Source organism: Misgurnus anguillicaudatus, chromosome 21 (genome assembly GCF_027580225.2).
Source record: "Misgurnus anguillicaudatus chromosome 21, ASM2758022v2, whole genome shotgun sequence".
Classification (NCBI taxonomy): domain Eukaryota; kingdom Metazoa; phylum Chordata; class Actinopteri; order Cypriniformes; family Cobitidae; genus Misgurnus; species Misgurnus anguillicaudatus.
In genome coordinates this window covers 7958105-8246462 of record NC_073357.2, presented here as the reverse complement: position 1 = coordinate 8246462, position 288358 = coordinate 7958105, and the positions used below count along the sequence as shown (strand labels likewise).

The 288358-nt window shown below is 38.1% G+C and overlaps 1 protein-coding gene, 23 non-coding genes and 1 pseudogene across 25 annotated transcripts; 24 read left to right on the top strand and 1 right to left on the bottom strand.

Annotated features, from left to right (window-relative positions):
* Positions 1 to 47567: 47567 nt before the first annotated feature.
* Positions 47568 to 219589, bottom strand: ntrk3b (neurotrophic tyrosine kinase, receptor, type 3b). 2 transcript variants are annotated; one of them, XM_055185574.2, is made up of 18 exons: positions 219036 to 219589; positions 195134 to 195208; positions 185129 to 185200; positions 147818 to 147886; positions 137715 to 137869; positions 136262 to 136404; positions 136042 to 136183; positions 128106 to 128405; positions 126446 to 126460; positions 125715 to 125764; positions 125311 to 125413; positions 87357 to 87545; positions 74920 to 75050; positions 71496 to 71668; positions 66405 to 66648; positions 62201 to 62221; positions 54878 to 55036; positions 47568 to 48874 (listed from the first exon to the last, which is right to left on the bottom strand). In XM_055185574.2, the coding sequence occupies exons 1-18, from the start codon at positions 219281 to 219283 to the stop codon at positions 48689 to 48691; spliced, it is 2475 nt and encodes an 824-aa protein (XP_055041549.1). In that variant the 5' UTR covers positions 219284 to 219589; the 3' UTR covers positions 47568 to 48688. The 2 variants fall into 2 exon arrangements, with proteins under 2 accessions (XP_055041549.1, XP_055041618.1); XM_055185643.2 differs by lacking the exon at positions 62201 to 62221 and having other exon boundaries at positions 219036 to 219588.
* A 26584-nt stretch (positions 219590 to 246173) lies between these two features.
* Positions 246174 to 251081, top strand: LOC141352794 (uncharacterized; annotated as a pseudogene).
* Positions 251082 to 256369: 5288 nt separating this feature from the next.
* Positions 256370 to 256442, top strand: trnal-uag (transfer RNA leucine (anticodon UAG)). Its single transcript has one exon. It is a non-coding gene; the product is annotated as a tRNA-Leu (tRNA).
* A 613-nt stretch (positions 256443 to 257055) lies between these two features.
* Positions 257056 to 257128, top strand: trnar-ucg (transfer RNA arginine (anticodon UCG)). The gene has a single exon. It is a non-coding gene; the product is annotated as a tRNA-Arg (tRNA).
* A 975-nt stretch (positions 257129 to 258103) lies between these two features.
* On the top strand, positions 258104 to 258176 carry trnar-ucg (transfer RNA arginine (anticodon UCG)). The gene has a single exon. It is a non-coding gene; the product is annotated as a tRNA-Arg (tRNA).
* Positions 258177 to 258788: 612 nt separating this feature from the next.
* On the top strand, positions 258789 to 258861 carry trnar-ucg (transfer RNA arginine (anticodon UCG)). The gene has a single exon. It is a non-coding gene; the product is annotated as a tRNA-Arg (tRNA).
* A 976-nt stretch (positions 258862 to 259837) lies between these two features.
* Positions 259838 to 259910, top strand: trnar-ucg (transfer RNA arginine (anticodon UCG)). Its single transcript has one exon. It is a non-coding gene; the product is annotated as a tRNA-Arg (tRNA).
* A 612-nt stretch (positions 259911 to 260522) lies between these two features.
* Positions 260523 to 260595, top strand: trnar-ucg (transfer RNA arginine (anticodon UCG)). Its single transcript has one exon. It is a non-coding gene; the product is annotated as a tRNA-Arg (tRNA).
* A 792-nt stretch (positions 260596 to 261387) lies between these two features.
* trnar-ucg (transfer RNA arginine (anticodon UCG)) lies at positions 261388 to 261460 on the top strand. The gene has a single exon. It is a non-coding gene; the product is annotated as a tRNA-Arg (tRNA).
* A 792-nt stretch (positions 261461 to 262252) lies between these two features.
* Positions 262253 to 262325, top strand: trnar-ucu (transfer RNA arginine (anticodon UCU)). Its single transcript has one exon. It is a non-coding gene; the product is annotated as a tRNA-Arg (tRNA).
* Positions 262326 to 264165: 1840 nt separating this feature from the next.
* trnar-ucg (transfer RNA arginine (anticodon UCG)) lies at positions 264166 to 264237 on the top strand. The gene has a single exon. It is a non-coding gene; the product is annotated as a tRNA-Arg (tRNA).
* A 791-nt stretch (positions 264238 to 265028) lies between these two features.
* Positions 265029 to 265101, top strand: trnar-ucg (transfer RNA arginine (anticodon UCG)). The gene has a single exon. It is a non-coding gene; the product is annotated as a tRNA-Arg (tRNA).
* A 794-nt stretch (positions 265102 to 265895) lies between these two features.
* On the top strand, positions 265896 to 265968 carry trnar-ucg (transfer RNA arginine (anticodon UCG)). The gene has a single exon. It is a non-coding gene; the product is annotated as a tRNA-Arg (tRNA).
* A 792-nt stretch (positions 265969 to 266760) lies between these two features.
* On the top strand, positions 266761 to 266833 carry trnar-ucg (transfer RNA arginine (anticodon UCG)). The gene has a single exon. It is a non-coding gene; the product is annotated as a tRNA-Arg (tRNA).
* Positions 266834 to 267988: 1155 nt separating this feature from the next.
* Positions 267989 to 268061, top strand: trnar-ucg (transfer RNA arginine (anticodon UCG)). The gene has a single exon. It is a non-coding gene; the product is annotated as a tRNA-Arg (tRNA).
* A 1842-nt stretch (positions 268062 to 269903) lies between these two features.
* On the top strand, positions 269904 to 269976 carry trnar-ucg (transfer RNA arginine (anticodon UCG)). Its single transcript has one exon. It is a non-coding gene; the product is annotated as a tRNA-Arg (tRNA).
* A 1155-nt stretch (positions 269977 to 271131) lies between these two features.
* Positions 271132 to 271204, top strand: trnar-ucg (transfer RNA arginine (anticodon UCG)). The gene has a single exon. It is a non-coding gene; the product is annotated as a tRNA-Arg (tRNA).
* A 2020-nt stretch (positions 271205 to 273224) lies between these two features.
* On the top strand, positions 273225 to 273298 carry trnar-ucg (transfer RNA arginine (anticodon UCG)). Its single transcript has one exon. It is a non-coding gene; the product is annotated as a tRNA-Arg (tRNA).
* Positions 273299 to 274269: 971 nt separating this feature from the next.
* On the top strand, positions 274270 to 274342 carry trnar-ucg (transfer RNA arginine (anticodon UCG)). Its single transcript has one exon. It is a non-coding gene; the product is annotated as a tRNA-Arg (tRNA).
* A 1656-nt stretch (positions 274343 to 275998) lies between these two features.
* trnar-ucg (transfer RNA arginine (anticodon UCG)) lies at positions 275999 to 276071 on the top strand. Its single transcript has one exon. It is a non-coding gene; the product is annotated as a tRNA-Arg (tRNA).
* A 977-nt stretch (positions 276072 to 277048) lies between these two features.
* trnaq-uug (transfer RNA glutamine (anticodon UUG)) lies at positions 277049 to 277121 on the top strand. Its single transcript has one exon. It is a non-coding gene; the product is annotated as a tRNA-Gln (tRNA).
* A 977-nt stretch (positions 277122 to 278098) lies between these two features.
* Positions 278099 to 278171, top strand: trnar-ucg (transfer RNA arginine (anticodon UCG)). Its single transcript has one exon. It is a non-coding gene; the product is annotated as a tRNA-Gly (tRNA).
* A 796-nt stretch (positions 278172 to 278967) lies between these two features.
* trnar-ucg (transfer RNA arginine (anticodon UCG)) lies at positions 278968 to 279040 on the top strand. Its single transcript has one exon. It is a non-coding gene; the product is annotated as a tRNA-Arg (tRNA).
* Positions 279041 to 279835: 795 nt separating this feature from the next.
* On the top strand, positions 279836 to 279908 carry trnar-ucg (transfer RNA arginine (anticodon UCG)). Its single transcript has one exon. It is a non-coding gene; the product is annotated as a tRNA-Arg (tRNA).
* A 2890-nt stretch (positions 279909 to 282798) lies between these two features.
* On the top strand, positions 282799 to 282871 carry trnar-ucg (transfer RNA arginine (anticodon UCG)). The gene has a single exon. It is a non-coding gene; the product is annotated as a tRNA-Arg (tRNA).
* Positions 282872 to 288358: the final 5487 nt, after the last annotated feature.

Sequence of the window (288358 nt, the reverse complement as noted above, 5' to 3'; positions counted from 1 at the left end):
ATACTAATTAAATTGTGAAAATTTTAACCCTTAATGTGGTTTATTAATTTTTTGATCTGTAAACTCCGGGGAGAATGAGCAGCCCCACATAAGCCTGCAGTTCCTGTTTTAGGATCTCTCCAGTCTGCAACTGAGTGTCTTTCATGCAGGTTCGTCATGGCCATAATAGGAAATATTCATTCAACACAGTCAAAATGGTTTGAATGACACAAAATGTCCCTAGGATCTCTTGAGGGTTAAACGAAGACATTGCATTGGTATTTGAGCCACCAAATATTAACATCTGAGATATTATATTTAAAAACCTTTGGTAAGGTTGACATTTACATGGAATTGCTCGAATGTTATAATTTACTGAAACGCTTTCTGCGTCTATCAAACATAGTCAGTCTCTTGTTCAGCTCACTAATGGGAAAAATTAGCAATTTATAATTTATCATTCTGGAAGTAGAACGTTCGGCCTGTGGCAGTCCAAGAGACTTTAACTGCCTATTTTCAAAGCTCTGAATATAATTTTACCTGCGGCTCTAGACAAGAATAAGTGTAATGAGGTTGTATGCTTCTGAAAATATTCCTAAACTTTCTTGTACTTGTAATGATGTGCATTTTGTGGCAAATGAGCAAACAACATTTGCCACAGACAAGTTGGCAAAGCGCTAGGAATACAAATCCAGTTCCCCTACAGCACGGCCCTCTGGACTATCATCAGTGTTTCATAAATGAAAACATAAGAATATAAATAACTCAAACATCCATGCAAAATAATCAGTGGGCATTTCAATAAACTATCACTGCATTAAAACATTAAATCAAGCTAGATTTTACATTGTCAGAGCACTGCTTGCAATATCGCGACGCTGTACAGTTTAATATATTCTCTATTTAAAGATGCCGGGAGCTCACATGGCGACACACAGCCGCACAATGACAAAATCTCTCACCCAGATATCTCTATTATATTGTGGTGCCTAGGCATGACTATACAGCCCGTCTATACATGACTTTCAGTGAAAAGAGCCCAATCTCGTGACTCAACCATATTCTGCTGTGAATATCTGAAACCCTGAGGCATTTGGAGTCTGATCATGAATGCAACTCTATGGCGTTCTTTCACTGGCTTTATCATCAGCCAGACACAAAACACAAATGCTATAGAAAGCTCTGTCAGGTATTTTAATGGCATGCAGGTCTATAACACCTGCAGAGAAAATCTGATAGGGTTTCCAATTATCCGAGAGACAGATGGACACTCGGTTCTGGATGCATTAGCCAATCACACAAGCCGTAAATGTCATGTGACTAATTACTCTCTATTAATGGGAGAATAACAACCTGACATGTATTGGTTGAGGGAGAGCATCAACCAAGAGCATCAACAGGGTGTCATTAGAGACGGGATGTCAAGGACAGGGAAAAATGTCCATTTCACAATTTAAGAGTCCTATAAAAACACGCAATTGCTGTATGCTAAAGAATGAGTTATCAACCCTAAACTTTTGACTGGTGTCTATGAACACACACCCTTACCCATGGGCGTAAATCACACGTAGGACATGTCACACATATGTGTGTGTGTGTGTTTGTGTGTGTTTGTGTGTGTGTGTGTGTGTGTGTGTGTGTGTGTGTGTGTGTGTGTGTGTGTGTGTGTTTTCACAACTTGCAGTGCATGTGTTCACTACTCTCTGGGATGGGTTAAATGCAAAGGACACATTTTAAGTATGTTTTGCATACTTGACAAGCTTGTCACTCTCATTTCAACTCGCCACCACCATTCCTGCCCATTTATTTTGGTTTGGTACTATTAACCCAATCACAAGTGATCGAAGCAACTGTAATGCATGCACTTCTGTTCTAACTTTAGTGAAACAGGAACAGGGAGCACAGAACTATCACTTGCCTGATCAGGTCAATGCTGTGTCATCACAAATGACTATTTCATGTTTTTATGCATTGCCAATTTAAACATTTATGCACAAAAAAAAACATGAAACTGATTTACTCACATGCTATTGGAAAATGTTGCATGCAGGTCCTATGGCGTAGCCTCAATGCCGTTTATTTCATATATATTTCTGCGTCTTTGTGCAACTACACATGCAGAACGCTAGTGGACCGTATCCACGCGTGTAACCCACGGGCTGTTTCTCAATGTCAAGGATAATTCCTTGACAGGACTGGTCTTTCCAAGTCACTTCCTTCAGAGGGTAGGCGAGTCTCCTCTTTAGCATTTGGAGAACACGTAAATGGTACAGGCTAGTAAGTGCACGTCAGTACAAAAGTGTGCTTTCAGTGCTGCGCCCATAGGATTGTGGGTAATTTGAGAGCGCGAAGAGCGTGAATGATACATATATGCATCCTTTCCTGTATATGGGATATTTTTCGAATAAAGGACTCAGTCCTTGGTTGCAATTCCAAGGATCCTCGACATTGAAACAGTATTTCGACGGATGTCAATGATGTAGCATCCTTGAAATTCTGGCATCCGAGGATCCTTTCTTGACATTGAGAAACAGCCACAGTAGCAGTGCAACTGCCAAAAGAAGAAGCAGCTTGGCCTCCAAAGAAGAAGTTGTAGCAGCTTGTTTTTGTATGTTTTGAGAAGACCAGCAGTGATGGAGTTAAATAGACAGCGACTTTTGTTGCAGTTTGAGTTAAATCACTCCTCAACTTGGCCCATTTTTGTTCTTACGTCGCAAACCGAAATGCATATGAAGAAATGTGATGAAAATTTTTTCTATGGGTTCTAGTGGACCAATCACAGCACTTGCGGTCCGCATAAAACGGACACGTTGTTAAAATTTTGGCGAGGTGCACGTCAGGCCTACGCACAGCCTACGGATAACCTACGCATAGCCTACGTGGAACCTAGGCATGACTATAATTTACAATTCACTCTTTATGCGCGAAGTGTTAAAGGTGCAATGTGTACATTTTTGCGGCATCCAGAGGTGAGGTTGCGAATTGCAACCAACGGCTCAGTCCACTGCTCACCCCTCGTTTTGAAACGCATAAAGAATCTATGGTACCCGCAACTGAAAAAACATGTAATTGACGGAGACAACTTAGCAAAAAAAAGTTTGTTTGTTAAGGGCTTCTGTAGAAACATGGCGGCACAAAATGGCGACTTCCAGTAAGGGGACCCTCGGTGTATGTAGATAAAAACGTCTAATTCTAAGGTAATAAAAACATAACGTTCATTAAAAAAAGGTCTTTATACACCCCTGATAATATAGTTTTGTATATTATTTTGCATTTCTGTCAAGAGATCCTTCTTAAAAATTACACACTGCACCTTTAAGTTAATGTTATTTTGCGCACAAATGCACATATTTACACAAAACTATCTAAAAATGCTGTAATTATATCCGTAAACACAGTCTATGTCTTAAGTTGAATGTAAAGTAAGGTCAAAGTGTCTGAATAGTTTTTTATCAATTTTACCAGCAAGCAAAAACTGAGACAGTGAAATGACAGCTAATCAGACTGTGAAATACCCTAAATAACCTTGAATGCCGTACATACCAAAATAACTCGGAGACAAAACAATATTCCATTATGTTAGCAAAATTACCAGGTGTTCGAGGTGTTTGATTTCTTTATTTTTACATGTTCAAAAAGTGTACGCATCGTCCATTCTTGGGCTATGGTTAGACTTCTATTAGACTTTCACTGGCAGCCCACATTTAGCCTTGTTTTAGCTAAAATTGCTTGCTGGGAGACTGTATAAAGAATATGTTGGGTCTTATATGTAACAGTTTGTTTTTTACTTTACTATATACATGTCCTTGTCCACCCCCTGTTTTAGATGCAAGCTACACACCCCTTCATAAAAGACAGTGCTTCACATCAGAAAAATCTAACCTACAGCCCTCACTTTACACCGATTATACACTGATACAGCAGATGGCTGTTGACAGTGAGTAAACAAGTATAGAGATATCAGCGGACAGTAATGAAATAAGCCGAGGTCCATCAGTGATGTCCTGTCCTCTGACCTTGCATCTTACAAAGCCTTTAAGAATCTCTTTATCAGTACGTAAAGAGTAAAGAAATTAAGATCTTCTCTTTGTACCTTACACCAAATAAATGTAGTGGTAGAAATACATGCATGTGACATAAAGTCTCTTCAACCTTCAATACAAATCAATGAATGTTAATTAAATACTAAAAATTGAAATGATCTTGACTGTATGTTTTAAGAAGTAAAGGTCATGTTTTATGTAATTTTATATGAAGATACTTTATCAGCAGATATATCCACAATTTTTTTTACAATTATAACCAGAGGAATAAAAAGACTCAAAATGAATGCTGCCCATGTTGTTATTCAATTACATAAAAGAATGATGTAAGTCTAAAGACTGCCACCCAGACACCTGCATGTGCACTTTAAAATGTCAAATGTGTGCCTTTCTGCATGCCAGGGTCTAGATATACAGTCTATTATCATCATTTGATGGATTACTGCTGTCAACACTTCTTGAAAATGCACCCAAACATCTCTTTAAAACAAATGTATGTTGTTTACAGGTGACAATAGCGCAGTAGTAGAGTGCCACATTTAAAATGCATCCAAAAAATCTCATACTATAAAAATGATAATGATATATTTTGATGTATTTTATCATTTGGATGCTGAATAGAATAACAACACTGTAAAAAAATTTTCGTAGAAATTTGCAGCTGGGTTGCCGGTAACTTGCCGTAGATTTAAATTTATGTTTTTACTGGCAAAATTTTGTTCAAAGTTAAATGAACATTAAACATTTACAAGTCTTTGTCTTTACAGAATAAAACTAGAAAAACAGCATCAAGAAAAACTTTCTGGGAAACCAAATTTGAAGCAAAAAACAGAAAAAGGTTGATGATGATTTCTGGTTCCCAGAATGCTTTGCATGAGGCTGTTATTGTATAGTTTTGTTCTGTGAAGATAAGGACTTGTTGATGTTTGGAATTTATTCAACTTTGAACAAACTCTTGCCGGTGAATAACGAATTTGGATCTGCGGTAATTTACCGGCAACCCAGCTGCAATAACATTGAAATTTCTACGGATTTTTTTTACAGTGAGGGATTTAACCAGTGGCGGCTCATGACTGCTCTTCCTAGGGGCGCATATTCAAAATATGTGTTCAGAGTGTCATGTGTGTTGCTCGTGTTTTCAAAATATGTGTTTGTCGCATCATGTGAACCATGTGCATCACGTCTTTTGTCAAAATAAGTGCCCGCTGCACACGCATCAAAAACATTTATGATAAAAGAAACGCTCGCGTTCACAAAATACACCCAAGACACTCCCTTAAAGCAACACTAAAGAGTTTTTGCTCTTTGCTCCCCCTACAGGTTAGAAGCGTAATTGTTCATTACCACTGTCGTAAATACTGCAGCATAGCTGGCTCTGATTGGATTGTAGGTCTGCCGTAAAGCAAGTTTTTGTAGTTTTCACTCGAACTACAGGACCGTGACCCAACGGTTGGAAACTTCTTTAGTGCGCTTTTGGCCGATAGAGGGCTGCAAAGTGAATGTGAAAGTGCCGTTCACACTGTTTCGAGTAGATGAACGACTGAAACGTTTTTGGAAACGTTATTTTAAGGTAAAAAACCTCTTTGGTGTTGCTTTAACAGTAAACTCTGATTACGAGATTATGTGAGTATCTGGCAAACGCAAGCGTCTCTTTTATCATAAACCCTTTAGATGGGTCTGCATCAGGCACTTATTTTGACAAGACATGTGATGCACATAGGTTCACTTAACGCGCAAAACACATATTTTGAAATTACAAACAACACACATGACGGGCTACATACATGTTGTGACAAACTTCGCATCGTGCGCCCTTGAAAAATGAAGTCACCACTGGATTTAACAGGGAATAGTTCACCCAACTATGAAAATTTGGATTTCATTGGAGCTCGCTTGTGATGACTAGTTATACTGTATGTGTGTTTTTTGTCACAAGACCCAAAGAGATAAGAAGTTATCGCCATATTTCAATTTACACTCAAACTAGTGTCCCTTGTGAGTAGTTGGACCTGAAAACAACCAGAATGTGGCAGTCAAATGGATCATAGCGCCCCCTAATGTGTGCTTCATTTTTTCATTTTGATATTCACCGTTTCTAGTTGCATCCTTAGTGAATTTGCAACTGTCTTGTCCAAAGTGGACTTATTTTTAGAAGTGGAGGTTTTCTGCCAAAAAGCTTGCATGCACTTAGAGGGTTTTGCAGCGAAAGACTTAACAGTTAACAGTTTAGATTTGATTAAGTTCATATTGAGTTCTATATTTTTTTTAAGTGGACTGCCCCACCTGCCCAAACAGGCGAGCCGCGCCTGCTGATTAAAAACCTTTTCATCGTCAAAGTGAAATACGTAAATGAACCTAAACATAAGAGTCTAATAAAAAAAAGCTAATTTACAAAAAAAATACATTTCAGATGCACTAAGGGGGTTTGAACTCTTCAATTTTAAATCACATGACAGATTGTATGCGAATCTGATTGCACAGTTGTATAAATTGCATACCGACCCTTACAGTAATTCATAATAGAGAAATTACAGCATGTATTCCACATGCGCTGCTGCCCATTACAGATTGATGTGATTTTTGAAAAAAGCAAAAAACGTTGACCCTGCTGTTGTAGACTGAAGGTACTCTCTGCGGGTTTGTCATCAGAGTGATGTGCTAGGGTTTCATTCGCCCCCTTTCTAATTCAGCTCTATTCCCCTTATTAGCAGCGAGCTCTGCCATCTGCACCCATCTCCCCAGCGAAGGGACGGGCATATGGTGGAGAGAACTGGCACACGGGTGCATTATCATATCAAACTGTGTGTTTGTTTCTTTTTACACACACATACACACCCCAAATCTTAAACATCCATCAAAGAACCTGAGAGCATCTGACGCTCTCCCATATCTGTGAGAGAGATGTGTGGCTTTATAACTGTTGGACTGACAGTCTTTGTTTGAATCATCTTGCCATTGGGCAAAAATCAGCAGAAGATCTTGAAGGTTCAGTACACCAAAGAATTAAATAATAAAATATATATATGTTACTAGTTCATAAGAAACTCAGCTGTTGTCTTTGCGTTGGTGCCAAAGCACACAGAAGATTAATCTTTAATCTCATTCCTAGTTTTGCAGCCGCTATCAGATGTAATATGATATTGTATTTACTGTTTAGTTTCCTAAGGGCTTACAGCTTTTTTAATTTCCTTATTGTGTTTTAGTAAGATATGCATTTCATAAAAAAGTGGTATAAAAAAGATTGCGAAAAAAATAATCCAATTTATCAAGCTTGGCTATTCACATGGTCAGTCATGTGTATATGTTTTTGTTGAGAATCGATTGTTGGCTCCTTTTTTTTTAGTTTTTTATATAAGTTAATAAAGTTGTACATTTTATTTTTTGAAGTTTTTATATTTTACAAACTGCATACCAGTAAAATAAAAACAACATTTTTTGGCTTGATATGGATGACATTTAAAATCTATTACAGCCAACAATATACTGTAGGCATATGAATATGCAGTAGGAGAAGTTTTGTGACAACACAATCAAAACCACATTATAGTATGAGTATAATATAATTACATGTCACTTTTTACATTTTTTATACAGTAGATTATATTTATGCCTTAGTGACAGCAAGCTTCTTTAAATAATATTTGCTGGAATAAACAATGTGACAGCCAGATACACTATCCTGAAGTAATATTAATGAACACATCGTTTAAAATGTAAAAGGAAATATTTCCATGTAATTTTAAGCTACTGCATGATACTCTTGAGCCTAAACAATACAACAATTATTATTAATGTTATGGTGGTGGCTGTTATTAAAGAAAATTATGGAAATGTAGGCCTATTCTTTATTTTATCCTTTGAACTGTAAGCAAAGATGAAAAGCTTGAGTCAGAGGATCATATAGTGCTTGAATTAACATGGTCTCTCAAGCACTGAATAATGAAGATGAACTCTTCTACATTACTGTCATTTGGTAACCAAAATTAAAGGGAGGGCAAGATAGCTTTCAAAGTAAGATTGCGGCACCGCTCTCCTAAGCCACGCCTCCTCCAAAACACACAAACTGTACTTTTAGCTATTTCTTGATTCAAACGTGTTTATCTTCATAGCCATATCTTGTTTTCTACGTCCATTTCTTTCTCCTTTTTCTATTTTGTCGGTTCAGGAGAAATGTAAGGTAGTCGGACCGAATGCAATGATTGGACAAACATTTCATGGTCATGCGCCCTTCACAGAAGATATATATATAATCCAGGCTGGTTTCTTATGGAGTATTAATACGTACATTTTATAAACACAAAACATATTTTTGTATGATTAAATAGATGCTAAAGCATACAATGTAGATGTATTTGCAACATTTGTTCATAGCATTATTAAGTTTTTGTAGCTACAAACGTAAAACATTTAAACATTTTTCATACCATAAAGATTGCTGTATAATTTCCCTTTAACCATTTTATTGATAATGTTACCACCCTAACCCTAGCCCAAACCTTACCCCATACCCGTTAAAATAAAAACATATAATGTATTCTTGGACATAAATGTGTAGGACATTTTTTGTAAAATTACACTCACCTAAAGGATTATTAGGAACACCATACTAATACTGTGTTTGACCCCCTTTCGCCTTCAGAACGGCCTTAATTCTACGTGACATTGATTCAACAAGGTGCTGAAAGCGTTCTTTAGAAATGTTGGCCCATATTGATAGGATAGCATCTTGCAGTTGATAGAGATTTGTGGGATGCACATCCAGGGCACAAAGCAGACAGAGGGCTGCAAGGCGAATGTGAAAGTGCCGTTCACCCTGTTTCAAGTGGATGAACGACTGAAACTTTTTTGGAAACGTTATTTTAAGGTAAAAAAAACTCTTTGGTGTTGCTTTAATGAGAAATTGAACAGATGTTCGTAATAATCCTTCAGGTGAGTGTATAGTATGAATATGGATAGTATGAATGAATTTGGACGTACTACTTTCAACATGTTGATACATCACGTGACATATGTCGTCATGACGTTAACCCTTATGTGTTGTTGGGGCCATTTTTGGCCATTTTAGTTTTTTTGTCTTAATTTGTCCACAACTTTCTCTGTGTTTCAGCAAATGGAATGATTTTTGGAAATCTTATTTAAACATATTTTAAGAAAATGCTTTGTAATTTTTCAAAAACTTAACAATATACCATGGGCAAATTTACTACCCTTTCGTGTTGTTAGTGGCCAAAAACACTGTTAAAAGTGTTTTTGTGCCTTAGTATATTTAACTAAATAAAATGAGTAAACTGTGTTACAATTTTTTTAATCAAAATATGAGTTAAAATAACATAATAATTTGAGTAATTCTAAATGAACACATCATTGAGTAAATTCAACTTCATTTTATCATGTATTATCCACTTACATTTGTAAGAAGGAAATTAACTTAATAATTTTGTGTTGAAACTATGTGATTTTATTATTAAACATAACTAACTAGGCTACTAGTGGACTCGTAGTTCCCAGCATGCTTTGCACGGGACTGCATATGGAGAGTATAATTTGAATTTAAACTCTATTTTATGTGTTTTTAACTAAAAAGAAAGACTTGTTAGTTTTTAATGTTCATTTATCTTTGAGATTTGGAAGAGTTTCTGTTTATTCTTTTGAGTTTTGTAGTTACCATTGTTCAGAAGGCTGGTGCTTGTGCATAGACTGCATACTGAAGTATGTCGCGCTTTACAGCTGCCCAAAACAAAATTGGGTGGGCACATTGATTGAATAAACAATTCGTGCCTTCATCTCACAGAAATATGAAGTCTAAATCAATGTTTATGAAAACAACAACAAACCATAAAAAAGTTACATCTACCAAGGAAAGTAAATTAATCTAACAGAGTAATACTAGAACTATTAGTTAACTAAACTTAATTTTGTTGCATTTGTATAAAGTAATATTACAGTGTTTATTATACCTAACGTACGCAACCTAAAACTTCCCATGCAATCACTTGTCTCACTTTTTATAAGTTAGATCTAGGTATTACTTTTTACAGTAAAGGCCACTAAATTAAACTGCTGTAAAAATGTATCATGAATATATATTTTAAGTTTTTTAAATTATATATTTTTTTATTTGTTAATCAACCTCAGTTGACTACCAAGTGTTTACAAAAATTCCATAATTTTTACTTTTTAATTGCCAAGTTTATAAGTGGTGTCAGTGATTTGGGAATCAATATAAAAGGTGATTGTGCACTGGATTTTTTCACCTTTTTCTTGGGCATGTCAAAGATTGGTAAAAACATTGGCTTTGATGCATTTTTAGTTTTTGTGCAGCATCAGATTTTTTTTCTCCCTCATTTATTGTTTGTGGCCATTTTTGCCCGATTGAATTCTGTTATAACAAAATGTTTTGATTGCAGAGCCATGAGACCTTATTATCATGCATTCTTCATTCTTTGTGGTTTTTCCTTTTGCAAAGAGGTAAAATTTGTCTTTTTTTACTGTTGATCACATGTGGCACCATTAACCCTTTGGTAGTCCCATCACTTATGAACTTGGCAATTAAAGATTTAAAATCATGGAATTTTTGTAAACATTTGGTAGTTTTGATCAGTACTGAGGTTGTTTAACAGATTTATGCAAAAAATAGAAAAAAAAATATTCATCTGATACATTTTTACAGCCGTTTAATTTAGTGGCCTTTTTTGGCCACTAACAACACGAAAGGGTAGTGAATTTGAACAATGCACAAGGGTTAAACAAGTGCATTTTAACCACCCAGCTGTTTGTATTTGCATTTTAATAGAGCCAAGTTACCGCTTTCAGAGATTTTTTTAATAAAACAACGCCTCTTTCTTTCTTCTTTATAATGTTGTTGTTTCTAATTTTTTCTTGATACCGTTCTGGAGAATCTAATCATCTAATAGCAAGCATCATTAAAAATAGTGAGGTACATAGAAAGCATGCGAGCAGAAGTCATTATTAAACGTCTGCATTCAAAACAACACGATTATAAAACTTGGTCACTGTTAGATCAGGTAACTGTATGTATTTTAAAAAGGTAAAGCGGATAGCCGTAGTATATTGGATAAAAATATATTAATGTCATCATCAGTGTTTGTAATTGACTACTAATAATATTAATTCAAGCTGTCTAAGCAAAGCTAAGCGAGTAATCCCGTTGTCTGTTGTTTGATATAATCTTATGAGACGGATAGAAAAGCAGCACTCCATTGAAGGAGCACCGCATTAACCACTCAAGCGTGGATAATGCCGAAATTATGAGGTACGAAATAAGACTCGGAAAGAGAAAAACACATTTTCTCTTTAATCACTCAACGGTGAAAGTCAAAGATATTAATCATGAGAAAAATGTAAAACATAATGTTCAGCGCGTCTTTTGATCAAAGAGGTCAGAGGTTTGTTTACTGATATACACGTTGCCTGGAATATATGCAAGATGGTTGAGATAAGCCAGGGTTGAAAATAAAATGTTAAAGAGCTAGGTATGAAGAAATAAAACCAACCAATCAGCACACTGTAAATGGCCAAAGAGCTTTTTTATGAAATAATACAAGAAGATCAAAAGACATGGCTGAAAAGTCATAACCTTTCTCCAGATTTGACCTTTATTGAAGTTTTTTTTTCTTTATCTTAATCTTGCACTGGAAAAGCGCTGTCTGGCTTTATCGTGTTAGTGTATTGATATTTACTTGTTTGGTGGTTTGTAATTTATTTGACTGGTGTGCTTTCAAATTCAGTGTGCTCCTGCATAGCTCAATGGTAGACTTTTGTGTTAGCTGCCCAAAAGGTTATTGGTTTGAACACAGGAAACACACATGCTGATACAAGTGTATGCACTGTCGCTTTGGATAAAAACATCTGCCAATTGAGCAATAGACATGTTAAACATAAATGTTAGCTGAATATCTTCCATAAAAGCTATAGTACCATGAGAAATGTTTTATCAAATAAAAAACAATCAAGCCTCACACCCTGTTTTTTTTACATATCTTTTCCAATCTGACCTTATCAGACCTTACCCCAGAGCTAAGAAAGTACCACGAGAAGCGAAAGAAAAACACGAGCTGTCCTGTTTTCTTTTATTTAGCGCTGGGATGAGAAATATGACTCTATAAACGCAGAGGATCTGTTGTGCTGAGTGTTGCTCAGATGGGGTGATGCATCGGGGCCGTCCGACCAGTGACAGTGACATATTGTTGAGCTCTGCGCGGCTGAAGCGAGGCAGGTGCGTGACAAATGGCACAGCCAATTGAGAAACATCTGTTATTCATCATGTCTTCACACCCTGGCACTGCCCCTCAAACTTTACCTGCAGCAAGGGCACCGCCGGCGCCAGACGACGGTCATGGCTGTCGAGAGCTCCTGGCACACAGTTTAACCTGAGTAATGTACCCAAAAGAGATGATGGGTCATGAGTGATGGCATGTGACTTATGAAACGCTTGCAGAATACACAGCAGCCCCTATACACCCTTAAAAATAAAAGTGCTTACTTAATTAAAATGGTTTTAAATGGTGTGACAGTGTTTGGACACTTGATACGATTTTAAAATGTACAAATTCCTTCATATTACTGCAGGTGGCATTCAGTGCATAGAGAAGTGCACTTATTAAGTAAAAGAACATACATATGTTTGTTAGGTTATGAATCATTTTTTCACATTAAAATTTTATGCAAATTCCAAATGCTTTTCATACCTTCATTTACAAATGTATTTACTAAAGAAACTGATCTTCAAAGTGCTTGAACACTAAAAACATGCTGGCTTATTTTCATGGTTGGTTAATAATTTCACCTGTGCTTGGTTTGCTTTAGCCAATTTGCGTGTTTTTGTCAACCCATGGTTGGGTCATATTTGGCCATTTTCTGTACTATCCTGGGTTATTTTCTACCCAGTGTTGGGTCAAAAGTTGACAAATCTAGCTGTTTGGTTGAAATATTTGACCCAAAATGGGTTCAAACAACCAAGCTGCCCACAAATCCAGTCATAGGTAGCAAAAATACATTGTATGGGTCAAATATATATATATATATATATATATATATATATATATATATATATATATATATATATATATATATTTTGTCAAAAAACATTAGGATATTAAAGGTGCAATTTGTAAGATATTTGCAGTAAAATATCCAAAAACCACTAGGCCAGCTGATTATTATCAATATCTATAATGTTTTCAACTACTTGTAAATCATGAGAAAATGTATATCCACATGACCCTTTACTAACGTAAAAACCACATGACAACAGTGTCGTGGACAAATGCGGAAGTATGCGTTAGCACATGTCGGGCTACGCGCTTGTTTATGCGCTATGATTACTCTTTACCGTCTGCATCTGGTTGTGTCAGCAAAGACAGCTCATGTAAGCGTACAGGCCAACCAATAGAGACAGAGCGCAGTTATGCAAATTTGACTTTGTATCGCCTCCTTGTCATTTCTGGCTTATAACAAAAAACAGAACAATGCCTAAAAGCCGCTGTGCGACAAGTAGTACAGCCAACAAGCCAAAGAACCCAGAAACAAGTTTTTACAAGCTGTCGAGCCGTAAAACCCAGCCTTTAAGGAGAAAAAAGTGGATCGCCGACTACGTTTCCCCCTAGTGGACGCAGTTCTACTAATAGGAGTACTATGAAAAGTTGTCTGTTTCCACTTTTGTGTCTTTAAACGCTCGTTTTTTGAGGTCGACAGCTTATAAAAACTTATTTCTGGGATCTTTGGCTTGTTAGCTGTACATCTTGTCACACAGCAGCTTTTAGGCATTATTCTGTTTTTGTTATAAGCCAGAAATGACGAGGAGGCAGCCTCTCGCAATACAAAGTCTATTGACCCGAGAAGAGTTTGGAACAAGAAGAGAGAAAGAATGAGGATCAATATCGGTATTGCATTATCTGGGTGGAGAGAGCTTCGCAACAACATTTAATGCTGATCTTGCTTGTCTTTTACGCGACAGGTGAGTTGTTTTAATTCGTAACCCTTTTAAAATCGTATGCTATTATATCGGTCACAAGATTAGTGTGTAGACTGTAATCAGTGCGTCTTCCCGCAGATGATATAATGCACATCAAGAGGTATTGTACTGCGATATAATATAGCGGAACATTCAATGGTGTCATGTCAAAATGATCATTTTCAGACACTTACTAATAGAATACAGTTTGAAAGAGTTTGGTACTGTACAGTCTATCAAAATTTTACATCATAACCTCACAGATAAGATTTGTACTGTCAATACACTATGTGAAAAATCATTTTAGATTGAACACTTAATTCTGTGCTTTGTTAACATACCACCGAATTTGGACTCATACTGTAACATCTATGACTAACAATTTCATTTTGAACATCAAATAAAACCTTACATAATGAAATAAAACCATGCCATCAAACGCAAAATTTATAATACTTGGATTACTTTACCTTATCCGTCAACATGATTTCTCATTCCTGTCTTATTGATGGCGATCAGAGGTTGAGTTAAAGACAACAAATCCCATAATTCCATGCTGCTTCAGAGCGTCATTAATGTAAGTCATTGTTATTGTTTTGATTGTTTTGTTTTTGAATTCTACGTATTGCACCTTTAAGTAAAGATCGTGTTCAGTGAAGATATTTCGTACATACATAAATATAAAAAAAGATCATTAGTAGTATGTGTTGCTAAGGACTTCACTTGGACAACTTTAGAGAGCACCTATGGTCGGATTCACGATTTTACATTGGTGTGTAAGTGTGTATTGGTACATGTTAACGATATGCAAAATCCCAAAGTAAATAATGACGCAAGTTATCGTCTCCAACGTTAATCTCTTTTGTTGGAGTACAACAAACACACGGATTGTAGGCAACAGTTTACTTCCTGGGCCTGTTGACATGGACAAGAACAACATTATCATAATCCCTTCCGCTTCTGTCTACAGTCTGTAAGTTAACTCCTGTCAGCATTGCATTGTGAGCAAATCTTTCAAACATGGTAAGGAGCGTCACTTTATTGGCTGATGTCAGAGGTATTCAGGCCAATCACAGCATACAGATTAGCTGGCCAATCAGCAGGGATGAGCACAGACATTTTGAGGGGCAGGGGCTCAAGTTAAATAAAGGGCACTTCTCATAATTACGTTTTTAGACGAAAAAGTATATATATTAACGCAACTCTGACTTCCTTTAAAAAAATTCATATAAAAGGTTAAACATTTTTATCTTCCTCAAATGTTTCATTTTCAAAAGATGTCAACAAATAAATCAGTTCACGCTGAAGTTCTATTAGTTAACAATTTGTTGTTACTCAAAATCTGTATTTTCGTCTGATAAGGTCTCAAAATATACGGTCTGTTTACTATTGTGAGCTTCTGGCATGAGCCTCAGAGCAGAGCCAATCAGAGCAGAGCTGAACATTATTATTCATGACCCTTCTAAATAGGGCAAAAATAGACCATTTCATTCAAATCACAAATTCTAGGGTTGTAAATGGACAATTCAGATTGGGCAAGTAAAATACTGAACCATCAGATTCTTCCCAATCTACTCCAGCACTCCAGTATAACACATTATACTTATTTAAGAAAAAAAACGCAAACAAAAAAGCTTACTACTGTAGTTAGCAATTATTTTATTGTTTGTGCTTTATTATTTTCTGAGCAGTCTGTTTAAACTACATACACTATATTGTTACAAGTTTGCAACTCTTCAGTTTAATATAGGATTGCCGTGGAAAACAATGTCCCTGAATCGTTATGTGTACTCACCTGTATGCCAAACCCCCAAACCCAGTGTACTTATCTGTATACCTACCTGTATGCCAAAGCCCTAGCCCAGTGTACTCACCTGTATACCTACTTGTACACCCAAACCCAGTGTATTCACCTGTATACCTACCTGTACGCCCAAAGCCCCAAACCCAGCATACCTACCTGTATACCTTCTGGACGCTTACAGCTCCCAACTCAGTGCACTCACCTGTATACCTTCTGGACGCTTACAGCTCACAGCAGTGGAATCACCTGTATACCTTCTGGAAGCTTACAGCCCCCAGCAGTGGAACCACCTGTAAGCCTTCTGGATGCCCCAAAGCCTGAAGCCCACGGTATCTACCTGTTTTCACTTACCTGTGTACTTACCTGTAATTGTCCTTCTGAGTCCAGGAAGAGAGACCGAAAGTATCCGCCTGCGGTGTACCTGAGAGACACGAAGAGAGAAGGAAAGCTGAGAGTTCTTAACTGCACTGCACGTGTGGACTAAGAGAGGGAGAGATCAAGTTTGGACGACTTACCGGTCGGTCCCCGTGGGAGAGTCAGAAGCGACTCGGATTTCAGCCCCCAAGTTCCAGAGCCACAATTATTTTAAGAATCCCTCCCCTTCCCCTTATTTTAAATAAATAAATATTGTTATATGTTATTCCTTCTTGTCTGCTTGGTCATTGGGGCATTTTGGGACCTCCTCGGGGTGGAAACTGAGGAAGGAGCGTGATGCACGACAAAAACATTGTTTTATACCAAATACACAAAATAACGGGTTTTAGCAATGAAATAGGTGCACTTTAAAGGCGAATTCTCAATATTTTGATATTTTGCACCCTCAGATTTCAGATTTTCAAAGAGTTAGAGTTAGGTACCTTGGCCAAATATTGTCAAATCCTAACAAACCATACATCATTAAAAAGCTTATTAATTCAGCTTTGAAAATAGCCCAGCTTGTTTATTTGGGAGGTGTTTGTAGTAGGTTATTTTAACCCAGAGATTGAATTTGTTTTTTTTTTTGGATAAAAATAACCCAGCATTTTGTGTAATGGGATTTCAGGAGCTAGCAATTTGAGATTCAGTCAGCAGTGGGTGAAAGTGGGATTTTTAACAGACAAAAATTCATATTAATATTTGTTTTTTAAACGTGTGCCTCATAGTCTACCGAGAAGTTCACATTTTGGTCGGTGCTTTGTCTGAACCTCAATGAATAATGTTCTCGATTCCTTCTGAACAATCTGTTGTATGTCATGGTCTGTTATGTCAATACATCCATTTCATTTTATTTCATCTCTGGCATCATTTGACTTTAGCTGACACCTAAATAGCTCCCCCAGGGCAGGATAAACCTATTTGTTTCAAATTTGTAGAGGCAAGGCGAAAACTCACCTCCATAATATTTCAAAACTTGAAAATGTGTCTGTGTGAAATAAATTCTGCCAGAATGTAAATAGATAGGTCAATACTATAGATAAGTCAAGTGCAACACTGTGCCATCCCACGATTGTCGGCGTGTCAAATCTATTTTACATAATAGCTGGCACTGCAGCAATGTAACTTTATGGCATTGCAAAAATAAATAAACAGATTTATGCAATGTGGAAAGATTTACAAGAGCTCATGACATCATTGTAAAGTCTGTGAGAGACTTTTTATCCTTTCATTGACCATGTGACTGAACCAACACAATCAAATGGTCCAATTAAAACAAAGATATTGGATATAACCAGATAGAGCACTCATATTACTATGAATAGGGGAAAAGGAAATGTTCAATATGGCCATTTTGGTGACAGAAGTCCCGCCTTCCAGTAAAGAACCAATCAATCAATAAAGACTGATGATTTTCTGGGGGTGGAGCTCTGTACAGAATCCTGTGAGCCCATTGCCAATCATGCGTATGCGCAGTAGCTAAAAATGTAAGCTTACAAACCAACAGCAGCTCAGTGAGGAGATGGTAGCTAATAAATAATAAATAAATTATTTGACCAATTAGCATCAGGTACAGGAGATCGAGTTAATGATAAATGGTTAAAGTATCTCATTTAATGTTTTAACATTATCAGAAATTAGCAACAGTTTTAAACAATGATGCATTCAGACTAATCTGTGTGCTGCAATGTCTCACTGACGTGTAATGATGTCATCCTCTCTGTGCAAATGCATAAATATTTCACTCTTAACAACAGCCACCTTGTTCAATTATTAAATATGATGCATTCAGTACTCCCCCAGCACCACGATGCGTTCGATGTTATCTAAACCAAAAAACAAACGTATTATCTGCGCGATATGAGGTTGTGTAAAAGGCCAAAGATTTGATGATGAGCTCAATTTAATGCAGTATGACAATCATGTTACTTTGCACATATGAAATCTCATTTGTAATGAATGCCATTGACAAACACTACTCTTGCCCTGAGATGCTAATAAAAATGTGTCTGGTTTTAGAAAAATAGAAACACAAAAACCTTTGCATGTTTACTGTACCTCCTGACGGTAATACACTTCTGTTAAATAATGCTAAAATTTTCAAGTTGCAGGTCTTAAAAATGTTCACCACATGAGAGATGCAAGACTATTTGAGCAAAAGATAAACAGAAGATGTTCTAGAAATTGAAGAAGACCTTTTTTTATCCAGTTACATCCCAGACAGCAGATGACTCAGGGCTGGATCCGGACCAGATCCGCGCCGAATCAGCAGCTCCGGTGCGGATCCGTCCCGGAGTCAAATATGTGGATAATAATAAATAATAAATAATAATAAATCTGACTTAAAGGAATATTCCATTTTCTTAAAAGAAAAATCCAGATAATTTACTCACCACCATGTCATCCAAAGTGTTGATGTCTTTCTTTGTTCAGTCGAGAAGAAATTATGTTTTTTGAGGAAAACATTGCAGGATTTTTCTCATTTTAATGGACTTTAATGGACACCAACACTTAACACTTAACTCAACACATAACAGTTTCGAGGGACTATGAACGATCCCGGGCGAGGCGTGGGGGTCTTGTCTGGCGAAGCGATTGTCATTTTTGACAAGAAAAATAAAAAATATGCTCTTTTGGAGCACAACTTTTCGTCTAGGTCCGGTCCAGCGCGACCTAACGTAAATGCGTGGTGACGTAGGGAGGTCACGTGTTACATATATAAAACGCACATTTGCGGACCATTGTAAACAATAAACTGACACAAAGACATTAATTAGTATCATTTCACAAAAACAACGTAGGAACGGTCCTCTTTCAACACACTTGTAAACACTGGGGCGAAGTTTCGCGTTCGTCCTCTGTGACCCCTTGACGTCATGGCGTATTGCGTGGGGTCACGCTGGCGCATCACGACCGGATCTAGACGAGAAGTTGTGCTTTAAAAGTGTATATTTGTTATTTTTCTTGTCAAAAATGACAATCGTTTCGCTAGATAAGACCCTTATGCCTCGTTTGGGATGGTTTATAGTCCTTTGAAACTCAGTTGAAAAAAACTGTTAAGTGTTGAGTATTAATTGTTGGTTTCTATTAAAGTCCATTTAAATAAGAAAAACCCTGCAATGTTTTCCTTAAAAAAATATTTCTTCTCGACTGAACAAAGAAAGACATCAACATTTTGGATGACATGGTGGTGAGTAAATTATCTGGATTTTTCTTTTAAGAAAATGAACTATTCCTTTAAGTGTACCAGGTACATATCACCTGATTCCTGGGACAAAACATTCATTTTATATACTATTGTCCTGGTGTGTATATTTGTGTGTAAATGTGAGATAATTCATTATTGAACTCTATTCTTGAAAAGATCAAATACTGGTGAGTCCAAAGTCCAATGATGTTAACCCAGAGATGTAGAATGAGATTATACACAACAGCTTCTCCAATAATATCCATAATCAGAAAATCTGCAATGGCTTTCTGGTTGTGTGTGCAGCTCACAAATGCGAGCAAATAAAGTCAAGTGATTCAGTCTAAGGAAAAGTCTCTTGTGTTTATGATGTTAGAAATGCACATGAACAGTTTTCTTGTATTAAATATTTCTTATTGCACTCCTCACAGTCTGTGCGTTAAACAAATTTAATAAACAACTTTGTTAGTTGCTCTGTGCTTTGAAATGCTGTAAGATGTCAGGGTGTAAACCACAGAAGACGGTCTAAGGTACCACATCAAAGGTCATGGCGGATCTAAACTGCTGCTACAGAAGAGAAGTCACCAAATGTATTCTGCTACTTCAACACAATAAAATATGAATAACATTTCCATTTCATTAAACAATTTTGCAGCGTTTAGCCTCTTATCGCTATAAATTGCTTACATATTTTGGCCAAATAGAAAAGATTACCATATTACTTCATACATCTTAATGAATAAAAACTGACAGTGATTGGTATAGGATGTATGATTTCTGTCCGATTGCCTTGTTAGTTCATCACACATTATTTTTAACATCAAGTGTGAAGCAGACGTGAATGTTTCGTAATTGGATGGGCTGGGCTTTGGGTCAAAATTGTGAAACAGAGAAAACATATTTAGAATAATGCAATATTTGTCTAGTCAAGTGAGATGAGATGAACGCACTCGTTAAATGCATATCAAAGAAACAAGTGAACACATTACATGCTATCACTTTGATTTTAGTTCAATTCATTGTTAGTTTAGAGGTCAAAGAAAATATCTGATTCTGTCTTATTCCACAGTCAGCTGGACTCCAATTTAATTGTGGCACTCTAACAACCAGACAGCTGCCGACTTCGGAACGGATCCGGTACAGATCTGGGGCCGGTTGCATCAGCTGGGCATAAACCAGGTCTTAATACTACTTTGGACGTAAAATGCGCTTTACGTTGGACGTAGAATTTACATCTAGGCGTAGCACACGAGAGACTAAAACTTATGTCTAGTCAAGAGTAGGCATAAGTATAGAATCTTGACTTTTTTCTATGACAAAAATAGAAATAATGAAATGTGATGAGACATTGGCGCATCTAAGAGGCTTTTTACACCTGGTAACTTCATACGTTTTCTCTGATCGGATCTGTAAAAAGGCCAGGTGTAAGTGCCCTCCAAAATGTTTTGGAGACAGATTTAAATCCGATCGCTCAACCCACTCCAGGAGGTGATCTGGAACGCATTATAGATGAAACTGGACAAGTGTAAATACATCTAGTTGATAAAACCACATATGTCAGCCCATTTCTCCTTCCAAACGTAGCCACGCCACTTGGAAGTTAGCCGGCAAAGAGGCAAACAAACAAAGACGACACGCTTGTTACTTTATGGAGCAACGACAGCGGATAAAAAGCTTTCTAGAACCTATAAAAGAGTCCAATGACAAAGTCGAATGACATTAAACAAAGAAATAAAACTTTGAGAGAGAGTTTTTGAATGCATTTCCCTGTCATGGACCTGTATGTTAAATCACCACGCCGTCACTCTCCTGCTCACTCTGAACTGCACGCTCTAGTTCATGCTGAGCAAAGAGACGCGCGTCCCCTGCCCAACATACAGTACAACATACAGTAAGTGCTGCCTTTTGTTGCATAAACGTCGTCTTAAGCTTTTTAAGGCGGAGTAATGAACAGTTTGCATTTTGAGCGGGAGTAGAAGATCGGATTCATATCCGTTTTGCCAAGATGCCTTTATGTGGCCAACTGAAACAGTTTTAACAAATCAGATAGCTATCCGATGAGATAAACACATGAAGTGACCAGGTGTAAAAAGGCCCTAATGCACATGATTGGGAGCAGTGTGCTTTTATGCATGGCAGAGTAAGAGACCGCACCAATAAATTTATATCATAAAATACATAAATATTATAAAACACAAAGACACAGTAGAGAATTTTTAGTGTATTTAGTTTAAAACCAGAGCTGTTTGAAGTAATCTGCAAATGTGGTCGTTTAGTTAATGTGCAGGGTGTGTTTAATGGGTCTGCACTTGACACATGCATCTTGAGGGAGAGACACTGGTAAACGTGAGGAAGTAAAGGCCCATTTGTCATTTATTAGCTGGCGACAGTAAGTGTAAGTAAGTTTTTAGTTTTAGTTTAGTTTTATTAGTTTATAATAACGTGGACAGTCCCTTTTAATAAAAAGAGCAGCTTTAGCCTGTACGGCTAATTTCCAGCTGTAGTCCCCGGCCAGAGTGTTAATAGGCATACATCAAACAAAATACATTACAGTTATATTACAACAGAACTAAACAAAAGAGAATAAAATATGCAATCCTGCGACACACAATTTAGACAAGCACAGTCAACAAGCACCAATTACAAAAACATAAAGCCTGTTACATACATGGGAGCAGTACAGATTTCACATATAATTATGCAGGAGCCACATTAAAACACATACATAACCAAACATTAAGGCAGCCAACAAAGATCTAACAGCAGCAGCATGACCATGTCACATCAAATGCACATCACATCTGTCTGATTAATGTGTGCATTTATAATTGACGGATAGCCAGCTTTTAAGATGTGTAGTAAAGACGGAATATGTATGTAGGTCTTTAATTGTGGTGGGCAATGAATTCCAGTTTTGTATTGCTGTAACAGAAAATGATAATTGACCAAATGTGCTTTTCCTAAATGGGATTAAAAGATCACCTCGTGTAGTGCTTCTGGTGATCTGACTGCTATTTTTACGTTGGATTATAAATGAATTAAGAGGAGTAGGAGCCTTATTATGCAGAATTTTATAAACCAGACAGATATTTTTGTATTTAATTACATCTTCCCAGCTTAACAGTTTATGGTCATCAAGAATGATACAATGATGTGAACTGTTAGGCTTCTGGGCCAATACTTTAAGAGTTTTTTTATAGAGAATTGCTATTGGCTTTAGTGATAAGCTATTTATTTGTCCCCAGCTTGTCAGACAATATGTCAGATGTGACACAATCATGGCATCCATAAATAATTTAGCAGCATTAAAAGTAAGTGCATTTCTAATATATCTAAAATTTGCTAATGTAAACTTAACCCTATTGCACACTTTCTTAATATGAGGTTTAAAAGAAAGATTAGAATCAATAATAACACCCAAATACTTAAATTGTGGCACAATACTGATGTTTTGACCTGAGATCATTATATTTGACACAATATTACTTTGTCTCTTTGTGAAAAACATTCCCACTGTTTTATTTACATTTAGTTGAAGACACGAACGATTTAGCCAATTAGTAATGTGATCCATAGCTATGGTCAGTTTGGCAGCAGCCAGATGTTCTGTCTTGGCATGCACATATATTACAGTATCGTCCGCATACATTAATGTACTGATATCTGGACAGACTGATGGCAGATCATTAATATATAAACTAAACAAAAGCGGGCCAAGTATCGAACCTTGTGGTACCCCTGTAGATAGATTAAGAACTGATGAACGATAATTATTAGTGGAAACGTATTGAGTTCTACCAGTTAAATATGACTCAATCCATTTGATTGCAGAAGGGGAAAAATTAAAAGTAGATAATTTGGCAATAAGTACCTGATGGTTAACTGTGTCAAAAGCTTTACGCAGATCTAAAAACACAGCACCAACAACACCTCCCTTGTCAACCATTGCTCGGACAGTTTCTACAAAGAAACAATTGGCAGTTTCTGCAGAGTGATGGGCCCTGAAGCCAAACTGCATCGGATGAAGAGTAAATGGACTATTATTAAGAAAAGAAACAAGTTGCTCTGATACACATTTTTCAGCAACCTTGGAGACCACAGGTAAAATACTGATTGGGCGGTAATTAGATAAAATTAGAGGGTCATTTGACTTAAATATAGGAGATACAATTGCAGTCTTCCAAATAGTTGGGAATATCCCCTGTGATACTGACTGGTTAACAATATGTGTGATAGGGTAGGCTAGATGTTCATTCAGGGATTTAAGCATTTTAGAATCCATTCCATAAATATCTTTTGCTGTTGAGTTTTTAAAAGAATTAATAATTGACTGAGTTTTAATTTCAGAAATAGGTTGAATGATAAAAGATGGCTTACTTTTATCTATTTCAACAATATCTCCATTTATTGGAGGAAAATTCACTGCAATTTCATTCACAGAATTAATAAAATATTCATTAAAAGCTATAGCTATTTCAGATGGATCTTGTATCAATTTACCATTCAAATTCAGTTCTACCCGGTTTCTAAGCCTATGGCTAATTCCCATCACATTCTTAATCTGTTCCCAGATCAGCTTTGTATTACCCTTTCCCTCATTAATAATTTTTATAAAAAAGTTAGCTTTAGCTTTTCTAATTACTTTGACTACTTGATTACGTAGTGAGGTGAACCTATACCTATCACTATTTAACTTTGTTTTTAATGATCTTTTTAAAGCAAAATCCCTTTCTTTCATCAGATTAAAAATGTCATTATTAAGCCAGGGGAGTGCATTTGTTTTTTTCTTTCCTTTTACCTTTCTAGTAAACTCCTTAACTAAACTTTGTAGCTTGGTTGCAAACATCTTGCTGACTTCGTCTATATTGATCCCGGTAAGAATATCTGACCATTTAGTCTGCTGTACTGCCCTTTGAAAATTATCCATTTCATTCTTTGGGATCCTAAGTTGCTCCACAGATTTATTAGAATGATGAAAACGCTTTTTTGTAAGTTTTCTTGACAGTAATGTCAGATTATGGTCAGACAGTCCAGTAATAAAATTAAACAATTAAACTATTTAACAATAGTAAACGTGAATGGCGTCTAAATATCACTGTGGTTAAACCTATACGCGGGGACACGCATCATCATAGCTGCGTTTGGATGTAATTTCATTTTTTACACATCTTTTTGTGTTATACTATTTCTCATTTTAACACATTATGTGTCATTTTGTGTTAAAATAAATAAAAGTGACAACGCAAGTTACACAAAATGTGTTGTTCCAATAATAACAAACTGATTGTGTTGTTTTTAATATTTTTAAAGTGCAGCTAAACTGTATACTCTAAAAATGTTGGGTTATTTTCAACCCAGTGTTGGGTCAAAAGGGTCGTAACCAGCCATTGGGTTAAATTAACCTAGAAAATGTTTATATATGACCCAACAAAGGATTAAACAAGCTGGCATGAACAAGAAACACCCTGTTACCAGTTATTACATCATCTAACAGAAGAAAAAATAATGAATGAATGACCACAACATTTATTATATAACATATATTATGTTGCAACCATTTTAAAATTGCAAAAAAGCATTTAAAACTGTGCTTTAATGTGACTAAAGATGTGCTTCTGTATATTTCTTAACATGACTATATTCATAATATACAGTAGTAAAGCCTTGTTATTGCTTAAATATGTTTTAAGTAAAGTGTGGTAGTACCAAACATACCTTTACTCACGTTTTCATTCACACTGAAACGTATAATATAGATGCGTTGACAGGACTAGTAAGTTATTAACAGCTTTACAGATGTGCAGATGTGTACGTATTCCTATTCATAAATAATAAAATAGCAGGAATTGGCGTTTCTTAATCACATTAATGTCATGTTTCAGTTATATTTTCTGACTTATTTATTTAAGACAGTTTACTCATTTACCTAATGAAATGTTCATGACTTTCAGATAATTACACAATATTAAACAAGACTACTAGCCTGTGTTTGCACATGCTGTCTTTTGCGCAAATGTATTTACGCTGCAAGTCTAGCATGGAAACTAAGGCCCTTTTTTGCCCCTGAAATAGGGAACCAATCACAGAACGGGGAGGGGCAGCAAGACGATGACGACGTCTATGCGACACACCGAAGCAGTTTTGTTATTTGTTATAACACGGCAACAGACGCAAAGTAACTTTTCAATGCAGCCAGACAGTATTCTAAGTAGTTTTGAACACAAGTTTATTTAAAAAGCAACTTTTGGCGTTAAACAATTTTATATCTAAGGATGTTTGGATATGGCAAGACATAATAACCACAGAGTTTTATAGAAACCTGCTAGGCATCGTGGTTGACGAAGTACAATTAACTTAAAAATGGTAAGTGGTATTTATTTATATCATATTGTCATTATGCTTGTACTGTGGTTGTCACAGTGCCACTAAAATGTGTTGCTCTTCAATACAATATACAGCTACCGGTTTAGTTGCATAGCTTTCAGCTGTGTGCACACGAACCGATAAAAGTTGTTTACGTTTGAATTGATGTCGCTCTACATACGTCATCTGGTATAATTGAAACGATTGGCTATGAGCTACGTACAGAGCAATTGATAGACATTCGTAGCGCCCAATAAACGGCTCTGGGCATTCATAAACCACGCCTCATACTGTATATGAGAAAATGAGCATATGGTTCAGACCACGTCTCATAAGATTTGTCTGGTGTTAGCCAGGCTACAAGACTACATTTTAAAACTTTAAACTGAATAACATTTCTGTAATCATTTAACCATGTTGTAATATTTCGTTTGTTTGCCATGACACACACAAAAAAAAACGTGTTTTCTCCTATGCTACAATAATTACACCAAAACACAGAATAAATTCACAAAAGATTTGCGCATTGCGGTCTTTCAGACGATGTACTTTTAAAAATTTGAAATGGGCACCTTGACAGAGAGAAGCTTGGTTAACATCCTTGTGGATTAATAACTTTAATATTTCTCTGTACTTCATAAACTCCAGAGAGGACCACGGCTGCAGCACATCATTATTTTAACTACTTTTGGTACTGCTTTTGAAAGTTACATATTAATACTACATATTAAGCAACCTGATCTCACGAATTCCGTGGTATAGTCACAGAATATTTTGCTCATTTATCCGTCTCATTGTCACAGATCTCTGTATTTCTTACCATTGTCGCTTGGGTTTGGGGTTAGAACGACTTTCTGTTACATACGTAAAATTACATCCTAACCCGGACCCAACTCTAACCCTAACGTCAGGCGACAATTGTTTAGAAATCCAGAAAAAAATAGTATAATCCAATAGTTAAAGTGACATCCTAACCCAAACTCACACCAAACCCAAGTGACAATGGTTTAAAAATAGGAGAAACAATTGAGTAACTAATATGTGAGACTGACACGGAAAAGAAAGTCCATGGTACGGATACGGAAAAATGCGGAGATCTGTGACAATGACACAGATAAATGAGCAAAATATTCGGACTATACCACGGAACTTTGTGAGATCATCTTGGTATTAACAGTGAGACCAGGCTGCAAAACCAGTCATAGGGGATATTTTTATTTATTTATACATCACCTGATATTTGGCCAAGATACAACTACTTGAAAATCTGGAATCTGAAGGTGCAAAAACAATTAAAATATTAAGAAAATGGCTTTTAAAGTCCTTAGTAAAACTTACTAATGATAACTACATTTTTTATATATATTTACAAATATTTCCAAAATATATTCATGGATCATGATCTTGACTTAATATCCAAATGATTTTTGGCATAAAGGAAAAATCGATCATCTTAACCCATACAATGTATTGTTGGCTATTGCTACAAATATAACTGGTTTTGTGGTCTAAGCTCACATGTATTTTATGAAGTGTAATATTTGTTATATCACATCCTCCTAATCCAAATATAGTTCCCTCTGTCTACGTGCTCTGTCTACACTTGGATCTGTTTTAGAAAACCTGAGAAAGTCTTCCTTAGTTGATTGACAAACACCAGGGACTTTCGCTCCAGAAGAAACCTACAATAGAATAAAAAACAGCTCCGCCCCTTCCCGTATTTCCCGGCATCGTTTTTCGGTCCACTGCATTGAGAGAATCTCATCAAACAGGGTCTAAAAGTGCTTTGGCACGGCACGAGAGGAAGAGAGTGTGTTGAGCGTTGCGACGCAGCCCAGCGCGTGTCAGAGAACACGATGCACTATGGGTCCGCTGAGTACTGCATAAAACACCTGCCAACAATGACAAATCACCCATAATACCCTGCCATGCGTTTCTGAGGGAGGTACAGGCAGAACATTACCTTCATTTCGAGATGTCAAAAGAGGTGCCGTGGCTTTATTTTGATGGATCTTGCCAAAGAGGTGGCAGACTGTGTAGCATAAAGTCATTCAAATGAAGAGCTGACAACGCTCTGAGCAAACGTGCTCAGCCACAACGGGTTTGTAAGGGTTTCAAAGCGTTTCTTGTCTCAAAATTTACAGAGGTTTGTGACAGCTGACAACACAACAGTGTTACGTAAATTAAAGTGAGGGTTCACCCCGGAAAAGGAAAGTACTGTTATTATTTACTCACAATATCATCACATTTCTTTGAAGAATATCATGGCCACTTTTTCAGTACAATGAAAGCAAAAGTGGATTGATGCTGTCAAAACATATTGGTCCATTTGACTGGTCATTTTGAAGCCATGCGATAGCTTTGTGTGAGAAACAGACCAGAATGTAGGTTTTTCATTTGAACTATATCTGATATCTACCCTTGTTTAGACAAGGGTTTAAATGGGGCTTGAATTGGGAATGTGACTCACCTGATTGTGAAATATTGTGATTTATCACACAACATCAAACAGTATCAGCTCAAGGAAGGGCAAAGAAAGAAAGAAACTTAAAGTAATTGACTATAAGATCTAATGGCGAGAAGAGATGAATGGATGGATAATATTGTAATCACACTGATTGGAATGGTGGAGACAGAAAGAAAAAGAGAAGAGAGATACTGTATGTCTGCAGATTTAGGACAAATAGATCTCAGAGGAACAATTACATCTCGAGGGACCTTCCTAACCCACAGTAACAGTAGCAGTGCAATGCCAAAGAAGAAGCAGCTTGGTCAATAAACCCACAAACAACGATGAAGAAGCAGGTTGTTGTGTATGTTCTGAGAAGACCAGCAGTGATGGAGGTTAAATAAACAGTGAATTTTTGGCAGTGTGAGTTAAATCACTCCTCAACTTGGCCCATCTTTGTTGTTACCGCCGCAAACAGAAATGCTTGTGAAGGAATGCCGCAGATTTTTCAGAGTGCTTGCGGTCTGCATAGAACCAACACATTGTATGGCGTAGTTACAGTGTTACACTTTACTTGCTGGCCCCTGCCTAATTTAGTCATGAAATATAAATTTTTTTAACAAACACGCCTTACTAAAAACGTTACTTGTGTACATTTTGAGGCAAAACAAAGGCCACTGATGTATTTTTAGTTATGTCAGTGCAAGTTGTTTTCAGTTTGTACAGCTCCTACACTTATTTTAGTCTAGGACTATCCCTGTCCGGGAAACCGCCCCAATATGACCTGTTGATAGTATTACATATCTTTTGTAAGGGTGGATTCACTACAGTGGTTCAGTCTGTAGACAGGGGCGTCATGCACCAATTTTTTTTAAGGGGGCACAGTGTGACAGCTCACAGAAATTTCTGCATACACAGACATCAAACAAAATATAGAGCTTTCAGTCTTTTCCATGGCACCTACATTTCTAACAATCTGAACACCCCTGCTTTCATGCAAAAGCCTTCAAAATAAAAGTGTTGACTAACTTTCATATCAGAAACTGAATAATGACATATTGGTATCATATTTACATCTGAAACGGCATGTTTTATTTATTTAAGTTTTAATAAATGACTTGTTTAATTGTGTCATTTATGCAATTTGCACAACAACTGCATTATCCTATAAAATGAATGTAATTTTAAATCCATTAAGTATATAAACAATGGAAATTACATAAGCAATAGCCACCTGATTGATTTTAATGTTCAATAATGATTTTAAAAATTTGTAGATAAAATTATTAGAGGAACGCATTATTGCATCAAATTTGACCTCATATGTGAGCATGTGTGATTCCGTGCCCCCGTGAACTCTCACATTTTACAAACCATACATTTTCTACACAGAGGAGGTTAACTGCACATTACCGTACTGGGGTTTGAAAATGTTGTGAGCATTTCTTAGACGTGTTAATGCCTCAGATAGCAAAATGCATCAGCAACAGGAAGGAGCCCGTGAGCGCGCTCAGACTCTAATGACGTTTGCGCTGACTGCAGCAACTGCCGCCAAAATAAAATAATGTAACACCATCAAAACGGCGAAAATCTCCGAAAAGTGACAAGGATGCAGCACAGAATTGATAATATTGTGCATATTAAACAGATTAAAAGACAAATAATAGATTAATGGAGGCTTTTTTGATTTTGAGGTTGCATGCAAAATCCATTTGGCTAAAGAAAACCAAGGGGGCACATGCCCCCTCAGTTTGAATGGGCATGACGCCTCTGTCTGTAGGAACGCTGAAATGACTGAGAAATGGTTACAGCAAGATGGTGTAAAACTGTGTATTTCTTGTCAATTATCACCCTTCTGCAACTTATACCAACGACGAAAATAAGTGCAGTTGTAACAGCAAAATATATGGGAGAGCATTGCTAGGATATAAATATATTGTATTGCAATATGTAGCATTTAAGTATTAACACCAAATCAAAACTAAACAACAGATTTGTAAATGAAAAGGTTTAATATCAGTACTGACTTAAAGTTACACTTGAAATGGTTACACTATAAATGCATGAAATCATAAATAGTACATTGACATTTTACTGTTTCCATTGTATATGAGATATTACTTGATAGTATAAAGAACAGAGAAAGAAAGAAAGTTTAGAAGAAAGAGAGTCAGCATTGAGAACTGGAATCTTGGCCTAATGGCCTGAACCCCAGAGCTCAGGTAAAGAAGAAAAGCATAGAGAATCCAAGAGCAGAGCCCATAGAGACCAGCCCAAAGAAGCTGAGTGCCAGAAAAAGAAGAAGCAGCGACCCAAGACCCCCAAACATACAGTGAGGAAAATAAGTATTTGAACACCCTGCTATTTTGCAAGTTCTCCCACTTAGAAGTCATGGAGGGGTCTGAAAGTGTCATCGTAGGTGCATGTCCACTGTGAGAGACATAATCTAAAAAAAAATTCCACAAATCCCAATGTATGATTTTTTAACTATTTATTTGATTGATTCAGCTGCAAATAAGTATTTTAACACCTGAGAAAGTCAATGTAAATATTTGGTACAGTAGCCTTTGTTTGCAATTACAGAGGTCAAATGTTTCCTGTAGTTTTTCACCAGGTTTGCACACACTACAGGAGGGATTTTGGCCCACTCCACCACACAGATATTCTGTAGATCAGTCAGGTTTCTAGCCTTTCGCTGAGAAACACGGAGTTTGAGCTCCCTCCAAAGATTCTTTATTGGGTTTAGGTCTGGAGACTGGCTAGGCCACGCCAGAATCTTGATATGCTTTTTACAGAGCCACTCCTTGGTAATCCTGGCTGTGTGCCTCGAGTCATTGTCATTTTGGACCCAGCCTCGACCCATCTTCAATGCTTTAACTGAGGGAAAGAGGTTGACCCATCTTCAATGCTTTAACTGAGGGAAAGAGGTTGACCCATCTTCAATGCTTTAACTGAGGGAAAGAGGTTGTTCCCCAAAATCTCCCAATACATGGCCCCGGTCATCCTCTTCTTAATACAGTGCAGTCGCCCTGTCCCATGTGCAGAAAAACACCCCCAAAGCATTCCTCCAAATAGGTTTAGTGAAATTATGACCAAAAAGTTATATTTTGGTTTCATCTGACCACATGACTTTCTCCCATGACTCCTCTGGATCATCCAAATGGTCATTGGCAAACTTAAGACGGGCCTGTATATGTGCTGGTTTAAGCAGGGGAACCTTCCTTGCCATGCATGATTTAAAACCATGATGTCTTAGCTCTTTTCAGGTAATTGACCAGCTCCTCCCGTGTGGTTCTGGGATGATTTCTCACCTTTCTTAGGATCATTGAGACCCAACGAGGTGAGATCTTACATGGAGCCCCAGTCAGAGGGAGATTGACAGTCATGTTTAGCTTCTTCCATTTTCTAATGATTGCTCCAACAGTGGACCTTTCCAGCCTTGTGAAGGTGTACAATTTTGTTTCTAGTGTTTTTGGACAGGTATTTGGATTTGGCCATGTTAGTAGTTGGATTCTTACCGATTGTATGAGGTGGACAGGTGTCTTTATGCAGCTAACGACCTCAAACAGGTGCATCTAATTTTGGATAATAAATGGAGTGGGGGTGGACATTTTAAAGGCAGACTAACAGGTCTTTGAGGCTCAGAATTCTAGCTGATAGACAGGTGTTCAAATAATTATTTGCAGCTGTATCATACAAATAAATAGTTAAAAATCATATAGTGTGATTTCTGGATTTTTTTTTTGATTATGTCTCTCACAGTGGACATGCACCTATGATGACAATTTCAGACCCCTCAATGATTTCTAAGTGTTAGAACTTGCAAAATAGCAGGGTGTTCAAATACTTATTTTCCTCACTGTATTATGTTATCTCCTTGCCTTGACTATGTGACTAAACCCAACATGATACAATCAAACTGACTAATCACCTTTAACCACCTTTAACCCCCACTGTATTGGATAAACAGCTGTGACAAATTACCACAAACCCCATTTCCATCCTGTACCATCTGCATTCCCGTGCTTACTAATAGTGATCAAAGTAATACATTCCTATATTTTTAACCTTACACTTCTATGTAAGCAATAAGGTTTTATTGAAAAAAAATGTCTGTGAATGATTGTAAATAGTAACAGACTGTTTCACATATGTTTACATTCACAAGTTCGCATTAACATGTATTCAACAGGGAATGAGATAAAGCATATTTGGCTGTCTGAGGGGGGGCTCAAAGCTCGAAATATTAGCTCAAACCCCAAATCTATCTGGGATAGATGTACTAGCTGAGAAGGACGTCATGGGGTGGAGGAGGGATGCTGCAAAAACTGTCAAGGGACAGAGGTGAGGGAGGGCTATTTATAGGCACCTATTCGCACAGATTGGTTGGATCACGTGACCATGCTTAGGTGCAAACTGAATCATTGGGTGCAGTGGTCATACAGCAGCTGTGTTTTACTGTAAATAAAACACAGCCATTGACCAATCAGAATGAAGGACTTGAACAAAGCGTTTAACAGTCGCTTCAGGTAAGAAACTGAATGTGATTGATGTCACAAAGTTTTGGAGATGCATCTAACTGTGTGCCCAGTTCATGTGAAAAGTTATATATATAAAAGATGGTTAGCTAACCCTTTGGCTTTGATTTATTGAACCGGCTGGCAGCTGTTGGAGCTTTGCTGACATTTCACTGTGTTATAGCCAAACTTCATCGACTACCGTATACCTCTGTAGAGCTCAGGAACAGCCATAAATATCCCTCTTTAGCTGAGAGGAGAAAAGACATGTTCTTGTCAAACGTACAGTAGACATGTATAATGAAACATTGGAGTGAGATGGAGGGTTTTCGGGTCGACTTAAAAACGCATTCGCTATTCTTCCATTCTGCTAACAATATCTCATAAAACATTAATCATCTACAGTACATCAAGAGGATAATGCACCAAACCTGCATCTCACACTGGTCACAAAAAAGTTCACTGAACTTTTTTGGACTTTACCACAAGGAATAGTTGACCTCAGTATAGTCTTTATCCGAGTAGATGCACTTCAAAAAGTGATTTCTACCGATTTGAAAAGCAATATTTTTAAACATTCCGCATGCTTGTTTTGTTTAAAAGACATTACAGGTGTCAGAAATGTCTTCTGACAGTGTGGTGTTACTAAGGGAGGTTTCACGTTAGCACTTTTGGTGCGCACCCGGGTTCGATTGACGTCAGAGTTCGGTACGTTTGGATGATGTGAACGCTGTCTTCCGAACTCAGGTGCGCACCCGAGAGAAAGAGAGAGAGAGATACTGTGTGTATGTATGTATGTGTGGTCAGGTTTATATTACGTTATGGGGACCAAATGTTTTCTGTGATGGGTAGTGTAAGGGGGATAGAATATACAGTTTGTACAGTAAACAACCATTAAGCCTATGGAATGTCCCCACTAAGATACCAAAACAAACGTGTGTGGGCGTGCACTTACCTTGACGACAAGCGTAATTGACAAACTGCAAGCAGAGAGATGATTTCTGAATGCCGCCGCAAAAATTGACGTCGGCGGACAGCCCATTGTTTTCGAAAAGACTTTAGTATATTTACGGCAGACAGACGCAAGTGTGTTTCTGTATTATTTTGTTGAAAACAAAACAAAAGGCTTAAAAAATAAGAACAAAGTCTAGCAAGCAATTCTATGCATTTTGGTGCCTTCTCATTTACAGCGATTGCCAAGCAACATGAGTACGCGCCGGCTGCAGCTTGATGATGCAAGGGTACCGCGCGGTTCGGATACAAAAATAATATATGATCACAGTCTATCAGGGGGAGGGGGAGCAATCAAACTCAGGTTCGGACCAGGCAATCGCACCAAGTGTGAAACCGCCCTAAAAGACAGGATTTGCGGTTACGTTAAATGTTGTGTAAGAGCTGTGGCACATTTGTAGCGTGCATGTGCAGGCTATCACATGGCAGTTTGTATGTATTTTTTACAAGGTGGCTAATTCTTATTAATTCGTATACCACCACATTTGTACATTTTTGTACGATTTGCTTTTGCCCCTGTAGCATTGGTGTTAATTATATTGTACATAAAATACATGCAAATTCACGTGAAATCAGGCTGGCATGCGATGTTGAGAAATGTTTCCAAACCAAGGGCGTTTCTGAACATATGGGGTTTCTGTGTAAAATCGCACGCGACTTAACGTAAATTTAAAAAAGGCTTTGCTTTGAGGGGCTCTACATCTTATGACACAACACATATAAAAAGCTTTTACATTCACAAAATCAAACCAATAAAACTTTAATAAAATAACCTAGGTACAGTAGTCATTAGCGGTTGTTTGATAGCAATTTTATTTTAGCGATTAAACATCGAGGTCACAGCATTGTGTGGCTTTGCACTGCTACACGAACCCCTCATCACGGCTGTGATGTCTCCAGGTGTACTGCGCAGCTAACAAGACACACTGGGAATTATTTAGCAGATTCAGTGTGGTGTGAAAACACAGTCTGTTTGAGAGGATGGAGACTGCCTTTCAGGAACGATCGGAGTTAAGGACTTACAGCACATTACTAATCTGTCAGACCTCAGAGGGAATTATAAAAGTCACTGAATCTTTAAGCATTACACTCAGAGTGGTCTTGAATTTAGGGATTATGCAAAGCGTGCATTTACATTTTTTTTTGCAATATTGCATACTGTATCATATGAAAAAATATTACCTCGTAATGAGGAAATCAATGATAGATTTGCAGTTTTTCTTCAGGACAGATGGAATCGATTCGATTGAAAGTTATTATGTTTAATCCGGATGATATCAATGTATGAATCTACAGCTGAAAGCGAGCAATTGCTATAAATTCAGGTCGCGTAAACATACACAAACTCAGAGAAGCATTACACAGCATTTTGCTTGTGGACTTATTTAATCCAAAACGAAACTTTTACTGATAAAAGGAAGATTTTAATGAAAAATATTTTTTTCAAGCTGCCTTTCCATGCAGTGAAAGTGTTCCTCTGGGATCTTGATGTGACTGATGGTGATGCCGATAAAATATGCGACATCCACTCTAAGATCACATCAATATTGGACCCTTGAGCCATCTGCTTAACCACAGAGCTGTTCCTGTAATTAATGTGCTGTAATTGATTTTAATGAAAGTGGTTTGCATTTATTTGTCAGAATATAACTTTAAGAGAATTTTTATTAAGGAAGCTGCTGAGATTTATCTATGAAAGATGTGGCATCATCTTGCAAAACAAGACTTTTCTTATTATTATCATTGCCTATGCACAGGCATCAATGCATCAAAACTTAAAAACACAACAAAAGTGACACTAAACAAATAATAATAATAATAGGAAAGTTTAACGTTGGAGATTACCAAATAAACCATCAACACAAACTGCTTAAAGTGAACCAAAAATACATTAAGTTCAACTGCACAAAAAACCAACAAGCATCACTTATTCATGCTGCATTGCATGGTGGGTATCTGCATAGTGCATTCGCTCTGTAAAAAATACAATACGAAATAGTTTGTTCATAGTAAATTTAGTTTTCCAATACTGTAAATTCACAGTAATGCTTTTTAAAGTACATTTCACGGGTGGAGGAGGGGGACGACTATTTATAGACACCCCCTTTTCGAGCTGATTGTTTGGATTCATGACCATGCTCCTCTCAAACTTAATCAAATAAACTTCATTTGTAAAACTTGACTGAAATTGGAAGTACTGTAGATTTACAATAAATTGAAATGCAGTTAGTCCTACTGTAAAGTTACTATGAAAGTAATGCAATTATTAAATATTTCCCCGCCATTGATGAGTTATCTCATTAGTTAAAAGAAAACATTTCCCTGCTTTCCTGACAAGTTTTTACGGTAATCTATAATTCCGCTGTTATCCACTAGATGGCGCTCTTACCTAATTTATTTAAAGCTGAAGCAAAAACTAATTTGATTAATTTTGATAATCGTTCTGAATTTGATCTCTAAGAAATTCTGTTTACAAAAATGCAATTATCTCAGCTTTTTGCTCAAAATTTTGTATTTTTAAAGAAACATATTTAATTTAATTATAAAAAGAAAACAAATAAGATATTTTAAAGTTTATTGAAACTTTAAGCGCTATGCTAATGGTCTAATCAGATTCAATGGATTGTGCTAAGCTATGCTAAAAGTGATACCGCCAGACCCGGAGATCAGCTGAATGGATTCCAAAACGATAAAAATCAAATGTTTAACTCTAGGGGAGCTGGAAAATTAGCATATTTTCAAAAAAAGTGAGTGTCCCTTTAAACAAGTATTTGGATGTAACTTAGGATGTAACTTTTTCCCGTTTTGTTTGTTTGTTTGTTTGTTTGTTTGAAAGCAGAGGGTCTGTTCTTTTATTTGATACATTTGTATGTTTATATATTTATAGAAGGACATTTTCCTGAAAGGCATTTTGTGAAACTTGTGAAAATCACAAAAAATGCTGGCGGATAACTTTGTAAAAAGAAAACTCTCTGTGCTGTAAATTATATATAAATCAGCTTAGATAAAAGAGACACTCAAGTTTTCTGAATTCAAGCTCTTAAGCATCACTTATTAAAGACATAAAGGATGAGAGACCACTTACAGAAATGCATGGAGTTTGCTGAACGCTTGTATGTTTACACATTGTCACTGAGACATACTAATAATTCCTTTCCCTCCAATTTCCCCAATTGTATTGTTTTTACTCTGTGACATGTATAACATATAGATATTTATAAATTTAATAACAGTTCAGAGGTGCAGGACAAAGTAATTTTTAAAAGGACAAGATGTGTATCATTTTCACCTCTAATCATGACTGGTGTTATCAACAATGATAAGCAAGTGCACAACCATACAATCAAATATGTGAGTTTGATCTTTGGTGTCCTGGTGTTTTAAACTTTTGTAGCAAATTCAGAATGTGAGAAGAATGACTGCAATTATAAAAATCGACTGAGATGGCCCATGTGTGTTCAAATATAATTTTAAGTATATTTGAAAATACAAAAAAATGGCCAAAAAATATATGTGCTGAAATATGTTAACAAAAATGTATTTTTCACCAATATATGTTTTGGCCAATATTTTGAAATATTTTTTATAAATAAATATATTTTAAAGCATTTATATTCACATTGCATTTGAAAAACATACATATACAACATATACATATCCATTTTATACAAACTAATATTTTGGCCAGGAATTTTTTTATTTTTTTGCCGTATGGGTTGTAAAATTAGAAATGTATTTGTTGCCCCTGAAATATATGTTAATACATGAAAGTTAAAACTAAATGTATTGTTTAAATTAATTTCTACATAAATTTCTATAAAATGTATTAAGCATATATTTAAAACATATGTTTGGCCCAAAAAATATTTTTGTCATATGGGGGTATCAAACTAAAGCTCATTTCATCTTTTACTCATACAGAACTTTCACAGTGTTTATAAAGATTAGAAAAGATTTTGCGCTCTTATACTATACAGGATGCCGAGGTTGTCACACTTTAACTAAAGTAAACATTTCTCAAAGGTGTTGATGTCATTTTCAAGCATCGGCTATGGAATAGGTGCTACACAAATTCCAAGTGCTTTGCAACTTTTTGTCAACATTCCCAAATATAATATTTTAACAACTTACCTGTGTGACAACTAGCCCCGATGTGAAACTACCTTTTCGACAAACAGGAACAAAGCATCATCTGGGCCAGAAAGACTTTCAAGAATCTTGTGCTGCATTTCGGTGTGGAATTAGTGGGCTAATGTATTCATTGATGAATCCAGCACAGGTGAATTACTGGGTTACCAGTTTGGCATTAAAGACATTTAGTCAATTAGCTACAATGTAAAGTGACCGATTGCGCAGTAACTAATGAATAATATTGACTGTATAGGAAGGAGGTGCTAAGATTCAGCCACAGGTCTAATTAAGAGATTTTTCTAAATACAGATGGGTAACACGTGACCTTTTAATGATGCGCAATAAGATGAAAGAGCTACACTGTTAAAAGTCATCATCGCTTATTATCTTTTTTTTGTTAAATAAAACCACTGAATGCATTACCTTTTACAACTTTTAGAGAAAAAGAAAATCAACAGGACAGGATGCAGACAAGATTCGAACCCGCATGAGCACAGCGTCAACACGCGTATCTGGTGCACAAGTGCCAAGCACAAGACTTTGACAAGTTAAGGCCATTTCATTGAACAATACATCATCAAAATGATGCAATGCAGAATCAATGCATGCCACAACGCATTTCATCACAATCAAAGAGATTTTCAGACTAAGATGACTTTCCCACACCTCTGTATTTAACAATTACAAAACAATTCAGAGGTGAATACTGCAGTTTCATGTGTGTCTATCAGCTTCCATCTCTCAAGGAGAATTTGACCTTCACGCGGCGTCCAGCGATTGACAGGCAACATAAAGTCAAGCCCAGCTAATTAGATTAAGAAACATAGATCTGCAGAGGCAGCGGATGTGACGGGCACATTGATCAATCTGCTCTGCATCACTGTGAGAGACTCTGACTTCTACCCGATCACCCGCAACATCTTTAACTGACCATACTGACTCGATTCATGACAGTCTGATGGGTTTGAATGTGATGTAGCACTGGTGATGACCGTGTGCTGGAATTGCAAATGGTTAAATGAAGTGCTAGCGTAACACTGAGGTTACACAACATAGCGGGAAATGCATTAGAATGCATTGTGCGTCTGAGAAATGAAGCAGTTTTTCTAAGCTGTTCTGGGTAAGAGCGTCTGCTAAATGCTTTAAACAGAAATCCCATCAGATAACTGCATGTTAATTTTAATAGCAATTTGAGGAAGTAATAAAGTCAGAAACATATTTATTTTCTTTTAAAACAACTATTTTAATGAAACTCTTCAAAGAAGTGTTTGGAAAATGCCAGAGAAGCTAATTCATACTGTAGGTGGGAATTACAGTAGGAGGATATGGGATGTTTAAAGTTGCTATAGTTTTCTGTAAGTTTAATAGTTTGTATAGTTTTTCAAATAAAATTATGACATTTACATGTCAACTTTAGGATTTGAAAATAAGGGAAATTTCTTGAACCCTAACCTCCCTTTTGCATCTTCAAGTGACTTGTTATACACATAGGTCGCAGACGTTGCATTCCTTAACACCTTCTGAGTGAAGCAGTAAAGCACAAACAGCAGTGTTTCCCAACCCGCCAAGTTATAAAAAAATGCACACCCTGCCACACACACTCCAAATCTACGAGCTTGTGTATGCGGGGTGTGGGTGGACGTGCACGCACTGAGTGCGCATGGCGGTTGTAGCTTTGAGCGCGGCTTGTCATCCTCCAACGGCTATTCTTCTTCCTCTTGTTTTATTGGCGGGTATTGTTTATACACTCACCTAAAGGATTATTAGGAACACCATACAAATACTGTGTTTGACCCCCTTTCACCTGCAAAACTGCCTTAATTCTACGTGGCATTGATTCAACAATCTTTAGAAATGTTGGCCCATATTGATAGTAGAGCCCGACCGATAAAGGATTTTGAAGGCCGATACTGATACAAATGTTTGATGGTTTTAAAAACCGATAATCCGATATGTCGGCCAATAATTCGTTTTTTTTTTTTCAGAAACGCGCAACAAAACATTAACAGATTTCCCTAACAGATTGTTGCTACAGCCACAACTATTATTATTATTATTGACCGTAATAATAAAAAAAAATAATGATGACATTATTACTATCATCATCATTTATATTATCATTAAACAAGATAAAGGTCACTCCTAAATGTTTGTGTGCGTGTGTAATAATTAGTCCCTATATTGCCTCCCCGAATATAAGACGACCCCCCCATTTTCCAAACGTATTTTTGGGTTTTCACCAGAAAATAATTACTTTAAATAAGTACTTTAAAACTTAGGGTTTCTGGTATTAACCAGAGCACACAAAAAAAAACCTACAAAATTCGACTGCTTTAGGGCATACGTCTCTTCCTCCACACAATTTGTTTTTAACATGAATTTTGCTGGAGGCTACTTAAGGAGTGTAGAGAGCAACTTCTATTATGTGAATCTGTGGCACTGTGTTATGGACCTATGACACGGGCGATCTGGGTTTGATTCCCCTTTAAGGCAATTTTTTATATAAACTCACAATCTTGATTCATACATAAATGCGATCTTCTTTATAAATGACGGCGATTATCTTGCATATAGTTCCCTGTATTCAGATGCTGCATTCATGTGTTCACATATTTACCTTTCTTTTACTGTCTATGGTATTTACATTACAATCCAGGATGCTATAGCAGTCAAACTTGCTCAAACTCACACAGTGTAAAACCAAACCCAATTCATTCACCAATCAGATCCGAGCGTTTCTCTCTTCCTCATTTGCTGCAGTCCGCTGTCACTCACGTGACGTATTACAAAGCGACAGACCTAAACACATCAGTTTACTTGGATTTGGAGCGACAATTTTCACATAAAAGAGAGGAGATACGAGCGCCATTGCGGAAAATCCTGGTGGCGAGGGAGAGAGAGACGATGCAACAATATTTCTTTGGAAAAAGGCAAGGAAATACTTCTGGTTGTGTCTCAATTGGAAGGCTGCAGCCTCCAGGGGTCAAATATGCAGGCTGCATACGTCATGAAGCCTGGTTTATTAAGGTAAACTGAGCATTACATTCGCAAGTCATAAGCATACTGCAACAATTTACGATTAACTAAGTATAATAGTCAACTTTATAATTGTTAATATTCTGAAATAAGACAGTCTTGATGACGTATGCAGTTTAGAAATACGACATTCCGGAAGCTGCAACCTTCAGATTGAGAAATGGCTTCTGCCACGAGTTCCTCATCAGAAAGTTATAACATGACTGCGTTTCTCCCTGATGCCTCAAAATGTTGATCGTTTAGCATTTTAAAGGTTTAGTTTTAAGGTTTGCCAGTTCTTTTCCTTTGCGACAGTGCTGCGGCGCTTGTGGCCTCTAGGGGCGCTAGGCGTGAAAAATACATGTCTAGCGTCCCCTAGTGGCCAAAAAGTTCCGCGGTGTGCCTTTAAATCACCTTTCTTTTCCATTCTGACATTCAGTTTGGAGTTCAGGAGATTGTCTTGACCAGGATCACACCCCTAAATGCATTGAAGCAACTGCCATGTGATTGGTTAATTAGATAATTGCATTAATGAGAAATTGAACAGGTGTTCCTAATAATCCTTTAGGTGAGTGTATGTTACAGATATACTGCCGTCCACTTCAGCGGTGGTGAATGTAGCAAAAATCAACTATGGCCAGTGGGATTTTTTATAGAAAGATGAAAAATATGGGAGAAATACTGGAAATTATTTAAATGGGATGATGGCGGGATAGAATGGTAAAATACGGGAGAATCGCATCAATATCAACCATTGCCTGTTGCAACGTAACACACAGGCGTTTGCAAAGATATAATTTTCTAATTCAAAAATCTTTGAAAACATAGCATTTTGCTCTTGAATGTTTCAAACTTTATTATTTCATATAAAAAAATTAGGGCTGTCAAACGAGTATTAGCGATTAATCTCACACAAAATAAAAGTTTGCATAATTTATGTATCTGTACTGTGTGTACTTATGATGTATATTACATTAATATAATTACAAATGTATTTAAGAAACTAATATATAATAATATATATCATATTTATATAAATCAAATTTAGCCTACATGAAAATTACACACATTACACATACATAAATGATGCAAACACAAACTTTTATTTTGTATGTGATTTATTGCGATTACTAATTTGACAGCCCTAAAAAAAATTTATTCATAAATTCATAAAATGGTTAAAATCTAAAGAAAAAGCTATGCTAAGTTTGTTTAAGCTATACTGTATGCTTTAAAATGTCTTTAAAATATCATGCCTTAAAATTCTTTATTATAATGTGTTATTAGATGATAAAGAACTGTAAATCTGTCAATTAGATAGTATGTTAAATCAACTCAAAGCTCACAATGTATAAAACACAAATGCAAGATTAGCTTTTCAGCATGTAATTCATCCCTGGTGGGCAATTGATGGAAAGTGAAGGTTAAGTGGACGGCCATGATGAACATTTAGATGAAATGACTGAAATTGCTGCTTTCCACTCAGATCAAAAGGCCAATGAAATGATTCACAGTCCGAACTGTTTGTGGAGTTGAGATTTAAAGTGCACTGTGCATCTGTCTGACAACAAATCATTGCACTTTCAGTCTGAATTAGGCTGTGGGTGTAGATTTGGTTTGTACAATGTTGAAGTGCCTGAATGTTTTATTAATTGTTGTTTCATAATCATTAGGAATAGCTAGTTTGGGTATTTACAACTTGAAAAAAAAAGTGGACTGTTTTCTGATAAGTAAAAAAGATTGTGAGGTTTATCCTTAAAACAATACGTAAATTTTTCTTACTTAAAGGGGACATATCATGAAAATCTGACTTGCTATGATTGGGTCCCCAGTGCTTCTATCAAACTAGAAAACGTGAACAAGCACAACCCAGTAATTTAGATTTGGTAAAACATTCTCTGCAAGAATGTGGAAAAATAGCTCATTGAAATTTGGCTCCCTTTGTGATGTCAGAAGGGGATCCTATTATAATAATACTGCCCCTTAATCTGCACTATCCAACCACAGCACTGACATTTAGTGCAGAGAGAGAGAAAGAAAGAAAGAAAGAAAGAAAGAAAGAGGGAGAGAGAGAGAATGGTTGACAGCACAACTGAGCTTAATTTTTAACAAACCACCACCATGGCGATCAGTGTTTGCATTTCATTAGCTCATTTGCATATTAAAGGACACACCCAAAAAACGGCACATTTTGCTCACACCTATAAAGCATAGACTGTAAAAAAAGATGGACGACACCCGTTCGCTCTCTTCCATTGGCGAAAAGTGAATCCGCCAGTGTCCCGATACGGCGCTGACATCTTGGGTCTTGAGTCTTGGCAGCAGCAATTTCGGGACCAGTCCTGTGCAGTAGTGAGCAGGAAGTAAAGCCCCGAAATCAAAGCCCCGTCCTCGCAGAATGTGCATATCACAGTTGTTTAAATATGACGTCACACCACCGTTTTTATAGCATTAAATAACTAACTAAAAACGGAAAAAAAGATAATTAAAGATAAAAGTTAATTGAAGTGTAATTAAATTGTTTAGTTGTTCTCAAGTCCCATTAAAATAACATGGGGGAGGAGGGGTTTATGACCTATACTGGGAACAGTCACTGGGGAGCGATCGAGACTTTTTGGCTTCATTTTTCAGGGCTTGTGTACCACGCTTGCTATAAAGTGGCAATTTTAAAGGGGCCATGGCACAAGACTTTTTTAAGATGTCAAATAAATCTTTGGTGTCCCCAGAGCACATATGTGAAGTTTTAGCTCAAAATACAATATAAATCATTTATTATAGCATGTTAAAATTTCCACTTTGTAGGTGTGAGCAAAATGTGTCGTTTTGGGTGTGTCCTTAAAAATGCAAATGATCTGATGAAATTCAAACACTGATCACAATGATGGTGGTTTGTTGCGGTTGAAACTCAGTTGTGCTTTTATCTGCACTGGATGGCGGTGCTGTGGTTGGATGGTGCAGATTAAGGGGTGGTATTATTATAATAAGAGCTCCTTCTGACATCATAAGGAGAGCAAAATTTCAATGACCTATTTTTTCATGTGCTTATAGAGAATGGTTAACTGGGTTGATCTTTTTCACATTTTTTAGGTTGATAGAAGCACTGGGGACCCAATCATAGCACTTAAACATGGAAAAAGTCAGATTTTCATGCCATGATCCCTTTAACATAAATGATCTATATGGTATTTTAAGCTAAAACTTAAGATATGCACTCTGTGGACACCAAATATTTATTTTACATCTTAAAAAAAGTTTTTTGAAATGTCCCCTTTAAAAAAGATTTATTGGTAAAACTTAAAAAAGAAAGCAGCGATTGTCTTATTTTCCCCGTGGTGACGTTTATGGGAATAAAGCGGCTTCTGAAATAAAAAAGGCAGGACTGGACTTAAATTCATCCATCGAGAACAGTTTGGATCTTTGAACATGATTGGTCATGTTGCTATTTGCTATATGGTAGTCGCTGTGATATTTTCCCGTTCCCTGCCCACCTTAAATACCATATGACCTGAAGTAAAAAGAGATCGTTTTGATGAGAGGAGGAGATTTGCTGATTTTTTTTATTAAAGATTATGTAGCTCCCAGATAAGTCATATGTAACAAATACCACAAAACAGTTTTTTATTTAAATTTTATTTCGACTTTAATCCATTAATTAGAAAATAAATATTAATAAAATTGAAAGGTGTTTGTTGTTTATAAATGTGTACTTAAACTGAAGTGGATCACTGCCATCTGTCCTGTTGTGGGGAAATGGGGTTGACAGGTGATCATGTACGCCTGTGTGCAGTAATGCAATGTTGTCGCCGTTCTCTTTTAGTCCAACCACACACACAAACGCACACACACATCAGACATGTAGTCGAGCTGTCAGACACAAGCAGCGGGCAAAGCCCTGGAGGGTTAAAGCCCTGAAGTGGAGAGATCCCATCCCCAGTGCATTCTAATAAGCTCCCGGCAGCCTGCTTCCCTGCAAACTAAGGTTAATCTAGGTGTCAACACCTGTCGCCGGAATTGGATATCGCTCTGGGGGCAAACATTACGAAAACATACAGTCCCCTGGTCAACGGCAATCTCCTTTTGTTTTTATTTTTATAAGGGTCAGTGTCTCTGGCTGCTATACAGGTTAGTTTGATTCAAGGAACATTTCCAGCTTCTTTGCCTCTTTTATTTATCCCTTTTCGTTTATTTGATTGGATAAAAGAGTTAGCTAGACCTTTAACTAAGATGCAAACATTTGGAAACATTGTGAGGTTAGAAGGAGAATGCAGGATGGATACTATAATTCCTAAACACAAGGGCATCTAAACATGTGAAAGTTTGTCCAATCTTACCCCACCTTCCCCTACACCCAACACAAGAACCTATTCTCTACATGAGATTGCAATTTTGATCACCTTATAATTTCTTTTAAAAGCATCAAACCGGTGCAGACTTTACAGCGAGGCTTCTTGAGTAATAACAGACTTTAAATGCAGTGCTCTTATCATTTGGCACTTTGGCAGCGCTGTCAAATATTTAAAAAAATCATTTCAATTTAATATAACTATATGTCTCTTCACATAAATACTGACAGTTTGCACTTCGCATCTGTGATGATTTCATGAATATTAATCATGAATGTCTTTATAAAGCAAGAAATGTATTACAGCGCACATTTGTTTCCAGTAAAGCAATAGGGAATGGAGGATTAGTCAATTAACTCAATATTCACTCCCTTAAAGGGACCATGGCATAAAATTCAGACTTTTTCCATGTTTAAGTGCTATGATTGTGTCCCCAGTGCTTCTATCAACCTAGAAAATGTGAAAAAGATCAACCCAGTAACTTAGTTTTGGTAAACCATTCTCGACAAGCATGTAAAAAAATAGGTTGTTGAAATTTGGCTCTCCTTATGATGTCATAAAGAGCTCTTTTTATAACAATACCACCCCTTAATCTGCACCATCCAATTACAGCACTGCCATTTAGTGCAGAGAAAAAGAGAGAGAGAGAGAGAAAATAATTCAAAGCACAATTGAGTTTCAATTGCAACAAACTGCACATTTGCATTTAAAGGCGGAGTCCACGTTGTTTAAAAACGCTTTGGAAAAGGAGATGGGCCGACTACCAAAACACACTTATAGCCAATCAAATCAAATCAAATGCCGGGTTGCGTATGTGTGGGGCGGGTCTATCAACAGAAGGTCCAGATTCTATTGGGGTAGGGGCGTGTTTGTTTACGTGATTTCAAATATCAACATTGGCTTTCAAACATCATGGACTCTGCCTTTAAAGGGACACACCCAAAATGGCAAATTTTGCACACACCTTCAAAGTGGCAATTTTAACATGCTATAATAAATATTTACATGGTATTTTGAGCTAAAACTTCACATATGTGCTCTGGGGACACCAAAGATTTATTTGACATCTTAAAAAAGTCTTGTGCCATGGCCCCTTTAAAAAACGTAATGCTGATATTTAAAATGTTCCCTGAAAATCTCCTCTTTTGTTACTATAAAATCATTAACAGCGAAGCATTGTTACTATAACATCAAACAGTAAATATGCCTGAGGCAACCATATCTATCTGTCTTCACTAAAGTAGTGCATACCGTACAATACATATACAGTAGTTTTAAATGTTGTCACACATAAAAGCATATATTGGTAAAACTTTACAATATTATTTTACAATATAAATTGTAATGTCAAACCAATGTGCTTTCTCAAACACTTTGATGTTGACAGTCCGAGCCAATGAGATTTCACTTTACTTTTCCTCAAAAGCACACGCAGACATCCCTGTAAATTTTAAATTGAATTTCAAATCAAATGCTGCGTTTACACCAGCCAAGCGCAAGTGATTTCAATGTTAAGTCAATGTGAAGACGTGTTGATGCGCATCTGGAGGTCTCGCGGCGCGGATGAGGCGTTTAGCGCGGAAGAGGCATTTACGCCTCATTCGCGCCTCTAGTTCGCGCAAATGGCGTGAATTGAGTGCCTGATGTGATACATGCGAATGGTGCATTTTGTGTTTGACGCGAATTGACGGCTGACGCCTGAGTTGAAAGATTTTAACTTTGGCGGAATTTCACGCCGCGTTAACCAATCAGGAGCCTGCTTGCTGCTGTGGCGGCAGCCCAGCCCGGAGTCACTCATTCAACCTGAACGAACGCTTGATATTGTCTGTGAGCAGTCACCCGGAGCTATACGACACAAGTTCTTATTTCTATAGAGACAGGAATGAAAAGGACCTCGATTGGAAGAGTGTCAGTGAGGACATTGGGCAACCTGGTAAGTTGTAAATACACATTTCACTTTTGAGTCACGTGACCTTTATCGACCCGCGCCGTTTATTTTCCCCCTATAATAAGGTTACCAAATACAAACTGGTAACTCTCTCGATAAATGCACACATCAACATGAGTCATCTTGCAAACATACAACCGCATAGCACTTGCCCCTCCCACGAAAAGCGGAGTTTGCCGCTGACGCGTGTCAAATGCTTGCTTTTTCGCGCGTCTACTTCGCTCTACACGCGCAAATGCATTAAAACTGTTCAAGCGGCAAACTAGGCGTGGTAGACGCGATTTTGACACCTAAAACGCGGTTGGTGTAAACACAGCATAAGGTTTAGATACAAACCACTGATAGCAAGCTGAAAGTCGACAAACAACAAACAGAAAACACTTAAATTGACAAGTTTCAGATATTTATTTAATACTTAATCTAAACATACATTTTTATATGTCGTTTGCAAATATCTGTGGTACCGCAAAGAGGCAAGAGAATCTCTTGAAATCCTGATGTCTCAAAGATTTGGCGCTTTATCGACAAACATCTCAGAGGAACATCTCCTCGAATAACAAGTAACTGTTTAGCTACAGACAACAACATCATGAAATTGTTAACTTTAGATGCGATGGCATTGATATTTATCAAATGCTATAAAGACTGTGATCTGCTGATTTAGGAGCAGGGTGACATCAAGCCAGCGGTGTATGTCCTATTGTAGCACATTGAGTTTTGGTGATGCAAAGTACTTAGATAGATTCGACTCCATCATGATAGGTGAAAAACAATATAAGACCCTGTATATTAATGAGCTCGCTTTAAGATACTGCTTGATATTTATATTCTCTCCCGGCTGGCCCTTTACAAAGTGTACATCGCAACCCATGTGTTGAAAAAGAAATGAAAACAAAAAATAAGTTAACAGGTCGACAAGTATATAAATTTACAGTATATACAATCACATACAATGAAAATATATCAAAGTTTTAGTATTCTAAAGGTTCAAAGTTGCCCGCTCGAGAGCTATATGTCACAAATTAAAGTTGCAAAAAATAAGAGAAAATGAGCATAAAACTGGAATAAGGTTTTCCTCGCACAATCCCGGCCATCAAAGCAAAGCGCGACCAAAGAGCAGCCGTCTCGAAAAGATAAGATCAACAGCACTAAACATGACAGGCACCCATACCTTCAAACCGAAAATGAATAAATAAAAATATATATGTGTACTATATATGTGTAGAAAATGAAATCATTTCTCGCAACATGATGCCATCCAACTAATGCCGTTCCCACTGTCATCTTTTTAGGAAAAATGTTGTCTTCATTCTGTACACTATATACTGTACCAGTTAACAAAATGTAAAAGTTTGTTTTTAAATATTTTTACTTTTATACCCAGTGTATCGAAAAAAGGTTGCAGGCACTTAAAAGTTCCTCTCCGACGTGTCTTCCCAGCGGAGCGCCGATGTGGGGTCGTTTGGTTATTCCTGGATTGTGTCGTACTGGCGAGAGAGGCGGCACCGGTCTCAGCCGAGGATGTCTAAGTAGACGGGAGTGGCTTTGCCCAGAGCGTAAAGGACCTTCTGAATGTCTTTGATGTTCAGTCGTTGTTGCGGCTCTCTTTGCCAGCAGCCTAACATGAGGTCGTACACTTCCTTAGGACACAGGCGAGGCCTGTCTAGAACCCGACCTTGGGTAATGCATTCAATGACCTGCGAAAAGACCAAAGTCCAAAATCAGCTCGGGGGGACAAATAAAGGCATCAATTTGAAAAGCAGATTCATGAACATCCAACTTGGACAAATTTTATAATCAAATTTTTAAAACATCCTTGTGCACTAATAACGCTTTAATGCTAATGCTTTTAAATACTGTATGGGAAGAAATATTAACAGGTTTTTGGAGCTACCTGACCTGAGACAAACCAGAGAAAATTAGACCCGAGTCCAACCCGAACCAGTGGCAATTTTTTTTTACCTGACTGGACCCGAATGTTAGGACACTATACAGACCTCGCAACCAAGTTGGTCCACCGCTCCATTTTTTTTTTTTTGTTATCTAACCACGACACCAAGGTAGCCACTAAAATATGCAATATGCATTGACAGGTCTGGCTAAACAGAAATGAACCTACCGCCAGCCACACAATGTCGCAAGCATTCTTGGCAAACAGAGGAAGGGTTGGAAAAGGAATCGATGCACACATGCAAGATAGTTTGGGTCTTCTTGGGTCTGTTCGGTAAAAACACATTCATTTTAAATTACCCCAGACCAGATGCCTTTAAAATTATTCCTGCCTCGTGTCCAAGGCCAGGGGCCCAGTAAGGGGGGGGGGGGGCTTTGGATGATTCTAAGGCAGGGGTGGGGAACCCTGATCCTGGAGGGCCACTGTCCTGCAGAATTTAGTTCCAACCTTAATTAAACACACCTGAAAAATCAAATTAAAGTCTTCAGGATTGCTTGGAAATGAAATTCAGGTGTGTTTGTTTTGGGTTGAAACCAAACTCCGCAGGACAGTGGCCCTCCAGGACCCAGGGTTCCCCACTCCTGATCTAAGGCTATGTTTACATTAATGCGTTTACCTTTTAAAACGCATTACTTTTGGCACGTTTACGCCTCTCATTTACACTCCACCACCGTTTTCGACCCTCATAAGTGGAGTCGTTCATAAACGCTGAAGAGTTTTAGTTTGAGAACTCAGACATTGCGCTGCAGTGTAAATTAACGTAGACGGAGTTTTATGTAAACGAACAGCTGATGTTAATGTGACAGCGCATCATTTTCAAAGTACAAATGATTTTTATTCAGGTAAATGGAGGTTTGCAACGGAGGTTTTTCCAAAAATAGTAAACATCTACCAACCAGCTATTATAAACGCTATATCAAATTGTTTTAACATGTATCCTTATAGATAACATCTGTTTTATATGTATGTTTGAGTATTGTTGGGTTTGAATATTGTTGTAATGTTGTTTATGTTTTGTTTAAATTTAGTTAGCTTATTACGAAAGATAGACTGTAATTTTAAACGCCATATAGGGCGTTGTAAAGGCCAATATGAAGGGAGAATTGTAATTGGTCAGACATTATTTTCGAGTTTAATTTAAGTTTTGTTTGCTACTTAAAATGAATTTCGTTTCATATAATTTGTCCCCTAATTTTAATCGATGTTTTGTTGATACGTTTTGTGAATATAAATTAATAAAAACAATAAAATCAATGTCATATTAATATTTAATGCTCGTTTAGCCAATTGCGCTTTTTGCTATTTCTGTGTTTCTAGCGGAGGATGTGCACGGACCTTGCACACTTTTAAAAATTAATGTCATATTAATTGTTAATACTTTAGCCGGCCACGCTTTTTCGTCGGAGAACGCGTTTGAGGGAACACACGTACTGAACAGCAACAGGTAAGATAAGTTAATTGGTGTTTTTGAAGAATACAGTCAGTTCGTACGAAAATTTTCAAAGGGACTATAAGATCATAAATATGAACTGCGAACAATGAACTATTATAAATGTAACAGCGTGAAATGGCTGAAGAGGAACGCCCTACATTAAAGCAATAAGCATTTCTGTAGGCTAAAGCTATACTTCACCTCTTGTATGTTTGATTGAAGTTTGCATTTGCAGAAATTTATTTTTGCTTCAAGTTCGCTATTGTTTAGCACTTGAATGCTTCCTTTTTAAATCATAAAGACCTTTCTGTTTGGTTTATAACATCAACATTAACCTATTAATCATATTAATATGTTGTAGGGGTGAGCTTAAGACTTTCCCAAACACATTTTTATAGGTTGTAGTTGCCGGCAAAGGATCCAGATATGAATTTTTGTCAATATCGCACACCACTAGGCTGCATAAATGCGCAAAGGTCAGCTATTATTAGAGTAATAAGTTATTTTACACTTTTATGCACATGCCCAGTTACGTGATTGGTCATGTTTTATGCGTTTATGGTCGTGTATAGTGTGGATGAAGATTCTTTTTAAAATGCCAGTATAAACGAGGATCGTTTTCATTTTAAAATGCCTTGCATCTGCATTTCATGGCTTCAGACAGCTTGCTATTAATTTACAAGCAAATGGTAAGATAACGCGCAGATCAACTGAGTTTGTTTTCTTGCACTTTAACACAAAATTATCTCAAAATGCCCTTATTATAGTGGTAAAAGTATTTACACATGAAAAAAATATAAGCAGTTGAGAAATAAAATGCGTGTGCAACAATATATCGGATCAATGCATTTAAAGTGACAGTACACCCATATTTAGAGTATAAACCTGATGCTATTTTTAATGTTAATCAAACCACAGACAAAGAAAATCATCATTTCCTTGTCTTGACTAAATAACGTTAGTGTGAGCACCAAGCAACATCTCCAGGTGCTCTTTTAAAGAAACCAGGCCAAAAAAGTTATTTGCACTCCTGACTATAAATGCAGTTTACATAATGTGACACTGAAGCAATATAATGCAATTTTCTTTCCACTGTAAAGTTTTCGCTCTGTTCACATGCATTTTAAAAATCACAAGGTGATTTACATTTCTTTTTTTATATGATTCTGACGCGATATGAAGTCAGCCCTTATAATCTGTTTTACTTAACATAGCCCGTATAAGCTTATTGACATAATCTATCATAATGCTATCGGTAAAACACTCCAATGTTTTGTAACACAATATGACAAAGAAGGATTTTTATACAGTTGAGAATCGAGTTGATTGTGATAAAACAGAAATGCAAAGAAGGCTAAACTTGTTCAGTAATGTATTAAAGCTTCTCGCCTTGCAACAGCTTTAAGAAATCAATGGAAATGCTGTTGTCCTTTTATTTCATTTTATAAAAATAACAGTGTGAAAAATCATTAAAGAGTATACTGTAGCTGTTTTCTCGAGTTCACTGTTTCAATGATCTGTCGTTATTTTTGCTTATTACACGGCTCTCTGGAATGCTTGATTCTGATTGGTCAGTTGAGACATTTGCAGGTTTGTTCTTTTCAAATAATAACCGCTCCAAAGTAATAACGCATAGCCGGTACTACTTGTATGTTTTAAATCCCTACGCGCCAACAAAGATTACTGTTTGGCGCCATCTTGTGACAAACACTGGACAACCACAATTAAGAATGGAAAATTTTGACATTCATTTTAACATGTACGGAAATAACAAAACATTTAAACAGTGGGTAGAAGAAAGAACAACGAGAAGAGACAGAGAGCTTACTGAGACTGAACTTGACTAAATAGAGCATGACAGCTACGAAGCTAACACACAAAAAAAAACAGAATGGGCATTAAAACTTCTCAAAGACTGGCTAAAAGAGAAAAAAATGGAGACAGACAAGTATGAAGCAGAGGATCTTAATAAGGTATTACGATCATTATATGCATCTGTGCAAAGTTTCGCGGAAGGATAAAAATGTTAATTTAAAACAAATATGCCAATAAAATGTTTCAAATTCATATTCATGTCCAGTTTTTTTCTTATGTGGCAAGTAGCCGTGTAATTAGCGGGATAATGTAGAGGCAGCCGGTAGTTATCGGGTAAATAAGCCCCTTCAGTGTGATACAAGACCCTCCGCTTCGCGTCGGGTCCTGATCACACTGTCGGGGCTTATTTCCCGATAACTACCGGCTGCCTCTACATTATCCCTTACTTATACTGTAGCTGCTGGTGTGTGAAACCTGTTCCTCACCCAGAGGTGGAAAAAGTAATAAAATATTGTACTCAAGTAAAAGTAAAGTTACTTTACTTTTACTTAAGTAAAAAATTATTCAAGTTACTTGTCTAAAATCTACTCTAGTAAAAGTAAAAAGTAAGTAATTTTAACTTTACTCAGAGTAAAAGTTACTTTTTTTTTACAGCGGGAAGAGGTGGAGGATTCTAGTATAGTTCAAAAACGACAAGGGAATATACATCTCAAACTAGTTGTGTTTAATTGTAGGAACATCTTTACAATGAAAGTGCAATAACAAAAAGTTAATAAAATAAAAAGCTTTTTTAAAGTAAGAAACATTTATGGAATTGTTTAATGATTTTTACATGTGAGTTATGCACTTTTGAAGGTGGTCAGCAGCTTGTAAATACACTATAATACTATAGTAAGGTTGTAATTGATGTATTGCTGGTAACATACATTATTTTATGAAACTATATATAGTTTAAATGAGCATATAATGAGATGAGTGCCATGTCTATATACATTTGACACGTTTATTATCTTCGTACTTCCCTGACCTGGGGACCTGATGACCTTTATTCTTCTCTCTCTCTCTCTCTCTCTCTCTCTCTGCAATGTCTAATGACCTGCGCATTCTCGAGGACGTTTTGAAGTTGTGTTTGACTTAACGCGATGCTGCTAGACCTCGGAAGATAATGCGCATGGTATTAAAAACGCGTTGTGCAATTTCGTACTTAAGAGCATGAATCCTACCTTTCATAGAAATGAAACACTCGCTTCGCGTCAGTGGAAAGTGGTCGCTTACAGTAAATATGACCAGGGGTTTCTTTCATAAGATTTGAACCGAGGCGGGTCTACATTAGCGTGCGCCTGTCTCGTCCGTCTCCATGATTCTTTTTGCGCGTTCCCCCGAGCCCCGTCCATTTACATCCGTTGCGCGTCTTTATCACCTTGCTTTTTAAAATATTTTTTTACTCAGTAACGGATATGATTTAAAATGTAGTGAAGTACAATACTTTAAATAAAACATACTTACGTAAAAGTAAAAGTCCAGATTTTAAAAACTACTCAAAAAAGTAAAAATACACAAAAAAACTACTCAATTACAGTAACGTGAGTAAATGTGATTTGTTACTTTCCACCTCTGTCCTCACCTTATAAATAATGCTAATAATTATAATACAAGCTTTGGTCAAGCATTTTTGACCCAATCTTATTTGAGGCAGGAGGTCAATTTCTAGAAAAGATGTATTGTTTTTGTTTGCCATTTTTGTGTGTACCAGCTCAAGTATACAGTATGTCACTAATGCTGCGTTTACACCAGCCGTGGTAGAGGAGTGAAGCGCGAGTGATTTTCCATGTTAAGTCAATGTGAAGATACGTTGACGCGCTTCTGGAGGTCTCGCTGCGTGGATCAGGCGATTGCCACGGAAGACGCGATTCCGCCTCATTCGCGCAAATTGTTCTTTAAATTATGTAGGCTGATTTTATGTAGAAAACAGTAAATCACAAATAAATGCTTCAGCTGGGTTTTCACAGGCAGGGTCACAATTATCTTTAATCTTTGTTTAAGAATGTTGCATTTTCGCTGTACTGTATTTTTCAATTAAATTTACATTTGCACAATAAATTACATCTTAGCTGCAGACATTGTAGGTCTGTATAAATACTGATAATTGTGGTCAAAGCAATAGCAAATAAATCTGTACTATTATTAAATTGCAGAAGATTTTGAATTGGTTAGGTTAGGTTGTATTGTATTGTATGTTTGGTGCGAAATGGGTATGGGAAGGGGCCCAACCTTATATTTTTTCTCATGCAGGGGGCCCAAAACTGCTAGCGGTGCCCCTGTCCAAGGCACACGTGAAACTTTTAATGTTTGGGTCTCCGGTCAGACCTCCGGTTTTCATAATTAGACCCGAACACTACAACCTACACTGTCTCAGACCGTGTCGTGCCCTTCCTGTGAAGATCACACTTACATTCTAAAATAGTTACATTCACGACTCCACGATTGGGTATGAAAGCTTACCTCATTATTGGATAACTGAAACCATGGCTGTTTCCCGTAAGTGAAGATCTCCCACATGATGACTGCGAAGCTCCATACATCACTCTCGGTGGAGAACTTCCGGTACATGATGCTCTCTGGAGGCATCCAGCGTATGGGCAGCATGGTGTGGCCTCCCACCTGAGAAACAGATCACACATGAGAACAGCTCATCGTATGTGGCCGGTTACAAGTGATCCATCTCATCTCAGCTACGCCAACGCACACTGTGTACTAATTACAAGCTGCTTCGGTCAAATGCGTCTTTCAAGCGAGTATGCTTCCAGCCTGACCAGCTAAGACCAGCAAAAATGGGTCCAAACCTAGGGTGACCATAAGTGGCATTTTCCTGGGCAAGGATTTCCGGTGTTTTTTCTGGAAGTCGCATTTGTCGACCGCTTACGTCATTGAGGTACTCACATTTCAGTTAAAAACATAATAAAATTAAGGCTGATTTCTCTAAAGACATACAATCATTATAGTTTTTGTCTTACCTTGAAATCTTATGGTTGCTTTTTTGAAATACAACCTGAAATATTAAACCTCGATGACGTATGCAGTCGACAAATGCGACTTCCTGGCCAAGGCGTGTCCGGGAAAAATGGCACGTATGGTCACCCTATCAAAACCCTTAAAAAACAGCCTGCTACCCCTGATGAAAAAAAACAATAAAACCAAATTCTAATGGTTTTACTGGGAATTTTATTGGTTCTAAGGGAATATGGCCCAAAACACACTACAGTGTATTGTTTTTTGTTGGTCTCTAATGGTATGTATTGGTTCTAATGGAATATGGCCCAAAACACACTACAGTGTAGTGGTTTTAATGGTAAAAGCTAATGGTTCCTATTGGTATTTTAATGGAAACTATTCTAATTTTCTGTAATGGTTTTATTGTTTTTTTTTTTAGCAGGGACACCAGCTTAACCAGTTAAAACCAGACTGGGAGACTTTTCAGAAGGGCATTTTATGTAAGGTAATATAACTTAATATAACTAAGGCCTAGTCCTGGATTAAACTAGGGTGACCATACGTGCCTTTCTTCCCAGACCCGTCCTGTCAAGGATTTCGGGTGCGTTTTCCGGAAGTCGTATTTGTCGACCGCATACTTCATAGAGGATTGTTATTATTATTACAGAAAAGCAACCATTACATTTTAAGATAAAAATGAAACTACGATTGTATGTCTTATGTTTTTAACTGAATGGAGTATGCAGTCAAAAAATACGACTTCCGGAAGATGCACCGAAATCCTGGACAGGACGTGTCCGGGAAGAATGGCATGTATGGTCACCCTATCTAAACCCATGTCCAGGAAAACACACTGCTCCATAAGGTCTCTTCCATGCAACTTTGTTGCTTGTCTTCTGTGTCTGCAGAGTTGCATAATGCATTATTTTCATTGCTTTAATAATTTCAATGGGTACCTTAACACTAACATGCACACAAATATTTTGTGTATTTTCGCCATCTTTTTTAATGATTTTTTTTATTAGTTTAGGAAAAATATCTTACTGACCCATTGTACATCACTTTAAATGTTCACAAACAACTTATAAACCCATTAAAAGATAAATTACAACTTCTAAAAAGTTAATAAAGCTGTAAAACGACACTAATTATCTATAATTGCACTGATGTAAAATACTAAAAGCACTAAAACACAAGAAAAATTTCAAAACAACTTTTACTGCAGCAACATATTTGAATCCAAGATGGCGGCACGGCAGTCTCCAGATCCAAAATTGTGCTAATCATGTCTTTATTTTCACAGTTCATGGACATGTTAGAAGGCAGAGTTCGTGTCTATAGGTCTTCTGTCTTGCATTGTCTTGGCGCTAGGTGCACACATGCACTTTATAGGTTGAAAATGTACTTTTTTAGTCCTTAGCTCAGTGTTACCCCTTATTTACACTGCACACATCTTTTCTCACTTCACCTTTTTCATTAAGGGCTCACTATGCGTCCATTTTCATATATACTTCTGGAGTAGTCGACTCATAACCAGCAGTCCCATCGGGTAAAGTGTAAAGATATAGTCAATTAAGCAATTGTCACGTGGGTCATTAAAGACAAAATAAAAAACCCATGTATGTAGTGTGCAATTCCCTATAGCTTATATTAAATATTTGAGAATATATATTTTCATAATTTATAAGGTTCTTTGATAAGGTTACAAAACGTCCCACGTAATTGTGTGATGTCCTTAAACCTTTGACCTCACAAAAGCAGTAAGCAAGCAATTTACATCATTAAAAAGAAAAACAAAGTCAAGCTGTTAAATCTAATATAGAGGTATTTATAGTACAAACGCAGCTTTGTAAATGTTGAAAATTTGTATCATTATCCTATCTTGTTTTTAATATGACCAAGCTGGTTTCTATGGTTCATAGGCTTATGTTGTTGGCAGTTTTATATGGAGATGTAATCTAATGGCTGTATTTCCACCAACTGCGGAGCGGCTGCAGATCGGCTCCGCACTCCGCCGTCCGCCGTTACCCACCAGTTTCGTATTTGTTGCAGAGCGGCTACATGCTTAAGGGACAAGGACCCATGAGGTCTTGCAAATTCACGGGATGATTGCGCGATATCTAGTTCTGTCTTCGCCCATTATGACGTTGAATTATGACGTTTTACAAACCAGCCCAGATCACAACACGAGATCTCGCGAATTCTGGTATGATCACACGATATAGTTATGGCTCCACCCTGCGGAGCTGTCCGGCATCTGGCAAAAATAGAAGCTCTGCGTATTTGTTCCGGAGGGCTGCTGATGGCCGGAGCTGTGACGGATTCAGAACGCAGTCAGTGGAAAAACACACATTGACTTGAATGGAAACCGATTGACTCCTCCGCCATTTTCGCAGCGGATCCTCAGCCGTTCCGCAGTCAGTGGAAATCCAGCGTTAGGCTGAAATAAAGTTTGTTTTCACTTACATTACAACGCCTAGTATAACTATTAAATTGTCGCAGGTGATGGCCGGGTTGTAAAAATAGATACCGCGGTGTGGGGCGGGCCAAATAATTTCTTAAAAGCGACCCATGCATCACAATTATGTGGTGGCCCTGTTGACATGCAGTTGCACATGCACACCGCTAGTAGGCAGTAGCCCTGCGTATAACCCAGAGTAGCAGTGAAAAATCTAAAGAAATGCAATGTAGATTTTTTTTAACTTGATGAGAAGGGTTCTAGCGAACCAATCACAGCAATTGCGATCCCCATAGAATGGACGTGTTGTTACGCAGAGCTTACGCATACCCTATGGCGCAGCACGAACACACGACTATAAATATCACTTTACAGTGCATTCACACATGGCATCAGCATGGTCTTGCATAAATGTAATTAGCTAGCGTCTGCACTAGGTTAATTGCATAAGGCGATCTGATTGGGGCTTTAAAAGTAGTGAAATGTATAACTTCCGCTACGAGCAACGGCAGTGACGAGACAGATTCACAATTCAGTTCGGCAATGCATGACATCACCCGTTCAAAGTAAATGAGAAGCATCAATGCTTGCGCCCCATGTAAATGTACCATTAAAGCTGCGACGCGGCTGGCGGAGCTGATCGTGGCGACTAGTCAATGCTTGTGTTTACACCACATTTCAAAAGCGTTTAAGAATATACGTGCCTTGTCTAGTTTTGCCGCTTCGAAGTTGCACCCTAAATACAAAATAAACATAAAAAATCCTGTCATTTCAAAATAAACACCACGTGCAGACTTGTAACTACATAACTGAGGATGTGTTTCAGACAACTATACACAGCTACAAATCTTTTATCCTTTTCCTTTATAACTGGACTTCTAAGTGGGTGATTCTCACGAAACCATTGAAACACCACGGCACTAATGATTTTAGCTTTAAAATGTGTAATATAGTAACATTAAAAAGCATCAGAATTAACACAATACTGTGTTCTACCTTGCACAATGTGTGATTTCAACATAAGAATTTATAATTGGAAATTTTATCTCATTTTCTGCTGAAATTCTCATTACCGCAATGTGTCCGGCTGTGTTTGAACATGTGTTATGTTGTAATTTAATCAAATTAACACAAAAATATTAAGAAAAAAGATGGATGTTTTGCTAGACTACTTTAGATGACAGAAAAAATATTTACTGAATATTCATGTATAATAATGAAGAAAATTTAGGAAAATTATGTGTCCATGCCTGATGTTCTCATCCTCCGCAACACTTTTTGAGAACAGTTTAAGCACACATACAGAATTTTAATAAAGTTTGATTTTGATTGACCAAGCACATGGACCAGTTACTTCAAGATGGCTACCAGGTAAGATCATTTTTTTACAGTTAATTTGAAATATTGTCTTGTCAGAATGCTTACACGACATTTTGATTATCATTACCGCAACAGATGCTTATTAAATGTTAATTTAATTAATAGAAGCATAATACTTTGATTTTAAATGCATGTGCAGAATCTCCAAATTATGTTCTTTCAGGTTTGTCATGTCATTTTGAAAATATGTCAGTGTTGATGTTTTCTGACTGTTGCGGTAATGAGATTTTTTAGGACTAATTTTTAAAATTATGTTAAAAAAAGTGTTAAATGATAAGTACAAGTTTTTAAATTAATGTTCCCATTTACTCTAGACTTTGTTTTTCAATGTCTGGTGGAAAAAAAAGTAAATTTAAGCAATTTTTACATTTTCATGCTTGACATTTTTAAAACCAAGTTTTCGTGAGAATCACCCAAGTAGTCTACAATAGAGCTGTAATCGGGCCTTAAGAGACGGGCGACACACAGCGAGTTTGAATGGGGGGAAAGACGGAGCAAAACCGCATCGCAGAAGTGGCACAATGGTCCTGGAGATGCTGCTATATATGATTAAAAAGACAAACGTGAACATATGAACTGCGACCTTAAATTAAAGCAGAAAACACGACGCTGTTCTTCACTGTGGGTTCTGTGAGGCAAAATAATGCAATCGATTATCATAAAAAATATTTCAAGCTACTTGGCTCGCGTCTTGCTCTGTCCTGGTTTTAAGCCCTCTGCTAGAAGAGCCAAATGGATTAAAGAATAATGAATTAATTGTGCTTGCACTCAGCCTCAATTAGAGTGACTTATTCTCAAATCTACGTCTTATTCACGTCGATTTCACTTCATTCATCGTTTTTTTTCACAGCTTGAGATGGAGTCTGTTGGACTGCTGGATATTGTTCCGGCTCAGCGTGGAAGTCTCTCTCTTATGTGCTCTTATATTGATCTTACTTCTCGCTTGAAGAGAGCAGAATAAAGGATGAAGCATGTCGACTTCAACATTAGGAATTAACCCAATGCTTAATAGAGTATAAATAGGTCAGTTCCTGTGCCATTACTAGGCTTTCTTCAAAATCATGCAGAATGAATTTGAAAATGGTAAATTGTGTTAAATGGTACCGTGATTGCATTGTGGACCGTGTAAATGGAGCATCTGCTGTTACGGCTCTTTATGTCATTAGCAGAGTCTGCACTGTCTGTGTGCAAAACGTATCCGCAGTCGGGCAAGTGAGGTATCCTGCATGTATAGTATTTTAGGCATCATTTTCCAGACTTGTATAAATATCTTTGTTCTGCTCAGCACAAAAGAGGATACTTTGGAGAATATTTGTAACCAAGCAGATCTGGGGCACCACTGACTTCCGTAGTAAGAATAAAACATGTCTTATGTTTAATATTACAAGCTCTTTTTCAAAGACGCTTTGACAAAATGATTCAGTGATATATGTGCAGAAGATTAAAGCAGAAACTGTAGATTGTGCACATTTGTTTGTAAGTAGCAAACTAAACCTCAATTCTAAATATATGTTGTGGCTATATATATACAGTATATATGAGTATTTTAAATGTCAGAAATGTTTACCGTTAGATCCATTTATAGCAGGCCAACAGACAAAACAGTGATATTTTTATATCTACATAAAGTATTGTCACACTATGGTATACAGGGCCATTTCTAGGCATAGGCAAACTAGGCGATCGCCTAGGGCACCACCAGCTGCAAGGACTATTTCTGCTTGTTTTAACCACAAAATTCACTTAAATTGTATATTTTTTCGTCTAAAAACTACACTTATTTTATTAGGTCATTTCGCTCATTAAGAAAATACATCTTGATTTAAGAATTTTTAGATATTTTTACTAATAACAAGACAAAAATACTAGGTAAGAAAGTCAGTGCATGACTAAACTATACACTGCAAAAATTATTTTCAAGAAACACAATTCTTAGTATTTTTGTCTTGTTTTCAGTAAAAATATCTTAAAATTCTTAAATTAAGATGCTTTTTCTTCATGAGCAAAACGACCCAAGAAAATAAATCTAGTTTTTAGACCAAAATATCAAATTTAAGTAATTTTGTGCGTAAAACAAGCAAAAAAAAAATCTGCCAATGGGGTAAGCAAATATTTCTTGGATTTTTTCTTGATTTGGTGTTTAAAAAAAATGTTCAAGATTTTTTTGCTTATCCCATTGGCAGATTTATTTTGCTTGTTTTATGCACAGAATCACTTAAATTTGATATTTTTGGTCTAAAAACTAGACTTATTTTCTTGGTTCATTTTGCTCATGAAGAAAAAGCATCTTAATTTAAGAATGTTTAGATATTTTTACTAAAAACAAGACAAAAATACATTTTTTTCTTGAAAATCATTTTTTGCAGTGTAGTAAACATAGTTTTATTTGTAGTAAAAAAACCACAAATTTCTCACCATAATAACTTATAAAACTTTATTAGACAATGAAAAAAATGTGTATTTTTGATTGAACTGCTTTGTTCAATGTAATGCATTGATCACATGAATTTAACATGATTTGTGTTTTTTATATGAATTATTCCATGTAAAATTGCATGATCTTGTTTGGGGGTGCCAATATGGGTTTCGCCTAGGGTGTCAAAAAGGCAAAAAAATGGCCCTGATGTACAGTATACTATTGACATACTGGGTATCTCAGTATAATGAATTGGAATTTAATGAGAGCTGACTGAACGTATCCAAGATGCTAACTGCTAATTTAAACAAGCTAAGTAACACTGAGCTTTGGGGATTCTCCCTTTATCCATGCACGCACATTTTTGCCGAATAAATAATGCAAATGACTTTCAAATCCCTCATTAAGAGGAGAAAATAAAATTGGTTAAGCAATCATTCAAATGCACTATATCACCTTCAGCTTTGTGGTTGAGGCTGGACCAATTAGCATGGCATGGTGCAAATTGATAAGCCCATTATACAATACAAGAATGAATGTGGACTGTATTGTAATCGTTTTGGCGATTGTCCATACTTACATTCTCCGCTAGCACGGCTGGCTGAAGAGAGAAGGGAACGGGGTTTTATTATTTAGTAGTTTGTAAACTGGATTACTGGCTGGTCTGTGGCTCAGTGGTGGAAGGGCAGATTGGATTATGGGTATAAAGAGCAAAGCAGCATTTTGAGGAATGGATTACAGCCTCGCTGGATTTACTCCCTGGACATTTACAGTACAGAGTAACTGGAGAAACAGATTCACTCCTAATGGATTTATCATGCCATTTAAAATGCTTTATATCCCTTCAGAGAGTTCGCAAAAACACTGCCTGTGTAACTTAAACACAATATTTACCCTCATTAGTGGTTTATTTATAGTGGATAACAACTGACCTGTACATTTCACTTCATTGCATGTAATTTGTGTTGAGGAAAATCCAATATGACATCTAGATGTAAAATTGTGAACAGGTGTTTGCAGGACTAAGTCATCTTCCTTGACATCTTCTGCGCTTAGGATTTTCAAGATCACATCATGCAAAAGATCCAACAGGTGACATGAAGTCGATGATGTATCATAATTGGTTGTTGATGAAAGTATCTCAATCTCTGATTGGCTGTGGACGGGCAGTCGAGCCCCAGAGGGCAACAGACGTCAATATAACTCACCATGTGTGGATTACGTGCTTGGCAGGATGCTCTATTTATAATGACTTGAATGAGTGATTGTGTCCAATCATTTTGTAATCTCTCAATTTTGTCAATATAGCACACACTGGCCTCTGTGAGACCTTCGGTTTTCAGACTGAAGATCTACACCAGCAAGCTATTGTTAGAAGAAATAAGGAATCCTGGGAATATTTGCACTACTGTTATTGCTCATACACAGATATCTGAATTCTCATCAAACCCTAAATATCGAACTTGACCACTTGTGCAACACATACTGCAGGGGCCTTCAACAACTCTTCTTCAAGGGCCTTCTTTTTAAGATGTCAATATGATGCTTTTACCCCTATTTTTAACTTATATATATTTTTAACTTTGACCTATTATATAAATTGTTATTATATATGTTATTGTTTTTGTTACTTTTTGGGTCATATATTAAAAACATGCATTTTCAAAAAAGTTGCACATTTCTTGTATCCAGTATTTTGCCTTTTAAACGTGTTCCTGATCAATTTTTATGTTCATCTGTAATACCGCGATTACCCAATTTATGAAAAAACTGAAGCCAAAACGTTATTTACTAATTTTAAACCCAGTGTATGTTTTGATAATCGTTCTGAATCTGATCTCTAACAAAGTTACTTCACAAAAATGCAATTATTTCAGCTTTTTGCAAAAAAAATGAAAGAATACCTATATTTAGAAGTTTATAAGCAGAGAAAAAAATATAGATAGGATGAAACGTTTTTTTTCCTGTTTTGTTTGTTTGTTTGTTTATTGTTTGTTTGAAAGTCTTTTTTATTTTTATTATTTATTTTTTTATTTTTCCTGGAAGGCATTTTGTGAAACTTTTGTGAAAATCACAAAAAATGCTGGGGGGCAACTTTTCAAAAAAATGTCTGGCGAGGCATGAGTTAATTACAGGAAACTCATATTTTCTTTTTTAATATTTAAAAAAAATGCAGTTTAACATTGCAAGAGCCAAATGTTAATCGTTTAACTATGAACATTGCACAAAAAAGTGCAAGTGTAATTAAAGGGATACTTCACCGATTTAGCATTCAGCTTTGTATCTTTGTTCTGCAAAAAAGTCCTCCGATGATGCAAAAATCGTCATATTACATCATCGGAGGACTTTTTTGCAGAACCAAAATGCAGATATCTCTCCTCTCAGGGGGAAATGATGGAGGGAAACATGGTCATTCAGTAATACTGCCGGGTTTCTACAGATACAAAGCTGAATGCTAAATCGGTGAAGTATCCCTTTAATCAATGCATGTATTTGTATAAAACAGCTTTTTCTCTTAAACGGCTTTTATATCTGTTAACTTTCATAAATTGTTACATATTAAGTATTCACAACAAGTCTTCTCCTAATGACTTAAATTGCACTTTGTGTTTTTTATATTTTAAAGATATATAGGCTAAACCACCTTTCGAATGTACACTACATTCAGACACGACTGTTGGAGTTTGCCCCCTAGTGACAGTCGTAATGAAATTTCAATTTAATCGTAAATCCGTGTCAACATGGGAGAGAAGCTCATTCCAGTGCATGATCCTTTAATCTAGGATTATATTTATACTTAATAATTTACTTTTCAGTAAGCAATCATTTTTAAAGAATTCAAGTGTTACAGATAAAGTAAAAAAAAAAAGATGAATAATTTTCACCTTGCACACACTGTTTTTATTGGAATGCGGTGTAGTCGCACAAGTTAATTTTTTAATGCATTTAAACAGGGGTGCAAACTCATCAGGGGTGAAAAAGGTGACGAAGACACACATATATGAACATACATGTATGTATGACATTCATACATACATATTATAATTTGTAATTTATTTATTATAAATATTATTCATTTTAGCATTTTAATTTGATTTTAGCATTTTAATTTAAATCAAATTTTAAACTGTTAGCATTAGTTAATGCAACATCAATTACTAACACCAATTACTGTAATGACATAAACAAGAATTGATAAATGCTTATACACAATATAATGTCCATTCTTCGTTCATAATGCATTTACTAATGTGAACAAATACAACCTTTTTGCAAAGTGTTACAGAAATTAGCATTTTTATTATTATTTAGTAGTACACATAAACAAATAATTTAGGTTTTTTCTGTTCCACAGTCATAGCTCTAATACAGAATATGAACCCTGAACGAGCAACTCGAATCAAACTCTTGTAAAATTCGACGTACAAATGTTATTAAAGGTAGAAAATGATTTAATTAAGAGCAGTGAGAGATTTTCTCTCAATACTGTTTGATTAACACGAGTGACAGACAGGAGCAAAATTAGGTAACTTCCCCTTTAAGACCGAAGTCCGACTCCGGATATAATATCGTTTCAGATGTGTTTTCTCTTTTAGTTGTTTACTTTCTCTTAAGCCCTGAATTGTCGTGTTTATGAGGAGACTTGCAAAAACCGGGAAGTTGACGCATGTGTGTATTAAAGGCTAATACAGCGGCAAAAATACTCACAAGCTTAATGAGAAGCGGATACGCGGCTTCCACGCTCCTCTCAAACAGAAACAGGTATATAGCGCATATAGCACTGTTGTTTGTGTTTCAACGGCTTAAAATCACTTAATTTAAAACTGCGGTGTACAAATGTTAAGCTTTTATGACCATGGGCACAGCAACATGACGTGGGCACGTAACCTCGAATGAGAAAATACTACGAGTTAAGTTTGTGCGCTCAATCTGCAGACTGCTTAAACTTCGCCAGCAAATGAGGTGACTATAAATTGTAAAACATAAACCGCCAAACTGACATCATTACCACAATAGCTGGACATGATTTTCATAATTTCATTTACTGCTACCCTGTCGCGGACCCCCCTCACCCCTCATTTTCAAAAACTCATCGGATCTAGACGAATCACAAGAATTACCTATTTTGGATCAGAAACGGCGAATTTCGCCGAAAGGTGACAAGTTTGCACCCCTGTTTAAAGCTCAAATTGGAACAGAAAATTACGCACCCTCATATGGTTGGCACCCCACGCAGACCCTTTCCGACTCTCCTTCCGGTTTATCGGCCATCATTTGATTTTAAATCAGACAAAGATGACCGGCAGGCTGAATAAAGATGATTGGAGGGCCGTATTTGGCCCGCTGGCCGCCATTTGACTAGCCCTGATATACTATAAATGCTTTGGATCCTAATAACATTTTTGTTTTTCTTAAGAGGATTGTATATACTTTCAGAAGCCAAAATAAACATCCTGAACAGCCCTATCGACCAGACTACAGAAGAGACTTTGACTTTCAGGTAGCAACTACAGGACAACTACACCATCACATAGCAAGGCGCTAAAAACTACTCGGAACAACCTGCTAGTGCACTAGCATTATGGAATATACGTTTGCATGGACACGCACAACATTCTGTTGTAATCATCTTGTTATCACTTGGAATGTAAAACTGGAAATTAATCATTTGATCTCAATTATAATTTAGGTGCAGATAAAAATAAAAGTATCTGTGAAGGTGCTCTGACAGCAAATTAGTTAATGACTAAGAAAATGCTCAATTTAAAACCAAACATACTCACCCGATAGTAATCTGAACTGTAAATGTCTCTGGACATCCCAAAATCTCCAATTTTCACCAGCAGCCCATTACCCACGAGACAGTTGCGGGTGGCCAGGTCACGGTGCACGAAATGCTGAGAGGACAGATAGACCATCCCTGCCGCTATCTGTGTGGCGATATGAAGCATCTGTGAGAGACCCAGCTCTCCGTTTGACTGCATCGGCTGGCCGTCCACCAGGATCATAGCGTCAGGACCGTGAGCTCTGAAACGTTACACAAACGAGAACACAAATGTGAAGTTGGGTTGGTTACACTTGTAAGAGAGAATAGTATCTAGCACAGTTACATGTATGTGTTTGGTAAACGCATTCATCCAAAGCAACATACAAGGTCCATTTTTATCAGTATGTGTGTTCCCTGGGGATCAAACCCATGAGCTCTAGGAACAACCACAGAGGATTGAATCTAATATCTTAGCTGTATTTGTCTCTCACTGTCCAGATTTGGTTTGACTGCTAATGACGTAATAAAGAATAAAGTTTAGGGTATACAAACAGTAAAATCAAACAGTAAAATCAGAAATGGAGTATTACTGTCCTGTGACAATAGGTGACAGCGCATGTCAGATCCGTTTTTAATCCATGCCCGGATTTTCCAAAAGTCGCCAAGCACCAATAGTCTATTTCAGCGTGGAAACTGCCAAATAATATATATATGCTTTACAATCCCATAAAATAATTCACCCGCTAATCCTTTAATCCTGTAAATCTTATTTCAAGCAAGTACGTTGAGGAAAAGAAAGTCGTACTTCTGAAATAAAATCACCAATAAAGTTATTTGTCGACTGCCCTCTTACTTGTCATTATTCTGATAGCAGTACTAAATAAAATGTCTGTTTCATGGGAGTTTATTGTCATACATTGCCTCATGATCTTAAAGGAAAACACCACCGTTTTTTCAATATTTTACTATTTTCTTACCTCAACTTAGATTAATTAATACATACCTATCTTTTTTCAATGCCTGCACTTAATCTTGGTGTGTTTGGTGGCTTCTAAATTCATCCCTGTTTGGAGCCATAGGAATGAAGGGGGCTAGGCTAAATGCTAACACGTTCATAATGTGCTGTACAAAGATTAAATGCACGCATTAAAAAAAAGATATATTAATTTGTCTAAGTTAAGGTAAGAACATAGTAAAATAATGAAAAACAGTGGTGTTTTCCTTTAAACAAATGCTGGTTAACTATGTATTGAAGAGCTAACAATCAGGATGCTAACAACATCACTGTTTATGCATATACACTTACTGTCAAAATGTACAAAAAAAAAACTTTGATGTCCATGAAAATCTTAATTTTATGAATTTGGCGAATACTTTTACCTGAAGAGACTTACAGTGCATTTGATTCAATGTGTGTGTGTCCTGAGGACCAAATGCATGCTGACGAAACTGCTGACACAATGCTTTACCAATTTAACTACATGAACACAGATTAACAACTCAACCCATGGTTGAGTAAAATATGGTTAACCCAACCATTGGGTTTTAATTACCTTATGGTGGGTTGTTTTAACCAAAATCTCTTTAGGGAAGTCGCGCCACTTGGCGACCATGTTTGCAATGCCTCCAGGCAGTTATTTCAGTCATGCAAGTCTAAAGTCCTACTTAAATGAGGAAAGACAGATATCTCTAAAATTGCTCGCCAAAATCACATTTAAACAACATATTCCCAGCGTCACTAAAACATTTGTTTCTGTTTCTAAAAAAAAATGTCAAGGTCAATTCGGCTAGGTTATCAAGCACCTCACAAGACTCTGTGTACAGCATGCCCCAAGAGAATCATCACACTTTAACTCATTCACCGCCATTGACGAGTTATCTCGTCAATTATGAGTTAATATTTAACTAATAAATATGCCTTTCTGGACGAATTTCAAAGTGAAAGTGTAATACCGCTTTTATCCACTAGATGTCGCCCAAAGGAATTTATCAAAAACGGAAGTTAAAAAGATTAATGATTTATTTTAACTGCCTTTATGTTTGATAGTCATTCTGAGTCTGATCTCTAACATAAATTCCTTCACAAAAACGCAATTTTTTAAGCTTTTTGCTCAAAATGTATTTTTGAAGAGAAATATCCATATTTCAGTGGTTAAATTAAGTGGAAAAAGTAAATATATAATGAAACGTTTTTTTCCCCATTTTGTTTGTTTGTTTGTTTGTTTATTGCTTGTTTGAAAGCAAAGGGTGTGTTCTTTAATTTGATATAATTTGTATGTTTATATATTTATAGAAGATAATTTTTCCTGCAAGGAATTTTGTGAAACTTTTGTTAAAATCAGAAAAATGCAGGTGGGCAACTTTTCTCAAAAAGGCTGGCGGTGAATTAGTTAAAAATGTTGGGTTGTTTTAACTCATACTAGGATTGTCCATATTTGACCCAACTATGGGTTGAAACAACACAGCATTGGAGTCTTTATTGATTGATGATTGGTTCATTTAACTGTAAGGTGGGACTTCCCTCCATAGAGGGAAACTGCCCAAATTTGGGTAAAGCAAAAACAAGCTGTTTTCGTGTGTGTACCTTTAAATGGAAATGAGCTAAGAGAGATTGAGCGCTTTCAGTTAAAATAGATTCCTGTGAATACAGTCTGAGAAAATAGTATCTAAATAGTGATATATGCAGGACAGCGCACAACTCGCTGACGGTGGAAACTATGGTAATGCAGGACTGTCAGCCAGTGACCATGGGCGGGGTTTTATCAGTGTAATGTCACATTAACAAGATAATCAAAACAGCATCTTAACTCATTCCCCGCCAGCCATTTTTTAAAAAGTTGCTCGCCAGCATTTTTTGTGATTTTCACAAAGGTTTCACAAAATGCCTTCCAGGAAAATTTTCTTCTAAAATATATAAACATACAAAAATATTGAATGAAAGAACTCTGCTTTCAAACAGACAAACAAAACGGGGGTCTATTACAAAAGACTGAAATAATTGCATTTTTGTGAAGGAATTCTGTTAGAGATCAGATTCAAAATGATTATCAAAACAAACACGGAGTGTAAAAATTAATAAATAAAGTTGTGGCTTCAGTTTTTTCATAAATTGGGTAATCTAGTGGATAATCCCAGTTTTGCAGATTAACAGAAAAATTCACCAGGAACACGTTTTTTATTGCAAATTTTGTTTCTCTTAATTGACCAGATAACTCTTCAGTGGCGGGGAAAGAGTTAATGAGACTGCTTTGTTATAATATGCATTAAAAAAAGAAAGAGTGAATGTATTTTTTCAGTGTATGGTGGTTGTTTTTACATGCTGTCAACACCAATTTGTGTACAAACACATTGTAAAGGTGTTTTTTGCATAATAGGTGTCCTTTAACCCAACCCGTTCTCACCAAGATGCGTACAAATGACACGCAGTGTGATTATCGTGCAATAGATACGCCAAATTCCGATTTTGCGTGCATATGATACGCCAGTCCTTCCCATTCACTTATATGGCGAATCGTTCCGTGACGTTTTATTTATTGTTTTCTCATTTGGTTTCTGTTTTTTAAACCATTTTCGCTTGGGTTTAGGGTTAGATTTCACATTTGTTTAAGCAGGTTATTTAATATACAGTTTTCTCTATGTTTTTATCTATATTTAAGCCATGGTCGCTTGGAGTTGGGGTTAGAGTTGGGGTTTGGGTTAGGAAGTCATTTTTATATAACAAAAAGTTGTTCTAACCCTAAACCCAAGTGAAAATGGTAAAAAAAACAGAAAACAAATGAGAAAACAATAAATAAAACGTCACGGAACGATTCGCCATATAAGTGAATGGGAAGGACTGGCGTATCATATGCACGCAAAATCGGAATTTGGCGTATCTATTGCACGATAATCACACTGCGTGTCATTTGTAGGCTTTTTGGTGAGAATGGGTTGTTTAACCATAACCAGTAATGGGTTGAAAACCATCCAGCATTTAGAGAACAGATTTGAATCATTATAGGTTTTCTGAAAGAGTTTCATCATATTTTCTCTCACACAATGTAATTCCAGCTATCTACATAAATGTAAGAAAAAGAATCCCACTACACAAAAGAATAATTTCTTATTGAATAGATTTTTATTCTTCTTATTTTGCTACCACAGGACTGTTTCATGAAGTATATCTACCTTCAACACAATTCCCCCCATAAATTACAATTCACAATCTCTCTTGTGAAATCTTCAACATCGTGCAGAATTAAGCTCAATAATAAGCTGCAATTTTAAAGAAAGATGTCAGAAATGACTGTCTCAAAACCTCATCCACTAACTTGATGCCCACAGAGACAGCTGTCTACATGAACGTCATTCTAACCAAAATATATGCTCATAGGTGACCACACTGTAAAAAATTAGCTGTAATTATGCAGCTGGTTGCCAGTAACTTACTGTAGAAGACAAAGACTGAAAATGTTTCATGTTCATTTAACTTTTAACAAACTGTTGCCAGTAAATAACATAAATGTAAAACTACAGTAAGTTACTGGGAACCAGCTGCCAGTTATACTGTAATTTCTACAGATATTTTTTACAGACAACAGTTGTAATGAAGTTTATGTCTTATAAACTAATAAAATAAAGCAAAAAGCACAAAGAAGCCAATGTTAGGGGGCGTTGTTAGGTACTCATTAAATTCACAGTAAACCACAATGTAATTTACTTTGTAATGACATAGATAAAAATATTCCTTTGCCAAGCAATGTACTGTAGTTTTTGTAATTTACGTTAGTACTTAAAGGAACAGTTTACTTAAAAATGAAAATTCTGTCATCATTTAGGCCTACTTATCTTCAAGTTGTTTCCAACCGGTATCTTTTTTTAAATGTTAACCAAACAGATCTGAGGCACCATTCACTTTCATTTTATTTTTCCTACTATGGAGGTCCATGGTGCCCCAGATTTTTCCCCCTAAATATTAGCCTTTATATTCAGCAGAACAAAGAAATGTATACAGGTCTGATAACAGAATTTTTTATTTTTTGGTGAACTATCCATTTTATGTACTGTATTTGATCAGTTTTCTTTCTTAGCATTCATTGTCATTGAAATTATTACTCCTGTACTTTACCTTAGAAACTTGTTGAGGTCTCCATGCTTCATGTACTCAAACACCATAATGAGAGGATCGCCGTCCACACACACGCCGTAAAATTTGACAATGTGCTCATGTTGGAGGTTCGTGAGGAGCTCAGCCTCTCGCTGAAAGTCTTTTCTGGCTGCTAGAGTCGGATCCTTCAGAGTCTGAAAGATTCAAACACATTCGTTCTCAAAGTCAGATGCTGTTCAGGTGTACCATCACAAAAAATATTTCATTTATAGTCGTATGCCTGTTTTACGCCAAAGTAGAAATCAATATGGGCAGCAACAACACAAGTCACGTGATGTTTCATATGATACTACATTTGGAATTCGGACACGTTATTGTAAGTCCTACTAATTCAATTATAACTTTAACGCCACATGATGCAATTTTAATTTAATTACAGAAATCCCCAATCTTTGTGACACAAACCGAATCGTCAGAGAATGGCGTATATGACACAGATGGTGAGTTACTCAGTCCTGTCTGGGGATCAGTAGCATTACACAGCTCAATACCGTCCTCCTGAACACACAAGCCAACCCTCTGTTCGCCCCTGGGAAGCGTCCCGGAAGCCCTAGCTTCATAAAGAGATATCCTCAGGGTACAGGATACATTTTGGAGTTATCTTTGTGATGTAATAGTTTCAGTAGGCTCTGGTAAAGTGGAACATTGAATTAAAGGAGGAAGTTCAGATACAGAAAGCATGTTTAATGGTTAAATTATGTTTTTTGGTCTTACAAAGTACTTCCAGACAATGTCCTGACTATCCAGACATCTATACTCAGTTATATACTCATAATGCCTTATCTATGAACATTTGGAGTCTGCGAGTGGTGTTTTGGTGTGCCTCTGACACTTTAAGAGTATAACGTTAAAAAAGTTACTGTTGTATAACTGGTTGTTCTGTCTAGTGCCAATATGAGAAAATATTTGAAAAGAAATATATACACTGCAAAAAATGATTTTCAAGAAAAAAAATATCTTAGTATGTTTTTCTTGTTTTCAGTAAAAATATCTAAAATTTCTGAAATTAAGATGCTTTTTCTTGATGAGCAAAATGAACCAAATAAATAAGTATAGTTTTTAGACCAAAAATAACAAATTAAGTGATTTTGTGCATGAAACAAGGAAAAATCTGCCAATGGGGTAAGCAAAAAAATCTTGAAAATTTTTCTTAAACATTAAATTCAAGAAAATTTTAAGAAAAATCTGCTCACCCCACTGGCAGATTTTTTTCTTGTTTTATGCACAAAATCAGTTAAATTTAAAAGCTAGACTTATTTTCTTGGGTCGTTTTGCTCATCCAAAAAATTATCGTAATTTAAGAATTTTTAGATATTTTTACTGAAAACAAGACAAAAATACTAATAATTTTTTTTCTTGAAAATCTTTTTTTGCAGTGTATAAACCTGGACCACAAAACCAACAATACATTGTATGGGTCAAAGTTATCGATTTTCCTTTTATGGCAAAAATCATTAAAATATATTTTAATAGTCTTCTTATACAAATGTATTGTTTCATTTAGGAAGACATTTATTTACCCTTTGTTGTCATATGGATAACTTTAATGATGAATGGATGTGCTTTTTGAAGAAAAAATGTAAGAAAATAACATCATCCAGGAAATAGCGTCATTTTATCGTCAACGTTAACTACAGACCCAATATACTCCAGCTATAAGGAACCCACAATTTGGTTACATGACTTTTTACTTGTCATTACATTTTATTTATTTTATTTTTATTAAATTTTATTATACTTTATTTTACTTTTTTAATATATATATATATATATAAATTTTATTTTATTGTATTTTTATATTTTATTGTATTTTTATATTTTATGTTATGTTTCATTTTATGTTTTATTTTATTCTTTTTATTATTTTATTTTTGTGCCAAAAATCATTAGGATATTAAGTAAAGATCATCTTCCATGAAGATATTTTGTACATTTTTTGTTTAAAGAATTATTTATTATTAGTTATATGTGTCATTAAGGACTTAATTTGGACAACTTTAAAGGCAATTTTCTCAATATTTCGATTTTTTTACACCCTCAAATTCTAAATTTTCGAATAGTTGTCAAATAAAATGGCCAAATATTGCCATATCCTAATAGACCATACATCAATGGAAAGCAGATTTATTCTGCTCTCAGATGACATATAAATCTCAATTTATGACTGGTTTTGTGGTCCAGGGTCACATAATGATCAGGGCTGGGATTCCCGATAACGATTGAACTTAGCACTTAAGAGCGCTTTCTACGAGCTACTTAACGAACATTCATTGTTCATTTACGTGCGTTTCCCAAAGATGCACGTATAACGATCGCTCGCAGACGGGTTTTAAGTGCTACTTACGAGTCGCTATCCGTTTGTCAAGTGCTGACATGTCACCAATAGAATGACTCGAATGTGTAGCAGAAGCTTGTTTAGGCTAATGATCTTTAGCCGATGTGCACTAATATTTTTTACTACATTTTTTTAATTATTGTTCAATTACTTTTAAAATGTTTTAAAATTGTTCATAATGAAATATTATTTTTGGTATTTAGTTAGGACTCGTCCCACTGCAAAATGCCTTCTGCATTTTATATTATAGTTTAGATTATTATTATTATTTGTTGTTTATTATCTATGTTTATTTATTATTATGGATTATTGCATTGTACCGTAAATATTAATTTGGTTTCTTTAATCAGATGCCATACCCTTCAAAACATATTTTTTTACTGTAGCCTAGATGAATTATAGCAGCAATTGGTAGGAACCATTTATCAATTTGCTAGTACCAACTTTTACCAAAATTGTACCAAATACGTTTTCCTTCTTTATTAATTTATGTTTAGTCATTTAAATTTTATTTCTCATTTGAATTTTAAATATATTATATTAAAGTAATTTAAACAAATAAACAAAGAAAACCCCAATAAATAAATATACATTTAAAAGATTACATTATCATTATTGCAGGAGTGCAATTTTCTGGTTGTCCTGCAGGTGACCTTGTAACACTGTTGTCTAACGATGCACTTATGAATAAACGATTACTCCAGACCACTCGTAGATCTATGACGATTTTCAAGTGCTACTTAAGCTACAAAGCTTTTGGGAAACGGCCCGTAATTCTAAGATGATTCGTACGATCTGCGTAGCCTTTTGATGCTTTTGGGAAACCCGGCCCAGATTTGTTGTTTCAAGTAACTCATGTGTATAAACACAAAATAAGGTAAAGAAATAAAAGTGTCCAATAGTCACAAAATGACATCACAATGTAAAATATAACTTGGTTTCCTGTAGAATTTCACACCCCCTAAATCATAATTTCTTGCAGGTACAAGAAAAGTGCATTTATCTGGAGAAAAGCCAGAAGTTGCTTTTAATAGCAAAATCGTCCCTCACCTTGACAGCTACCAGCATCTTATCCTTGTTGGGGCTGAGGTTGTAACATTCGGCCAGAAAGACTTTCCCAAAAGCTCCTTCTCCCAGCTCTCTCTTCAGAACAATGTCTCTCCGCTTAATATGCTGCACATCTGCACAGACGGAAATAAAGAAATAGACTTGTGTTTTGTATTTCAAGATTACAGATTCACACAAATGCTTAAAAAAACGAATCGGAAATGGTCTTTAAAGTGGCTTCTGCTGATTACTTTTCCTTAGACACAAAACATAACATAAGTCATTCTGCAAAACATTTGTAAAAAGTACATTTACATAACTCATAGATAAAGTCAAATTTAATTTGTTCTTGCATGTCTTGTGATGAAATGCACATGTGACAACTAGTCAAGAGAATTAATCAATAAGAATCAATAAGATTACTTTAACAACGTTCTGCCATATTGCTGATATCTTTTCATGGATATGTGATGTATCGACTACTATATAAGATCAAAATATGAATAGTCTTCTCATACAAATGTATTGTTTAATTTTGAAAAACATTTATAAACCCTTTGGAGTCATTTGAATTACTTTAATGATAGATGGATGTGCTTTTTGAAGCTTAAGCTCTGTGTAAGAGAATAACATCAAGCAAGCAAAAGCTGTCATTTTACGGTCTACGTTAACTATAGACCCGATATAGACCAGCTAAAAGTAACCCACTTCTAGCCAAAAACAAATTTGAGGTTGGTTACATTTTATTATTTTTATTATTATACAATTTATTATTTTATTTTATTTATTATTTATTTTTCTAATTTTATTATTATTTTAGCCAAAAACAAATTTGAAGTTGGTTACATTTATTATTTTTATTATTATACAATTTATTTATTTATTTATTTATTTCTAATTATTTTAGCCAAAACAAATTTGAAGTTGGTTACATTTTATTATTTTTATTATTATACAATTTATTATTTTATTTTATTATATTTTCAGATATAGTTGAAAATATAGTTTTTGAAATATAGTTTTATATCATTAATTTTCTTTGGGGGGGACGCACACTGAAAAGTTTGTGCTTATACGTCCAGGCTGTGTTTGGACGACTATTAGGCATATTTTAACTACAAATTTGCTTGCTGGGATGATGACAATTTAATATAAAATGATTAGTTTGTGTGAGAGAGGAAGTCATATTCATCAAGGGTAAGCGAATATGAGAGATATTGTATATTTAGGTGAACTATACCATTTAAAAACAATTACCATCACTGTTATGCAAAACATTCAGGTATTACCCCATTACTTTAATTCTTTTTTATTTTCAAACAAGAATCGTTCATCATTGTCCATTTTATGTCACAAACAATGATGAAAAAAGTCCATGCACACAATGTACCAAATAAAATATCATGAGATATGACATCCCTTTGGAACAGGCACCAAAAATGTGTTGAAGTGAATACGGATATAAATAGGAGAGTCTGATGTACAGGTCTAAATAATGGTTTCAATTGTTATTCGCATTGCGTAAAAGGTCAGTTCCTGTAAAGATTGTCTTCTACGATCTCCGTTACCATCTCAGCTGGATATTTTCTGCATATTTTCTTCTATTTTTTTTCAAAGCAAAATGAGTGCAATGCAAATGAGAGTCAATTGTAAAAGGTCTCTGTTCACCATCTGTGGAAAACTCACCTGGGACTAATATTTTGCCATCACTGTTCATTGTCCTTTCCAATTATCTGTGTGAATTTTAAGTAGCTTATTAAAAGCAACATTGTTATTCCCAAAAAATATAACTTCGTACAATTACAATAAAGCTCTCTTTTCCCACATTCATTATTTTATTGAACTAAATGCATCTATGCTATAGCCTAATCTTAACACTATCTAACATATCTATTTTAATGCAATACCCCAGAGGCCTAAAAATATACAAGCATACAGGCAAACATCTAGTACCCCGTGCTCAGGCAGCGGGGAGAAGCAAGCAGGCTAATGCAAAAACAGGTCAAGGATCGAGAGCCCTTTCCCATCCCCAAATCTCATTTATATTCAATCGTTCTGCTGGGTTTGTCCCGTGCTCTCAGCAAACAATTACACGCACACCTGCCGGTGACGCCTGGGATGGGTTGTCTTAACCTTCAGCTTTCCACCTAGCCGATGTGCCCGGCTTTCCCCGAGGCCTATTTACCCAGTTCCTGTTTGGAAGCCTCTGAATTAAAAAGCAATATCCCAAGACTTACTATCACGCATTTATTGCTCACCCCAGCCAAACCTGTGTCAGTTGCTGATGGTTGAAATAAGAAAGGACACACAGGCAGGTGTGCAAGTGTGCCTGCGGAAATTAAACACTTTATCTGTGGTTAGAAAATGCGGCGTTCATACTTACAGAAGCAATTAAGCTTTATGAATTATAGCACCACACAATAACATTTTAAAATCGTTTACTTTTAAAGTAACAGTATACAGTCATAAAACAGTAAAGGTTGTAGTAGATTTTGGTGATTTTATAATAATAAAAAGGATAATTTATGATGTAAAATACATTTGGGTGGGAGCAAAAATGCACTGTTTTAGTGTATGTACCTTTAAATGCAAATAAGCTCCAACTCATTAACAGACAAGGAGAGTTTTCGGTTAAAATAGATCTGATCTTACACAGTCTGAGATGATAGTTTTTACTGATCAGAGCACAACTCGCTAAGGGCGGAAATTGTGGTAATGCAGGACTGTCAGTCATTGGCCATAGGCGGAGCTTTACTAGTGTGACATCAAATTGATAAGAGAATCAAAACAGCATGTCTAATGAGACTGCTTTGGTTTAATTGTGATTAAAAACAAGGAGCGGGTAGATTTTTTTCATCGTATGGTGGATTTTGCATAATAGGTGCCCTTTAAAGGACAAGTTTGGTATTTTACACTTAAAGCCCTGTTTTCAGATTGTTTATGATGAAATAGAATGGTTTTGACTGAAATTTGGACATATGATGGTGGCACGAGAATTTTCGGTTTCTGTTGTATCACCCCCCACCACTACAATGGCTTTATACAGTATGTGCACAGGAACAATCCTTTCTAAAATGCATTAAACTTTTGTTTACAAAGAGGTGAAACTCACAGAGTGGTCAGGGGTGTTCACTGATATGCTCTCACAAAAATCGTTGCAAAAGATGCTTTCCAACAGGTTTTATCGTAGTTTTTGTCCAACTCCATTGACTTGTATTAGGTGTGCTGTGAGGTACGGTATTACTCCGCCGGGAACTTTGTTTGTATTCTTGCAATTGGCAAAGGCGGATTATCGCCACCAACTGGTCTGGAGTGTCTATGATTTAAATTCTCAACGGAAGAATATACAGGTGTGAGGCGTTTGGAAAAATAGGTCCACAAGATTACAACGAATTGTAAATCACCTGTTGGAAAGCATCTTTTGCAGAGATTTTTGTGTGAGCATATCAGTGAACACCCCTGACCACTCGGTGAGTTTCACGTCTTTGTAAACGAAAGTTTAAAGCATTTTAGGAAGGATTGTTCCAGTGCACCTATACACCCATTGTAGAGGTGGGGGGTGATACAACAGAAACCGAAAAATTCTCGGGCCAGCATCATATGTCCAATATTCAGTCAAAACCATTCTTTTTCATCATAAACGATCTGAAAACAGGGCTTTATGTGTAAAATACCGAACTTTTCTTTTTTTATTCTAAGCATAGGCACCAATTTCTTTTTTCGCTGGTGGGTGCTTGGCAGAACATCACACAATGCTTAGGTTGCTAAGCAATGGCAGACGATACAGGAGCGCCCAGGCGCTTTGGAAAGTAGGAGGAAAGTGCATTTTTTGGTATGGTTTAAGATGCGAAATATAAAGTGCCCCTTACTCCGCTTATTCATCAAAGCATTGAAGATATTTCAACTCGCCAGATCCACCAATCAGAGAGGCTTCCAAATTTCAAAAGCATTTTGTGATTAAAATGAATTGTGTATATCTGGCATTTTTCCGTGCTCGGCCATTTCGGTGGATGCTCGAGCTCCAGAACATCCACGAGATCAGCACCTATGATAAGAACTAAATACAATTAAATTATGTTTTAAAATATAAAATGTTTGGTATAAGAAATGTTTAACATTATATGGAGACAATGTTGTGCCTTGTTTTTAAATTGGTCTTGTGTATTGCTGTTGGTGCAAACGTTGTCTGCTATAAACACTCTTAGCCCTCGTGTGTACACATGAGCGTTTTTTCCTGTGTCCGGCGTATGTTTTCAATTGTTTCCAATGGAAGTGCCATAGATTTTTACTAAACGAAAGCAGCTGGCGGTTTTTGACCATGCTTGGTGATTGGCGTTTTTTGAGAACACCTAGAGTTAAAACATTTTCCACTTTGAGTAAAATGATGAGCTAAATTAATGCCTAAATTAATGCATATTGACCTTAAAGATTAAATTTTACACCTATTTTTACAAGATATAATATGAGTCTCAGGTGTGCCTAGAATGTGTCTGTGAAGTTTCAGCTCAAAATACACCACATTTGTTATAGCATGTCCAAAATGCCCCTATTTGGGTGGGAGCAAAAACAAACTGTTTTCTTGTGTGTACCTTTAATTGCAAATGAGCTACAGCTCCTCACTCCCTAACCAACAGACAGTGAGAGTTTTTGGTTAAAAATAAATATGATTGCTGTAAATACAGTCTGAGACAATAGTATCTTTAGCCGTATTTACGCAAACCTTTACTAACAAATAAATTTACAAAAGCTTTTGGGTAAAATTAAGCAGTCAGTCAGTGGCTGTGGGCGGGGCTTTATCAATGTGACATCACATTAACAATAGAATCAAAACGGCATGTCTAATGAGACTGCTTTGGTTTAATGGGGATTAAAAAGAACTGGTTTATTTGTATGTATGTTGTTTGTTATTTATAATTAAACTCAATTGGTTAGTTTTCTACCAGGTTCTAAATTGTTGTGATAGTTTTTTCATCAAAGTGCTAATGAATGGTTGTTTTGGTTATATTAAGCTAAAAGATATTGTAGTGCCTAAAACAAATCAAACACACAGTCACAAGTTATATTTAATAGTATAAAACCCTCATCTGTTGCATCAGAGATATAGAGCACATCAAGTAAATCAAGCGGGGCTTCCCCATAAAGTCATAAGGAGCTCATAAAACTTATCAATGGCGCCTGATCCCCTGCTTTGGGTATCTCGTCCTCCTCTGTGTTCACCACACATATTCTCTATAGTTTAAGTATTATAGGTCATTTATCACTTTTCTCAAACACTGTAGGTAGCAGGCGACGCCACAGATGTGCTGAATATCAAATTCAGCCATGAGGAAATACTTCAACCTTCTTACAGAATGTCCATGCACATTTACAGCTCCATTAAAACTGCCCTAATTTAATACAAAATGCCCTTTTTCAGGATAAATGACTGATAAATTCAGTTTGTCATTAAATGTTACCTTGAAACAATACAATCAATGTAATTGTGTCCAGAAAAATGGAGGTGGACACATCTGCATGGACGTGTCTTTTCTGAATGTCCCTTGCACTTCGACGGGCAATAGAAGGGCGAATTGCAGGGGTTTGATAAAATAATTGCTTTTCAGTGATAACACACGGTAGGATATCCACAGCTTTACTTTATCTTGAGCTGTTTTAAATGGAAGGTCGTTTTTAACATTAAACATTAGCCGTCTAAATATTTTTAGATAGTAGTTTGCATTATTAAAATATGTTATCAAGAAATAAATTCAAGTCATTTTAAGGCCCAATCCCATTTCTCTGTCTTACCCCTTACCCCTACCCCTTAGTTTTGCACGTTCACAAGAGGGTAAGGGCCGATTGGGATAGCCCTTACTCTCACGTGAACGTGCAAAACTAAGTGGTAGGGGTAAGGGGTAAGACAGAGAAATGGGATTGGGCCTAAAGGTGCAGTGTGTAGGTTTTAGTGGTGAGATTGTGAATTGCAACCAACAGCTCAGTCCACGGCTCAAGAATCACATACACCTAACTTTATCACTATGAATATAAACAAATAGGATGGCTTTTAGTACTCACTATTAAGCTAGCATATCGATACTGGTAAAGTTTAAAATATATTTTGTTTGATTCTGTAACAAACGAGCTAGTTATATTTATATTATTTATATTTATTATTTCGAGGAAAAGCCACGCGATATTTACGTTTCTCATTTTATTTCTTCGCGATCTCGTTTTATTTCTTCGTTTATTCCTTCTTTTTGCCTCGTTTGCCTTCGCTGACTGCATATGCAGGTACTGTTAGTTCTGAATGCTCTTTCTCTGCCAAATACTTTTGCTCTTCCTAGAGTGCCTCGTGCACGTTCAAATCAATCGGGTGTGCGCATGTGTGGGCAGATCCCATAGCAACAGGGGTGGTGCCATGGTCGCAAGAGAGAGTGATAGTCTCTATTAGTCGTATTAAAGTAGGGCAGTTTTAATGGAGCTGTAAATGTGCACGGACATTCTGTAAGAAGGTTGAAGTATTTCCACCTTATGCAAGCAAATCTGTGGCGTCGCCTGCTACCTGCAGTGTTTGAGGAAAGTGATAAATGAACTATAATACTTATACTATAGAGAATATGTATGGTGAACACCACACAGAGGAGGACAAGATACACAACGCAGGTGATCAGGCTCCATTGATAAGTGTTTAAAACAGCCGTGAGAGGTCTACAGACACTCAAGTTTTATTTCTCTCTTTTTCAGAGTACATTTTAATTATGTATTGGTATATAAAGATAGTTTAAACAAATTTGTAAAAAAGTTTTTTGTAGATAATTCCTGCCTATCCTGCCTTTAAGATATAGCAAGCAGAGGCAGAAATACGAAACAACTAGGGCTGTAATGATAAATCGCGTGTCCCATTAAAAATGCCTGTCTGAAACCAATACTGAATCGCAAGGCTGCGTTTCATGCGCAGCTTGTGCGTGTACTACAGTTTTTTAGTCAGTACGAAGTCCTTATCAATCATTATGAGTCTGAGTTGTTTATAATGTGCCCGTATTTCATCGTAATTTATTCAAATTCATTCATTGAGAAAACGCGCATTTGCACGATTAATCTTTACAGCCCTAAAAACAACAATAGAGGACAAAATCAATGTTTGTGGACACCTGGAGCTGTACAAAACATCTACGTACTAGAAACAGAAATAAAAAGGCTTGTTGGAAAAAAAAGTGAGGAGGGTGGACAATCTGGTAAGTCGTAAAAACGCTCTTTACTCAAATGGATCTATAAATATATACATATTGAGACAAGCTAGCTAAGTCGACAAATTGAGCGTATTCACTTCTGGTATGAACGCAAAGTAAGAGTTACACAATACACCTTTAAATTACACAAACACATTATCAACAAAGAGTCCTTGCATATGTGAAAGCAATGACAACTTACTGCCTTTTGATTCCTTACTCACATTTAGATTTCTATCATTTAATATTACTAATTGGACGCGTTTGCATTTTGAATGTAATTATTTGATCAGTAAATGTACATACAGTATGTATGTATTTTGTATTGTTTATTTATTTGTTTGGAGGGATATCACACTTGATCTTGATGAATGAGCCAGAGCCAGCAGCTCACTGTTTAACATCATGCACACTTACAATGCACAGTCAGGGTCTTGTATTTATAGCGTGTGAGATGAGAGCAGATAGCCGTAAATGCTTGTGCACTGACTTCCTTCGGGAATCGAGCTCGGTGAATAATGATCTTCAGTTCTCTCTGCCTGTGAGCCAACCAGCATGGCTTATAGAGGAGGACCGGGTGGTGTTTTCAATTAAAAATCCCAGCAGCTTATTACTCACAGAGGACACAAAGCTTAATTAATTACGTACATATAATGAAATATAAAATTTTTATTGTTCTCCTGAAATTTAAAAATGTTCACAACATTAACTCTTTACCTTGTTGATTCAGACCATTTAGGTTATGAATAACATATAGGGCCGACAACACACAACACAATACATCAACACTAATTTCACCTTGACCCGCTCTCATGAACAACATGACATACCAGCCTGGTCTCACTGTTAATATGTAGTATTAATACATAACTTTAAAAAACACAAAACTTTTTGTACATTTAAATAGATGCTAAAGCGTACAATGTAGACGTATTTGCAACATTTAATCGTAGCATTATTAAGTTTTTACAGCTACAAAACGCAAAACATTTACAAACTGGTCATACCATAAAGATTGCTGTGTAATAATGAAATTTTGATAATGTTATTACCCTAACCTTTCCCCAACCCTTACCCTAAACCCAAACTCTTTTATTCAAAAATGTAAAAAAATATGTTATGTATTGTTTTTATACGCAAAAATATATATATTCTTTATATATGCAACGTAATGGAAAGAAATATGTAGGAACATTTTTGTAACAATATAGCATTTAAAAGATATTTTAAGCCGCTAATACAGTTCTACCCAAAAGCAATTTATAAAAAGCATGTACTGTTAGAAATTAAAAGCATAACAGACAGACAAGTGTAAGCACAAAAATGTATTTATTGCAAATTTTCAAAAGCAGAACCAGTAGTAGATGTGCTATTAAAAGTTATTATTATTATTATTATTATTAAAGTTATTAATTCACGAAGACATTAATCAGGCTTCTCTCTGTTAAGGCGCGCATTCAAAAAGTATATCGACTGAAAGACGGCAATGTCGCAAATCTGCGATGTAGCACGCAAAAGCCAATGAGTGTTTGATATCACTGCTGTAAAGCAATGTGTCATAAAGTTTCTTGAAGCGCAATATTTGAATTCAAATTCATACCAAACACAAGATTTGAGAACTGGGATAAAGATCGCTGAATAAAGGGCTAAATTTGGATCTGCAAACGTGTGAATTTTAAAAATGTGGATTATAACGAATGAATAAAATTAACATCTTTTGTGATTTTTTGTGTTTTAGTGTAATTATTCTTACATAGGAGAAAACTGCATTTTGAGTGTCATAGGAAACAAATTAAATATTACAAAATGGTTAAATGATTACAGAAATTTTGTTCATTTTAAAGTGTCTTGTCAATGCAATGCCCGTGATTTTAATATTTAATGAAAAGGTAATACGTACAAATCAGTACGTCTGTAAAGCTGTTAACACCTAAATAATTAACGTATTAGTACTGTCAACATGTCGATATTAGGGCTGGGTATCGATTCAGATGTTCCAGATTGATTAAATTTCGATTCACAAGCTATCAAATCGATTCGAAGTGGGTAATTAATAAAAAGAAATTAAAAGCCACAACACTGTCGTCGCCGTCTTGCTTGCGAAATCTAAAATGCTTCCATACCTCTGACTTTTTATGTGAAGGTGGCATCAACGTTGACGAAGCACCTGAAACCGCCATTTTAAGCACTGAATGAATGAATGACAGACTCGCCTCTCGCTCCTTGGTAACATCGCGCAAAGCAAAAAAGAGGCTGCCATCTAGTGGAGAACACTAGTAATTAGATTAACGTTAATGTTTGCATAAATAAATAAATAAATCGATTCGTGACCTTTGAGAATCGATTTTGAATCGACCACGTAAAAAAAACACGATTAATTGAAAAATCTATATTATATGTTTCAGTGTGTATGAAAATGTACAACCACACTTTATGTAAAATACACACGTATTCTCATGAGATCACGTACAGTACAGAAGACTTGACCGAAGTCTCAATTATAAAAACACATGAAGAGCTCAGATGCAAAACCCTCTTTAGTTTGTCTGAGATGTTTTGTTGTAAGTAAGCATTTTTATCTTATGTTTAGGTTCAGTAATGCCAATTTAATGGTAAAAGGTTAATAGTCAGTAATTAAAGGGGTCATGGCACAAGACTTTTTTAAGATGTCAAATAAATTGTTGGTGTCCCCAGAGCACATATGTGAAGTTTTAGCTCAAAATTGCATATAAATAATTTATTATAGCATGTTAAAATTGCCACTTTGTAGGTATGTGCAAAAATGTGCTGTTTTGGGTATGTCCTTCAAAATGCAAATGAGCTGATGAAATTCAAACACTGAACACAATGATGGTGGTTTGTCGCAATTAAAACTCAGTTGTGCTTTTCTCTAGACTAAATGGCAGTGCTGTGGTTGGATAGTGCAGATAAGAGCTCCTTATGACATCATAAGGAGAGCCAAATTTCAACGACCTATTTTTTCATGTGCTTGTAGAGAATGGTTTACCAAAACTAAGTTACTGGGTTGATCTTTTTCACATTTTCTAGGTTGATAGAAGCACTGGGGACCCAATCATAGCACTTAAACATGGAAAGTGTCAGATTTTTATGCCATGGCCCCTTTAAAATGCCTTATTTTTTTTTACAAATGTCACTTCAGTCATTTCATTGCTATTCGACAAATTTAATTGTCTTTCGCTGCAAAACCCTCTAAGTGCATGCAAGTTTTTTGTGCAAAAATCGTTTCTTCAAAAATCCACAGGTCAGAATAGAAAACAACCGAATGGAGGCATCTACAATAGCAAAAACAACTGCTTAATTTAAAGAGTCATGCAAATCATGCAAATTGCGACAAGAAACCTCGACCTGAAATTAAATGTGGGGAAGAACTACAAAGGTGTAACATAAGGCGACAGTGCCCAAGGCTGCATAGGCATTTATTGCCATGTGGCTCAGTTGACAAATAATAGTTTAAGAACAAACATTGTTATTAACTCATATTTTCCAGCTCACATAGGAATAAAGGTTGCATTTGGCTTCTGGCATTGCAGTTAGCGGTGCACATGCTGAGAGTCAGTTTATGGTTTATGTGCATTGCCCTGAGGCACAGATAATACCCTTGGGGTCTGCCTAGGGGCGTCACACAGAAAACAACCCATCAAACAGACACAGAAGAGTCAACGGCATGTCCACACAAGAAACTGGAGATCTCTGTTTTACATGTAAAACCCTACAGAGTTTTTGTGAGAGAGACCTGGGCTGAAAATAGACCACGATGTATAGGAAGCAAGTGCAGTACTCAATTGTAATTGCAAAAGAGGTGCTGTGAATAAGTTTTTGAATTCCTGAAGAGTCAGCATGTCACAGCTCAAGGTATGATAACTGTGTAGACTGCTATGTGTATTTAGATGAAAGCTGTTTTCTTTTCAGTAAATTGTTTAGTAAAGGCTGTGCAACTGTTAAAAACACCCTTGCATGACCTATTCTGCATTTCTATGTATGCTCACAAAATAATAATTAATGCATATATTTTATGTAGGGGTTCTAGGGGTCCATGGCATCACAAAGATTAAAAACCGCTGATCTATCCATCAAAACCTATGTATGCGATGGACTCTGGTCCGTTTCTGTAAGGTGAATCTTTATCTAAATGATTAAACTTGCCATGGCTAATGGGTAAAGTGCATATCTCTCAGCCTGTATATAAAAATATACCCGATGCTTTCAAGTAAATGTCACTTACAGATGACGCACTCATCGGGTTTGGGCACGGCCGTGATGGTTATGTATCTACAGCTATAAAGATTTTATGCCATCCATTATGCATAAAGGGTTAATTTATTCATGAGGGAAAAATGTGATTGTCCTCTTCCTTCGGTTTTCCTTTCTTAGCCATCGGTGCTCTCTGTGAACAGAGCAATGTTTTGTGCCTGGAATATAAATAGACTCTGTGTTGATGTGCACACGTCCCATCTATACTACTGTACACTATGTGCTATAAATCACCCATGTCCCCTTTAAACCACAAAATCTGGTTAAAAAACACTGCGACGAGCAGATGTATTCCAATGAAATACATTAAAGGTTTCAACTAAAACACCACATTAGGTCCAGTAAAGTAATTTTCAAAATGGCACTCCAAAAATAGCAAATAAATATATAAATGATGTCATAAATCTTAAAAGGAGCCTCACGTAAACGTTCTTGGCCATGAAACAGCATTTATGCAAATAATGTGATTGGGATTTGTGCCTGTGCAGCAAGTGCAAGCTATTCCAAAGTCATCTATTTTTAGCATAAGCAAATTCACAGTTAGTGTAGTGATAGTGTATCATATTGGACCAGGGGTCTCCAAACATTTTGTGAGCAAGGGCTACCACAATGGATTAAACAATATGGATGGCTACTTTTTTCATTTGATAATTTCACTTGTTGATATGTTTTAACATCATAAAAGAAGCCAAACCAATATAAAACATATGTAATAAATAAATATTAAAATTGGGGCTATTAATAGCTTTGGCGGGCATCTGCGGCACCATGTTGAAGACCACTGTATTAAACTATATGAAATTAAGGTTGAACCGACTTTTTTAACTTTATTCTGCATAAAATGCTTAATTGGTTTTATCATACGTGAATACTTCAAAGATTCATGTCAAAATTATATTACCGATTTATCTGTAAACAAGCAGGCGCACGAATTGAATCACAACACAGATAAATACTCACAGGTGGTGGGCTTGTTACAGTTATGTCCGTGTCGGAAATACTGCGGGTTCTCAATGACGGGAATCCGACTCATGCCGATGATGACAGCGTCGGGTCCCGCGTCCATAGAGCAGGGTGTTATGATACCGTGATTGACATGATGAAGGGGGCTTGCGGAGTCTTCCTCCCCGCTGATAACTGCGACAGGGCCTGAAGAGCAAATACACAGATGATAGATCAATGTACAACCAGTGTCTCTATCAAATATCCGAATGCTTGTTTTCCAGAAAACAATTGACAAGCATCCGAATCAAAGTCAGATTGTTATTTTTCTCAGAGCTGCAATTTTTAACTCAATCAGTTATTGAGAGAATACATAAAGAATCAGCGTTCAAAACTGACTTTTCAACAAACATAAATGTAAGTAAGTAAAGTAACCTGCAGTTTCGCGGACAGGGCTTATCCTCGTCACAGACTAAAATGCATGTTTGATCTGCCCTAATTTAAAAATATCTTGTACTGCCATATCTTAACATATATCAGTGACAGTGTTTTGTCTCAAGATGCACACCAAGAGATTTTTTTAGGTTACGTTTGTAAGAATTACTTAAACTAAGGCCTAGTCCTGGATTAATCTAAACCTGGTCCAGGAAACCGCCCATATATGTTAGACACTATAAGGCTGTTTACACTTGGCATTAACATGCGTTTTCATAAATCGGATCACAAGTGAACGACGCTAAAGACTGGTGTAAACGGTGTTCAAAACGTTTCAAGCTTGTCCACTTTCGACCAATTTAAACCACATTCAGAGGTAGTCGAACCCCTTTCAATCGGATTGCTTTTGTAGTGTAAACACACATGTGGTTGAATGTGTTCAAACAGCCACATGCGGCCGCCTTCTCTCCACCCATTTATCTTATCTGATTTACTGAGATCAATGTTTTACGTCTTCTGGCGCGAACACACGGTGTACAGCGCTATTTTTAGCCTTTAATTGATAAAACTAAAGCAGCTGATCTCCGCAGTTTCATTTTGCAAGCGTGTAAAAGTTGCGCAATCTTATTTCATTACTTGCGCTGAAAACTCAGAGAAAGCTCTAACATATACATGTACAGAACACTGTGCAGCATGTTTACTTACAACAAAAGCAGTTTGCGTCCATATAAACTCATCATTACTCCCGCTCGCGTTTGTATGACAGCAGAGAGACTCGCCCACTGTCTCGACAGACCACCCACTCAAAGTATTCAGGACAGAAGCGGTCGAAAGTGGACAAAAGAGATGGATTTAAATACCAGATGTAAACGTGATGTGTCTCTCTCATCCACTTGTGATCCGATCGATGAAAACACATCTTAATACCAAGTGTAAACAGACCCTAACTGATTAGGGCACCAAATGGTCATCAGCTCATTGGACGAAAAAAACATATTGAGTGACTTCACAATATTACATTGCCAAAATGTAAGCACATTTTTCTATTTATTCATTATGAAAAAGAAACCTTTCTCAATTTCAATTTTTCATTTCAAACTCGCCACCAAAGGAAGAGACATTAGGGAATTGAGAAGTGCCAGTACGCAGTTTTCGAACAAGCCCACATCAAACATGGCATGAATCTTCTTGTTTGTTCACAACCACATACATGACAGCAATTGAACATGATCAGCCAAGCGAGTCATAAACAGAAAGGCACGAATGCATTAGGCTGAAATGTATTGACGACAAAACAAATACTAAGCAACAAAGTCAATTCTTAATTAAATTGAATTCTTTTTGACATTGAATTACAGGACATAAGCAAAATGACCTTGTTGCAATTGTCAGAGGACACATGCAGTTTTATTTATTAAAATGAAAGTTACTTTTAAAAACCCATCAGAAGTAAACCTAAATGCTTCCTACTTACAAAAACCAAGCCTTGATCTCTGGCTATTTCATATGAATTAATACAAAGTGAAAAACGATTATCATAAAAAACAATAACGAAACTTCACCTCTAACCCCAACGTCACAGGGGCAAAAGCAAATCATACAAAATTGTACAAACGTGGTGGTACGAATTAATAAAAATTAGCCACCTCATCAAATACGTACGAAATGCACCATGAGATATAGCATTGATAAACCTACTACCGTACTTTCTGGACTATAAGTCGCATCTGAGTATAAGCCGCATCATTCAAAAGACGAAATAACATATATAAGTCACAGTGGACTATACGTCGCGTTTATTTAGAAAATTATTACACAAAATCCAAGCCAAAGAACAGACATTTAATCTGGAAAGGCAAATTATTCAACTAAACAGTAGCAGACAGAACAGCAGGCTGAATAGATGTCTGTACGTTAAAAGTAATATTATCAGTTATTTAAACGATAAAGCATACAGAACTTACCTGGAAGGTTGAATAGGCTAAATTAACCGAACAAGACAACTAGCGTGAAGTTCGCATACTCGTCATTCCACATTACAGAATCCATTAAATTACATAAATACATTAGCAGCATATGGTGGACTCTCGCGGCTGTAGACGGTAATGTTGTCTCTTGCCTCATAAATGTCAAAATTAATTCATACTGACTTACAAGGCGCACCTGACTATAAGAGCAGCATCAGCCAAGATATGAAAAAAAACGCAGCTTATAGACAAAAATATGATAGGTTTTATAACAGTGCTCACATACTATACGTCATGCTGTGAACTTCGACAGGTTAACATCAGAAACATTGTTTTTCAGCTCTCACCGGGACCGGGTCTTGCGTCAATAACAGTTGATTTCAGACTCACCAGACACCTGATGAAACCTGTAAGTGACATTTTTTTCCACACCTCAAGTGTTTGAGGCTACTGGAGTCTTGCCCAGACCTGCTACTGTGAGTGAAACCTCAGCTTGAGCAAACCAAGGTGTAAGGTGTGTGAAGTCTTGCCATAAGAGCGACGAGCCAGCGGGACACAAATAACAGAGTGAAAGTGACCTGCACACTCGCACAACTATAAACTAGATTTAATGAAGAAAATGTTAGTGAGGTGGGTTGCTGACGTGTGGATCTGATGTGCGGTGAAATAGGTCTGGAAATGTTATCAATGCTATGAGTATGTTTTAAAGTTTATCCCTTTCTTAGGGTTTAAAAGGCAATATTGAAATTTAAATATGCACTTAATTATGGCTTGCAAATACATTTTACAAATACAATAACTATGGTTCCTTTCATATATTGTGTTTCGCTGATTACGCCAATATTGCATTAATATTGTTTTATGTTGCATTCACTTACATTACATTTAAAAGGACATTCCACTTTTTTTGAAATATGCTTATTTTCCAACTCCCCTAGAGTTAAAATTTTGATTCTTACAGTTTTGGAATCCCTTCAGCTGATCTCTGGGTCTGGCGCTACCACTTTTAGCATAGCTTAGCACAATCCAGTACACACTGCCCGAAAATAGTCCCCTTGGTTATTTTCAATAGACGGTTTCATCGGACGCACATGATACACGTCTGGATCCAAACTTTACTTCCGGTTGCGTTTTTTTAATGGTCTGACTAGTTGCTAAACTGATCTCTTGAACAAATGCCTCGTCGAAAATAACAAATGTTTTGGTTTCCTAGGTAATCTATGTGTTGTTTTTGTGCTTGTCATATAAATAAACTACGTTTAAAGTACTTTGTTGTTATTTATTATTAGCGGAGTTTACCGGAAGTTACGTGCGGACCGCGACAGCCGCTTGTTTATGTTGTTACTGATGAAACCGTCTATAGTAAGGGACTATTTTAGGGCAGTGCGTAACATCACTTCGCCTGCTGCAGCCATGTTACATCAGCAAAGTCCTTGATTATTACGCCAGAATGAGAGTATAGTACCTAGTCATATCGGCCTAGAAAATCACAACTTTTAATTTTCCATCGGTCTTAGTACACGATGTAACTACAGAAGAGTGAAGTTTTAAAAATATCAAAACTCTTTGGTCATTTTTAGTGCAATGTTAAAGGTAGGGTAACAGATTTGATCCTGAAACATTTTTTTTTATGCTGGTTAAAAGTCTCCTTACATCCTGATAGAAATCACTGTGTTAAGTTGTTTAAATGTATTTGTAGAAATTTATGTTATCTGTGAAAGGCGTAGGACCAAAAAATGTTCAACAAATCATAGATTTCGGTCCGAACGGACGTTTCCATTTTTGTCCCTCATACGCAAGCGTAATTTGAATGCCCACCGCGAGTCCACGCAGACACCATACGTCATCGGCGCGTTCACGTGTAAACAGTGAGAACAGCAAACCTTTCTGCTGAATTGACAACATACACAGGAGGCACAAAACTAAAGGCATCTTTTATAACAACAACAGCAAAAACTGCCTGGATCAGCAAAGAGCAAAAACCCAAATTAACATCGGTAACTTTACTGCTTTACCACGAGATGAAACAGCTGCAGGAGGCAAAGAGTCTGAAAGAGTCGTTACACTGTTTATTTTGGTAAGGTAGGTACGCGATATGTTTGTATTGGGATGGATTCAGATATTCTACTTTGATGAAACATTGTGTTGCTTATGAAATTTGTGTTCGTTTACAGATTAGCGTAACGATATAGTTACTACGTCTACACAACCGAATGTGTGCTTAAACTAATTCTGATGTAAACCAGTTGTTTGGTTATTTTGGAAGGGTTATTCGACTTTGTACTGCAAAGTTTTCTCACTGCTGAATGAGACATCAGATGTGACCGTCTGATCTGTTGGTGTTCATGTGTTTTGAAAGAGGCGTGACTTTGGATGGCGATTTGACTTGAGGGTGGGATCGGGATTTCATTGCTAGGTGGCTACCGTTAGCATTTTTCAAAATGTGTTACCCTACCTTTAATGGTCTAATCAGATTCAATGGATTGTGCTAAGCTATGCTAAAAGTGGTAGCGCCAGACCCGGAGATCAGCTGAATGGATTCCAAAACGGTAAGAATTAAATGTTTAACTCTAGGGGAGCTGGAAAATTAGCATATTTAAAAAAGTGGAATGTCCCCTTAAGGTCAGGCTCTTACCAAACTAACTAAAATTACTGGTGGGGAAAGAGTTAAATGCAATCATAGTTTCAAAAACACAAGAAAAACTGGACCTTTAAACTTGATTCTTCTGTAGCTACTATTTTCATGCCCTGCGTAATATTATGCGCCTGCTGCACCCATGGTACGGCAGCAAAGTCCTTGATTGTTATGTAGGAATGATATTATTAATGGCCAGCCCAAATCTCTGTGTTTAGTATTTTGTTGTAATATTGTATTTAGAGTTTTTTGCCTGTTTAACTCTTTCCTTGCCACCGTTTTTTTTTAAAGTTTTTTATGAATTATACAAAAAAGTTTCATTCCAGAAAATGTTCTTCCTTAAATATATAAACATACAAAATATTAATGTAAGAACAGACCTTATGTTTAAAAAACATTTCATCCTACCTTCATTTGGAGTATCTTTATTTTAAAAAATACCAAATTTTGAGCAAAAAGATGAGATAATTGCATTTTTGTGAGGGACATTTGTTATAGATCAGATTCAAAGCGATGATCAAAACATACACAGAGTTTTTACAGTTTTTGGATCAGTGGTTGCTTTATGTTTTATAAGTTGGGTAAGAGTGTCACCTAGTGGATAATAGCAGAAATATGGATTGTGTAAAAACTCTTCATTGGCAGGGAATTTTTTTTTTCTTTTAACTGACGACAATACAACTTATAAATTCAGAACTACTCTTAAGCCACACAGACTTGCGTAGAATAAACAAACTCAAAGAACAGAACTGCATTACTTTCTGTTTGACATTTAGGGCTCTAGTGAGAAACGTTGCTTCTTGGCACAAAGTAAATCTGAGAGTTGAATATTAAACATTCCAGAGTAACGCTTTCCAGTCAAATCTCACTCTGATGGATGCAGATCACCAATATTTATGGTCCTTCGCAAAGTAGGGTGAAAACAGAAAATTTACGACGCCTCCATTGGACAGACCATTCATATAGTTTACGATTGTATATAAAGCTTTAGGAAAAAAGTGGGAGCATAGTTTTTCCACAGGAATGCTAAATCTACCAAATGCTTGTGTGTGCAGGCTTCGTCTTTGAAGTCTCTATTGAAACGCATGTTGAGGTCACATTTGACCCCAAAATAAAAATGGGTTTCCACATTAATTAATTGTTTGCCTCTCTCTGGACTCCATCTTCTTACTTTTTTCATGCCTACAGTACAATCATCCTCACCTGCCAGCGATCAGTTATGGTCATGCAAAAAATGGTGGTTATTGAACCCCATTACATATACAGTATATTCTCATACTATATGTTACAAGAACACAAAAACAACCCTTTGCTGCAAATGTGAATACATAAGAAACTAGAAATCAGGATTGTATTGGCTATAAGATTAACATGAGAGAAAACTACTTCTGAAGATGTGTAATGTTGTAATGCCGCATGTAGGCTACATTAGAAACGCTAAGCAAGCAGTACTTTATTCGCTGCTGTATTTTCCTTTTGTCTCAGCCCTAGCTCAAACCAGCACACACCGGACTGAAACGCAATGATCAATTGAAGCGCTGTTTTCATCGGTCAGACTCCAGACGTTTAAACCCAGGGAGGTGTGATCAGAATTGATAATGTTGCATCATCCCGGGCAGCTGGCGGTGGGCCACGAATGCACGGGGTCCATTAAATATTTACCTTTTATTACACGCTCGCAGTGAGCGCAAAAGAAACATGTGATCGCTCAGATACTGACGGTAAGGCCTCCATCGATCAGGCTTTACAGCTTCACTGATCCAACAGAGCCAAGGCAAAACTCCTTTCACCGAGACTCATTGAAAACCCACAGTAGTGGGCCGGATGCAGGACAATAGATTTGGATTATTCAAAGCCTGAGCTGTAGATGAAGCTGAACTCCCTTGTTTGGGGGCTACAGGCTTCATAGAGAGTAAATGATGCAAACATATTGATTTTTAAACTGGGCAAATAATCGCACAAAGTAAAACTACTTCAGGTTTTATAGAAATTTGGTGTGAATTTGTTTTCTTGTGTGTGTGTGCTTATTGTATTATGATTATTTAGTCCAGTTCTCTCAAATACAAACCATAGTTCACAAGATGTGCGTCTCTACCGGCAGCAGGTATAAAGTTTATATAAAAACTTTTCATTAAAGTGTTGATGGGTTTATATTGCATGATAATCAGTGATTCTTGCACTGTAAAAGTAAAAAGTTGGATCAACTTAATAAAAACTTATTTATAACTAAAACATTTTGAGCAAAAAGCTGAAATAATTGCATTTTTGTAAATAAATTTTATTAGAGATCAGATTTAGAACGGATATCAAAACATACACAGAGTTTTAACTGTTGTAAAAGTAGTTTTTGCTTTAGATTTTTATTAATTGGGTAAGATAATAGCGGAATTAAAGATTACTGTAAAAACTCGTCAGGAAAGCATCACTGGCAGGGAAATGTTTTCTTGTAATTTTCTCGTAATCTCTTTATTTGTGTATTCGGTATAATGCAATGTGTTCGCATGGTTTATGGTTAAAAAACACATTATTTTCCACATACTGTACAGTCCGTGTGTTTGTTGTAGCCCAAAAAAAAGATTTACGTTGGAGACGATAACTTGCGTCATCGTTAACTTTGGGGTTTGTACCTTTTACATATCGTTAACATGTACTAATACACATTTGCACACCAAAGGAAATGTAAAAACGTGATTTGTGTTGTAAGTCGCTTATCCAAAGCGTCTGCCAAATGCATAAATTTAAAAGCAAATTTTGCAAATAATATTGTCGGTAAGGGACTATATAAAAAGTTCACATTTTACATTTAAACACATTTTAATTAGTAGCGAGACGTAAACGACATTTTATGATGCCATGTTTTTTATACCAGCTAGAGGGAATTTAACTTAACTCATTCACCGCCATTGACGAGTTATCTCGTCATTTATGAGTTCATATTTACCTAATAAATATGCCTTTCTGGACGAATTTCAAAGTGAAAGTGTAATACCGCTTTTATCCACCAGATGGCGCCAAACCGAATTGATCAAAAACGGAAGTTAAAAAGATTTAATGATTTATTTTAACTGCCTTTATGTTTGATAGTCATTCTGAGTCTAATGTCTAACATAAATTCCTTTACAAAAACGCAATTTTTTAAGCTTTTTGCTCAAAATGTTGTATTTTTGAAGAGAAATATCCTTATTTCAGTGGTTAAATTAAGTAGGAAAAGTAAATATATAATGAAACGTTTTTTCCCCATTTTGTTTGTTTGTTTGTTTGTTTATTGTTTGTTTGAAAGCAGAGGGTGTGTTCTTTAATTTTATATAATTTGTATGTTTATATATTTATAGAAAATAATTTTTCCTGCAAGGAATTTTGTGAAAATTTTGTTAAAATCACAAAAATGCAGGTGGGCAACTTTTCTCAAAAAGGCTGGCGGTGAATGAGTTAAAGACGTAATTATTGGTTGTAATAAACTGCTTGCTTATTAGTTCATATTATATAGTTTATTTTGTTAATATTAGTAATTAAACATTGTTTTTCTTTTTATACTATAATTCTTTTTTGAAAATAACTTTTTTACATACTATGTTTTAATCTGCTTATGCTAGCATCTTATTCTGAACAGAGCCATGCCTTAAGGTAACAGCTAATATTGATGTTTTAATATTGATCTCACTTTTAGGAGTTGCATTAACTAGAGTGTGTGCTTTATTGTTGACATTGTAAACATTTAATAGAATCTCAGAATTGCTATCAGGCAATTAAACCAAGGCTTTTTAGATTTAACCAATTACTTGTACAAGTCATTCAGTTAGTTAAAACCATAAAGGCTAGTCAATAAAAGATGCCAGGTGGACCAATACATATCTAGCACGAAGGTTTGATGCTAAGTATATTAAAAAACCTTATGACAAAAAATGCCTTTGCACTTTAAAATATGCATGGATGTAAAGTAGCCGTTTAGATTTTCTATAAACACTGTTGACTGCCACTCACATAATATAACTAGAAGATGCATTTATCTTACCTTACTTCAGTGTAATTATTAACTATTACTGTGCATTTCACATTTAATCATCATAACACAACTGTATTACAGTTATAATACAATTTAAAAGTAATATTATCAGTTAGCAGTCTCAATCTATAATTTATTGGTTATTGGTCATTTATCAGTAGGGGAGAGCAGGGCCGAGAAATATTTTTGCTGTGGTCAATAACTCACAAGTGTAGTCTATCAATACCATGTGGAATTTTGAACGAATGTAATACGACTTCAGTATAATTTCACTTTTGAACATAAAAAGCGCATTGTTACTTTTGACCTTCATCTGGGACGAAAGTAGTCTCGCGTAGCCAGACCTTCAATACTGAAGTTCTGGTGTTTTCGCTGCTTGTTCTTGACAAAGCCAGCACACGAGCTGTTTGACCAACATGTCAAACAACCAATCACAGTTTGTTTCGTCTAGCGTCACGTTTCGGACTCCCCACAATAACGAGCCGGCTGGCAACAAGTCAGTTATTGAAATAACCAGCCAACCGAATAGCATCTAAATAAACAACATCACTCACCATAGAACAACGTTGTGGACTTCATCAACAGCCACACCAATGAGACGCTCCCATTAAACGTCTGTTTCAAGCATATCTCTTCACTTTTTAACACCTACAAGCAATTCAGGAGAACCGAAATTTTTGACTCCACTAACTACCTCAAGCAAAACTCTTGGACGTCTTTTAGAGTCTATGCCATGAACTTTGCATATTTTTGAGAATTTAATGTTTGGCTGATCATGATAACTGCTCATTATTATCCACGTGAACACGACTGATTCTCTTCCTCAATGGAACGTCAGAGCTTTGCTTTCCAGGGACCGAAACTAATCGCGACACTCGCGTCTCCTGGAAATCCGGTTTATTTCAACCAATCAAAGACGACTTCGACATTCCAACAGGGTTTCCAGGAAAGTTTACGATAAACAATCTGTGGGCATGATGTCTAAGGCTGAGACTAGGACGAAAGTAACACACAGGTGAGTCAAAAGTAACACAACAGAACAAGATAGATTTTTATGTTAAACTTGTTTTGGTAAATATACACGACTATGACATTGTTAATATTAACTGAAAACATATTTTGTTGTTTATCTTTGCAAAGAATAATGAAATTACATTTTATTTAAAATTTCAGTTTCATCAAATGTTTCAAAGCAACCTGACAGTACAAACTTGAATTGTTGAGAATAAAAATGTTTTTCAACAGTTCGAACAATGTGAAAATTAAATTAATTCAAATTAGAATATTAAATATAAATTCTCAACATAATGCAACAGTATTAGCAGCGAGACAAAAGTAACAAGTGTTACTTTCGTCCCGACAGGAACTCCTGACATTTAAACCCAATTTACTTTTATTTTGAAAAACTGTAGTCAGGGCTCGGAGAAAATCGTGTTGTTAATATTCGTCCGGTGTTACTTTCGCCTCGGTTCTCCCCTATTAGCCACTTAAATTCCATATCAGTACCATACCAGTTCATACAGGTTTTACATTTGATACACACCTGTCTTTCTCTGATAATCCCGCCTCTAAGTGGCATCACAGCAAAACAAACTCTTACTGATTACCTCACATGTCAGTCAGCTAGACCTCTTTCTGTCTAAGTAGGAGCATCTTAAGGTACATTCACATTATAAGCGACTTTGTCGCTGTGTCACACTCATCTCTTTCAAAAGTGGCATTTCTATATCTGGATTTCATAAACAAATGAGTAGTTAAACATTTCTCAATTTTGTCGCACGACTGGACCTGCCCCATCCAGTCGCCAATGGTCACTGTCAATTTTCCGCAATGGAAAAGAGCCATTTAACTGCCTAAATCTGCATTTAGTCTAGCAGCGACTAGCAGTAGCAAAGTGACGCAATTCCACTGATTTCGATGGAAGCTTGGCGACTTCCAGCGACACTAGCAGTGGCAAAGCGATGCGATCTCATTGATTTCAATGGAAGTTTGGCAACTTCCGGCGACATGGGCTAATAGGGAAGAATCGCTCGTGTCGCCAAGCTTCCATTAAAATCAATAAGATCACGTCACTTCTGCTAGTCGCTGCTAGTCTTAATGCAGCTTAAGGCAGTTAAATTGTGCTTTTCCATTGCATAGTACCCCATGGTTTGGTTTGGGTCAGGTCGGGTCAGCTCACCTCACTTTGGCTTAGTTAGATTTTCCATCAAGTTTAGTAACACTTCAGAGTAGGAGGGATTATAAGCGTGTTGTTATATTTGCACTGCCTACTGCTGTGACATCATACAAGTGAGAGCGTCGTTGTACATTCCCATACATTTATTTATTTCTCAGTCCGCCACAGAATTAAAATTGACCAACACAAATAGATGTTGCACACTACCTCTGTCTCACATGACAGTTTCTGTACAAACACCTGTTGTGTCAGTCGACACGCTCGCTGAGCCTCATTTAAATAGCATTTTAGCATATGCAGATGTGCGAGTAGCGAATGTGCCGCCACAAACTACAAGTTTGCAAGTTTGGAAAAAAAACGGTATGGTGTTCCTGATTCTCAAGCTGTGGATGTGTTTCATCGCTAAAAGGGAGTTTGGGAACTTACAGCAAAGCACAGATGACAACAGGTTTACTCAAGACAGCACAAGCTAGCATGAAGGTAAAGCTAATCTTACATTATAGCGATGACGATGGTAGTCATGAATCTCTCAGACAAATCAGTGATCTACAGTGTTTCCGTGTAATGTTTTGGTAACAGCTCGGGTCACTTGGAACCCCGTCCAAGGTGGTACTAACAAAAGTATCGGGTACTACGTAGAGCACCCAGTGGAAAAGCCCCCAAAAGTAAGCTGACCTGACCCAAACCAAACCGTGGGGTACTTTACAATAAAAAAGCGCCATAATTAGCAAAAAGCATCAGACCTTTAGCCGCAGGTCTGGATTCACGAGACCTTTTGAATAATGGCCCATTTGATATAATAGCATAGACATCACCCCCTTCATTATGTCTATGAGGCATGAAGGAAAGGAAATCACATCAATATCCGCAACCAATTAAAGTTTCCCAAAGCTCGCCAGACCAAAGTACACGTGTGGGTTCAATCACAATTCTGAAGAGTCTAGAAATACACTTACAAACAGCGAGGTAAACAGAGCACCAAGGTGCGCGCCGGCTAATCTTGCGGTACAGCTAATCACAGAGGTGAGCCGCTGTCACCCAAAATCTGGGTTAGCATAATGGGCTCGATCAGTCACAGCGCCGAAGGCAAGAATGTAATTATTGTCTGTTTTTACTCCAGCCGTGCTGCAGATGGTTGTGTAACATGGATCAAATCAGCATTTCTTCAGCTCTCCAGTTATAATTCTAGATAGAAGTTCATGGGAAACACAAGAGGTTCTTCAAAACCGAAATGACATGCACATACACACAGAGAGGGGCCGCTGGAGTATTCGTACAGCGTCACATTGAACCTGTGTAAATGTCACACTGCTGCACAGAAAAAACAAACAAGCTCAAATCAAGATTAAAAAGAAAGTGTATTTGATTTATTAATTCAAAGCTGGTTAAAAATCAAAGCATTTGTTTTTTGTGAAGCTAGTTGCTGGATTGCTCTTGTAACGCTCTGTCTCAAAAGCAAAAATGAGAGATATTTGGTTAAAATATAAACTGCTTAACTGGCAGAACAGATGACATTTAAGGAATTATATTAAAATTGTAGCATTTTTCAACATGATCTCACAAAGTTCTGTGAAATAGTCACAACTATCTTTTCCGTGGCATTCTCACGGATTGGTTACTTAACAGCTTTTTCCTATTTTGAAACCATTGTCGCTTTGGTTAAGGGTTAGATTTGGTGTTTGTGTTAGTATGTCACTTTAAGTATTTGGTTTATACTATTTTTTCTGATTTATTCTTTTATATTTTCTAAACTTTAAAAAATTGTCGCCTGGCGTTAGGGTTAGAGTTGGGTTTGGGTAAGGATGTCATTTTATGTAAAGCGACAATGGTAAGAAAATAGGACAAAACAGTACGAGTAACCAATCCGTGGGAATGCCACAGAAAAATGAGCAAAAAATTCTGTGACTATCCCATGGAAATTCGTGAGATCAGGTTGCATTTTTTATTTTTACAGAGGTTAATAAGTAATTTTCCCAAAAACTTGTCACATCTTAAAAATGAAAAAGATGAAAATGTACTGCCTTTGTGCTGATAAAAAGACAGAATAAGCAAGCTTGCATTAAACGAAGAAACATTTTGGTGTACAAAAATTTATGAAAAAAAATCACTAGAAACCTGTTCTCATGTCCTAAAAAAACACCATTTAGGTTGTTTGTGCAAACAACTGTCTTAAAAAAAACATATTATTTTATGTGTTTTATTGATTAATTTTCTTTTTTAACTTATTTTTATTATGTTGTACATTTTTTATTGTAAAGCGCTTTGCGACCTTGTCTGTGAAAGGGTGCTGGATAAATAAAATGTACTTACTTACTAACTTATTATGACCTACAGTTACATAGTAAATTTAGCTAAATGACAGCGTTTTGTGTGTACCAATAAGAATCATGAATTGGTGAAATGTTGTGAACTTTTTACACGGTCCCTTACTTACCATTTTTGCAATATTCAATTTGCTAAATTTACACTGACACATTTGGCACACACTTTCATCTAAAGCGACTTACAGTGCATTTTAAGTATATATTTCACTACCAAGCCAAATAATTTACTGTTATTTCTTTGTGAGACTTAATAGACCTTTTGCGTGTTTGCAAACAGAGATGACGTTTTTTGTGGGGCGGAGCCCAACTGGTGGCAGAAAGTGAATGCTTCTCAATAGAAGTGTTTTAGCATTAAACTGTGATTTTTATGGATCCGGTGTTGTGTAGAAGTCTGTTTCGCCTATTTTTATCTTAAGTGTAATGTTTCTTATAACGCCTTCACCAAGCCACGTTTATTTTTTAAATAAATTAAAAGTTTAAATGGCTTGGCTACTGATATGTGTGCATGTATGTAATGTATATGTATTGTTCTTTATTGGTAAATCAATTATTTTTACAGTATGAATCGCTGACGAACTTATAAGAGCAATACTATCATGTATTCTGTATAATATCATTTATTAAATATTTGATTTTCCTGTTTTCAATTTCTTCCTTATATTTATAGCCTACGTGTTTGTTCTAAAACTATTATGTTTACATACAAATTAATTTGTATAGGCCTGTTTATATATTATTAACACTTTACATCGTGTGTGTGTGTGTGTGCAATGTTTATATATTTATTAGTAAACATCATAATTTAGAACAAACAGGAAGACATAGGCTAAGATATAAGGTAAAAAGAAGTAATAGAAAACGAAAAAAAAATACGAAAACTTTAATAAATGGTAATATTATTGATATTATGAACTAATTCAAATCTTTAATCTTTCTAAATAAATTATAAACGTAACGTGATGAAAACGCTATAAGAGACACATAGAGGGATCAGACTTCGACAGAACAACAATTATCTTCTCTAATTATTTTCTATTCTAATTATTAAAAGATTTCCAAATGATTTCATCACTCCAGTCTGTCCGGTTGAGGGCTTATTGCAACCATAAATGGTTCTTCAAATGGTGTCTTCGACAATGGTATACTATAAAAATGAAGGTCATCTATTTTGGCATTCCTATTCTGACACTCAACAGCACAACAAGACATTTTCTACTGAGTTATATTGTTCGTTTCACTCGTGTCTCATTCATTTTCACTGTTTTTCTGCCACCACATGCGCGCGTGATGTAACTGTGACGTCGACTTGCAAAAGGTCTATAGGCAGGTGAACTCATTACTCTTTTCTAACCATTGACAATTAAGAGAAAACTCTTCCTTGCCAATGACGCTTTCCTGACGAGTTTTTACGGCAATCTATATCTCCGCTATTATCCACTAGTTGGCGATCTTACCCAACTTACAAAACACTAAAGCATCCACTGATTCAAAAACAGTAAAAACTCTGACAAAATTATTGACAATTATTTCATCTTTTGGCTCAAAATTTTGTTTTTTTGAAGAAACCTACCCAAATTTCAGAGGAGATAAAAAGAGAACAAATAAAAATTGGATAAAATGTTTTTTCCCCTTTTTTGTTTGTTTGAAAGCAGAAGCTGCACTGAAAACAATGATTCATTCAATTTACAAAATTTTTTAAGGTAAATGGTTGCAATCAATTTATTTAGGCTACATTTAAACAAAATAAAAATAAAAAAATTAAATAAAAATAAAAAATTTTTAAATGTAGATTAAATAAATTGATTGCAACCACTTACCTTAAAAAAATTTAGTAAATTGAATGAATCATTGTTTTCAGTGTGGCTGGCGGAAAAAATGCTGGTGATTGACAGGGTAAGAGTTAAAATGTGTTTTGAATCTTTTGCATTCTTAAGTGATCTAAACATTGTTTTTGTCAAGGTTTTTTCACTGAAACTCTTCAATATCTAAAGTTTACTTTAACGAAATTCAACTAAGATGACCCTTAAACTGCCTTTTTTGTTCTTTCATGTGAAATAAGTCAATAAAACATCCTTTTGAACTTATGAGAGAGATTTATGTTCTGAAAGACTTTGAAATGCTTTTCAAATTACTTTTTTTACAAAGAATATTTGAGTCTTCATAACTTGACCCCTATAGGAACAAGAACTTTATGTGAAGCACTACTTGTACATTTGCACTTCTAATGGCACTTATGCAACACAGTTACTTAATGGAAAGCATCGGGTACATTTAAATAATTTCTACATTTAACAAAGGTTCACACTGTTTGTTTTCTTAATTTCTGCTCTTTCAGATGTCGCAAAAATGTTCAACGAGACGTCTGTGTAACACTGAGCACTGCTGGAGGTTTTCACCGTTTAAAAGAAGGCAAATGGCTCTTGTTTTCAATTAGACCGTTTTTCTGCTTCTGTTGTGTTATGTGTTGTGTTAGCTTTTTTAAAAATTGTTATTTTTGTTATCCATTGCTTCCCTTGTTATGTTGTTATGCATGGACCCAGACAAATATCTACTATTTACTATCAAATATCTATTATGCTTAGGCTGTGCGTATCTGTAATAGCTTTATTACTTGAGTTGAGGTCTGTGATTTGCTTTTTAAAGCACTTAATGTGTCTGCCAAACACTTAGCAGCACAGCTTTGGTTCATCAAGTTCCTGTGATATAACATGAATCATTCACATTTTCTTTGAGTGATTGCCAGACACTTCGAGTGGATAATTATGCCGTCACATAAAGAAAAGACCAAAAGGTACAAGAAATATATAATGTAATATAATGAAGTCTATAAAATTGGCATAATTCTTTTTTAAATTACACAATTAAAGCGAGTATAAAATGTAAGAAAATCTCAAAACACCTGCATTCATTACACACACACACTGTAAAATCCAACAAGTTCAAAGTAGGGGAGAGCGGGGGCGAAAGTAAAATTTTTCAGAAAAACTTTACAATTTTAAAAGATAATGTAATAGACAGAGATATATTTTTGCTGTGGTCAATAACTCACAAGTGTGGTCTATCAATACAAGGTGAAATTTTGTAAAAATGTAAAACGACTTCAGTATAATTTCACTTTAAACATAAGTAGTGAATTGTTACTTTTGACCCCACCTGCAGGGACGAAAGTAACACAAAAAAAAGATAGATTTTTGTGTTACATGTTTTTTTATTAAATATACATTACTATGACCTTGTTATGTAACTGCAAACAAATTTTGTAATTTTATTAATTACATTTTAATTTTAAATTTCAGTTTTATCAAATGTTTCAAAAGCAACAAACAGTACAAACTTAAATGGTTGAGAATAAAATATTTTTTCAACAGTTTAAACACTATGAAAATGAAATTAAATCAAATTAGAATAATATAAATTTTCAACATTACAACAGTGTTACTTTCGTCCCGACAGGATCTCCTCACATTTAAACTTTTTTTTTGAAAAACACTGAGAAGTCAAACTTCAGGATGTTTTAGAGCACTAAATAACCTGTAGATTGATCAGTACAACACATGAAATCAGAAACACAACGCGTTACAAGAAAAAGTAACGCTTTAGGAATTTACTTTTCATGGTTGAAAACACCTTTCTGGATCTACATGCGAAAAACGGTGAGTAAATAAAGCGATATTTGTCAGGTCTGTCAAGGGTTTGTGTGCTAAAGATGCTGTCACGTTACTTTTGCCCCGGTTCTCTGAAGCTGCACTGTTTTTTTATTTGATTTGAAACTGTAAACTGTTGAAGTCCACTAAAGTCCACAATTTGGAGAAAAATTATCAGGATTTTCTGTTTTTGTTGGCATAAAATCATTCTACATAATGTAAGGAACATTTGGTGGAAATATAATCTTGATATCTTTGACTTCAAAGACTGAAGTTAATGAGTTAAATCAAACTTTGATGTTCTGAATCTTATCAGAGATTTTAACAAAAAAAGGGCAACAAAAAATAATTTTACTGTAAAATATTGGGTAATTTAAGACTCATGGTTGAGTCAAATATGGACAAACACAACCACTGGTTTATAAATAAACCTATCGTGTGGTAGGGTTCCAAATCCATATACTTTTTGTCCATATTTGACCCAAGCCGCAGTTTAACTTAAAAATATTTTTAAACACAACTTCTTTGTGTTAACTAATGTTTTTAAGTTGAATAAATTTTAAGGCAACCGGGTAACTTACTTTTTAATGTTAAACCAACAATCTTTTGACAGTGTCGGTAGAAACAACCCGACATTCTTAGATACAAAAACATATTTAGTCTGCCATATCGGATCAACATTTTCACAGCCACTGCCACATTCACAATGCATTCTGGGTTTGCATTAGGTGTCAGTGATATTTACACTGTAAAAAAGTGCAGTATTAAGTTAAAGCAAATGGTTTTGCAAGTCAATTTAAGTTGTGTCCTGTGACTAGTTGACATAACTTATAAAAACAAGTTGTTTAACTTAATTTTTAAAGGTTAAGTTGCATATGTTGATTTCACAAAATGCTGCATACAATAATTAAATAATTGTCTCATCGCGATGATTTCAGATCACCGCAATGATTGCACATCTCTTTAAAAACACAAGGGGGAGCTGCAGCACCTGTATAAACGGGACAGTATCAGATGGCACTCCTTAATTTAAAGTGTAACGCGATACATTGGAAAGCCATTCAATACAGTGGAAAAACAGCATTTAAAGAAATGTTGCAAAACTTTGATTAGTAGTATGAACTGTCAGGTAAAACATACATTTCCATTTAGGGAAGTGAAGGATGCTATTGTTAAGGAACTGGAAGGAATTATTTTTTGCAGCAAAGATATCTGCATTAAATAATTACTTTTAAATATGTGTTATGTGTATTTATATTTACTGCCAGATAAACCTTGCAAAATATTTAATTTAAATAATCATCACAATTTATTAGACAATTAACCGTCAGCCGAATTTCATAATCGTGACAGCCCTACCATACAGTATCTGAAATTTGTCCAATAGCAAGTCATCAGAAGTATCTCTTACTCTGATAATTTTTCCTATCTTTTCAAACAGTTTTTACATTGGGGGTACAGCTTACAATACTTGCTAGGAAGGCAGTTCATTATGTTGTGAAACAATGCCTACCACACTGTGTTTACTTGCTTTTTCCACTTACTTGCATATGAAAAGTATATTTAATGAAAGAGAGCCTTTAGTGTGCATATCAATAAGCCATCATCTGTAATTCACAGTAAGCGTTTCTAATTACTCCGATTTGTACAAAAGAATGAAGCAACAGATGAAAACACTGGATTTTATATCACCCGTTTACATTTGTACGCTGAAGGTAAAGTGCACTGGAATGAAAAACTACAGCTGACATTCAGAATAGTCCTTTTGTTTGATCAACACAAGAGGAAGGAGAGTGTTTCTGGTTCTCAAGCGCACGGTGTGTGCCGACATTCTTCACAAGCAAATTGTGATCTTTAAAAACGCAGACTTCCTCGCACATCTGGGATTAAAATGATTATAGTCTATTTCAGTTTCTGTGATTCTGTAAGCGCAATGATTTCTGAGCTGTTGAACAAACACTCGCTCTAGAAATAAGACTGATTTGAATTCGCCCACTCATCCAGACTGAACATGACGCAGTCACTTCGAGGAATGACGCTACCGCTCCAAACACAGCAGATGATGTTTTTCAGATCTGCAGTGCTGTGATACGAGTGTTCATCTATAGCAAACAAACTGGACAGATGACTGCATCTTTCACTAATCTGCTTGTGATACACAGCACAACAGAACACCTATATGTGAAAACCCAGCTAAAGTAATTTCTACATAAAATCATCCACATAATGTAAAGAACATAATATGTATATGAAAATATAACTTTGATATTTTTAATACTGACCGAGTAAGGCCATGTCAAAGATTGGAGAAATCAATGTGGAATCGAATCAAATCTCATCATTACGTTATGAGACTTCAGCTTGGATTTCACAGACAGGATCACAGATGTGCAAAAAAGGACCGAATGAAACATTAGGTTTGGAAATCACTGTGCCGGGGACTCCACAACTCAATGTTACAATAATTAGCCATAAACTGTGACAGATTGTCTGGGATCAATCTGGCAGGGCACCAAACATTTTACCCTGCTGACCAACACAATGATTTCATTCAATGCAACTTACGGTAGGGAGGGACAGGAGATTATGTAAGAGATAATGTCCTCGACTAAGGATTTAAATATTCGAATCAGAATTGTCAAATCTTTCAAGTCAACAATGAAATATAAAGAAACCTGGCTTACCTCTTTTGACAAGAAAACCACCCTGTTTTAAAAACATTTTAAAACTTATTTGCGTCAAAAAACATAAATTTTTTATGTTTAGTTTGATGAACTCCTAAATATAAGACGCAGAGCACCTAGCACGTTCGGCTAAATTTAATGGCACAGCGCAACATCAATACATCGAAAAGCAATCCAAAATTTACAAACTTAAATTAGATCAGAATTTATGTTTATAATACATAAAAAATTGTAATAAAATAAGGTCAGAAGTACAAATATGTGCAAAATGCCTGAAGTGCACGGAAACAAAACACAAGCCAAATAGTTAAATCAGATAACGCAGGGTGATTTATAAATAAAATAAAGAAATTATTAAAAGAACGAAAGTATAGCCAGAATTGCCAGCTTTGTCTTTTAAATGTAGAAACAATGTTAATGGTTTATTAACCTAGAAACCTCTTATGGACGTCCAGGGGTTGTTGGATTTATTAACGCATTTTAAAAATATTTATTGAAAGCTGCTACTTCACATATTATTTGCATAGCATTATCAAAATATGCTGTATATTAATATATTGGGAAAAAATTGTTAAATGTGAAATCAGATCATGTGCACCCATATACGGCCAAAATGAATGATCCTCATTTCATAACACATCTGCGACGATTCGACTGTGAGATTGGTAGTCGAATCAGGCTTCTCCTATCGATGCATCGAATCTTCGACTATTCAGGTTCACCCTTACTGTATACATCACATTTTAAGGCAAAATTACAAAATTAATGACTTAATTTAGTTTCATTAACACAGACGGTGCGGCTAATGGTGTGACCGCTGGTCAGATGATCTTGACCAACAACTCCATGACCTCTGACAGTAATTATGTGCCATCTGTGCCCATTTCATCATCTTAGGATAAGTACACATTGGGCGTTTCTTGATGATAGTGATGAGAGTCAGATTATAAAACATAACTTTAATGTAATCTTGCGTGAGGCTGTGAGAGTGGTTCTTAAATTTTTCATCGTGCCCCCCCTGCATGGTGCATCCCTTCATGCCCCCCCATCCATCCATCCATCCATCTTCTATCTATCTTTCTACAATATCGCTATGTCTGTCTGTATCTATTTATCCATCCATCCATCATTTATCCATCTTTCTATCTATCTTTCTATAGTATTTGTATGTATGTCTGTCTGCCTGTCAATATCTATCTTTCTGTCTGTCTGCCTGTCCATCCATCCGTTCATTCATCCATCTTTTTATCTATCTTTCTAAGGTATCTGTATGTCTGTCTGTCTGCTTATCCATATTTATCTATCTATCTATCTATCTATCTATCTATCTATCTATCTATCTATCTATCTATCTATCTATCTATCTATCTATCTATCTATCTATCTATCTATCTATCTATCCATCTATCCATCTATCATCCATCCATCCATCCATCCATCTTTCTTTCTATCTGTCTTTCTACAGTATTTGTATGTCTGTCTGTTTGCCTGTCTTTATCTATCTATCTGTCTGTCTGCCCGTCCATCCATCCATCTTTCAATCTATCTTTCTACAGCATTTTTATGTCTGTCTGTTTGCTTGTCTCTATCTATTTGTTCATCTGTCTGTCTACCTGCCCATATCTATCTATCCATCCATCCATCCATCCATCCATCCATCTTCTATCTATCTTTCTACGGTATTGGTATGTCTGTCTGTCTGTCTGTCTGTCTGTCTATCTGTCTGAATCTATCTATCTATCCATCCATCCATCCATCCATCTTTCTATCTATCTTTCTACAGTATTTGTGTGTATGTCTGTCTGCCTTTCCATATCTATCCATCCATCCATCCATCCATCTTTCTATCTGTCTTTCTACGGTATCTGTATGTCTGTCTGTCTGCTTGTCCATATCTATCTATCTGTCTTTCTGTCTGTCTGTCTGTCTGTCTGTCTGTCTATCCATCCATTCATCTATCCATCCATTCATTTTTCAATCTATCTTTCTACGGCATTTTTATGTCTGTCTGTTTGTCTCTAGCTATTTGTTCATCTGTTTGTTTGTCTGTCTGTCTATCCATCTATCTTTCTACAGTATCTGTATGTATATGTGTCTATCTGCCTGTCCATATCCATCCATCCATCCATCCACCCATCCATCCATTCATTCATACATCCATCTTCTATCTATCTTTCTATGGTATTTGTCTGTCTGCCTGTATCTACAGTATCTATCCATCTATCCGTCCATTTATCTATCTTTTTGTCTGTTTGTATTTCTATAGGGCATTCAAAAAGTTTTCAGACCACCTTGACTTTTTTGAAATTTCTTTTTACTGTGCTGTAATACATTTACATAGATTTGTAAAATGTTGTTTTCATGTTTTCATAATAGGTTGCTGGGTGTAGATTAATGAGAAAATTTTATTTAAATGATTGTTGTTTCCAGGTGTAACATAACAAAACTAGATCTATCCATCCATCAACCTTTAAACTTTACAGTTTTTCTCAGTCGCTTTGGTACATTTCTCAGATCAGAATTGAAATTCTCAAAACTGCTTGTTCAATTCTCACATCATTGTGTCACTCGTGCACATCAAAAAAGCAGTTTCTCATTTCTTTGAACAAGTTGCAAATGCTTTGGTACATTCATGCAAATGATTATGTACAATTCTCTGCTTTTTCCTACATTATCAGTTGCTTATGTCATGTTGATCAAAATGTATTATAATGGGTCTCTGTTGAATAGTCTCACCCCCTACAACATTTAGGCATTAGTTCATAGTATACGTAAGTCTTGACATGCAAAATGGTTGAACATGTTGTCAAAATACAGGATATGGTCAAACATAATTCTATACATTTCCATTAGACATTTTTTCTAAATCTGTCTTGAATTGGTAAATTGCTCCCAGGTGAATCTTGACTTTCTCTAACAGACAGAAACGTCCCCAGCAAGCAAAAACCGAGACGTTGAAATGACTGCTAACTATTGACCCAATATAGTCCAGCTATGAGTAACCCACTTCTACCCTAAATAACCTTGAATTTGGTTACATGCCATTTTTGCCAAAATAACTTGAAGATGTATGATATTCCAACATGTAAGCAAAGTGTGTTCAAGGTGTTTGCTTTCATTTCTTTTACATGTTCTAAAAGTATATGCATCATCATTTATTGGGCTATGGTAAGACATCTTTTAGACATCTATCATGTTCACATTTCTACTTTGACAGTAAAAGCGTACATGTAAATTTTGTCAAGTCTCTTGCAATCAAACTCACACATAACTTATACTAAGGTGTAACTTACAATTTACAATACTTGTCATCAAAACTTTAGCGATAGTTTACATCAGAACATTCCTCCAGAGTAAACTGTTATATTGACAACATGACTAAACAATTTGACTGTCTTATCCGTACACAATGACACAATGACTTGTTATTCTGATGGCACTGACATGTTCATTGACACAGATATTTAATTTTGACAGATGAACTAAGTATTTTGAGTAAAAGAGTGGCTTTTGCAGGTTATCCATGGTGTTTTGCTATTTGTACAAATTGTTTTGAGAAATGCACTTACTGTTTTGCAAATTGTGAGTACGATTCGAGAAATGTACCAAAGCGACTGAGAAAAACTGTAATACTGTTCTTTTGCTGCCTTGCAAGCGCTGGTAATTCCTGCAGGAAATGTAAATCTGCTTTATCTAGAATGTATACTTTGTTATTCATATCGAGCATAATAAAACAACACACAAGACAGCAAACGTGCATACTTCCTCAATACGAATCATCATGTTCAAGCAATGAAAGTTCAGAGCATCACGAAGCCTCTATTAAATCAAGTGACCTATCAATGGAAAGAGTATTGATGCGGTGTGGGAAAAATGAGTTCTCCGTCCCTACTGCGCTCTTCACTGTCGCATCCCCCTCTCCTGTGACAATCGTGACAACACACCATGACCATCACAGAAATTGCCTATTATGGATGACAGTTCCGCTAAAGCTAATGCACGAAATGCCCCTGTGTTTTCCAAAATGTATCACACAGGTCAAAGAGACACAAAATACAGATGTACAAGCAGGCATATACTGCGCACATATGTACTGTATTTGGTAATTCGCTACATTTTGTGATACGATGCCGGTGCACGAGAGACTCACTTGAATCTAAATTATTTATAAATATTTGCGCCTGAGCTAAAGCCCTTATTAAAGACCCCCATCAAATATTTAATGCACACAACCGCCATTTAGAGATACACTTCTAATTGAGCACCATGGAAGAGTGTCCACAGTTGATTTAGAGATACATTTTAATTGCCTTTAATAAATTATAATGTACATCATTTTGCAGTCTGCTATTGTATTGCATTAAACCTAACAATCAATAAAACCCCAATGCATTAAGCAAATATTCCAGCAGCTCATTTGTGTGTAGGTGATTTAGCCAAACATGAAAGCATTACAAAATTACAGGTCACACAACTCGGGAGTCTATAATTTTAAATTCAGACTCACCAGGTGTTCGCCATTAGTGTATAAATGCTCGTTCACCTGAGGATAAAACCTTTCTAACCACTGTAAGACACAGGCTGTGACCGAAATCTCTAAAAGCATCTCCAGCATTCAAAGGCATGAAAGGATCAAGGCACGTCCGAATCCGGTTTACTTCCTGTCTCCCAAGACACCTTTGTCGTCTTGTCCCACAATTCTATGCGCGAGGGATGTGGGTGATCGAGTGATCGAAATAAAATGGCAGCCAAAAAAAAAAAAAAAACACGACTGGAGCACAAATTTTTTGTAAATAAAGTTATATTTTCACTTTTTACACGTTTTGATTGTAGATTTCAAATATGGGATTAGTTATCACAAAGGTGCTCTCTGTTTGTATTTTGAATAGAATTCCATTATGCTCCCTATGAAGGCGTCCGGAGGCATTTCCCAGAGCTGCTTTCATGCCACCAAAGTCATTGCCTCATAAGGCAGCAAGGCAACAGCTCAGCTGCCTTAGTTTTCAATCTCAGTCCAACAGTGGAGACACCTGTAATACCGTCCCCGTAATCCTGAGGGTCATTCACATTTTAACGTTAACTATAATGCTAACTATATTAGCATCCACAGTACAGATCAACACATCCTCACCCCATGTTGTCAATATTTGACGACACTTGACCATTCGTCAATATTTGACGGGGAAGGGTATACCTTTCGCGTCATTTTTTGACGAACTGGGGACTTCAATACTATTACGTCCGTTGCATTCTCTTTCCTATTTTCTTACCATTTTCGCGTCGGTTTAGGGTTAGATTACGCAAAATTAAACAGTGTACGCAAAATTAAACAGTTGACACCTGGCGTTGGGGTTAGAGTTAGGTTTGGGTAGGGATGTCATTATGTAAATCTAACCCTAAACCGACGCGAAAATGGTAAGAAAATAGGAAAGAGAATGCAACGGACGTAATAGTATTGAAGTCCCCAGTTCGTCAAAAAATGACGCGAAAGGTATACCCTCCCCGTCACATATTGACGAATGGTCAAGTGTCGTCAAATATTGACGACATGGGGTGAGGATGGGTTGTACAGATAACGATAACCATCATTTTATGTTTGCTCGCTCGCACGCCGCAGTACTCACACAAATCATTTTACCATTTACGACATTAACTAATATTGTAGATTTCCTTTAATAGAAACGTTTGCAATTGTTTAAGTCACTGAATGTGTTTTTGAGGCTGTTTACACTTGGCATTAACATGTGTTTTCATCGATCTGATCACAAGTGGACGAGAGAGACACATTACGTTTACACCTGGTATTTAAATCCATCTCTTTTGTCCACTTTCGACCGCTTCTGTGCTGAATACTATGAGGGGGTGGTCTGTGAGACGGTGGGCGAGTCTCTCTGCTGTCATTCAAACCCGAGCGGGAGTAATTATGAGTTTATATGGACGCAAACTAATATTATGTCGGAGTGCACTGCTTGTTAAGCAAGTAAACTTGCTGCACAGTGTTTTGTACATGGGTATGTAAGAGCTTTCTTTGAATTTTCAGCGCAATTGATGAAATAGGATCGCGCAACTTTCACACGCTTTCAAAACGAAACTACAGAGATCAGCCGCTTAGTTTTATCAATGAAAGGCTAAAAATAGCGCTGTTCACCGAATGTTCACGCCAGAAGTCAAAAAAGGCGTAAAACTTGTGTTTAATACCTCAGATTAGATAAATGGGCGGAGAGAAGGCGGTCGCGTGTGGCTGTTCGAACGCATTCAACCACATGTGCGTTCTGCAACTCCAAAGCGATCCGATCGAAAGTGGTTTCGACCACCTCTGGATGTGGTTGAAAGTGGTCGAAAGTGGACGAGCTCAAAACGTTTTGAACACCGTTTACACCTGGCATTAACGTTGTTCACTTGTGATCCGATCGACGAAAACACATGTTAATGCCAAGTGTAAACAGCCTCTTTGTCGCATTTGCAGTGGCTATAACCAGCACATGTCCTTGGATGCCCACACTGCATTTCTAGTTTGCGTAATCTATCATTTTATCTGTTGGTGTAGTCAATGTAGAAAAGTAAAAACTTTACACAGTAAATTTCACTGCAACCGTAGCAGCGGTTTGACCTCAGCAAAGAGCTTTGAATATATTTGATTAGCTGTCAATGGTTTTTCGTTAATTAGACGGAAAAAGATAGATCTGAAATTAACGATAAAGATACAAGGAACAATATCGTCATAGTTGTGGTGTGACCTTCGCTATTCTCTATAATTCAGAAAGATTTTTATAGTTATATAATAATAATTTCTATTTAATTTAATTTCTATAGCGCCTTTCCCACGCTATATACCAGGGGTGGCAAACGTCGGTCCTGGGTAGGGTTGCACCAGTTCTTCGTAAGTTCGTATACTTAAACTGGGACGTAAAGTTCAAAATAGAGGCTTAGTAACTACTAGCTAGTTTATTACTAACTCTGTACTTTATTCGGTTGCACCATTTGTTCTTAAGGCAGAACGTAGCTAGTAGGTCGTAAGCTCTCCGTAAAGTAATGCGTTGTCACATAGAATTACTTCTATTTTTCTTAACCCAATCACAAGCCTTATAATAGGTAAACAGGAAATAGTCTGAACAGCATGTCATTTCAAACTCATACTTGAATGACCTAAAGTGTAAGTTAAAAAAGCATTAAAGCAAACGTTACTGAACTCAAAACATTACACATTTAATTGAAAATATCTATGGAGATAATAAACAGGAAAAAAATGAAGAATTGATGGATACAAAGAAAACAGTTCTTGAAAACTCGTTGACAAACTTGCGGCTATTCATAATCAATTATGAGCTCATCAATGTGACCTAATCTGGCGGACATCTTATTTTCCGTAAATATTTAGTTACAACGTATTGTTAAGTTTAAAGTTTTATGGTGCAACGCAAAAACATTTAGTAGTGTGTAAGTTGTAACTTAGTGCCCATTTACGTCCAGGGGTTCCCACACCTTGGTTAAATTCAAATTCAAGGACCTTTCAAGGACTTTCCAGGTCCAATACCCTCAAATTCAAGGACTAAATGTGGGGATACATTTCAAGTGAAAGCAAGATTACATCGTGTTACATTTTTAAGATACATTGTTACAATTCCCTTTCGAGGGAACTCGCGCTGCGTTACTGTGGTGACACTTTGGGGATGCCTCCGGTGTAAGTGCGTTTGAATGGGTATATCAAATTCAACCAATGGTGAGGCTTAACGACAAAGGCAGGGTGACGCGGGGCTAGAAAGTATATCACTATCTAAAATATAGCCAAAGACAGCGTTACAAGGATGCAGGAAGTATGGTAAGAGAATCGCAGGTATGGATCAACATTGGCATACAAGATATAAGCATTTAAAGTGAACAGTTTAGCACTTGTTCTTCAAAAGTCTAGAACTTTTATGATTTTTACGATTTTTTTTCCAGAAAACTTCTTGCATAAAAAAGATTCAAGCACTTTGAATTACCTGTATCTATGTATGCATATTTTCAAAAACTTCCCAGGGCCTTGAACCCCCCCCCCAGATTCACAAACTGTCAAGGATTTCAAGGACCCGTGGGAATCTGAACGTCGTAACTAGGCTACGTTGTAACTTACGCACAGCTGGTGCAACCGGCCCCTGAAGAGCCGCAGTCCTGCAGAGTTTAGCTCCAGCTCTAATCAAACACACCTGAAGAGGTGAATCAAGGTCTAAAAGTTACTAGAAAGCTACACACAGGTGAGATTTAATCAGGGTTGGAGCTAAAATCTGCAGGAGTGCAGCTCTCCAGGACCGACGTTTGCCACCCCTGTTATATACCATAGTGTGAACAACCATTTTGGTCCTTAAACAGGTTATTTGTATAAATGTCCTTAAGTAAAGGGATTTAAAAAAGATAGGCCACCACAATATCCAGTCTAATAAACTAGAACAAATAACCAAGATAACCAAGGACATTTTATAATGACAGCAATAAAACTATGCTAAAAATTGAAAAAGCTCTCTTCCATTGGTGAAAAGTGAAGCCGCCAGTGTCTCGATACGCCGCTGACATCGCCGTCTTGAGTCTGCGCAGTAGCGATTTCGGGACAAGTCCTGCGCAGTAGTGAGCAGGAAGTAACACGGCAAAAATCAAGGCCCCGCCCTCGCTCCCGCAGATTGCGCATATCACAGCTGTCTATCATGACGTCACACCACCGGTTTTATAGCATTAAATAACTAACTAAAAACAAACTTATTTTAAAAACAAACACTTGAATATACATCAGCGTGATAAAATTACAGTAAATAACAGAAACCAGCTTCGGAAAAAAGATAATTGAAGTGTAACTAAATTGTTTAGTTTGTCTTAAGTCCCATTGAATAACATGGGGGAGGCGGCATTTATGAACTGTAGTAGGACCAGTCACTGGGGGGCGATCGAGACGTTTTGGCTTCACTTTTTAGGGCTTGTGCGGCACGCTTGTCACAGACAGTGAAAGATAAATGCCTTCAAAAAAATCACTAGAAGCCATGTTACACAAACATTGTAGATTACGTCCGTATACTGCATTTGAAAGCCGAATTTTTCACTTTTTTAACTATGAGTTTGCTTTTGTCTTATCTAGTGCACCTTCCCATGGGGCAACTTTGATTTGTTACCTTGTTACCTTGATTGATCCAGCTAACGAACACAAGCCCAAAATAAAACAATCCTGTCTGTAATGGGAATACTGACCTTGGTTTGAACATTCAACAACAAATTAATTGCCTTTTCACAGGCATAAAACAATTAACGGCATTAAAACTGTCTTTACGCTCGGCGCAATTATTATCAAAGATTGCGTCACCTTTTAACAGTGTTACTGCAAGAGGGATTCGGCCATTTCGCAGGCATGAAACTGATTTAGTGCACCGCCTATGGGGGGCCGATAATGACCCCCTCATCTCTGCATGACACACACCTTCATCTCCATTTCACACACCCTTAAGAAGAAAAGAATGGGCCTGACATCCTTGGAGAGGCTGTTTATCAATGTCCCCTGTTCCCTTTATAATGGAGCTGAGATGGGCAGTATCTGTCTGTGAACAGTGTTGTGGGGTCAAGTGTTATTACTATGTGCTACTTATGTGGGAAATAAGAGCTCTTTCATACCAACTCCATCAGGAAGAAGATCGGTGTCTGTGGGTTATTAAACTGGATTTAAAATTATGGAGCTGCGCAACACACCATGAGGGTGGTCGCCGGGGTGTTGATTGTTATACTTGCAATATTTAAGGTATCATTTATGTCCATGCATTCTTTATAAATGTATTAAACCCAATTTGGGTTAAAACAATAAAAATGGAGACAAATGTTTTCCTGTTGGGGGGGCATTTTTAGATATTCCTTTGCTGTGATTTAGACATCAAAAAGTGATTATCGTTCCATATCAGGTGCCTTTCAGCATGCCCATCTGTCAAAGAAACGACATGTCGGGATTGCTACAGACACGTTTGTGGCCGTCTTCACATGCAAGTTTATGTGTGACTGCTTCATTCGCCGGGGCGAGGTGACTCAGTCGGGCGTGAAATCTTCGGTGTTCGATGATGTGTGTTAAATAGCCCTTGGCTTATTGCGGTAATGTAGCTGGGAAGGTTGGAAGGCCTTATGACAGAATTGATAAGATCTTAATAGGCAGGTGAACTATCAGGGCAAAGACTGTAGAGGGGTAACACAGGGGAGTTTTAGTAGAGAAGCTAAAATAAAATCTGTCACATGCGATTACTGATGTTACGATCGTGAGTCATAACTCTTTAGCAAAAAGCATCTTATTACATTTCAGATGTCTAATGGCAATGTTAAGATATAACCAAGAACACTGCTGCTTCTGAAGCACGTAGTTTAGTTATATTACAAATATTATTCATTTATAGATCTAATGCAGGATGTAATCTCTGATCATAATGCAGATAAAACAGAGCTCTCTTTGAACTACAATCGCATCAAGTCCTGACTGGAAATGAGGAAATAATACTGAACTTAGTAAAATATCTTTGAAACTACAGGGAATATTTAGGATGACTGTGGGAAAATGATTTTACATTTCCTTTGGTGTGTAAGTATGTGTTAGTCTCCAACTGAAATCTCTTTTCTTGGACTACAAAGAACGCAAGGGTTGTAGGCAACAGTTTATTTCCACAGCCGGTTGATGTGGACTCAATGCACATTATCATTATTCCACCCGCTTCTGACTCACAGCCGGTAAGTAGTCTATGTTTTCATATTTAAAGATTTTAATGATTCAAACCATGATTCAAACACAAGTATTGCGCAGTGTAGAGTAGTGCTTGTTGTTTGTTGCTTCTAAGATCACAAATAAAGACATGGTTTTAATGTGTTAATACCTTACCTTACCAATCTGTTACGTGTTACCGCGCTGGTAGAGTTGATCGATCAGCTTGGTCATCTGCATTTTCTGGATCAGATTCGGCTTGTATTGATAAGGTAGTAAAGGCGATATTATTTCCTGATAGTATTGAAGCGGGAGATAATCTTCCAAATACGGTAAGCAGCGTCACATTTAAAGCTGACATCAGAGGTATTCAGGCTAATCACAATGTACAGATTAGCTGGCCAATCGGAGGACAGTGCAGTTTTCAGAACGATGAGCTTTTACAAATCAATGCGTTTCAGACGAGGGGCAACCTTCCGATCTCTCTAGTGAAGCCAATATGGAAGTGACTTAAACTGCAATTCAACGACTGGCCACTAGAGGCTGGCTCCAAAAGAGAGTCAATTCCCATAGACTCCCGTGTTAAAAATGCCCAACTTTACCCCAGATAGCAAAAAATATCTGCATGGCTTCTATATGCCGCCAGCCCCAAGCTGTCGGCTATAGGTGCGTCCCGCTGGCGGGGATGAAACTTTTGCCGGCGAATACGTCACTCTCATTTGTTGCGAGATGCCGCCAGCATGCAGCCGGCGGACCAACTGCTTAATTTATGCAAAAGCGGCTGCCGCGGTGGTCCGCCGTCAGACCTGTTTGCGATTACGCCCTTATGACGCTTACTTCCGCCAGAGCACCGCCGATGGTCCGCCGACTCATTGCTATCTAAGCCTTAAACTTCTCCCTAATTAAGGGCGTGGCCGCTTGAGTGACGGTTGAACAGCCACTGCTGTCACTAGATTCACGTTGACGGGCGTGGTTTCAGCAACCAGCCACCTCAGCTTCACCCATGTCCCGCCTCTTTACTCATTTTCAGTTTTGACGCACGGCCAAGATGGCGACGGCAGGCAATGCCTACTTTAAGCTTCAAAATGATCTTCACAAACCAATGGGTGTCATCTCGGACACTACGTGCATATTTTTTTACAGTCTATGGTTTCAGAATGGCGGTGCATAGAAGAGAAAAAATAAAGTACGGTATGTGGAAAATAATGTGTTTTTAAAACCATAAACCACGAGGACACATTGCACCAAATACACAAATAATGTTATTTTAGCAACGTAATAGGGGCTCTTTAATTCATCGTAGTATGCTGTACCAAAAAAGCAGGAACTTAAAGGCGGAGTCCATGATGTTTGAAAGCCAATGTTGATATTTAAAATCACCTATACAAACACGCCCCTACCCCAATAGAATCTGGACCTTCTGTTGAAAGACCCGCCCCACACATACGCAACCCGGCATTTGATTTGATTTGATTGGCTATAAGTGTGTTTTGGTAGTCGGCCCGTCTCCTTTTCCAACACGTTTTTCAAACATCGTGGACTCCGCCTTCAAAGGGATCACTCACCCAAAAATTCAGCATTTAGTCACCCTAATGTGGCTACAAACTTGTATAGATTTGTTTGCTCTGTTAAAGACAACAGAAGATATTTTGTGCATTGTTTGTAACAAAACAGTTTTGAGCACCTTTGACTTCCATAGTATTTTGTTTTCCTACTATGGAAATCAATGCTTGTGTTCAGCAGAAAAAGTACATCTATCCAAGATTGGAGTAAATAATGACAGAATTTTAATTTTGGGTGAACTAACCCTTTAAACGTCAAATTTACAACCATTAAGCCCCTTTTGTTGAAAGAGCAGCAAGATTCCCTATTTAGTTGATTGGGAAAATGAGGCAGTTCCATCTCTTATGAAGCATATTTTTCTCTAAAACCCTGTAGAAAAAATTGGACTGAATTATTGGGTTTTATTTACAGCAGGATTGTGGTAATTTCCAAATTTAGCATCATATTAGTTGTTAATGACAGACATAATAATGACAGAAATAGGCAGCTATTGTGAAGAACAGGTCACGTAAATGACCACATACAAGACTTAAATTTTGTCAGACGCATCATCCCCTGTCCATTAACTGTCAGTTGTAAACTAAGAAAAAAATTCTTTATAAGGAATTTCTTTATAAGGAAGTCGCACCACTGGGCCGCCAGGTTTGCAACGGCTCCAAACTGTAAAAAATGATGACACCTGTGGGCAAAGTTGGTTTTGCATGGTAGTTGGTAGCTAGCAACTGTTTCTTCGCTAAACTAACGTTTTTTAAACTAGCTAGATTTTATCATAGTCATGACCTGAGGTTGCATCCTAGTGGCCTTGAGCTACCCAGTTTCACAAAATAAAGTACCTATAGTCACGTCATTTTTTGATTCTTTTACAATTTTCCGTGTTTTTTCGTGATCGTATCACAAATTTCTGTTTATGTGTCATTGTCACGTATTGATTACTCAACTGCTTTTTCCTATTTTCAAACCATTTTTTGCTTCGGTTTAGGGTAAGATTTGGTGTTTGCCTTAGGATGTCACTTTAAGTATTGGTTTATACTATATTTTCTGATAACTTTTTTTTTATATTTTCTAAATTTGAAAACATTGTCGCCTGGCGTTAGGTTTAGAGTTGGGTTTGGGTAAGGATATAATTTTATGTAAATCTAACCCTAAACCGAAGCGACAATGGTAAGACAATAGGACAAAACAGTTGAGTAATCAAGGTCAAGCTTGCAAGGTCAAGCTTTATTAAGATCCCTTTAAGGGCAATTTAATTTAAACAGACGACAAACTGACACATACAATACTTCATAATAATAAATAACAGTACATACAAATTACAAAAATACAAAAAAATCCTAAAGAAACCCTTAATAAATACCTTTAAGACTTATTTAGTAATCTGATTGCACTCAAAACAAAGGAGTATTTATATCTATTATTTAGACAACCTGAGGGCAACATAGAGAACTCTGGGTGTAAGAAATGTGTGACCAATACATGACAATAGTCCCTTTCACACATACAGTCTTTACTGGTAATTTACTGGTAAATTGCAGTTAACATGTCATGTGTGAACAGAACCTTTCCGGTAAATCAGTGCTCCCAATTTACCAGTAAGACAGGTTGTAAGATTACCAGTAATTTACCGGTAAGCGCTGTGTGTGAACGAAAAATATAGCATTACCGGCATTTAAAACGGACGACGTCAGACCGCGCTGACAGATCGGGCCAATCAGAAAGTTTTTTATACAGGTGACGCGGTTTCCCCCAGACTGTTTACGGACGTTTCCACACACATGTTGCTTAAAAGTCGAGCACACCTGAAGTTAACATCCACATTTCTTCACCAAAGTTGTTTAAAACAGCTTACCATCTAATTGCCAAATTGCCGACGTCCTTAGCACACCATCTGTGAAGCCTAATGTGCAAACGGGCAGGTTCCGTTTGACGCCGCCTAACGCAATGTTGTTTGGTCACGAGCAACTTCGCGACTGTTTGCCACAGATGTGAAAACAACAAAATACGGACCGTGGATATTAAGTCATAACCCGCCGTTTACAAATACGACACGGACGGAGCTCGCCGGCCGCGCGCCACAGATAACTTCCGCTTTCTCTCAGAGTTTATCGATATTTTGATACTGATGTGTGAATGATGTCTTACTGGTAAAAAGACGGAACGTCACTGCATGTGTGAACAGCACATTTTTGTATTTACTGGTAAATTCATTCTGGTAAATTCATGGTAATTTAAAGTAGCTTAAAACTACTGCAAACTTAAATAAAAAATCACGAGTAATCATAAATGATTCCTTTTATGGCTTGAAATATAAACTTTGGTGGATGACAATTCACTCCCCACAAACAAATGAGAATACTCTAGCAACCATTTTTAAGAGCTATATCTCTGCATCAGAACATCGTAGAGACATGGGAGTGGGCTCTTTGGCTCGTTAACGCTATTGTAACATTTTGTGACCTGAGTTTTGCCACTGCAAGCACCACTCACATTTTCTTCAGTGTTCTAGTTGTCCATGCCCCTTGAGAAGGTAAAGAGAGATTTCACATAGATTTTTGTTGATAAATTTTGTATTCTTTCATCTGAAATCATGAGGTTTTTCTACAGTATGTTCTTTAAACTGCTCTTCCAAACTCAAACTTAATTTCCTTGTGTGCCCTTGGTCGGCTTGACCCAGGTATTTTCAATTTGTTTTTTTTTTTGTTATATGAACTTATCACAAACCAAAACTTTAAATTGTCTTGCATAATAAAGTTGTTTAAACTTCATGCTGCAATTTTTTTCAGTGCAGGTCTTGCTACAGCATTTTGGGTAATATTAAATAACTTTGATAAATCCATAAATTCCATTAAGTTGTATAAGTCTTAGTCGTTTTATTCCAGTGCAACATTTTTTAAGAAGTTTCCAAGGGTCAGCTGGTAATGGTCTTCAATTTAGAATACACAAACTCTTATCGATCGTTTATATTTTCTTCTCTGAAATCTAAGCAACACTCCAAGCCCACAATTACAAGCACTAAAGTAAAAAATGAGGCACTCCGTGATAAAACACTAACAATGGAATCGTGACAGAAGAGCAACCAGGCTGGAAATGCGATCAAATTCATGGTCCCAACATCCGTCTATTATGTGATGATTTAATAGCAATCCAAAGGTCTAAACAAAGACAGAGAGAGGCACACAGACCAAATCAGATTTTACTGGCTGCCCCAAAATAGTCAGTGATCAAACACCGACGGCAAAAAAAGGGCTTCAGAATGATTGAGCGAGGCAAAAATCCAATGCGGCTCAATCTGAGGTAATGGCTGCCTAAGACCTCCAGCTGATTTGAAGAGAAAAACAGGACAAGTGGTCTATTGTGGGAAGGCCAGGGTGCTGAAAGGAGCCGGTATTGACGTCACTCTCCGAGTGTCATGTCTTTTATGCCTCTTCAACCTTGCCAATGATCTTGAAACAAAATGAGGCGTCGCTCTCGAAGTGAATGGAGCTCATAGTCTCTCGTAGGACGGTCGCAAACCAGCGAGAAGGGCTTAATGTTATGACACAAACAGAAGAAAAAGTTAGGGGGTGGGAGATGAGCTTTGCGTAAACCAAAGCCTTTCCATCGGCATGATACACTCGAAAAAAACATTGGGTTATTTGTTTTACCCAACAAGTGGGTTTAAAAAAAATTGGTTTTTCTGTTGGGTTAATCTTAACGTGTATTGGGTTATTTCTATAACAACCAAGCCAGTTGGGTTAAAATCTGTCTCACGTCACGAGGCATTTTGAATTTCGACTGGTGCCACTGCTGACAGAAGATAGGTACGTTAATATTAAAATATTTATCTCTGTGAAAGTTTTTTTTTGCTACAACGTGTCTTTAAGCTGTAACACACAGTAATATATCATCCACATTTTCTACAAATACGTGCGCAAAAACGCTGTTGTCTAGTTTTTGTTCGTTACACCTGCTCCTTGATTTTAGATGCCAAAACGCGCTTTTAAGCCATCATAAAAGTAGAAAAACATTTATTTTTAAACCTAATAGCACCAACAACATGGTCCCTTGTGAAAATGAATCAAGTTGTATAGTTGTATAACGTTAGTTTCAAGGTGTATTGATTGCCATATTGCTTTATAGGACAATATTTGGTCGAGATACAGTTATTTGAAAATCTGGAATCCGAGGGTGCAAAAAAATCTAAATATTGAGAAAATCGCCTTTAAAGTTGCCCAAATATATTTTAAAAATATCCTCATCAAAGATGATCTTTACTTAATAACCTAATGAAAAGATAATTTTTACCCATCCAATGTATTGTTGGCTATTGCTACAAATATAGCAGTTTGACTTATAACTCCCATACAGAAAAAAAAAATTAAAAATCAAATGTAACTTAAAAAAATACAAAAAATATTTGTGCTGAAATAAAATTTGAAATATGTTTACAAAAATGGATTTTTACCAATATATTTTTGGTCATTTTTTATATATTTTGAAATATATTTTAAAAATCTATATTTTGAAGCATTTATATTTACGTTGCATTGAAAGAAAAAATGTAGGCTACATAAATTTAAAGTAAACATAACAGGTTTGAAAACTTTTCAACTGCAAAAATATACTTATAATTTTATATTTTATATATCCTCATACATAAAAAAAACTTTCATATTTTAGCCAGGAAAATGATTTTTTCAAACATGAGTTTAGATTTGGGATTTGCTTTAGGATATTATTTAACACATAGGGTTCTACATGGATGTCATTTTATGTAAAAAAAAGTTGTTCTAACCCCAAACTCAGGTGATAATGGTAAAAAAACTGAAAAAAGAGAGAAACCAACACATAAAACGACACGAAAAGATCCGCCATATTAAGTGAACAGGAAGGTTGTGTCATATGTACGCAGAATTGAAATTTGCTGTATGTATTGCACGACTTTTCACACTGTGTGCTATTTATATGCAAATCATGAGAATGGGCTGTGTTAGCAATTTAAGTAATGTTAATCCAACATTCACTTTTTACAGTGTTGTGTGAATCCTTTTTGCATTGAATCCAAATGATCTGTAATTAAAAATCAATTATTTAAAGTCCAATTCTGAATTAAAAGAGGGCACAATAAAGTAAAGATCAAGATGCTTTCATTTGTAGAGCATTTAATTCCCTGGACTATCCCAAAATAGACATGGTTTATTAAACTATGAACCATTTAATACGTTTTCAAAAAAAAAAAAAACTGTACATCACACCAAATGTCCATCCGTTCTGTGTTTACTGATATCCAGTCCAACGTTACTTCATTATTAATGTAATATAGTACTGCATGTATTTGATATATAATCACTTATAGCATGGTATATTTTAGGCATACCGCCTACTCTTAAAACAAATTCAGTGCAGCTATGTCAACACTCAATCCACAGTGATGTAAACTATAATACCATGGTATAAACTGTAATATTACCAAGAAGAAGCCAGGCTAAGAAAACAAAGATTTGCAGGCATTTCCGCCAACTGCTTCCCCAAGGTCTGAGACTGAAGGATGCATTTAACTCAAAATCTATTCACACAAACCCACACAGCAAAAAACCAAACCCTATCTGACTCATGATGTGCCAGACCACTGTTTAAAAGCAGGCGCTAAACATAGTCCAAGACCAAAGCAAAGAACGCTTATTATCTTACACAGTCCCTCGGGATGACTGACAGCTGAAATACCGACAAAATGCATCGTGTGTGGCGTTGCCTTTGCTTCGGGAAAGAGTACAAAGCATTCGATATTCTTGATATTTCTGCTTTTCCACCGGGAACAAAGCATTTTAATGCATTTTAACAGCAGGAGAACTTTAAACAATAATCTGTCACTTACTTTTTATCCCGAATTTGTTACGTCTGCTGTATTTGTTGATAAGGACGAAAATAACAACGAGGAACACGCAACCGAATCCAGCCAGAAGCACGGCGATCGACATCTACAAAAGAAAGTAGGGTCAATGACACAACTGTACTTATTTAAATATATTCAAAAAGAAATAAAGTTAGACTTAAAGGAACAGTACACCCCAAAAAATATTCATTATCATCAATGAAGTCACATGAAGTCACAAATCTGGAAGTGGATACGATTCAGAGGACTGGGTTGTAAAGACTATTTAAATGGTAAGTTATTTTTACTTTTGGTTTACTTTGGACATCCAAAGTCACCACAACTGGATCAAAAAATAAAGTCTTTTTTTGTAAAACTGTGCTTTAAGAAATGTAAGGGGGTCCTACCCCAAATGAGTCCTCCTCCGGTCTCTTCGACTCATCTTCAGGCGTTGGAACTATAGGAAACAAAAATAAACAGTTTCACAATTGGGAAGAGTAAAATTATTATTTTTTTCCATTTATTTCACTCGTTACTAAATACTGTTAAACACAGGTCTCAGCTAAATGCACGGCTGTACCTGAAACCCACTGCGTAAACAGAAATGCTTTCATCAGGTTGGGTTCAGAAGTCAGTGTCAGCGTTGCATGTTTACGGATGTCAGAGAGAGATTGAGACATTTAATTGAGCTGTTATGGCAAAGGTGAAGCATCATGCACCCCAGGCACGAACACCATCTTCCTTTGGCCCAGAAAACAACTCAACTAACCTGAAGTCTCTATGCATCTCACATAGAGCCCTCTTTCATTCGACCTTACGTTTTAAAATTCATCACGACGCCCACTGAATCTCTGTAAACTGTAGTTTGAGGTTGAACTCTTGAACAGATCGAGTACAGAGTTCAGTTTCTTTTACGGACACAGGCAGAATTCCAGTATAAGATGGGGCATGGTTTTATATAGTGATGGATAGGTGCGTTTAAGTGGAGCGGCTCAAATATTGTTTGAATGAATCCATCAATGTTCTCTTTAATAGACAATAGTGTATTTTCTACAGTTATAGAAGAACATACATTTCCATTTTTTGTTTTAACAAAGCCAGTACTTCTAGTACAAAGACAAGAAAGAGACATACTTACCATACTCAGTTATGCCTTTTAAAATGACAGCACATATGGAGAGAAAAGCAAAAATTAAAAAATGGAAAACCTTTCAAATATACATATTTATGCATAAAATCCAAATAATATTACAATGAAATGTATATATGGCCCTAGACCACAAAACCAGTCATAAGGGTCATATTTTTATTGAGATCTGATATTTGAATAAATAAGCTTCCCATTGATGTATGGGAAGTTATGATAGGACAATATTTGGTCGAGATATAGCTATTTGAAAATCTGGAATCTGAGGATGCAAAAAAAATCAAAATACTGAGAAAATCGCCTTTAAAGTTGCCCAAATGAAGTCCTTAGCAAAACATATTACTAATGATGAATAAAAATTTTATACGGTAGGAAATTAAAAAAATATATCTTCATGGAACATGATACAGTATGTAGGATTGTGGCCAAACTGGTACTGCAATCACAAAACTTGTGGCTAAAACTGGTACTGCAATCACACTACTGGTGGCCAATACACAACATGACAACATAAACATCAATTGAGGGCTGCAACTCCACTTTTTAAATGACAATATCCTGGCCGGACCACTGTTGTCAGTGATGAAAGTATTTGAAATGAAAATTATTTCTTAATGTCTAGTCACATATCAGGGCCATTTTATGATTAATTGATATACATTTCTTACATGCTGTTCCTTTAATATTCTAATGATTTTTATCATACAAGAAAAAGATAATTTTGACCCATCCGATGTATTGTTGGCTATTGCTACAAATATACCCATCTGACTTATGACCCCATACAGCAAAAAAAGTATTTTTTTTTTCAAATAGAATTTCAAATATATTTAAACACATACAAAAAATATTTATGCTGAAATAAAATTATAATTTTTTACCAATATATTTTTGGCCATTTTGAAATATATTAAAAAATACATTTTTTGAAGCATTTATATTCACGTTGCATTGAAAGAAAAACTTTAGGCTACATAAATTTACTGTAAACATAACAGGTTTGAAAATGTTTTAACTGCAAAAATATACTTATAATTGTATATTTTATACATACTAATACATTTAAAAAACATTTAATTGATTTTTGTAAAATAGAAATGTATTTGTTGCCCCTGAAATACATTTTGAAATATATTCTAATATATGATGGTTAAAACTAAATCTATTTTCAAATTCAAAAATATATTTAATTACACTCTAAAAATGGCTGGGTTATTTTTGACCTATAAAGGGTAAATATTGGACAGAACACGTGCTGGGTTAAAAATTGACCCAATGCTGTTTTTTTTAATCCAACTGTTGGGTTATTATACCCCATGGTTGCATAACAACAACCCAACATTGGGTCATTTTTAACCCAGCACGTGTTCTGTCCAATATTTACCCATTATGGGTCAAAAATAACCCAGCCATTTTAGAGTGTAAGCTTTACTTTCTACAAAATGTATTTAGCATATATTTAAAACATATTTTTGGCCAAATAAATTTATTTTTTGCCACATGGGCTGGTTTAGTTGTCCAGGGTCACATATTCTTACGTTTTTCCCAAATAATTATGCCCAATTCTCTCATTTGAAACCTAGCAGTCACACAAATCTTATGATACGGTAAATAATTTAATAAACATCTAAATAACACAGAGCACATGTACCTTCATAGTCAGGTGGATCTAAGAAATAGCCGTGCACGGTTTTAGTGACTGAACCCAGAGTGTTTGTGGCTACCAGCGTGTAGTTTCCATTGTCATAATGTGTTGGGTTCTCTAAAATCAAGCAGCCTTCCAAGTAATCTTGGTAGTGCGCCATCTCCGTGTAGATGTATTCACTCTGCAGGATCTCCCGGTCCTTGTGAAACCAGCGCAGTGTGGGATGAGGGAATCCCCTCACGGTGAACTCGATACAGGTGTGATGGCGGCGCTCCGGCTCATCCAGCTTCAAAATTACAGGCGGAACTGATGTGCAGAAAAAACACAGAGGGTTTAAATGAAGACTGAGTGCTTGTATAAAGAATATTTATTTATTTATTCATTCTTAACCCCATTACAGCATTAATGGCTATATTCATAGCAGAAACGGTTAGTCTATAGAAGTTGATCTATACGCATTGGGGAAAGGACAATTTGACAACTACCTCCTGACAAAGACAGGGCTTGAACCATAGTGAAGCAAAAAGCTTTATTGTCAACAGTTTTGTTCAATTGTACATAATGTTTGGTACTTTCTTGTACAGTCTTGAAAATCTTGCTTGAAAAAATCACTGATGGTTAATATGGACTCTGAGGGGCGGTTTCCCAGACAGGATAGATGAATACAGGACTAGACCTTAGCTATATTAGGACATTTAAGTTGTTTTTACAAACATACAAAAAACAATACTGGTGTGCATCTTGAGACAAAACAATGACACTGATATATGTTAAGATATGTTAGTACAAGATGTTTTTAAAGTATGGCAGCATTTTGATATGCCCTGTCTGGAAATCCACCTCTGAAAGTTATATGAAGACTAACAGTATATCTGATTTTTTAGATAAAAATGCAAGACAGGCTATCTAATGACATAATTTTTCACCAAGAAAATGAAGCGCTACTAGGCATAAAAACATCATTTGCTATTTTACAGCAGGGGTACCCAAACTCGACCCTGGGGGGCCGGTGTCCTGCAGAGTTTAGCTCCAACCCTAATCAAACCCACCTATAACAGCTGATTAAGGGGGTTACTAAGCATCCTACAAACTTCCAGGCAGGTGTGCTGAGGCTAGCTAGGCTATTTATTGCCATTTGTCGCAATGCACATGCGTTGAATGCCTGTGTGCATGCACAAGTCTAATCTAGTACACTTTGCAAGACCTGCGTCTGAAACTTTTTGGAATCAGCATTCGAAGGCATGAAGGCATTAAGGTACGGCCGAATCAAATTTTTGATTTATTTCCTGTCTCCTGAGATACTTGCATCGTCTTGTCCCACAATTCTATGCGGATATGATTGTGATTGGAAAAAATTGTGGCCAAGAAACCATCTGGAGCACAAATTTTGTGTAAATAAGGTTATGTTATTTATTTCTAGCGAGGAATTAGTATCGTAGTTTTCAAATTTGCGATAAGTTATAGGGGTGTAAATTGGACAGTTCATTACGATTCTATACAAAATTTATTTTTTTCCCGCCAGCTACGCGTGTTTTTTTTTTGCCGATACATCAAACGCTTCTTCGATGCGATTAGGATTCGATCCGATTCAATTAATTTATTGACATTTTTATATTACAGGCCAATTTAAGCAGTTACAGTTTTACTTACAAATGCAACCAAAATACACTCACCTAAAGGATTATTAGGAACACCATACTAATATTATGTTTGACCCCCTTTCGCTTTCAGAACTGCCTTAATTCAATGTGGCATTGATTCAACAAGGTGCTGAAAGCATTCTTTAGAAATGTTGGCTCATATTGATAGGATAGCATCTTGCTGTTGATGGAGATTTGTGGGATGCACATCCATGGCACAGGGCTCCCGTTCCACCACATCCCAAAGATGCTCTATTGGGTTGAGATCTGTGACTGTGGGGGCCATTTTAGTACAGTGAACTCATTGTCATGTTCAAGAAGCCAATTTGAAATGATTCGAGCTTTGTGACATGGTGCATTATCCTGCTGAAAGTAGCCATCAGAGGATGGGTACATGGTGGTCATAAAGGGATGGACATGGTCAGAAACAATGCTCAGGTAGGGCTCTACCACCTGAATGTCTCAACAGAAATCGAGACTCATCAGACCAGGCAACATCTTTCCAGTCTTCAACTGTACAATATTGGTGAGCTTGTGCAAAGTGTAGCCTCTTTTTCCTATTTGTAGTGGAGATGAGTGGTACCAGGTGGGGTCTTCTGCTGTTGTAGCCCATCCGCCTCAAGGTTGTGCTTGTTGTGGCTTCACAAATGCTTTGCTGCATACCTCGGTTGTAACGAGTGCTTATTTCAGTTAAAGTTGCTCTTCTATCAGCTTGAATCAGTCGGTCCATTCTCCTCTGACCTCTAGCATCAACAAGGCATTTTCACCCACAGGACTGCCGCATACTGTTCACACCATTCTTTGTAAACCCTAGAAATGGTTGTGCGTGAAAATCCCAGTAACTGAGCAGATTGTGAAATACGCAGACCGGCCCGTCTGACACCAACAACCATGCCATGCTCAAAATTGCTCAACTCTTTCTTTCCCATTCTGACATTCAGTTTTGAGTTCAGGAGATTGTCTTGACCAGGACCACACCTTTAAATGCATTGAAGCAACTGCCATGTGATTGGTTGATTAGATAATTGCAATTAATCAGAAATTTAGGTGTTCCTAATAATCCTTTAGGTGAGTGTATATAACATGAACATTTAATTAAACTCTTTGAAAATGTCACATTCTCTGTCCCAACTGGAACATTTACAACAACAAACTAACAAAAATACACTTTTTTAAATAAAGGAAAATGAATAATGTAACATAAAATCAAGCTTATGATGGTAACAGTCATTCAGTATTTTGTGCCAAAATGTGCAGTAGTGACAATCACCGAGGTAGTTTTAGAAACAAATTAATTAAATTGAAAAATAAATTAATAAAAAATAAAGCTGTTAAACTTAAGCATTCGATCCGTGACAGAACATCAAACAAGTGCTGCAGAAGTCTCTTTTGAGAGATTTTTTCTTTAAAAAAATCAACTGATCAACACATGAGAGAGGGCATGAGAGTGGACACTCCGTTTTGCATGGACAATATCATTTGCAGTGCGAAACACAAGCTCGTCTTTTGTCTCTTTCGCTGTGTTTTCGCTGCTACAATTGTTTTGTTGCTGCATCGCATTCACTTGATGATGCTAGCAGATGAAAATAAACAAAAATGCACATTTTGGCGCAAATGCATAGATGGATGTTACGTCAAGGAAAAAAGACGTGAAAAGTGTCAAAATAAAGGTCCCTCAGATCAATTTTTACATATGGCATCGATGCAAAGGGATCGTTACAATAAAAATCGAAGGATCGGTCCATATCGATGTGTTGTTACACCCATAATAAGTTAATACAAAAGGCGCGCCCTGTTGTTTACATGTTAAACAGAATTCCATTACGCTGCTTATGAAGGCTGTCCGAATGCGTTTCACGGAGCTGCCTTCATGCCACCGAAGTCATTGCGTCATGAGGCAACAAAGTAACTATAAGTGAGCTGCTTAAGTTTTTGGACCCAGCCTAAGCATTCTTGGGTTTTAAGGTTTTATTTAAATGCATTAGCTCACATGAACTAAAAATAAGTAATATTGTTTTTCATAATCTATTAATCTTTGTTAATATCAGCATAGCTGATTTTTAAGACCAATCACGGTTGTTTTAAATCATTACTTTTTACCTTTAATATAAAGATAAATTCGGTCACTGATTTAAAATAAAGTCAGAGCATAAAATGATGCCGGAAGAGTTCACAATCTCACTGTCACAGACTATATATTATTCCACGGCAAGGTAAAGCGTTTTGTCCGACAGAGCGCATTTTTTGTCATTCAAATGAGAATGCAACATTATTGTCAGTTGGCCTTTTTCAGAGAAGTGATTTGTGCTCGGCTGACTGATGAGCCCAGACAGCAGCGAGATGCCTCCTGTAGCGCGAGCTCCGCACACATCCCGCCTAAACAGATGACATGTGTTTTAGAATCAGCATGCAATAGCACCCTCCTTCCCGGCCTGTCTGCTCTCTCTGCAGCATCAGACCTGTCATTTAGAGAGTCCTGCTGAAATCCCATCAGGAGAGAGAATGAGAGGAGGAGGGATGTGGATCTCATATGCGGAGCGTTTGATCGGAATACAAAAATCCAACTAGTGCACTTTGTTATTAGTAGCGCTCGGCAAGGCGACCATCACTGTTATTATCTCACAGATTTCATCCTGCACGGGTTGAGGAGACCGCCTTGAGGATAGGTGTGCTATTTTGTGAGTTTCAAACAAAACAATTTCACTTACAATTGTCCAAAAAGAACAAAACACAATGGCATATACTTGAATTGAAATGGGTACCCACACATATCTAGGTATACAAATGCTATATAGACATGCAGGTTACATAAAGGTAATGCCTCAAGCAACCTGCCCACAACCTAGTAACCACCTAGGAAAACCACTTAACAACCTCGGCTAGACGGGACACAGCCAAGGCCTAAATCCCTTGAAATTTTGCGTTTAGGGTTAGGTTTGGGGGTAGAATCAGAATAAAAACGACGCTCATTTTGGACATTGCTGTATCACTTCTAGCCACAACCAGCAACCTCCCAGTTGCTGCCGAACAAAAAACATCTTGAATTGGGGAAGTATATAATCCAACTCATACAATTGTATGGGACATTTGTCAATTCTCGAAAATACGATCCACGGGAGCGTTTGCTAAATTAGCACCCCTACCAGCAGCATAAGATACAAAAGAAAGTTTTTCGTCAATAGGTTGTGGGAATTAAAGGTACAGTATGGGGTTTTTGGCGGCACCTTGTGGTGAGATTGCGAATTGCAACCAACCTCAATTTCAAAATGCAATGAGAAGCTATGGAAGCTGCTACAGGACAAACTTGTCATCGTCTGAGACAATGTAGGGACGAAATGCCCTCTGTAGTGTCTTTGTTTATGGCTGCTGTAGAAATATGATCCCGTAATGTATGTAGATAAAAGACTCATTCTAAGGTAATAAAACAATAGAGTTCATTATGTAAGGTCTTTATACACCACTGATAATATATTTATGTATATTATATTGTATTTCTGTCAAGAGATCCTTCTAAAAGTTACAAACTGCACCTTTAATCTGCGTGATATTCAGATTCATGTAGCTCAACTGGTAAAGCATTGCATTAGCAATTCAAATATAATGGTTTTGATTGAAAGTATACACTCACCTAAATCATTTTTAGGAACACCTGTTCAATTTCTCATTAATGTAATTATCTAATCAACCAGTCACATGGCTGTTGCTTCAATGCATTAAGTGTTGTGGTCCTGGTCAAGACAATCTCTCCTGAACTCCAAACTGAATGTCAGAATGGGAAAGAAAAGTGATTTAAGCAATTTTGAGCGTGGCATGGTTGTTGGTGCCAGACGGGCCTGTCTGAGTATTTCACAATCTGCTCAGTTACTGGGATTTTCACGCACAACCTTTTCTAAGGTTTACAAAGAATGGTGTGAAAAGGGAAAAACATCCAATATGCGGCAGAAATGCCTTGTTGATGCTAGAGGTCAGAGGAGAACGACTGATTCAAGCTGATAGATGAGCAACTTTGACTGAAATAACCACTTGTTACAACCGAGGTATGCAGCAAAGCATTTGTGAAGCCACAACACGCACAACCTTGAGGCGGATGGGCTACAACAGCAGAAGACCCCACCGGGTACCACTCATCTCCACTACAAATAGGAAAAAGAGGCTACAATTTGCACGAGCTCACCAAAATTGGACAGTTGAAGACTGGAAAAATGTTGCCTGGTTTAATGAGTCTCGATTTCTGTTGAGACATTCAGATGGTAGAGTCAGAATTTGGCGTAAACAGAATGAGAACATGGATCCATCATGCCTTGTTAACACTGGTGGTGTAATGGGGTGGGGGATATTTTCTTGGCACACCTTAGGCCCCTTAGTGCCAATTGGGCATCGTTTAAATGCCACGGCCTACCTGAGCATTGTTTCTGACCATCTCCATCCCTTTATGACCACCATGTACCCATCCTCTGATGGCTACTTCCAGCAGAATAATACACCATGTCACAAAGCTCGAATCCTTTCAAATTGGTTTCTTGAACATGACAATGAGTTCACTGTACTTAAATGGCCTCCACAGTCACCAGATCTCAACCCAAAAGAGCATCTTTGGGATGTGGTGGAACTGGAGCTTCGTGCCCTGGATGTGCATCCCACCAATCTCCATCAACTGCAATATGCTATCCTATCAATATGGGCCAACATTTCTAAAGAATGCTTTCAGCACCTTGTTGAATCAATTACACATAGAATTAAGGCAGTTCTGAAGGCGAAAGGGGGTCAAATACAGTATTAGTATGGTGTTCCTAATAATCCTTTAGGTGAGTGTACATTGAAGATTTTCCTGTGGAAGCCAGGATGTTGTGAAACTTCTGTGAAAATAACAAAAAAATGCTGGGGGCAACTTAAAAAAAAAAGGCTGGCGGGGAATGAGTTAAAATGCAACTGTAGGCCGTAATAAGCTACTTGCACAAGGGACCTAAAGGGTCGTTCTTTGGAAGACAGACTCATTAAGGACACATTGACATACTGTCACTTAGGACTACAACAAAAAGCACAAATAAAAACGATTATATTATAACCACATACAAAGAGTTCCCCCATGAGCCAATAAGCAATGACCTCTTATTATTCCCTAATATAAAGTAGCAACGGAAAGCCTTGCACTCGGTTATCAAAACCAATCATGGAAATATTTCCACTCAGTGGCTGTATATCTTGCCGCTGTCATTTCACTTTAACATCACAGTCATTAGTCAGCACCGTGATAAAATGTAATGCTTTTCATCTACCCACTGTCTTAAAATCATGTGCTGTTTAATGAACATAATGATGCCTGAGTGTCAGATCATATCTGGGTGCTGGAACATTAAAATCATCAGCGGGAAACATCCTTCATTCCCACTAAAAAGCGGAACGCTTCCCAAATGTTGGCCACACAATTCTGCCTCCAGCCACTTTACTTCTTATACCTGTTTAACCCAGTTTCACAGCGTGCACTCAAAATCTAACGTTGTCCCACATGACCTCTGATTAAATTAACACACGGCTTACAAGTGTATAGCTGTTAACTGGTTGTCCAAATTAATATTAATACACCTTGTTCTGTTCTAAATATGTTCATATTTTGACGACAACATCTTTCAGAAATGTGTTTTCTATTTTACTGAATAAGGATTTGCAGCCCGTGTTCAAATTATTTGACTAAAACAATTCAGTGACATTATTTTGCTCTCTCATTTTTTTATGTTAAGTGCATTCTATTTTAAACACTCTGCTGTATGTAACTAGACTTTTACATTTTCTGAGAAAAATGTGAGTAATGTTAATGTCCGTAACATAAAATGCCACAGACTGAGTCATGCACTGAAGTTACAAGTTTAGAACAAACCCTTAATCTTAAAGGTGCAGTGTGTAATTTTTAGAATGATTTCTTGACAGAAATGCAAAATAATATACAAAAGTATATTATCAGGGGTGTATAATGACCTTTCATAATGAACCGTTTTATGTTTATTACCTTAGAATGAGACGTTTTTATCTACATACACCGAGGGTCCCCTTACATGGAAGTCGCCATTTTGTGCCGCCATGTTTCTACAGAAGCCCTTTGTCTACAACGATGGCATGTTTGTCCGGTGGCGGCTACCATAGCTTCTCTGTGTGTTTCAAAAGTGAGGGGTGAGCTGAGCCGTTGGTTGCAATTCGCAACCTCACAACTAGATGCCGCTAAAATGTACACACTGCACCTTTAAATATGAAATAATATATACCACTAAATATGGCAAAGAAAATATCAAAAGATAAGCTTTACATACACAGCACAGCCAGCTGAAGCGACACGTTGGTCATGCCGACCACATTCTCTGAGATGCAGGTGAGCGCGAAACCGTTGTCGTCCCGGCTGACGTTGACCAGCGTCAGGTTGATGGAGTGAATGTTGGGCCAGTATACGTTCGACTGGAGGGCAACAACAAAATGTAACGATTAAGTGGGAAATAAACGTGCATTGTTTTGTGGCTGATGAATGTTGCTCACCTGATGTGTGTTGATGGAGTGAAGGCCCTGTACGGTCCAGTCCACCTCGGGTAATGGAGCACCAGAACCGTTACAACTTAGCGTTACGTTATCTCCCTCAAGCACAGTGAGGTTACTGTGAGCTACGCTGATGTCCGGCAGGTCTACGACACATTTATACACAAGTTTTACTAAAGTAAGCACAGTTATCGTCAAACGATTAATCGCAATTAATTGCAAACAAAATAAAAGTTTGTGTTTGCATAATATATATGTGTGTATAATAATTATAATGTAATAACATTTTCTTAAATTTATACATGTATGTGTATATTTATAAATATACATAATAATTACACACACATACATTATGCAAAGACAATCTTTTATTTTATGGGATTAATCACGATTAATCGTTTGACATCTCTAATTATTTATAGTATAAAAATTATTTTCAAGAAAAGATATTCTTAGTATTTTTGTCTTGTTTTCAGTTAAAATATCTAAATATTCTTAAATTAAGATGCTTTTTCTAGATGAGCAAAATGACTCAAGAAAATAAGTCTAGTTTTTAGATCAAATTTAAGTAATTTTGTGCATAAAACAAGCAAAAAAATCTGCCAATGGGGTAGGCAAAAACATCTTGAACATTTTTCTTAAACACTAAATTCAAGAAAAATTCAAGAAAAATTTGCTTACCCTATTGGCAGATTTTTTTGCTTGTTTTATGCACAAAATGCGATTAATCGCAATTAATTGCATACAAAATAAAAGTTTGTGTTTGCATAATATATGTGTGTATAATAATTATGATGTAATAACATTTTCTTAAATTTATACATGTATGTGTATATTTATAAATATACATAATAATTACACACACATACATTATGCAAAGACAATCTTTTATTTTGTATGCGATTAATCACGATTAATCGTTTGACATCTCTAATTATTTATAGTATAAAAATGATTTTCAAGAAAAGATATTCTTAGTATTTTTGTCTTGTTTTCAGTTAAAATATCTAAATATTCTTAAATTAAGATGTTTGTCTTGTTTTCAGTTAAAATATCTAAATATTCTTAAATTAAGATGCTTTTTCTTGATGAGCAAAATGACTCAAGAAAATAAGTCTAGTTTTTAGATCAAATTTAAGTAATTTTGTGCATAAAACAAGCAAAAAAATCTGCCAATGGGGTAGGCAAAAACATCTTGAACATTTTTCTTAAACACTAAATTCAAGAAAAATGTAAGAAAAATTTGCTTAACCTATTGGCAGATTTTTTTGCTTGTTTTATGCACAAAATCACTTAAATTTGATATTTTTGCTCTAAAAACTGGACTTCAAGAAATCTTTAAGAATTTTTAGATAGGTATTTTTACTGAAACCAAGACAAAAATACTAAGAATTTTTTTTCTTGAAAATCATTTTTTGCAGTGTAGTTGTACAATTTATAATGCAAGACATCCTACCACAGTGGGCAATGCTCATTGATCTCAGACGTATCTTGTACGATCCGTTCTTGCAGTAGAGCTGCTGGGTGTGCAGGCCGGCCTCTCCTCGCTGCTGCCAGAGCTGAATCCATCGAATGCCACAGCCGCAGTCAAAGACAACCCCCTCCAGCCTCCTGCATCCATAAAGACAACAGCGGTTATACCCTTATATATCACCAAACTCCATTACATCCCTTCTCAACAAGGATACGTATCGATCCAGCAAGCAAAGGAAGAGCAAAAATTAATCAAACTATGCAACTTTGTTTCCGCCAGTTAAGAAATATGTGGCATTTTTGTGCCATTATCTATTGGGTGTAGCAGAACGGTGTTCTGGGTGGATAATTGAAGGTTTCGGTTTTGCCACAAGCTGTGATCCACGAGCATTACAATCGTCCTGCTGCGTAAAGCACTTAACCTCACAAATGTATGGTACAGTAAGCTGTTTTGGAAATAAACTTTTTAGTACTAGATAAAGTGAACAATTTTGTGATTTTACTTTTTAGCCCTGGCAATCTAGATACTGTTTAAAATATTAAATTTGCATTTGTTAGTTAGTTAGTTAGTTATCAACTTTATTAATCCCACATGGGGCAATTAGTTAAGAGCAGCAAATTCTGTATACATTCATAGCATACATCATACACGTGCACATAATATACAACATACACATTCACAACATACAATTTTAATCTACACAAGCGCTTGTTTAAATAATAAATAAAACCACCAAGAAGCCCTACATAGAATTTAAGATTTTGATAGCATAAGGAATAAAAGATTTATGATAGCGATTTGTTTTACATACCGGAAGCGCATAACGACGCCCAGAAGGCAACAGAGAGAATTCCCCTGCTAAAATGTGTCCCGGAGAAGCGAGAATACTTGCCGCTTTCCGACCCATTTGTTGATTGCAGAGGGCGTTAAGATCTCTTTGTGTGATACCAATAATTTTCGAACAGATTTGTGTATATGCCAGATGCTTTTATCCAAAGCAACTTACAGTACATTACAAGGTATACATTTTATCATCATGTGTGTTCCCTGGGTTCAAACCTATGACTTTTGCACTGCTAACACAATGCTCTACCTCTAAATTATAGAGGAACACAATTTTATATCACGCCATACAGACTTAATAAACACAATAGACCCCTTCAAGGTTTGTAAACATTGAATGACTATCGGGTGCGCGCGCAGCATGGGGTCAAACTGTTCATACCATTCAGGCTTTATAATTTATTCTAACAGGGCTGAAAAATGATGACTTACCTCAAATGAAGTGAGCACTACAAACACAAGCCTTTTTGATATTTGCATTGTTCCAGTCTGCACGTTAATTGCTTGCACCCGCAGATGTTGTATTTTTTTGTTTTTGAGATTCTGCACGAATCGCGAAAACTTAACGGAAGACCTAGTGCGATTTTCACAGCCCACAACGTAAGTAGGCATTTTTGACGATACCGAATAATACGCAACTCAATCTGCTGTAATGGCTTTTCTGACCCCGACATGCGCGGTGGGAACCGCCTGTGACGTGAACCGTGAAGGGGTCTATAGTTCCTCTTATAAGAACTTTTAGGGCTGTCAAACAATTAATCGCGATACAAAATAAAGTTTACCAAAAATAGGCCCCCGCTATTGAAAGTAACCAAGGGGGATATTTTCGGGAAGTGCGTAATATCATTGCGCCTCCTGCAGCCACGTTACAGCAGCAAAGTCCTTGGTTATTACGCCAGAATGAGAGAATAGTTACTACTACTACTACTATAGTTCCTAAATATTGAAACTCTTTGGATATTTTTTTGCCCGATGCTAATGGTCTAATCAGATTCAATGGATTATGCTAAGCTATGCTAAAAGTGGTACCGCCAGACCTGGAGATCAACTGAATTGATTCCAAAACTGTAAAAATCTAATGTTTAACTCTAGGGAAGCTGGAAAATTAGCATATTTTCAAAAAAATGTGGTGTCCCTTTTTCAAAATTATTTTTGCTGACTCTTTCACTAATATTAAGCATACATTTGCATAAAGCATACATATTTGTTCATGCCCATGTCGAGTAGAGTATTAAAAACGTGAAATGTGATAGAATAAACAAAATGTGCAATTAAGTTGTGATTATTTAGGAGTTAACTCATGACAATCGGCAATTAATCTAGATTTAATATTTGAATCAATTGACAGCCCTAATATGTCCTAAGGGGGAGGAATGCCTCTAATACATTAAACTATATTTCACGTTTTAGCTACAGCCTTGGCTTCCACACAGCTCCCTCCTCAAATCCGTTCCACTTGGCTCATTCAGAGTCCATTTAATTTATCTATTTCCCCACCATTGACGAGTTATCTCGTCAATTAAGAGAAAACATTTCCCTGCCAATGATGGTTCCCTGGTGAGTTTTTACGGTAATCTATAATTCCGCTATTATCCACTAGGTGGCGCTCTTACTCAATTTATAAAAAACTGAAGCATCAGTTAATTCTACAACAACGTAAACTCTGTGAATGTTTTGATCATCGTTCTGAATCTGATCTCTAACAAAAGTCCAGTGTTTCCCATACATTGATTTACTCGTGGCGCACCGCCATGGAATCAACACTGGCCGCCATGAATAGATTTTCATGATTCCCATTTACATTTATATTTTACTGTTTAAAAATGTCTTAATTCATTGTTGCAAGCGCCCAGCGCGCCCCTCCCTTTCTCTGATGTTGCGTGCACCGCGCACCTCTCTCTCACATAAGAGTAAAAAGGTGGCATTGTTTTCAATGTCCGTTCCTCCGTATACTTTCTTTTTCGCGTAAACGAAACAGTCACAGATTTTACTGACAGAGAAGATGGCTGATCGATGACTTGTGGAAAGGTTAGCATAAGCACTGCAAATCTTACATTATTGGAAGGCTTGGCAAATCATCCATTCCGCCGGGAGCGTGTTTTCAAAGATCGCGCCGATGATGCTGGTTATATGCGTGTGCTGTGTGACGCGTGTTTTTTGTTTTTTTGCTGATAATTAAATGTCAAACCACTTTTCTTATTTTTAGAAGTGTTCTCGTACCTGACGGAATTAAACTCACTGGTAACATGTTCCCATGTAGATTTGTTTTCTTTTGTTAGTCATTCATCCCGCACTAAGTGAACCAAACAGGCGCTATGTCTAATCCCTATTTAGATGACGAACTTTGTAAACTGAAAAACTAAGCGGAGGAAGAAGATCCCCAGTTTAAGATTAATGTTAAATAATTGTGTTGTTTTTCACTTGTATTGAAATTGTTATTTTTTTATTAAAACCTTTCAAACCCGTTTTCTTTTAGTCATGGAAGTAAAAAAGCAGGCTTGTAATTGCTTTAAATGTATGGCTATCCAATATCATCAAAAAATAATTTACAAGTATGTAAGATAAGGTTTGTACTCTAAAAATACTTTATTTGTAACAATCAGGAGATAAAGAATTTACGAACGGCTCTCTGCGCGTTTCAGCACTTTGGACAGCGTTTTTTTAAAGAGTTTTTTTTAAGCATTACTTAAAAATGTTTCTCATCTCACCATATCCGCAGGTACAGTGTCATCATATACGTACAATAAATCCGTGAGGTAGCATTTAAAAAAAACATTTGAAAAAAGATGCGTTTATTTAAAGCAAAGCATTTATTTTCTTACCAGGCTACAGGTGAAGCAGCTCTTTGTGCCTTTTAACGTCTCATAATTAGTCCTCATTTATGTCCAAGAAACTCAATAATAATCTTTTACATTCAATCCTTTTATCTTCCATATTTAAAAGCATTTTTTTGCTGCTGCGCATTCATGTACTTTGTGATAAGCAAACCCGCGTTGTCCTCTTGTTTATAGGCGCACATTACTAATGCGCTCTTTAAATAACATAAAACATATTAGACTTTAGACCAGGTTTTTGTTGGTCAATGGCGTAGTCTATTTTAGTTGCCTCAAAATAGCAACGCGCCGACAATGCGCCTGAACACACCTCGTTTTCAGACCAGAACGCCCATGGGTGCATTGGGCGCAAATGCATTTGCTATTTAAACAACGCGGCGCTAAACATTGCGCTGCATTGCGCTGGGTGTAAGATAGAGCCCGAGGTGTTCCTGGGTCGTGTTTAGTAACTATTTTATAGTCTACTAATTTTATGTCTGACAACAGAACTGATAATATGTAAAAATGGCATTACGTTGTGTTAAAATGCAATATAATGTATAAAGAGTAGAAGTGAAACATATTTCAGGTGCCAACACTTGATCAAACGCAAACGCGTGATGATGTCACATATATGCTAATTAGCGTGTGACGTCATCACCGCCACAAGTCTCTCAAAATCCTGTGGGAAACACTGAAAGTCCTTTACCAAAATGCAATAATCTCAGCTTTTTGAAGAAACCTACCCATATTTAAGAGGTTATAAAAAGAGAACAAATGAAGATAGGATGAAAGTTTTTTTCCTGTTTTGTTTGTTTATTTGTTTAAAAGCAGAGCATCTCTTCTTTCACTTTAAATAAATTGTATGTTTATATACTTTTAGAAGAAAACTTTCCTGGAAGGCATTTTCTGAAACTTTTGTGAAAACCACAACAAAATGCTGATGGGCAACTTTAAAAAAAAAAAAGGCTGGGGGTGAATGAGTTCAATTCCATTTCGTGCTTTTACTACTATTGCAACACAACAAGGTAAACAAAGCTGTTAGCAGTTGTTTAATTAAGGCACCAAAATACATGAAAATGGCTTAACTTTATTTTGTACGCAATTCATCGTGATTAACCATTTGACAGCCCTACAACTTTTTCATGAACTGCATATTAAATCATATTTTTATTATTTATTTTATTTTATGCACACGCCTTGTTGTAGCATTGTTTTCTCTCTTGCACTAGGTTACACACATGCACAGAATTGTACTTTCTGTAGTCTTTAGCTCTGTGTTGTTTTATGTAGTGTCTGTATGTAATCCAAGAGAAACGTTGTCTCATTTCCCTATAAACTGCACTGCTATATTGGCTTGGCTTGATGCTGTCAAAACAGTGATGGCATACAAAACTGTATTTAGTGCACGGCCATCGATTATTGTGACAATCCACACTGTGACTCCTAAAATGACCAGGCGCTTACATTATGATAAATTGTATATCATTCCCATGGGCCTTTGATCTTAGCTTAAAATTTTACTCCATTAATCTGTTTGCACAAGTTAAAAAATACACTACTGTACATACTGTATGTTTTCATAGAACTCAATTAATGTGCAAATCCCTTTCTGCAAATCTCCAGGAATGAGGTCACCTACAATAACAAATATTCCAGTATGACACTGAATGCAGGTAAAAAACTAAGTGTATTTTAATTTAAAAGGTGTGAAATCTCAGCTGTTGTTAGAGATTGACAAAACATTATTTTTGTACTGGAATTGTATACGCGCTTCAAGCTGACACTAAAACATCATTTATGCAGCCAGGAGTAAGTCAGCAGTGTGAAAATGATTGACAGCCCATCACATGATTATGCACCTGAAAGCTATTGAGAAATGAGCTTTGAAGAAGACAAGAAACTCCTGTGCAAGTAATGACAACATTTCCATTCAGAGACTGAAACAAAACACGTACGTCTTCTAATGAATAAACGTTACAACCTTTTTTCAGACGCCTGCGTTAATATTACATTACAATGACTGTTAGGATGGATTCACTGGGTCTGCGAATCGATAATCCCTGTGAATCTCATCTAGCTGTGAAGATTACACCATTATTACAGCGGCACAATAACATAACTGATACCCATCGACAGCCATTCATCTCCATAATAAATGCACTTTGCTTAGTGAAATTCAATTATTTTACGGAGATATTCAGTGACATTAAATGTTATTTCTCTGGTCTTCTTTTACAACCAACATGCTCAATATACTATACTATACAGTACTGTACTGAATCCCACAATGTGCCACACTTTCAGTAAAATGAATGAACCGGAAGTAGCCTAATATCTGTGATGCTTTTTAGATATTAATAGATATTCTATTCTGCTTGATATTATATATTGAACTGAGGACTTTTACATCAGGAATTAAAGTCCAAAATTTTTATTTTTATTTCCAAAATGGTAACTAGGCACCACTACAAGATGACAACCCGTGATGTTATACTTAATGCCATGCACATCCTCAGACTCAGGCTGATCTGTTTCTATGGCAACAAACAGTATTGTGCATCTTTAGTTTATCGTCACATACATTTTGCATAAAAAATGAGACAACACTCAATTACAGTGTGGGAACTATTATACTGCAACCTTACAATATAAATACTTCAAAATATTTCAAAAATCAACACCATTTTCCCCTAGTTGCGAATGTCATTTAGCACAAGTTTAAACAAGTCATAATCTCGTAATTATGGTTATTTCGATGTGAACGCAATGCAACAAAAGGTCATGTTACCCAAACTGTATGTTTATGTGCCAACAAACTACCTGTAGTGTACTCTTGTTTGAAATTTTTGATTGTTATAATAATAATTTATTAATAAAATAATTTTTATAAGTGATAGTTGGGCCAAAAATGATATTAAACCCATTATGTACTCACCCCGAAGCCGTCCGAGATGCATATGTCCATCATTTTTTAGACTAAATCATTTTCAGTTATTTTAGAAAATGTACATCTTCCAGCTGCTAAACAGTAAAGTTACGGGGTCCAGCTCCTCCAAGTCCAAAAATGTGCATATATCCTTCCCCAAAAAGCTCTCATCTCGAATGCGGACGTGACTAAGATGCCGGCATTACCAGAAGTTAGTTATTTTCGTTTATAAAGTTTTAAATGTGGATATTTCTACAACAACACCGCACGAATTACTCTCAGAAGGCCTTTGTTTATCATCGTGGACCTGTTTGGATTTATTTTGTGCACATTTTTTGGACTTGAAGAATGTGGACCCTGTAACTTCACAACTGATTAACTGAAAGATCTAAAACATTTTCTAAAAAAACAGAAAATGTGTTCGTCTGAAAAATGAGGGACAAATGCATCTCGAACGGCTTCGGGGTGAGTAAATCATGGGTTTAATATCATTTTTGCCCGAACTATCCCTTTGAATACTGTTTCACATGCTATTTAAAAAAAATTAGGCAGTGTACACTTTGTAGTATCCTGTAAGTACCGGGCTACTATTTTATTTAAAGGGATAGTTCACCCAAAAATTCATTTACTAACTCTTCTGTTGTTACAAACCTGTATAAATTTCTTTGTTTTGATCAAAATAAATGGGAAGCTATTTTGAGAAATGTTTGTAAACAAACTGATCGATGAGTAGGAAAAAAGAATACTACACTGTAAACAATGATATCATATCAACTTATATTTTTATGTTACCTAACTTAACAAATTAAGTGAGGAAAAATAAGTTGAAATTGTTTCAACTTGAGGTTGAAATGACTTGCATAATTAAGTTGTTTAAACTTAAACTGCATTTTTTAGTGTATGGGGATTCTGATCAGTTTGGTTTCAAACATTGCTCAATATATCTTTCTTTTTCCAATACCTTCCCAATTTATACAGGTTTATAACAACATGAGAGTGAGTAAATGATGACAGAATCCTAGCCTAGTACTTACAGGATACTACAAAGTGTACACTGCCTTTTTGGGTGAACTATCCCTTTAAGGCTGTTTGGAACCTTTGGGACCAAAACTTGTTCTCTTGACATCGGCATAGAATACACGGGGGGGATATATGGGACATGAAAATAAAGATTATTCTGTACCCCGCACTTTTCAACTTTCTGGCTAGAGCTACCAAACACATCAACGTTTTTCCTATTTAAGACGAGTAGTTATACGAGCAAGTTTGGTGGTACAAAATAAAACGTAGCGCTTTTCTAAACGGATTTAAAAGAGGAACTATATTGTATGGCGTAATAGCACTTACGGGAGTACTTCGACTCGGCGCAGTAACACCTTCCCTCTCCCATTATGAGAGTGAGAAGGGGAGCGGACTTTTCAGGCAAGTCGAAGTACTCCCAAAAGTGCTATTACGCCATAAAATATAGTTCCTCTTTTAAATCCGCTTAGAAAAGCGCTACGTTTTATTTTGTACCACCAAACTTGCTCGTATAACTACTCGTCTTAAATAGGAAAATTGTTGATGTGTTTGGTCACTTCTAACTTTATCTCTGATTGGTACCATTGAATGAATGGGGCTAAGCTAAATGCTATCGAAGCGTCGCAGCGCGCTCCAGCGCTTACGTGCACGCACACAGATGATAGAGGGATGTATCAACAATTCTTAGTTAAGGTAATAACATATTTTATTATTGAAAATGAGTAGACTTTTCCTTTAAAATACTGTTTCTGTTTGGAACGAACCAACTGGGAAAAAATTCTGGTTCAAAGCCCTGGTTTGGGGGTAGTATTAGGATGAAAAACAGCGGTTCTGGCTGAATAGGATACAGCTACGGCCTAAATCCCGTGAAATGTTGGGTTTAGGGTTAGGTTTGGGGGTAGGATTAGGATGAAAACAGCGCTCATCTGGCGAGATTTCAGATTTTGGCCGTAGCTGTATCCCTTCTAGCCTTCAACTCGATGCCACCATTCCCGCCCATGTTTTTTGTTTGTTACTTCGATTTGAGTGAAGTAACATCTACCGTTGTAAGGTGAAGTGAGCGTTGTAAGGTGAATCTTTTTTCAAGCATGTGTCTCTGTCGCTTGATGTCCCTTCCTTGGAAACAGGAAGTAGACATTTGTAATGTAGCTGTCTGATGTGTAGCTGAAAGAAAGAGGAGAGTTTCACAAATAAACATTTACTTAGTGCCCTTGAAGACAATGACTTTGCCGAGTTTCTTGCATTGCCTAGTTTAATTTTTATCTCAAGGACAGTTTTACCATTTAATCATCAATTTGATCACATCACGCAAGTCGTAAACGTATTTCACACTCTCTATATTAGACAGAAGCAATGTTATGTGTTCTTGTTGACATCTGAGACATCATTTTAAGTCAACATGTTCTGCACATTAGTTTACAGTAATAATTCCTGACATTTAACATTGGAAACTACGCCGATTAGAAGCACCATCTGCATGCGCCCTGTTTAATTTAATGTTGAAAATCCCCGGTCGCCTGTCAGCGCACATGTTGCCATTGTTGTTGTTGCCATTGACTGCCACTGATTTGAAAATGCTTGACATTTAGCTGTATGGAGGTGACTACAATTTTCTTCCTAATTGGTCAAGAAATATACAATTACAGTATTTGAGTCCTGTATTTGAATCCTGTAACATTACCATGCAATACGTGAAGAATAGCAGTTAGATCAGAATTTACTCTACATTATTTAGGTGGAAAAAATGCTAAATATGGTAAAAGATTTTTTTTCTGGGAGTAGAGATCTGTTTTTATCATTTGCATCACTCAGGACGCCAAAAGTGCACATGGTCCCAAAATCCCTTAATACATTTTTAAGTAAAAGGCCAAGCAATGTGCGTAATAAAAAATTAAGCGTGACGTATATCAGTGAAGTTGCGTTCGGCCACAAAGATTGATCACAGGATACACCAAATTAAAATCAATTGAATCGCTTTGTCAATTCATACGCAATATAGCGACACCGTGTCGTCGCTCACAATCAATAAACAAACTCATCACTTAATGTACACGCAGATTGCTCAAATATTCATGACAAACAAGAAAATGAGGTCAGGCTCTCAACAGACAAGACCAATAAATTTCACTGCCATGCCTTAATTAACCAATACAAGCAACTCCAGTGTTGGCAGACATGTAGGAAGCATTTCTGCCACATCACTAGGGATTCCTTGCGTTGACGGAGACATAAGTGTATTGGTGGGGGTTAGCAAGCAAATTAGTTTACAGAAAAGTGCAAAAGCATTTCTAATCAACCCGGACCGATGCAATCGAAAATCGAGTCTGGGTTTTAACCTCCAATTTGGCAGAGGAGCTTTGATTAGCACCCAAAATCCACAACTAGTGAGTTTGGAGGGTTGACATTGACTGTTTATGTAGAGTGAATGGTGGCTGTGTTTGTGTAATTATCTCATTTAGTATAATTCAGGATGAACTTACAGTTCGAGGAGTTGAAGATGTTGGAAAAGCTGCCAGGAGAGCGTGGAGAGAGGATTCCTGGACAGGTTTCTGTGTTAAACAAACAAAAACAGGAGAAGATTTTGATATTAGCAAAAGTATTAAAGAATTACTCCACTTTCATTAAAAAAATTCAGATAATTTACTCAACCCCATGTCATCCAAGATGTTTATGTCTTTCTTTGTTCAGTCGAAAAGAAATGACATTTTTTGAAGAAAACATTCCAGGATTCTTTTCCATGTAGTGGACTTTAGTGGACCTTAACAGTTTACAGTTTTAATGCAGCTTCAAAGGGCTCGAAACGATCCCAACCAAGATATAAGCGTCTTATCTAGCAAAGCAATCGTCAAAAACAAACAAACAAACAAAAACTTCTCATCTTGCACTACCCGCGTGTCTTCTGTATTACGCAATCACATCGAAAGGTCACGCATGACATATGCGAAACTACTGCTCCAGTGTGGAGAAAGTGGACCGTTCTGACATTGTTGTATGTAGAATGATACTAATTAATGTCTTTGTGTTAGTTTATTGTTTAAAATGGTTCACAAGTGTGCGTTTCATATATGTAACCGTATACGTTACCTTTTGACGTGATTACGTAGTACGTAAGGTTGCATTGGCGCGTCACACGGCTAGTGCAAGACGAAAAGTTTTGGTTGGTAAGTACTTCTTTTTGTGAAGATGATGATTATTTTGCTAGATAAGACCTTTATGCCTCGGTTGGGATTGTTTAGACCCCTTTGAAGCTGCATTGAAACTGTAAACTGTTGAGGTCAACTAAAGTCCACTATATGGACACTGCAAAAAATGACTTTCTTTCTTAGTATTTTTTGTCTTGTTTTTAGTAGAAAGATCAAAAAATTCTTAAATCAAGATGTATTTCTTGATGAGCAAATGACCTAAGAAAATAACTAGTTTTTAGACAAAACATATCAAATTTAAGCAAATTTTTGCGTAAAACAAGCAAAAAAATCTGATAATGGAATAAGAAATTTTTTGCTGAATTTTTCTTGTATTAAGTCAATTTGAGAAAAAAAATCTTATTCCATTGGCAGATTTTTTTGTTTGTTTTAAGCACAAATTCACTTAAATTTGATATGTTTTAGTTAATTTCTTAGATAATTTGCTCATCAAGAAAATACATACTATGTATCAGATATTTCTACTGAAAACAAGACAAAAATACTATGTAAGAAAGTAATTTTTTGCGGTGGAGAAAAATCCTGGAATGTTTTCCTCAAAAAACTTTGACCGAAGAAAGAAAGACATAAACATCTTGAATAATATGAGTAAATTATCAGGATTTTTTATAATAGTGGAGTAATCCTTTGAAGAGTGAATAGTGACATTAACTAAAGAAGAAAAGTTGTTTCAGAGATGGAGCATGACATTACACACTTTTATATAATATAGTACAAATTATACTTTTTCTTATAGTGTGCTTGGATAAATTATGCAAAATAAGACCTGAAATGTGTATTTAGATAGGACTGGTTGAGCATTGTATTATCAACCTAAACGTCATGGGTTCAATTCAAAAGGGACACATATATTGAAGAAACATATATGTAATGTTAAGGGAAAATACCAAGATAAACTTGGAATAAAACAAAAGTTTGCTATTACTTTTTAAGAAAAAGTGTTACACGAATAATTATTCTGTGTCAGAAACAGCTCTGCTGAAAGAGTTAACACATGCGAGAAAGACTTCACGCAACAGGAAATCACGGCGAGTCTCCGTCAGTGCCAAGAGGAGCAGCTGCAGAGGCCGCACAGCCAAATCAATACAGAGATCTTGAGCAGTTCAGTCCACGCTATGAAAGACCGCAGGTTTTAAAAGCCAACAAACTCAATACAAAGAGGTGGTCTGGGACTTGTAAATGGCTTTTAACCAACAGGGCTGAAGGCATGATACGTTATAGGTGGCGTTAAAATAAATCTCCCGGATATAAATGAAGATAGATGTCCGTGAAACGGGAAACAAGATGGAACAGACGTCAGTAATTCAACATAAATCATATTACGCATCAATATTTGACCAAAACTAGTAATGGAATCATCTTTTAAAAACATTTCGATTTTGTGCAAAGATGCAGACCTTCGGGAAGATGGATTTTAAATCCGCAAACAGATTTTAAATAATATATTTACTGTAAGGCCACGTAAGGATGCACTAACATACAGTCCTCTTTACTTCAGATGAGCAAACAAATCGATAACGTTTGTTTGATGTTAGCACAGTGATTCACAGGTGGTGCTGCAATAAAAATAAGTGCAATAATACACAGACTTGATAATATACATTTCACACTGTTTTTGTTACTTATGTTACATGCACTTTCTAAAGAAATAATAATAATCATTTGTTGCATTTATATAGCACTTTCTTTTCTGCAGCACTCAAAGCACTTTAAATATCGAAGTGGGATTCCGCCCAACACCACCAATATGAAGCATATTGCGCCAGAATACCCACCATAATCCAGTGTATAAACTATGCATTATTACCAGGGTGCGATTTGCTGGGGGTGATAGGGGGATTAACCCTCCTCTGGTCTTTATATTTCTGCATCTGATTATTTGCCTCTGAAATAATTGGGGACAAAATGTATCCCCCGATAATTAATGGTCATTGAACGGCCATATAAACGGTCTAAAATAACGATATTTGATATAAGTAAAAATGCTGCCATGCAATAGTGTAAACAAGAGTAAACTCAGGAGTGGAGTATTACTGTCAGCGCTTCCACTCCAATCACTTGCATGATTTCATAATCGTAGCAAAAAGTCATATATATATATATATATATATATTTATATATTTATATATATATATATATATATATATATATATATATATATATATATATATATATATAAGTTGCATTTACTTCACACATGCGCAGCCATGTCCCCTTTTGTCATGGGAATGTTAGGAACATCAATGAAAACCTGCAAAAGCTGCAAACAGTTTCACACAGGTTTTGCAAGTTCACGCAATTTTGGCAAGTTCCTGCAATTTCATCGCATAATATTGCATAAATATCCTGCATATTCCATAGCTTTTTTAAAGAAAACGTGCCACAAGATCAAGGATTTTTGCCCGCAACAATCACAAAATATATTTTTTAATTAAATATTATGATTATAAACAAGTGTTTTTGCATGTCTGACGCAAAGCAAATAGAAGTAATGCATTCGGGCCAGTACAGTTCAGGTCGTGTAATTGTTTTATGAAGTTTCTGTAACGGAGGCCAGCTCAGAACTCGTTCCCTTGGAATTATAAGGTTCCAACTGACATTTTTGTCAAAATTGAGTTATTCACATATTCTTATTCTGTGACAACTTATTTACATTATGTGATGTTTTTTTTAAGTTGTGTACATTTTGGGATGTTTTATTAAAAAAACAAAAGTGTTCTATCTACAAAGTCGAACTCTAACTTGGCTCTATAAAGTTCTGCGTGAGCTAAACAGCACTTCGAATGCACAGAAGAGGACCAATCAGGATATTAGTTTAAGCCAAAACTAGATCTTAGTTTCACTGGGAAATATAACTAGTTTTAACAAACATGTTTTACTAAAAACATTACTTGTGTGCATTTTGATGCAAAACAAAGGGCACTGATGTATTTTAAGATATGTCAGTGCAAGTTGTTTTCAGTTTTGATAGCTCTAACATTTATTTTAGTCTAGGACTAGTTTAATCCCTGTCAGGGAAACCGCCACTATATGTAATGTCACTGGCTTTTTCCTTGACGGCAGGAAAAATCACAGACCCACAATATCTGTGAGGATTATGGCACGCAACGTAAAGTAATGCTAGAAACAACAGCAGGAGAACGAGAAAGAGAGCACCAGGCAAAGAAAATATAAAAAACATCATCAGAAAATGGGAGAGAAACTGAGGCAGAATAGGGAAGGAGCAATGTTGTAAATGAGCAATGTAAAATCGGACTTTTAGAGATAAAAGTGCTAAAAATATAAAATAAATGTCATAGAAAAGATTAAAATGTTACTTAACACATGTTGAAAAATTCTTACAACATTAGTTTTATATTTAATGTTTAAATAATGTTTTGGCAGATAGAACCTTATAATTCTAAGCGAAAAGTGTTTTTTTTTTTATTTAGAAGGTTCTATCTGCATTTGACCCCTTCCAAAAATCCACATTTAGAAATTTGAGAGGATTTTGATATTGTATATTTAGAATACATTTAGGGTCCATGTTAGCTTAGCGTAGCGTAGCGCAAGTTCTACCAGGAAACTCGAATGTTACATCATTCATTTCACAAGGCGCAATCAATCACCCCTGATACTGAGAGTATATAAGCCTCGTACTCACCTGTCTTCGCGTTCGCAGATACTGATGCCAGCATTTACAACCCACCCTCCCTACCACCATCACCAGGTCGGTTCCGTTTATACTCGAGGGGGATTAGATTCTGGCCTGTCTTCATCTTCAGACAGGAACCGCAAGAATCCGTGACCCCCGAATTTGAACTATGCCTACGCCAAAGAACTATACTGTGTTACATTCTAACCTTGGTTGCTAACTACTGTTAAATAAACTCATATCAAGTCTTAACCTATCTTCGAGTCTTTCTGGTAGAACTGTTATTCTCATGTTTGAAAGAAACTTCTTCCCCATATAAGTTTTCTTATATGTAATGCAAAAACTTTGAAGCTCAATATCTCAAAACGCAGATAGAACCTTATAATTCCAAGGGGACGAACTGTGCCCAAAGATCACTTTTGGGTGGTGTGCAGTGAAAAATTGAGGAATGTAGCACTTGTTTTACTAAGCACTTATTAATATTGATTTGTATGTGTGTGTTTTTTTCCTTTCACTCTTTTCCTTTTTATGAGCAGATGTGAATTGCATTTAGGCAAATCAGTTTTTTTCAGTTATTTTTTCTAAAGCCAACCCCCGGAACCTTACAATCTCAATGTTTTACTTTATCTTTTCTAAACCCCCATCCACCAATTTCCTAACCCCAACTTTTTTTCCGAAACCCCAAGAAATATTTTGCCCCATATTTAACACCCCCCCTTCCAAAACCTAATGTATGGCAACTTAACTCTTTCGCCGCCAGCGTTTTTTTTTTAAAAAAGTTGCCAGCCAGCGCCACTGTTTTTCATGATTTTCACAAAATTTAATGCCTTCCAGAAAATGTTCTTCTTTAAATATATAAACAAACAATATATAAAATAAAAGAACAGACCCTCTGCTTTCAGACAAACAAAAAAAAAAACGTTTCATCCTACCTTCAGTAGTTCTTTTGTAATCAGCTTTTGAATATGGGTAGGTTTCTGCAAAAACACCACATTTTGAGCAAAAAGCAGAGATAATTCAATTTTTATGACGGACTTTTCATAGAGATCCCATTCAGAGCGATCTTTAAAACAGACACGGACATGCAGCAGCTTGCCATAGGGCAATACTTCTGGGTTTAAAAAGTTGCGGAAGGGCGCCACCTGGTGGATAATAGCGGTATTGCGGAAAGCCAGAAATACTCGTCATTGGCAGGGAAGCGTTTTCTCTTGATTGACGAGATATCTCGTCAATGTCGGTGAAAGAGTTAAAGAGGGTGCCTTCCTATTTTAATTATATATGTGAATGTCATTGATTTTTTACTATTGTGGTTTGGCTTTAGATCCTGTCATACATTTTATTTCCCTCTTATATCCTAGATATGAAGTTTTAATGCTGCGTTTACACCAACCGCGTTTCAGGCGTCAAAATCGCGTCTACCGCGCCTAGTTTGCCGCTGAACAGTTTGAATGCATTGTTCAAAAGCAAGCATTTGACGCGCGTCAGAGGTAAAATCCGCTTCTTGTGGGAGGGGCAAGTGCTATGCGGTTGTCTGTTTGCAGGATGGCTTGTGTTGATTATGCATTTATCGAGAGAGTTACCGGTTTGTATTTAGTCACCTTACTATAGGGGGAAAATAATCGGCGCGGGTCGATAAACGTCACGTGACTCAAAGTGAAATGTCTATTTAAACTTACCAGGTTGCCCAATGTCCTCACTGACACTCTTCCAAGCGAGGTCTTTTTTATTCCTGTCTCTATAGAAATAAGAACCTGTGTCGTAAAGCTCCGGATGACTGCTCACGGACAATATCAAGCGTTCCTTCATGTTGAATGAGTGACTCCGGGCGGGGCTGCCGCCACAGCAGCAAGCAGGCTTCTGATAGGTTAACGCAGTGCGAAAATCCGCCAAAGTTAAAAAATTTTCAACTCGTGCGTTAGCCGCAAATTCGCGTAAAATGCAAAATGCACAAAAAGCACCATTCGCGCATACCGCGCCAGACGCCCAAATGAGGCGGAATTGCGTCTACCGCGCCAAACGCCTTATCCGCACCGCGAGACCTCCAGACGCGGATCAACGTGTCTTCACATTGACTTAACATTAAAATCACTCGTGCTTGATGCATCTACCGCGGCTGGTGTAAACGCAGCATAAGTGTGCATGTGCCTAAGCCAGCCTATTAAGGCTTTCATTCCCCTAACCCCAATCCTTACCCCAACCCTATACAAGTACATGTTGTAAATTAGTTTTACCCAGTAACAAGGACACCTTAAAATGAAGTGTAACCAAAATTCCCAAATTCCTAAAGTTCTGTAAATCAGAACTTTCGTAACTTGTCTAGAAGACACAAAAATGACACCACAAACCAGGAGAGAAGTGGAAACTAATGAGAATCTCCTTAAAAATCTAAAAACTGGAATACTGCATGTTTGGAGTTGGGCCAGGAAGCAAACACCCAGCATAGCAACAAGCTGAAAACCACAAGAAAACCTTCTCAACAACATGGCAACACCCATGCAACCGGCCTAATCTTTGTGTCATGGCGGTGATTTTTTTTCCACTGTAAATCAAATTTACATTTTCTTCTTCTTTCCACCTAATCATTCATTCAGAAACCTGCTCATCATGCATGAGTACAATTTTAGGATAGTAGTGTAGTGTTATAAGAAGCTATATGACCAGACAACTAGCTTGTTCTCAGGGTCATTAGAAACTCTTACGAGTTTTATAACAAGCACTGCTGGCTGCCAAAGCTTGTCACCATAGCAACAAGCGCGCTGATGCTGCTGATGCGGGGACGGGTGTTTGTTGGCTCTGGATGCTTTCAAGTGTCAACAACCACCACCCCCCCCCCAACACTTCAAACACAAACCCAATCTCCCTGTAAAGTGTGTGAGTGTTAGTCAAAATTTTAACCGGTGTACTTCAACCGTTAAGTTTCTCCTTCAGGGGCGTCTAATGGATTCTCATTTTACTGTGTTACATAAGTCAATCTACTGTATGTAAGAGCACATGTCTTTGTAGGTGTATTTAATCCATTTGATCATTCACTAGGCTTTATATAAAATTATATAAGGTTTGTAATATGTTTAGCTTTCTTAAAGGGAATATATCATTATATTTTGACGTTTTTATTATTTCATTTTATATTGCAAACTTAAAATGACATATTTTAACATTACACTGCAGGAGCTGAATGTAGGTTTTTGACTATACTAAATAAAAAAATATAATATATTTGTAGATATTTAGGTAACATGCTAAGTTCAGGTATCTGTTTCTCTGTAAAACAATGCTGTAGCTAGTTATTGAAATGCACCTTCTGGTCCGAAATGTCTGTTTTTGATTTCGTCTGTGTGGTCCGGCCCACTGCCAATTTACCCAATAGTGTATTTCAACAGCTCGGTTGCCAGTTATCACGGTTGCATAAATAAGACCGCAATGGCCCATAAATGTGACCTGAGTTAAGGGCTCATTATAGTCGTGCGTAGGTCCTAAGGCGTAGCCGGGATTGCAAAGGTTCCGCATCGGATTTTTATTAATACTTTTGCGCCAACGTGCAAACACACATGCAGACCACTGATAGGCAGTATCCACACGTGTAACTACAGTAGCAGCGTGACCGTCAATAAAGAAGCAGCTTGGAAAGTTAACGAACAAACGAAGAAGAAACAGAAACTTGTTGTGTATGATTTGAGAAGACCAGCAATGATGGAAGTAAATAAACAGCGACTTTTGTTGCAGTTTGACTTAAATCACTCCTCAGCTTGGCCCATCTTTGTTTTCACCGTCGACGCAGTTTTTTTTAACCTGACGGGAGGGGTTCTGGTGGACCAATCACAGCACTTGCTGTTTGTTTGTTTTTAGTATGGACCTGCAAAACGTAACTGAAACTTCAATAGTAGAACTTCAGCCTAAAGGGCCGTTAACATTATAACGATTACTATAATGTTAACTATATTAGCTTCCACACCCAGCATCGATAACAATAAGTTTATGCTTATTTGCGCGCAAGGCACAGTACTTGCGCAAATCACTTACCTTTTATGGCATGAACTAATATTGCATATTTCCGCTTGTAATTGTTCACATGTCATTAAATGTGTACATTTCTATATATTACTATACCTTTTGGCGTAGTAAATGTAGTAGAATAAAAAGCATTATGAAATCAATTTCAAAGCAACTGCATCAGCCCTGAATACCTGAGGTAATTTAACATTATATGAGCTTCTCCACCATCATTTCAAGTGTGCGTGTGCTTGAAGTTCAATCAGACAGTGATCCCAACAGTATTGTTCATTGTATCTTTATCGTTATAGCTGTGGTGTAAACTCCGATATTCTCTATAATATAAAACTAAATTTTTATAGATATAGTTATTGTTATAATGTTACCGGCCCTTAAACGTTAGCATAAAGCATTAACTAGCATATAGCGCTTACTCAGCAGTCTCAACTTTGTTGTTGCATTGTAACTACATTGTACTTTATTTAATGTGTAATTTAATATTGTAGTGTACATTTCGACTGTAACATCACAGTTGGTGTTACGTTAAGATTGGCCTCTTTTCCAGCTGTCTTTTGCATGCACGAGGTTTACACAAGGAGGAGGAAACAATTGTGTTTGAGGCTCATGATATTTTACCTTACCAACTCTTAGTATTTATCTATGCCTATTTAAATACAGTTTTTCATACTATGGCACCTTTAAAAAAAAATCTGTAATTTGCAGACAACTATGAACATTGCAAATGTAAAAATGACCAGATAAACTCATGCTTTCCATCATCGGTGGAAAAACGTCTCCAATATTTTGAATTTAGACAGCGATACCAAGTTCAACCGCTATAAGTCAATGTTACATACAGCTCCTTTAAACACCATATTACTTAATTTTTCACAGCTATTTATGGCCTCAGTCTACAACCCTCTGAAATAAATGGACATTTTTTGCAGCTCTGCCTTAAAAAAATGCTTCTGTTGCATGTCTGTACCAACTACAGGACTACATTAAGATATTAAAAGACCTATGAATTCAAACATCTTCATCTCTAATAGTGTTCTGAACACAATATACAATATACGTTCTTTTTTTTCTTCTGTTTCTTACTGCAACTCAGTCTTGGCCAAAATCTCTGCATGAGCAATAAAATGTCTGCGACACTTCAACAATGTTACTAATCTTAAACATGGTCAGTTATTCACAAATAAGCCCTTTGCTATTAAACCTTCATCAGGCTATAATCAATAACAAACAAACAGCTGCTACTATGGTCATGAAGTCAAGGTTTGAGCCCCGAAAACGTCAGGGGATCACCATTGTTACACCTGGTTGCTGCATAGTGATGTGGTTCAAATTCGTGGTTGTGTTCTGAAAAAACGACGATTCTATACTACAACTGTCTTCAAGACACATATCTGTCCACATGGGGATCCATAAACACGATCTCACCTTGTGGATCATACAAAGACCAAGTAGATACCTTAACTGTACTTTGTCTTCTTGTATTTGTTTCACATTTTTAGATGAATTTCACTCAGCTTGTTGCAGTGCATTATGGGATTGCTTTACAAAAGCCTTTTTTGGAGCATTGTGCATTATGATGATGCATTAATATGCTTTTAGAGCTACAGACTACTAAAGACACAAGCATACAATATTTCAGTTTGTCTTTCTTTGAAATTGTCTTGCAATTACAATTATAATATTGATACATTATTAAGAAAATCCTTTAATTGTTTGCACGCCTGTTATCTGTTGACCACGACAGCGAGCTCACACAAGAAACTAAATTATTTCCGCGAGTGGCTCCAGATAAGAGACGCTGCCGAAAGTTAATCGCAATGTTTTGGTGTGTTTGTGCAAAACCCACCTGCATATTTGAGGAGCTGCTCTTTTAAAAGGTCATCTTTCACTACTGCGAGGAAAAATGTCAGTACAAATTGAACGGGGTGGAAGGTACTTAATGAATTAGGAAATAAATTCACTTGGCACCGGTTGCGTGGGAGCCACGCAGAATTTATGAAAAACCGAGAAATTGGCAGTGTAGCGGGCATATACAAAAATAATTATGCTAAAATGTGAAAACATGTGAAAACACACATTTATTTCTTCTAAAAGGTTATAAAGCCCATGGTAAACCTATGGTTATCCGCATTACTCTACCGCATGTAGACAGAATTTTTTCATGTCTGGTAAAGTCTGCATGGGTTTGATTCCCAGAGAACACACATACTGATAAAAATGTATCTTGGAAGTGACAAATGCATAAATATAAAGCAAGGAATTTGCAGCAAATGGCCTTTTACCTGAACTTAAATCCTAAAGACAATTTGTATATGTGACAAACATAAAAAGTAGTGTTAACAAATATCAATTTAAATGAATGTCATGACTAAATGTACTACCATTATTTTTGCCATGCACCATGGTTATTATTAAAAGTACTTTGGCAAACCATGGTATTTTAGACTATCATTACAATTAACATGTACCAAAGTAGTGCCACATTGCCAAAATTTTGTTAAGTCAATGCTATAGCTCACAAAAACACTACATTGTATAAAATTCTTTGCTGCCTTAATATTATTTATCTTGACAAGAGATAAATTGCTACTTAAAAAATAAAGTTGGCTTCTTTAAACTATATTTTTTAAGTTATAACAACTCCTCTCTAGTCAAGGCAGCAAATATGTTTTACAGTGTACAATATTCACAAAGGAAGCTATTTTAAGCAACAAAAAAAATTATTGATTTCCATAGTATTTGTTTTTCCTACTATGGAAGTCAATGCTGCTCCTGTTTTCTGCTTGATTGCAAATATCTTCCTTTGTGTTGGGCAGAACAAAGAAATGTCATGAGGGTGAGTAAATAATGCATAATTAATTTGTTTGTGAACTTTCCATTTAAGAGAAACAAATACTGTATACTTTACATAAATTAAAAATCCATACAGAAGGCTTGTGAATCAATATTCATATGTAGCTTTTTAGTCGGCGTATGTTTTCAATTGTTTCCAATGGAAGCGCCTTGCTTTTCAAAAATGCCAGCAGCTGGCGGTTTTGTCTGTGGTGGAAGGTACTTAAGGAATTAGGAAACTCTCAGCTTGTCAATGTCACTTTTCACTCGGCCGTCCAATCACAGTGGAGGAGGGGCAGGGCAAACATCACAACAACCAACCGGTGCATCATTCAACGGCTGATAAACAAAGCAGAAGTATCAGCAACCAAAGCGCTGAAAAAAGCTGGCAAGCGCCTACATTCGGCATCCATCTGAACGTGCACGAGGCACTCTAGGAAGAGCAAAAGTATGGCAGAGAAATAGCATTCAGAACTCACAGTACCTGCATATGCAGTCAGCGAAGGCAAACGAGGCAAAAAAGTAATAAACGACGAAATCAAACGAGAGTAAATATCGCGTGGCTTTTCCTCGAGTCGACGACGCGGTAGCGGTATTGTCTCCGGAGTGTAGTCCTCATCAGAGTCAACAATGCTTTCATCACGGAAACTCTTCCATGCAAAACACTGGCTTAATAGTGGGTACTAAAAGCCATCCTATTTGTTTTAGTGCTGGGCAAAGATTAATCGCGATTAATCGCATACAAAATAAAAGTGATTTTTGGCATAATATATGAGTATGTGCTGTGTGTAATTATTATGTATAAATAAATACACACACATTCATGTATGTATTTAAGAAACATTTACATGTTTATATATATTTATTTATATTTTTATATATTCTATATTAAAAGTAATTTTTGCCCAGCACTAATTTGTTTATATTCATAGTGATAAAGTTAGGTGTATTATTACATGCGATTGTGACATGATGTTACTACATGCACCGCGCTCCTTCCTCTCCGGTCGTCTGGTAAATGCTTCTCCCAGTCCCAGCAGAGCCGGTCAACGTCGCACGTTCAAACCCAGAAGGGAGGGGGTGGAGTGAATGGAAAAATGAGCTGTGTTTAAAACAGTCGTGAGAGGTCTACAGACACTCGATTTTTATACTCTCTTTTTCAGAGTACTTACATTTTACTTATGTATTGGTATGTAAAGATAGTTTAAACAAATTTGTAAAAAAGTTTTTCTTCTTTCCTGCCTATCCTGCCTTTAAGGGGGTTGCACACCGGACGCGCAGCTCAGCGCCGCACCATTCTAAAAAAAATCAAACACATTGTTTTCTATGAGTATACGCACACCAGCCCTGACAGGTGGCGCCTGTCCGCGCCGCCCAGGTACGACTCAGGAAGTTGCTCAAATCCCTGTCGTGCCACACAGCGCCACTCACATAGTTTAACATTATATAACACCATATTTGTCCCAAAACAATAATGATTAACATTAGCTGCTAACGTATATTTAGCATTTTGATGTAGACGCTATCTGACAAAGCTCGCGCTATTTAATGTGCACTTCCGGTTTACAATACCGCCGAGTTGTCCTAGACGCGACTCGACATGGCGCTGAGCTGTGCGGCCGGTGTGCGCTCCCCTTTAGCCACTGCCTCAACTCAAAAGATGCATCAACAGGCGCAACACAGTGGAGCATGTGTAATACACACTAGACCAGGTTACTCAATATATATTTGAGTAAAATAAACATGCAGAATGGTATGCATCAATTTCATTTATTATGTAATTTTGAAAAGAAACTGTGACTTCAACCATAGATGATGTTTAAGTGTATATACGCTGGTTATAAAGCTGGTTATGGAGTTATAAATAAACAACCTCTTCCTGTTATTCACCGTTTCGTGTGATTCATCCGACAATCTCTTGATGCTTAGAAAGACACAATATAAAATCCAGCTGGTGAAACGGTGCATCAAATCAATCAATCATGAAAAGGTTACAGTCTGTTTTCAAGCATTTCATTCACATGGGTAAACTGCCCACACTGTGCATTTGTGTTCGATGGTCACAAGATTTTCTCATGTTTGGTTTAATAGTCGAGATGGAGTTCTGCCTGTATCTGTTTTTGGCACATCTTAAACTAACTTTTAAAAGCTCTGTTGTCACACTGTGCCACCCACCCTGCCTCTTTCTGCACGCTGTCCTCTATTATTCATAACTTGCTTTAAATCTAAAACATGTCTTGAATGGTTCGCAATAGCATCCAAAGGGAAGAATAGCACAGGCGGTTTTCAGCGAACACTAATCTGAAGTGATAGTTTAGAGAAGGTTGCTTCAAATTGTCTTCTTGCATGGAACAAAAAATAATGGGGCAGACAGTATTTGAATGATTTTTTACTCATACTGCATGCAATCGAAAAATATTGCAAAAAATATGGTTGCTAATTGGTGGTTGCTAGGGTGTTGCTATGTTGGTTTTTGGAGAGGTGGTAAGCTGCGTGCACACCGCCAGAGACTGGCAACTAGGGGTGTAACGGTTCTCTGTAAAGAATCGAATCGTCCCGTTATCCTCCCACGGTTCGGGACGCAGGTGCACCACGGTGCAGCGTGTTTGATTCTACCATTTCTAATATAGTTTGGTGAAAAAACAACGCAAAAAATTGCTAATGTATAGTTCTGAATAAGCTCTGCGTGTGTTTACGTAAGAGTACCTGTCCAATCAACTCATAGTATGCAAATCTGTTGCCAACCTCACAGTTCCTCCTCATGTGTTGGTGTGTGCGTTTGTTTGTGTGTGTGTGCGGCGCGGACCATTTACTGCGGCAAGCGAAGGAGAAAAGACGCTAATGGAGACACCGCCAGTTTCATTTAAGTCTACTGCAGCAGCGATGCTCAAGAAAACATGGACAAAACTGTAAAATTTGCGAGTGCCGTATGCAGCAATACATCTTATATGATGAGTCGCTCTCCGCCGTCATCACTAGGGTGTTGTTGAGCGAGGACGCAAGATCGCTGAAGAACGCATATTGAGAAACAGCCAAAGACAACTCAGTATGCTCTTTACTCAGTGACATCTGACTCGCCACCCCCGGTGCCATCCCAAATGTAATGTACTATAATAAACAATTCGTTATGTCCTAGAGCCTAACAAACAGTAACTGTTTAAGTCTTTGTCAAAAAAGAAAAGAAAATCACGTTGTAACATATATGAATCCATATTTACTTTATAACATTGAAGAATATGCAATTAATATTTAATTCTTAATTTAATTTTGCCAACAAAATCCCAGTGTTAAAGTAGGCTGTTTCCTGAACAACGTTTATTAACGTTTCTGTAGTTCACATTAAATCTTCTTTTCATTAACAGACAGTTAATCAGTGTGAAAAAAATAGTTTAAGTTTAAAATGCAACCTTACATTATGTCTACATCTGTGCAAGTATGACCACAGTGCAGTAATGTAAAGTATTCAGCAATCATGACATGAATTCATGTTTTTACCATGTTGGGGTTATTTTCTTTCATGGATTAGGGACCCCCTAAATAACCTTGCTACCCCATTTATAAAAGGTTGACAGGCATTTGCAACTCCTCAGGTTAACATGGGATTGTCGTGTATTGGTGAAACGAACACTGTCCTTGAATCATTATGTGACACAACTTGTTCCGTATTTTGTGCATGAAACAGTTACAGTGGGTATAATAATACTTTCTTCCTCACTTACCTGTAGCCCGAATAATCACGCGCGTCTTGTTGAGTGAACTTTGGCGCGTTGTACAAAGTGAAACCATCCTATCACAAGTAGCGAGTCATAAGACAAGAGTTAGAGAGGCGGGACTCAAGAAATGCTAATCCAATCATATTAGCAATGTGAGTTAGAGAGGCGGGACTCAAGAAATGGTAATCCAATCATATTAGCATTGTGAGTTAGAGAGGCGGGACTAAAGAAATGGTAATCCAATCATATTAGCAATGTGAGTTAGAGAGGCGGGACTCAAGAAATGCAAAGCCAATCATATTAGCGATGTGAGTTACGGAGGCGGGCATTGCAGAGAACGAAAGCTGTTAACCGTTTGTGTACCACATAGAGCGCTATTTTTACAGAACGGGATTGCAAAAGATTTTTAATCTCATTTAAATGATTCCTGAAAAAAATATAATAAGTAAAAAATAGAAAACACAAGAATAAGACGGACATCAGTGGTTATATATTAATACAGATTAATTTTGGTCGAAATTATTGCTAGGGACAATTCAGTCTTCCCTGAATATTGGTAAGGACATGTCCCTAGCGTCCCACCCTAAATCTACGCCCATGACTAAACGGTAGTGTATCCGTGGTCATCCTGTTACCAACACAATTGTTTAGGATCACTTTGCTAAAATGATTCATGATCTTGAAAAGCTTTTGATCTGAAGTTCAATCCAGTAAATGTTTTACTGTGCTTGTGTGTTTTCAGAGCACGCTAATAATAGCCAACCCAAACTAAACCTATATTAGCAATGACGGGAGCCAAAACAGAAATATTTTCCCAGATGTAAGCGCGTGCTGCTAACAGAATGTGTTATTTTCATGTCAACACGTTCGCATTAATTACATAAAAGTTGCACAGAAAGGCATACGAGTGCAATGCTGGTTTAAAATAGCTCCATTAACGCCTTCTTCAACGGTACCGCTGTCCAATTAACTCTATGCTGCGAGAGCTTTTTTAAAGGCTGAATCAGTGATGTGTGCTGTTGGGGTAATCTGCATCATTTAACCCCAATGACATAATCATATCATCTCATCTCCACTTGCACACTTTACAGAAGCAAAAAACAAGGTACTTTATGTGATAAAAGTGTGATGAAATCCGAGAATTTGTATTCGTGGAGAATCCCTCTGGGGTATTTAATGGATTTTTCGAATAGAGGCTTTGGCTAGAATAATTTCAGGAGAAATCAGTTTTTCTCTTCAACATAAATGATACAGTCATACCTCAAATGCGATTTTAAAAGCTCTTTTGTGCTTCGCAATTGTAAGTTGCTACATGAGGACTAAAACATTTGTTTAGTAGAGAATGGCACACCCCGGACTTGTGGTCCTCCTCAGAGTCCACACTTTGATGACATCATAGAGTGCAGACTTCAGGGACCCTTGATGGGAGTCCACGTGGGTGCACCGGAGTCAGGTCTTGGGATAGACTTGAGCGTCACGCCGGAAAAAGGAAGAGAAGTTGCCCGTCACTGTGAACTCCTCCCTTCCGTCGTCGGATTGGTATGATTGCTCTTCCGCAAGAATTCTGGGTTGGTAAAGTGCGGAGACCGCATCAAGGGGGCAAAGGGGGCGCTGATAAGCACACTTCAAAGCGTAAAAATGACAGATGGGACTAAGCGAGCATGCGCAATTTAAGTCCACAAGACCGAATGTCCATATGAAGTGCGCCATTTGGGACAGGGCCAGATTTAAACTAGCGACCTGCGGGTTACAATCCCGACTCTTTAAAGGTGGTGTGTGTAAATTTGAGTGGCATCTAGTAGTGAGATTGCGAATTGCAATCACCTCTTAATTTCAAAACGCAAAACAAACATGTCGTCGTCTGAGACAACATAGGGATGAAACGCGCTCTGTAGAGTGGTTTGTTCGTTTAGGGCTACTGTAGAAACATGACAGTGACTTCCATGTAATGGGTATGTAGATAAAAACAGCTCATTCTTAGGTAATAAAAACATAACACTTCATTAGGTAAGGTCTTTATACACCACTGATAATATAGTTATATAGATTATATTGCATTTCTGTCCTTCAGAAGAGATCCTTCTGAAAGTTACACAATGCACTTTTACCATTAGGCCATAACTGCCCTATTTTAAAAATGCATCAAAGGTTTCAAACATTACATTTGACGTGGGACGTGAAATTCTTTTCAAGTAATACTACAGGTAACTGTATTATTTTTCTTATAACTGGAAGACCGCTATTTTATTCCCAAGGGATTTCTTGGCAAATCACCCTACCACGTTAGCACACAAATGGAGGTCACGGCTGAACAGATCTACTCCTAGTTTTCCAACTAGAAAACTGATCAGAAGCGCATCGCGTGGGACACACTGTCCCCCGTAAATGGCTTTTGAAATTTCATCCCGTCTGATTGCCTGGTTCTGATGATGCTTCATTTCAATGATGCACATTGACTGAGGAAGATAGATTCACAAGATGGGGAGGGCATCATGCATATCAGGACTAATCCTGCCAGCTTGAAAAGAGAAAGAATATAAGCTCAGGTGGAAAAAATACTGCAGCCATAAACACAGATGAGAGATCTGCTTCGACTAGCTAGAGCAAATAAAGCATCGCCTGTGTTTCTGTTTCTCTAGGTGGTCTGTGGACTCAGCAGGTGAATCTGCTATCTGCTTCAATAGCTCCTCTATGACAGTCAACAATCTGCTCGGTCTTATCAGCCATCAACCAGCAGCTAATGCATTGTTTTAAAATCACATGTACACCTCACCAAACAGCACCTTTCTAACGGAAACATCACCTTACTAAAATGTGTTTTGTGTCTTTTGTACTGCGGTGGGCAGTATGATCAAATTCCAATATGGCAATCTGAGAAATGTTATATTGTACTGTACACTCATGCAGGGCCGCATTAATGCATGGGCTTACCTGGGCTTAAGCCCAGGGCCTCGGGCTGGGAAGGGCCCCGAGATGCCGGAAAAAAATAACAACCGCATTTTATAAAAAGTTGATACTCCCTTTAAAATTATGCTTAATCGCTTTGCTTTGAATGTCCGTGCGTGAATGCAGTTCCTGCGCAAGAAAATATTTCACTTACTGTATGTTACCCTGCAATCATTAGTGAGCTTTTTAAAATTTCTGTCTGAAATATCCATTATTGCATTTCTGAAGGCAACACAGACAGCTTTCTTAAAAGTGACCACAAGTGCCTTTCAAGTGATGAACAAAGACGAAACTGAGGACGCGTTTTTATCTTAATATTAAAGACAACGTGTATATAAACATTCATTAAATGATTCCTCGTAACATTTTAAAGCCAAGATATACAGAACAGCACACAAAGATTTTACACAAAACATTTTTGATAACTAAATCTAATAAATAACTAATTAGATTCTTCCTCGGAAGGCACGGCTAAGTTCAGCGATCTTATTTCATTTTGAGATTTAGCTTGGCTATAATAATAGACGAGAAATTACATATAATTTGTTACTGTAAATTATAAAAAACAAGCTTTATATACAATTCCTTAAACAAAAAACACTGAAATTAATGATTTTATAGACACTATATATGCTTTATTATTTTGCACAGAAATATCTGATTGCTTACTTTCACTTTGATCATCTCTGTATTCACTTGAAACACCTGATGATTCTTATAACATTTGTTTCAGGAATCTCTTTTCTATCATTTGAAAGTTAACACCGACCATAATATTAAATCACAAGAGAGACAATTGTGTCAGATTCGGTAGAGATATTTTTGGTGTCATCACCAAAAAAAAACGGCATACCTGTTTTGTAGTTCAACTTCTGAAAAGTTGAGCAACCTTTTTAAATACATTTTAAAACTTATACTTGTCGAAAAAATCAGTTTTTTGATGTTTAGTTTGATGAACGCCTAAATATGATCACGCAGAGTACCTAGCGCGTTCGGCTAAATTGAATGTGATAGCATGCAACACCGCAACATCGACACAACGGAAAGCAATCCAAAACTTACAGAACTTAAATAAGATCAGAATTTACCTGTATAATTAATAAAAAATAAAAACAAAATGAAGTCAATAAGGTGCAGAACATGGGTGCAAAATGCCTAAATGCGCAGGGAAATAAAACACAAACCACAAATAGTTTAATCAGATAACACTGAATAATCTATCAATTAAATAAAAACAAGGAAATATTCAAATTAATTTTAAAATAACGAAAGTATAGAATTGCCTGTTTTGTCTTTTTAATTGCAGAAACAAAGAGACTTTGCAATGGTTTCTGGATATGGACGTGCAGCTCTGTCATGGGTTTTAGGCTATTAACAGACTTTAAAAATATTTATTGAAAGCTACTTTTTCACATATTATTTACTTAGTATTATCATAATAGGATGTATATTTTTTATATTGGTAGAAAGCTGTTAAATGTGAAATCAGATAATGTGCACTCTTATACAGCCAAAATTAAAGGTGCAGTGTGTAATTTTTAGAAGGATCTCTTGAAAGAAATGCAAAATAATATACAAAACTATATTATCAGTGGTGTATAAAGACCTTTTAAAATGAAACGTTATGTTTTTATTACCTTAGAATGAGACGTTTTTATCTACTAACACAGAGGGTCCCCTTACATGGAAGTCGCCATTTTGTGTTGCCATGTTTCTACAGAAGCCCTTAAAGGACAAACTTTTTTACTAAGTTGTCTCCAACGATAAAATGTTTGTCAAGTTGTGGCTATTGTAGCTTCTTAATGCATTTCAAAAGCAAGGGTTGGGCAGTGGACTGAGCCGTTGGTTGCAATTCGCAACCTCACCACTAGATGCTGCTAAAATTTACACACTGCACCTTTAAATGATCCTCATTTTATAACACATCTGCAACGATTGACTGTGCAGTATTTGAATCAGGCTTCTCCTGTCAAAGCATTGAATCTTAGACTATTCGGGCCACCTCTAGCTAGGACTATGTGCATATGTTATGAAGTGATATTTGTGTATATTGTGGGCACTCTGATATGGTTTTAATATTTTGTTATTCCATTTATTCCAGCAAAATAAAAGCCTGACAACTTGCACTTAGTGGTTATAAAGATTGTGTGAATCTAGGCTGCAATTCTGGTGGATGAAGGGCCACATAATAGAGTAAAGCCCAGGGGCCCCTTACAGTGTTAATGCGGCCCTGCACTCATGCTTGGGTCAAATGGGACAAACCCAACCGTTGGTTATAAATAAACATATTCTGGGTTGTTGCAACCTATGGTTGAGTCGAAAGGCGGATTAGGGGGGGCTCTGCCCCCCAGACCAAACCCAATTATGATTTCTTTCTGAATTTTAACATTTTATTGGGTAGACTTTCTATCATGTTTTTTCCAACAACTTACACTTAAAAAGTCACACAGACTGTAAAACCACCCAAACCTGCTTTGTAACTTTAAATGCAAAAACCGTAACTGCAAAGCTCAACCGATCAGATATTAAAGGGGTCTCACGAACAACAGAGGTGTGAGGGGCACTAATGAATGCCAAACTGTCAAAGCGCCGGAGCCTGGCAGAATGCCGACACCTCGCAGCCGCTCAAAGCTGTCATCCACAAAGCTGCCGTGCCCTGGCACCTGGACCCGACACCTTCAGCTGCACTGACGAACCGAGAGATGGGCAGATGGCTATGTGAACTGGCACGGGGTTACCGTGTTCAGAGCAAAGCTGCTCGCCCCTGCAAAACTCAATCAGTGGGCTGCCTTGATCTGGCCCATACTCTGGAGATTTGCTTTGGATGTACTCTTTCAAGAGATCAACAAAAAGTCACGATAAGAAACTGTGAGACAGGGTCTCAAGTAAAAAGTGGATTAATTTAAACCCATTTGAACAGGCAATTGATCAAAGCACACAGTAACTAACCTGAAACTTTTAAAGGAAAGTAAAACGTACTCCTGTAAAATGGATCAAACGGAACATTTGATTGAATTAAGTTTAAAGCCAAAAAGATTATATGCACCTTTAACTTCTTCCACCCTGAAGCTATTTTGGGGATTTTCACCTGGATTTGGCCTACCCAATTTCAAAAGCTTCCCATACCCACATGCAGAGGTTTACATACAAATGTTTGGTATCATTTTACAGGAAACCCTTTGAAATTACATAAAACACTGTTGAAAGTGCTAAACATGGTTGTATGTGATGTCAGTTCTCTAATAAACACAAAAATAAATAGGCGCTTTTTGATGTTTTTTTTCTAAAGTTTTTATTTAAAAGTGTATAACTCTGGCCCTGAGTGCCTCAGCTCCCTGCAGACAGTTTTGTTTGATTCCAGCAATTGCCAGCTTACAGAAGAAAAAAGATTTTTTTCTCCATCATAATCTATGCAAAAGTTATTTTACTCCAACTGATGGGAGGAATAATACCCTTTTTGTATACAATTTCTGCCTAAAAACATTTGAAGTGCTCCCATAACCACATACAGTGGAATAAATGCAATTGCTTTATATCATTTTAAAGAAAACCCTTTGAAGTTACATAAAAAGCTGCTGTTTGTGACAAATAATGTTATTTATGTTGTTTTTCATATGATGAAACACCAAATTTTCTTTTTATATGTTGTAAATACTGCCTCTGATAGTGTATAACTCTGGTTCTGGGTGCTCTAGCAGACTGCAGACAGTTCTGGTTGTTACCAGCAGCAGACAGTAAACACCCAAAAAAAGAATGATCTCTTTAGCATGTCGCATTCAAAAGTTATTTTCATTTTACTGAAGTGTCCGAAAATACATTTTTCATATAAATATTAATTTTTTGTTTTGGACATATAATAAATAACAAGGGATTATTCATGCACACAACCTAAGAAAATGCTGTGAATGGACTCATTTTTTAGAGTAGGACCTAAGAGAAAAGATGGTGTATCATTTGTGGCTATATGTGCTATCTGAGGCAGTCCACACTCAATTTTCCCATATGTTTACAAAAGACGATTTTTTACCTTATTATTCATTCAACTATTGTTGGATATGTGTTGATAATAGAACAAAAATAACAATGTAGCCTTATTCCTGAGAATGAGAGCTTTCATTTGATATAAGACTTGCCCATGTTTGTCATACTTGAAAAATATGAAATATGTGAATATTAAATCATATAAAAAATTATGGGGGGGGGGTGATAGTGTAAATTAAGTGTAAATAACTTTCTTACAGTAAAAGATTTCTCAAAGTGATGCATATCTGGAGAAAGTAGAGAGTCTAAGCTTTCAAACAGTATCTCATATGTGTTACTGGGGTCCATGATGGACCATTAAAGATTAAAAGAATATTTTATTTGAGTCAAAATACGAAATTTTGTCCCCGGGACTGGGTCCTCAGGGTTTAAGAGGTTAAAGTTAAGTTGGTATTATTTGAAATCTGTAAAGTGTACAAAATCACCAGTAAGGTAATGAACTTTATTACCTATTAGTAGAATTGTTTATTAAGTTAGTTATAAGTAGTAGACTAAATATACTATTATGAGTTATACCACGGCGCTGTTTAATGCTTTATTTTTATTCTTCAAACACATACCTGACCTGTCGAATGTCTTGAAAATAACCACCAGGACCAGGATGTCTTAGCAATGTCTGTGGCTACCAGAAATAAGCGGACCTTTGAATTATTTGAAAATAATACACACCCGCGCAGACTCGGGAGGGTTACTTTTAAAATGTATTCCATTATATATATATATTCTGTTTTATTTCTTAACATGTATGAAAAATAATTATAATTTATACCAATATTTAAAAAGCCTACACAAAGTCTACACAATCTACAGGTAAATATATGTTTATTTAAAATGCTTACTGAAGCCGTAAAACATGTCTGCAATAAGAGATTGAGAAGGGACATTGTGAGTAGACTACTCATGTTAAATTAAAGTAATAAACCAATGAAGTGAACGTTTAAAAAGGTTTTGTCCTAGTTTTTTTATTCATAGGTGATAACAAATAAGATTTCATTGATATTTTTACTATTGAACTTGTACATGTCCCCGGTTTTTATTTAAAAAAATCTGGTAACATTACTCTACAGTCAAGCAGTGCTTGAAAATCAGTGTAAACTTTTGAAATCCTGAAAGTGTTCCCATTTTTACAGAATGTAACTGTAATCTGATTACTATGTTTTTTTACGCAACTGTAACGGATTACAATTACTATTTTTTGTATCCTGATTACTTTTGTACCCTGCATTATTTTCCTGCATTATTTTTTATATATGTGCATTATTTTCTAATAATTCAACGTCACGTCGTCAATTATTTCTTACTTATATGACATCAGGAAATACATGTTATTAGCTAACATAAACTAACAATAAACAATACAGTTTATCAGAATCTATTTATCTTTGCTAATGTTAAATAATGCTAAAAAGTTGTTCATGTTAGTTCATAGTGCATTAACTAATGTTAACATTTACAACTTTTAATGTTAACTCTTTCCCCACCATTGACCAGTTATTCCGTCAATTAAGAGAAAACATTTCCCTGCCAATGACGCTTTCCTGAGGAGTTTTTACGGTAATCTATTATCCACTATATTGCGCTCTTACCCAATAAAAAAACTGAAGCAAAAACAAATTTTTAAAACTCTTTGTATGTTTTGATAACAGTTCTGAATCTGATCTCTAACAAAATTCCTTTACAAAAATGTAATTATTTCAGCTTTTGCTTAAAATTTGGTATTTTTGAATAAACACCCATATTTAAGAGGTTATAAAAAGAGAACAAAAACGCAGAGGGTCTGTTCACTCATTTGATATATTTTTATGTTTATATATTTATAGAAGAATATTTCTTCGAAGGCATTTTGTGAAAATCACTAAAAAATGCTGGCGGGCACCTTTTTGGAAAAAGGCATGAGTGGAATGAGTTAAAAACGTATGTAAAATGCTGAAATGAACATGAACTAAGTTTAATAAATGCTTAATAAACGCTAATTAAAAATGCATACAGAAGCTACAATGGCCTCCACAGGACAATATTATATTGCATTTTTTTTGTCATTATATCCTTCTAAAATTTACACATTGTGCCTTTAAGCATTTTACGTGGTAACTTTGAGATTTAGATTTTTCCCCTGAAGCACATTTATGATATTAGTCAATCTATTACAGCATGTTTCTGTTATGGAAATGAAGGACTCAAATGCAGGAAATAGCAGAATACTAGTTCACAGTTTAATGGAGCTGACCACAGGCAAAATAACGGCATCAACACAAACTCAGACGAACAGAAAAATATCCAGATGGCTGGCAAAGGGGTCACATAAAGTCCTCTGTGGCAGAGTAACAATGAAAGTGGCAGCAAGGCTTCACAGGGCAGCTGGTACAGGTGAAGGCGAGGCAGGAGGCAAACGAGCACCCCTCACAGGTACCTCTTAAACACCACACTCGCCAGAGTTCTGTAATAGCACACGATAGAGGATGCAAGGTAATTCCAATGAATTGGCAGCAAACACAGATGACAAAATACTCCAGACAGGACACGACACGGCACGATAGGACTGAAGACAATATTTAGCGTAACTGCTCGACTTGTAAAACAAGTTCACACTGAATTAACAATCTGACAATGAGACAAAGACAAAGCACGATAGATAAAGCCAAAGTTAATGAGAGATGATGAGAGACAGGTGGAGAGAGGAGAGAGTGGAAACAGCTGCGGCTGTAGGTAATGAGAGCGGCTAATGAGTGAGTGAATGTGTGTGTATGTGTAAAAGAATGTAGAGAAAGAGAGAGAAAGAAACTGGGTCATGACAGTGCCCCCCCACTAAAGAGCGCCCCCTGGCGCTCCCTAGGGGGAAGCCCGACGAGACCGGAGGAAATCATCAATGAGCGAAGGATCCAAGACGTCCCGGGGGGAAACCCAACTCCTCTCCTCAGGACCATATCCCTCCCAATCGACCAAGTACTGATGCCCACGCCCCCGACGACGCATGTCCAAAATCTTGCGGACCTTGTAAACGGGCGACCCCTCGATACGAATAGCGGAAAGCGCAGAGCGAGGGGACGAACGGGTGGCAGACTTAATGCACGAGACGTGAAAGACGGGGTGTACCCGGCGAAGATTAGATGGGAGACGGAGCTTGACAGCGACAGGATTAATAATCTTAGTGATGGGGAAAGGTCCAATAAATCGAGGAGCCAATTTACGAGATTCAAACTGGAGAGGTAAATTAGCTGTGGATAACCACACTTTCTGACCCGGCAAATAGCGGGGGCTTTTAATCCGACGTTTATTGGCTGTAATGCACATGCGTCTACGTGAGCGACAAAGAGCGGATCTCACCTTTCTCCAGGTTCGTTTACAGCGAGAAATAAATGTCTGCACGCTCGGGCATCTAGAATCAACCTCTTGAGATGAGAATAAAGGAGGCTGGTACCCGAGGCAGCACTGAAATGGAGACAGTCCCGTGGCAGAGGATGGGAGTGAATTATGGGCATACTCTGCCCACGGGAGCTGCTCTGACCAAGATGATGGGTTACGAAATGCGAGACTACGTAAGAGCCGGCCTATGATCTGGTTGGCTCGTTCAGCTGGGCCACAAGTTTGGGGGTGAAAGCCCGACGAGAGATTGGCAGTAGCACCAATGAGGCGACAAAACTCTCTCCAGAATAGAGAGGAAAATTGTGGTCCTCTGTCAGAAACTACTTCAGAGGGTAGACCATGTAATTTGAATACATGATTGACAACAATCTGGGCGGTCTCCTTGGCAGAGGGGAGTTTAGTGAGCGGTATAAAGTGTGCAGACTTAGAAAACCGATCAACCACCGTCAAAATGACCGTGTTACCATCTGACGGGGGAAGACCGGTGATAAAGTCGAGCGCGATGTGAGACCATGGGCGAGTGGGTACGGGTAACGGACGAAGCAGACCCGCAGGTGGGGCATTACCAGCCTTGGTCTGAGCACAAACGGTACACGAAGCAATAAAACGGCGAGCATCACGATCTAAGGTAGGCCACCAAAAACGCTGGCGGATCGCCGCAAGTGTGCCCCGAACACCGGGATGAGCAGATAATTTAGAAGCGTGTCCCCATTGGAGGACCGCCAAGCGTGTGGGCACTGGAACAAAGAGTAAGCCCTTAGGGCAATTTCGTGGCACGGCAACGCGAGACAATGAGCGCTTAACCTGTCCTTCGATTCCCCATCCTGCGGCCCCCACCACGAGACCTGGAGAAATAATTTCCCTCTGTGACGTGGAGGGGGTCGAGGAATCAAAGAGCCGAGACAATGCATCCGGCTTAACGTTCTTGGAACCGGGGCGGTAAGAGATAGAGAAATCAAAGCGCGTAAAAAATAAAGCCCAACGAGCCTGACGCGCATTTAATCTCTTAGCGGAGCGGATATATTCTAAATTACGATGGTCGGTCCAAACAATAAAGGGAATAGAAGAACCCTCCAACCAATGTCGCCACTCGCCGAGCGCTAAGCGTATGGCGAGCAACTCCCGGTTGCCGACATCGTAATTACGTTCTGCAGGCGAAAGACGATGGGAATAATAGGCGCACGGGTGGATCTTTCCATCAGCTGCAGATCGCTGTGATAGAACAGCACCCACCCCTACCTCAGACGCATCAACCTCGACTATGAACTGTCTAGTGACATCAGGCGTAATAAGAATCGGTGCGGTGGTGAAAAGAGACTTTAAATGATCAAAAGCCCTTTGAGCGGATTCTGACCATTCAAAGCGTGACTTGACAGATGTTAGAGCGGTGAGAGGGGCGGCTACCTGACTAAAGTTTCGGATAAAGCGGCGATAAAAATTTGCAAAACCAATGAAGCGTTGTAACGAGACGCGAGAATCGGGAGCCGGCCAATCTACCACCGCTTGAACCTTTGAAGGATCCATACTAATCCCCTCTGCCGAGATTACTGAACCCAGAAACGTGACCGAAGATACGTGAAACGAACACTTCTCTGCTTTGACAAATAGCCGGTTCTCACGTAAGCGTTGAAGAACGCGGCGTACATGCTGGACATGAACCTGGAGAGACGGGGAGAAGATTAGTATGTCGTCAATATAGACAAACACAAAAATGTTAAGCATGTCACGGAGAACATCATTGACAAGAGCCTGAAACACGGAGGGGGCGTTGACTAGACCGAAAGGGAGGACCCGATATTCAAAATGACCGAGGGGCGTGTTAAAGGCGGTCTTCCACTCGTCTCCCTCTTTAATACGCACCAAATGGTATGCGTTGCGGAGATCGAGCTTGGTAAAAATCTTAGCTCCCTGCAGGATCTCGAAGGCTGAAGACATCAATGGCAAAGGATACCGATTCTTAACAGTGATGTCATTCAGCCCTCGATAATCTATGCAGGGACGGAGCGATCCGTCTTTCTTCTTTACGAAGAAAAACCCCGCACCAGCGGGAGAAGACGACGGAACAATGGTACCCGCACTAAGTGAATCAGAAAGATAATTCTCTAGCGCCTCCCGTTCAGGAGCCGACAGAGAATAGAGTCTACCCCTAGGGGGCGTGGTCCCCGGCAAGAGATCGATGGCGCAGTCATATGGACGATGAGGAGGGAGAGAGGTGGCCCGTGAACGACTGAAAACCTCCCGCAGATCGTGATACTCCTCCGGGACTCCAGACAAATCACCAGGCTCTTCCTGAAACACAGAAACAGAAGAGACAGGAGGGACAGCAGATACTAAACACTCAACATGACAAGACAATCCCCAAGACACAACAGAACCCTTAGACCAATCAATATGAGGACTATGGCGTTTAAGCCAAGGATGACCCAGGACAATGGGGGTAAAAGGAGAACGAAAAATCAAAAAAGAAATTGTCTCTCTATGATTACCAGATACGGTAAGAGTCAATGGAACAGTCTCCTTCTGTACCTTGGGTAGTGAACTGCCATCTAAGGCAAATAAAGGAGTACTGTCACTTAAATGCATGAGGGGAATACCTTGTTGTAGAGCCCAATCCTCATCAATAAAATTTCCCTCTGCCCCAGAGTCGATTAAGGCAGAACTGGCAACCGATGAAGCGGACCAATGAAGCATGACTGGAAGTGACGTGCAAGACCTGGAAGGGGTTTTCCGTGTGATGGCGCTCGCCAGTAACCCTCCACCTACCGACGAGCGCTGGCCTTTTACTGGGCAGGTAGAAACATAATGATTATCAGCGGCACAGTACATACACAAACGGTTAGTGATCCTTCTCTCTCGCTCCTTAGGAGAGATGCGTAGACCTCCCGACTGCATGGGCACGGGCTCAGCTCCCGCAGTAACGGGGAGAGTTCTGACAGAAGAAGTAGAGGGGAAAGTAGTTTCCATGCGACGGGCACTGCGTCGTAGATCGAAACGTTTTTCGACCCGAATAGCCAGGGCAATGAGGTCATCGAGCGAAGCGGGAACCTCCCGAATGAAAATCTCCTCCCTGATCTCAGGATTAAGACCCTCCAGGAATCGGGCGATGAGAGCCGGCTCATTCCAGCCACTGGTAGTAGAGAGAGTGCGGAACTCTATGGAGAAATCCGAAACAGAGCTCCTGCCCTGACGAAGAACGGACAGCTGACGCGAAGCCTCGGCGCCGTGAGCAGAACGGTCAAAAACCCGGATCATCTCCTCCTTGAACTGAGCAAAGCTAAGGACGCAATCCGAATCCGCCTGCCAGTTAGCCGTACCCCATTCACGAGCGCGGCCAGCGAGGAGAGAGATGACATAAGCGACCCTCGCTTGTTCCCTGGTAAAAGTCACCGGCTGAAGAGAGAAAACCACCTCACACTGGGTCAGGAAGGCACGACACTGAGTGGGCTCACCCGAATAGACAGGAGGGTTGTTTATACGCGGCTCTGGCGGAACATGAGCTTCCGGTGAAGAGACCCGCGGCTGGCGGATATGATGGACCTGCTGCGAGAGGTCAGACATCTGGGCTGCAAGCGTCTCAACCGCATGTCTGGCAGCGGTGATGTCCTCCTCGTGCCGTCCTAGAAGGGCACCCTGATGCTCGACGGCTACCTGAAAAGGACCGGCTGCTTGGAAGGGGCTGCTACCCGCTGAGTCCATGTTTGGTCAGATTGTTCTGTTATGGAAATGAAGGACTCAAATGCAGGAAATAGCAGAATACTAGTTCACAGTTTAATGGAGCTGACCACAGGCAAAATAACGGCATCAACACAAACTCAGACGAACAGAAAAATATCCAGATGGCTGGCAAAGGGGTCACATAAAGTCCTCTGTGGCAGAGTAACAATGAAAGTGGCAGCAAGGCTTCACAGGGCAGCTGGTACAGGTGAAGGCGAGGCAGGAGGCAAACGAGCACCCCTCACAGGTACCTCTTAAACACCACACTCGCCAGAGTTCTGTAATAGCACACGATAGAGGATGCAAGGTAATTCCAATGAATTGGCAGCAAACACAGATGACAAAATACTCCAGACAGGACACGACACGGCACGATAGGACTGAAGACAATATTTAGCGTAACTGCTCGACTTGTAAAACAAGTTCACACTGAATTAACAATCTGACAATGAGACAAAGACAGAGCACGATAGATAAAGCCAAAGTTAATGAGAGAAGATGAGAGACAGGTGGAGAGAGGAGAGAGTGGAAACAGCTGCGGCTGTAGGTAATGAGAGCGGCTAATGAGTGAGTGAATGTGTGTGTATGTGTAAAAGAATGTAGAGAAAGAGAGAGAAAGAAACTGGGTCATGACAGTTTCTTTTACCAATTTTCACCCTTACAGCAACCATCCTATTTTTGCTATTATACTGTTCTATATATACATGTTTCTGATTGTAAATGACCTCTCTTATGATTGGCTAACCTCTCTCGAGTGGAACACCCTCACCACGTTGCTAAAAAACGTAGGTGGCTATATATGCTCATGGTTGCTGTGTCAATGACATGATGATTTATGAATCACCCGTTTTCACTGTTTAGGCTTTACATGTGTGAGTGTGAATGCTTTAGTAAGAGTGGCATACTACAGTACTTAGTAAAGCAGTTTATACTGTGAACAGTGTGCAGATATTATCTATGCACAGAAAACCTGGGTGAGCTACTACATTTGGAAAAATGTGAAGTAGCAGAGCCCATTACACTGATTACTGTATCACATAATGCTATGACCCAAATTTACCTTTTATTTACAAGTGTGATGAATAAGCCAGAAGTACTGTAGCGTCAGATGTGTTTTACCATCTGTTTTGGGAGTCACATTTGATACACTAGACTAATATTCACATGAAACTTGTCATGTGACATGACATGTCACACCGACTGCACATTTTGCAGTAAGTTAAAAGCAAATAATACATCAAACTCTTTTATTTGAAAAAAGCAGGAACATTCAGTTTTTCCTGATATGTCCTTTATAAAAAAATTGATTTAGAGTTGACATTTATTTCTTACATTTCATCCAAACTGTTCCAAAGAGAAAATTATTTACAGGAACTAAACTTAAGAAACTGCGGCCCACCATTGGACAAAATTGGTTATTGTTGCTTGTAAGTGGAGAAACTCAGAGTTACTGGAGAAAGAAAAACGTCAAAAAAGAGGGAATGAAAGAACATAATTATATGTGCATTTAAATTTCCTGTGCTGAACTAGTTATGCAAACAACTTAGCGCATTCCCTCTCGAAAACAACAACTTGGATAAATGTCACTTTGGGTTTACTTTATGTTACAATTATGTTAAATAGGCCACCCAACTGAGACTGAACAATGTTTAGTGCGTCGACGCATCTGAAGCACAACAGTCATCATCCTGTTCTGTGCCGCACAATCTACTATCAGTCGGTGTCGAAGAAGTGAGCTAAAACAAGATGACCCCAACCGTGCATGGACAGGGTGTGAATGGAAGACGTCTTCCAACAATCCCCTGGAGTTTGAGCAGACAGTGATGAGCTGGTGCTTGCAGCTCTGATAAAATGCTTCGGAGCAGAGTGAATGACAGAGGCTTGGAGAGGCTGTCTTTACCTATGTACACAGAGTGTCAGGCCTGGAGCCCGTCACTGTCTGTCAAGAGCTAAGCTGCTGACTGGGCAAAGTGTGTGCACTGGCATGGGTCGATACACCCTTAATCTTATTTAAAAGAGACAACAAAAAGACCACTAAGTGACTTTTGTGTCTCAAGTTTGGCATATTGCAACCGTGAGCGGTCCTAAACCTGTTCCATGCGGGACTCAACCCAGCAATCGGTCTGGCATGGAACTAAGACCGTGGCCTCTAGCGTCTGTCACTACACACACCACATAGCTTTTACACGCTACCTGGTCTCTGTTACACTCACCCCCCCTAAACCTTACTCCCATCTGGCTCATGGTACCATTGTAACTGGACCAACTTATACCTCATACTGGTGATCAGTCTGACATCAAAGTCAGGTGCTCTACCAAATCGATATGTTTGCACAAATCATAGTTTTCACACACTAGCTGGCCTCTGTTACACAATTATAGCAGATCACTGTATAGACTTTGTGTTACTGTAGCTGGTAAAAGGGCAAAAATTCAAGGGCAAGATTTGATTCCCACACAGACAGTGATTAGAATAAAAGTTAGATTAAAATACTACTTGCTCGAGTTTGTCACACCCTTTGCTATTTCTAGTTGCATGTGACACCTAAAGCTCAAAATATGCTCTGAGGTGTCCCAGTGTTAGAAATGAGTGACAGAAATCAGCACTGTTCACGAGAAGGTGTCACTTATGTAGTACTTTTCTTACCTTTAAGAGTCAGAGACAGCATGAAAGCTGTTAAAAATAAACAAATGATGACATTGTAATTGGACCACATGAGGTTTGCTATGATCCCTTTAATGTAGTAAAACCACAGAAAATGACAGAGTGTCCCTAAACCTCTCGAAGGGTTTTACAAAAGTGTATAACGTTCAGTGAATAATCCCAGCAGAATGTCGTGTTAGTTGACAGAGCCATCAGCGTAAGCTCTCTATGTGTCCTCGTTCTGTGCTATTAGCTTAACGCGCCGCAAAAGCTAAAAGCCGGGTAATCTACGCGCTATTGGGATGTATGGAAAGCTCTCAAAAAATTCCCTTGGTGTCAACACCCAAAATCTGTGGGTGCCAAATGTTAGGAGAGATAAATTAAAAGTCCTAAATGGCAGATTCATGTAAACTCACCATGTTAAGCATCCCGCATACAAAAATGGCAAAATCAAAAAATGTCCAATTTCAGTCTGACTGGCTAATAGGAGATAGTCTGCCAATAAACCCATACAGTGCTTTTGGGCAAGAATTAGCTAGCTAATACTGGATCTTTATCAGCTTAACTAGCAAACGGCACATAAAAATTAAAAGCTTTTGTGCATATTGGCCAAAATAGCCTGCAGAGTAGACCAGACTTAATTTCAATAAGCAAAAGCCACTCTATGCCAAACTAAACTATAGGTTTGATTAAAAATTTTTAAAGCTTTTTAAGCAACTTAAGTTGAGACCTTGTGCTACTTAATACACTAGATGTCGCGTTGGGGTTCTAAGCATGCGTCAAAACCGCCACCATCTTGGAACAGGGTTCTTGTCATAGAAAGAAGCTAGGTAACGCTGCTATCTCTGCCTGTACTTCGAATTCATGGACAATGCCAGACTTTTGTGCTGCGTATGGATGTTAGGACTACTAGCTCTATGCATTGTAGTTAGAAAAAGTAGATTTTCAAAATATCAAAACTTAAATTTTTTCTGGACTTAATGCTTAATACATGTCTGACTGTTGGAACGAACCTAGAAAATCGCATTCATGACGATTTATGGTGATTTTATTTCCGTTACACCATTGCCTACAATGACGCTGATGAAGGGCTCCCCTATTTCAAGATGGCGGCTCTATTTGACACATTCGTTCCAATGAACTGCCGTACACATCTAGTGTACATATGGTGTTACTTCGCATCATATATGGCTCCAGTGTTTGGGACAGCCGTAGTGGTGGTCTCTCATTTCAAACTCCGTAAAAAGAATTAACTTTAACTTTAACGTTGAATTAACTTTAAAAAAAAATGTTTTTTTTTTTACATTTTTTAGGTTTTACTAATTTAAGAAGGGTTTTTTTTCTTAAACTTTTTATTCATAAAACATACAAATTTTAATTGATACCAAATGAAGTATTTTCTCTTTAAGTAGATCCAACTTTCATTTTTACAGTGTAGTTGAAATAAGAAAATACCATTTTACTGCCATTCGTCAATCAATACATGCTGCATCAAATAAGAGCACAAACACCTGGTAATCTAAACCAGGTAATCTAATCTAATATAGCTCTGGTGAAGCTATATTGGTGTTTAATGAGTTCATTGAGGGCAGAAGATCTTAAGATCAATTATGGTAATCACTTGGGTTTAGAGGAAAATATCCTCAAAGTACTGATATTGAAGGTCACTTTATATAGCGTGTAATGTGAAAAATACGCACACACATAAATACTCCATTATATGGCTTAGTAAACCAGAATATGATTTGATGCAATTACTATAATTACTGTGATTAATGTCAGATCTACTAGCAGGCTTTTCATCACCGTAGTTATTACATCATCAGTGTAATGATAAAATTACACATCAGATGTCTGAAGAAATTATCTAGAGAACTTTTATAATGTTCACTAATTTAACCTTCTAAGACGAACACTTAAGGAGTTAAGATGCAAAACACTCTAAGTGCGTCTGACATGTTTTCTTGTAAGTGAGCATCTTATGTTTAGGTTCAGTAAGTTCACTTTAATGGCAATGAAAAGACTATTATTCAGTAATTGAAATGCCTTATTGTCACAAATGTCACTTTAGTCATTTCATTGGTATTTAAGAAAGTATTTTCCTGCAAAACCCTGTAAGTGCAAGTACATGAGGCTAGTATTTGTAGTGAAGGTATATGAGGTATTTGTGCATTCGGTTAATATTATTATCTAATTTTTAAGAGAAGAGGTGTCATATAGCAGCATTTGCATCTCATCTCATGATCAAAAGAATAATCATATAGTGAAAGTATGGCCACTTTTGGCCACTTACCTGGCAACCAACATTACTACTCTCTTTGTGTGTTGTATATATGAAGTGTTCAGATGCAAAAGCACCACCTCCATCAAAAATTAGATAATTGGTGCATTTCCCTTACAGATTTGCGCAAAACTTGTGTGATATTTTCTAAATGTCGATAAAAAAACTTTTGCGAATTAACAGCGTTTCCACTAACCGATGATAGACTACTAAAACTCATGTTAAGTCATTCCAAATATTACATCAACGGATATTTTAAGCCTTTATTTTAATCGAAGGAGACATAGGAGTGTTATACAAACATAATTGGCAAGGAAAGACCATTTTACTTGGGAGTGGCAACGTATGATGTTTTTCTCGGAGGTACGTTATTTAAAATCAAAAGAGATGTAGGAGTGTTATCTAAACATTATTGGTAAGGGAAAGCCTCTTATACTTGGGAGCAGACACGTATTGAGGTATTTCTGGTAGGTTTTAGTTAATGCCGCGTCATTGTCAAATAATGATTATTTGATTTACATACAGTTGACATGAAAATACAAAAACGTTTCCATTGTAGTTTTGCGAAATGCACCTCTTCCGAATTCCATAAAAACCATCTCATGCAAGCGTTTAAAGTTGTTTGCTATATATGGAGGTTTTGTGAAATTTACATTTTTCCAACGGCCCTACTTTTAATTAGCAATGTCAATTTGTGCAATTTGAAGGGTAATGAAAAATACAGCTAATGGTATTAAAGATACAATCTGTGTAACCCGCGCCGCTAGAGGGCGCAAAATCAAACCAATAAAAATGACGTAGATTAATGACGCTCTGAAGCAGCGTGAAATTATGAGATTTGTTGTCTTTAACTCAACCGGTGTTGGCCATCAATCAGACGGGAACGAGAAATCATGTTAACGAATGAGGTAAAGTAATCAAGTTTTATAAACGTTGCGTTTGATGACATCGTTTTATTTCAGTATGTATGGTTTCATGTAATGTTCAAAACAAAATTGTTTGTCATAAATGTTGCAGTATTATGTTGCCTTTGTCCATGACACTGTGGTTTCTACGTCAGTAAAGGCGGTAACAAAGGGTAACATGGTTATTAACGTCATTGACAGGCGTGTCACTGTTTAGTATTTTCTTATAATTTACAAGTAGTTGAAAACATTATAGATACTGATAGTAATCAACTGGACAAAATATATAACACTGGCCCAGTGGTTTTTGGATATTTTACTGACAAATATCTTACACATGGTACCTTAACTGAATGCTCTCGACACATACTACCTGTTTACAAAATACTTTTGCGTCAAATCTGCTTAATTCTGCCTTCAGAAATACCAGTTTTTAGATTGAATCTACAAAAAATCATGCCAGGCAATTTTTTAAGTTTTTCTGTATATAATTATTTTACATTTTCTTATTTTACATGTTTGGAATATAATTGAATAAGATGTCAGATGTGGGACTTCATTGAAAAAAGTGACATTCTGGAAAGGAGAATCACGTCAGGAAAAAGATTTAATGAGGCAGAGACTTTTCGTCCTCCCGAGAGGATATGACCTTTTCTCCTTCTCTACAATGGGTCCTTCAAATTTATTAGGGCCCTGTTGATATGTGGGCTTTGGAGACACAACGTCTGGCAACCCAGACCGACTCTCTCTCTCATTTAGCACATGGGATATTTCAGACACACAAAAACCAAATGGTTCATTTAAGTCAATGTGATGAATTAATAAGAGCTGGGGAATTCATAGAGATGGAAATTTTGTTTTGCAGAACAACAGGGAAACAGAAAATGCATAACATAAATTGGCAATAAACTGATATTTCATAATAACTCGGACATTAGCAATACATTTTCTATTGGTTAATAATTTTTTTGGTTTGATTTTCATAAAAAGAATGTAAAATTACTGATTTCATGATAAAATGTGCAATAGTTTCAACATTTTAAAGTGCTCAACATTATAAAAGCACTATAATATAAAAATGTTTTAAATATTAAAGTGACTTAAGGTCAGATAAATGGGATTAAGGGGTTCAAGCCCACAACTTTTTCACAAGAATAAACAATGATCCGTACTGACAGTAGTTAATTTTAAAATTCCCTGACCTAAAGTAGACGTTATGTCTTATTGTATTGATTGCATTTGAATGTGCAAATTATTTCACTGCCATTTTAATCCTATTAAAGGCACAATTAAAAAAGACATAAGCACTCATCATCATTGTCGCTGAAGATCCCGGTGAATTTTAGATGATTATACAATTAACATGTCCATCTGCTCTTATTGTGCTTTAAGTTCTTTTCAGTCCATGAGGTGCTTAGCCTGTTCGCCTGTAAATTAGGCCGTTAGGCGTCTACATTGGTCGTGAGACCCATTGAGAAAACGAAACTGTTTGACAAACACCAAAGGTCAAAGGTAGGCATGTTGCTAATTATAAGCCTCATTATGGCTTTTCCCAGCGAATGCAAAAAAGTGTGACCACGCAAAGGTTAAAGGAAATGTTTTGAACATCAGCCGTGAGGAGTTCTGACCTCTAAATGGCACCTGCATTTCAGAGGTAAATCGAAATTTTAAGGGTCTGCAACAAATTGCCTAACATCATTTATACAGGTAGGCCATGATCCTAGACCAGTATTTTTTATTGTTGTTTCATTTACAGTAAGTAACACTTCGATTAAACAATCATTGTCTCTTATTTCAAAGGGATTGATTGGTCAGTGTGACCTCATTAAAGTTTAAGTTGTGGTAAGTGTGTTTCCAGCTCACAAACATTAGTTGTATTTCAATTAAAGATATGCGCAAAACTTTAGCGTTATTTTCTAAATGTCGACAAAAACTACAACATGTCAGAAAAACACGCTGCTTTCATTATCCGATATAATGCGACTAAAACGTAATTTTGTTGTCTCACGATAAGTCCATGGTGTTGGGAGTGTTCGACACCACCGCACTTGACATTAAATACCGCTCTTGCGGTATTTTGATGTCATGCGCTGATGCCACATAAAGTCGAACACACCTCTTCTGTCTTGCCCTCCAACCAAACATAACACGACTTTTTAAAAGAATGATCATGTGACTTTTACGCACATCAGGTGACATGTAAATGCAAAAAAAAACTTGTGTGTAAACGCTTTCGCGATATATGTGAAATGTGTTCACTTTTCAGTTCGCTATTTCAAGCTACTGGTGGCTAGACACTTGTACGTAAAATATGAACATTGCGGTAGCATTGAAAACCTCATTATAGTATTTATGTACAACTTTGGCCACCACATTCAAATCTTTATCAAGTCTTTGGGGATGATAGAATATTGTATTCATAGGCTGATTTTGTTTTGTTAATATATTTAAGGCCATCACGATACTTTAACACATTTGCTACGGCAGCTTGAAGACATTATACTCACATGTAGCGGAGGTGAGGATTCTGGGCAAACGCACGTGCCTGGATTGTCCGTAAATTGCAGTTCGTTATTGTCCTGAAAAAGAGAAACATGGAGACAACATGAATATTTGCAATCTCTTAACTGATGTCATTTCGCTCGCTACGAATTATGTCGAACCAATGATGATAACCCCAAATTAATTCTCAAAAGCAAGACCCCAATCTCCATGCAGGGCTGCCAGCCTGATCTCATGGAAAATTTTACGATATAATAAATGAATTTTTTTTCTGTGTTGTATATATGAAGTGTTCAGATTTGTCACAGATTTGCGCAAAATGTATGCAATATTTTCTAAATGTAGATAAAAAAACTTTTGTGAAATAACAGTGTTTTCACTAACCGATGATATACGACTAAAACATAGTTTTTCCTCTCGCGATAAGTCATTCCAAACATTACATCAACGGATATTAAGCCTTTATTTTAACCGAAGGAGAGGTAGAAGTGTTATCCAAACATTATTAGCAAGGATAGCCCCTTATACTTGGGAGTGGCAACGTATGATGTTTTTCTCGGAGGTACGTTATTTTAAATTAAAAGAGATGTAGGAGCGTTATCCAAACATAATTGGCAAGGAGAGCCTCTCATACTTGAGAGCAGACACGTACTGTACTGAGGTATTTCTGGTAGGTTTTAGTACATGCCGCGTCGCCGCATCGTCAAATAATGATTATGTGTTTTACATACAGTTGACCTGTAAATGCGAAAAACTTTTTCATTGCAGTTTTGCGAAAATTACACCTCTTCCTAAATTACCTGAAAAATAATCTAATGCGAGCATTTAAAGTTTAGAGTTGGATAATTTGTATTCCATTCGGACGTACCACATACGTCATGTTGATACATCACATGACATACATCATCATAACAAGAAGTTAGTCATTAACTGGAATGACGTTGAACAAGCGCAATTTAACCATAAAGGACAGCTGTTTAATACATTTGAATAGAGCCGTGTTACCGCTTTTGGACACGTTTTAATAAAACAACGCCTCTCCTTATTCTTTGTTAAATAACTCCTGGCCCAGGGGCTCACTGGATAGTAAAGTGTCCATCGAATGAACACTTCAGTAGGTCATACTTTTGCCTACTGTTTTTGGAATACTATGATATCGGGGATACAGCTCGCCTCGGCTACTGCTTTTGCCTACTACATAGTATGGACGTTAGGCGGCTTTGGACGCAGCAAGTCGATCTCATTCAAACCTCGGTACACTTGGAATATTTTAAGTACTTTTCAAAAAAAAAGGTTGTGAACTGTATGCTGTATTTTATATCATATGATAAATAAATGTGTAAATAAATTATTATTTGCCCTTAATGCCAGAATAGTGTAATATAAATGTAAAAAGGTGTTAATTTAGCAAACACATCTGTTGTTCGTATTTGTGGGAATGGACAAATGACCAAAACTTTAATGTTGGCGTGAAAATGTTAAGACGTAACACATGAAGTGTGTGAAAAGTCAAAACATTTCTGCAAAACAGCAGCAAGTCTGTGATTTTTTGTTGTTTCTGTCAATGTCATCATTATATAAGATATTGTATAGTATTAATATACAGGAAGGGCGACAGAGAAACCGACCACAGAAATTTTTATTAAAAACTTTGTTGGCATTGAATTTAGGTTTTAAAATAATACATATTATTTACTAAATTCTACATATATCATCCGTGTAAAAAAAATTGATTTAATTTTTAAGTTCAATCAAATGGAATTACAAGTCATTTCAGATTACAATTTTGAATAAACTTGAAAATGAATTATTATTTGCCCTTAATGCAAGAATAGTGTAATATAAATGTAAAAAGGTGTTAATTTAGCAAACACATCTGTTGTTCGTATTTGTGGGAATGGACAAATGACCAAAACAATTGTATTGGTTGGACGATAGGCAGAATTGTATGTGAATTCGTACGAAGTGAATCGTCCCCTTACCCCAACGTCACAAGGGATGTTGCAAAAGCAAATCATACAAAAATGTCCAAATTTGGGCCTTTGAATTAATATGAATTAGCCACTTTGTAAAATACGAGATCGCATTTGGGCTGCTCATCTGATCATTTTAACCGAGGGTCGAGTTTTTGGTGACTTGCGGCTGATATTGCTAGCCAATCATTCACAGATGAGAAAGCCAACAGCCTTGCAGGTTGATGCGCCGGTTTCGATGATAAACCGCAGAGGCAATCTCAATTGAGTATCTTTCCATTTCCTCACCAAAGTGTCATTAAAATAATGGCATCATCAGGTTCCCTGATTTCACAGTACTGAGCCACAGCGGCGACTGGAATGAATTGTGCATCCTAAAGACTCGGTTTACAGTCACCATGGTATTAATTGGTAATGACTGTATCCTTTTCATTACAGGAATTTAATGCAAAAAGTGATTACACTCACAATACCAGCGAACAGTAATCAGCACAGAATTACTTTTATTGTGATGATGGCTCTATTGCAAATGACTCTAGACGCTCAGATTTATATGTCACGTTTTAGAGGAAGAGATAAGCAGCATGTCAGATGGGTTTGTAACATTTTTCCTAACCATTCGGTTTCTAAAAGATGGCAGACAATTGCTGAGGGTCTTCGAATATGACAGCCCTTAACCGTGAATATGTGAAGGTGAAAGCAGAATGATTGCTTTGCCGCATGGTGGACGGTTAGCAGGGTGGTGATCCATAACTGGATATGGAAATTTTATTAATAGAAACTTTAATGTTGGCGTGAAAATGTTAAGACGTAACACATGAAGTGTGTGAAAAGTCAAAACATTTCTGCAAAATAGCAGCAAGTCTGTGATTTTTTTTTGTTTCAGTCAATGTCATCATTATATAAGATATTGTATAGTATTAATATACAGGAAGGGCGACAGAGAAACCGACCACAGAAATTTTTATTAAAAACTTTGTTGGCTTTGAATTTAGGTTTTAGTGATGTTACGTTCGTGAACGTTTGTTCTTTTTGAACGAATCTTTTAGGTGAACGAATCGTTCATGTTCACGCTATCCATTGACTCATATTTCTCGTTCACTGAAATTTCCCTCCCTTCTTGAGGAGCACGGACAAATGAAGCGCGGCTTTCTTTCCGCCTTCAAAGAGTGACAAAACTACGAGCCAATGGCAGTCGAGTATAAGCTGTGGCCGAGCATATGATTGGCTCAACGTACTGAATGAATACGCCCTTCACTGACCAAGCCGCTGTTTTGAGTCTGAACGAACGAGAGAGAGAGAGAGATCGCGTTCTTAAACAAACTGAATGACTGGTACAAGTTACAACCTCATGAATGAGAGAAATCGTATAGAAAGCGAGTGCAACGTAAACAATCTTGTGAAAGAATCATGTGGTTTTATTTTAGTAAAGTTATAGTAACCATGTTTAGGCGGGGTATTTACCTTAATACAAATGATAATCAAGGTAATTACTGTTGAGAAATTTAAAATTTCTGTTTAATATAGTTTTATATATCTATATAGTTTAATCCACCCTTTCACTGAACTTAAATCAGTCATCTGCGTCTGAACGAAGTCTTGAACGACATGACCGAAATTATATGATTCGTGAAAGAGGATCTGATGACTGACTGAACCAGAGGAGGCATGCACGGGAGTCTTTATTTACAACAAATCCAGATTAGATATACTATGAATGTACGTGTGTCTTAATGTATTCTGTAGCTTGATAAAATTATGCTTAGTATTTCACAATTTGAGCTTTATTAAAAACGAATGAGTTTTTGCAAAAAGTCTTTCATTGTCTTATAACACATAATGACACACATCTTCGCCACCTATTGGCGTATTTATGTAAAATTAAGAAATGGTCACTGAACGAATCAGTGAACGAGTCTGAACGAATAATTTTGGTGAACGAACTGAAAAGGAACGAGTCACCTAAATGAACGAAAATTTCCATCACTATTAGGTTTTAAAATAATACATATTATTTACTAAATTCTACATATATCATCACTGTAAAAAATTGATTTAATTTTTAAGTTGAATCAAATGGAATTACAAGTCATTTCAGATTACAATTTTGAATAAACTTGAAATCTCCCCGCAGTCGATGATTTTATCACTTGAAACTCAACTTTGAGCGTCATAATAGCATCTGTAAAATTAATTTAGTATATGTGGATCTATGAATATGCAAATTTGTCCCCGCCTTTACTCTTTCGCACCACCTCAGACCATAGATATATGTAAATAGATGCCACATTCAGCAGTTTCAGATTATTAACTGATAAAACGTAAATATTAAACATAAATATTTAAGGCAACAACGGTAAAAAAATATATTTTAAAATAGCTTATAAACTTCTAAAACAAAGAACAGATCTTTACGTTACTACAGGGAAAACATAAATATTTAAGGCAACAACGGTAAAAAAATATATTTTAAAATAGCTTATAAACTTCTAAAACAAAGAACAGATCTTTACGTTACTACAGGGAAAAAAAATGTATAGTAAGGGCCTTTGAATTTGAGGTACAGTATGCATAATGCTGCGTTTACACCAGCCGTGGTAGAGGCGTCAAGCGTGGGTGATTCCAATGTTAAGTCAATGTGAAGACGCGTTGATGCGCGTCTGGAGGTCTCGCGGCATGGATGAGGTGTTTGGCGCGGCGGCGGTAGACGCAATTCCGTCTCATTCGCGCGAATTGAACGTCTGCCGCGGTACCCGCGAATGGTGCTTTTTGTGCATTTTGCGTTTGACGCGAATTTGCGGCTAATGCCCGAGATGATAAATTTTACCTTTGGCGGATTTTCACACCACGTTAACCAATCAGGAGCCTGCTTGCTGCTGTGGCAAGCAAAGTACGTCATTCAACATGAAGGAACGCTTGATATTGTCCGTAAGCAGTCACACGGAGCTACGACACAAGTTCTTATTTCTGTAGAGACAGGAATAAAAAGGACCTCGCTTGGAAGGGTGTCAGTGAGGACATTGGGCAACCTGGTAAGTTGTAAATACACATTTCACTTTTGAGTCACGTGGCGTTTATCAACCCCCGCCGTTTTTTTTCCCCCTATAGTAAGGTTACCAAATACAAAACGGTAACTCTCTCGATAAATGCACAATCAACATCAGCCATCTTGCAAACAGACAACCGCATAGCACTTGAAACGGATTTTGCCTCTGATGAGCGTCAAATGCATGCTTTTTCTGCGCGTCTACTTCGCTCTAGATGGGCGAATGCATTCAAACTGTTCAAGTGGCAAACTAGGGGCAATAGACGCGAATTTGACGCCTCAAACGCGTTTGGTGTAAATGCAGCATAACACTTACTGCATCTTGTATAATAAAATATTTTATTAATTTTATAATAATATATAAATTATTATTTACATTTTAATTCTGCATAGTATTTAATGGAGAGCATTGGGGGAGACATACACTATGAATCTACAAAGTGATAATCGATTACTAATTTAGTCAAAGCCCTACTTTTCTTTATGTAACCCAAGTTCATAATAGAACAAAACATGTTGGTGTTGTGAATAATTATAACGGTCTTTAACTATCAGTCTAACCATTAAATCACTACAACTAAAGTGGGCTGAGATCCTCTATGACTCAGCCTACCAACCCTCCACACATAGGTCTTACATTCATACATTTGCTTATGTAACTTCGCTATCCACGTTGTTTACACTCAGAAAAACAAAAAGCGATGAGCAAAGATCAACACATGCAGAAACAGTTGACCTTTAGCGGAAGCTCGGGGTGTAATTTAAAGACTCGGGAGTCGAAGCCGCTCTTAGGCGTGGGAAGAACGACAAGAGTCCATCGGCAGCAGAAGAAAACTAATGAGAAAAACGCTGGCTCAGACTATAGAGATTCTCTGTGGAGTTTTTTGTGAGGAACAAAGGGGAAACCTCTGTGTAGAGGGTTTGTTAAAGAGAGGATGGGAGGAGATGGGTGGGTTTAACAGAGACAGAGGTACAGAAGAGATTGTAAGTGGGAGTGATGGAGCGCTGTGGGAGATCTGGACTAGTATGGACTATACTTGTTGATTTTAGATACACACGTTATGTTTAACACATTTATTTAGGCAGCATTGTTAACACGGTTTGTCAGTTAATGATTGAGAAATTCCTTCTTTACACTTAATTAATTCGTAAGTCAAACCCAGATGGAACGGTTAAGAAAAGTAAAGTCATTTGCATTCTTTGTTTTGTGAAATTTCATTTTCATCAAAGCTAAACATACTGTCTTGCCTGCCAGTCTGTCATTATATGCATATCATTATACAGCATGCTGTAGCAATAAAGAGCACCAATTATCCGATTCACGCTTTAACATTTCCTTAAGTGTGTGTTAGTACATGTTAACAATATGCAAAAAATACAAATCCCAAAGAAATAGAAGACAAAAATTATCGTCTCCAACCTAAATCTCTATTTTTTGGACTATCATACACAGATCGTAGGCAACAGTTTACTTCCTCGGCCTGTTGACGTGGACATGACGGTCATTATCATAATTCTGCCCAGTACTGACTCACACCTGTAAGTTAATTCCTGTCAGCAACCAAATTTCCGTCTGACATCAGAGGTATTCAAGGCCAATCACAACGTTCCGGTTAGCTGGCCAATCTGAGGACACTGCGCTTTTCAGAACGATGAGCTTTGTACAAAATCAACGTGTTTCAGGGAGGCATAAAGGAGCAACAATAATGTACGGTTTGTGGAAATAATGTGTTTTTTTAACCATAAACCACGCAAACTCATTGTATTACACCAAATACACACAATAATGTTGTTTTTAGCAACGTAATAGAGGCTCTTTAAGATTTGTGCTCACGGGAATGACTAAAGTGAGTAAACCATTAGAAGGAAGCATCCCAATGCGTTTGTCCATATAGTGTGTACAGCACCAATTTGCAAAGCTGCTTAAACAAACAATTACATACAGTCCTGATCTTTTTAACTTTTTTTCTGAAAAAGTGACTGAAGAGGTGCACTACGGTCACTACTAATCTCTATCTTCATTTGAAACATAAAACTACAGATTACTTTACAAACATTAAAACAGCTGACATTTCCAGTGAAATTCGACCCCAGAGGTCAACTTATTATTCATTACCATAAGCTTACCAGTATACATCATGGTAAGGTAAGGAGACTGTTTTGAACAGTGATTGTTTACGTTGCGGTTTTGCAACTACAAAAGAAATGTGACTACAAAAACTCAACTTATCATAATATGAGATGAGATAAATATTTGTAAATAAATTCCCATTTAAATGTACATTACCTTATGTTATGACATCATGCACTCTCAGACAAAATGTACAAAAGTTATCACGTCGACGGTACCTTTTAACTCCTTCCCTCCCATTTACGAGATATTTCGTCAATTAAGAGTAAACACTTCCCTGCCAATGACAAGTTTTTAGAGATAGGTTTGTCTGCGGACTGCAAGACAGGTGCGTAACAGGACGGGGCTTTACTTTTGAAGCAGGGGCGTAACTTGACGTTGTCCAAATCACACAGAACCACGCAAGATGTCAAAACGATACAGGAAACGGCGAAATGTCATGAAATCATGAGTATGACTTATAATACACAATACAATTTTATTCAGTTTTGCCATTAATTTATCATTTACCAGACTAAGATTCCTTGGGATGTATATAGAACATCCTATATTAATCGTTAATTAAATTACACGTTTAAATAGATTATCAACTCCAGAAACAATACTAATATGTGTTAGTACTAAATAAAAACGACTTACACGCTGCAATTGAAACTGTTATTTTCAATAATGTACAAATTTTCTATGCTTCTAAAGAGTCTATACGAGGGGCAATCTTGTCAACAAAATCTCGTTTTGACATCTTGCATGGTTCTGTGTGATTTGGATAACAAGTTACGCCCCTAGCTTCAAGTTAAAGCCCCTCATCCTGTTACGCCCCTGTCTTGCAGTCAGATACTATTAAGTTTTTACGGCAATCCATATTTCCGCTATTATCCACTAGGTGGTGCTCTTATCCAACTAATAAAACACTGAAGCATCCACTAATCCAAAAACAGTAAAAACTCTGTGTATGTTTTGATCAGCATTCTGGGGTGCGTTTCCCAAACAAAGACGTAACTCGTTGCTGAACCACCATAGTACGATGCATCGTTGGAGAAACAAATTACCTTGTCACGACTGTTTACCGATAGCATAGAAACTTTGTCGCACATTCGCCGTTTGAACGATGTTGGTTTAACAACACAGTTGATGATGTCACGTGGGAGGTGAAGTACTAATTAATCTGTGCAAATCAATTTAATGTCAGAATATTGCTGTAAATAACATATATTGCATCGGAAGACTTTTGTTATCGTGATTTAGTTATCTGTTGTTTATTTTCAAGATATTTAATTCACGCGCAAGTTCCCTCTTACGTCACTCCTCCCAGGGATTCCCCAGGGTCTTAAAGCTTGCAGGGCTGCGCAGATGCGCAGTTTTCAAATGCAGCGCTTTCATTCTCTTTACAAATTCAAAGACGCAAAATACAATTTTAATATATTTAGAATGATGGATATAGACTGTACTGCATGTTTTTTTTGCTCATTTTGTTCAAAAGCATGATCAACGTAAGTCTACATATGATAATAACAAGGAACGATGCTTCTAACGACAGGTGAAGAGCTGTTTGCAGAAGTTTGCAGCTTGTGAATGTTCATTTGGACTATGGTTTTGGGAAACACCAAATCGTTGAACGATGTTAGTAACTATGGAACTTACAATGTTCGTTTGCTAACGATGCTTTAGGGAAACGCACCCCTGAATCTGATCTCTAACAAAAGTCCTTTTTGCTAAAAATGTGGTATTATTGAAGTTTAAGTAAAGTTTGAGTAAATTTGGTATTTTAGAGGTGATAAAAAGAGAACAAACGAAGATAGGATTAAACTTTTTTTTTGAAAGCAAAGCGTCTGTTATTTTATTTGATATATTATATGTTTACATATTGAAAGAGGAAAATTTTCTGGAAGGCATTCAACTTTTGTGAAAACCATAAAAAATCCTGTCGCTGGCTGGCAACTTTTTCTAAAAACGCTGTCAAGGGAAGAGATAAAAAGGTCTTAATATATACCATTTTCGTACAGATATGTACCATTGAGGTACCAATATGCACCTTTTATTTCCAAAAGTGTACTTTTTGAAAAGGTACCACCCCAGTGACAACATTTGTACCTTCATGTTTCTTATTTTATTTCAGTAAACAAATACAGATTCATTGATGAGCTTTAAAGGCGGAGTCCACGATGTTTGAAAAACGCTTTAGAAAAGGAGACGGGCCGACTACCAAAACACACTTATAGCCAATCAGCAGTAAGGAGCGTGTCTACTAACCGACATTCTTGCCGGGTTGCGTATGTGTGGGGCGGGTCTATCAACAGAAGGTCCAGATTCTATTGGGGTAGGGGCGTGTTTGTTTAGGTGATTTCAAATATCAACATTGGCTTTCAAACATCGTGGACTCTGCCTGTAAAATATATGTATAATTGGCCCAGTCATATATTTTAAAAGCAATAATATAGCAATATTCAGAATTGTGTGACATTTCTTACAAAGCACATCTTGTAAAAATCGGTTCAAAGAAACTATTTCAGCATCTGTCAAATCTTTTCTTTACAGTCCCTGCTGAAAAAAAAAACAATAAAACCATTACAGAAAATTCTAATGGTTTCCATTAAAATACCAATAGGAACCATTAGCTTTTACCATTAAAACCACACTGTAGTGTGTTTTGGGCCATATTCCATTAGAACCAATACATACCATATAGAGACCTTTCCATAGAGCCGGCGTGCTGTTGTTTTGTGGTAATTAGCAACAGTTACTAATGAGCTAATCATATGTATACGCGCAGGGTCAGATATATGGCATTTGGTGATATAGACAGCTGGCAATCGTTTTTTTCCACTCATGTTTAGTTTGATATACATAGAGTAATACTCACAGTCTCTGGAGTCCTGTGTACAGCTCCATGTCAACATCCTTAAGAATCTGCAGTCCGGTCCAATTCTCTATGTGTCTACAAAAGAAACACAGAAACAGACTGAAAACAACACCATTGCCAACAGTTTATTCGACCAGGGGATATTTGTTTTTCCACATTAATGAAACAAAGACGGCTGGTGCGGGAACCCAACGCAAGGTCCCAGGAGTTTCGAAAAATGTATCGTTATTCGGCGAGCGCGTGCGAAACGTTCCTCTCTAAAGCATTCATGAGACAGATGGCCTAAGGGTGTGATTACTCACAATCTACGCCGCAAAATAATTAGCAAAACAATTTGTTTCTCTGTGAGGTCAGACTCCTGAGATGAATGCTATGTATAGCATGTCAAACAATTCTACGTCAATAAAACTACAGCAGCGCCAGAATCTACCTGCATTTGAATTCAGCCATTGTCAGGACATGTGGGCTCTGACTTTATTTCCTATTCTCTTCTTTATTTCCTGGCCTCTCCAATCTGCCAGCTAAAACAAACACAATCTGGACAGGAGAGATGCTCCAAGAGGAGAAATCACAGTCGGAAGCAAAGCGAATACGCATACACACAATCCCTGACAATCTCAGCACCGTCCACATCACTACATCAAATAGATTTAATGTTTTTGTTTACAGCAGGAGAAAGAGTGACACTTTACAAATGAGTCACACTGCAGTTAATGTAATACAGGAGAGACCCTGGCACTTTACTGCCCATCGGTTTTAGACGGCATCCTCAGGTCACTAATTCCCCAAAGTGCTTCGATTGCAGACGGGCTAAAACAACAGCTCGTCAATGAACCGAGACCAAATTAGACTCGATTGTCGGTCTCTCTTTCATTTCAACTGTGATCAAACAGAGCAGCTATCTGCGCTTTTCATTCATCGCATGTAAAAAAAATTAGGATGTGGAAATACATTGCACTTTGATTGACATATTTCGGTACATTTGTGTAAATGCTACGTTGAAAGGATTTGGCTTCAAGTTCTGTGTCAATTCCAAAAATGATTAGCTTTCATGCATTTGGCAGATGCTTCAATCCAAAGCGACTTACAGTACATTCAACTTAATGTGTGTGATCCCTGTGATCAAAATCATGATTTTTTTATTGTTCATGCAATGCTCGAGGTACTGATCTGGAAAGGTTAGAAAGATAAACCACCGAAAAATGAAAAACAATTCACTGATTACAGTGGCATTACTCAAGATGATCCCACACAGCAATTCACAGGTACGTTTTTTTTAACAAATTGCTATTTTTGATTAGGCTAATGAACTTGCATTAAACTGAACCTAATAATGTTAATGTGAAACACTTGGGCCACCCTTACAATTATACTCATAAATTTAAATTTAAATGAAGCACAAATCCTTTTAGTCAAATTGATTAAAAACAATTGAATTGCTTCAAAGGGATAACTTGGGGCCAGATTTACTAAACGGGGCAAATTAGAGTGAGAGCGCAATTCCAAAAAAGCGCAGATGGAAGTGGTATCTGGAGGTTATTTACTAAAAAGGTGCAAATTAAATAACAAAGGCGCAACTGCTGCTTTACATGACCAAAGTAATCTACTAGCAGCGCAAATTGTTTAGGGTCGCAAATAAGCAGAGCTGATGAGTTTCGCATCATCTACTAACGTGATGCGTTGAAGTTGGCTTGTGTGGCTTGGCAAACAATATTTTTAAATAATATGTTACTTTTGCATTTCAAATCTTCTGCCTTGCACCATGCGCTCTCTGATGCCTATTCTATCAGCTACAATTTTAGCAATTTCAAGCGCAAAATGATTTAAGATATGATTTTTTTCTGCGTTAAATAATGGCGCAAAAACGGTAAACTCGAGATATATCCAGCTGCAGCCGCACAGTGCCACGATTCTGGACACATGATCCAGGGCACTCGTCTCAGGTAAGGTCGAACCATATGGTTTGGCGGAACTTGTGTTACAAGAGTCGTGAAAACCTAACATTTTTTTGCGTATTTTCTTTTTGTCATGGATTTTGACATAATTCCAATGTTTAGTATTTACATGGATAGTACTTAAAAACAATACATGAAAATTCACTAAAATATATAGCCATTTTTAATGTAGATAATTAAGTAATGTAATGTAATACATACTTTTTAATTTGATATAAAGAAATAATATTTGCTTTATGTTCATCATCAGTATCTACTTAATGTTTATTTTGTAACAAATACACAGAGTATAATTTTTAAATGTCAAATGCACTTAATTTTTTAGAACTAAAACAAAACACATTAATTAAAATATATATTTCAAGAGTAAATATTTCTGCACCACAAAAAAAACAGAACAAAAATTTAAATGTACAACTTAAAGACATGTATAATTCCAAAATAAACAATAAAAAGACAAATTTAAATTTTAAAGACAATCCAGCCCAGATCTGTGAATAATGAAATCTAAACAAATAAATCATAAAATTAGTAAAGTATTATGCCAGAACACATATATTACACATATTGAAATATTCAAACCTTCATGGAAAACTACGGAGCCCCTAAGGGGACATGGAGCAAAAATTAAATAAAGTTTAGTTTTGCAAGTGCACGTGAAACTATCGCATGCTCACGTGAAACTATCCCGTGCTCATACCGTGTGCGCACCTGAAACTACCGTGTGCGCACCTGAAACTACCGTGTGCGCACCTGAAACTACTGTGTGTGCACCTGAAACTATCGCATGCTCACACAAAAACATTGCGTGCCCACGTGAAACTACCGCGTTTAGTTTCGCGTGCTCACGTGAAACTTCCATGTGCGCACCTGAAACTATTGTGTGCGCACGTGAAACTTTCGCTTTCTCATGCCCACGTGATAGTTTAACGTGCACACGCGAAAGTTTCACGTGAGCACATGAAACTAAACTTAAAAAAAATTGGGGTAGTTCCCTTCCTGTAAGAATTGTAACAAGTGATGAAATGAAAAATTAACGACCCAAGTAAATAGTTAGTACACTCTAGATTAACGTACCAACACACCATAAACACACAAACAAATAAATATTTGAATTAGAACTATGCATTAAATAAATTAAAAATAATAATGAAAAGAATAAAGCCTATTTACAACACCAATTCTAAAAATTAAACCATGCAACTACGTCCGCCGAAACAAAACACAGAAAATTATATTTCTTAGATTGCATACTGCAATGGTTTCTGTACATGTTTGGTATGTAATCGGTAAGATAAACACTTATTAAATATTATTAATTTATTTTATGTTGATTTCACAACATAATTACAGAAATAGTATAACATGCTGTTATTTTTTTCAACTGTCCCTCAGTTCTGCATTTGTCCTGAAGTGTGTGCTACGGTTCTGCCCCCACTTCCGACCTGAAACGAGCACCCTGGATCGTGTGCCCTTGATCGTGGCGCTGCGGGGCTGCAGCTAGAAAGTATTGGTAATATCACACACGCAAACATTACTAAATCACGTTCTGTGAATCATTTAAATAATCTCCTCCCATAAATTTTGCGTCTGAAAGGGAAACTCTTAGAAATGCATTCAGTCGCAAAAATAACTAGACCACACCTTTTCAGCGCTGAGGGGGCGTGCACACCAAAGCTTTTAAGTCCGTGGCCGGCGCATGTTTTCAATTGATTCCAATGGAAACTCTGCGTTTTTCAAATAAGCGCTGAGCGTCGAGAGTTGAAAGAGATTTCAACTTTGGGTGAAAAGCTCCGCTTGTCAATGTCAGTTCTCATACAACCGTCCAATCACAGTGGGGGAGGGGCGGGACAAGTATCACAACAACCAACCGGCTCGCAGCTCAAGTATCACAGCTAAAAAGTGCTTGGCTGAAAAAACAGCTGGCATTCATTTTCCTCCAGGCATTTTCAGTCGTGTTTAAAATCTTTGGTGTTAATAAACATATAAATCCATAGTAATTATCCATGTAGTTAAAAAACAGTTTTAGGTGTTTCCAATTGAAGTAAATTAAATTGGTCTAACTTTTCACAGTGCATTTAAGAAATTTTGTAGTCATTGTTATAAATCACTAGATTTTACAGGCCACATTAACATAATATTTTCTGTAAAAGTGGCTTAGCTGAAAATCATTGTCCAAATTTAGGGCTCGTCATAGGTCCTACGTAGGTTCCGCATCGATTTTTATTTATACTTTTGCGTTGTTGTCTGCATCGACGTGCAAACACACCCGCAGATTGCTGGTAGGCAGTATCCACGCGTGTAACCACAGTAGCAGCGTGACCGTCAATGAAGAAGAAGCTTGGTAAGTTAACCCACAAACGAAGAAGAAACAGCAAATTGTTGTGTATGATTTGAGAAGACCAGCAATGATGGAAGTGAATAAACAGCGACTTTTGTTGCAGTTTAAGTTAAATCACTCCTCAACTTGGATCATCTTTGTTTTCTCTGTTGCAAACGGAAATACCCATGACGCAGTTTTTTTTACCTGATGGGAGGGGTTCTGGTGGACCAATCATGGTGCTTGCGAGGTGCACGTCAGGCTACGCAGAGCTACGCAGAGCTACGCACAGGCTACAGATAACCTACGGCGTAGCTACGGTGTAGATCTTACGCACGACTATAAATTGGGCTTTAGTCAGTGTCAGTTCTGTTACCGTCAAATTCCCAACCGGAAATCGTGATTTTTATTCATATAAGACATATTTTTACCAAATATATTGTATTGTAACATCTTGTGGTCCATGACAATAAGTACCAAATTATTAAAATAATGAAAATATAACAATTTGAAAATAATGACTTTACACCACTTTGCAGTCAAAGCAAAGTTACTGCGTTCCAAATGCAGTTGAAGAACTTTGTGTTTGCAGATACGCATTTAAAGCCGAGTGAATCATTCGGGTATCTTTCACAGGCTCGACGCCCGTTTCATCCCTGCTTCCGGTGGAGAAAAGCTTCTCCCAGACTGCGATCAAGTCCATGGCTGTTTTCCCCATAATCTCCTCTCTGGTCTTTCCAACATCCACATCTGCGGATGATGAACGACTTTGTTGAAATGCTCTCCAACACAAATGCACAGAGCTTAATAGAGGAAATTTTCATAAAACAGAACATCTCAAGGGTGACGTGAAGCCTTCCTCTTGTTTTCCACGCCAGACGATTGGTAAACCCCGACACACAGACGGAAATCACCATTCATGGCCTTATCCTACAGCATCTCTTATAATATTAAAAGAACAAAGGGCAAATGTTCTTTCGAAACCATTTCAAATACTCATACAGTTAAAGCAAACCTGCACTGTATTTTTAGCACAACTGCTTAAGTCAGCAAACAAACTGTTTTACTTCTCATTGCATTTCTTTCATCTATATGCATTATGCATAGCATCTGAATATATGTAATTATACATAGACAGGTACGCACCGTGCTCAACATTTGCCCTAAATCTGTTCAGATTTCAGATCTGGATTTGCATTTCTAATGTATAAATACAACAAGCGACACCTATACTGCTAACAAGCTGCGAAACGTACGTAGGTGCCTTGACTATCATTTGCATTTTAAACGGAGGGAAATATATAGCAGATTGTGAAAAAGCAGTGCATCTGAGGTTTGTTAATATCTGTTATTTAGATTACGCCGTAAAAACGGCTATAATTTATTAACAAATGTACTGCAAGACAAACACGGTAGAACACTTGATTATGATCAAATCTCACCATTCTGCTGTCAAATATTTTTTAGCTGTAGTACTCTTGTATGATCACTTTGCAGTCCCTTGACCACAATATTAAAAACTCAAATCAGTATCCACATTTTTTATTTATAAAGCAATGTATCGAAGTGGGATATAATTCAGCCACAAAGCAACTAAATATCTGTATTCATACAGGTATTCAGCGACGTCTTTATCAGACTTTAAATCAATAGGTCTGCGAACTAGAAATGAGTAAAATCTGTATTGACTAGACTGCCCATTATAAAAGTGTAGAGATATTGAGCCTTCTGATCAATTGGTCGACTTGTTCTTGAAAAGCCATTCAGTAGAGGAAGAATGCCAATACTGTCTCTTCTAGTAAACAATATTATTATACTAGTATATAAGTGAACAGAAACACAAATAACAATAGCTGCGCTTTCATAACCTTTCAAATTGTGCAAAAATGTGCACAATGCATAAACTCCCATATATCATAAAAGTCACATGATCATTCTTTAAATACAACACAGTGTGTTTGGTTGGAAGACAAGACAGAAGACATCATGTGACAGTATCCGACTTCATCCACATCAAAATATTGCAAGAATGATTCGGGAGTCAACTGCTCTTCTTTCGAGTCGCTCTCACTGTATTTTGATCCGCATGTTGATCTGTGCGGTACCAGAAGTCGAACACAACTTTTGCCATGGTTTTTGAATTGACTTATTGCTGGACAACGAAATCTTTAGTCGCATTGCATTGGTTAAAATAAAATAAATTGTTTTTATTAACGTTTAAAAAAATAGCGCTAAAGTTTTGAGCAAATCTTTAACTTTTTTTTTAAGTTGCCAGCCAGCATTTCTGGTGATTTTCACAAAAGTTTCACAAAATACCTTCCAGGAAAATTTTCTTCTAAAAATATATAAACATACAAATATATCAAAAGAAAGAACAGACCCTTTGCTTTCAAACAAAAGTAAACAAATTAACAAACGTTTCATCCTATCTATAATGTTTCTCTGCTTATAGACGGTTTCATTATACTCACGTGCGCTGATGCGATACACGTCTGGATCCGAACTTTACTTCATTTTTTTTATTGGTCTGACTAGTTGGTAAACTGATCTCTTGAACAAATGCCTCGTCAAAAATAACAAATGTTTTGGTTTCTGTAATCTATGTGTTGTTTTCTTTACTTGTTATATAAATAAACTACCTTTAAAGAACTTCGTTGTTATTTATTCTTAGCGGAGTTTTCCGGAAGTTACGTGCGGACAACGACAGCTGCTTGTTTATGCTGTTACTGCTGAAACCGTCTATAAACTCTTATGGGTATTTTTCTTTAAAAAGTTTTTAGCAAAAAGCTAAAATAATTGCATTTTTGTGAAGGAATTTTGGCAGAGATAAGATTCAGAATGATTATCAAAACATACACAGAGTGAGCAGATAACCATAAAAACTCATCAATAACAAGTTTTTTTTTCATGCAAATGTTTTCTCTTAATTGAAGATATAACTCGTCAATGGCGGGGAATGAGTTAATGGAAACGCAGCTAATGTTAAAAAGCACCTATTATGTTGCTAAAAAATTTATTTTGTATATTTGGTGTAATACAATGTGTTCGCGTAATTTGTAGTTTAAAAAACACATTATTTTCTACATACCATACAATATTGTTCCTCTCTGAAATGCTTTGATTTTGTACAAAGCTTATCGTTCTGCGCAGTGTCCTCCGTTTGGCCAGACGTTGTGATTGGCCTGAATACCTATGTCGTCACCCGGAAATGTGACGCCCCTTATCATGTTTAAAAGGTTAGCTGTCAATGCAATACTGACAGGAGTTAATATCATCTTTACTGCCTTATCAATCTGATCCAGAAAATGCAGATGACCAAGCTGATCAATCAACTTTACCAGTGTGGCTTGAGTAGGACTTAACAGATTGGTAAGGTAAGGATACTAAAACATTAGAGCCATGTCTGCATTTGTGATTGTAGAAACGACAAACAACAAGCGCCACTGAGCACTGCACAAAACTAGTGTTTGAGACATGGTTTAGTCAGTAGTAATTTTTTTTTTAATATGAAAACATAGACTACTTACAGGCTGTGAGTCAGAAGCGGGCGGGATTATGATAATGACCGGCATGTCCACGACAATCGGCAGGGGAAGTAAACTGTTGCGTACAATACGTTAGTTTGTTCTAGTCCAAGAAAATGGATTTAAGTTGGAAACGTTAACTCGCGTCTTCATTTTAAACTGGTACTTTTAACCCACAGCCCTCACCAAAATTATCACTTAAGACTAGAAACTGTGATTTTCACCACATGAAGAATTTGGCTCCGTACGTTTTTACGCTCCTCACCAAACCACGTCCAAAAACGCGCTTTACGTCGCGTATCAACGGGCCTCAGATTAACAGCCTGCGACGCATCAGCCTGATGGTCCGTGACCGAAACTGGCAGATTATATACAGGCCCAACAGAGCGATTTGTGAAGTGTATCTACATTCTGCACATCTCCAGTGTCCATCCACCATCCGCTGAGCCGCAGCCAAAATGAAAATGAGCATAATTATGTCCCATGAGCCATGAGAGCATTAGACAGAGCTGCAGACGCCAGTATCTTCCCAACGCTCCACTGCCAATGTCAAGTGCAATGCCAAAGGCTGCGGCTTGCAAAACCTGCACCGGATGACTTCCTTGACGCACAATAGCAACCAATTCAGATTTTCTGCATCTAGTGTGAAAGAACAGCACACCTCCAGCATCCAAATGCAAACAATGTCCTGTTGTTGATAGCCATGCCATCACAAGATAACTGGATAACCATTACAAACTTTACTCGAGTTATTGTGGTAAATGAGTGTTGATGTTTTTTCTTAATGTATTATTCGCCCCGTAAATCTAACATGCTGAGTGTATGAAAGGAAGACATTTAGTCTGTGTGTTGCAGGGGATTGTATGTAATGAGCATTGCTATATTGCACTGAATTACAGCTGAATTACATTACTAATATTGCTTCGTATTTCACCATAGATTCCCATCAAGAAAACGGGGCCTAAGGCAAGCACATCTAAAGCTTTTCCCATGGAGCCTTAAGTCTGTAACTCATGTTTTATCCGAGTACAAAATTCTGCGCACTTTAATGATATTAAAATGTCAAGCAATCTTCTCGTAAAAAATAGGTTAAATTAGACGTCTTTGTATAACAAGAACCTCTTGGAATCGTATTTACATGTAATTGTAACTCTAAAAAAATGTATTTCCGTATTCATCTTATATGCAGGGGTGTTCGCAAATTATGTCCAATTTAATGTTCTCGAGAAGTGAATTATGGTTTCGTTGGTTAATTTCATTAATCAAACCATTTTAAATTGGAGCACCTGTAATGTGTTTTAATACACAACAATTTTGCTTGGCTATGCAATATGATTTTAACTAGTAAGTCTGGGAGAACAGCTGAACCACCAGCTTGACAAGTCTGGAAGACCAGCCAACCAGGTTAGCCAACCTTCCAGCCTGCCCAGCTAAAAGTGTCCATAAACCCTCTAAAACCAATCTGCTACACCAGCTTAACCAGCTAAAACCAGGCTGGTAGACCCGTTTGTTAGGTAGGGCATTTGCACCATTATAAAAGTCTTAAATTGCGTTGATCATTATGAAAAATAGATTTTGCGTCTGTGTTCTTTACTGGGAGTTCACACCAGACGCGGTTAAGTCAGCAAGGGCGGGTGATTTACATGTTAAGACAATGCAAAGACGCATTTAGGCAGTCTGCGGCGCGGTGCGAATGGTATGAATTGAGCGTTGCCACAGGAAACACACGAGTTGAAAAATCTGAACTTCTGTGGATTTCCGTGCCGCGTTAACCAATCAGGACCTTGCTGTAGTAGTGACGTGATTACAGGAAGCGAGCGGAGTCTCAGCAGAGACGCAGAAGCCCCTCCCATTACGCGAATTAACGCGTGAATGTCTCGAATGACTAGAATTTCACGCACGCTTTCACGCGCAAATGAAGCGAGTAAACTCAAAATGTTAATGCGTCCAACTACGCCCAATTCACACGTTTTTGCCGCATCTACTGCGGCTGGTGTGAAAGCACTATTAGAAGGTCCCGTTCTTTCTGTGTTTTTGAAGCTTTGATTGTGTACAGTGCGCAATATAGCATGTGTTCATGTTTCACGTTAAAAAATACAGTACAATTTACTTATCTCTATAGTGCTGTTTTCACTGTCCTAAAAACAAGCTGATGTCTTTCTTGTTTTATGAAGTCTCTCCTTCAGAAATGCGTAATGAGTTCTGATTGTGTAGTTTGTTTAGTGTGTTGTCATTCAACAGCAGCTTAGCTTAGCAGAGCCGTTTGAGCCAAAGCTGGCGACTGACGTATTCCTGTGGGTGGAGTTTAGTCAGAAATGTTTTATTGTAATCATTCAATTGGGAAGTGGAGGGCTGTAGTCCAAAGTTGAAAGGGGACTTTTGTTAAAGAAATATATCACCTGGCAGCATTACATTTTGCAGTTATTATTTATGCTCTAACAGCAACATTACACACTAACTAAAGTTTGAAAAATGGGATCAGGAAGAATGTGACCTTTAATGTGCGCCTTGTCTGTAAATCACCCCCAGAAATTTCCACTCCCATCTGCGTTTTTTTAATCCCGCTCTTACGCTAATTCACCCTGTTTAGTAAATCTAGCCCCAAGGCTTTACTGGTTCTGCATTAAAAATAAAAAATCCTAAAGTCCACAGCGCAAACATTACTAGCAGGGCATCTGGAACAGGTAACATGCTCTCAATACGTCTTGAGTTGAGCAATGCATGTCATCTCCCAGCCTAATGTAGTTCTTGAGTCTTTTAAATAAAACACTTTATTACTGTTCTTTTCTGTCTTGGTGAAAAGCCAAGTGCCATACAGCATGCAAATCTGGGAAAGTTTCGGCTGTGAAAATAAACTGTGTTTAAAAGCAAGTCCCATCTGGGGTTTCTCGTACATACATGCTGTTGATCGTAGCTTGCAACCCGCAGACTGGAATGGTTACCATACTGTGTGTGTGTGTGTGCCGGCACCAAAGTACACTGACTTCCTCTAGCTCTTCACGCTTTCGGTAAGTGTTAACTAACTACATTTTGATTCAAATAAAGTAAGGGTGGATTTTCACTGCGAGACATAATGCTGTAAAATAGCGATTTGGAAGTGCTGCGTTTTCATTGTGCTCCCTCTGGGACATCTACAGTATAAGCAGCTTTCTGGGAGTTTTGATCAATTCTTTTCATATTCTTCCGCTTTACACAGATCCCTTTGAGCTGGATTACAGGGGAACATGAACAACTACTGCAATAAACAGCAAAATGACTGTTATTGAAGGAATTTCATAAGAAAATCGAGGTCTTTAACATGAGCAACCAAGAGTTCAGCTGACACACGGTCGGTCTGTGAAGCTTTATCATTGGTTGCCAATCTAAATAATATGTTGGAATTGCTTTGTTATTTATTTTATGTGTGTACGTATGTCATCCCAAATGTGTTTAAAGGGGTGGTTCAATGGTATTTCATTCTGACTTATTAACACAGTTATAGAGTTGTTTCCTCATGCTAAACGTAGGCAAAGTGTCAAAAAAGCAGTTGGGCGTGTTACATAGTATACTGTGCCAAATGCACTTCGCCGTGGTTCGTACAAGTTTTTTTTCAATTACAGGTCCAGCTGACGTTTCAGGGGTTTCTATACGTATCACTTCTTTATATGGGCACTTCCCCCGGAAAACCCCGTGTGCATATTATATAAATGACACGAACATGTAGTGAATCATAAATTAAACAGCGTTGTATAGTGTTGCATGACTCGTACTCGCTCCTCCCGCGGTATAACTCCTCCTTTATTTTTTCGTACGTTATCGGAAAGATTTGGTAAAGCTAATCTTTCTTTTATAAATCTGATTAAACTAAAGACTCTTTGGAGATATAAAGGATGTAATACTACTCTATAGGTACTCCAGATTAACATCAGAAATGCAGAAACAGTGTGTGCTACGTGAGCTTTAACAATATCGTCGCTGTCCGATGAAAACCACGTATGTAGCATTTTGAGATTTTTCGACGGATTGAATGTCCAGGTTCATTTCCGTAGACAATAAGCTTCACATATCTAAATGGGCAATGAAAAGTTGTGAAGTCATGTAATCTGATTTTCACGTATATCCATTTGGTGTCAAAGCTGTCAATTACGCGGCGTATCTCCCGCCAGGTGGAAGCATCTCGCCGGTCTCGTGAAGTTTCATCAAAGCTCAGCACTGGATAGCCAAATAAACATAGCCTGGTGAGACAGTGACTTTCCTTCATCGAGGTAAACGTTTCCTGCCTGACGCCATTCGTACATCTAGGAGTGACAAAATTACGGTAGGAATGTGCAAACAAAGTATCTGTCCAGCATTACCATGTCAGTGTATTGATTTATTGTCAATTCATAGTTTACAGGAGACATTTAATAAATGTATAACTAATATTAAATAAACTAAGCGTATTTAATAAACTAAGATGTAGGCTATTTAATAAACTGAGCTTATTCATATGTCAATATGAAACGCGACTTGGCCCTTCTAATTAATGATCGGAAGAACGCGTATCGACCACCGTTACTGTAAAATATGCACGTATGTCCATTTAAACTCAATTTTGGTCAAATGTGGATTATATCATTACACTGGCAAGAATATGGTTACATGTAAATATGCCGTACCAAGTATGACAACGCTACATTCAACTGCTTTTAAAATACGGTGTTTTTTTCACTTCCTGAAGAGTAACCGTTTTGGACATACGTGTGTTTCATCGGGCAGCGACGATATACAAAATATTCTGCCCCTCTTTATAGGGTAGCCTTTAAAGGAATAGTCTACTCATTTTCAATATTAAACTATGTTATTACCTTAACTAAGAACTGTTGATACATCCCTCTATCATCTGTGTACGTGCACGTAAGCGCTGGAGCGCGCTGCGACACTTCGATAGCATTTAGCTTAGCCCCATTCATTCAATGGCACCATCCAGAGACAAAGCCAGAAGTGACCAAACACATCAACGCCTTTCCCATTTAAGTTTGGTGGTACAAAATAAAACGTAGCGCTTTTCTAAGTGGATTTAAAAGAGGAACTATATTTTATGGCGTAATGGCACTTTTGGGAGTACTTCGACTCGGCACAGTAACACCCCCCCTCTCCCATTATGAGAGTGAGAAGGGGAGCGGACTTTTCAGGCGAGTCGAAGTACTCCCAAAAGTGCTATTACGCCATAAAATATAGTTTCCTTTTAAATCCGCTTAGAAAAGCGCTACGTTTTATTTTGTACCACCAAACTTGCTCGTATAACTACTCGTCTTGAATAGGAAAAATGTATCAATTTTTTTTATCAAAATTGATAGAGGGATGTATCAACAATTCTTAGTTAAGGTAATAACATAGTTTAATATTGAAAATGAGTAGACTATTCCTTTAAGTGCTGTCATGTCCAATGTATCCTTGGTTTCCAACTTCATGTGGCACAGCGCAGATTGATCGACGTAAGACACCAAATTTCACAAAAGTATTGCTTTCGAATCACTCTCGCGATAGACATGTCCATCGATCTGTGTAATAGTTCCAGCGCCATCTCATGGCAATTGGTACGTATTTTACAAGGTGGCTAATTTGTTTTAATTTGTACAACCAAATTCGTACATATTTGTACGATTTACCTTGACCCCTGTGATGTTGGGGTAGGGTTTTATTATTGTTTGTTTTTATGATAATCATATGTTTTTGCACGATTAACATCTTACTAATTCATACAAATTATGTGTGAATTCTCGTGAGATCAGAAAGCAAACATAACGTCTAGCGCACGTCACTCTGTTGTGGCTTTTATCAAGACACACTGTGGTCTTCAATCCATGAACATGAGTCCTGTCAGATTGATTCCTATTGACATTGAAGGTGATTTCACCTTCCTGGTGAATGCAATCCCACAATGCATTGCAACAAACTGAAAATGTTAATTCAAGAAATAGGATGACACAAGAGCAATGTTCATAATGACTTTAAAAACTGATTACTCGCTTTGTGTATGGAGCTTTACATGTAAAGCATTCAAAATGGGTTACTTTTGAGAATGCACTTCAGTTAGGATGATTCCCTTGAAAGCCGTAGAAAGCTCACAAGGTTTCAATATGCATACTGATGCATGACTGAAACAATAAATCTAATTACTCTGCCTGAGGTCGAAACAGAAACGGATTATAATAACAGAGACGTTTCATGTGAAATGGAAAACATGGAAAAGTATCAGACATGTGAAAATATAATGTCCGGGTTGTTTCGTTGAGGAGTGACAGCAGTCTTTTATGTAATACATGTCAACTCTGACACTGTGACAGTTTCATATTTCTGTCTTCAACACATTACGAACCCGCTTGTGACAACAAAACACACTTTTAATAGAATAGGACATTTTCTATTTAAAACGCTCTTGTCGACTTTCATTTTCAATTTCTAAACCTATATCTTAAAAAAAAATTTATAGCATCAATGTCTGGCAGATTTCAATTGATAATATTTTATGAACCTTTGAGGTTCTGCGTGATTCAGACAGCAGCTGCAGTCCATTCAAACAAAGTAAGCAGCAGGTAGACTGCAGACCGGACGTAATGCGTATAATAAATACAGTCTAGTGGACCACATCCAAAACTTTATTAAAGGCCCATTTTTACAAGTCTCATGTGTTCCTAGATTGTGTCTGTGAAGTTTAAGCTCAATATACCCCACTGATCATTTATTATAGCATGTCCAAAATGCTACGTTTTTATGTGGGTACGTTTAAATGCAAATGAGCTACAGCTCCTCACTCCCTTACCAACAGACCGTGAGCACTTTTGGTTCAAAATAAATCTGATTCCTGTGAATACAGTCTGAGACAATAGTATCTTTAGCGCTGCAACGTGCTAACAAGCACATTTAGGAAAGGTTTTGGGTAAAACAGTCAGTCAGGCTGTGGGCGGGGCTTTATCAGTGTGACATCACATTAACAAGAGAATCAGAACAACATGTTAATGAGACTGCTTTGGTTTAATGAGTGGATTTTTTCATTATAGGGTAATTGTATTCAACACACATTTATGTCCAAACATTTGATTTTGCATAACATATGCCCTTTAAGATAAAAAAATAAAATTTTAATATAAGAGAAAATATTAGTTTGAGCAATCTAAGAATTGTGTTGGGTTGGTAAGGAATGTGGCATGTAGGGTTTTAAGTGACCTAGAAAAGATGGATCAAAGGAATTTTGTTCATGGATTGAAAGTGTTCAATATTTCATGGTGGAATAAAGCTGTCTGGAAAGCAGAAGCGTGCGGTGACAGACGGAGGCCTGTGTGCGGTTGAGATGAGTGACATTAGACTGCAGTTGTACTTTTGCCTTTGTGACTAAACATAAAGCTTTGATTTTCTCCATCATCTACACTTAAAAGTCGACACGAAGTGAAATCACACACGTTATGTTTGCTTTCTCACTTTCTGTTTCCTTCACACTATACAGACATGAGATGATTAATTCATGATGTGATGTTTTTAATGAGATATTTGGCTTGTTTAATTTGAACTGTCACATTGGTCTCTGCCTTGTCTTGTACTGTTTATCAAATATGCGACAGATCAGGCTACAGACATTACAAACAGAACCTACTTAAACTGAAAACATTTTTCACAGTAATTTTGCAGTTTTACATTGTGGTAAATATAAAAACATTTGTGACCCTGCACCACAAAACCAGTCATAAGTAGCACAGGTACATATGAAGAGTTTGCTTCCAAAACGCAATAAATCAATTTTGACTCATTTCGGTAAAAACGTGTTTTCTGTACCAAAAAAGTGACAAGATGAAAACCACTATTTTCTGTTACAAACTTTCACATAGCATCTTTAGGTTATAATAACATTAAAAATTTCAAATCCACCATTTGATTTTTAAAGATTTATTATAAAAAAAATCCACAAAATGCAATAAATCCATGACAAATTTTGATTTAAAAATAAACATTAATGACATTAATCAAAACACTGTTGTCAATGTGTTAGCATGAGAGAAACTTGATGCTGTTGTGTGAGAACAAGCAACAGCGGGCATTTTCCTGTCTCCTTTGTGTCGCGTAAATTATTAGATTTTGATGGCTTAGGTTTTTTTCCCGTCAAAGAAAACCACCACAGGTGTATCACTGCCATCAAAAGTATTATTTTGTTTTTGTTTGTTTGTTGATCATGAAGTACAAAGTAGATGAGGAAAACTAGGATTCTGTGTGTATTCAACCCATCGCGGGAGGTGCGGTGTGATTTGTTGAGCAGATTTACTGCATGCAGAGAAGGAGGACTGGTGTTTATCGCATTTTGGGGAAAAAGATGACAGAATAACACGGCCGATATTGGATTTTGTGTAAAATTAAGAATTTACTTTTTAATACTGACCTGGGCTGGGTTTCCCGATAACAATTGAACTTAGCACTTAAGAGCGCTTTCTACGAGCTACTTGACGAACATTCATTGTTCATTTACATGCGTTTCCCAAAGATGCACTTATAACGATCACTCGCAGCTGAGTTTTAAGTGCTACTTACAAGTCGCTATCTGTTTGTCAAGTGCTAAAATGTCACCAATAGAATGACTACAGTTTGTAGCAGAAGCTTGTTTAGGCTAATGATCTTCACTTATGTTTTTTATAATATATTTTATTATTGTTCAATGACTTTTTAAATATTTTAAAATTGTTCATAATGAAATATTCTTTTTTGTATTTAGGACTCGTCCCACTGCAAAATGCCTTCTGCATTTTATATTATAGTTTAGATTATTATTATTATTATTTGTTGTTTATTATCTATGTTTATTTATTATTACGGATTATTGCATTGTACCGTAAATATTTATTTGGTTTCTTTAACCAGATGCCATACCCTTCAAAACGTTTTTTTACTGTAGCCTAGATGAATTATAGCAGCAATTGGTAGGAACCATTTATCAATTTGCTAGTACCAACTTTTACCAAAATTGAACCAAATACGTTTTCCTTCTTTATTAATTTATGATTAGTCATTTAAATGTTATTTCTCATTTGAATTTTAAATATATTATATTAAAGTAATTTAAACAAATAAACAAAGAAAGCCCCAATAAACAAATATACATTTAAAACATTTCATTATCGTTATTGCAGGAGTGCAATTTGCTTGTTGTCCTGCAGGTGACCTTGTAACTCTGTTGTCTTACGATGCACTTATGAATAAATGATTACTCCAGAGGACTCGTATGATGATTTTCAAGTGCTACTTAAGCTACGAAGCTTTTGAGAAACGGCCCGTAATTCTAAGATGATTCGTAGGATCGTTTTTACAATCTACTTAGCCTTATGATGCTTTTGGGAAACCCGGCCCTGATACAATACTGATTTTGATGGTAACTAATTTTTTTTTAAATCGCGTATATCGCGTTTTGGAACCAAACTCTTCATTTGTAGCAATAGCAATACATGTTTTTTTCATGAAGATATTTTGTAAATTTCCTACAGTATATATATATATATATATATCATAAAATTTATTTTTGTGAGTTGATGCAGTTGCAAAGGACTTCATTTGGCCAACTTTAAAGCCGATTTTCTCAATATTTTATTTTTTGCACCCTTAGATTCCAGATTTTCAAATAGTTGCATAAAGGCCAAATATTGTCCTATCCTAACAAAAGAACACTGGTTGACACATACAAAAATATTAAAGGTGTTGTGTGTAGATTTTCGCGGCATCTAGTGGTGAAATTGCAAATTGTAACCAACAGCACAGTCAACAGCTGAAAACGCATAGAGAAGCTACAGTAGCTGCTACAGGACAAACATGTCATCGTCTGAATTTTTCCGCGTCCCCGCAGCTTTCCAAGTATACTCCCCGCGGCTACAGGCGGATGGCTGCGTTTGTCGACACTATGCAATACAAATGATTTCTTATTCAAATTATTACTCTACTAGACCATCAGGGCAGCACTGATTTGGCGACATTTACTGTACAGTACATTAAAACATTAGGATAGGTGAAGAAAAGTAACCAATCCACCACTGCAAACACAGTTTAGAACAAACAACAAGACAACAAAGAACAGGAATCAAACATTATGGTAACAAACATGCTCCACAGCTTTTTGTTCTTGGAAGAAGTAAAAATTAAAGAAGAAAAATGATAGTGTGTGTGCAAATGCTGTCTTTGTATAATTGTTTGTAGTGGACTGTCCTATCCAAATTTTCCACACGCATGCGCTGTTGTACGTGGACTGTACGTTCACTGTCCACGCAATCTCAAATTTTGGGCCCTCCTGATGACGAAAATGACGTCATGCGGACGGCGCACATACGTGGACGTCCCTAGTATACTTTTGGCTTTAGTCTGTAGAGCTTGTCCGTTTAGGGCCACTGTAGAAAAATGGCGGCCCAAAATGGCGACTTCCATTTAAGGGGACCCGCGGTGTATGTAGATAAAAACAGCTAATTGTAAGGTAATAAAAACATAACGATTCATTATACACCACTGATAATATAGTTATATTGTATTTCTGTATATCCTCCTAAAATTTACACACTGCACCTTCAACTAACCTCTATATATTCTTGATCTGAATTCATGTTATCTATATGAAGTATTGAGTTATAGTCTTATGACCCGAGATAATAAATAAAAAGCAGATGGTAAGAAATGATATGTGGTGTTCTCGAAATCATTTCAAATATTTTGAAGTTTTCACATGACTACAAAACTAAATCTAGATGCATTTTTCTTTGGCTTTCTCGAAATCCATATACAGCAGCACAATTATAGTTTATAATGCATTACGGCTGGAACTGCATCAGATAAACTTTAGTTATCAGAAATGCAGTGTAATGATAAAAACCATTGCTCATTTTGAGCCGGAAACATTATCCAGGCAGAGCCTGACATGAGCGCAATTCCTCAAACAGCAGGGTAAATCAACTTCTCATTACATTATAGGATACATTTGCTGAATATAATGAAAGGAGGAGACTTTAAGGAGAGCCTTATACTTAATCTTCACCGTCTCTTTAAGTAGAAAAACAGGATTCCACATCTTCCCCAAATCTCTCACATCACCCATGTACTGAGAGATCATGTTCAGAGTCCAGACTCAGAGGAAACAGCTGTGGAAACGTAATGGTAATTCTCATTACCGCAATGTGTCTGGTGTTTACTTTAGTGTTTACTTTGAACGCTACGTCTCATTACTTCATTACAATGTTTTATTTAAATCAGCATAATTAAAGACAAGTCAATAAATACTAACATGATGCATGCATACCTTTATGGTATTTGCTATAAGGTATACTGTGAATTTGTGCTAGACTGTTATACAATATTTATTCTGCTTTAAGCCAAATTTCATTATTCATTTCTTTCTTTCTGGAATGAATAATGAAAAAGGCACGCTCTTGACACGGCTTGTGAGATTGAGTTAAATTTTGGACTAATTTGGTTTTTAATCATTATTATGACAAACACTATGAATATTGTTGAATGATTTGCTGAAGAAAAGCACTTAGCATCTTTTGACAATCTTCTCCAGTTTCTCTCTGCACACGGCATGTCCAACAGCACTATCGCTTAGCATTTCTCAATAAGCTTATTAAAATACAATCACCTTAGAAACAAACTTCAAAAGCTCAGACAGCCCAAACCGAGCCTTATTTCCAGATCTCAAGCACTTCCTGTTTGAAGCGCCACAGGTTATCAATGCGTCTTTTGATTGTTGCCTCAGAAGGTGCTTCATTTATATTCCTCAGTAAAAGTGGAGCCCCCGCAGATGGCTCAGAGTGGCCTGCTAATACTGATCTACAATCAGCTTCCCCCACAGAAATCCTTAACAATGGAGACAAACAAATCTGAGCTCAGATTCCCATGAAAGCACAAACTCTCCACCAACGGTCCGCAGATGTCAGAAGCTTTATGGGAGAGACGGGGTCGGTCACATGGGCAGGGATATTCCCAGTTTAGCACACTGGGAAGTTCTTCCCTGACGTTCCTCCTTATTCTCAGACGGCAGCTCTGACCTACTTAACACAAATGAAGCCTTAAACTCAATGATGAGCTTGCAATACACGATACATAAATCACTCTGTAAATGCTAATAAATATCATTCAGTTCTTCTGCAGTTTTCTTATGTATCATTTATTGCAAGCTCATCATTGGAGTTTACACTGTTTTGCTGTAGTTATGCCAGTGGTTTTCAAACTGGGGGCCCGCGAGATGGTGCCAAGGGGGCCCCAATTTTATGAAATACATTAATTTATCATGAATTCTGTGAAATTAAACCTAAAAAATAAGGCTAACCAACTTTTTTGTATAATTTAATGTTTTTTTAAATTAAAATGTTGAGTTTTAGAACAGTTTTTTGTCACAAATTTTCTTTGGGGGGCCGCGAAGGAATGCACCATTTACAAAGGGGGGGCGCACGCTGAAAAAGTTTGGGAACCACTGAGTTATGCAGCTGTTTGCCAGTAACTTACATTTACTGTAGATTTAAATGTATGTTGTTTACTGGTTAAATGAACATTAAACATTAGCAAATCTTAATCTTTACAGAATAAAACTATAAAATAACAGCCTCATGCAAAGCATTCTGGGAACCAGAAATCCTTGTCAACCTTTTTCTGTTTTTTCCTTCGATTTTTGGTTCCCAGAATGCTTCGCATGACACTGTTATTTTAGTTTTATTCTGTAAAGATAAAGTTAAAATGGTTCTTGTGAGTTTAGCGTGTTCCCCCGCCCATCAAAATCAGTCATCCGTGGCACGCCTTTATCACCTTGCTTTTTTAAATATTTTTTTACTCGCTTTAAAATGTAGCGAAGTACAATACTTTAAACAAAACATACTTAAGTAAAAGTAGAGATTTTAAAAACTACTCAAAAAAGAAAAAGTACACAAAAAAAACTACTCAATAACAGTAACGTGAGAAAATGTAAAGACGTGTTCATGTTTAATGTTCATTTAACAGAGAGATGAGGGATTTTAGTTGTAATGTTGCATACAATATCTTGTTCACCAATTTTAAAAGTGTGTGTTTTTATATTGCTGAAATAATAAAATCTGGCTAATTTCTTTTGTGTGTGTGTATATTAATTATACTTTGAACTCATTATATTATATACACTCTTCAAAATAAAGGTGCTTCACAGCAATGCCATAGAAAAAACATTTTGGTTCCTTCAATACATTTTTAGTTAAAGGTTTAAAAGAGCTTAATTCTTAAAACAAACATTTCTTTATTACCTTTTCCCAAATTTTCTTTTTCACTACCCAAGGTATAATCTATCCCGGTACCCACCAACATATTTTTAAAATACTGAAAAAAATTATTCATTCAATTCACTAAATTTTTTTAAGGTAAGTGGTTGCAATTAATTTATTTAAGCTACATTTAAACAAAAGGGTTGTTTTGTATTTCGTTTAAATGTAGCTTAAATAAACTGATTGCGACCACTTACCTTAAAAAATGTAATGAATCATTTGTTTCCAGTGTAAGGAAAATATTTTCTTTTCTAATATTTTCTTTTCATTTTCAAAATACCTTTTGGCAGTGGTTCACTGAGAAAAATTATTCATTCAATTTACTCAATTTTTTAAGGTGGATGGTCGCAAGTTTTTTGTTTTCCTTTTCTATTTTTTTTAAATGTAGCTTAAATAAATTGATTGCGACCACTTACCTTAAATAAATTGAGTAAGGTTAATGAATATTTTTTTCAGTGTTCTTAAACTGGGGGGTGTGAGATTGTGCCAGAGGGCATTTTTATGATATTTTGTAAAATACATTAATTCATCATAATCAACAGCATTTCATTGTATAATTTTATATCTTTTATATAATTCAAATTCTAAGTTTGAGATTCTTACAGTCATTGTTATTGCTTGTCATTAGTTGAACCCAACTGTTTTTCAGTCATTCACAGCTACAGCCGAATGACTTTGCGTGACCCACCTTACCTTATCCCACTGAATAAACCACAAGTGGGTCCCGACCTACAGTTTGAAAATCTATTTTTCGCTACAAACAAGCTTTTGTGTGGAAGAAAGGTTCTGTATGAAACAATGCAAGTTATGTTATGGCACCTTTATTTTGAAGCGCGTATGTCTACTTCAACTTTGCAAATTACTGAAAATGACTCTATTTAATCATCTAACTTAACTCATCAGCTTCCATGTTAAAGTGAAAATTTTCATAGATTTTTTTTAGACAAAAAGACCCAGAAGTTGCTCTCGTGCCAAATCTCACACTTAAAGACACAATGACTGAAAAATGACTAATTTCCAGATCTCAAGCACTTCCTGTTTGAAGCACCACGTTATCAAACTATCTTTTCCCAAACTATCTTTTTCACGAGCCACTTAAGTAGATATAATCTATCCCGGTACCGACCAACATATTTTTAAAATACTGAAAAAATTATTCATTTAATTAACTCAATTTTTTAAAGGTACACTGAAAAAAATGATTTATTGAATTTAATAAATTTTTTAAGGTAAGTGGTTGCAATCAATTTATTTAAGCTACATTTAAACAAAAGTGTTATATTTTATTTTACGTTACTAATCTTTTTATGTTTAAATGTAGCTTAAATAAATTGATTGCAACCACTTACCTTAAAAAAATTGATTAAATTCAATGAATCATTTTTTTCAGTGTAAGTGGTTGCAATCAATTTATTTAAGCTACATTTAAACAAAAGGTTTTTTTGTATTTCAATTTTTTTGTTTAAATGTAGCTTAAATAAATGAATTGCGACCACTTACCTTAAAAAATTGAATAAACTGAATGAATAATTTTTTTTAGTGCAAGGAAAATATTTTCTTCAATTTACTCAATTTTTTAAGGTAAGTGGTCGCAATCAATTTATTTAAGCTACATTTAGCGTGACCCACCTTATCCCACTGAATAAACCACAAGTGGGTCCCAATCCACAGTTTGAAATTTTATTTTTCGCTACAAACAAGCTTTTGTGTGGAAGAAATGTTCTGCATACGTTCTTTATGAAACAATGCAAGTTATTTTATGGCACCTTTATTTTGAAGAGCGTATGTCTACTTCAACTTTGCAAATGAAAAGGACTCTATTTAATCTTCAAACTTAACTCATCAACTTCCATGTTAAAGTGAACATTTTCATTGATTCTTTCTAAGACAGAAAGACCCAGAAGTTGCTTTCGTGCAAAATCTCACTTGAAGACGCAATGACTGAAAAATGACTAAACTTTGAAGGGTCCCCTCCATTTTCTGAACCAGCACCTAAATAAATCATGCGTTCACTGAAAAATAATACTGTCATGTAGCACTGTACAGCCAGCGATGCAATGGACAAACGGACAGACAGTAGGATAGACGGATAGTTAGTAAGACAATAGATCTTGTTCTGTTATTTCTAAATGTTATAGCAGAAGAAGACTGTAAATGGATTGAGTCAGCAGCACTATAGAGAATACAGAGGAGCTGTCCAGAGTGCTGAAGGAAAAGCTTGAAACCTGTTGGTGCAACGCTCTTAACTTCAACTCATTCATTATCAATCTTATATTATACCTCTATTATGTATGCTTCACATGAATTTATTAATACCGGCAAACCATTTTAAGCAATCGGTGAAGAGTGGACAATACATGAAACGTCATGGGATGCGTTATTAGTGCTCATACAGTCATATAACAAATAAACATCTGATGAAGAGATATTATTCAGGATTAAGATAAATAGATTTAGCTGCGTTGACAAATCCCAAGGGAAGCAGTAGGGTTTATAAACGGTATGCAGAACTAAAGACATCACGACAAAAAAATCGGCACCGACATAACGCAGCGACAGCAGCATTGCCGTCAAATCCCTGTGTGTTTAAAATAAAATGCTTTTAAACGATATTGTAAAAGCTTTGAGAGCCAACTCTTAAATTGCGGCAATGTCCGTTGATATCTTTATTGATATTGTAAGCTCGATAAATCTTTGGATTAGTTTAAAAACGAATAAAATGGCATTAAAGTTTCATTTATAGCCCATGACTCGACTATATGAAGAACTCGTGGCGAAATAAGATTTTCCGCAGTAGAAGAGAGACGCAAAAAACGCACACACACACACCGACACACTTACATGGCCGTGATGTTCCTGAAGAGCTCTTCAATGTCATTATTGTTACTGCCATTGCCCGTCGGGTCTTGCAGAGCAAGTAAAGGGAAGAAATTTCCACTGTCGGACTTATTGCAATAGATTTCAGTGGGCGAACAGCTGCATGTCGGCGGACAATCGAGCATGGAGCTCCAGTAGCCCTGGAAGATGCTTGAAAGAAAGAAAAACCTCCAGGTGAACACCGGAACCGCTGAACAGAACCATACATCCATGACTTTTGGGTCCGAAGCGACTCGACGTCTTCCAGGGCTGATGATGATGATGATAATGATGAGGATGAAGATCGTGGATGGAGATATGAGTGTTAAATGTCCAAATGCGTTGGCTACATAAGATTACGCGCGCCTGTGAACATCGTACGAGACCGGTTGCTTGATAAACTCTCCTTTGAATCGTTTGTATTCCTTTATAAGAAGAAAGAGGGGAAATGCCACAACTCGCCCCGACTTTCCATCCCACAGTCCATGATAGGGTTGCTCTTGGTCTCCAGGCTGAAGGAAAGTACTGGTGAAAGCAATGATGCTCTGGGTGACGACTGTGAAGTCCCACCTACTGGACGGAATTCAGACTGACACCTGCACGAGGCGACGGAGATATCAGATTCCCAAATTGATCGCATGAAATTTGCTTTTATGCAAGCTTGCAGGCTTGTTATTGTTTAAATCGGGTCCATTTTGTTCCCCAAAATTAGTTTGTTGATGACTTTGTGTCATGCAGTTTACACACGACGAGACGACGGGGCAGCTTTATCTCAGTAAATAAATGGTTTTGGATAGTAGTGGGATCAATGCAAAAATAAAATGGTTTCCTTCGAAAGTGTTTTTGTAGTATTAAACACCTGTTGTGCATAAAAAATATTCTTATTGTGTAAACAAGTGAAAACTGTACAGCCCCTGCCAATTACATATATTTTTTATTTATATTTATATCTTATTAACATTTTCACCTGCCTCCTACATGCTCGCTCATATATATATATATATATATATATGCACAGCAAAATTATCCTCATGATGAACAATGAAAAGATTCCAGTGTCCTCACATCATAATTGATCCTCTTAAACACTGCATTTTTATCACATCTTAATTAAACAAACAATACAGTAAATGAAAAATAGAGTGTAGTATATTTGATCTTACATATCCAATTCACATTTAACCCCAAAATCTAAGCAAAAATAAATGCATAAAAATATAATTGTGTAGGCTATTCCATAAAGACAATTAACCTTTTCTAGGGCAAATGATTAAAGGGACACTCAACTTTTTTTGAAAATATGCTTATTTTCCAGCTCCCCTAGAGTTTAAAATGAGATTTTTACCATTTTGGAATCCATTCAGCTGATCTCCGGGTCTAGCGGTACGACTTTTAGCATAGCTTAGCATAATCCGTTGAATCCGATTAGACTATTAGCATCGTGCTAAAAAATAACCAAAGAGTTTGGATATTTTTCCTATTTAAAACTTGACTCTTCCGCAGTTGCACCGTGTACTAAGACCAACAGAAAATTAAAAGTTGTGATTTTCTAGGCCAATATGGTTAGGAACTATACTCTTTCTGGCGTAATAATCAAGGACTTTGCTGCTGTAACATGGCTGCAGGCGGCGCAATGATATTACGTATCGCCCGAAAATAGTCCCCTGCTATTAAAGGAACCAAGTGGCTTATTTTTGGGCAGTGCGTAATATCACTACGCCTGCTGCAGCCATGTTACAGCAACAAAGTCCTTAATTATTAAACCAGAATGAAAGTATAGTTTAATGTGAATAAAGCATTAAGCGTGACATGTTAAGTCAATGCAAAGACGCGATAGATGACTGCGATAGAGATCCTGCAGTGAGATTTGCACGAATGAGGAGACGCGAATGACTTAATTTGCACGTTTTTAAACGACGCGCAATGCGTGATTCGCGGTGAGCTGAAAATTCAGAACTTTGGCGAATATTTGTGCCGCATTAACCAATCAGGAACTTGCTCTAGTAGTGACGTGATTACGACATAGCAAGCTGAAATCAACAATCGAGGACAAAATTATCTTCTCTGTATGTGGACACCCGGAGCTGTATAACACACATTCGTACTTTTATAGAAACAGGAATAAAAAGGATCTTGCTTGGAAGAAAGTGAGTGAGGAGGTTGGACAAAAAAACCACTTTTTATTCAATTTGAGCTATATATACATATTGAGAGTACAAGCTAGCTAAAGCAGGCAAATTCAGCATATTCGCGTCTGAATTTCACGCTTGAATTATGCAAATTTCATACGCAAAAAAACAATTCATTAAGCTATTCAGGAATAGCGCGATTTATTCGCTTTATGCGCAACTGATGTGAACGCAAAGTAATACATATCAACAATGAGTTGTGTAAACCTTACCTGACCTTAAGTAATAGAATACAGTACACCGTAAAAAAATGCTGTAGTTATGCAACTGTTTGTCAGTAACTTACTGTAGATTTTAATTTCTGTTTTTTTTTATTTACCAGGAGGTTATTTACTGGCAACAGTTTGTTTAAAGTTAAATGAACATTAAACATTAACAAGTCTTTATCTTTACAGAATTAAACTAAAATGACAGTCTCATGCAAAGCATTCAAAGAAATCATCAGAAATCATCAGCAACCTTTTTCTGTTTCTTCCTTCAGATTTTGCTTGCCAGAATGCTTTGCGGCTGTTATTTTAGATTTATTCTGTAAAGATAGAAACTGGTTCATGTTTAATGTTTATTTAAATTTGAACAAACTGTTGCCAGTAAAGAACACTGTAAAAAAAATCAGTAGAAATTGCAGCTGGGTTGCCGGTAACTTACCGTAGATTTAAATGTATGTTTTTTACTGGCAACATTTTGTTCAAAGTTAAATGAACATTAAACATTTAAAAGTTTTTATCTTTACAGAGTAAAACTAAAATAACAGCATCAAGCAAGCATTCTGGGAAACAAAATCTGAAGCAAAAAAACTGATTTCTGGTTCCCAGAATGCTTTGCATGAGGCTGTTATTGTATAGTTTTATTCTGTAAAGATAAAGACTTGTTAATATTTAAAATGTACTTAACTTTGAACAAACTCTTGCCAGTAAATAACATAAATGTAAATCTACGGAAAATTACCGGCAACCCAGCTGCAATAACATTGTAATTTCTACAGAATTTTTTTTACAGTGAACATAAAATTAAATCTACAGTAAGTTACTGGCAAACAGCTGCCTGTAATAATGTATTTCTACAGACATGTTTACAGTGTAACATAACAGTATTTCAGACCAACAGCACATGAAGCTCAAAAAAACGCACAAGGCTTTCTGAAATGACCACAGCCATGCACAAGATCCACAATGTGAAGGTCTGTAAAGAATATAGATGATAAAAAACAAACCATCCAACCAGAGTCCTTCAAACCCTTTCAATAACACCAATGGTTACCACTGTCTTGCACACTAGTTAAGGTTTCTATGAGGACCATAATTTGGCAGAATCACAAGAAGAATAAATGATTGTGCCGTTTCTGAAGCTTTTCATGTCAAAATGTAGGCAGGAAAAAGCCCCCACCCTGGTCATTATATGTTTAAAGCACTCGCTTCCAAGAAGTCATTGAGAGCAATCAATGCAAAAACAACTATAGGCACAAAAATAGCTTTTCAATCAAGCTGTTATCTTCATTAGCAACTTAAATACACTCTACACAAAGATGGTATTGCATTTGAGATATTAGACAGAAGGACTTTGTGCCCAGCCTTCAAACTGACCACATTCTTACAAATAAAGGTCGCGAAAGCATTCTTTGTTCGGCTGTAGTCCATAAAGGACCATCAAGTAAAAAGGTTGCAAGGACTATAAAAAACAAGAACGTGACTAAACCTTGTTTTAACATACTTTTTCTTTGGCATCTTTTTTTCAAGATGTACGAAAAAGAATACAATTTGAAATGTCCAAAGTACTTGTAAAAAATATAAAAATGTTGCACAGTAAAGAGAGTCTATTTAGAATTAGCACTAAGTGTAATTTTAATAAGAAATGAACCCAGAAAGAATAAATGTTTTCAAATATTTAATCCATTGTACTAAATAGGCTTAAAGAGTTAGTACACCCAAAAATGAAAATTCTGTCATCATTTACTTCAAACCTGTATGAGTTTTCATTATTTTAGTTGAACAAAAGAAAATATATTTTAGGCTACGTTTACACGTACATGGTTATTTTGAAAAACAAGACATTTACCTTCGTTTGCTCCCTTCATTTACACGTAAACATAGATTTCGCCTCTGAAACCGATTATTTAAAAAAACTCCGGCCAAAATGGATATTTTGAAAACATTTGTTTGCACGCTTGCATGTAAACTGAGACAAACGGATGTTTATGCGGCCAACGTCACAGTATGCGCCAGAGCTTGCACCTACGTCAAAAGTGCGACCTATGTTTACATGTGACTGCTACTCTAAACACTTCCATGATCACATTTATGTTTGTGCAAACTCGTTTCGTGTGTTTGTATTTGTAAATACAGCTGCTCCTTTATGTCGAGGAGCAGAGACGAGTGCTCGGAGGTCAGCAATTTTACGCGTGTTCTGCTTCAAGCGGCGCTGTAAGAACCGACAGTCGGATGATGTCAACGTTGTGAGTGCGAGTTGAGAAATCACACGTAGAGGTCTAATCTCGAATCGGTCCCGCGGCACCCCGACGCCACCGAACACCCACCGCAACAACTCCTCCCTCCAACACCAAGACCCAGTCCGCGTCACCACCAGCGCCGCCGGTGATTGGGTTATGTGGGCTTGAGCTTCTCTTGACAGCATATATGCACAGGTGCGTGTAAATAAACACTTTGAAACCAGAGATGGGTGAAATGTCCGTTTATGAAAATAGCCGCCCCCGTGTAAAAGTAGCTTTAGATATTTTAACAAATAATGGTAAGCACACAGTTGACAGTATACATATTAAAGGCGGAGTCCACGATGTTTGAAAAACGGTTTGGAAAAGAAGACGGGCCGACTACCAAAACACACTAATAGCCAATCAAATCAAATCAAATGCCGGGTTGCGTATGTGTGGGGCGGGTCTATCAACAGAAGGTCCAGATTCTATTGGGGTAGGGGCGTGTTTGTTTAGGTGATTTCAAATATCAACATTGGCTTTCAAACATCATGGACTCCGCCTTTAACCTCCATAGGATGTGATTTTCCTACAGTACACTGTAAAAAATGTTGGGTTATTCTTTCAACCCAATGACAGGGTTAAGCTCATTTTATTGGGTTATTACGCTCGTTGGGTTACAAATTCAATATTATTCAACTGCAATACTGGGGGCTGCGATTCCAGGACCGCACATCCAGGAACGCACTTTTAGGACCATGACAGCACCATCTACCAAATTGGAGAACTGCAGTTCCAGGAACGCTTTTCTAAGGCCCTAAATTTGGAGGACCAAAAAAGTGCAACCAATGCAGTATTTCCAATAAATTCTAGAGTTTTAGTGATTTTTAAAGATTTTTTACACTCAAATACTATTTCTTTCACATAGTAAGAACTTTATCGACAATGTCTCCACTGACTCCTAAGGGAGAGAAAGGTAGAGAGAGAAGTAAATGAAACAAGGAACATTTTTAACTCTATAATAATTTTACTTTTAATTTTTAAAAGTGACCACAGAACATACACATTATATACAATAAAATATAAATATATCAAATGAATGTTCATATTACTGTTATTTCATATTGTTCAAAGATTTGTACAAAAAAAATTTAATGATATGGGAAAAAAGGTTCACTTTCATGTCAATCAACAACCCATTTTCACGAAATTACGTTCCTATGTTCACCTAATTTCGTGAGTGTTTTCTGTGACACTGACACGTTTTTCCGTCTTTTTGCGTGAACATTTCACGTATTTCTGTGAACGTGTCACTGTCACGTATTTGTTACTCAACCGTTTTGTCCTATTTTCTTACCATTGTCGCTTCAGTTTATGGTTAGATTTACATAAAATGACATCGTTAACCAAACAAACTCTAACCCTAATGCCAGGCGACAATGGTTTAAAAATAAAAAATTATAAAAAATAAATCATGAAAAAAGGTATAAACCAATACTTAAATTGATATCCTAATGCAAACACCAGATCTGACCCTAAACCGAAGCGTCAATGGTTTGAAAATAGGACAAAACAGTTGAGTAACAAATACGTGACAGTGACGCGTACACAGAAATACGTGACATGTTCATGCAAAAGGGCGGAAAAACGTGTCAGTGTCACGGAAAATACTCACGAAATTACGTGACTATGGGTACGTAATTTTGTGATACAGGGTTGCAATCATGCCCCCTCAATTAATACATTAAATAGCACATATTGTCTCAGGTGTGCCAAGAATGTGTCTGTGAAGTTTTAACTTAAAATACCCCACAGATCATTTGTTATAGGATGTCCTGTTGGGGGGGGGAGCAAAAACGCACTGTTTTAATGTCTGTACCGGGTGTGCCTCATAAGCCTTGAAAAGTGAAGCCTCTGGCTCTTTGGTCGCCCCCTGGTGGCTGGCTGCAGTACAAGTCATAAACCTCACCCTCTCCATTCAAACGAATGGGACTCTGCTCTAAATAAAAAAATATTTACACTTCCAATAAAAGTTTCCAAAAGATGGTTTTGGTCCTTTCAAGTAGTTGTTATCGCGCTGATATATGTTCAAGTGTTCATTATTGTGGTAAGTTTCATTTTAGCTTGTAATTTGATGCTATAGAAACGGGGCTTGTCGTTATAATTAGCGTGGTTGAATTGGTCGGCCGGAGTTTGATACCGCAGCTCCGCCTCTCGCTCCACGGACGATTCCTTCTGCGCATGCCTTGGCTCCAAACTGACGTTTTTACGTAACATGGCGGCGACCGTGGTCGGACATTTTTGTCTTCAATTCATTACAATGGTGGGGAGGCGATGTCGCGTCGTCCATCTTTTTTTACAGTCTATGGTCTGTACGTTTATATGCAAATGAGCTACAGCTCATCACTTCCTTAACAACAGACAGTGAGCGCTTTCAGTTAAAATAGATCTAATTAATACAGTCTGAGACAATAGTATCTAGTGGACAGAGTACAAACTATGTAGAAACTATGGTAATGCAGAACTGTAAGTGGACGGGGCTTTATCAATGTGACCTCACATTGATAAGAGAATCAAAACGGCATGTCTATAATGAGACTGCTTTGGCTTAATGAAGATTAAAATACAAGGAGCAGGTGGAGAGTGTATACACATACCCATACCCATAGTTGGGTTACTTGTTGGGTTATTTTTAATCCAACTATATTAAGTGCTATGGTAGTCAATGGGTACCCCTAACTGTGGTTACCATCATTTATCAAAATATCTTCTTATGTGAACACCGTGAACTGAACCCAAGCAGAAGTTTGGCTAAGGTTTTAAAATGTCTCAATGTAGTCCAGTGTGGTTGTGATTACCGGCTGAATGTGTCACTTAACCCTGTCTCATAGAGTATATCTGTGATGACGTGAGATATATAGAAGACGGCGGTATGGCGACTTTTTTGAGCCATACCTGAGGCGACAGAGTGCCCGAGGGTTATTATGAGGAGCTGTCACAACCGCTGCTGGAACAAGTACTGGACTCGCTTTCTGTTCCCATGCAAAACCTGTCAACACAGCAGCCCACCAGTTATGGACATCTTTTTCTCATTGTGACTTGAATGTGAACAGTCAGATCTAAATTTGACTCCACATTTTTCACTATCGTTCACTTGTTTTACCATTAGCAGTAATTTATGAAATGCACAAAATTAAAGAGCCATTTAAAACATAATGTTAAGGTGTCACTTTACTTTACCCCTTAGTAACTTTCAATGGCAGGGGACTATTTTCGGCTGCTGCATAATATCACTGCACCTCCTGTAGCCATGTTACGGCAGCAAAGTCCTTGATTATTACACCAGAATGAGAGTATAGTCCTAACCATATCTGCCTAGAAAATAGCAACTTTTAATTTTCTGTCAGTCTTTGTACACAATGTAACTACAGAAGAGTCAAGTTTCAAATAAGAAAAACATCGAAACTCTTTGGTTATTTTTGTAGCGCGAAGCTAATAGTCAAATCAGATTCAATGGATTGTGCTAAGCTATGCTAAAAGTGGTAGCGCCAGACCCGAAGATCAGCTGAATAGATTCCAAAACGATAAAAATCAAATGTTTAACTCTAGGGGAGCTGGAAAATGAGTATATTTTCAAAAAAGTGGAATGTCCCTTTAAAGTCCATGTAGAGAATTGTTTCTAAACACATTATAAATGTTAGAGATGTGTTGCTAAAACCTGTAAAGAAGACTGTGAACTATGTAGTACTGAATTACACCGTTAAATAGCTTTTCCTTATTTCTGAGTTCAGGATTACTTGGGCGGGGCTAAAACGGCCCTAACACAATTGCGTTCATTCATTCAGGTTGAAGCGGTATTTGAAAGATGAAAGAGAAGTCAGCCCTTTCTCAATTGTAAGGCTGCACCCTCCGGAGGAGCAGAGAATCGTGTCTGTTTTTCCAAGATTTCAATAAATCTTCATTTGACGTTTTTTTAATCATTCAAATTTGTCTGGGTGGTTAATATCAAATTTTTCTGTGGTGTCACAAACTGAAAACACATTAAGGGCCAGATTTACTAACAGCTTGACCATTATTTTGGCGTTAAATAACGACTGTCAGGATTTACTAAAGATGCGCAGGGGATAATTAGCGCTGAAAATGTGTGGTCTAGTTATTTTTGCGACGGAATGCATTTTCCCTTTCAGACGCAACATTTTTGGGAGAAGATTATTTAAATGATTCACACAACGCAATTTACTAATGTTTGCATGTGTATTATTATGACTGGTATTTGCACCATTATTTAATGCCAAAAAAAGCCTTGTCTTAAATGACCTTGCGCTTGAAATGGCTGCATGAGGAGAAAGCGTGATACAAGGCAGATGATTGTTTATTTGGAATGCCAGAGGAACATATTATTCAAATATTGTTTGTCAAGCCATGTTATTTATTATTTGCTTTAGTAAATAAAATAGGAGTCAAAAGGGAAGTCACACAAAACTTTTGTGTTAACCTTCATTTTTGTCCAGTTCTTTTTAGTGGTCTCTGGCTTCGTTAGCTGAGATTACACACTCCAAATTTTCCGCTGTGATGTCCGTGGTTCTGAACCATAGACTGTAAAAAAATATGGACGTAGTGTCCGTGACGTCACCCATTGGTTTGTGAAGATCGTTTTTGAAGCTTAAAGTAAGCGTATCTTGGCGTGTCACAGCAAATCACTCGCGGAAAACCGAAAATGGGTAAAGAGGCGGGGTGTGGGTGAAGCTGAGGTGGCTAGCTCGATTCTAAAGACAGCAGTAGCTGTTCAACCGTCACTCAAGTGGCCACGCCCTTAGTTATGAAAACTCCCTTCGGGAGCCAGCCTCAAGGGGCCGGTCGATGAATTGCAGTTTAAGTCATTCCGTATTGGCTTCATCAGAGGGATCGCAAGGTTGCCTGTCGTTCTGAACTCAAGATCATTAGGCATTAGATCATCCGCAGGAGCATCAGCTCTGCTTATTTGCGACTCCTAACTAATTTGCGTAGTAGATTTCTTAGTAGATTGCGTTGGTCATCATGGAAATCAGCTGTTGCACCTGTGTTATTTAATTTGCACTTTTTTTAGTAAATAACCCGCAGATATTGCGCTTGCACGCTAATTTTCCCCGTTTAGTAAATCTGGCCCTTAATATCGGACTTTACACAGACTTTAACAACCTCACAAAAATCCCAGACATGAGCAAAAAGTGCCGTCTACATAACAACTTCTCCTCCAGGAGGGAGCCAAAACTAGCCCACATTCGTCTATCATTTCACACTTTAAATAGTTTGCTGTGACTAATGAAGCACACAGCAGTGCATTAACAGCAAACTCCAGCTCTGAATGACTCTGAATGAAATGACTGTTTTAGTTTTAGCGTTGTTTTATAAAAAACACTCAACTTTGCCCTCCAGTGGATACCACCGGCTGTGTGCATTTATTTCCTCCAAATAACATTGACGGATATTGAGAGTCTAGCTCAAAGAAAACCCCAGACATTTATGAGAAAATCAGACCTATTTTTATGCATGTGTCTATAAACTATGTCTATGAAAAGTCTCTTTATATTACAATGATCCATCTTTACGATGATGTCACAACATCACTATATGTTAAGTCTTGTCATCCTGTCACATGCATGGTTCTTCAGATCTTGGTGCCAGTTATACAGTTTACGTCTTTAATCAATACTGAAAACACTGTTTTTAACAAACTGCTCGCATTTTATTATTCCATATGGACTGAAAGATGTTTTCCTCACATTTAAAGGAACAGTATGTAAGAAATGTATATAGATTAATCACAAAATGGCCCTGATATGTCACTAGACATTTAGAAATAATTTTCATTTCAAATCACTGACAACAGTGGTCTGGTCAGGATATTGTCATTTAAAAAGTTGGAGTTAAAGCCCTCAACTGATGTTTATGTTGTGTCATGTTGTGTCGTGTTGTATTGGCCACCAGTTGTGTGATTGCAGTACCAGTTTTAGCCACACGTTTTGTGATTGCAATACCAGTTTTAGCCACAATCCTACATACTGTTCCTTTAAAGTCTGTGTTAAGTCATTTCAGAGAATTTTTCTAAACATATTGTAATAGTTAGAAATACATTGCTGAAACACATTACAAAGACCATGTAGTGCTGAAATGTGGAGTTACACCGTCAAACAGTTTTTCCTCATTTCTGTGTTCACTCAGGATTGTTTGTGATTATCGATCAGCTTGCCCATCCTCATTTTCTGGATCAGTTTTGGCTGGTATTGATAAGATAATAAAGACAATATTGACTCCGGTCAGCATTGCATTGAGAGTTAATCTTTCAAACACGGTAAGGAGCGTCACATTTCCGGCTGACGTCAGAGGTATTCAGGCCAATCACAATGTACAGATTAGCTGGCCAATCAGGGAGCTTTTCAAATCAATGAGCTTTGTACAAAATCTGCGCGTTTCAGAGAGGCAGGGCATAGATGAGCAACAATAATGTACGGTATGTGGAAAACAATATGTTTTTACCAATGGCATTGTTTCAATGGCATTGTTTACGCTCAGTATCTCCGGATTGATGACGTGTCGTGAAAGGGGTCTATAGAAATACGTAAAAATCTGTAAAGCTGTTAATACGTAAATAATTAACGTATTAGTCCGGTCAACACGTCGATATTATACATTTCAGTGTGTATGAAAACGTAAGTAAATGTACGTGTGCTACAACCACAAATTACGTAAAAAATAACCACGTATTCTCATGAGATCACGTCGGTTATTGAAGCATTCAGCATGTGCAGGAGGTAATGTTTGATTCAGCTTGTTTCAGAGGTTCGTCTGCAAATATTGTTCAACCAATAAAGCTGCCACGAATGCAGAGTGTGTGATCGAGGGGTCTATTTTGGGCGAGTCTCTATAGCTATCTGAAATATACTTTCCTCACACATTTATTAGAGTAGCGCTGTCGCTTTGCCTCGTATTACATCAAAAGACGTTGTTCTATTGAATCAGGAACCCCACACGAGTCTGGGAACGTTTGAGGGATTACAGACGCCATTATGAAGTACCGCCGGAGCGTATCTGCCAGGAACTTCATCTAACGCTCTTTTTCCCAGCAGGTTTCTCCTCGGAGATCGTACTCTAATCATCACGCTGTAAAACACCTGATGATATAAGAGCACTGCTGAATCAATGTCTCGCAGCTTGAGAATATATCAGATGGTCAAGAGAGACGACACCGAAGGGGCTTGTCAGCCCTCGGCAGCAGAGCGGCAGTTTAATAAAGCCACGTCGCTATTGTCAACCACATCAAACTTTTAATGCTCAGACAGCACAAAAAAGCAAGCGAGAGAGAGAAAGCGAAGTATCAGGGGACCTTTATTCTGTCACCCTTAATTAAAAACCATTTCATCGAAGGTGGGTAGAGAGAAAGAAGAGTGACTGAGATTTTACGGTCACTGTATCAGTCTGTCTGTGATAAGAAATTATATAACAAGCCTTTTGTTCAGCCAGCTGGGACTCTGAATGACAATTGGTGCTAACAGAATTCTAACAAGTAATGTAACTGTTAAAAGGGAATGACAATGATGTGTTTTCCTGAAACATTATTCTTCAATGACTTCTTTGTTCTTGGGTGCCTCAACACTAATTTGAACAAATAAAGCTTTAACATAGAAACTAGACGCGCAAAATCTATGCAGAAGTCGCCGCCATGATGCCGCTGTGTTCTGAGTGATTTTAACACATTGTCACGTGGTTGCCAGGGTGTTTTGAGTGGTTGCTAGGCCATTACCAAGTTGATTTTTGCTTAATTAGATTTTTTTGTTATAATTTTTATAATAATTCAATGGACCGGAGCAGGGGCGTAGCCACGAGGGGGCCTGGGTGGGCCTTGGCCCCCTCATTATATCTCTGCCCCCTCAGATTTCTACCCAGTCTCATGTAGATGCGTATAAATAGCACTAAATGTAAAAATCGTGCAATACCTACGCCAAATTCCACTTTGGCGTGCATATGATATGGCAGTCCTTCCCATTCACTTAAACGGCGCATCTTTTTTTGTCGTTTTATTTATTGCTTTCTCAAAATTTTTCAGTTTTTTAAAACCATTTTCACTTGGGTTTAGGGTTAGATTTGCTTAAGGAGGTTATTTAATATACAGGTTTCTCCATGTTTTTATCTATATTTAAGCCATGGTCATTTGGAATTGGGTTTAGAATTGGGGTTTGGGTTAGGATGTCATTTTTATATAACAAAAAGTTGTTAACCCTCACCCAAGCGAAAATGGTAAAAAATAGCAAAAAAAAATGAGAAATCAATTGGTGGCGCCAAGTACAATATTACGCTTTTTCAAAAAAGCACGGAAAGATATGCGAGAAGTAGAAAATGTGCCGTCTACATCATCTGAGTTTACATCATGTTCTGCTGAAACAGTGAAGTAAATATGCTGTTTTAAATGTGTACAGGTGTTAAGCTGTTTTATTAATAGGTGTTAAGCTATTGCCCCCTCATTTTAAGATGGGACCCCCCATAAATAAACTAGCTACGCCCGTGGACCGGAGACAATTATTACACTTCTACCATGGTTACCACACCATAAGATATTGTTCAGGTGTTTTATTTGAAGACATTTTTATTTTTGTCCTTAAAATTGTGATAGGCATGCAGTAATAAGAACAATGTGAACAAGTTGGCCTATCAATATTTATATATTTTTTTTAGTATCTATGTATTAGTTTGTTCTAGTTTCACATTATCAGCTATGAAGCAAAGAATAAAAAAACAACAAGCAGGTAATCCGCTATCTCATGGCAATTCATACGTACAGGATTTTACAAGGTGGCTAATTCGTATTAAATTTGTATGACCACATTCATAAATGTTTGTGCAACCAATCAGACTGAAGCAATACTGTGATATGAATAAAACAAATAAAAAACTCTATCCTGGGACGCAACCGCAACGATATAAAATTTCTGACACAAATGAAAGGTTTATATTGTAAATAAAGATTTTATTTAAATGGTATGTTTTAATTCAATTGTTCAATAAATACAGATTCACTAGTTCGCCTTTGCATTCAGATGTTATTAATTAATGGTAAACGAACACGGCTTGCTATCCAGGGGTGCTTTTCCCGAACAATGGCGTAACCCGCTGCTGAACCAACATAGTACAATGCATAGTTGGAGAAACGAACTACCTTGTTTCCCGAAAGCATAGTGACTTTGTCGGACATTCGTCATTTGAACCATGTTGGCTTAACAACATAGTTGATGATGTCACGTGGGAGGTGAAGTACTTATTAGTCTGTGTAAATCGATTTAATGTCAGATTAGTGCTGTAAATAACATACATCAGTCTTCCGATGCATTATATTATAATAACATATTATAATAACAAGGAATGATGCTTCTAACGACAGGTAAAGAGCTGTCGTTCAAACCACACAAGTTTGCGATGCAACTTGAGAATGTTCGTTTGAACTATGGTTTCGGAAAACACCAAATAGTTGAACTTTGTCAGTAACGACGAAACTTACAACAGTAGTTGGCTAACGATGCTTTCGGGAAACGCACCCCTGGAAGAAACTCTACACTTGTGGATTAAGGGATTTTTATCCGAAATTTGGCGTTTCCATCACTCGTTTTTGATGTGATACTTCAGAAAGCGCATAAAACCATGGAGTTGAGAACATGGAGCCGGTGGGGTTGGGAAAACAGCCAGAGCAGGGCTCTACTTAAAGTATGCTTTAAAAAGATGACATTTAGACCATAGGCAACCCTTTAATGTAAACGATTCAATCAAGGCATGTTTAGCATTTTTTATATTGTTTTGATACATACTGACTCAGATGCGGCCATTTCAATGTTGGACAAATCATTGCATATTCACTGGTCAAACTCTTTACATTTCTTTAAACTTGTTTGTTGGTGAACTAACTACTTGTATGATGGCTGTAGTACTAAATTTCATTTAAAAAAACATAAAATAATGATGATTTTCAAACCGGGAAAGTAAAATATAATGAGCAGAACTAAAAGTTCTGTGTCACCTGGAGGCGGTCGAGATTGGGAATCACCATGGTGAGTACTGTGTCCGTAAAGCTGGACAGGAATCCATAATTAGAAGCAAAAATCGGTATGCATAAATGTGTTACCTTCAGAAAGTCATTCAAGCTATCTTAAATTACTGTACCAGCAAGCTTTGTACGTGTGGGTGTTAGAACCACAGGCTTAGGGAATGGGGGAAACAGTGATTGTGAGCATTACGATCAAATTTTACCTCTGATAAAATTCTGTCAGTAACAAATGTTTAAGGATGAAGTCCTGCAGGGAGGCTACAAGTTACTCTAGACGAGTCATCTTGAGTCTATAAAGTTTTGTATTGTCAGCATGACAATTTCAAAGTTGCGAATGACAATAATAGCGGTGTTCTGATTGGTCAGGTGACCTGTCAATCAAGCTCGCGGCAAAGGGTCGATTGCCTAACACAGATGAAAGTGAAATTCCACGTTTCTTTAGATGTTATAATAATCTTTCAAATTATATTGAAAGCAATGACAAGGCAATACATTAACAAACAAAAGTGTATAATGATTGGGTGGGCCTGTGATGAAAGTGGGTGGGCTTTCTGTGGTAGTGCGAGTGGCGACGAAAACGTCTCTGTAACAAAGAGAAAAGTGATGGAAATAATTAGTGATGTAGTACTCAAGACCGATTTCTGCTTTCTCAGACTCGTCCCGGACTTGTTCCTTCAAAGACTCTGTCTTGACTCGGTCTCGGACCACAGTGGGAGGAGAAGGACTTGTAATTTCAGACCGAGTCCCCGCATTTTTTATGTTCATATAAAAACCAGACAACACATAACAATAATAATAAAATGCAATGTTGAAAGGCATTATTTGAAAATGACATTCTATGGTGCAATGCAAAGATACTGCCATCAGAGACGTTTATTTATCTCTAGAAAAATAGGCATAGGATTTTTTTAATGATAGTAAAAGCATAGTCCATATTAAGACGTTAAGTCTGCTCCTCTAAACAATTCCCAATCTAGCTTAGTCTTTAGACCTAACTGTTGATTATTAACTGGGGTGATATTAAATCATGAATATGAAAACTGAATTGTTAAAGGACTCGGTCTCGACTCCGACTTGCTTCCTCAAAGACTCGGTCTTGACTGTTAAGAACCAACAGACTCAGTCTTGATCCTTCAAAGACTCAGTATTGACTCGGACTTGGCATACGCAGTCTCGTCCCCATCACTAGTAATAATAGGAGAAATGCGAACTGAGATCGCTACTGGGGTAGATATTACGGCAAAGCAGCCAAAAGATCAGCATTTACGCGGATCCGCGAAGACCGTATGTATACAGTGAAGTATAGTAAACACTTTTTAAATGGCAATACATTTTTTTTGAAAGAGAAAGCATTTTTACATACTGTATTCTGCCTCTTATTTTCCACACCTATTGAAGAATGACTCATTCATCATGCATCTAAGTGTAATACTTAGGGTCAGGAGTTTGATGAAGTGCGAGCAACGTTAATAGTGATGTTTGCCTTAAAAAGCTTATTGATGGTTTTCCAGCAGTTTTATGAATGACATAATGTGAGCAGTTTCCCTTTTATCTTATACCACCAATTAAATTCTGACAGTCTCTGAAGTGCAAACAAAAGAACTGCCGTGGATCAGCACCTGGCAGCATTCGTGGCCATGAAAGGTCACACCGAAGGTCTGTCACAATGAAAACGTTGGACTTAATTTGTTGCCGAGCTCACACAGCGATGATGTCATATGAGAAATACAACACGGAGAATCCCACAGGAGGAAGCTAATGGTGTTTGAACACAACATCTGTCTCGGCTTTCCAACGCTTTGAGATATGCACCGTTTAAGCCTGATCTCATGGGAATTCGTAACTATGTGAAGTGGCTAATTCATATGAATTTGTATGATGTAAATCGTATACTAAAACGTCCAAATATTAGATAAAAGCAATAATAAAACCCAACCCTCACCTGGGGAGAATGCATTTCATTCAAAATCGTACAAATGAGATCATATGAATTCCTTTAAATGAGCCAACTTGTAAAATACAAGTTACAAATTGCTCTAAATTTGTGGCCGCTTTCGAATGAATTGCTAATAAAACAGTTTCATTTAGAAACGACACCACTTGTTCATAATAATGTTTTCCCCAAAAATTCAGTCTACTGGCTAACCCCTGTGGCAAACCTGCTACTAATGAACAAACTTGACCTCGAGTTACAAAAACATCTAATTTAAATCACAATGAACCTTCCTGTGACATCAGTCATGTTTTGGCAAATTAGCTGCAGGTATCGAAGGTTCCTTTTAATTCTTTGCTTATGCAGAGACGGATGCCATTAGTTTTATTATTTCTTTTCACATCAAAGATGCTCAAGACCTTTATCCTCAATTCTAATAGTTGTTTGATCTTGTCTGTTCAAGGACACATTGGTAGGAGCCAGTAGAAGGGCTGAAAACCTTTGTAAGATGCATGAAAGACTGTCCGACAACACTGCTATACACGTTATTATATTTCAAGTAAAAATGTAGACTATTTATATAGTTTACATTTCAGTGCTAGATTCATTATGACTCCTCAGTGCTATGCTATGCATTTTGATTTTAAAGCGGATGACCTAAATGTCAAATTATGAAAAACTCAAATACACTCATGACTGGCAAGATAGCTTAAATTAAATGTGTTCTCAGTTTGTGACATTTTTAGTAAAGGGTTAGTTCACCCCAAAATGACAATTTTATCATAAATCACTTGTGAATGCGCACTGAAGGACAAAGGAGGAGGACAAATTGTTGAATAAAATCGTTTGTTTTGTTTTCTTTGCGCACAAAAGTGTTCTTTTCACTTTATAATGTTATTATTGAACTACTGATGGCACATGGACCTTTTTGGCGATGACTTTCATGCATTTCTGGGCTTGATTGTAAAAATCAAACTGCAGTTTATGGGACAGACACAGGCCCCCAAGTTTTCATCAAAAATATAAATCGAAGGCAGTGTTGCCAAATTGGAAATGTCCAAGTATCATACCAGAACCTCAGAATTATGGTATTTGGAAGAAAATTATGGTACACAAGTCAAATGTGCAGAATACAGCTATTTTATCTAGACAAACAACTTTTGATAGACTGTAGATTTTCCCAGTTGATGGGTAAATGGCTAAGTGTACCTTAATCGGAGAGTCAAAACAACTGGAAAAAAAGAGAGTCATTCTCAATGATGATTGGCCTAGAAGACATAACGTAAGAAGATATGGAGTTGTGGCAAGAAGGGAAACAGCAACTGCCGGAATTATGAAATTTCGCCACATGAGCGATGTTTTTATCCTAATACTACCCCAAACCTAACCCTAAACCCAACATCTCGTGAGATTTAGGCCATAGCTGTATCCCTTCTAGCCAAAACCAAAAGATAGAAGACATGCCTTAAACGCATTGGCATTCTCCTCACAATTATGATGTATGGTAGACACATAGGATCAACAGATAGATCAATGTATAGAAGCCCTATGATTGCAACAACCATTAGAAGTGTCACAAAATGTGGAAATTATCGTACATTATGGGATTTTTTCATTATTAATCGTACAGAGGTCAAAATTATGGTTACAAATACGATAATTATCATACATCTGGCAACACTGATAGGAGTATTTGGGGTAGTTTAGAACAACACAGGGGTAAGTGATTTATGATAAAATTTAAATTTTGGGGTGAAGCCTTTAACCACCCAGCCCAATTTAAATGATTAAATGGCAAATTATTAAAATAAGTTATCAAAATATTGTTGTCTCAAACCCTGGGGGCATGTCCGCTGTCTGTGCTGAAACTACGCCCATTCGCAGGAAAGCTGCCATCTTTCTCAACTTTGAAATACAGCTATAACCTAAATAGATCACGATTGTGTTGCCATGGGTTCACACCAGCCCCTTTTAAGGCGTCAAATTCGCATCTGTCGCATCTAGTTTGCCGCTTGAACATTTTAAGTTTACTCGCCTCATTCTTGCGTGAAAGCCACGCGTGAAATTCTAGTCATCGAGACATTCGCGCAGAAATTTGCGTCATGGGAGGGCCTTCCATAGGCTTTTGCGACTCCGCTCGCTTCCTGTAATCACGTCAATACTAAAGCAAGCTCCTGATTGGTTAACGCGGGGCGCATTTTTCTGGCAAAGTTCCAATTTTTCAACTTGCATGTTTCCCGCGGCAAGACTCAATTTGCGACAGGATAGAACCGACAGGATATAATAAGGCAGAACCGCGTCTCCCGCGCCGCGCTAAACGCCATATCCGCGCCGCGAGACCTCCAGACGCGTGACAATGCATCTTCACATTGACTTAACATTGAAATCACTCACGCTTGACACCTCTACTGCAGCTGGTCTGAACGCAGCATTAGGGGCTGTGTTAAAATAATAATGAACAGTTTAAACAATAAAACTGTTTAAAAGTTTAACTCTACAATTCAGTACTACATAGTTCACAGGGTGTTGTAGCAATATATTTCTAACATTTATTATGTGTTTTTTAAATTCATTTTCTGAAATGAATTTAAAAATATAACAGCAAATAATACCACAATATGCAGCAGTGTAAGCAATATGATATGTACTTTAGTCAACTGGTTTCTATTTGAGGAGTAGAATATTTTCATTTCTGTATGTGACCTGACCAGAACACCTGCAACCCATTTCTGGCTTAAAACCTCTGTCTGTTGTAAATGAGGACTGTGAACCCAGACATTGTGCACATTGAATATTAAATGCACCAAGACATTGTTAAGTAGATAAAATCGTTGTAGCATATTTCTTAAAGACCCCCTTGAGAACTAAATGTTCAAGGCACCTAGTTTTTTATTGTCATAAGCAGGTACAATTTTGTGATCATTACGCTATCATCAGTTTAAGATAATGAATGTGGTAGATCTCTCTGTTTCTCCAATGTGGATTTGGCCTCAGAATTTGAAATGGGCAATCTGGGCAGTTAGCCAGAAGGGCAAACATCCAACGTAATGACCGGCGTGCAATGTAATGTCTGAGAGGGATGAACACAGTTGCATTAACACAAATCAAGGTTCTGCATTTAGCATATTTTCTTCATCTGTGCTTTTATCATTTGACATGCACGACTCGCCAAATGAACATTAGTTGTAGCGTTTTCCCAAATGCTTTATGGGGACAGTTCACCCAAATTCAATCATCATTAACTTACACTCATGTTGTTTCAAACCTGTATGACTTTCTCTCTTACACGAAAAGCTAACTTAACAAATGATCTTGCTGGGATTTTCTAGTACATTAAAAGCAATGCTAACTGTGGGTCTCATGTTGCTAATTTTTAACTGCCTGTAGAGCATGAGGGTTAGTAAACTAGGTTTTAGTTGAATTATCCCTTTTAAGTTTAATAAAACTTTGGTTTTCAACCTATTGCATGTCATTTGTTTTATACACGTTTTATATTTTATATGATCAAATATTGTAAATACTGTGTGAATAAGGCCAAATTAACACCCCAGAACACTATACAGTAACATGCTAATAACTACATGAAGTTCCTCAGCAACGTAATAGCAATGCCCTTTCAACCGCACTGAACACCATAGCAATGCCCTGGCAACAATCCTAAACATCGTAGCAATGCTCTGGCAACATCTTAAATGCAACATAGCAATGCCTTGGTAACCACAATGAATGGCACAGCAATGATCTACAACCACCATGAATCTCATAATAATGACCTGGCAACTATCCTGAATGCCATACCAATGGCCTAGCAACAACCTGAACACCAAAACAATTACCTACAAAAACCCTGAATACTATAGCAATGATATGGCATCCAACCTGAACACCATAGCAATTACCTACAACCACCCTGAACACCATAGCAATGATCTGGCATCCAACCTGAACACCACAGCAATGATCTACAACCACCCTGAACACCATAGCAATGATCTGGCATCCAACCTGAACACCATAGCAATGATCTACAACCACCCTGAACACCATAGCAAAGATCTGGCATCCAACCTGAACACCATAGCAATGACCTACAACCACCCTGAACACCATAGCAATGATCTGGCATCCAACCTGAACACCACAGCAATGATCTACAACCACCCTGAACACCATAGCAATGATCTGGCATCCAACCTGAACACCATAGCAATGATCTACAACCACCCTGAACACCATAGCAAAGATCTGGCATCCAACCTGAACACCATAGCAATGACCTGAAACTACCCTGAACACCCTAGCAATGACCTGAACACAACAGCAATGACCTGCAACCAACCAGAATAACATAGCAATGACCTACAACCACCCTGAACACTATAGCAATGATCTGGCATCCAACCTGAAAACCATAGCAATGACCTGGCAACCAACCTGAACACCATAGCAATGATATGGCATCCAAACTAAAACACCATAGCAAAGATCTGGCATCCAACCTGAACACCATAGCAATGACCTGGCAACCAACCTGAACACCATAGCAATGACCTGCAACCACCCTGAACACCCTAGCAATGACCTGAACACAACAGCAATGACCTGGCATCCAACCTGAACACCATAACAATGACCTACAACCACCCTGAACACTATAGCAATGATCTGGCATCCAACCTGAAAACCATAGCAATGACCTGGCAACCAACCTGAACACCATAGCAATGATATGGCATCCAAACTAAAACACCATAGCAATGACCTACAACCACCCTGAACACCATAACAATGACCTGCAATCACCCTGAACACCCTAGCAATGACCTGAACACCACAGCAATGACTTGCAACCACCCTGAACACAATAGCAATGACCTGGCATCCAACCTGAACACCATAACAATGATCTACAACCACCCTGAACACCATAGCAATGACCTGCAACCACCCTGAACACAATAGCAATGACCTGGCATCCAACCTGAACACCATAACAATGATCTACAACCACCCTGAACACAATAGCAATGATCTGGCATCCAACCTGAAAACCATAGCAATGACCTGGCAACAACCCTAAACATCGTAGCAGTGCTCTGGCAGCATCTTAAGTGCAACATAGCAATGCCTTGGTAACCACACTGAATGGCACAGCAATGATCTGGCAACCACCATGAATCTCATAATAATGACCTGGCAACCATCCTGAATGCCATATCAATGGCCTAGCAACAACCCAAAACCCCAAAATAATGACCTGACAACCACCCTGAACACCCCAGCAATGACCTGGCATCCAACCTGAACGCCATAACAATGACCTACAAACACCCTGAATACTATAGCAATGATATGGCATCCAACCTGAACACCATAGCAATGACCTACAACCACCCTGAACACCATAGCAATGATCTGGCATTCAACCTGAACACCACAGCAATGATCTACAACCACCCTGAACACCATAGCAATTATCTGGCATCCAACCTGAACACCATAGCAATGATCTACAACCACCCTGTACACCATAGCAAAGATCTGGCATCCAACCTGAACACCATAGCAATGACCTGGCAACCAACCTGAACACCATAGCAATGACCTGCAACCACCCGGAACACCCTAGCAATGATCTGAACACAACAGCAATGACCTGCAACCAACCAGAAAAACATAGCAATGACCTGGCATCCAACCTGAACACCATAACAATGACCTACAACCACCCTGAACACTATAGCAATGTTCTGGCATCCAACCTGAAAACCCTAGCAATGATCTGGCAACCAACCTGAACACCATAGCAATGATATGGCATCCAAACTAAAACACCATAGCAATGACCTACAACCACCCTGAACACCATAGCACTGACCTGCAATCAACCTGAACACCCTCGCAATGACTTGAACACCACAGCAATGACCTGCAACCACACTGAACACCATAGCAATGACCTGGCTTCCAACCTTAACACCATAACAATGATCTACAACCACCCTGAACACCATAGCAATGACCTGCAACCACCCTGAACACCATAACAATTACCTTCAACCACCCTGAACACCATTGCAATGACGTGCAACCACCCTGAACATCATAACAATGACCTGCAACAACCCTAAACACCATAGCAATGACGTGGCATCCAACCTGAATACCATAGCAGTGATCTGGCATCCAACCTGAACAGCAAAGCAATGACCTGCAACCACACTGAACACCATAGCAATAATCTAATAACCTGGCAACCAACCTGAACACCATAGCAATGACCTGGCATCCAACCTGAACCCCATAGCAATGCCCTGGCAACCACACTGAACACCATAGCAATGACCTGCAACCACATTGAACACCATAACAATGACCTGGCAATCAACCTGAACACCATAGCAATGACCTGCAACCACGCTGATCACCATAGCAATGTCCTGGCATCCAACCTGAACCCCTTAGCAATGACCTACAACCACACTGAACATGAAAGTAATAACCTGGCAATCAACCTGAACACCATAGCAATGACCTGCAACCACGCTGATCACCATAGCAATGTCCTGGCATCCAACCTGAACCCCTTAGCAATGACCTACAACCACACTGAATATGAAAGTAATAACCTGGCAACCAACCTGAAAACCCTAGCAATGACCTGCAACCACACTTAACACCATAGCAATGACTTGCAACCACCCTGAACACCGTAACAATGACCTGGCATCCAACCTGAATACCATAGCAATGACCTGCAACAACCCTAAACACCATAGCAATGATCTGGCATCCAACCTGAACACCATAGCAATGACCTCCAACCACACTGATCACCATAGCAACAACCTAGCAACCAACCTGAACCCCATAGCAATGACCTGCAACCACCCTGATAACAATAACAATGACCTGGCATCCAACCTGAAGACCCTGGCAATGACCTACAACCACACTGAACATGACAGCAATAACCTGGCAACCACACTGAACACCATAACAATAACCTAGCAACCAACCTGAACCCCATAGCAATGACCTGCAACCACCTTGAAAACCATAACAATGACCTGGCATCCAACCTGAACACCCTGGCAATGACCTACAACCACACTGAACATGATAGCAATAACCTGGCAACCAACCTGAAGACCATAGCAATGACCTGGAACCACACTGAACACCATCACAATAACCTGGCTTTCAACCTGAATACCATAGCAATAACCTGGGATCCAACCTAAACACCGTAGCAATGACCTGGCATCCAACCTGAACACCCTAGCAATGACTTACAACCACACTGATCACCATAGCAATGACCTGCAACCACACTGAACACCTTAGCAATGACCTGGCATTCAACCTAAATCCCATAGCAATGACCTGCAACCACCCTGAACCCAATAGCAATGCCCTGGCAACTACTATAAACACCATACAGTAGCAACGCCCTGGCATCCACCCTGAATATCACAGCAACATGACGACATAAAATTCTAGTTCAGTAAAATTCTAGTTCTTTTGCCCGTCATTATTAAGCACCTAATGATGCATGACCATTTTAAAATAATTAATATTAGCAATGCTGTTGCTACCAATAAGATAATAGCGGTTCCTTAAGGGCCACGTATTTCATGTTGTGTGAGACACGTATTGAGGAAAGAAGAGCATCAAGTGCAGGTGTGTTTTGTCAGTAAAGAGGAAATGATGAAAGGGTTGTCCCGGTTATTGTGTGTCACACAATGGCAGAAAGACACTGGGTGTGGGTGAGTGAGGATGGTCATCAGCTCTGAGAAGAAAAGGAGAGATATGTGAGAGCGAGGTGATGAAGGCGAGAGCTTCTTTGTTAGCTTGGAGACCATGTGTGAATGATATTTTCTGTCACCTTTCTCGACTCTTGCACTTAAGGTTGAAATAGAGAGATGATGCAAATAACAATTGTCTTCCATCGAACGTATTATACGTTCATCATCAAGTACGTTTGCTTGAAATCCACTTATTCCCAGCCTCAGGCCATTCAGAAAGTCAATGAGAAATATAAGATAAACCAAGAAATCATGAGTCATGATGTTCACGCTTCAAAGGTTTTGTTTTAAATCCTCATCAAGGACTCAACCGTCTTTGTGTCACAGAAATGAATGCTGAGTTCATTCATTGCTGTGTTGTCTGTGTGCATGAGTCAACGTGTGTTTCATCTCAGTGCTGTATTAAGGCAACAGGTAGAATCACTACCAGGCTCTTCCCTTGACACCAACTGTCTTCAAGCCTTGACACCTACAATGACATCATTCAATCCTGCTGCGCCAGTGCGAAAATACGTCAGCGGCTAAATTGTGTATTGACAAGCTTCCTGTCAATAAGTCGTGATCATGACAGTCAAATGTTTTTGCAGTAAAGAAACAATTCAATCATGCGAATGAGAGGAAGTGAGGATTTTGATGATATAATCAAACATCCTTTTGTTAGGTGATTCATAAGTCAAATCATTTTTACCTGACTAAACCCTAAATGCACATATAGATACTTTATATACCTTGAATGTACTGTGAGTTGCTTTAAATAAAAATGGTGTCTGTCTTTTAAATGTATTGTGCAGCATGGAGATCACATCAGAGCTCCTCTAACATTAAGGCAGAGCTTGCTGTGGTTAGTGATTCTGTTATAAGGTCTCATATGTGGGTTACTGCATAAAAGTAAACTGTAGTTCAAAAGTGTGAAAGCACTAAATAAAAGTGTTGCAGATACAGAGATCAACCTCTGTCACTAAGTGTCAAAGAGTATTAGATTTTATCATGCGCACTGTGAACTACCAAACATATTGCTGTTATGCAGGCCAAGGATTTTTTGTGTGTCTGTATTTTACCTTAAAGGTACCAAACAAAGTGCAAAAATGGGAGTTTTACATGTCCATTTACAACCCTAGGATTTGTCCCGAGAATAAAATTTGAAAGGGTCATGAATAATCATGTTGAGGTCTGCTCTGATTGGCTGTTTCTCAGAGCAATTCAGTTCAGTAACTGTGTGTGTGTGTGTGTACACAAATCAGGCGAATATACAGATTTTGAGGAATAATCAATTGATTGGAGATTATTAATGGACGTTTCTGAGTGGTAAGTTTGGGGTTTTCTTTCAGTATGGACCTGCAAAATGTATCAGTAGTAGAACTTCAGCTTAAATGTTAGCATATAGCATTAACTAGCTTAGCTCAGACTGGCCTGTTTTCCAGCAGTCTTTTGCATGCACAAGGTTTACATTAGGAGGAAACTATAGTGTTTGCATGTCCAGAACTCTTCTTATTAATCTACGCCTAGGGAAAACAGTTTTACATTTTACGGGACCTTTAACATGTGCATCCTACTCTGCTATATAAATGTTTAATATAACCAGACTGGAGGAAATATTTTTGCAACATGTTTTAAAAACTCATACAACATACCGGAAATCAACTTTTTGGTAAATTAAACAAGTGCGTTAACGTCTCTATGATCAGTGTAACAGGAGCAGAGTGGCCATTCGTGCCAGTTCCGCCGGACATGTCCCGAACATGTTTTCGGGTTCGTTCTCCGGAAGTCGGGTTGGTCGACCGCATACGTCATCAAGGTTTAATATTTCGGGTTTAATTTCAGAAAAGCAACCATTACATTTGAAGGTAAGAATGAAACTACAATAATTGTATGTCTTAAAAGAAATAAATCTTAATTTTCTAATGTATTTTAAATGAAATGTGAGAACCTGGATGACGTATGTGGTCGAGCAACGCGACTTTCTGAGAACGAACCCGAAAACATGCTCGCTACGCGTTCGGCGGAACTGGCACGAATGGCCACCCTAAACAGGAGTGAACTGTTGCGCATGCATGAATTCTGAGAGATCCACTTCAGGTAGACCTACTAAAACCCATACAAACTTGCTTTTGTGCATTCAGGATACCGATGGCCATCAGTGGAGTGTGAATGGTTTTGATGTTACATTAAGACCTTTTAAGGCCAATGTGCTTGTGTTTAACGATACATATTGGTGAAGTCAGGCAATGGGTGCTCTAAGCCAGAACCAATTAACATGTTAAAACTGTGACCCCGGCAGGACTTGAATCTGCAATCTTCTGATCTGAAATCAGACGCCTTATCCATTAGGCCACGAGGCCAATAATGTTTTGCCACTAGGGACCATAAAATTCCAAACAGGGCAATAAATCTACTGAACAGAGACATATCAGAAGAGCTTACAAAAGATCTTTGTCATGCATAAATATTGCAACTGCTATGTGTACTGGCGTTTGTTTTAATCCAGTTATAAGACACATTTCACACTAATGTATGTAGGTCTCAAACCTGTTGCCTATAATAAACAAATGGTTTCCTGTAACTGAAAAAAGCCTTATCAGCGTTTTCACTCCGATCAAAACCATTAATGTAATTGTTTTGCATGTTATTGACTACATGAGTAGTTTATTAGGTTATAGTAGGTGAAATAAACTTGTAGTAAGTTAATCTTCTCCTCTGTAATGTGTCTTGGTAAGATTACTGTACTGTTCACTAAAGTGCTGAGCTGCTCATTTTCTACTTTAAAGAAAAGCATTAAATGGATGATAAATATATTGCTATAGAATTGTTGTTCAGCCTTATGGACATGGGTTACACCTTTTACTTACTACACGTGACAAGCAATAAAACTTATCTACTCTAATGTGAGTTTATAGTCTTTTTTTCGGGATCGTTTTATTTTTTGTTCATTCACACTGGCAATAATTTGCCGGAATCTGGGTTTGCCTTCACGCAGATAAGGTCCCGGAAAGACATGTGACCTGTTTAAAGTCCTGCACTTTCTTCTCCACAGTGTCTGAAGTTTTGCTTAGTATTTATTATTTCTCTTTCCAGAAACCACTCGTGTGCATTTTTGGAGCATGTGATGCACTGTTTTATGCTGGTGAATGATCTCAGCTTCAGAGTGGATATTTGAAAAGCTCCCTGATCTCTGCTTTAATCCAGTTTGCAGACATTTCTCATTGTGCTGCAATCGCGTTTGTTCCCATGCGTTCTCTCGTTTGTTAGTTTCGGCCATTGGCTTATGGAACTGCCAATCTGCTGTAAACAAAGCAGATTTCGTTACCGCTATTTCTTCACATTCTGGTCTCTCTGTGCTAGCACTTACTGAGACATGGATTAAATGAGAGGACACTGCCACTCCAGCTGCAACTACAACCAGGGCCGGAGTGGGACTCATTTTCAGCCCTGGAGTTTCATGCCTTAGACCGGCCCACTTTAGTTCACGACTGACTATTAAAATAATATCTTTAAACCCTCAATAGTACAAGTCTGCAGTAGTGCACTGTTCTCTGCAGCCTTGCAATTCTCTGTATTTTTCAAATATATAATTTCATATTCCGTGCAAATGCAGTAAACAATTATAATTTTTGTCATAATCATGCAGCCCTACCATAAGACCATAATATTACTAAAGTAAACTTATTCAAAAACTAAAGGAAACAAATGTGTTTGTGTTTTCCTCTATATTTATATTTCTAAAAAATGGTGAGTCTTGAGATTAACTGTTGGGTTGATAACGTTTGGAAACCCCTGATATACAATACACAAGCAAGATTTATCAAGTATGCATTGGAAACAAATGGAAATAATCTGTATCTTTTTTTTAGTACTTAGATCATGTCTATTGCTAAATAACGTAGGCCTACATTGTGTTAAAAAAAAGAAAACATCATGGATATACTTTTGAAACTTATGAGTTTTGCATCAAATAGATTTTTGTTCCTCTTGCAATAAACGATGAATAATGACTATTCATAGAGAATTCATCTATGACTTGGATAAAAAAAATACGTTTAGAGGCCAGCCCGTTTGTATTAAGACGCGCTCAAGTTTATTTAAAATATAATAGACGCGCGGCCGGCAAGGGCACTCAAAAGACGCGCTCAAGTATATTTAAAATATAGACGCGCGGCCGGCAAGCGCACTCAAAAGACGCGCTCAAGTTTATTTAAAATATAGACATGCGGCCGGCAAGCGCACTCAAAAGACGCGCTCAAGTTTATTTAAAATATAATAGACGCGCGGCCGGCAAGCGCACTCAAAAGACGCGCTCAAGTTTACTTAAAATATAATAGACGCGCGGCCGGCAAGCGCACTCAAAAGACGCGCTCAAGTTTATTTAAAATATAATAGACGCGCGGCCGGCAAGCGCACTCAAAAGACGCGCTCAAGTTTATTTAAAATATAATAGACGCGCGGCCGGCAAGCACACTCAAAAGACGCGCTCAAGTTTATTTAAAATATAATAGACGCGCGGCCGGCAAGCGCACTCAAAAGACGCGCTCAAGTTTATTTAAAATATAATAGACGCGCGGCCGGCAAGCGCACTCAAAAGACAGCGGCACGTCCTGCGTTTCCCATGCGTTTTAGATGTCAATGCACCCTAATGCAAGAATTCTTCCAATAAGTGGTCGGGACTCGGGACACAATCAACTTGTGCATAAAGCGGCGGAGACATCTCTCACCCGCAAATACGCGTCATCCTGGTGGCATGACAACACCGGCCCTCGTGGCCAAAAAAAACAGACCGGCCCACCGGGAATCCTCCCGGTTCTCCCTTTGGCCAATCCGGGCCTGACTACAACTACACCTTCTCCCACAGTCCTCGCACAACCGGAAGGTGTGGAGGGACTGGTCTGCTCATTCCAAAGGACTGGAAATTCCAACAGCGCACACCCTCATGTGACACAAGCTCTTTCAAGTCGCATGTTGTTACTATCACCCACCGTACTAAAATCCATTTTCTTGTTATCTATCACCCCCCAGCTCAACTTGGACACTTCTTGGAGAAGTTGGATGCACTTCTGTCTTCATTACCAGAGGATGGAACTCCTTTAGTAGTACTTGGTGACTTCAACATCCATCTTGAGAAATCTCAGGCAGCTGACTTTAACACCCTGCACTGTAAACCCGTATAAGTTCTACTAACTCAAACAAATTGAGGCAACTGATTGCCGCTATTTTTCTAAGTTTGCCAACTTAAAAGTTTTGAGTACTGACAACTTCAATTCAAATCAAAAAATGTATTTATCTAAACTTAGATAAAGTCTTATGTAAATTAATTTATATAATTTATGTAACTTAAATTGTAGTAGGTTTACTTAAATATTTTGTGGCAACTGATTGCCTTGTTTTTCTTAAGTTTCCTGTAGTCAAATATCTACATTTTACAACTTAACAGAACACTGTAAAACCTGACAAGTTCAGAGTATTCAAAATATTCAAGTAAACTAACTACCATTTCATTTTGTTCAAAAATCACAGAAACATATCATGTGACTCATGAAAATTTGATACCAGTGAAAGTGTGTTGAGACTAAGCTCAGTGCTTACTTTCACATAGGTATTATTTATATGATAAAGCAACACATTATTGACTTAAAGCCTAAGCACAGGCACTACACTTCTGAACAATGGTAAGCACAAAACTAAAAAATAGCAAATTTTCTAAATCTCCAACATAAATAAATGTTTAGCACTACCTACTGAGTCTTTTTGTTTACTAAAAACCACATAAAATATCACTTAATTTCAAAAAATGCTCTCGTTTTGCGGGCTCATGCAAAGCATGCTGGGAACTGAACCTCCTCAACCAATGGTGTTGATTTAACTTTAAAATGAAGTAAATTTGCAGTGACAGACTCTTTCTTACCTAACCTGGCAAATTGAACTCATCACAACCACCAAAAGTTTGTAATTATTTGCATCCAAGAGCAAATTCATCCGTTTAAAACACGTCTGAATGCCCTTTCAATGATGACGTCACATTTTGGTAAAAACCGCCACTAGAGGGCTTTTGACTTAAAATATTTAATTATGGTTGAATCTACTTTTCAAGTTCCCTAAACTCTTTACCTTTGGTGTCGTTGTAAAAACTCAAAAATATTTACTGTTAACTTAAATCTATGATAAATGTTGAATGAACTCAAAAATAATAGTTAGCTAAACTTTTTGCCACATTTTGAGTACCAGGTACTTTCTATTATAAGTTAGTTTTACTGTTTGGTTTTACAGTGTGACTGCGTTGTTTAATCTGAAACAAGTCCCAACTTCACCAATCCACAGGTCTGGTAATCTTTTAGATATCTACACACGCAGCTGTTCCACTTACCACACCCAGGTCACCCCACTACACATATCTGATCACTTCTTCCTCACTCTTGAGCTCGACCTAACTCCCCCAGTCACTGCACAAGATCCCCCATTGGTCACGTTGCAACCTGTGCACACTCTCTCCCTCCCGCTTATCCTCTGTGGTATCTTACATGCTCACCCTTCCAACCAACTCTCTCTGTTAGATACTGACAACCCCACCAACAGACTATGTTTCACTCCACTATGGCCACACTATCTGCCCTTTGGCTATTTGAGGTTCTCCGTGAACATTGCTCCAGACTCGGGGGTGCTGAGAGGAAGTGGCACAGATCGAAAGATCCTGCTGACCTTTGTCTCCATCAGTCTCTTCTTGCCTCCTTTACGAATGTCTCATGTGCTAAGACCCAATACTATCATTCAAAAATCAACAACTCACCTGACTCTCGCACTCTCTTAAAGACCTTCTCTACTTTTCTTTGTCCCCCTGCACCTTTATCTGACTTAACGGCTGATGATTTTGCTTCCTTCTTTGTGAAGAAAATGAATACTATCAGCAGTCAGTTCTCCAAGCCGCAGCTTCTTGCGCATGTTCAAACCTCTGAGGCATGCTTGCTCCCCTCCTTTTCTCTCCTATCTGAAGCGGATGTTTTCAAGGTCTTTGCTTCTAACCATCCAACTACCTGCCCGCTAGATCCCATACCTACCCATCTCCTTCAGGCCGTCTCTCCGTCAGTTATCCCTGCTCTCACCCACATTATCAATTCATCTCTTTCCACTGGTACCTTCCCCGCAGCATTTAAAGAGGCTTGAATAACCCCGCTGCTGAAGAAACCCACACTCAATCCTGCTATGCTAGAGAACTACAGACCAATTTCTCTTCTTCCCTTCATTGCCAAGACTCTTGAACGCGTGGTGTTTGACCAGCTCTCCTCCTTCTTCACACAAAATAACCTCCTGGATAGCAATCAGTCTGGTTTCAAAAGCGGTCACTCCACTGAGACTGCGCTGCACTCAGTCATTGAAGGCAGGCAAGGGCAGCCTCCAAATCATCTGTGCTGATCTTACTGGATCTACCTGCCGCTTTTGACACGGTCAATCACCACATCCTCCTGTCGACCCTCATGTTTATGGGTGTCTCTGACACAGCGCTTCTATGGTTCAAGTACCTCTTAGGTAGGTCATTCAGGGTATCATGGATAGGTGACATCTTTGAACCCCAACGTCTCTATACGGGGGTGCCTCAAGGCTCTGAGCTTGGACCACTGTTCTGATATACACGACATTTTGATATACATGACATCACTGGGTTCTGTCATTCTAAAACGTCCTCTCCAGCGTCCCGAGCTCAAAAGGGCTAAAGCCTACAGTCCACCCTCTTGAGTCTGTGAGTTGTACCTATTCCAGTTACCCTTGTGAACCTTCTGTACGCCCAGAGCTAAGAGCTAGCGTATAGTCCTTGTCTACTTACCTTTACGCCCAAAGTCAAGCCCCAGTTGCCCCTTGTGAACCCTCTGTATGCCCAGAGCTAAGACCTAGCGTATAGCCCTTGTCTACTTACCTGTACGCCCAAAGTCAAGCCCCAGATGCCCCTGGCGAACCCTCTGTATGCCCAGAGCCAAGAGTTAGCGCATAGCCCTTATATATTTACTTACACGCCCAGAGTAAAGTTCCAGTGGTCCTCCTGTATCCTTAACTGTACGCCCCGTACCAAGCACCAACGTACTGCCCCCGTAGACCCATCTGAAAGACTTACCTGGACAAAGTGACAGTGTGTATTCTTGCCCGCATATTTATCTACCCATCGAAGGCCAAGACCCTCATTATATCCCACCGCACGTCCACTGGTCGTCCCCTTGTACTTACCAGAGGATCTTCTAGGAGTCTCCAAAAGTGGGCCCAGGAACACGTGGCAAACAACGACAGGTACGCACCCCATACACTTCCTTAGTGGTACTTACCTCCTCCGCTTCTTCACGTACAGGAACCAGAAGGATCTTACCGCCAGTTCCCCTGTGGGACAAGCACAAAGGGCACCAGCGTGAATAACCCATTTGAGTCACGTGAGGGAAAAGACATGAGTCGTTTAAGGACCCACCTAAAGAGCCCCCGTGACAGAGTCGGAAGTGACTCGGACTGACACTCTCTGGACCGAGAGTAGATTTTAGATTCCCCTTCCCTGAATACCTTTTAATTAATTTAAATAAAGTTTGTTTTAATTATACTTACCTCCTCTCGTGTGTCTGGTCATTGGGGTGTTCTTGGGACCTCCTCGAGGTGGAAACTAGGGAGGGGCGAGACTCACGACATCTGTGGTCCGCTCCGACCTGTGACATTTATGCATCTCATTTATAATTCCCTGATAACTGCTTCAGTCTAGTTTGCGACATTCCTCATTGTGAATGTTGATCTGCATGTAAATCTCTCATTTTAAAAAGCTGAACCATAACTTTATTGTTGTGATGACAGGGGTGGTGATGGCCCAGTGAATAAGACACATGCCTTTGGTGTGAGACCTGGGTTCGAATCCACTGTGATACACCATTGTGACATTTAACCCTTAGTTGCTCCACATATATATGTGACCTCTGACATGTATAGCAATTGTAAGTCGCTTTGGATAAAACCATCAGATAAATGTTAGGGGTGGCACGGTTCATGAAAAAAAAATCCAAACCGTTCGGTTCTCTTGTCTCGGTTCGGAGCGTGTGTGCGTCACACGGTTCGACGGTTCATGGCATGCGCAATGTATGTAGCCTCGTGCCCTGTATGTGACTTCGGATAGCGTGTTCCCCTTTCGCAAATCACGCGAAAGAAGAGGTGACTGGTGTGGAGAGTGAGTGAGAAGGAAGTCTCCCCAGATTTGGAGGTTTGGTGTGTGGAAACATTTTTTTTATTTCATGTTACCTATGATGACAGCGGAAATCAAACAATAGCAAGAACTGCAGCCTATGGGTTGAATGTGTTTGAACAGCCACACGCGACAGCCTTCTCCCCGTCCATTTATCTAATCTGAGGTACTGAACAAAATTGTTTTACGTCTTTTCTGCCTTCTGCCGGGAACATACGGTGAACAGCGCTATTTTTAGCCTTTCATTGATAAAACGAAAGCGGCTGACTTCCGCGTAGTTTCATTTTGCTAGCTTGTGAAAGTTGTGCGATCTTATTTCATAAATTGCCCCTCAGAGTAATCAGGACAGAAGTAGTCAAAAGTGGACAAAAAAGACGGATTTATATATTACAGGTGTAAACGTTATGTTTCTCTCTCGTCCACATATACTCTCTGCAGTATTTAAGCAGCCTCTCAGTGATAAATCTAAGAGCAACACTGAAGTTGGCAGTTTGATAAATGCAAGTTATCTTTGTGTGCTAAAAAGGCACATAAGTTCATGTAGATGGCAATTCACATTCTATTTTTTTGCCAAATAAATGAAAAGCATGTTGAAATCATCAATGTCTTCCCTCTTGCTGTATAAAAATCTCGCCTGGCTTTCCTCAGAGAAATGGTCCCAATAATGTGCTTAAAGTCAAATTCAGTTTGTGCATGATTACATGATATAACTTTTTAATACTGTATCCTAAATTATGGATAATTAATACATTAATAAGATAATACATTTCTGGAGTGTTCAAAAATGAAAAGAAAAAAATAACAACAAGAACTGTACTGAACCGAGAACTGTGACCATAAAACCGTGATATGAACCGAACCGAGGGTTTTGTGAACCGTGCCACCCCTAATAAATGTATATGACGCGCCCATTACAGCATTGTTTCAACTTCTTGCTCACACAGAGGCATGTCCGGTAATTTTACGGGTATTTTTTGGGACCAAGATGCTGTGTAAATGGGGTTAAAGAGTGCCCGCCTACATGCTCTTCTGATTTTGCATCATTTTGCAGTTGCATGGTGTCTGGCGCAGACTGTTAGTTTGCTTGTTGCTTGAATCTTATTGCATTGCATGTATATAGGAAACAGTGTAAAGCCTTGTACAGACCACCAGCGAATTTCTTGCTACAGGTATGGTGTTTCCAACTCCTTCAGTAAGGCTGTTAGGAGCCTCCACAGCGCTTTGTGTTCTAGTTTAGATGTATTGTATTGTTATGTAGTGTTAAACAAACTGTGTTGGCCTTGTAGCCTAATGGACAAGGTGTTTGACTTCGGATCAGAAGATTGCAGGTTTGAGTCCTGCTGAGGTTGCAGTTTTAACAGGTTAATTGGTTCTGGCTCATATCCCCCACTACATGACCAGTGCGAGCGGAAACCTTTGGATCATCTTGCTATTAATTTCTCAAGATACAGCATGGCCATGCTGCAGTGTTGGTTAAAACAAGGGACAAATCTTTACATTCTTTCACCCACAAAACCATCACCTATTGACTTTGTACTTGTTTAGAGACAGTGTCATTCTTAAAAACATCTGTTCACTTTATCACAGTTATTAACATATGAATCAATGCATGCATGATTGAATATAAATATGGCAGCAAAATTTTACTCTATACATTTAGAACAATGCCAGTGGTATTTCGGAAGGGGTTTGGTTAAAAAAAGTTGAAACACTGTACTTTATGCAATTCAGTTGAGTTCCGCACAGTGAAGAAAGGTAGGCCACAATCTGTGGGCTCCTTCTGACATCAACTGCCAATCCAGTCCTGCAACATAAAAAGCACTAACATGCAATCTCCTCTTTATCTGAAATGAATAAAAGTACAATTTCAACAGAAATAATTGGTTTTGAGTAGGGATGTAACGATTAAATCAAGTGTCCCATTAAAAATGCCTGTCTGAAATCGATTCTGAATCGCAAGGCTGTGATTCTTTGTTTCATGCACAGCTTGTGCATGTACTACGGCATTTGGTCAGTAGAAAGTCCTTATCAATCTAAACTCATTATGAGTCCGAGTCATTTATAACGTGCATTTAAAAAAGCAACACTCGTTAAATAAAAACCATTCAAAATATTCTTTATTATCATGAAAATACCTGAAACAATTTGAAGAACAGCGATATAAATATTCCTGTAGACATTCCCTGGAAAAGCGTTTGTAATGCTTCTTCTTCTGTGGCACAAACTGAGTTTCTGCATGAGAGCGCCCCCTGGCGTTCAGATGTGCCGGGATTTCACCGTAATTCATTACAATTCATTCATTGAGAAAACGCGCATTTGCACAATTAATCGTTACAGTCCTAGTTTTCAGTTTTCAGATTGGTTAATCGCGCCGCGGCCGGGTTGAAGAGGTGGGCCGGAGCGTGGTTCACTTGGGCTCAGGCGCAGATGGCTGTGGTGTGAGCGCAATCGCGCCTGAGTGCGATTCAAAAGGTGAAGACGTCAGCTGCGCGCCCACTCACCTTCATCTGCCGCCATAAAAACCTTATGATGCGCGCAGCAGGGTTACGTGAATAACCGAGCTGCGCACGTGACAGATCAACTAAGCAATATGATGACATGTGAGAAGGCTGTCTGTAATCGCGCACCAAACGACTCCGAATAAAAAACACAGACTTATCATTACGGTGGGTTCCAGTGTTAAGAGAGATCTTTACTTCCTGCTTTTTTCAAAACAACCGCATCTTAATGATGAAAGCGCGCCTGAACTCGGATCGATAAAAAGTACAGTGTGAGTGCGTGCATCTGGGGGAGTAGGGAGGGGTGACAATCGCGCTGGGGGATGGTTTGGTTTGGATAATGTGAGTGCGCCCTAACACCCCAAAATCATCGTTCTGAATCTTTCCAAGTTCAGAGTCTCCAGCCTCTTGTTCAGAGACTAAATGGACCACACTTTGTTCTGAGTTTCTTGTCCAGAAAGGCAATAATCATAGCTAAGCTTATGAGAGCAAACCTTCTCTTCATGGTACCTTCATTTGCGTGTTCAAGATTGCTTATTGGCTGCGTTCCACTCCAGTTTTATATACGCACTTGCAAACTTCCCTAAAAACTTCCCCTCTGGGAAATCCCTGTCGCCATTTTGAAGTGCGTTCCACTTCGTGAAGTGGACGAGGGAAGTTTATATTGACAGACCCTCGCTCCCTTGATTTTGACAGAGGGAGCGAGTCTACTTCATATGTACACTTCAGGCAGCTCCATATACCACAATGCAACACAATTGTGACGTCACTTCAGCACCTTACGCTTTGCACAGTTCAAATAATTGAGGGGCGGTCTCCACTTTCCATGTGATCAAGGGCTTAGGGCAATCCATTTGAACCCACTTCAAGTGTTCTAGCAGTAGTGGGCACTCGTACAATGTAAGCAATAACGTACCTCCAAATGAACAAGACTGAGGGAAGTTAGTGAGGGAAGGTCATAAAAAAACGAACTGGAATGCAGGGTTCGTTCAAGGCTGTTGGATGAAACCTGACTACTTCCTCATTTCAGTACAGCCCAGCCTGACTAGTGGAAGACGTTGCCACCATCAGACTGCTCACTCGCCTGCAGTCCTGCCTGGGTCACTGTTTTAACAGGTTAATAGGTTCTTGTTCACAGAACCTATATGTTAAGTTCATTTTTTTCCAGAACTAGCAGTATAGCTAATTTGTACATATTAAACAGATTCATAATGGTCTCGTGGCCTAATGGATAAGGCGTCTGACTTAGGATCAGAAGATTGCAGGTTCGAGTCCTTCCGGGGTCGCAACTTTAACAGCTTAATTGGTTCTGGCTCACATCCCCCACTATGTGGCCAGCATTTTAAAAGACAATCTGATGCGTAATCTAGCTGGAAAAAGCACCGGATCATCGTTGCATTGATGGTGGATGTTGTTACTTATGACTCCGTTCTACTAAAAACTGTTCTTTGCTTAACTGATAAAAACATATTTGATTCTGAGATATGATGCGAGTGGAAACGGTGGGATCATCTGGTTGGAATGAGAAATGGAGATCCATTTGAACCCACTTCAAGTGTTCTAGCAGTAGTGGGCACTCGTACAATGTAAGCAATAACGTACTTCCAAATGAACGAGACTGAGGGAAGTTAGCGAGGGAAGGTCATAAAAAAATGAACTGGAATGCAGGGTTCGTTCAAGGCTGTTGGATGGAACCTGACTACTTCCTCATTGCAGTACAGCCCAGCCTGACTAGTGGAAGACGTTGCCACCATCAGACTGCTCACTCGCCTGCAGTCCTGCCTGGGTCACTGTTTTAACAGGTTAATAGGTTCTTGCTCACAGAACCTATATGTTAAGTTCATTTTTTTCCAGAACTAGCAGTATAGCTAATCTGTACATATTGAGCACATTCGTGATGGCCTCGTGGCCTAATGGATAAGGCGTCTGACTTCGGATCAGAAGATTGCAGGTTCGAGTCCTGCCGGGGTCGCAGCTTTAACAGCTTAATTCGTTCTGGCTCACATCCCCCACTACGTGGCCAAGATTTTAAAAGACAATCTGATGCGTAATCTAGCTGGAAAAAGCACCGGATCATCGTTGCATTGATGGTGGATGTTGTTGCTTATGACACCGCTCTACTAAAAACTGTTCTTTGCTTAACTGATAAAAAACATATTTGATTCTGAGATATGATGCGAGTGGAAACGGTGGGATCATCTGGTTGGAATGAGAAATGGAGATCCATTTGAACCCACTTCAAGTGTTCTAGCAGTAGTGGGCACTCGTACAATGTAAGCAATAATGTACCTCCAAATGAACGAGACTGAGGGAAGTTAGCGAGGAAAGGTCATAAAAAACGAACTGGAATGCAGGATTCGTTCAAGGCTGTTGAATGGAACCTGACTACTTCCTCATTGCAGATCCATTTGAACCCACTTCAAGTGTTCTAGCAGTAGTGGGCACTCGTACAATGTAAGCAATAACGTACCTCCAAATGAACGAGACTGAGGGAAGTTAGCGAGGGAAGGTCATAAAAAACGAACTGGAATGCAGGGTTCGTTCAAGGCTGTTGGATGGAACCTGACTGCTTCCTCATTGCAGATCCATTTGAACCCACTTCAAGTGTTCTAGCAGTAGTGGGCACTCGTACAATGTAAGCTATAACGTACCTCCAAATGAATGAGACTGAGGGAAGTTAGCAAGGGAAGGTCATGAAAAAAACGAACTGGAATGCAGGGTTCGTTCAAGGCTGTTGGATGGAACCTGACTACTTCCTCATTGCAGTACAGCCCAGCCTGACTAGTGGAAGACGTTGCCACCATCAGACTGCTCACTCGCCTGCAGTCCTGCCTGGGTCACTGTTTTAACAGGTTAATAGGTTCTTGCTCACAGAACCTATATGTTGTTCATTTTTTTCCAGAACTAGCAGTATAGCTAATCTGTACATATTAAACACATTCGTGACGGCCTCGTGGCCTAATGGATAAGGCGCCTGACTTCGGATCAGAAGATTGCAGGTTAGAGTCCTGCCGGGGTCGCAGCTTTAACAGCTTAATTGGTTCTGGCTTACATCCCCCACTACGTGGCCAGGATTTTAAAAGACAATCTGATGCGTAATCTAGCTGGAAAAAGCACCGGATCATCGTTGCATTGATGGTGGATGTTGTTGCTTATGACGCCGCTCTACTAAAAACTGTTCTTTGCTTAACTGATAAAAACATATTTGATTCTGAGATATGATGCGAGTGGAAACGGTGGGATCATCTGGTTGGAATGAGAAATGGAGATCCATTTGAACCCACTTCAAGTGTTCTAGCAGTAGTGGGCACTCGTACAATGTAAGCAATAACGTACCTCCAAATGAACGAGACTGAGGGAAGTTAGCGAGGGAAGGTCATAAAAAACGAACTGGAATGCAGGGTTCGTTCAAGGCTGTTGGATGGAACCTGACTACTTCCTCATTGCAGTACAGCCCAGCCTGACTAGTGGAAGACGTTGCCACCATCAGACTGCTCACTCGCCTGCAGTCCTGCCTGGGTCACTGTTTTAACAGGTTAATAGGTTCTTGCTCACAGAACCTATATGTTGAGTTCATTTTTTTCCAGAACTAGCAGTATAGCTAATCTGTACATATTAAACACATTCGTGACGGCCTCGTGGCCTAATGGATAAGGCGTCTGACTTCGGATCAGAAGATTGCAGGTTCGAGTCCTGCCGGGGTCGCAGCTTTAACAGCTTAATTAGTTCTGGCTCACATCCCCCACTACGTGGCCAGGATTTTAAAAGACAATCTGATGCGTAATCTAGCTGGAAAAAGCACCGGATCATCGTTGCATTGATGGTGGATGTTGTTACTTATGACACCGCTCTACTAAAAACTGTTCTTTGCTTAACTGATAAAAACATATTTGATTCTGAGATATGATGCGAGTGGAAACAGTGGGATCATCTGGTTGGAATGAGAAATGGAGATCCATTTGAACCCACTTCAAGTGTTCTAGCAGTAGTGGGCACTCGTACAATGTAAGCAATAACGTACCTCCAAATGAACGAGACTGAGAGAAGTTAACGAGGGAAGGTCATAAAAAACAAACTGGAATGCAGGGTTCGTTCAAGGCTGTTGGATGGAACCTGACTACTTCCTCATTGCAGATCCATTTGAACCCACTTCAAGTGTTCTAGCAGTAGTGGGCACTCGTACAATGTAAGCAATAACGTACCTCCAAATGAACGAGACTGAGGGAAGTTAGCGAGGGAAGGTCATAAAAAACTAACTGGAATGCAGGATTCGTTCAAGGCTGTTGGATGGAACCTGACTGCTTCCTCATTGCAGATCCATTTGATCCCACTTCAAGTGTTCTAGCAGTAGTGGGCACTCGTACAATGTAAGCAATAACGTACCTCCAAATGAATGAGACTGAGGGAAGTTAGCGAGGGAAGGTCATAAAAAATTGAACTGGAATGCAGGGTTCGTTCAAGGCTGTTGGATGGACCCTGACTACTTCCTCATTGCAGTACAGCCCAGCCTGATTACTGGAAGACGTTGCCACCATCAGACTGCTCACTCGCCTGCAGTCCTGCCTGGGTCACTGTTTTAACAGGTTAATAGGTTCTTGCTCACAGAATCTATATGTTAAGTTCATTTTTTTTCCAGAACTAGCAGTATAGCTAATCTGTACATATTAAACAAATTCGTGACGGCCTTGTGGCCTAATGGATAAGGCGTCTGACTTCGGATCAGAAGATTGCAGGTTCGAGTCCTGCCGGGGTCGCAGCTTTAACAGCTTAATTGGTTCTGGCTCACATCCCCCACTACTTGGCCAGGATTTTAAAAGACAATCTGATGCGTAATCTAGCTGGAAAAAGCACCGGATCATCGTTGCATTGATGGTGGATGTTGTTTCTTATGACTCCGCTCTACTAAAAACTGTTCTTTGCTTAACTGATAAAAACATATTTTATTCTGAGATATGATGCGAGTGGAAACGGTGGGATCATCTGGTTGGAATGAGAAATGGAGATCCATTTGAACCCACTTCAAGTGTTCTAGCAGTAGTGGGCACTCGTACAATGTAAGCAATAACGTACCTCCAAATGAACGAGACTGAGGGAAATTAGCGAGGGAAAGTCATAAAAAACGAACTGAAATGCAGGGTTCGTTCAAGGCTGTTGGATGGAACCTGACTACTTCCTCATTGCAGTACAGCCCAGCCTGACTAGTGGAAGACGTTGCCACCATCAGACTGCTCACTCGCCTGCAGTTCTGCCTGGGTCACGGTTTTAACAGGTTAATAGGTTCTTGCTCAAAGAATCTATATGTTGAGTTCATTTTTTTCCAGAACTAGCAGTATAGCTAATCTGTACATATTAAACACATTCGTGACGGCCTCGTGGCCTAATGGATAAGGCGTCTGACTTCGGATCAGAAGATTGCAGGTTCGAGTCCTGCCGGGGTCGCAACTTTAACAGCTTAATTAGTTCTGGCTCACATCCCCCACTATGTGGCCAGGATTTTAAAAGACAATCTGATGCGTAATCTAGCTGGAAAAAGCACCGGATCATCGTTGCATTGATGGTGGATGTTGTTACTTATGACACCGCTCTACTAAAAACTTTTCTTTGCTTAACTGATAAAAATATATTTGATTCTGAGAGATGATGCGAGTGGAAACAGTGGGATCATCTGGTTGGAATGAGAAATGGAGATCCATTTGAACCCACTTCAAGTGTTCTAGCAGTAGTGGGCACTCGTACAATGTAAGCAATAACGTACCTCCAAATGAACGAGACTGAGGGAAGTTAGCGAGGGAAGGTCATAAAAAACGAACTGGAATGCAGGGTTCGTTCAAGGCTGTTGGATGGAACCTGACTGCTTCCTCATTGCAGATCCATTTGATCCCACTTCAAGTGTTCTAGCAGTAGTGGGCACTCGTACAATGTAAGCAATAACGTACCTCCAAATGAACGAGACTGAGGGAAGTTAGCGAGGGAAGGTCATAAAAAATGAACTGGAATGCAGGGTTCGTTCAAGGCTGTTGGATGGAACCTGACTACTTCCTCATTGCAGTACAGCCCAGCCTGACTAGTGGAAGACGTTGCCACCATCAGACTGCTCACTCGCCTGCAGTCCTGCCTGGGTCACTGTTTTAACAGGTTAATAGGTTCTTGCTCACAGAACCTATATGTTAAGTTCATTTTTTTCCAGAACTAGCAGTATAGCTAATCTGTACATATTAACACATTTGTGACGGCCTCGTGGCCTAATGGATAAGGCGTCTGACTTCGGATCAGAAGATTGCAGGTTCGAGTCCTGCCGGGGTCGCAGCTTTACCAGCTTAATTCGTTCTGGCTCACATCCCCCACTACGTGGCCAGCATTTTAAAAGACAATCTGATGCGTAATCTAGCTGGAAAAAGCACCGGATCATCGTTGCATTGATGGTGGATGTTGTTACTTATGACACCACTCTACTAAAAACTGTTCTTTGCTTAACTGATAAAAACATATTTGATTCTGAGATATGATGCGAGTGGAAACGGTGGGATCATCTGGTTGGAATGAGAAATGGAGATCCATTTGAACCCACTTCAAGTGTTCTAGCAGTAGTGGGCACTCGTACAATGTAAGCAATAACGTACCTCCAAATGAACGAGACTGAGGGAAGTTAGCGAGGAAAGGTCATAAAAAAACGAACTGGAATGCAGGGTTCGTTCAAGGCTGTTGAATGGAACCTGACTACTTCCTCATTGCAGATCCATTTGAACCCACTTCAAGTGTTCTAGCAGTAGTGGGCACTCGTACAATGTAAGCAATAACGTACCTCCAAATGAACGAGACTGAGGGAAGTTAGCGAGGGAAGGTCATAAAAAACGAACTGGAATGCAGGGTTCGTTCAAGGCTGTTGGATGGAACCTGACTACTTCCTCATTGCAGTACAGCCCAGCCTGACTAGTGGAAGACGTTGCCACCATCAGACTGCTCACTCGCCTGCAGTCCTGCCTGGGTCACTGTTTTAACAGGTTAATAGGTTCTTGCTCACAGAACCTATATGTTGTTCATTTTTTTCCAGAACTAGCAGTATAGCTAATCTGTACATATTAAACACATTTGTGACGGCCTCGTGGCCTAATGGATAAGGCGTCTGACTTCTGATCAGAAGATTGCAGGTTCGAGTCCTGCCGGGGTCGCAGCTTTAACAGCTTAATTCGTTCTGGCTCACATCCCCCACTACGTGGCCAGGATTTTAAAACACAATCTGATGCGTAATCTAGCTGGAAAAAGCACCGGATCATCGTTGCATTGATGGTGGATGTTGTTACTTATGACACCGCTCTACTAAAAACTGTTCTTTGCTTAACTGATAAAAACATATTTGATTCTGAGATATGATGCGAGTGGAAACGGTGGGATCATCTGGTTGGAATGAGAAATGGAGATCCATTTGAACCCACTTCAAGTGTTCTAGCAGTAGTGGGCACTCGTACAATGTAAGCAATAACGTACCTCCAAATGAACGAGACTGAGGGAAGTTAGCGAGGAAAGGTCATAAAAAAACGAACTGGAAAGCAGGGTTCGTTCAAGGCTGTTGAATGGAACCTGACTACTTCCTCATTGCAGATCCATTTGAACCCACTTCAAGTGTTCTAGCAGTAGTGGGCACTCGTACAATGTAAGCAATAACGTACCTCCAAATGAACGAGACTGAGGGAAGTTAGCGAGGGAAGGTCATAAAAAACGAACTGGAATGCAGGGTTCGTTCAAGGCTGTTGGATGGAACCTGACTGCTTCCTCATTGCAGATCCATTTGAACCCACTTCAAGTGTTCTAGCAGTAGTGGGCACTCGTACAATGTAAGCAATAACGTACCTCCAAATGAATGAGACTGAGGGAAGTTAGCGAGGGAAGGTCATGAAAAAAACGAACTGGAATGCAGGGTTTGTTCAAGGCTGTTGGATGGAACCTGACTACTTCCTCATTGCAGTACAGCCCAGCCTGACTAGTGGAAGACGTTGCCACCATCAGACTGCTCACTCGCCTGCAGTCCTGCCTGGGTCACTGTTTAAAGAGGTTAATAGGTTCTTGCTCACAGAACCTATATGTTGTTCATTTTTTTCCAGAACTAGCAGTATAGCTAATCTGTACATATTAAACACATTCCTGATGGCCTCGTGGCCTAATGGATAAGGCGTCTGACTTCCGATCAGAAGATTGTAGGTTCGAGTCCTGCCGGGACGCAGCTTTAACAGCTTAATTGGTTCTGTCTCACATCCCCCACTATGTGGCCAGCATTTTAAAAGACAATCTGATGCGTAATCTAGCTGGAAAAAGCACCGGATCATTGTTGCATTGATGGTGGATGTTGTTACTTATGACACCGCTCTACTAAAAACTGTTCTTTGCTTAACTGATAAAAACATATTTGATTCTGAGATATGATGCGAGTGGAAACGGTGGGATCATCTGGTTGGAATGAGAAATGGAGATCCATTTGAACCCACTTCAAGTGTTCTAGCAGTAGTGGGCACTCGTACAATGTAAGCAATAACGTACCTCCAAATGAACGAGACTGAGGGAAGTTAGCGAGGAAAGGTCATAAAAAAACGAACTGGAATGCAGGGTTCGTTCAAGGCTGTTGAATGGAACCTGACTACTTCCTCATTGCAGATCCATTTGAACCCACTTCAAGTGTTCTAGCAGTAGTGGGCACTCGTACAATGTAAGCAATAACGTACCTTCAAATGAACGAGACTGAGGGAAGTTAGCGAGGGAAGGTCATAAAAAACGAACTGGAATGCAGGGTTCGTTCAAGGCTGTTGGATGGAACCTGACATACTTCCTCATTGCAGTACAGCCCAGCCTGACTAGTGGAAGACGTTGCCACCATCAGACTGCTCACTCGCCTGCAGTCCTGCCTGGGTCACTGTTTTAACAGGTTAATAGGTTCTTGCTCACAGAACCTATATGTTGTTCATTTTTTTCCAGAACTAGCAGTATAGCTAATCTGTACATATTAAACACATTCGTGACGGCCTCGTGGCCTAATGGATAAGGCGTCTGACTTCGGATCAGAAGATTGCAGGTTCGAGTCCTGCCGGGTCGCAGCTTTAACAGCTTAATTCGTTCTGGCTCACATCCCCCACTACGTGGCCAGGATTTTAAAAGACAATCTGATGCGTAATCTAGCTGGAAAAAGCACCGGATCATCGTTGCATTGATGGTGGATGTTGTTACTAATGACACCGCTCTACTAAAAACTGTTCTTTGCTTAACTGATAAAAACATATTTGATTCTGAGATATGATGCGAGTGGAAACGGTGGGATCATCTGGTTGGAATGAGAAATGGAGATCCATTTGAACCCACTTCAAGTGTTCTAGCAGTAGTGGGCACTCGTACAATGTAAGCAATAACGTACCTCCAAATGAACGAGACTGAGGGAAGTTAGCGAGGAAAGGTCATAAAAAAACGAACTGGAATGCAGGGTTCGTTCAAGGCTGTTGAATGGAACCTGACTACTTCCTCATTGCAGATCCATTTGAACCCACTTCAAGTGTTCTAGCAGTAGTGGGCACTCGTACAATGTAAGCAATAACGTACCTCCAAATGAACGAGACTGAGGGAAGTTAGCGAGGGAAGGTCATAAAAACGAACTGGAATGCAGGGTTCGTTCAAGGCTGTTGGATGGAACCTGACTACTTCCTCATTGCAGTACAGCCCAGCCTGACTAGTGGAAGACGTTGCCACCATCAGACTGCTCACTCGCCTGCAGTCCTGCCTGGGTCACTGTTTTAACAGGTTAATAGGTTCTTGCTCACAGAACCTATATGTTGTTCATTTTTTTCCAGAACTAGCAGTATAGCTAATCTGTACATATTAAACACATTCGTGACGGCCTCGTGGCCTAATGGATAAGGCGTCTGACTTCGGATCAGAAGATTTCAGGTTCGAGTCCTGCCGGGGTCGCAGCTTTAACAGCTTAATTCTTTCTGGCTCACATCCCCCACTACGTGGCCAGGATTTTAAAAGACAATCTGATGCGTAATCTAGCTGGAAAAAGCACCGGATCATCGTTGCATTGATGGTGGATGTTGTTACTTATGACACCGCTCTACTAAAAACTGTTCTTTGCTTAACTGATAAAAACATATTTGATTCTGAGATATGATGCGAGTGGAAACGGTGGGATCATCTGGTTGGAATGAGAAATGGAGATCCATTTGAACCCACTTCAAGTGTTCTAGCAGTAGTGGGCACTCGTACAATGTAAGCAATAACGTACCTCCAAATGAACGAGACTGAGGGAAGTTAGCGAGGAAAGGTCATAAAAAAACGAACTGGAATGCAGGGTTCGTTCAAGGCTGTTGAATGGAACCTGACTACTTCCTCATTGCAGATCCATTTGAACCCACTTCAAGTGTTCTAGCAGTAGTGGGCACTCGTACAATGTAAGCAATAACGTACCTCCAAATGAACGAGACTGAGGGAAGTTAGCGAGGGAAGGTCATAAAAAACGAACTGGAATGCAGGGTTCGTTCAAGGCTGTTGGATGGAACCTGACTACTTCCTCATTGCAGTACAGCCCAGCCTGACTAGTGGAAGACGTTGCCACCATCAGACTGCTCACTCGCCTGCAGTCCTGCCTGGGTCACTGTTTTAACAGGTTGATAGGTTCTTGCTCACAGAACCTATATGTTAAGTTAATTTTTTTTCCAGAACTAGCAGTATAGCTAATCTGTACATATTAACACATTTGTGACGGCCTCGTGGCCTAATGGATAAGGCGTTTGACTTCGGATCAGAAGATTGCAGGTTCGAGTCCTGCCGGGGTCGCAGCTTTACCGGCTTAATTCGTTCTGGCTCACATCCCCCACTACGTGGCCAGCATTTTAAAAGACAATCTGATGCGTAATCTAGCTGGAAAAAGCACCGGATCATCGTTGCATTGATGGTGGATGTTGTTACTTATGACACCACTCTACTAAAAACTGTTCTTTGCTTAACTGATAAAAACATATTTGATTCTGAGATATGATGCGAGTGGAAACGGTGGGATCATCTGGTTGGAATGAGAAATGGAGATCCATTTGAACCCACTTCAAGTGTTCTAGCAGTAGTGGGCACTCGTACAATGTAAGCAATAACGTACCTCCAAATGAACGAGACTGAGGGAAGTTAGTGAGGAAAGGTCATAAAAAAACGAACTGGAATGCAGGGTTCGTTCAAGGCTGTTGAATGGAACCTGACTACTTCCTCATTGCAGATCCATTTGAACCCACTTCAAGTGTTCTAGCAGTAGTGGGCACTCGTACAATGTAAGCAATAACGTACCTCCAAATGAACGAGACTGAGGGAAGTTAGCGAGGGAAGGTCATAAAAAACGAACTGGAATGCAGGGTTCGTTCAAGGCTGTTGGATGGAACCTGACAACTTCCTCATTGCAGTACAGCCCAGCCTGACTAGTGGAAGACGTTGCCACCATCAGACTGCTCACTCGCCTGCAGTCCTGCCTGGGTCACTGTTTTAACAGGTTAATAGGTTCTTGCTCACAGAACCTATATGTTGTTCATTTTTTTCCAGAACTAGCAGTATAGCTAATCTGTACATATTAAACACATTCGTGACGACCTCGTGGCCTAATGGATAAGGCGTCTGACTTCGGATCAGAAGATTGCAGGTTCGAGTCCTGCCGGGGTCGCAGCTTTAACAGCTTAATTCGTTCTGGCTTACATCCCCCACTACGTGGCCAGGATTTTAAAAGACAATCTGATGCGTAATCTAGCTGGAAAAAGCACCGGATCATCGTTGCATTGATGGTGGATGTTGTTACTTATGACACCGCTCTACTAAAAACTGTTCTTTGCTTAACTGATAAAAACATATTTGATTCTGAGATATGATGCGAGTGGAAACGGTGGGATCATCTGGTTGGAATGAGAAATGGAGATCCATTTGAACCCACTTCAAGTGTTCTAGCAGTAGTGGGCACTCGTACAATGTAAGCAATAACGTACCTCCAAATGAACGAGACTGAGGGAAGTTAGCGAGGAAAGGTCATAAAAAAACGAACTGAAATGCAGGGTTCGTTCAAGGCTGTTGAATGGAACCTGACTACTTCCTCATTGCAGATCCATTTGAACCCACTTCAAGTGTTCTAGCAGTGGTGGGCACTCGTACAATGTAAGCAATAACGTACCTCCAAATGAACGAGACTGAGGAAAGTTAGCGAGGGAACGTCATAAAAAACGAACTGGAATGCAGGGTTCGTTCAAGGCTGTTGGATGGAACCTGACTACTTCCTCATTGCAGATCCATTTGAACCCACTTCAAGTGTTCTAGCAGTAGTGGGCACTCGTACAATGTAAGCAATAACGTACCTCCAAATGAACGAGACTGAGGGAAGTTAGCGAGGAAAGGTCATAAAAAAACGAACTGGAATGCAGGGTTCGTTCAAGGCTGTTGAATGGAACCTGACTACTTCCTCATTGCAGATCCATTTGAGCCCACTTCAAGTGTTCTAGCAGTAGTGGGCACTCGTACAATGTAAGCAATAACGTACCTCCAAATGAACGAGACTGAGGGAAGTTAGCGAGGGAAGGTCATAAAAAACGAACTGGAATGCAGGGTTCGTTCAAGGCTGTTGGATGGAACCTGACTACTTCCTCATTGCAGTACAGCCCAGCCTGACTAGTGGAAGACGTTGCCACCATCAGACTGCTCACTCGCCTGCAGTCCTGCCTGGGTCACTGTTTTAACAGGTTAATAGGTTCTTGCTCACAGAACCTATATGTTGTTCATTTTTTTCCAGAACTAGCAGTATAGCTAATCTGTACATATTGAGCACATTCGTGATGGCCTTGTGGCCTAATGGATAAGGCGTCTGACTTCGGATCAGAAGATTGCAGGTTCGAGTCCTGCCGGGGTCGCAGCTTTAACAGCTTAATTCGTTCTGGCTCACATCCCCCACTACGTGGCCAGGATTTTAAAAGACAATCTGATGCGTAATCTAGCTGGAAAAAGCACCGGATCATCGTTGCATTGATGGTGGATGTTGTTACTTATGACACCGCTCTACTAAAAACTGTTCTTTGCTTAACTGATAAAAACATATTTGATTCTGAGATGTGATGCGAGTGGAAACGGTGGGATCATCTGGTTGGAATGAGAAATGGAGATCCATTTGAACCCACTTCAAGTGTTCTAGCAGTAGTGGGCACTCGTACAATGTAAGCAATAACGTACCTCCAAATGAACGAGACTGAGGGAAGTTAGCGAGGAAAGGTCATAAAAAAACGAACTGGAATGCAGGGTTCGTTCAAGGCTGTTGAATGGAACCTGACTACTTCCTCATTGCAGATCCATTTGAACCCACTTCAAGTGTTCTAGCAGTAGTGGGCACTCGTACAATGTAAGCAATAACGTACCTCCAAATGAACGAGACTGAGGGAAGTTAGCGAGGGAAGGTCATAAAAAACGATCTGGAATGCAGGGTTCGTTCAAGGCTGTTGGATGAAACCTGACTACTTCCTCATTGCAGTACAGCCCAGCCTGACTAGTGGAAGACGTTGCCACCATCAGACTGCTCACTCGCCTGCAGTCCTGCCTGGGTCACTGTTTTAACAGGTTAATAGGTTCTTGCTCACAGAACCTATATGTTGTTCATTTTTTTCCAGAACTAGCAGTATAGCTAATCTGTACATATTAAACACATTTGTGACGGCCTCGTGGCCTAATGGATAAGGCGTCTGACTTCTATTCAGAAGATTGCAGGTTTGAGTCCTGCCAGGGTCGCAGCTTTAACAGCTTAATTAGTTCTGGCTCACATCCCCCACTACGTGGCCAGGATTTTAAAACACAATCTGATGCGTAATCTAGCTGGAAAAAGCACCGGATCATCGTTGCATTGATGGTGGATGTTGTTACTTATGACACCGCTCTACTAAAAACTGTTCTTTGCTTAACTGATAAAAACATATTTGATTCTGAGATATGATGCGAGTGGAAACGGTGGGATCATCTGGTTGGAATGAGAAATGGAGATCCATTTGAACCCACTTCAAGTGTTCTAGCAGTAGTGGGCACTCGTACAATGTAAGCAATAACGTACCTCCAAATGAACGAGACTGAGGGAAGTTAGCGAGGAAAGGTCATAAAAAAACGAACTGGAATGCAGGGTTCGTTCAAGGCTGTTGAATGGAACCTGACTACTTCCTCATTGCAGATCCATTTGAACCCACTTCAAGTGTTCTAGCAGTAGTGGGCACTCGTACAATGTAAGCAATAACGTACCTCCAAATGAACGAGACTGAGGGAAGTTAGCGAGGGAAGGTCATAAAAAACGAACTGGAATGCAGGGTTCGTTCAAGGCTGTTGGATGGAACCTGACTGCTTCCTCATTGCAGATCCATTTGAACCCACTTCAAGTGTTCTAGCAGTAGTGGGCACTCGTACAATGTAAGCAATAACGTACCTCCAAATGAATGAGACTGAGGGAAGTTAGCGAGGGAAGGTCATGAAAAAAACGAACTGGAATGCAGGGTTCGTTCAAGGCTGTTGGATGGAACCTGACTACTTCCTCATTGCAGTACAGCCCAGCCTGACTAGTGGAAGACGTTGCCACCATCAGACTGCTCACTCGCCTGCAGTCCTGCCTGGGTCACTGTTTTAACAGGTTAATAGGTTCTTGCTCACAGAACCTATATGTTAAGTTAATTTTTTTTCCAGAACTAGCAGTATAGCTAATCTGTACATATTAACACATTCCTGATGGCCACGTGGCCTAATGGATAAGGCGTTTGACTTCGGATCAGAAGATTGCAGGTTCGAGTCCTGCCGGGGTCGCAGCTTTACCAGCTTAATTCGTTCTGGCTCACATCCCCCACTACGTGCCCAGCATTTTAAAAGACAATCTGATGCGTAATCTAGCTGGAAAAAGCACCGGATCATCGTTGCATTGATGGTGGATGTTGTTACTTATGACACCGCTCTACTAAAAACTGTTCTTTGCTTAACTGATAAAAACATATTTGATTCTGAGATATGATGCGAGTGGAAACGGTGGGATCATCTGGTTGGAATGAGAAATGGAGATCCATTTGAACCCACTTCAAGTGTTCTAGCAGTAGTGGGCACTCGTACAATGTAAGCAATAACGTACCTCCAAATGAACGAGACTGAGGGAAGTTAGCGAGGAAAGGTCATAAAAAAACGAACTGAAATGCAGGGTTCGTTCAAGGCTGTTGAATGGAACCTGACTACTTCCTCATTGCAGATCCATTTGAACCCACTTCAAGTGTTCTAGCAGTGGTGGGCACTCGTACAATGTAAGCAATAACGTACCTCCAAATGAACGAGACTGAGGAAAGTTAGCGAGGGAACGTCATAAAAAACGAACTGGAATGCAGGGTTCGTTCAAGGCTGTTGGATGGAACCTGACTACTTCCTCATTGCAGATCCATTTGAACCCACTTCAAGTGTTCTAGCAGTAGTGGGCACTCGTACAATGTAAGCAATAACGTACCTCCAAATGAACGAGACTGAGGGAAGTTAGCGAGGAAAGGTCATAAAAAAACAAACTGGAATGCAGGGTTCGTTCAAGGCTGTTGAATGGAACCTGACTACTTCCTCATTGCAGATCCATTTGAGCCCACTTCAAGTGTTCTAGCAGTAGTGGGCACTCGTACAATGTAAGCAATAACGTACCTCCAAATGAACGAGACTGAGGGAAGTTAGGGAGGGAAGGTCATAAAAAACGAACTGGAATGCAGGGTTCGTTCAAGGCTGTTGGATGGAACCTGACTACTTCCTCATTGCAGTACAGCCCAGCCTGACTAGTGGAAGACGTTGCCACCATCAGACTGCTCACTCGCCTGCAGTCCTGCCTGGGTCACTGTTTTAACAGGTTAATAGGTTCTTGCTCACAGAACCTATATGTTGTTCATTTTTTTCCAGAACTAGCAGTATAGCTAATCTGTACATATTGAGCACATTCGTGATGGCCTTGTGGCCTAATGGATAAGGCGTCTGATTTCGGATCAAAAGATTGCAGGTTCGAGTCCTGCCGGGGTCGCAGCTTTAACAGCTAAATTCGTTCTGGCTCACATCCCCCACTACGTGGCCAGGATTTTAAAAGACAATCTGATGCGTAATCTAGCTGGAAAAAGCACCGGATCATCGTTGCATTGATGGTGGATGTTGTTACTTATGACACCGCTCTACTAAAAACTGTTCTTTGCTTAACTGATAAAAACATATTTGATTCTGAGATGTGATGCGAGTGGAAACGGTGGGATCATCTGGTTGGAATGAGAAATGGAGATCCATTTGAACCCACTTCAAGTGTTCTAGCAGTAGTGGGCACTCGTACAATGTAAGCAATAACGTACCTCCAAATGAACGAGACTGAGGGAAGTTAGCGAGGAAAGGTCATAAAAAAACGAACTGGAATGCAGGGTTCGTTCAAGGCTGTTGAATGGAACCTGACTACTTCCTCATTGCAGATCCATTTGAACCCACTTCAAGTGTTCTAGCAGTAGTGGGCACTCGTACAATGTAAGCAATAACGTACCTCCAAATGAACGAGACTGAGGGAAGTTAGCGAGGAAAGGTCATAAAAAAACGAACTGGAATGCAGGGTTCGTTCAAGGCTGTTGAATGGAACCTGACTACTTCCTCATTGCAGATCCATTTGAACCCACTTCAAGTGTTCTAGCAGTAGTGGGCACTCGTACAATGTAAGCAATAACGTACCTCCAAATGAACGAGACTGAGGGAAGTTAGCGAGGGAAGGTCATAAAAAACGATCTGGAATGCAGGGTTCGTTCAAGGCTGTTGGATGGAACCTGACTACTTCCTCATTGCAGTACAGCCCAGCCTGACTAGTGGAAGACGTTGCCACCATCAGACTGCTCACTCGCCTGCAGTCCTGCCTGGGTCACTGTTTTAACAGGTTAATAGGTTCTTGCTCACAGAACCTATATGTTGTTCATTTTTTTCCAGAACTAGCAGTATAGCTAATCTGTACATATTAAACACATTTGTGACGGCCTCGTGGCCTAATGGATAAGGCGTCTGACTTCTATTCAGAAGATTGCAGGTTTGAGTCCTGCCAGGGTCGCAGCTTTAACAGCTTAATTAGTTCTGGCTCACATCCCCCACTACGTGGCCAGGATTTTAAAACACAATCTGATGCGTAATCTAGCTGGAAAAAGCACCGGATCATCGTTGCATTGATGGTGGATGTTGTTACTTATGACACCGCTCTACTAAAAACTGTTCTTTGCTTAACTGATAAAAACATATTTGATTCTGAGATATGATGCGAGTGGAAACGGTGGGATCATCTGGTTGGAATGAGAAATGGAGATCCATTTGAACCCACTTCAAGTGTTCTAGCAGTAGTGGGCACTCGTACAATGTAAGCAATAACGTACCTCCAAATGAACGAGACTGAGGGAAGTTAGCGAGGAAAGGTCATAAAAAAACGAACTGGAATGCAGGGTTCGTTCAAGGCTGTTGAATGGAACCTGACTACTTCCTCATTGCAGATCCATTTGAACCCACTTCAAGTGTTCTAGCAGTAGTGGGCACTCGTACAATGTAAGCAATAACGTACCTTCAAATGAACGAGACTGAGGGAAGTTAGCGAGGGAAGGTCATAAAAAACGAACTGGAATGCAGGGTTCGTTCAAGGCTGTTGAATGGAACCTGACTACTTCCTCATTGCAGATCCATTTGAACCCACTTCAAGTGTTCTAGCAGTAGTGGGCACTCGTACAATGTAAGCAATAACGTACCTCCAAATGAACGAGACTGAGGGAAGTTAGCGAGGGAAGGTCATAAAAAACGAACTGGAATGCAGGGTTCGTTCAAGGCTGTTGGATGGAACCTGACTACTTCCTCATTGCAGTACAGCCCAGCCTGACTAGTGGAAGACGTTGCCACCATCAGACTGCTCACTCGCCTGCAGTCCTGCCTGGGTCACTGTTTTAACAGGTTAATAGGTTCTTGCTCACAGAACCTATATGTTGTTAATTTTTTTCCAGAACTAGCAGTATAGGTAATCTGTACATATTAAACACATTCGTGACGGCCTCGTGGCCTAATGGATAAGGCGTCTGACTTCGGATCAGAAGATTGTAGGTTCGAGTCCTGCCGGGACGCAGCTTTAACAGCTTAATTGGTTCTGGCTCACATCCCCCACTATGTGGCCAGCATTTTAAAAGACAATCTGATGCGTAATCTAGCTGGAAAAAGCACCGGATCATTGTTGCATTGATGGTGGATGTTGTTACTTATGACACCGCTCTACTAAAAACTGTTCTTTGCTTAACTGATAAAAACATATTTGATTCTGAGATATGATGCGAGTGGAAACGGTGGGATCATCTGGTTGGAATGAGAAATGGAGATCCATTTGAACCCACTTCAAGTGTTCTAGCAGTAGTGGGCACTCGTACAATGTAAGCAATAACGTACCTCCAAATGAACGAGACTGAGGGAAGTTAGCGAGGAAAGGTCATAAAAAAACGAACTGGAATGCAGGGTTCGTTCAAGGCTGTTGAATGGAACCTGACTACTTCCTCATTGCAGATCCATTTGAACCCACTTCAAGTGTTCTAGCAGTAGTGGGCACTCGTACAATGTAAGCAATAACGTACCTTCAAATGAACGAGACTGAGGGAAGTTAGCGAGGGAAGGTCATAAAAAACGAACTGGAATGCAGGGTTCGTTCAAGGCTGTTGAATGGAACCTGACTACTTCCTCATTGCAGATCCATTTGAACCCACTTCAAGTGTTCTAGCAGTAGTGGGCACTCGTACAATGTAAGCAATAACGTACCTCCAAATGAACGAGACTGAGGGAAGTTAGCGAGGGAAGGTCATAAAAAACGAACTGGAATGCAGGGTTCATTCAAGGCTGTTGGATGGAACCTGACTACTTCCTCATTGCAGTACAGCCCAGCCTGACTAGTGGAAGACGTTGCCACCATCAGACTGCTCACTCGCCTGCAGTCCTGCCTGGGTCACTGTTTTAACAGGTTAATAGGTTCTTGCTCACAGAACCTATATGTTGTTAATTTTTTTCCAGAACTAGCAGTATAGGTAATCTGTACATATTAAACACATTCGTGACGGCCTCGTGGCCTAATGGATAAGGCGTCTGACTTCGGATCAGAAGATTGCAGGTTCGAGTCCTGCCGGGGTCGCAGCTTTAACAGCTTAATTCTTTCTGGCTCACATCCCCCACTACGTGGCCAGGATTTTAAAAGACAATCTGATGCGTAATCTAGCTGGAAAAAGCACCGGATCATCGTTGCATTGATGGTGGATGTTGTTACTTATGACACCGCTCTACTAAAAACTGTTCTTTGCTTAACTGATAAAAACATATTTGATTCTGAGATATGATGCGAGTGGAAACGGTGGGATCATCTGGTTGGAATGAGAAATGGAGATCCATTTGAACCCACTTCAAGTGTTCTAGCAGTAGTGGGCACTCGTACAATGTAAGCAATAACGTACCTCCAAATGAACGAGACTGAGGGAAGTTAGCGAGGAAAGGTCATAAAAAAACGAACTGGAATGCAGGGTTCGTTCATGGCTGTTGAATGGAACCTGACTACTTCCTCATTGCAGATCCATTTGAACCCACTTCAAGTGTTCTAGCAGTAGTGGGCACTCGTACAATGTAAGCAATAACGTACCTCCAAATGAACGAGACTGAGGGAAGTTAGCGAGGGAACGTCATAAAAAACGAACTGGAATGCAGGGTTCGTTCAAGGCTGTTGGATGGAACCTGACTGCTTCCTCATTGCAGATCCATTTGAACCCACTTCAAGTGTTCTAGCAGTAGTGGGCACTCGTACAATGTAAGCAATAACGTACCTCCAAATGAACGAGACTGAGGGAAGTTAGCGAGGGAAGGTCATAAAAAACGAACTGGAATGCAGGGTTCGTTCAAGGCTGTTGGATGGAACCTGACTACTTCCTCATTGCAGTACAGCCCAGCCTGACTAGTGGAAGACGTTGCCACCATCAGACTGCTCACTCGCCTGCAGTCCTGCCTGGGTCACTGTTTTAACAGGTTAATAGGTTCTTGCTCACAGAACCTATATGTTGTTCATTTTTTTCCAGAACTAGCAGTATAGCTAATCTGTACATATTAAACACATTTGTGATGGCCTCGTGGCCTAATGGATAAGGCGTCTGACTTCAGATCAGAAGATTGCAGGTTCGAGTACTGCCGGGGTCGCAGCTTTAACAGCTTAATTCGTTCTGGCTCACATCCCCCACTACGTGGCCAGGATTTTAAAACACAATCTGATGCGTAATCTAGCTGGAAAAAGCACCGGATCATCGTTGCATTGATGGTGGATGTTGTTACTTATGACACCGCTCTACTAAAAACTGTTCTTTGCTTAACTGATAAAAACATATTTGATTCTGAGATATGATGCGAGTGGAAACGGTGGGATCATCTGGTTGGAATGAGAAATGGAGATCCATTTGAACCCACTTCAAGTGTTCTAGCAGTAGTGGGCACTCGTACAATGTAAGCAATAACGTACCTCCAAATGAACGAGACTGAGGGAAGTTAGCGAGGGAACGTCATAAAAAACGAACTGGAATGCAGGGTTCGTTCAAGGCTGTTGGATGGAACCTGACTACTTCCTCATTGCAGTACAGCCCAGCCTGACTAGTGGAAGACGTTGCCACCATCAGACTGCTCACTCGCCTGCAGTCCTGCCTGGGTCACTGTTTTAACAGGTTAATAGGTTCTTGCTCACAGAACCTATATGTTGTTAATTTTTTTCCAGAACTAGCAGTATAGCTAATCTGTACATATTAAACACATTCGTGACGGCCTCGTGGCCTAATGGATAAGGCGTCTGACTTCGGATCAGAAGATTGCAGGTTCGAGTCCTGCCGGGGTCGCAGCTTTAACAGCTTAATTCGTTCTGGCTCACATCCCCCACTACGTGGCCAGTATTTTAAAAGACAATCTGATGCGTAATCTAGCTGGAAAAAGCACCGGATCATTGTTGCATTGATGGTGGATGTTGTTACTTATGACACCGCTCTACTAAAAACTGTTCTTTGCTTAACTGATAAAAACATATTTGATTCTGAGATATGATGCGAGTGGAAACGGTGGGATCGTCTGGTTGGAATGAGAAATGGAGATCCATTTGAACCCACTTCAAGTGTTCTAGCAGTAGTGGGCACTCGTACAATGTAAGCAATAACGTACCTCTAAATGAACGAGACTGAGGGAAGTTAGCGAGGAAAGCTCATAAAAAAACGAACTGGAATGCAGGGTTCGTTCAAGGCTGTTGAATTGAACCTGACTACTTCCTCATTGCAGATCCATTTGAACCCACTTCAAGTGTTCTAGCAGTAGTGGGCACTCGTACAATGTAAGCAATAACGTACCTCCAAATGAACGAGACTGAGGGAAGTTAGCGAGGGAAGGTCATAAAAAACGAACTGGAATGCAGGGTTCGTTCAAGGCTGTTGGATGGAACCTGACTGCTTCCTCATTGCAGATCCATTTGAACCCACTTCAAGTGTTCTAGCAGTAGTGGGCACTCGTACAATGTAAGCAATAACGTACCTCCAAATGAATGAGACTGAGGGAGGTTAGCGAGGGAAGGTCATGAAAAAAACGAACTGGAATGCAGGGTTTGTTCAAGGCTGTTGGATGGAACCTGACTACTTCCTCATTGCAGTACAGCCCAGCCTGACTAGTGGAAGACGTTGCCACCATCAGACTGCTCACTCGCCTGCAGTCCTGCCTGGGTCACTGTTTTAACAGGTTAATAGGTTCTTGCTCACAGAACCTATATGTTAAGTTCATTTTTTTCCAGAACTAGCAGTATAGCTAATCTGTACATATTAAACACATTCTTGTCGGCCTCGTGGCCTAATGGATAAGGCGTCTGACTTTGGATCAGAAGATTGCAGGTTCGAGTCCTGCCGGGGTCGCAGCTTTAACAGCTTAATTCGTTCTGGCTCACATCCCCCACTACGTGGCCAGCATTTTAAAAGACAATCTGATGCGTAATCTAGCTGGAAAAAGCACCGGATCATCGTTGCATTGATGGTGGATGTTGTTACTTATGACACCGCTCTACTAAAAACTGTTCTTTGCTTAACTGATAAAAACATATTTGATTCTGAGATATGATGCGAGTGGAAACGGTGGGATCATCTGGTTGGAATGAGAAATGGAGATCCATTTGAACCCACTTCACGTGTTCTAGCAGTAGTGGGCACTCGTACAATGTAAGCAATAACGTACCTCCAAATGAATGAGACTGAGGGAAGTTAGCGAGGAAAGGTCATAAAAAACGAACTGGAATGCAGGGTTCGTTCAAGGCTGTTGAATGGAACCTGACTACTTCCTCATTGCAGATCCATTTGAACCCACTTCAAGTGTTCTAGCAGTAGTGGGCACTCGTACAATGTAAGCAATAACGTACCTCCAAATGAACGAGACTGAGGGAAGTTAGCGAGGGAAGGTCATAAAAAAACGAACTGGAATGCAGGGTTCGTTCAAGGCTGTTTGATGGAACCTGACTGCTTCTTCATTGCAGATCCATTTGAACCCACTTCAAGTGTTCTAGCAGTAGTGGGCACTCGTACAATGTAAGCAATAACGTACCTCCAAATGAATGAGACTGAGGGAAGTTAGCGAGGGAAGGTCATGAAAAAAACGAACTGGAATGCAGGGTTCGTTCAAGGCTGTTGGATGGAACCTGACTACTTCCTCATTGCAGTACAGCCCAGCCTGACTAGTGGAAGACGTTGCCACCATCAGACTGCTCACTCGCCTGCAGTCCTGCCTGGGTCACTGTTTTAACAGGTTAATAGGTTCTTGCTCACAGAACCTATATGTTAAGTTCATTTTTTTCCAGAACTAGCAGTATACCTAATCCGTACATATTAAACACATTCGTGACGGCCTCGTGGCCTAATGGATAAGGCGTCTGACTTCCGATCAGAAGATTGCAGGTTCGAGTCCTGCCGGGGTCGCAGCTTTAACAGCTTAATTCGTTCTGGCTCACATCCCCCACTACGTTGTCAGCATTTTAAAAGACAATCTGATGCGTAATCTAGCTGGAAAAAGCACCGGATCATCGTTGCATTGATGGTGGATGTTGTTACTTATGACGCCGCTCTACTAAAAACTGTTCTTTGCTTAACTGATAAAAACATATTTGATTCTGAGATATGATGCGAGTGGAAACGGTGGGATCATCTGGTTGGAATGAGAAATGGAGATCCATTTGAACCCACTTCAAGTGTTCTAGCAGTAATGGGCACTTGTACAATGTAAGCAATAACGTACCTCCAAATGAACGAGACTGAGGGAAGTAAGCGAGGGAAGGTCATTAAAAAAACGAACTGGAATGCAGGGTTCGTTCAAGGCTGTTGGATGGAATCTGACTACTTCCTCATTGCAGATCCATTTGAACCCACTTCATGTGTTCTAGCAGTAGTGGGCACTCGTACAATGTAAGCAATAACGTACCTCCAAATGAACGAGACTGAGGGAAGTTAGCGAGGGAAGGTCATAAAAAAACGAACTGGAATGCAGGGTTCGTTCAAGGCTGTTGGATGGAACCTGACTACTTCCTCATTGCAGTACAGCCCAGCCTGACTAGTGGAAGATGTTGCCACCATCAGGCTGCTCACTCGCCTGCAGTCCTGCCTGGGTCACTGTTTTAACAGGTTAATAGGTTCTTGCTCACAGAACCTATATGTTAAGTTAATTTTTTTCCAGAACTAGCAGTATAGCTAATATGTACATATTAAACACATTCGTGACGGCCTCGTGGCCTAATGGATAAGGCGTCTGACTTCGGATCAGAAGATTGCAGGTTCGAGTCCTGCCGGGGTCGCAGCTTTAACAGCTTAATTGGTTCTGGCTCACATCTCCCACTACGTGGTCAGCATTTTAAAAGACATCTGATGCGTAATCTAGCTGGAAAAAGCACCGGATCATCGTTGCATTGATGGTGGATGTTGTTACTTATGACGCCGCTCTACTAAAAACTGTTCTTTGCTTAACTGATAAAAACATATTTGATTCTGAGATATGATGCGAGTGGAAACGGTGGGATCATCTGGTTGGAATGAGAAATGGAGATCCATTTGAACCCACTTCAAGTGTTCTAGCAGTAATGGGCACTTGTACAATGTAAGCAATAACGTACCTCCAAATGAACGAGACTGAGGGAAGTAAGCGAGGGAAGGTCATTAAAAAAACGAACTGGAGTGCAGGGTTCGTTCAAGGCTGTTGGATGGAATCTGACTACTTCCTCATTGCAGATCCATTTGAACCCACTTCATGTGTTCTAGCAGTAGTGGGCACTCGTACAATGTAAGCAATAACGTACCTCCAAATGAACGAGACTGAGGGAAGTTAGCGAGGGAAGGTCATAAAAAAACGAACTGGAATGCAGGGTTCGTTCAAGGCTGTTGGATGGAACCTGACTACTTCCTCATTGCAGTACAGCCCAGCCTGACTAGTGGAAGATGTTGCCACCATCAGGCTGCTCACTCGCCTGCAGTCCTGCCTGGGTCACTGTTTTAACAGGTTAATAGGTTCTTGCTCACAGAACCTATATGTTAAGTTAATTTTTTTCCAGAACTAGCAGTATAGCTAATATGTACATATTAAACACATTCGTGACGGCCTCGTGGCCTAGTGGATAAGGCGTCTGACTTCGGATCAGAAGATTGCAGGTTCGAGTCCTGCCGGGGTCGCAGCTTTAACAGCTTAATTGGTTCTGGCTCACATCTCCCACTACGTGGTCAGCATTTTAAAAGACATCTGATGCGTAATCTAGCTGGAAAAAGCACCGGATCATCGTTGCATTGATGGTGGATGTTGTTACTTATGACGCCGCTCTACTAAAAACTGTTCTTTGCTTAACTGATAAAAACATATTTGATTCTGAGATATGATGCGAGTGGAAACGGTGGGATCATCTGGTTGGAATGAGAAATGGAGATCCATTTGAACCCACTTCAAGTGTTCTAGCAGTAGTGGGCACTCGTATAATGTAAGCAATAACGTACCTCCAAATGAACTAGACTGAGGGAAGTTAGCGAGGGAAGGTCATAAAAAACGAACTGGAATGCAGGGTTCGTTCAAGGCTGTTGGATGGAACCTGACTACTTCCTCATTGCAGTACAGCCCAGCCTGACTAGTAGAAGACGTTGCCACCATCAGACTGCTCACTCGCCTGCAGTCCTGCCTGGGTCACTGTTTTAACAGGTTAATAGGTTCTTGCTCACAGAACCTATAAGTTAAGTTCATTTTTTTCCAGAACTAGCAGTATAGCTAATCTGTACATATTAAACACATTCATGATCCTGACTTCGGATCAGAAGATTGCAGGTTCGAGTCCTGCCGGGGTCGAAGCTTTAACAGCTTAATTCGTTCTGGCTCACATCCCCCACTATGTGGTCAGCATTTTAAAAGACAATCTGATGCGTAATCTAGCTGGAAAAAGCACCGGATCATCGTTGCATTGATGGTGGATGTTGTTACTTATGACGCCGCTCTACTAAAAACTGTTCTTTGCTTAACTGATAAAAACATATTTGATTTTGAGATATGATGCGAGTGGAAACGGTGGGATCATCTGGTTGGAATGAGAAATGGAGATCCATTTGAACCCACTTCAAGTGTTCTAGCAGTAATGGGCACTCGTACAATGTAAGCAATAACGTACCTCCAAATGAACGAGACTGAGGGAAGTTAGCGAGGGAAGGTCATAAAAAAACGAACTGGAATGCAGGGTTCGTTCAAGGCTGTTGGATGGAATCTGACTACTTCCTCATTGCAGATCCATTTGAACCCACTTCAAGTGTTCTAGCAGTAGTGGGCACTCGTACAATGTAAGCAATAACGTACCTCCAAATGAATAAGACTGAGGGAAGTTAGCGAGGGAAGGTCATAAAAAAGGAACTGGAATGCAGGGTTCATTCAAGGCTGTTGGATGGAACCTGACTACTTCCTCATTGCAGATCCATTTGAACCCACTTCAAGTGTTCTAGCAGTAGTGGGCACTCGTACAATGTAAGCAATAACGTACCTCCAAATGAACGAGACTGAGGGAAGTTAGCGAGGGAAGGTCATAAAAAACGAACTGGAATGCAGGGTTCGTTCAAGGCTGTTGGATGGAACCTGACTACTTTCTCATTGCAGTACAGCCCAGCCTGACTAGTGGAAGACGTTGCCACCATCAGACTGCTCACTCGCCTGCAGTCCTGCCTGGGTCACTGTTTTAACAGGTTAATAGGTTCTTGCTCACAGAACCTATAAGTTAAGTTCATTTTTTTCCAGAACTTGCAGTATAGCTAATCTGTACATATTAAACACAATCATGACAGCCTCGTGGCCTAATGGATAAGGCGACTGACTTCGCATCAGAAGATTGCAGCTTCGAGTCCTGCCGGGGTCGCAGCTTTAACAGCTTAATTTGTTCTGGCTCACATCCCCCACTACGTGGCCAGCATTTTAAAAGACAATCTGATGCGTAATCTAGCTGGAAAAAGCACCGGATCATCGTTGCATTGATGGTGGAAGTTGTAGTTGTTACTTATGACGCCGCTCTACTAAAAACTGTTCTTTGCTTAACTGATAAAAACATATTTGATTCTGAGATATGATGCGAGTGGAAACGGTGGGATCATCTGGTTGTATTGAGAAATGGAGATCCATTTGAACCCACTTCAAGTGTTCTAGCAGTAGTGGGCACTCGTACAATGTAAGCAATAACGTACCTTCAAATGAACGAGACTGAGGGAAGTTAGCGAGGGAAGGTCATAAAAAAACGAACTGGAATGCAGGGTTCGTTCAAGGCTGTTGGATGGAACCTGACTACTTCCTCATTGCAGTACAGCCCAGCCTGACTAGTGGAAGACGTTGCCACCATCAGGCTGCTCACTCGCCTGCAGTCCTGCCTGGGTCACTGTTTTAACAGGTTAATAGGTTCTTGCTCACAGAACCTATTTGTTAAGTTAATTTTTTTCCAGAACTAGCAGTATAGCTGCGGGGTCGCAGCTTTAACAGCTTAATTGGTTCTGGCTCACATCTCCCACTACGTGGTCAGCATTTTAAAAGACATCTGATGCGTAATCTAGCTGGAAAAAGCACCGGATCATCGTTGCATTGATGGTGGATGTTGTTACTTATGACTCCGCTCTACTAAAAACTGTTCTTTGCTTAACTGATAAAAACATATTTGATTCTGAGATATGATGCGAGTGGAAACGGTGGGATCATCTGGTTGGAATGAGAAATGGAGATCCATTTGAACCCACTTCAAGTGTTCTAGCAGTAGTGGGCACTCGTACAATGTAAGCAATAACGTACCTCCAAATGAATGAGACTGAGGGAAGTTAGCGAGGGAAGGTCATAAAAAAACGAACTGGAATGCAGGGTTCGTTCAAGGCTGTTGGATGGAACCTGACTACTTCCTCATTGCAGTACAGCCCAGCCTGCTCACTCACTCGCCTGCAGTCCTTCCTGGGTCACTGTTTTAACAGGTTAATAGGTTCTTGCTCACAGAACCTATATGTTAAGTTCATTTTTTTCCAGAACTAGCAGTATAGCTAATCTGTACATATTAATAACATTCGTGACGGCCTCATGGCATAATGGATAAGGCGTCTGACTTCGGATCAGAAGATTGCAGGTTCGAGTCCTGCCGGGGTCACAGCTTAATTGGTTCTGGCTCACATCTCCCACTACGTGGTCAGCATTTTAAAAGACATCTGATGCGTAATCTAGCTGGAAAAAGCACCGGATCGTCGTTGCATTGATGGTGGATGTTGTTACTTATGACTCCGCTCTACTAACAACTGTTCTTTGCTTAACTGATAAAAACATATTTGATTCTGAGATATGATGCGAGTGGAAACGGTGGGATCATCTGGTTGGAATGAGAAATGGAGATCCATTTGAACCCACTTCAAGTGTTCTAGCAGTAGTGGGCACTCGTACAATGTAAGCAATAACGTACCTCCAAATGAACGAGACTGAGGGAAGTTAGCAAGGGAAGGTCATAAAAAAACGAACTGGAATGCAGGGTTCGTTCAAGGCTGTTGGATGGAACCTGACTACTTTCTCATTGCAGTACAGCCCAGCCTGACTAGTGGAAGACGTTGCCACCATCAGGCTGCTCACTCGCCTGCAGTCCTGCCTGGGTCACTGTTTTAACAGGTTAATAGGTTCTTGCTCACAGAACCTATATGTTAACACTCTGGGGTCGACGGCGGCGCGGGCGCCACAAACTCTTTATTTTTCAATCACTCCACAAAGAGACTTAAATTACTCTGCTGATTTTTGACATACAGATATGATTTATACATCATTTAAAACGTTACAGTGTCTAGTTTTTTTCTGTCCACTCCCAATAAAAACAGAATGTTCTACTTTTCGCAAAATTACGAAAATAAACATGATGCGCGTTTTGTTCTCTCTCCCTCAGTGAAGTCCTTTCAGAAACGCGTCAGAAAAATAAACTGTAACTTAACCAATACTTGTCGTAGAGACAAAAGATAAATGTCTACATAATGCTTGGAATGTCTCCTTTTAAATGATGTAAGTGAGATTGAAAACAGATATTGTCATTCGGTGTAAACTGTATGAGAAGGTGGAGAAGGACCGTATTTCTCCAGTTACCTCATTATCTGTAATGAGAAGAGATCGCCACACCCCCGCGCCATTGAAGTGAACGAGCCGAAACATCCATATGCATGACTCGTGCCTTCTGCAGTCAATGGATACGCAATCCACAATCCATTCTCTCCATTCCTTGTTGTTCCATCCGATTGCACCAAACATGACATCTAAATCCTTATTTACTTGCGTATGTGTGTCAGTATCTCCAGACGCGAGTCTTTTCTTTGTCTTCCGTCAAACAGTTGACGCGACGGGAACGCACATACACAAACACGCGAGTAAGGAAACTCGACGCGCTTTTTGGTATTCTTATAAAATACGCGATTACAAACAGTACAATCCTTATTTAGTTGCGTCTAAGCGCATATCTCCGCACAGCATGTTTATTAAACACAGGATCACTCGCGTGTGCACACATTCACTGCATTCATGATCAACACGTGAGGTAATGGCGGCGACTGTAAACAAACATTGATAGGTTTATCACGCGTGTCCCTTGTTGTGATTCTAATGATTACAAAAACACAAATAAGAGTCCAGACACCGATAGGCAGTTGTTCTTTTGAGCTTTTTACTGCACAAAAGTAAACCTCTCGCTGGCCAACCAAACACTAACCCTGTGTTGAAGTGTGTTCACTTTACGATGGCCAAACAGTACCTTTACCATGATTAGGCTACTATGGTTTTTAAAAGGTAACTTATACTTGTGAAATTAATAGAAAATATTTCAATAGAAATATATATATAATGTGTGTGTGTATTTACATTATATTGAAAAGTAAACCTTATCATTACTACAGAGAAAGTTACATTCCTGTTGAACATCCCCACAAGGTTCATGTGGCTCATTATTTAACTCTTTTGTCTCTCAGCTGTCAATCACTGATTATTCAGGAGCTTTCCCGCCTCCACGCATACAGCCTTTCCCAAGCAAAAGTGTCTTAGAAATTGTATATCAAAATCTTGCTTTATGTGAACGAGTAGGCCATATGATTTTCACATCATTTTGAAGAAAAAACTCTAGACTACTAGATCCTGTTTTGAAAAGTCTTGGGAAAACATGTTTAGAATGAGTTTTGTGGAGTTATATCAGTGACTTAAAAAATTAGCTTTTTCAAAAACCACGCATAAACATTTTTCTCTCAAAAATACAAACATGTACATACATGTTGATTATATGATATTGTAGCCCAGTTTGTGATGAACACAGTGTTATGAAACTTTTGCCATTAATATGTTTTTAAGCAACTGAAAAAAGCACAAATGTCAGTGCATGTCAAAACTTCCCCAGGGCCCTGAAAACCCCTTAGACCCCAGAGGGTTAAGTTCATTTTTTTCCAGAACTAGCTGTATAGCTAATCTGTACATATTAAACACCTTCATGATGGCCTCGTGGCCTAATGGATAAGGCGTCTGACTTCAGATCAGAAGATTGCAGGTTCGAGTTCTGCCGGGGTCGCAGCTTTAACAGCTTAATTGGTTCTGGCTCACATCCTCCACTACGTGGCCAGCATTTTAAAAGACAATCTGATGCGTAATCTAGCTGGAAAAAGCACCGGATTATCGTTGCATTGATGGTGGATGTTGTTACTTATGACGCCGTTCTACTAAAAACTGTTCTTTGCTTAACTGATAAAAACATATTTGATTCTGAGATATGATGCGAGTGGAAACGGTGGAATCATCTGGTTGGAATGAGAAATGGAGATCCATTTGAACCCACTTCAAGTGTTCTAGCAGTAGTGGGCACTCGTACCATGTAAGCAATAACGTACCTCCAAATGAACGAGACTGAGGGAAGTTAGCGAGGGAAGGTCATAAAAAAACGAACTGGAATGCAGGGTTCGTTCAAGGCTGTTGGATGGAACCTGACTACTTCCTCATTGCAGATCCATTTGAACCCACTTCAAGTGTTCTAGCAGTAGTGGGCACTCGTACAATGTAAGCAATAACGTACCTCCAAATGAACGAGACTGAGGGAAGTTAGCGAGGGAAGGTCATAAAAAAACGAACTGGAATGCAGGGTTCGTTCAAGGCTGTTGGATGGAACCTGACTACTTCCTCATTGCAGATCCATTTGAACCCACTTCAAGTGTTCTAGCAGTAGTGGGCACTCGTACAATGTAAGCAATAACGTACCTCCAAATGAATGAGACTGAGGGAAGTTAGCGAGGGAAGGTCATAAAAAAACGAACTGGAATGCAGGGTTCGTTCAAGGCTGTTGGATGGATCCTGACTTCTTCCTCATTGCAGTACAGCCCAGCCTGACTAGTGGAAGACGTTGCCACCATCAGACTGCTCACTCGCCTGCAGTCCTGCCTGGGTCACTGTTTTAACAGGTTAATATGTTCTTGCTCACAGAACCTATATTTTAAGTTCATTTTTTCCAGAACTAGCAGTATAGCTAATCTGTACATATTAAACACATTCGTGATGACCTCTTGGCCTAATGGATAAGGCGTCTGACTTCGGATCAGAAGATTGCAGGTTCGAGTCCTGCCGGGTCGCAGCTTTAACAGCTTAATTGGTTCTGGCTCACATCCCCCACTACGTGGCCAGCATTTTAAAAGACAATCTGATGCGTAATCTAGCTGGAAAAAGCACCGGATCATCGTTGCATTGATGGTGGATGTTGTTACTTATGACTCCGCTCTACTAAAAACTGTTCTTTGCGTAACTGATAAAAACATATTTGATTCTGAGATATGATGCGAGTGGAAACGGTGGGATCATCTGGTTGGAATGAGAAATGGAGATCCATTTGAACCCACTTCAAGTGTTCTAGCAGTAGTGGGCACTCGTACAATGTAAGCAATAACGTACCTCCAAATGAACGAGACTGAGGGAAGTTAGCGAGGGAAGGTCATAAAAAAACGAACTGGAATGCAGGGTTCGTTCAAGGCTGTTGGATGGAACCTGACTACTTCCTCATTGCAGTACAGCCCAGCCTGACTAGTGGAAGACGTTGCCACCATCAGACTGCTCACTCGCCTGCAGTCCTGCCTGGGTCACTGTTTTAACAGGTTAATAGGTTCTTGCTCACAGAACCTATATGTTAAAATTGGGGACGTCTAACTTAATTTCATATATTAAGACTTATTTACACAGCATTTTAAAAGACAATCTGATGCGTAATCTAGCTGGAAAAAGCACCGGATCATCGTTGCATTGATGATGGATGTTGTTTCTTATGACGCCGCTCTACTAAAAACTGTTCTTTGCTTAACTGATAAAAACATATTTGATTTTGAGATATGATGCGAGTGGAAACGGTGGGATCATCTGGTTGCAATGGAGTTGCATGTCATCAGCATAGCAATGCTAGCAAACCCTTATAACCCTCATCCCAAGCCCTAAGCTAGCAATGCTATTAATTTCTTAAGCCACATCTGTGTGTTCCAGATTGCTAGGACCCTCTCAGTGCATTAGCATTCGACAGCGCTTTATGTTCAAGACTGTTGAATGGAATCTGACTCATTCCTCATTGCAGCCCAGCCCAGCTTGACTAGTGGAAGACGTTGCCACTATCATACTGCTTACTCCACTGCAAGGAACGTAAATATCACTAACCAAACCACATTCCACAGGCCTTGGCATTAGTGTTTTCTGTTTGTATGTGTTGATCCTAACATGTTGGTCTTGTGGCCTAATTGATAAGGCGCCTGATATTGGATCAGAAAATTGCAGGCTCGAGTCCTGCTGGGTTTGCCATTGGGTTGGTTTTGTTGTGCAAATCTGGCATCCCTGCCACAACTGTCCATGAACACTCATGAGCAAGCTGACTCTGTCCGCAGTAGTTATACCCATGTCTGATCAAAGGTTGTAGACCAAATCATTATAATTCTTAAACTAAAACAATTATGGTATTTCATTCATTCTGACTTATCAACAGAGTTAAAGAATTTCCGTGGTCACCTCCAGGAGCTCAGGTTTTCGGAAAGGAGCAGTACAGCTGATCTGTCCAGAGACCTATTACACCCAAACTTGTCGGCCTCGTGGCCTAATGGATAAGGCGTCTGACTTCGGATCATAAGACTGCAGGTTGAGTCCTGCCAGGGGCATGGTTTTAACTGGTTAATTGGTTCTTGCTCACATATGATATGTGATCCAGCTTAAAATAAAAAGCAACTCATTATCGTTGCATTAATAGTGGATGTTCAGAAGTTGTGGGATCATCTAGTTCGAATGAGAAATGGAGTTGCATGCCATCAGCATAGCAATAGGCTTGTGTGAGATGCGGCTCGCCTCGCCTTAAATTTAGACAAGAACAGGCAGCTGCAGTGTAGGGATCGACCGATATGGATTTTTTTGTGCCAATGCCGATACCGATTTTTTTCCATCAGCCTTAGCCGATGACCGATACAGGCTGACGATTTTCTTTAGCCGATATTTGGAGCCGATACTGCTTTTTCTCATTCAGTTTATATCATAAAAATGAAACAATGATAAAACCAAATGTTACAACTCTTAATTTAAAAAATGAGCATTTACTGAACTATATTTAGCAAATAGTAAAAAA

What these genes read in the sequence shown, in the direction of transcription:
- ntrk3b (XM_055185574.2), bottom strand. Translation starts at nt 219,283, where the DNA reads ATGGATGTATGGTTCTGTTCAGCGGTTCCGGTGTTCACCTGGAGGTTT. An exon ending in GCTTCAGCTGGCTGTGCTGT is followed by an intron (nt 128,406 to 136,041) that starts GTATGTAAAGCT and finishes TCTGCACATCAG; the next exon opens with TTCCGCCTGTAATTTTGAAG. An exon ending in CGGAGGAGGACTCATTTGGG is followed by an intron (nt 125,414 to 125,714) that starts GTAGGACCCCCT and finishes TTTCTTTTGTAG; the next exon opens with ATGTCGATCGCCGTGCTTCT.